General features: G+C 45.5%; 3 protein-coding genes across 5 annotated transcripts; 1 reads left to right on the top strand and 2 right to left on the bottom strand.

Annotated features, from left to right (window-relative positions):
• Positions 1-32,073: 32,073 nt before the first annotated feature.
• On the bottom strand, positions 32,074-91,282 carry KIAA1958 (KIAA1958 ortholog). The gene is made up of 4 exons (XM_048504238.1): positions 91,256-91,282; positions 64,815-64,913; positions 49,983-51,152; positions 32,074-34,343 (listed from the first exon to the last, which is right to left on the bottom strand). The coding sequence occupies exons 3-4, from the start codon at positions 51,121-51,123 to the stop codon at positions 33,298-33,300; spliced, it is 2,187 nt and encodes a 728-aa protein (XP_048360195.1). The 5' UTR covers positions 51,124-51,152; positions 64,815-64,913; positions 91,256-91,282; the 3' UTR covers positions 32,074-33,297.
• A 19,946-nt stretch (positions 91,283-111,228) lies between these two features.
• Positions 111,229-158,764, bottom strand: HSDL2 (hydroxysteroid dehydrogenase like 2). The gene is made up of 11 exons (XM_048504429.1): positions 158,620-158,764; positions 142,285-142,448; positions 137,930-138,028; positions 137,691-137,805; positions 128,577-128,680; positions 127,245-127,343; positions 124,889-125,083; positions 123,394-123,465; positions 120,434-120,669; positions 119,370-119,421; positions 111,229-111,462 (listed from the first exon to the last, which is right to left on the bottom strand). Exons 1-11 carry the CDS (start codon positions 158,634-158,636, stop codon positions 111,305-111,307), a joined length of 1,311 nt encoding a protein of 436 aa, XP_048360386.1. The 5' UTR covers positions 158,637-158,764; the 3' UTR covers positions 111,229-111,304.
• A 28,372-nt stretch (positions 158,765-187,136) lies between these two features.
• On the top strand, positions 187,137-247,070 carry PTBP3 (polypyrimidine tract binding protein 3). Of its 3 annotated transcripts, XM_048503176.1 has the most exons (15): positions 187,137-187,248; positions 199,617-199,650; positions 223,098-223,173; positions 226,134-226,303; positions 228,589-228,735; positions 231,252-231,416; positions 231,787-231,897; positions 232,359-232,533; positions 236,005-236,082; positions 237,105-237,244; positions 237,615-237,648; positions 238,492-238,584; positions 239,218-239,434; positions 240,617-240,694; positions 241,445-247,070. In XM_048503176.1, the coding sequence occupies exons 1-15, from the start codon at positions 187,241-187,243 to the stop codon at positions 241,575-241,577; spliced, it is 1,659 nt and encodes a 552-aa protein (XP_048359133.1). In that variant the 5' UTR covers positions 187,137-187,240; the 3' UTR covers positions 241,578-247,070. The 3 variants fall into 3 exon arrangements, with proteins under 3 accessions (XP_048359133.1, XP_048359134.1, XP_048359132.1); XM_048503177.1 differs by lacking the exon at positions 199,617-199,650; XM_048503175.1 differs by lacking the exon at positions 199,617-199,650 and having other exon boundaries at positions 187,175-187,301.
• The last annotated feature ends 20,060 nt before the right edge of the window (positions 247,071-267,130 follow it).

Here is a 267,130-nt window from a genome sequence, read left to right on the forward strand (position 1 = left end):
CTGACTGCAAGTGCCTGCCATCTGCCAGATAACATCAAATACTGACAAACTGCATCTTTAAGACTAAGAACATATGTTGATTGCCACTAAAAACTCTAATGTTGACGCCAAACACTTAATAGTGGCCAAAGTATAATGACTGTATTTGCATATCCAGGATAATATCTGCCATTAACTTTCAAAAAGAACAGTGCTGAACCAGAGTGGCGTAGTGGTTAGAGTACTGGACTAGGATCTCGGAGACCCAGGTTTGAATCCTGACTGTCTTGATGGGTGACCTTGAGCCTGTCATCTCTCTTAGCCTAACCTACCTAATTCGACTGATGAGAAAATTTTCAATTCAATAAGCCTTTATTGGCATACAGAACATACAATATAAATACAGTTAAAATTACTAGATAAAACTTCACACTGGATCATAAGTTCAGTTCGCAAACCTCAGCCAGAAACTTTGCCACTGTGAGACAATAGTCAAGGTCATTACAGTTTAAGAGCATATTTACTTTATCAAGCTCTGTCAGGGTTTTCGTAGAGTCAATGATTTGTAATAATAAGCTGGATCTGTTGAGAAAATTAAATGGAAGACCCACATTGGGTCCTTAGTGAGAGGGAAAATGGGGTATAAATAAATAAAAAAAATGTTTTGACACTGAATTAAAAGGCAAATTCATTTTAGGGAGAAGCTGTCCAGATGTACATCTTGTTTTCCATCAGATGTTAGACAACATTTCTTACAGTGATCTAAAATCATCTCTCCTCCACCTCTGGCACTCCTCTTAGAAGTCTCCTTTTCTCCCTCCAGGTTACTTCATTTCTCCCTCTAGGTGAGCCAGCATAGTGCAGTGATTACGAGCAGTAGACTCTAATCTGGAAAACTAGGTTTGATTCCCCATTCCTTTACTTGAACTGGTTTTGTTTTCCAGAGGTGTAGCTGGGCCATACTGCGCCCGGTGCACACTCTGTGTTTTCTTCCCGTCCCGCCCCCACCCCTGGCATATGCCCGGTGCAACACGCACCCCCCTGTCCCCTGGTATCTCCGCCTCTGTTGTTTTCCCACTCCTATACATGAAACCTCTTATTACTTGAAGATCTCTGTATGCTGACACCCAGAGAGATTTTCCGAACCTTAAAAAGTAGACTTCTAGAACAGGAATATCATATCTTGTTGGGGCAAGCAAATAAATCATGCTCACCCCTCTCTGTTGGAATAATGCCGGAACAGGGGCACATAGCCAAATATCTTGAATTATTAACTGAACCCCAACAGAGATGGATTACCACAAGGGCCAGATCCAATACCTTCCCATCTGCCATTACAAAGGGTCGTTACTTATCCTTCCCTCTCCAGGATCGGGTTTGTCCACACTGTAAAATAAAGTGGAGACTCTTGCTCACATTATTCTTGACTGTCCGAGATATGTGGGCATCAGGAATTTCTCTCCCAGGCTGGCCCTAGACAAATCTGAAAGTGACTCTGACTGTTCTGTTGTGGAGCTTCTGCTAAACAACACAGATGTCATGCTCTTGGAAAAAGTAGCAAAATTTCTTTTACAAGTGACCGAACTTTCTAAGTAATGTATACTGCTATATACAGTCTTCCTGTCTGCGCTTTGAATGTTCTCTTGATTTGTATTTCAAAAATGTCTGGCAACGCTCTAGAACCTATTTTTAAATGCCAAATAAAGGTGGTGGTTGTTGTTGTTACATGAAACCTGCTGAGTGACCTTGCGCTAGTCACAATTCTCTCAGAACTCTCTTAGGCCCCTTCCGCACATGCAGAATAATGTACTTTCAACCCACTTTTCCAACTGTTTCAAAGTGGATTTTGCTATTCCTCACAGCTGCAAAGTGTATTGAAAATGGACTGAAAGTGCATTTTTCTGCATATGCGGAAGGGGCCTCGGCCTCACCTACCTCATAAAGTGCTGGTTGGGGTTGGGGAAGGGAAGGCGATTATAAGCTGCTTTGAGACTTTTTCCAGGAGAGAAACCCGGCGTATAAAAACCTATTCTTTTTCCTCTCTGCTTCTTATAGTTCCCGGCCTTTGGTATTTGGGTTTGTCATCTATTAAAAATCAATAATTGCCCTGACAAGCACCAAGCAACAGATTTTCCATACTACATTATCTGCAGCAAATCCATTACTGCAGTCATGGCTGAAGCACAGTCGGGTGGACAATGCTTGAGATATCTTTGAAATGGCCATTCATCACCCTGATCTCCTCAGTTAAGGATCCACCTTGGACAGTGGTGTCCCAAGAGAAACGTTAGTTTTGATCTACAGATCACAGCGTTGCTGTGGGTTGCAGTGGCACAAGCGATAATGGCAAACAGAAGACGAATCGAAGGACAAGATAAGCTTCGTGATTCATTATAACTGCTTGTACCGTTGCATTTCTCCCCTCTACTACCACAGAGCCAACAAGGGGAGTAGGCAAAACTACAGAGGATCACCCTAGGGGCTGACCAAGTCCTGCAAAGCTTATGAAAATAAATCCCATGATGTTTAGGATCATTTTGGGTAGTGGGGGAAATCAGGAGCAGCAAAACTTGCTTTGATCATTGAGACCACCCAGAGGTGTAGCTGGGCCAAACTGCGCCCGGTGCGCAGTCTATATTCCCCCCATTGCCCCCCACAGCACCCCCCTTCCCTCCGCGGCACCCCCCCCCCTTCCCACACTTACCTTAGAGCCGTGGGGTAATTGGCCATGTTGGAAGGGGCTGATGGGAATTGTAGTCCATAACATCTGGAGTGCCAAAGGTTCACCACCACTGCCTTAGAGGGAGAGTAACTGAACCGTAGACATAAATTCATTTGGAGAAAATGGCTGCTTTGGAAGGCAGACTCTATGGCAGGGGTGGCGAACCTATGGCACGGGTGCCAGAGGTGGCACTCCGAGCCCTTTCTGTGGGCACGCGTGCACAGAGTTTGTCATGTGGGGGGGGCAGAAAATCACCACCACCACCCCACACACACATCTAGGCTGGCCTGGGCATGATCCTTTACCTGGGAGTAAGCTCGGTTGCTGGCAATGGGGCTTGCTTCTGAGTAAACCCTCCTAGGGTCGTGATTCACCCATTCGAAGCGTTGCACGGTTGCGTCACCAAGCTTACTCCTGAGTAATGCGTGCCTCGGAGCCAACCGTTTTTTCTAAACTAAAACCTCAGCATTCAGGTTAAATTGCCGTGTGGGCACTTTGCGATAAATAAGTGGGTTTTGGGTTGCAATTTAACGGAGCACTTTCGGTCTGCCGAAAGGTGTTGTTCACATATCCACTGCTCTATGGCATTATACCCAAATGAGACCCCTCCCCTATCCAAATCCCACCATTCTCAGGCTCTACCCCCCCCTCCCCCACACAAAATGACAGGAATTTCCCAAGTCAAAGTTGGCAGCCCTAGGATTAGTCCGAAGTCACCTTGCCAGCTTCGATGCAAAGTGGGGGGGGGGGTATAAATTGCAATCTTCCAACACTTCTTCAATCATTAAACCACACTGGCTTTCTCTGGCAGCATGCCACAAGTCGCAAGACATTGTGGCATGCTTCGACCACAGCTGGAAGGCTTTGGTCTCTGCCTTCCTATCCTGCAGCGCTGCCTCTTGTGTGATTCAGTAGACAAGATGAAAAATCTTTCTGTGGCCACTGTGCTGCACATAACAGCCATACTTTTGCATATACATTTATTTCAGTACACTTTTACCCTGTCCTTCCACCAGGGAGCTTAGGGCTACATACATGGTTCTGTCTTTCATTTATTCTCACATCAACCCTGTGTTGTAGGTTAGCTTGAGAGGGAGTCAGAGGTGGGATCCAAAAATTTTAGTAACAGGTTCCCATGGTGGTGAGATTCAAACAGTGGCGTAGCGTCAATGGGGCTGGGCGGGGCACGACGGGGGCGTGGCCGGGCATTCCGTGGGCAGGGCATTAATAATTTCTCTGTTACTGTAAAAAACTCTTACTGTAAAAAAAAAGTTCCTAATTTCCAGCTGGTATCTTTCTGTCCATAATTTAAACTCATAATAGCAAGTCCTATCGTCTACTGCCAACAGAAACAACTACTTCTCCTCTAATTGACTGCCTGTCAAATACTTAATGCTTTCAAATACTTAATTTTGTTTCTAGAAATCAAAAGAAGGATACTTTCCTTAAACAAGGAACTTTACCATATTACTAAAACATGTTTTTAAAACAGCCCAACAAGGAGAATTATCCCGTTTTCTACCCTCGCTAACCAGCCACATAGGAAATAACAGGACCTTATGATTTTTGGACCTAATGGAATTTCTAATGGAAAAGCAGACCCAATTAGTAACCCCCTCTCAGCACACACAAATAATTAGTAACCCACTCTTGGGAACTGGTGAGAACCTGATGGATCCCACCTCTGGAGGGAGTATCTTGCCCAAAGCCACCCAATGAGGTCTCATAACGTGAGGATTTGAACCTGATGTTGTGCCCTTAATGCTAGGCGCCAAAATAAGGAGGCAGTGTAATTTCAAACAGGGACGCAATTTAATAAGTATTGTTCTTTATCTGCGTGGAGCTGGAGAGATGACAACTTTCATCCTGCCCACTTCAAGTCCTGGAGAAGACTCCGGCAATTTAAAACACTGGACATAAATTACAGTGACGAGAGCTGCCAAAACACAACACCTGAATCTCCATGATCCTGGCCTAACACTCTGGCCACAAAGACTGACATGGCTTGTGGCACAGGTCCCAAAAAAAGGTTGATTGTTGTGAGGTGATCTTGGACCGTGTGCAATCCCACTAGAGGCATTTCTCACATTAAATGTCAGGAAGTGGTTGCCACTGAGCATATCCTCCAGAGCAGGGGTCTTCAAACTATGGCCCTCCAGATGTCCATGGACTATAATTCCCATCAACCCCTGCCAGCATGGCTAAGTGGCAGGGCTGATGGGAATTGTAGTCCATGGACATCTGGAGGGCCATAGTTTGAAGACCCCTGCTCCAGAGGAACCGGTGTCAATCCCAACTCCTCCACAAGTGTAGCTGTGTAAAATATACACCTGTCGCATTTTATTTTATGTTTTAATATGTATACTTAAAATGTTTTATGGGAATACTTCAAACAAGTGCCAAAGGCCAGCTTCACAAGTTATGGCTCATACGTGTTAATCGGCAAAAGTACCAGCTCAGTCTCCTTCTGAGGTCTTTCTAACATTTAATAATCTAAGGAAGTTCAGCCATGACATCTTCATATTTGGAATTTCCTCCCTTCACTTCGTTGTTTGCTGTATGCAGGAATTAAGAAAAATGACACTATATTCAATGTTTTGAGTGAAGTATTACCGAAGGACAGGAGGAAGAGGAGATGTAGGAGTGCTTCTAAGGGCTGCTTCTGATTTATAGGTAATAATTACTGCGAAAGTCCTTTGGGAAGTCGAAAGTATTCCCAAAACAGTTCTAGTTTGGCATTTTTGGAATAAAATGTTTTGAGGAAAGATAAAAACATTTCCAAAAAACTGTGTGGAAATCTTGCAGGAAACGGCTTATTTAACAGCCTCACGACCAGAGGTGGGATCCAGCAGGTTCTCACAGGTTCCTGAGAGTAGGTTACTAATTATTTGTGTGTGCTGAGAGGGTGTTACTAATTGGTGATTTTGCCACGTGATGTTTGCCTTAGTTACGCCCCTCCTCTCAGCAGTAGCGTGCAGAACTTGAAGCAGTCTAGCAGGAGGTGCACCGGCGTGCGTGGCAGCCTGCGCCTGTGTGCATTCATTTCCCTCACTAAGGACTCCATGGAATGGCAATGCGTGCCTTGCCACAGCTCCCCGCCCAGGAATGTCTCCGCCTGCCTGTCCGATCGAATTGCCCTCTAGCCCCAGCCCCATTGGTGCTATGCCACCAATCCCACCACCAGGGGAACCTGTTACTAAAATTTTTGGATCCCACCACTGCTCACAACGTTTTACTTGTGTTGTACAGAATCAGCCCTTATGTCTGAAACTTTCCCAGGAATTTATGAACATACCTTTAAAAAAAAAATTAAACTGAGGTTCTTTGTTGGCACAAATCTGAAGACTGTGGGAAAAGAATGATGCTGCTCCAACCATTTTGCTCTTGGCTACTTTTCTATGGAAGGTTTAATTTGTATAGCAGAGCATGATATACTCCAAGATTAAGAATGTTCAGAATATTCCTGGGCATTCACTTTTTAAGACAAATCAAATATGACTACACCACCTCAGAATGAATGAGATTGCTTGATTAAAGCAAGCCTTGCATAATGCAATTTCTTATGCTCTACTCACACATGAAATTTTACACACAAGGAAGAAAACAGGATTTTCCCCTCAATGTCTACATGTATCTTGAAGTGAATACAGCTGCAACAAAGGACTGTGCCATCTCAGAGCTAACACACAGACTTAAGTGTTAATAATAAAACCTGGGTTCAAATTCTCACTGAGCCATGAAACTCATTATGTTATTTTGAGTCAGCAACTGCCTTGGCCTATCCAACCTGCTGTTGTGAGGGTAAAATGGAAGAGCGGAGAATTATATATGCCACCCTGGAATATCATGGAGGAAGGGTAGAATAAAAATGGTGTAATTCTTGCAATAAAAATGTGATTTCTCTTCTGAAACACCGATAAAGAAGGAACACCAGTATTTACTGTACTTAAAAAGGATGTGATGTGAGTAAAGGGGAAAACCTCCCACAAAACCACTCTAATCATGAAATACCATGTCCTCCACCCCATTTTCCTTTAAAAATAAAAATAGAATAGCTGCAGAATCTTTAGTCAGATTTCAGATACCAAAGGCTAATTTTATTTCATAACACATATTCTCTAGAATTCGACATCAGAGAATGTGATCTTGTTGCAAATGCATTTGAACATCTGATCTCTGCAATAAAGGATAAGAACTTTATTAAACTCTTAATTATTCATGCTTTCAAGTCAAGACCTTTTAGTCAATTAATTAGTTGCTTTTAAAAGCTAGGGAAGATGGGCAAAACGTATTTGAGAACCCATCTCACAGAGATAGAATGAAGGAACACCCTTTAACCTTTCGACAGAAGCGGAGGTATTTCTATTCTCCTTGCTTTTCTATGCTGAAAGACTGATTTAAACCTGACATTTAAATTTCAGTGACAATTTAAATAAGGATTATGCTGACATCATTTGAAACACATGCTGGGGGTCAAAAGTAAGAAAGGTCACAAACAAACCGGAAAACATAGGATATTGGACGCAAAGGGGAATTGAGTCCATATGTTTCATTACCCACTTCAATAATACAGTGTTCGTTTTTTTCACCCAGCAGAAATTCAGAGACCAAGAATGAGAACATTTAACAAGTTTTCAAGATCGAAGAGCAGGCAGTAAAATTCTCTCTTTTGAGGAAGTTAGCCAGACCATGAATTAAAGAAACACACAGATTTTTAATGAGTCTTTTCAAACTAGATCCCATTCTATCACAGCTTTTCAAACTAGATCACACTGTATCACTCGAAGAACACGGGGACCACCATCAGAATTTAGGCATGCATATTTCATTCCATTGATTACATAAAGCTTCAATATGCCTGCCTAAATGATCTATTCTCTGGCCACTAGATTTAGATCTTTCATTATATTTTTGAAAAATTGTCCTTAAAGTCAGAATCTAGAAGATTCAAAGGACAATTTGCAATGCTCTGCTGGCCCTTCAGTGATGCGGCTGGCCTCCACACGGGCCAGGGCCTTTACGGCTCTGGCCCCGGCCTGGTGGAACGCTCTTCCTCCAGCTGTCCGGGCCCTGCGGGACCTTGGGGAGTTCCGCAGGGCCTGTAAGACGGAGTTGTTCCGCCGGGCCTTTGGAGGAACCAGCCGCTAATAATAGTGCCCCCTTTCTTCGGCCCTGACATCTGGGCCACCTGTCATCTAATGAGACTCGCCATGCCTCCCTCTTTAAGGGGGGGAGGGACTTTTTACTATAGGAATGCTGGACACCATTTTAATTTGCTGAGCTTTTATATAATTGGGACAAGAGCTGGAAAAATGTTTATTGCTGCTTTGAATGTTTACTTGTTTTATATTGTATTTTTATATGTTGTACACCGCCCAGAGCCGTTCGGGGATGGGGCGGTATAAAAATCTAAATAAATAAATAAATAAATAAATAAATAAATAAATAAATAAATAAAAGGACCTTGACTACAGATAATAATTTGGGCCAGCAATTACCCAGGGTTGTAGCCAGCTTCTTTGTTTGGGGAAGCTGCTGTATTTCAAAGGGGTTCCACAAGACCACCATAAATTTCTATAACTTGGTTGGCCAAGCAAATGCAGCCCTGTGCATTTGAGAATCTGTGTATTGCCTCTGTCTGCAGATGACTTAGAATGAGCCTGTTTCTAGATTGGAACAGTCATTCTTTTTTCTTTTTAAAGATGACATTACCACCACCATTCCCCAGCACAAACAGTAATCACCAAACACCGAAAAGTCGTAAAAGATACAGTAATGAGCAATGGAGGTGGGGAAAATAGAGATTTTATCGACAGTAAATATAGGACGTGAGAATGCCGGGTTTTGGATTCTGTAGGAAACCACAGCTTAATTTATCCGATTTTGGAAGAAGCACGCAGAATTTGAAGCAGTGTTTGCTATCATGGGACTCGAATTCTCGAACAGTTATGCTCCTAAACAGAGCCGAATTGAACTCAATGTGCTCAGAAGGTTATAACTCTGTCGGGGATCACACTGTACATTCCTTGTGCTGGGATATTTTTTTCAAACGTATTTGGGCTCTGCTATCCAAATATGACCCCATGTGGACTCTGTGGCATCACACCCCTGCCGAGTTCCCTCTGCTCCCTAAATTCCAGCCTTCCCAGCTACCCCTCCCGAATCACTAGGAATTTCCCAAGTCTCTAAAGTACTAATGTTAATTCTCATCCAACAGAGATGTTTGGAGGGAACTGAAGAACCAGAAGAATTAGATTGGTCTTCCTACTCAGATTTAGTTTTAGGACTATGTGCATTCAACATCATTTATGGGATCACATTAGGACTTGGGTGCACAGCACCCTTTCTCCAGTGGTGGGATCCAAAAGTTTTAGTAACAGGTTCCCTCGCCAGCCCCCACTCAGCAAAGGGGGCAGAGGCGTACCTAGGCAAACCTGAGCCCTGGGCAAAACCTGAGTTGGATGCACCCCACCACGACCCCCCAAAAATTTTTTTGCACCAGGTCATTTCTAAATCATCATCACATTATAGAAAATGCCCCAACTCACAAATCTGAACACAGCAATGGTGAAACACACAGGTTCTTTGATAGAGACTGGTGAGATAAAAGGTACGAAAGGCTGAGAATCCATGAATTGCAGTACCTGAAAGGGATTAACCCAGTTCAGGGAGTTACATTATTAGTCACAATTGCTATATGGAACCTTCACGTTCAAAGGCAGTATGCCTGTCGGGGAGGCGAGGGCATGGAGATGGAAAAGCGGACCCGATTAGTAACCCCCTCTCAGCACACACAAATAATTAGTAACCCACTCTTGGGAACTGGTGAGAACCTGCTGGATCCCACCTCTGCCTTTCTCTCACGTCATTGCGCACCCAAGACTACGTGACAGACAGCTCTGCTTTTTTGGGGTGTACAGCCCTAGCTGGATTAGGATATTTGCATTTCTATGGTTTTATATAGCAGTAAAGCCCACTGTAGGGTAAGAAATACAGCAGCCCGAGATAGGGTCGGGGGTGAGGGCAGGTAAGGGCTGGGAGGGCTTCCTGGGGGTAGGGGGAGGACAAGGGGTTTTTTGGAGCCCCAGAGCAGTGGCAGCAAGGCGCTGCTGCTCCGGGGCAGGGATGGAATGTCCAATGATGAACCCTCCCCCAATAAGGGAGCAGGACTCTCTAATTGGTGGAGGGTTCGTTGTCGGACATTCCATCCCGTAGCGCTTTATTATTGGTAAGATAATAACAAAACAAGCAATGGTGTCCACTCCAATTAAACAGTTTAAAGGTCTTTTTGATGGCCGTTCCAGTGATTCACTACAACACATTTTTGACAGTTCAGCAGTACGCTATACGAACAGCCCGCCGGTGTCATACATAAAACGAAATTGAGTCTTAGAAGGCTGACAAAACAATCTTGGCATATGAGCGTCTCTTTAGCACAGTCAGCAAAGTCTATGAATACATTCAAAACCAACGTTGCAATGATTAAAAAGTAATATTCCTTTTCAGAACTTAGCTGTAACGCTTCAGTTAAGACTCAAATAAATACTTCAGGGCATGCAATGCTGAATTTCACTCGGCATTGTGGAATGTTTGAGTTTTGCTCATTGAATGACTGATCTGGCTGGTACTCTTTATTACAGTGATGGCGAACTTATGGCACGGGTGCCAGAGGTGACACTCGGAGCCCTCTCTGTGGGCACGCACACACAGAGTTCGTCATGTGGGGGGCAGAAAATCACCCCCCCACACACACACATCTAGGCTGGCCTAGGACACTGAGCACGATTTGCGTGCACCGCGGTGAGCAAGGAGAACTCGGCTGGCGGGCCTGGTGCCTGTGCTCTGGGTGGCTGCTGCCCGAGGGGGGGGAGTGCAGAGGAGACAGAGATGCTAGAGAGGTACATAGTGGTGTGCGTGGAACTTGCTGGAGGCTAGAGCAGGCTGGCCCCTGCTCGAGCAGGTGGGGCAGAGGAAGCGGGAGCCAACCAGTTTTTTCTAAACCAAAACCTCAGCATTCAGGTTAAATTGCCGGGTTGGCACTTTGCGATGAATAAGTGGGGTTTGGGTAGCAATTTGGGCACTTGGTCTCAAAAAGGTTCGCCATCACTGCTTTATTATGTTCCTTTTGCAACCACCAACAGTTTGGAAGTAACTTGCCACGCAGGGCTGGAGGTTTGGTGATACTTGAGGGGAAAAAACAAGTCTGAACCTCTCTTGGGTTCGTGCAACAGCTTTCACAGTGCTCTGGATTTGGTCCCATGGTATAACCTGAGGTACTCAGAAACATTTTGTATATTCACCTGAAAAGCTGGTTGTTCACAGACAATAACTTCTGTTGCGCAAAGCAGTTGGCTGAGCCGAGTAGGACAAGTGTTCTACAGTCCGCTGAAATCCACATGGATTTTATGACAGGTGAAACAAAGGGACTTGGGCAGAAAAGTGAATCTTGAAAAATAGAGAGTTTGATAGCCACTGCACTGATCCCATTCAAGTAAGTGGAATGATGATTAGACCACATTCTGGAAGCTTCTAAGGTCAAACATTTTTGGCACTTCCAACTATGTGTAACAGGAATGTGCTCCATTTTTGAGTGAACGGGACATCCTGCATATTTTTCTTTCTTGTACTGCTTCACTACATCCAAATCCAAATCCAAAACCTTTATTAGGCATAAAGAATTCCAAATACAATAAAAAGATCATTATTGCTCAACTTGCAGTACACAGAGTAAAAATATAGCAACAGCTTCAGAGATTTCAACATTAGAGTTATTTAGAAGCTGAGCCATTTTTATTTTATCAGAAAGGAGCATAAATCCTGTTGGTAATACATTCCTCAAATCAGTTCTGAAGTTGTTGTATTTTGAACAATGAAGCAGAATATGAGAAAGTGTATCAGTTGTATCAGGACAAAATCGACGGCAACGCTCATTTTGTGGAATACTACAGAAGCGACCTTGAAGATGTGCTGACGGAAAAGAGTTACACCTTGCTCTAGTCATGACCCATCTGCAATTGAAATTAATAAGTTGTTGCAGGTACATAGCAGGGCTAGATTTCTGAGGGATAATCCCAAAGAATATTGGAGAGCAAGAGCTTTGCGCTTTGCTCAGGAGAAATTGGTACTCTTGATCAAATAATCTAGTCTTTAGGCGATGGTAAATCTCCGGAGCGGTGAGCATTTGTAGAGCCTCCCAAGAGAAGCCCAAGGAAAAGATCTTTTTTTTTCAATATGTAGCCACCATTTCGAAAGCTGAAGTTCTCTCATTTCTAACTGGGACAAACTGCTAGGGAGCTTCACTACATATAAACACATTCCCTCAAAAAATGTTGAGTGCCCCCTCAAAAACCTGGGGATCCATTCACTCCTAATGTAGCTTTTCATGTGTGGAAAATATGCCTCTTGCCCTGTTCGTACACAGTGGTGATTGTGCATACTGGGGAGATCTTGTGTATTCCTGCAGCCCTAGAATCAATAGTCTAGAAAGGGCCTACATTTCGCTGATTTCACTTATAAGGTACAGGGAAACTTTACCTGCCATCTTCTTCAGAAAACAACTGGATAATCAAATTTAAATGGTATGCCTTTTCATATATTTCTTAAGGTGTGCCGTAATTATGGTAATTTTGAATCTGGGTTAATTCCTAAACTCAGATTGTAAATCTAGATTAAACGAGGTTCCTAAAGAACATTTAGGATACGTTCTCAAATGTAACCAGGTTCATTTCAACTTGGATTAGCAAAATCATGATTAAAAGTAACTTGGATAAGGCATTTAATGTCACTTTGCGAGTTCAAATGCATGTTCTAGTTTAGGATAAATGCACCAATAGGTTTATTTTAGGCAGGGTTAAGAATAATTCCGTGTCATGCTGAATATGGGTAGAGGAGCAGGAAGATTTTGTGTGCTAGAAAGTAGAAGACATAGTCTGGTCAATATTCTGTAGAATAGTCATCACTAAGTGCCAATAAATCATTGGCTCTAACCCCGTGAAATCCTCTCTAGAGATGTATGTATGTGTTAAGTGCTCTAGAGTCACTTCCAACATGTGGTGACACGATGAATTAATGTCTTCCAAAACATCCTATTATTAATAGCCTTGCACAGGTCTTGCAAACTGAGGGCTGCGGCTCCCCATTGAATCCATCATGTTGGGGTCTCTTCTTTTCCTGCTGCCTATAACTTTTCCTTTTTAGAATTTAATAACAACCTACATTGTACCAAAGTGATGTACCAAAGCTACTGGGGTCTTCCTTCCTTCCTTCCTTCCTTCCTTCCTTCCTTCCTTCCTTCCTTCCTTCCTTCCTTCCTTCCTTCCTTCCTTCCTTCCTTCCTTCCTTCCTTCCTTCCTTCCTTCCTCTTTGTAGACAATGCCCCCTACAAGATACTGTTCAAGTCAATATGCACAGAGGGAGGAGGCCCCACGCCCACTTACATGCAATTCGTGGCTCAGGAACATGGTATCTGTAGGTCTGCATATAGGAAGTATGTAAATGTCAGCACCAAGTCCATACATATAGGAAGTCTGTGAATGCAAGCTCCATGCCTGTTATCAAGGATACCTCCTATGCCAGTGATAGTGAACCTTCTCGAGACCGAGTGCCCAAATTGCAGCCCAAAACCCACTTATTTATCGCAAAGGGCCAACATGGCAATTTAACCTGAATGCTGAGGTTTTAGTTTAGAAAAAACGGTTGGCTGTGAGGCGCGCGTTACTCGGGAGTAAGCTTGGTGGTAGTCGGTGGCTTTGCTTTGAAGCAACCGTGCAACTCTTCCAATGGGTGAATCATGACCCTAGGAGGGGTTACTCATAAGCAAGCCCCATTGCTTACTCCCAGGTAAAGGATCATGCCCAGGCCAGCCTAGATGTGTGTGGGGTGTGTGTGTGATTTTCTGCCCCCCCCCCACATGACAAACTGTGCACGCGTGCCCACAGAAAGGGCTCTGAGTGCCAGCTTTTTCGGACAATCCCCCCTTAGGGATCGCAACCGCATTCACTGCTCTTCAAACCACATGCAAAGCATCTCCTTCCGAGCAGTCAGATAAAAAGGGGACTTTGCTTCCATTTGCAAAGGAGGCCAGTGGATGTACATGTACTTGTAGAGGAGGCAATAAGGGCCAATTTGTGTCCTTAGGAATGCTCATGGTATACTTGGCTGTAGCACACTCTGCTGGAATCCATCCTTTTCTTTTGTTTCTCATTGGCTATTTTTTGTTCAATTTTGCAAGTCCTTCAACAGCTCAATGTCACCATACATTAGGTCAGAATGTTCCTATAAGGAGCAGCAGTGGCGTAGGAGGTTAAGAGCTCGTGTATCTAATCTGGAGGAACCGGGTTTGATTCCCAGCTCTGCCACCTGAGCTGTGGAGGCTTATCTGGGGAATTCAGATTAGCCTGTACACTCCCACACATGCCAGCTGGGTGACCTTGGGCTAGTCACAGCTTTTTGGAGCTCTCTCAGCCCCACCTACCTCACAGGGTGTTTGTTGTGAGGGGGGAAGGGAAAGGAGATTGTAAGCCCCTTTGAGTCTCCTGCAGGAGAGAAAGGGGGGATATAAATCCAAACTCCTCCTCCTCCTCCTCCTCCTCCTCCTCCTCCTCCTCTTCTTCTTCTTCTTCTTCTTCTTCTTCTTCTTCTTCTTCTTCTTCTTCTTCTTCTTCTTCTTCTTTTTTAGGTACTGGCTGTTATGTTTTACCACAGTGTACAATTATGCTACTGGACTTCCATCACCCAACCATCTAGTCCTCCACATGTCTTCTTCATCTGAAGGGGAAAAATAGACAATGTTGTGAGAGCGAGCCCCTGCCATTCCAGACTTACTGAGCACCCATACTTTCTCTTTGAGCTTCTTGGCAGAGGAACTAAAGGTCCCACTTGTGATAGAAAAACCAATTCTAGCATTCTTCAGAATCCGGTCTAACACTTGACGGATGGCATGCAGAGATGTGGCCAGAAAATCGGAGCCATTGGTCTTCCTCACGGTGATGTAGAAACTGTAGTCATCCCCGCAGGGTCGTCGCTAAGGAAGAGGCGAGACGCAGAGGTTTCATCTGGTGGAGATCGCCAGCAGCGGGAGCGCGGGGGTCCGTGTTCCTAGCGAGTCTCCCGCGTGCTGGTTCCTGGCACCTTTTATTGTGATTCTCTCGGGGGCGTGTAGAAGGGAGGAACGGAGGGAGTTCCGGGAGAGCGGGAGGTTGGGAGATCATCATGTGATGCATGATCTCACCTGGCTACGTGCGGAGAGGAGCGTAAGCGTCTGAGCCTAATCCTCACCTGGGGGCAAGACCATTGTCCCTGCGCCCGGTGACTGAGCCAGACAGTTCATGACCCGTGACTCATAGGGGGATGAGGAGTGGGGGTGCGGTGCAACCAGAAGGCCGTAGGAGCGTAGGTGTTCCAGCGCTCGACCACGGTGCTGCTGGGTCAGCGGTGCATTACTACATCTCCTCCTTTTTTACATTTTAGAAGGGAGGCCGAAATGCTGAGGGGCGATTTAGGGGGACGCTTGTCCCCTCCGCTGTTTGGTCGAGTTGACCGAGCTGCTTGTGCAACATTAGAACTTGGTTGCGGGGCAGGGGAAAGTCGAGGGGCTTCTTACACACGCTACAGGCAATATTAGATACACATTGAACCAAACAAGACCCGACGATCAGGCATACAATCAAACCCATGCAGAGCTGTACGATAGCACTCAACCATGCTCCCGGCAGCCAGCTCCAGAGGGCTGACCACCAATGGGGCAATACATCGTATTTCAGATTGGATACAACTTCTTGCAACTCACGCACTTTCATATGAATCAACTGGGAATTATCAGAGAGATTAAAGCAACACATATTATGTACATTCTCACAACCCTGGTGATGCAATAACAACAAATAATCAAGGGCGGCACGATTATCTAAAGTCGCTTGACGAAGTTCCTGCTGCTCGGAGGCCAGGGCATCCAGAGCAATGGAGGTGGAGTTGATGGACTTCGCAAGGGCACAGGCCAGCCGGCCAATAGTCTTGGTGTTACAGGAAACAAGTCCGGGGACTCCCACAAGGGAAGTTGCGAGGGAAACACACTCCGCCTTGGCTAGAGCCGCCGCGTCGCTCCGGCAAGGGGGGGCGAGGGGAAGGGCGGAGCGGCGGCTGTGCTTGGGCTTCCGGGGTGAAGCCTGAGGCAGAACGATGGTGAGGCGGTAGCAGAGAGTTCCGGCAGAGACAGGCGGAAATGCAGCAACAACAAATAACATAACTTCTAAAATTAAGGCATGCAATAGCATCAGCAATAGTTGGTTCACAGTAAGCAATAAAACATGGCTAAACGATACATAGGCTGGATGATGTACGGAAGGAAGGCAACCCGCGGTTGCATAATTGTCCAATGCATGGCTCTTGCTGTTTGACTACCAAAGCTACAGAGCTGATGGCGCTAGAGTCCATGGATTTCTCAAGAGCGTAGGGAGAGCTACTGATAGTCTTTAGCATTGCAGGTTCAGTGATTCTCACGAGCAAGGTTGTGAGAGAAGGCGTGTTCCAACAATATTCAAGCGGCTGAAAACAGCGGAGAGTTCCAAGGGTTAATCTATCAGGAATGTTCCTGGCTGCAATTCCAAGCTCTCAGCCAGGGGCTGCAGAGAGGGAGAGAGAATGGCGACTGTGGATGAGGGGCAGCGACACACAGTATCAAACTCTGAGCCATAGCTGGCCCAGGCTGCCGCTCCCCGGGTGGCCCCAGTGAGGGCTGCGATCTCCGTGGAAGAATGTGTGTGCTGGCTCCAGAGAGATCCCTCCCATCTCGCCCAGGCTGGGGCAATCGGGCCCTCTCAACAGGGCGGCTGGTTGGATCCTCCAGGGAGGCCCGCCTCCATCTCCGGGATGGGGCTGGCCTGGCATGGCGAGCTGGACTCCTGTATGGAAGAGAAAACAAGCAACGCTTTCCCCAGGGGCTTGCGCGCTGGCTGGGTTAGTAGATGACAATAGAGGACCTGAGCCCTGAGTGGGGCAGCAATTTTGAATGATTGATAGAGAACGATACTTTGGATATGGTCTGCTGGATGAGACCTTGATTGGGTCGATAGGGGGGGGGGACTACTCCCCTTTCTTTCGTTTGTTTTGGCCAAGCTTTCCTTAGGGGCAGTTGGCCCATTCCGACAACGATCACTTGCAACATTCAAGGCGTTAAGAGACACAAGGCAGGGAATTGCCCGAAGGCTTAGGAGAAGGGAGAGGTCACATCCAGGTCGGGTGTTTGTTTGTAAAACAATCCCAATCACCGCCTAAAGTGTGGGTTTTTTGCAAAGCAAATCCTAAACAATTCACAATTATAGTCATATCGTAATATAGCAATCCATAGGAAAGATTTAGAGAAATATGCAAAGAAAACAGTTCCTGGGCTTGAGGTTTGATCACACGAGCAAATTGAGAGGGGTTTGCAAAAACCCTTTATCAGATCCTAGATCTAGAGGTGGGAGTGCGCCAGCCCATTAGAGAGAAGGAGGGTGTGCAGAAAGAAGGCGGGGCTTGGAAGTCAGCTCACCTTCCCCTCCTGTAAGGGGACTTTGGCCGGTTTGAGCTTGCTTCACCTTCACAGCGGAGGCTGTGTAAGATAGGTGTGGCTGGGAGACCCCGCACTGTGACTAGCCAGGGGGGGCTCAGCAGAAAATGTGGGAGCATGAAAATAATTCTGGCGCCACGCCAATGTGGCAGTGTAGGCTCAGATGGACGAAGGAAAAGGTTCTCAAGGAGAGGTTTGAAGAAGAGTTTTGAAGGTTTAAACTAAGATGGAGGCGCTTGAAGCAGGTCCCATCGGTATCCTAGGGAGCACGCTAACCTTAGCTGTGTCCCCGCTTAAGGCGGATGCTGTAATGGGCGAAGCCTTTCAAGGCATTGGCACACATAATCAGAAGGAGAAAAACTTTAATTGAAGCACAAGAGCATAGCTTAGAAGCAATGGAAAAATCCCTCTTATGAGGGGAAAACTTTAGGGGTCTCTTGAAAGGGGCAAGACATACAGAACATACATAGGCATACAGAGCACATATAAAGTAACCAGGGAGGGATCATGACTCTGATTTGAGATCTTGCTCTCTGAGGTACTGACGATTTTGCTGCCACTGGGAGCTTTGAGCTTAGGGCTTTGCACAGGCTCAGAGGCTATGAGATCTGGTTTGAACCTTACAGCTGGAGAGGGCCAAGGGGGCTTCTTCTTCACGAAGGACTTTTGGCTTAAGGCCATTGTGCGAGCATCTTCCCCTTTCCATGCCTCATTGTCCTGTAGATTGGCTATGGGGCATTCTGAGGAGGGTTCAAAACGGCAGTCCTCTTGGATAATGAGACGGACTGGGCATAGTGCCAGAATGTTGGCGTTCTCTTCCGTCAGCATTTCTTTCTGTTGCAATTCAGTGACTGTGGACTCTGCAGAGATTTTGAAATGCGTGCCACTCTGGGGCACTGGCTTGAGGCATGGTGACTTTGGAAGTAGAAGGGGTTAGCAGAGCAGGAAGTATAGACGTAGAGGGGGAGCAAGCTGGCAAGACCAGCCCAATGGTCTCCATGGGGATGGGATCACTATACTGAGCTGGGGCAGTGAAGATCTCATGGGGAGCTCCGGGGAAGGGTTTGAGGTGCGGATCTTGCCCAGCGGGCATTGGGAGCCTCCGGTCCTAGAATCTCCTGGCGCTCTTCGCCCTCTGGGACGAGACCCCCCTCCGTCAGGGTTGTAGGCCCCCCCGCCGGGCAGCCTACAATTCCTCCGGAAATGTCCTGGTTTGCCGCAATTGAGACACTCGCCCTCGGGGCTGTCTCATGGCAGCCGGAGAGGGCGGCGGCTAGAAGGCTGGCTTGATGGGCGAAAGACCCGATATCCTGGCAAGCTTTGAGCATGTCGGCCAGCTCGGGGTTCCTTCCTAGGCCTGTGACCGCTTTGCGGCACTCAGCGGAGGCGTTCTCCTTGGCAAGGCGCTTAAGGAGTTCGCCCTGGGCCTCCTCGTCAACCTTGCCTCTTTGAGGGCCTCCTGGAGCCTGGTTCTACAAACTCAGCATAGGGCTCCTTTGAGGCTTCTGCCGGGTGCTAGAAAAACTTTGGGTTGGCTGGGTCCGGTATTGGGGACTTTCAAAAAACGCTCTTGTAGGTGCATCTCCTCCAGAGGCGACCGTCAAGGGTGGCCACCGGCAGGGCTTTACTTGTGCATTAAGCATGATGAAGCTTCGCGAGCCATAAAGCTGCATCGCATGGTGGTGTAGGCGCCAGCTTCAGAGGCTGCTCCCTCTGCTTATGCACTGCTGGCGGTACTCGCTTCCCAGATCACATACTGTGCGGGTTTAAAAGCATGCGAAAGGTGGTTTTCCAGTCCTCCGAACCATTAGGTGGTTCCTGGCGACTGCTTCCAACATGCCTCTCTACATAGGGGCTGATGATTCCTACGTCCCGCATTGCTTTGCGGAGCTCAGTGAGGATATTATAGCTTATAGCGTACTCGACAACCCGTCGAACAATGCCATCCTCCCCCCTCGGTATCTGTGAAATGGATGGGGCACAAAGCGAGGATATCGGCATCGCTTCCGCCAGGGTTTCTTTCTTTGCAGATCGTGGCTAATAATGCTCTGCGCGAGTTTTGAAACCCGCCGCCATTACGTGGCGCTGACGGAGGTGCGGTGGCTTTGGAAAATGAAGGCGGAGCAGGAGGGGCGGCTGAGCCGCGGGAGAATTTGAAATGGGCGGAGGAGCAAGGGGGGCAGAAGGAGGACAGGCGCCCAATTTAGCGGATAGAGAAAATTCGGGTTGAAATTGAAGGTGAAAGATCGAAAGGAGGGCGGCCTACAGCAAGGGAGCCATAGGTCTGCAGGCTGATGGCGACATAACATTGTCTCCACGCCAGTAGCAGTGACATCGGCGCCGCTAGCGCTCTGCAGCGAAGAGTGCGCCCGATGTTTTCCCAGTTCTTTCAAGATTCAATGTCCCCCCCTCTGGTACCATGGACATTGAGCTTCAATCTCTCAACCAATTTGCGCAGCTCCCCTCTTTACGGAGACCCGCCGCATTTCGCTAACGCCAGTTCGCTAACGTGTTTGTCATAAGCCCTGCTTTTGCAAGCTCCCATACTCACCGGTGTTCCGTCGGACGAGAGAGTGTCCTAGGACACGCAGTTCTGGATGCGCCGATCCAGAGGGACAGGCGATACCGAAACGGTGGTCCCTGGATGCGCCATCCAGCGGACTTCGGGTATCGCCGCCCTTTCCCAGGCGGTATGGTGAGCAGGGTGGAGGTTCGAGGATTCCCGGGTTTCGCACCAGCTTGTAGTCATCCCCGCAGGGTCGCCGCTAAGGAAGAGGCGGTAGACGCTGGAGGTTTCATCTGGTGGAGACGCCAGCAGCGGGAGCGTGGGGTCCGTGTTCCTAGCGAAGTCTCCCGCGCTGCTGGTTCCTGGCACCTTTTATTGTGATTCTCCTTCGGGGGCGGTAGAAGGGAGGAAACGGGAGGGAGTTCTGGGAGAGCTGGAGGTCGGGAGATCATCATGTGATGGCCATGATCTCACCTTGGCTACGCGGTATGCGGAGAGGAGCCGTAGTCGCCTGAGCCTTAATCCTCACCTGGGGCAAGACCATTGTCCCTGGGTACCGGGTGACTGAGCCAGACAGTTCATGACCCAAAAGTGCGACCTCATAGGGGATGAGGAGTAAAAGTGGTATGCACCAGAAGGCCGTGAGGAGCGAGGCAGGGTGTTCCAGCGCTCGACCACGGTGCTGCTGGGTCAGCGGTGCATTACTACAGAAACCCTCAAGGAGTTCATTCAGCTTCACAGCTGAAATCTAGGTCCAAAGAAATGAAAACGTTTGTGCTGAAATCCCACATGGGGACCTCTCCATAAAAACAGAGTCAAGACTTCAGGTAAAAATTAGATAAAATTCCCTTCGCATTTCAATCAAGAGGCTTCCTCACAGGAACCTGTTTGTTTTGCAGCGGTTTTTCAAAGAAAAGTATAATCTCACTTTAAAGCTGTGAGAAGCCACCATTAGGATTGGGGCCACAGTGCAAGAAGGAAGGAATTTTGAGCCTTCTCCTGCACAAGCTTGCCAGTCAAAGCCTGGAAAGGGGAAAAGACAGATAATCTGTCTTTTTTCTTCCGGGGCTAAAAGGTTAACTACACTCCATTCTGAATTGTAGTGTTAATCTACCTTGTGCAGTAGCAATTTGCCTTTAAAAACTGCTGGGAAGATCTCTTAATAGAGCAACAAACATCTTTTCTAATTACGCTCTGAATTAACCTGCAGCTGCTAAGAGTCAACAAAGGAGAGAAAGGTGGGGGAAATGGAAATACATCAAATAGGATTTTCCTTCCAATAACTCCATGAGGTTTTCTAAACTGCAAGATCAGATATGTCCTCATATATAGAGGCATATGATACAGCACTGATACAGAGACACTTCAAGTCATCATCAAAATTAAAAATGGGGAATTTGTTGAGCTTCGTTGAATAGGCTAACAAAGCAAGAATAAACGTGGTAGAAGAATAAAATTGGCATGGAGGCAGAAGAATAAAATTGGTTAATATGACTATTTAGTAATGTCGTTATTTAGTTATTCTGTGGTGAGACTGTACAGCGGGTGTTCAGAAAGTGAAGGAGCAATCCTAGTTCTACTGAAACTGGAAACAAAGGTCCGCTGGGTTTTAAAGGAGAAAGATTGTAGCCCATGTGGTTCAAAACAGGGAAGTCTGGGTTTGTTCCACTGCTCAGCTTAAAGCTAAAGAGAAGCGAATAAGTGCTTGCTTTTCTTCAGTTTAACAGATGCGGAGAACTGTGAGGAACTGTTCCTTTCCCGCCACTGTGATTCCACGGCAGTAGATTTTGTGATCCTTTTCTTTCTCCAAGAAGCTCAGCGTGGAGTACATTATTTCCCGCTCCTCCATTTTAACCTTACAACAACCCTGCAAGGTAGGTTGTATTGAGACAGTGTGACTGTCCCACGGTCCCTTCATGTTAGAGCAGGGATTGCGACCTTGGTCTTCCAAATCCTAGTCACACAAACCAACCACCACATTGTTGGTGGCTCCCAGTAGATATATCTGAAGCCCTTTCCGCACGGGCCATATACAGCGCCCTAGGGACGGCAAAAACGCCGTCCCTAGGGAGCTGTTCACATGGGGGGTGCAGCTGCTTTGCAGCCGCGCCGCCCCCGCCTTCCTCCCTTCTTAGTGGCTAAGCCGCCATTTTCCAAATTCCTTGCTCCCCGAAATGGTGTTTGGAAAATGGCGGCTTCCAGCCGCTGCTGTGCGAATGGCAGTGGCTGGAAGGCGCCATCCCTCCCCTCTCTTTCCTTCCGACGACTTACCTTCCCTGCGCATCGAGCCTGACGGTCGCCGAGGTCTGGGAACTCGCTTCCCCTGCCCTGCCAGGCGACTGTAATTCGAGCGGGTCACGCAGGGCAGGGGGGCGTGTCCCCCGGCCTCGGCGATACGCCGGACAGTCGCAGGGAAAATACGTCGATCAGGCGACGGCGCTTCGCGGTGCCATCTTCCCTGTCGTTCCTGGGACCGTGCGAATGGTCCCGGGGGGGTTGGGTTGGCGTCATGTACGCCGACCCAACCCTTAGCGTGGCCGTGCGGAAGTGGCCTGGGTTCTTTCTTCCCAATAGCAGGCTAATTCCCATCTCCATCTCTGTGTTACCAGACCATTCAGTTTGGATTTATGAAATTAGGACTTGCTTGCCATTTAGAAAACTGTGGAATCTGAGTAATGAATGCTGCTTGAATCTGTGCAAGTACCACTTAAAGAAAAAAAAGCACCTTTCAAGATGCAATTCTGAAAGGAACATTAATACAGTGTTTTGATCTTCTTACCAGTCCTGTGGAAAACATTTACCAACTAAGGACTTTCCAGTTTGAAAATCATCATCGTTGTCATCATCAGGCATAACTCAGTGGCCAAGATGATCCACTGGAATGGATGCAAGAATTACAACGTCAGGACGGCTAAAAACTGGTGGGAACATCGTCCAGAGAAAGTCTTCTTACCAGTCCTGTGGAAAACATTACTTGAAAAAAGATCAGGATCTTGTGGAACTTTTGAATCTGAATGGACAAATTGTTGGCACGTAACACACCAGACATCACAGTTATCGAGGACAAGAAAGTGATAATCATCGACATAGCAATACCGGGTAATAGCAGGGTCGATGAAAAAGAAGACGAGAAGGTCGCTAAATATCATTATTTGAAGATTGAGATGCGGCAACTATTGGCACAAACCAACTGAGGTCGTCCCAGTGGTAATTGGTACCTTGAGCGCCATTCCAAAAACACTAGGGCTGCATTTGAAAAACCTTCAAATTCAAAGAATCAATACCTGTCAGATTCAAAAGGCAGCCCTGCTGGGATCCGCATGAATACTACATAGACTTCTGGGTGGGGCTCGAATGGTAATGAAAGGCCAACAACCAGCTAAAGAAGTGGCAGCTGTGATGTAAAACAAAATTAAACAATAATGATAATAATGGTACACACTGTGATTTTAACCTGAAGAGCTTTGAAACTATATGAAGGAACGCTGTGATTTTAACCTTGAAAATTAAGAGCTTTGGAACTATACATAGCACTGTTTTGAAGGAACATAAACAAATTAAAAGGCTATGAACCAAAGAAGCTTCACTTATTAGCAATAATTTCTAAGCATGATGTGTTTAGTGTGTTGTTGTTTTTGCACAGAACTATCATTAGCCAAGTCTCTACCTGGGAATGGGCTTTTGCAGTGGTTTCTGCCTTACTCTCTGTTTGTATATATGTTCAAGAGGGAGAGAGAGAGATCTGCAAGTATATTCTCCTTTACCTTAGAAAAAAATGGGAAATTCCAAAGCATCTATCTTCTAGTGGCCCAGCAGGGGTGACCAACCTATGGTGTGCCAGATGTTCATGGACTACAATTCCCAATCAGCCCCTGCCAGCATGGCCAATTTGGGGCTGATGGGAGTTGTAGTCCATAACATCTGGAGCGCCAAAGGTTCGCCACCACTGTCATAGGTGTATGCTGTTGAATGTGAGGGGAGGGCCCGGAGGGAACTTTTAAGTGAGGCCCATTGTGTTCCTCAGCAATCTTGACATTAGGTCAAATGCAGCAACTGCCTCAATTCAAAATGAAATTTTGATTAACATTATATGAGAAAAGCTGCACAGAAAAGCAGGGTTATTGGCTCTGTTTTCAAAGTATTCCTCCCACTATGCTGTAATCCAGTTCTCTTGAATGTCGCTACCTGTAATTATTCTATTAACACACACAATAATAATTGAGATGTGTGTCTGTGTGTGTGTGTGTGTGTGTGTGTGTGTGTGAGAGAGAGAGAGAGAGAGAGAGAGAGAGAGAGAGAGAGAGAGAGAGAGAGAGCAAAACCCACTGATTTTCCTGAGCAGAAATCTCACATGCCTTTTCCAGGGAAAGGGGCCAAGTTCCATTTGTCATTGGCAAGTGTTATGAAGCAAAACCACTGGTTACTTTCCAAACCTAAGGTGAGGATTTTGCTGGGTCTATGTGAGCATCGTTCACTTTAACACATTTGAATAGGCAGTCTGCCACAATACCCTCGAGTTGCTTTTTGGGACTGAAATCATTTGCAATCATTAATATGAAATTCCCATGTGAGTAGGGCAGAGAAGTTATTTTGTTGAGTGAGTGATATAGCCGCTGTTGACAAGTTTAATTACAAAAAATCCGGATTGCACAGTAGCATGACCATTGCTTTTGCAGCTGCAAAACTCAGCACTAGCAAATCACCTGTGTACCATGTTCGAACTCTGAACATGCTATCCACTGGCTGCTCCATAATTATAGTATTTTCTGTTCTTGTAGGGCAGTGATGGCGAACCTATGGCACGGGTGCCAGAGGTGGCACTCAGAGCCCTCTCTGTGGACATGCGCAAACAGAGTTCATCATGTGGGGGGGAAATTGCCCCCCCCCACACACACATCTAGGCTGGCCTGGGCCGCTGAGCTCGATTATTAGCATTAAACCTAAGACCTAGTTTTGGGGAAGCAGTGTAGGTAACCCTGTTAAGCGCTGTTAAACCCCACTGATTTTCATGCAAAGAACTAAAGCGCGATCCTTTACCTGGGAGTAAGCTCGGTTGCTGGCAATGGGGCTTGCTTCAGAATAAACCCTCCTAGGGTCATGATTCACCCGTTCGAAGAGTTGAATGGTTGCTTCAAAGCAAAGCCTACAACTACCACCAAGCTTACTCCCGAGTAACGCACGCCTTGGAGCCAACTGTTTTTTCTAAACTGAAACCTCAGCATTCAGGTTAAATTGCTGTGTTGGCACTTTGCGATAAATAAGTGGGTTTTGGTTTGCAATTTGGGCACTTGGTCTCGAAAAAGTTTCGCCATCACTGTTGTAGGGTCATAACACAACACAAGGCCCTTGAGAACTGGAGAAAAACCGGTGGTTGATTGGATGGGCCTTTGATATTTGTAACAAGGGCCAGTGTAGTATAGTGATTAAAGTGTCCAATTAGGATTTGAGAGACCCAGGTTCAAAACATGCACCAATCACAGACATTGTTGACGGACCCCATGGGTTTGTTTCAGAATGACTCTCTGACCGATTCCACACAGCAAGTGTATAACGGATTGTAGTTGTGATAAAGGAACCCGTTTTCCTGTTTTCGCGTTCACATGTGTCCCGTGCAGGCAGCGATTAAAGCCCACAGAAGAAGAAGAAGAAGAAGGAGGAGGAGGAGGAGGAGGAGGAGGAGGAGGAGGAGGAGTTTGGATTTATATCCCCCCTTTCTCTCCTGTAGGAGACTCAAAGGGGCTTACAATCTCCTTGCCCTTCCCCCCTCACAACAAACACCCTGTGGGGCTGAGAGAGCTCTGAGAAGCTGTGACTAGCCCAAGGTCACCCAGCTGGCGTGTGTGGGAGTACTCCGAATTCCCCAGATAAGCCTCCACAGCTCAGGCGGCAGAGCTGGGAATCAAACCCGGTTCCTCCAGATTAGATACACGAGCTCTTAACCTCCTACGCCACTGCTGCCCTGTTGTGTTACTGTTGTGCCTTCGCACGGAGCCCCTTCTCTTTTTTAAAATTTCCGGCAAAATATGCGTAGCCTCGCAGGCACACAGAGATGAACCCCCACAGCCATGCCAATTGTCTCTCAATATGACCGGGTGCACGCAGATGCAACCCGCAAAAAAATTTTAAAAAAGGAAAAGGGGCCTTCCTGGAATGGACAGGCAATGGCAGGCGACTTCTTCCTCACCGCAGAGGGTGCAGTAACAGGGAGGCAAGTAAAGCATCTCCTGCTCGGCCATTCACTCGGGAACAGATCCAACGCAGGGGTTTTCAAGAGAATTGCTAGTTTGGGGATTTTCAAAACACCTGAGTTGGGAGAAATAAAACAGAGCAGACTCGTTTGGGAGGCGGGACCTCTGCAAAGTCCCTCCCACCAAAACAGGTTTTAAAGCATCCTACACCCTGTGTTGCCGGCCTGTGCAGAATGGGTCTCTGAACAACCTGATTCCAAACTTGTTTCCTTGAAGGTGAGGTTTTAGTCGTACAACCAAACTCCGCATTTTGAAAATGTGAGCTGAAAGACTCACTGCCAACGCTGGCAGTGTGTGATGGAACAGCTGTGTGCCCTCCCAATTAGAAATTAGGGTGCCACAATCTAAGACCAGCAAGATAAAACCCAGATCTTCAAATCCAATCCTCTAGCCAACATCACCCTGGTGTTCTGCTGGTGGAGGTAGGTGCTGAGGATCAACCTTCCCTGACAGGGAGGTCATCCTGGACAACGATAGGTCTGGGCAAGTCATGTGATTTGTTTTCATGTTATGTTTGGGTTGGTTGATGTGAGGGCCATAGAGAAAACCTTGATCTGGGGCTGGGAAGCCAGGGAGCCTTTAACAGCTCTATTCTGTTGACCAGGCAAGGTCAGAAAAAGCCAGGTTTCTGCTGTTTACCTCCGACATGGCCAGTGCTAACAGTTCCATCTTGCCAACCTGCTGGAAAGACTGATGTTTTACATTCCTCTTCTTTGTTGATGTCAAAGTCTTAGATAGGTTAGTAGTATCTGCTGAGGCCCGCTATCCACATACTTGACACACCAATGCAATCACTTATTGGAAAAGTTCGTTTTTATACTGATTTTCGCTATCTTTAAAGAGTCTCCAAGTTCCTTAAAAACTCCTTCCCTTCCTCTTCCCACAACAGGTACCTTGTGTGGCTGGGAGAGTTCTGAGAGAACTGTGATTAGCCCAAGGTTGTGACTCACCAGACTTGTGAAGAAGTGGAGAAAACCAAACCGGTTCGCCAGATGAGAGTCTACTGCACAAATGGAGGAATGGGAAATCAAACTTGATTCTCGACTACAGATTAGAGTCTCCCGTTCGTAACCACTAAACCACACTGCCTCAATGAGTTCCTTCAATGGGGTTCAATTCACTTTCAAATGAGTTTGAATGAGGTGTGAATGAGGTGTGTATGTCACATCTGAGAGGTGTATTGATACATACTTCGAAGTTATGGATGCCAACTAACAGCTGTTAGCAGAAAGGACAGCATAACATGAGAATGGAGTTAATAGTGAAATAACACTACAACACTTTTGTGAAAAGCTTATGAAAATATTTGACTATTTTTAGGAATTGTCCTTTAAAAATAATAATAATAATAAAGAGCACAACTGTATTTTTATGCCAATCCCCTTTATTTCCATGGGACTTGCAGGGTAGACATTTTCCATGAGATCCCTCTGCTACAGATTCGTTGATGACAGCACATCTATTCTAAAACAGTAAATTGAACAGTGAGACAATGAACAATCTATTGATTGAATGTACCACCTAAAATTATGGTTTCCCCAAAGAATCCTGAAAAATGTCGTTTGGCAAGGTGCTAAGAATTCTCTGCTGGAGATCTTTACAGATCGTAGTGCTCCCATTCATAGAAGAAGAATGTCCAGGGTTCTCTGGGAAGAGGGTGTTACACCATTTTAAAAAAAATATGGTATAGATATGCCCTGGGAAACCCTGGGAAAATAATACCTCTCCCAACTTAATTTCCCCATTAGTAATGGGAATTATAGTGACCTACATAATAGGGTTCTTTTCGTGGCATTCTGATCATGACATTGAAATGATCAACGATAACAATAAAAGTTTGTGCCCAAGAGATTACTTGAAAGAACTCCCTGCCCCAGTCTCTGACTGGAAGTGTAGAACAATGTCGTTACACATTTGTCACAACCTGTCAGCCGAAACGTTTCATTTCCTTCAACAGAAGGCACTAAGTCGGGGCTCTAAATAATAAAACATTGAAAAAGACACCAGTAGAAATGCCACACTTAAAACGGTTCGGTTGCACAGCCTCAAAAGAAACAGGACCATTTCCTACCCATTTAGCTACAATAAATGGTTATAGCAGCAATGGTTAACAAGTATCACATATGCTATAAAACATGCATGTTCAACAGGACCGTCACTGGAGTACACAATGCATAGAAATTATCTCTCTTTTGGCAAGACACTGATTTTCAAAGCAAAATAACCCCTTCTCAAAAGATTTCAAAAATGTTAGTTCAATAGGGAATTTTGTTGAGTGGGGGCGGCCATTTTCTATATTCTTGAGCGAACAGAAGGAACAACACTATTTTTAAGACACTTATCTGGGTATCAGAAGTGTATTTTACCGTACTGATTGATATTCTCCCAAGTCCTCCGGCTCCATAAAAGAGCCAATGTCAATTACCAGTAACAACTCCATAGTTCATAGGCTCAGGCATGGCTGGAAAGTTACATACAACAGCTCTTACAACTTGAAAATGTGTCTTGCAAGACAAACAGAAGCAACAGGAAAGAGGGATGTATATGCATTAGGAAAGGGCGCAGCTGACTTCCCTCCCCACAAAGCCGGTGTCCAAATCAGCTGGTGGTTGCTTGTGGTCTTTTAAAGAAATATGAGAGAGCCAACTGGTAGATACTGCCAGTCACTTAGACTTGGCACTTGGTAGATTATAGAGGAGGATCTCAACAAAACAGAGGTGAGCAGATATTGCTGAAAGCAATGGAGATTGGGAGCAAGGTAAAGGTAGGAGCTTGAGGGTGGGATTATGGGGGGGGCACTGGAGTCACGTGCCCCGTGACATCGCTTCTAGGGAAAAAATAAAAGTGATGTCATGTTGTCATAGGAATTGCCAGAAAATCTATGGCAAAACCATCAAGTTTCTGGTAATTTCTAGAGTGAAATGATGCCGTTTCCAGGGTTTTTTTTCCTGGAAGTGACATGACACCGCTCATGATGCCAGGATTTGAAATAAACTCTCTGCCCTCCACTCTGATTGGCAGCCAGCTGGAGGTATCCCGCCATAGTGAAAAAATTGGCAACCTCAGGACAGGGCAAAACAGGAAGGGGCGTTTCATTTCCTGGCTCAGAAGTTGCAAAGTGAGCTGTGAACACTGACAAGGCGATTCCCGTCGAAAGAAAAAAAAACGGGAAGCCGAATCATTCGCATGGTGGATTTCGCACACTTTTGAACTCTTCAATTTGCCCTCAACAGACCTCTATTCTTGACCAAATAAAGTTACAGAGATATGGAGAAAGAAGATGTGAAGCCAAGTCACATCTTACGAAAAACTCTAAGCCAGCGGTTCTCAACCTGTGGGTCGCGACCCCTTTGGGGGTCGAACGACCCTTTCACAGGGGTTGCCTAAGACCACTGGAAAACACTTATTTCCGATGGTCTTCGGAATCGAGACACTGCTCCTCTTAATGGTTGGGGGTCAATTTTTTTCCCCAATTTTCAATAAGCCTTTATTGGCATACAGAACATACAATATAATATAAATACAGTTAAAATTACTAGATAAAACTTCACACTGGATCATAAGTTCAGCTTGCAAACCTCAGCCAGAAACTTTGCCACTGCGAGACAACAGTCAAGGTCATTGCAGTTTAAGAGAATATTTACTTTATCAAGCTCTGTCAGGGTTTTCATAGAGTCAATGATTTGTACTAATAAGCTGGATCTTGGTTTCTGGTAAAGTGGGCAGTGGAGGAGAATGTGTGCAATGGAATCCAACTGCCCTGGGCTGCAGGGGTTGGGGGTCACTACAACATGAGGAACTGTATTAAAGGGTCGTGGCATTAGGAAGGTTGAGAACCACTGCTCTAATCATATCTCTGGGTGTTAGTACTTTTTTGCCATTATAATCATTTGATCAAGGAAGTATAAATGCTGATTGAGAATCCAGTGCAGAGTGAAGTGACTTTATGCTGACTGATAGTTACGTTGATCAATGTTGGATTGGTGCAGCTGATATTTTGTTGAATCTTTGGACACAAAGTGCTAGAAGAGCGGTGCTTAGTTTGGAAAAGTTAAGGTTATTTGTATAACAGTCTACTTTTGGCCCTTACACATATTTTGCATATTATTATAATACCTGTATTATACAAGTATTATACATATTTTAAGATACTACTGCTAATTTTACTTTTTTTTAAAAAAAACTAAAAATACTCTTTTCCCCCCCAGCTGGCATGACTCAGCAAAACTCTTACCATGGGAAAAAGTTATAGCAAACAGTGTCCTATTTTCTTCTCCCATTCTCTCTGGTTTTCTGCTCCCCACCCCTTCATTTGACTGAACAAGGATATATTCTTGGGTGAAAAAAATGTGTGTGTGTGTGTGTGGGGGGGGGGTCTCCAGCCACTGTAAGGTTTGTGTCTTTTTAATAACGCCCTTTCGAAACACATGAACCATCATAAGAAACTGACTGAGCAATTGTAATCAGTGTTACAGTCTTCTAAACCCATTGACTTCAATGAACTTGGAAAGGTATACTTCTGCTTAGAATAGCTCTTACACTCTTAAAAATGTATGTAAAGGTACAAATTGTGTACTTTGGGAGGAGGAAGGGTTTGGATTATTCCTGTAATCTACTGTGACTCAAGGTGACCTACACACTCCTTTCCCTTCCTCTCCCCACAACAGACACCTTGTGAGGTAGGTGAGGCTGAGGGAGTTCTGAGAGAACTGCGATTAGCTCAAGGTCACCCAGCAGGCTCCAGGGGAGGGGTTGTCTCACTGACATCTTCTTGCTTGTGGGGTGCTGCAGGGGGCAATCCTTTCCCTGATATTATTCAACATCTATAAGTGACCGCTAGCACAGTTGGTTTGGAGCTTTGGGCTGAGTTGCACTCAATATGCTGATGATGCCCAGCTTCTTCCGTGGATGGAGGGCCAGCCAGCCACCACCGTCCTGGATGTTCTAGCCCAGCGTCTGGAGGCTGTAGCAGGATGGCATCAGAGCACGCTGAAACTCAATCCTGTGAAGACAGATGTCTGTGGCTGGGAGGTCCTCCAAGCTTGTATTTATACCCCACCTTTTTCTCCTATAAAGAGACTCAAGGCAGTTTGCCAACTCCTTTCCCTTCCTCTCACCACAAGAGACAAGTGGGGCTTAAAGAGTTCTTAGAGAACTGTGATGAGCCCAAGGTCACGCAGCAGTCTTCATGTATAGAATCAGGGAATTAAATCCATTTCTCCAGATTAGAGTCCACCGCTCTAACCACTACACCCTGCTGGTGCAGAGCTTAAATCCAAAATGTTCTCAGTACTTCACATACACGCTACAGGGGTCAGTGCTATCAGTCACAGACCGGGAAAGGGATTTGGGCGTCTTAGTTGAAGTTCCATGGGAATGTCAACTCAATGCATGGCAGCTGTGAAAAAGGCAAACTCTATGCTGGGGATAATTAGGAAAGGAATTGATAATAAAACTGCAAAGATTGTCATGCCCTTTATATATAAAGTTATTAGAAGGTTGGGTGCGAATCTGCACTTGAGTACTGGCTGCTTCAGTTCTGGCTACCACTTTCAAAAAAGGATATTGAAGAGATAGAAAAAGTGCAGAGAAGGGCAACGAGGATGATTGAGGGACTGGAGCACCTTCCTTATGAGGAGAGGCTGCAGCGTTTGGGACTCTTTAGTTTGGAGAGGAGACGTCTGAGGGGGGATATGATTGAAGTCTATAAAATTATGCATGGGGTAGAAAATGTTGACAGAGAGACATTTTTCTCTCTTTCTCACAATACTAGAACCAGGGGGCATCCATTGAAAATGCTGGGGGGAAGAATTAGGACTAATAAAAGGAAACATTTTTTCACGCAACATGTGATTGGTGTTTGGAACATGCTGCCACAGGAGGTGGTGATGGCCACTAACCTGGATAGCTTTAAAAGGGGCTTGGACAGATTTATGGAGGAGAAGTTGATTTATGGCTACCAATCTTGATCCTCTTTGATCTAAGATTGCAAATGCCTTAACAGTCCAGGTGCTCGGGAGCAACAGCAGCAGAAGGCCATTGCTTTCACATCCTGCATGTGAGCTCCCAAAGGCACCTGGTGGGTCACTGCGAGTAGCAGAGAGCTGGACTAGATGGACTCTGGTCTGATCCAGCTGGCTTGTTCTTATGTTCTTATGTACTCAATTCCCACTGATTAACGACGCCTTTCCAGAGGATCTTCTCAGGATCTATCTACGTTTTAAATTTAAAGCAGGTTTGTATCTATTCAGTTATCCTGACTCCCAACAAAACAACAATGGAAAATATAGTTCTGGCAAGGAACAAGGGAACCTCAGCACCTATATATTATTTATATTTATCTGTGTATTAATACACTCTAAGGGACCCAAAGCAGCCTATTCTCCCTTCTTTCATTTTAACCTTACAACAACCCTGTAAGATTGATTAGGCTCAGAGTGACTGGTACAAGGTCACCCATTCTATAGCAGAGTGGAGATTTGAACCCAGGACTCCTCAATTGTGGTCTGACCTAACCACTACTAATGATTACAGTACAAGTAACCACTGGGAAAGTAGTGACAACTAGGGTAAATTAACAGTGGTTTAAATGTGTAGTGTAGATCGTTTCTCAGTTAATTTTACATAAAAAATTATGGTCTGTCTCATGTCTGCTCAAAAACTATCCCCCATGTTTATAACCTGCCATTATATTACCATCCCATGTAGGTTTCATTCTTTTTTTTTCTTGTAAGCACTATAAATAGTATATAAATTATACTAAACTATTTCTATTGATTCAGTTGTAAAAAGAAAAAATATATATTATTTATTTCAATAAAGTGAATTGATATTAGGAAAAAGTAAACGGGGAGAGCAGTGTACGGTCACAGTTGATGTGTGGTATTGGGCGCAGTTCCAAAGCCTGAAACCAGAGGCGTATCGGGGGGAAATGGCGCCCTGACACAACCACTTCTCCAAGCGCCCCCCCCCCGCACTTCCCCCCCATGCTCGTGCAGACTGGCAGGGCCTGGGGAGGGCAAAAGCCAGCCTGCATGGAGGCCAGGGGCGGGGCTTAGCAGCCCAGGCAGGTGTTGCAGCCACCCGCCGCCGAGCCCTACCGCCTCCCTGCAGGGAGGAGGGGGGCATGGCTCAGTGGCGTGTGGCTGGGACGCACACCTTTTGGTCACGTGGGGGGGGCACCTGACATCCCCCACATGACCAAAAGGCGTATGCCCGGGAACATGGGTGACCCCATGTCCCTATAGGCCACACACCTCTGCTTGAAACGCAAGACTGTTTTCAACTTCCAATCCTGTCAAGCGGTATCCGAGGAAGAGTCATAAGTTGCAGACACTATGAAGTTGCCCGAGCTGGAGTGGCCAGCCATGGACTGAGCAGCTTGTTGGCTTAAATTGTTGCAGATTAGCACCAGCTGGTTGCTCTGAGCTTCCGAGAGAGTGCTGCAGCTCTGGTATACGCTGAAGTTGGTTTTCCGACCTGGAATGTTCCCCTTCTCACACATGGTCTTAACCATCTTGGCCAGCTTGTTTTTACCGAGAGCTTGGCAGTTGTACCAGTGAAGCGCAGCCAGATTGACCACCGGCTTAATGGACAGGTAGAAAGGGGCGTCCTCGTACCGCATGGCCGGGGGCCGCCTTTGTGCATACTCTTTGTAGTCTTGCACTGGGCAGGTCTGTGGCGCATGCTGTGTGGCATACACCCTGGAGTCCGTGCCCGCCCTCTTGGTTTTGTTGTTGCCATCGCCGCTGTCTTGGCCCATCCATTCCAAATATTCCAATCCGGTCTCCGTCACTCGAAGCCTAATGTCCCCCCATTTGAGAGTTGACCCGTGGAAACCTGTACAGTGGCCAAAAGCTTTGGTATTGTTAAGCCAGACAAGATTTAGCAATCCCTCGGGATTATAACGGCTCAGCAAGCCTCTTTTTCGCAGGATAAGCTCATCGGCAAAAGTAAGCTTCATGGACTTGTGCGGCTTATTCCCTTTGCCTTTGCAGCGTAGCTCCATTTGCTTTTGCTTCAGTGCTTCTTGCGACCTCTTGAATTCCTTATCCCGGGTAATACTGTATCCATATCTGTGTTCCTTCAGATACCGCTCTAGGCCACACTGGTAGTTGGCCAAACTATTTGGCTCATATTCTGAACCGTCCTTCTGACGGGCGTCGACGAAGAACGAAGCCAGGTAAGCATCCAGTTCTTTGCAAGGAATGACGTAGATCTCTCGAGTTTCTGTGGGATATTTAGAGATCAGGAATTCTCTGAAGTTACGGAGAGCCGTTTGGGTGCTGCGGATCGTCTTCTCGTTCTGCTCTCGGCTCAGTTCTGCTGCTCTCTCGTCTTGATCTGAAACAGGCAAAAGAGAGGAGGAAGGAAAGAAGTTTGGGACATGTGCCTTTTCACAAATAAGATTCCCCTTAAAACCAAAGAAAATTTAATTTTTCTCCACAAAGATCACAAAGGTACGTGTCATATCTGAAAAGGCAACTTCTGTTTCACAAATGATGTTATTGGGAAATGAAAAGCAAATCACTATGTGTTCTTCAAGTCATTGGCACACACTTTAGTATATGAAGATTCAGAGATTTGAGTCGGTATGGATTTCAGAACAAGTTAGAAAACAAAAACTCTATCTTGGCCCCACAGTTATGTGCAGAGGCCTAATTAGAAAAAGTAACAAATATTCTTTCATTTCATTTGCGAAACCAGAGGCTGCATTTTTTTAAAAAATAACTAAAGCTGCATTTAATGCATCAAAATTGCTTTTAATGATATGTACTTTTCAACTTGCAAAATGAACAGTCTGTGTTGGCATAATATCTACTAGTGGTCACTACATACTATTGTGCAATGCTGCAAGATTGCTACAAGTAATCATGGGATCAAAAAGTGATCAAACATAAAATCTGTTATTTTTAGAGATATATGAAGAAGCCACAATAATAGGCCAGCCATAAGACTAACAGTCTGTTGGGTGCAGCTTCCCTCTGACAGAATAAAGTGTGTTTGACAGTCCATAAACAAATAAGATGCCACTTAAAGATACGTCTGTGTGTCTGTCTATCCATCTATCTACCTGTCATGGGGTTCTCCATCCAGGAACTGATTGGTGACCTCAGACCAATTACAGGGCATCAAAATCAACCCTTTGTTTTTGATGTGAACTGTCTTTACCTTTGAGTGTAGAAGGACAGTAGAAGACTAGAACTAAAACATCATAATATAATTGATCACCATCACTTCTCCATAGTTTTGATTTTTTTTCTGTTTTGACCAGTTAATTTTAGTTGCTTAAAAATTTCAGTCTCTTGAAAAATGGGGTGTCCAAAAGATAGGGAATTATGAACTGCCCGTGTGCCCCCCCCCCCTTACACATGACTGCAATGGCAGCGTCACTGCACCTCCGCCTCCGGCTATCTCCATTTAAATGAAAGAGCGATGCTGCTATCACTTGTGACTGTTAGGCCCTTTCTGCTCAACAAATGTATAATGGGTTGAAGTCGGGACAAAGGAACCTATTTTCCTGTTTTCGCATTCGCGTGTATCTATCCAGGCTGTGACTGGAGCCCACGGAAACAATCTGTGTTGCTGCCGCGCCTTCGCCCGGAGACGTGTCTCTTTTTAAAATTTACTTCCAACCGCTGCATGCACAAATGAACCCCCGCAGCCATGTTGATGTCTCAAGACCATCTGCACCTGCGTAGCTACGCAGATATAAGCTGCCATTTTTTTTCAAAGGAAAACGGAGGCAAATAAAGCTCTTACTTCCCGGCGGTTCACTCGCAAGGATTTAAAAAAAGATTTGCGAATAGTGCAATTCTCAAAAAAACCAGTTTGAGGAAAATAACACAGTGCAGAATCATTTTAGGGGCAGGATCTGTGCAAAGTCTCTCCCCCCCCCCCCGCAAAAACGGTTTTTTAACCGTTCCACACCCGCATTTATTGGCTCGTGCAGAGGGGGCCTTACATGGGGGCACCCTTTCTGCCTCCTGATCATTTAAACATATTTGCATCTCTGGCCAATTACCCACTGGCACTCTAGCACGCAGTGGGACCGAAAGCATGTCAGGGCAAGAAACTTTGTCCCAACATGTTTCCTCTTTGGGGCATGCTGAGAGAGGAGGCGAATCAGGGCAAACGATCTTGTCCCAGTGTGCTTCCTCTTTGCTGTGTGCTGAGTGAGGAGGCATGCTGGGGCAAGATTTCTTGCCCGACGCTTCCTCTTGCACCGCTTGTACTTCTTGCTTTCCATGGGGAAAGCGAGAGCACTTCTGGTGCAACTTTTTGACAAAAATCAACCCTTTGCTTTTGCCTTTGAGTGTAGAAGGACAGTAGAAGACTAGAACTAAAACATCATGGTATACTGGATCACCATCATAACCACGTCGCCATAATTTTGATTTTTCCCCCTGTTTTGACCAGTTAAAAGTATTTTTTCAAACCGCCACACTAAGCAAAGAAAATCGGAAATATTGGCCTCTCGACTGAAACCCTTTGTATGCTTACCCCCAAAGAAGCCTACCAGCTGTTAAAAACTACACTGTTACACTGCTGCAGGGAATGCAAATGTGAATCGCTCCCTGGACTGAAAAACCCCACCTGCAATACTATACTACGCAAACATATGATGGCCCCACTTTTCCTTGATTTTATTCACTTCATTTATACGCCACTTTTCTCCTCCATTTTCTCATCACAACAGCCCTGTGGAGTAGGTTAGGCTGAGAGTATGTGCCTGGTTCAAGGTCACCCAGTGAACTTCACATCAGATTGGGGATTCAGTTCTGAGAGCCAGAGTGGTATAGTGGTGAAGAGCAGGTGGATTCTAATCTGGAGAACCGGGTTTGATTCCCCAATCCTCCACCTGAGTAGCAGAGGCTTATCTGGTGAACCAGATGTGTTTCCACACTCCTACATTCCCACTGGGTGACCTTGGGCTCGTCACAGTCCTTTAGAACTCTCTCAGCCCCACCTACCTCACAAGGTGTCTGTTGTGGGGAGAGGAAGGGAAAGGAGCTTGTAAGCCATCTTGAGTCTCCTTACAGGAGAGAAAGATGGGGTATAAATCCACACTCTTCTTCTTCTTCTAAACACTATACCACATGAGGCACAAATGAGGAAAAGCAGTCTTCCTTTCAGGTAAATATGGTAGTATGGATAGACATGCACTTCAGCGTATAAAGTCTACAACAATTTCCAAAGCAACAAGAAGTCAAGCTCGAGATTCACAAAAAGTTTGGCCACAGTACACGTTGAAGGGGAGTTATGCGATCTTGAAAGAATTTCACATAATCAGCTGCAAGACATGGAGTGGCCATACAGTTATTCCTGTGAGTTGTGTCCAGGATGATATCCGACTTTAGCCTGGGACTCTCAAACAACTGCATTCTAAATAATCATAAAAACAATAATTGATACACAACCCAGCTCAAAAATAATGCAAGTGGGGTGCTATTACAACAGCAGAAGCATTTCCTTAAGTGTGTATTACATGCAACAAATGTATGTTTAATGCACACAAAAAAATGATAGTGTTGACAGACTCTTCACTATCACCATTCCATATGATGAAGAGATCGGTATGCCTTTGAATTTTGAAAATTTGAGGAGAAAAGCTAGAATAGCTTGAGCAGGGCTGGCTCAGGGGGTTTCGGCATCTGTGGCTCATTCCGCACATGCAGAATAATGCACTTTCAAACTGCTTTCAGTGCTCTTTGAAGCTGTGCGGAATGGCAAAATCCACTTTCAAACAGTTGTGAAAGTGGTTTGAAAACGCATTATTTTGCGTGTGCGGAAGGGGCCTTAGATAAACTTATGACTTTGGCGTCCAGTTCCATTTTCAACATGGATAACATCAAGAAGTTCAGAATGTACTTTGAAGATTTTAAAATACTGAGATTTTACTGTTCATTAAGTTCACTTCGTTCTGATTTGGTGACTAGTTTGCTTATATGGTTGGGTTGGCCCCGAGCTTGGAACTTCCCATTGGCACTGAGGATTGAAAACTGCGGTGAAGTTTGAACAACTTCAAGCTGCGGGAGGCAGGGGATGAGGTGCATCATTTCCCAAATACAGTAGGTCCTATTCTGACCGTAAGGGAGATGGAGGAACAGCTGACAGCACTGAGAAATGGTCACTTGACCTTCCACTGAGGAACCATTTGACCTTTCTTGACCTTCCACTGAGGAGTTACTCATGGGTTACAGAATATGGGTGCTGCCCATGAAGACAGCTATAAAACAAGAGGATCCACTCACATCTCCTTTTCAAGAACTACAATTTCCTTCACTCAGGAGTGACTGACAATAGAAGAATGCCGTCTGCAAAATATCAGGAAGACCCAACAATCATTGTTGAGATACCTTTTCCTTCTTCGGTTGCTATTAACTCCACGTTCATTCTGAAATGTTGACAGGCATGCAATTTGCACGTCAGCAATTTCGACAATACCTCATATTTTAAGCAGATCGCTGTGACAAGCACTAAATGTTTTCTAAAAGAAGCTTATGATGGGCTATGAGTAACCGTGCTACACACCCTTACACCCTTCTGGGTCCATTTACTTTAATGGATTTAGGAGAGTGAAACTGTGTTTAGGATTGTACGGCAAATGGCTTTCGGAGGCTTATTGTCCAATTTTCAACAAGCAAGTGATCTATTATTGTTGTTTCCTCTCCCAAAGAAATGTTATCATTCCAGTTCTGTTTGAAACTTGTACAAAGAAGGTCCTCTCAGATAAGATTATATATATATATTAAAAGACCAGGAAGAACTACCCATAATTTCCCCTGTTCTCAATGGAGACACTAAGCTTAATGAGTGTAATCTGCAGGTATGGCTGGTTCAGCCTTCTAGCCAGACCCTTCCTATTTTGACCCCATCAACAGCATGGCTGCAATAATAGTGCAAGTCAGGAGCATGCCTACACAACTCAGACTTGAGGCAAATGCTGAAGGTACTTTACGGCTGGCAACCTCTTCCCAACCCTGGTGGGTTCCAACTACTGCACTACAGAAGAAGACCGCTAATATAGAAGCAAATCCAAAGGGCATGGGCGTGTGTGTGTGTGTGTGTGTGTGCGCGTGCGTGCGTGCTACAACAGCTGGATCAGAGGTGTCCAACTCTGATCCTCCGGATGTTCACTGACTATAATTCCCATCAGCCCCTGCCAATATGGCAAACTGCCCATGCTGTCAGGGGCTGATGGGAATTGTAGTCCATGAACATCTGGAGGGCCAGAGTTGGACACTCCTAAGCTAGAAGGTCTGGGGCCTCTGAAGCAGTCCTCCTCTCTGTGCAGGGCCTACAGCTGATAGCCCAGTTGTCCCATGGTTAAGCCCCCCTCCCTGGCTGATTCAGATTGTACATTGGTATAGCAAGTGTCCTAGGACAGTGATGGAGAACCTTTTCGAGACCGAGTGCCCAAACTGCAACCCAAAACCCATTTATTTATCGCAAAGTGCCAACATGGCAATTTAACCTGCATACAATTATTATCGGCTGCCCTCTTCCCTCCTTGGAAGAAATCTATAATTCCCGAAGCCTAAATAAAGCCCAAAATATTCTGAGGGACCCGTCTCATCCAGCACACTCTCTTTTTAAACTGTTACCATCTGGCAGATGATACAGGGCCCTCAGAACTAGGACAAAGAGGCTTAGAGACAGCTTCTACTCTAGAGCTGTGGCTATGCTAAACTCCGCTGCTTCATATTGATGTATTTGGGGCTGTGTAGGGATGGGTGGAGGAAGGGGAAAGTGAGGATGATGTATGAGTCTGAAATTGTGTGCATCAAGGAATGCTGCTGTAAATTTCGTTGTGCGTGCACAATGACAATAAAATGCTTATGCTTATGCTTATGCTTATACTCAGGTTTCAGTTTAGAAAAAATGGTTTGCTCCAAGGCACGTGTTACTCGGGAGTAAGCTTGGTGAAGCAACCATGCAACGCTTTGAATGGGTGAATCACGACCCTAGGAGGGTTTACTCAGAAGCAAGGCCAGCCTAGATATGTGTGTGTGTGTGTGGGGGGGTGATTTTCCGCTCCCCCTACATGACGAACTCTTTGTGCGCTGGCCCACAGAAAGGGCTCTGAGTGCCACCACTGGCACGTGTGCCATAGATTCGCCACCACTGTCCTAGGAGGTAATTTTAGGTGTATTGAAAATTTTTGACACTGACTGATGACATCACGTGGTTTTTTATATCAATCATTTTTGGAAGCATTCCCAATATTTTTATAAAAAAAGAAAATACTAGTATTATTTGTTGAAGCCAACACCAAATTCACTATTATTCTAGTGAATAGTCTGCGCTGTTCAGAATGCCCAGTCTCCAGAATATTCCACACCCAACCAACAATTATTCTCAAACCCAAGCCATCAGAACCTTGACTGACAGGAGTACCATCCTAAAATATGCCCTGTCTTGACACCCTAAATGGCTTAGCTTGAAACCTGCTAAGTGCTCACCACATTTTAATAGATGGATTTGTCACAACACAAGAGAGTCACGCTGTCACGTATGTTTGTGTTGTGGCTTATTTACACTGCCTGGTAAAAGGGACTGGCGTATTTAATGTGGAGCCATAACGTCTTTCATGCATAACAAGATCCACCAGCACTTTTGGCAAAAACAAACAGATTATTTCAGCTAAGCAGCTAGAGGGCCTAACTATAGTTTAGGGATCAGGAATGAGCTGAATAAAAGGCTCCCAGTTTAGAAGCAACCTTCACCAGAATTAGTACTCCCTTCACTGATAGGTGCAAATTCCTGGATGAGGAAAAGAGGGAGAGAGGGAATGTGCATCGGTGTCAGGGGGATGCTATCTAGGTGACTGAGATACACTCCCGGAACTGCTTAAAATAACACATTGCTGCTACTAGAAAGATATATGTAGCCAGCCTGCTATATGTAACCACTGCCACCTGTGCATTCTTTCCTTGATCTTTATTTTATGGCTTCACATGCTTTGTAGACAACTAGGCTTCCCATGGTACTCCTGTCCCAGGGGAACGATGGCCGTTTCTGCACGGCCAGCTGAGCGGGGGTGCATCAGCCTAGTTTATACCGACACACCCCCGGGACCGTTCGCATGGATGGTCCTGCTGGGTGCGCAGGTGACGGAGCAGCCTTCACACAGGCTGCGCGGTCCCCAAACGGCTCTTACCTTCTCCTGGCTTTCGTTGCATTATGGAGGCCAGAGGACACGCCCCCGTGGCGACAGCTCTGGAGTCGGAGGCCAGGGGGCATGTCCCCTGGCCTCCACAACGTGACGAAAGCCAGAAGGTAAGAGCCGTTTGGGAAAGGGGGGGGGATGTTCGCACAGCAGTGGGTGGAAGATGCCGCTTTTGGAAAAAGCGGCGTCTTGACCAGCACGAGCATGGCACTGCTGTGCCTGCTGTGTGAACAGCGCCCCAGGGACAGTGTTTTTACCGTCCCTGGGGCGCTGTTATTGGGCTGTGTGGAAACAGTCTATGTTACATCCGTTATCTCATGGGGCAGGAAGCCAAGTGACTTTCTCTTGCTATCTGCCGTTGACCTTGGGGCGCCTTAGTTTCAAAGACTGTTTTTCCCAAACTCTTGGGAAAATGGGAGGGAGTGCTCTACAGGGGATAAAGAGGATTGTGAATGCCAGCTTTGTCAGAACTGGTTTTGCCAAGTGTGGTGCTTCGATGCCTATTCAATAAACACTACTGATCAATACTTCAGAGTCCATTTATTGGCTTAAGGTTGCGAGACCTAACAATAGGAGAACAGAGAAAAATGGACAGTTGGCGGTCTTACCACTTAGTAGAATGAAGTGCCCACACATCATAGCATAAGATTCTAGGATATTTTTAATGTATGTTGTGTATTTTTGTTCAGCTCTTGGTGAGCTCTATATGGTTCTCTCTTTCTCTATTTTATTCTCACAATACGCCACCTGGACTGGGCTGCAAGAATCAAGTGAGATGACTTCTTGGCAGCTATATTCTCTTGTTCTCGTGTCTATCTTGTTTGTGTATAAAGTAGGGATGGGAGGACTAATGTTATCACTGAAGGGGTCACACAGGTGAGGAGTACTGCACTCCTTCTGCCACGCTTACCTCCAGCACTTTTCATCCTGGCTTACTCATTTCATTTATTAAAATTGAACTGGGGGAAAGGGAGGTTGTATGTTGAACAGTGAAGAGATCAGAATGAGATAGTTCAAGTGCCCTAGGCCGAGATGGCCCTTTGGGTGTTAAAATCAGACCTCGCCAACTTTTTCGTTAAAAGAGGGCAGACAAGGTAGCTGCCACCTTTCTCTCTCTATCAGCTTCGGAATCAGTTCCTCTAAGTAGTATATTAAGAAAGGCGGGGGTGGGGGAGAAGGGTAGGAGAATATGCAATAAATATTTTATTACATTAATCATAATAAGCTATGCCGTAGTCCTAGCCAAAGAATATTCTTAAATCAACTTTAGAAAGTGATTGTAATTTCAGGTTTAGCAGCATGAATCCACAAGGCTGTAATTAAGATAATAAATCACGCTTGAATTTTTCTACAGAACTTCATGGTAGTTGGCTGATATACGGCTTATAAAATGGCCCATACGGCCCTTTGCTCCTGATTTTTTTATGACATCACCAAAGGTAGTGAATCAAAAGTACGCAGTTCTGATTTATCTGTAATATCCACCGGATATGTAAATATGCGATGTGTGCAATTAATTATTGCTGTCAGCAGCTAATACCACAAGAAATCATAGGTGCTTCTTAGGGAATCTCATTTCCAAATTTTTTTCCTCCTTGGAATGAGCATGGTGCGCAGTGGCGTAGTGGTTAAGAGCAGTGGCTAAGAGCAGGTGCACTCCTTCCTTGGACCTGGAAGGGAACCAGGGTTTTGATTCCACAGCTCTTGGCCAGCTTTCGAGTTGTGGAGAGTTTATCTGGGAGCTTCTATCTTGGGAATTCAGATTAGCCTGTACACTCCCACTACATGCCAAGCTGGGTGGACTCCTATGGGCTAGTCACAGCTCCTACAGAGCTCTCTCTAGCCCCAAATCTGCACCTCTACAGGGTGTGGCTGTTGGGGGGGAAGGGAAAAGGAGGATTGTAAGTCTCCCTTTGAGGTCTCCCATGGAGGGAGAGAAAGGGGGGATATAAATCCAAACTCTTCTTCTTCTTCTATTGATATTACAGAATTCACTTTTTCATCTCATAGTTTTAATCAGTTTAAATAGCCACTGAACGCTATTCATAGTTTGCCCCCCCCCCCCCCCAGTGACCAGATCAGCTGCGCTGGGAAATTTGTAACTAGGGCTTATTTTTGGAGTAGGGTTTATATTTCAGCCATCCTCCAAAAATCCTGAAAAATCATGCTAGGGCTTATTTTCAGGATAGGTCTTAATTTCGGGGAAACAGGGTACAGAGCTCAATTACCAGAAGTCTCCTTGTATGAAGTCATAAATATTCAATAATTTTATTTGTGGAACTGGAATGATATTGTTATCCATGCTTCCTTTGCCTAACAGCAATCACAGGCATGAAGGAAGAATTCAGTGCAAGTAGGAAACAGACGAGGTAAATCAGATGAATGAAATCCAAAACAGAATGCAGAGGCTCAGTTGAGATGATATTGACAAGATCAGCCTCTCTGCCTCTTAATTTTCTTTTCCTGAATTTCAATGAATCAAGTATGTTTCTCAGGAAATGCTTCTTCTCATTTTACTGAGACAACTGTACTGATGGGCGGAGGGGGTGGCGGGTAGATAACAAATGTTCAGACCGCTGTGCATGGGAGCAAACGGTTGCCAGAGTCCCGTAAGGAAATTCATAGCTGCTGATCTTACTGCCAAGATGTATTGGCAGTAGTATAAATAGATTCATTAAGGAATTGTGTATATGCTTGGATGGGAGGGAGGGGGGTTTGAAATAAAGCAAACATCACTTGTGGCTGAGAGAACCAAACACGTAGTTTTCCGTTTCTTCTCAAAGGTTGCATCTGACTCTATCACTTCTTTGTGTTATAATGGAAACTTGGAAAGATCCTCCAGGTTCCCCCAAAGAACTAACCCCATGCAAGGGAGGGGAGGGGTGGCATGCAAGGGAGGGGAGTGAGTGAGGGGTGGCATGCAAGGGAGGGGAAGGGAGGGGGCCCAGCATCTGGACATGGCCCACAAACCCTACTGGAGGGAGGGGAGGGGTGGCATGCAAGGGAGGGGAGTGAGTGAGGGGTGGCATGCAAGGGAGGGGAAGGGAGGGGGCCCGGCATCTGGATATGGCCCACCCACCCTTGCGGAGGGAGGGGAGGGGGAGGGAGGGCGATATGCAAGGGAGGGGAGGGATAAATCAGATTTATTTACATGTTATACACCTTGGGCCTAAAGAGCCCGAGTCTGTTGGGTTGCCAACCTCCAGTGGCTCCTGGAATTACATCTGCAAAGATCAGCTCCCTGGGAGAAAATGGCCGCTTTGGAAGATAGATTCTACGGCATTATTTCCCACTGAGATCCTCCCTCAACCGCACCTTCTACAGCCTCAACCCTGAAATCTGCAGGGATCTCCCAACCCAGAGTTGCCAATTCCAGCAGCCATCTTAGAACACAACAATGCTTCTTCTTCCTCCCACTACCAAGAGCCAGGTGCCCTCTCCTCCAAACACCCATTCCTGATCATCCGTATCATTCTCATAATGCACTTATAGCACAGCTACAATAGATTTTAAAGCATAAGTCTGTTCCTACAGCAAATGAAACTGGATTTCTCTCATCTGAGCGTAAAATGGGTTTCATTATCTCTTGATTTTAAAAGCTTGCAGTTTGATTCAGATCATGGCAAATCTACAGAACGTATTGGGGTGGGGGGGTTGGAATATGTTGTGGTCTCCTTCAAGAAAACTAACAAGAATTTTTTTAAAAATCATATGTTTAGTGGGGTGCTGTGTGGTTTCCGGGTTGTATGGACGTGTTCTAGCAGCATTCTCTCCTGACGTTTCGCCTGCATCTGTGGCTGGCATCTTCAGAAGATCTGAAGATCCTCTGAAGATGCCAGCCACAGATGCAGGCGAAACGTCAGGAGAGAGTGCTGCTAGAACACGGCCATACAGCCCGGAAACCACACAGCACCCCAGTGATTCCGGCCGCGAAAGCCTTCGACAATACATATGATTAGTTCCAAACACAATAAATAGGGATCAATAATATTCCAACAATAAAAGTCTAACAATGCTATGTAAGTTTCAAGGGTGGAAACACACACGGTACCAGCGGTTAGGATTACCAGGTTCTCTCACCGGTGGGGGATGGGGGGTAGGGTTGCCAGATCCAGATTGGGGAACACCTGAAGTTTTGGGAATTCAGTTGGGAGAACCGGGACCTCAGCGGGATCCAATGCCATAAAGCCTACCTTCCAAAGTATCCTGTTTTCTCCAGGGGAACTGATCTCTGCAGTCTGGAGATGAACTATAATTCCAAGGGATTCCCTAAATCCCACCAAAAGGCTAGCATCCCTACCATTGGTCTGTCAAGGTCAATGTTTTTAAAGGGCCACCCCTGCAGAAGTAAGGTAACACCTCAAGCAGCCCGCTTAGCAACCTAGTCTGTAATTTTAATAAAAGCTTAATTTAAATGTCATTCATGATTTCTGGGCCACGAGGGGGGAAAAAAACACTGTCTGGCCCATGTTTGCTAAAATAGAAACCTCTCTTCTTTTTTTTCTTTTCAAAATGACGTATCAGGGAGTTAATGTTATATTTAGCTCAGTGGCAGAACAAGGCACAGCCTATGGAGCGAACTGTTAGCGGCTTCTGAACTCTCCTGTTTCCAGCGGGAGAGAAAGGAAAAGTGCATCCGATTAATCTGCAACGGCGCTTTAATTGCTTGTTTGACATCATCACCTGGAAGAGACCCTAAGGGTTGTATCTCCAGCAACTAACTTAGCCAAGGGCTGGAAGTCACGCTGCTCGTGATCGTAAAAGCAAAACTCCGCAGACAGGAGTGCTTTTTAATAAAGAGTTCTGGAAAGATATTGAGATGTTATACAAGGTTCGAAACTTCCTTTCTCACAACTGATCACCTTGCAACCATGCAAGGAAGACATTGCTATTTCTGCACTTACATAGCGTTATATCCAGGATTACTTTGATTTCTCTTGGATGGGTCTCTGTGTCACTTTGTTAACTTAGGCTCCTTCCGCACATGCAGAATAACGCACTTTGAAACTGCTTTCAATGCTCTTTGAAGCTGTGCGGAATAGCAAAATCCACTTGCAAACAGTTGTGAAAGTGGTTTGAAAATGCACTATTCTGCGTGTGCGGAAGGGGCCTTAGATTGCAGTACATCGTCTCCCTAAGGTTTTGGAGCAGATAATGTACTTTTACCAAAGGGAGAGCTACACACGGAGGAGGAGCAGGAGCAGGAGGAGGAGGAGGTGAAATCCCCTGTGGCTCTGGCTTCTCCCTTCTTGCAGCCAGTTCAGACTCTCTCCCACTTTCCCTCTCTGTTGTCCCCCCCCCTCCATTCTGGTTCCCCCTCTTATAGCTGGTTCCCCCTCTCCATCGTCCATCTCCGATTCCTCTTGGGTGGGGGCTGCTGCTGCTGCAACACTATGCTCCAATTTGGCTCCCAAAACAGAGTTAAAAGGAAAATATTTCTCTCGGGTTTGCAGAAATCTAAATTGCAACCACAGCAGGGCTTATTGTTTATTTCTGCCTATCTGCCCAGGGGCCAGCCCTCGGATATGAGGCACAGGGACAAAATGAATATTGTAAGAGCTTTCTGCCATGTGTAAGACTAGACAAGCAAGGAAACTAATCTTGTTTCTTCATGGTATCTGTGATCAGAAGCTGGATAGCTCCAAACCAGATCTGTCTGGACCTAGGGAGTACAATGTGAAAGATGGAACTCAAGAAGGGGACAAGTGAGGATTTGGGGAGGATGGAATACTCTATTCCCCCCTTTGCCAGATCTACGCCCCACCTCAACCCCCAGCTCTGTCTCAGCTTCCCCTTATGGCTCTGTTCCACTCTCCCACACACGAAAATACTGCCTTCCCTCCCCAACCGAATATTTTTTCCAGTCTCCTGATGTTACTGGCTTCTCTCCATCTGCTTGATCTTCCCTTTCCCTTCCTATCTTCCTGTTCACCTTTCCACTCCTGGTGTGAAGAAGGAGGAGGAGGAGGAGGAGGAGGAGGAGGAGGAGGAGGAGGATTATTTATATCCCCCTTTCTCTCCTGTAAGGCGACTCAAAGGGGCTTACAAACGCTTTTCCCTTCCCCCCTCACAACAAACACCCTGTGAGGTAGGTGGGGCTGAGAGAGCTCCAAAAAGCTGTGACTAACCCAAGGTCACCCAGCTGGCGTGTGTTGGAGGGTACAGGCTAATCTGAATTCCCCAGATAAGCCTCCACAGCTCAGGCGGCAGAGCAGGAAATCAAACCCGGTTCCTCCAGATTAGAGTACACCTGCTCTTAACCACTACGCCACTGCTACTTAATCACTACGCCACACTTAATCACTCTGCAGTCTTAATCACTACACCACTGAATTTTTATTAGAAGTGTGCAAGTCAAAGACATAATGGATGCTTGATCACCTCTTCTGTACCAACCTTATGTGCTTTGTCTAGTTTTATGTCCAGTTTTAACACCTGCTCTGTTCTATATTTTGTATTTTTACTGATATGCCTAATAAAGGTCAGTTGAAGTTGAAGTAAGAGCAGGTGTAACACCATAAAGCATTCATATACTGTATATATTCATATATAGGAAGCTGATCTCTGTAAGATGGAGACCACTTTTAATGCTGGGAGAATTCCAGCCCACACCTGAGAGTGACAACCCTAGATCCACGTAGTACCCTTGCGTGTCATAGCCACTTTGCTTCATAAAAAGGGCCAGTTGTCCAATATTGACATAATTACAACTTTAAAAAACCTGAAAATAAGCAGAGCATAACGGGTGTTTCACAATGCAACAAAAAGAGACCATTATAGCTCCCATCTCCGAAATGATTTGGTTAACAGGAACACGTATGCATGAAGCTGTTTCCTACAGAGTCAGGCCCTCGGTCTGAAGTTCAACATTGTATACTCTGACTGGCAGCGGCTCTTCAAGATCTCAGGCAAGGGTTTTTGACATCACCTGATCACTTTAGTTAGAGATAGCAGGGTTGAATCTGGGACCTTGCAATAATAAAGCAAATGCCCTACTACCGAGTCATTCCCCTTCACCCAACAATGGTATAAGCATTTCAGGAGAGAAGGTTTAAGCATTCATTATAGATTTGGAAAGCATCTTGAATTACAAAAAGTCAGAATTACAAAATAGCAGAATTTAAGCCCATGTTAAGATCAGTGGACTCTTTATTGCATTGCTGCCTAGACAACTAAGGATATATAACTGGTGAACAGAACGTTTTTATTTTCATCATAAAAGGTTTGTAATGGACTTTGGCTAATTGAACTTCCATCTAGGAAGATTGTCATATAAAGTATTCTAAAGATCCCATTAAAAAAATCACGCAACATTTGATATGGATCACTTCTTTGTTCAACACAATTTATGCCTCTAGGGCATTCAAAAACAAATACTCTAGACAAGCAATCTCTTTTCTCAGTTAATAAAACACCTGCCATTTGGAAACATCTCCCATTTCTGCAGCTAATTGTGTTTGCACAATTGCATGCACAACAAGGGAACATCATGCAGGATGTAAGGCACAGATATTAAACAAAAAAACCCCTTCCCTATATCAACAGTAATATTCAACATTTTAAAGAATTCAAATCTAATTAAAGTTGCAACAATAGAAAAATATTATTTTAACATCCACTGCACAGAATAAGACTTACATAAGTGTAAGAAAAGTTTTAAGTTAACACTTCAATCCTATGCACACTTATCTGGGAGCATAAAGGAATGCTGCCCGACAACCTGGATAGCTGCTGCCCCTGAGTTGACAATACAGACTTTGTATTGTCGAAGGCTTTCCTTCCGGAATCACTGAGGTGCTGTGTGGTTTCCGGGCTGTATGGCCGTGTTCTAGCAGCATTCTCTCCTGACTTTTCGCCTGCATCTGTGGCTGGCATCTTCAGAGGATCTGATAGTAGGAAAGGAAAGCAAGTGGAGTATATATACCTGTAAGTAACAATGAAGATAGCAAGGTCAATAGGCGAGGGCATCTGAATAGAAGTAGCCTGGCCTTTGTTCCCTTTGATTGTATATTGTCTATAGTCATCCTGTGTTTGTCAGCTCCACACAAACACAGGATGACTATAGACAATATACAATTAAAGGGAACAAAGGCCAGGCTACTTCTATTCAGATGCCCTCACCTATTGACCTTGCTATCTTCACTGTTACTCACATGCTACATACTTCATTGTTACTCACTTGCCAGGCTACTTCTATTCAGATGCCCTCACCTATTGACCTTGCTATCTTCATTGTTACTCACAGGTATACATACTCCACTTGCTTTCCTTTCCTACTATCAGATCCTCTGAAGATGCCAGCCACAGATGCAGGCGAAATGTCAGGAGAGAATGCTGCTAGAACACGGCCATACACCCTGGAAACCACACAGCACCTCAATACAGACTTTGTTGGACCGATTCAGTACAAGGTAATCTCATGTGAATGTGTAAGTCCCTTTGAAAGGTACTCTTATTTCTGAGCAACGCTGGTTCCTGGCGCTGGTTCCTGTTCTAAAACTTCACACAAAACGTGTTCCAAACTGAAGCTTAAGTCGCCATCCAAATACAACCAAGTGTGCATCACAGGAAGTCCCGGTGTGAAAAATCCCCCAGTGCTTACCATTATGAACTACTTTTGCCTTAATCACGTTGTTCCCAAACTCAGTTGATTTTATAACTATGTTAATACTTAATTGCACACTTATTTAGCAGCAGCAGAGTACTATCTGAACTGCACTAAAACTTGGGCCTTCAGAACACACCCTGGATTTTTTAAAGGCCACCTCCCAAATGAACATGTCCCAAGAAGCATTGTTAAGTGTTGATACCTGGTATCGTCTGGGCCATTGGCTCAGTGGTCACAGCGGGAGCAGCACTTGGCTGTTGCTGGCTAGAGCTAACTTCCGGCTCCGTGCTAACGGAAGGCGATAACGCTGAATCACTGGGAACTTGATTTGGCGCAGGCTGGAGATCTTCGGAGGTCGCTCGCTCTTCTTGCCCAGGAAGCTGCAAAGCCGATAAAGGAATGCTTATTTGTTTTCCGGTGTTGGAAGTGGTGGCTGGAACCTGGAGGGCTCCCTGGGCGTTAGGTGCCGGGGTGCTGCCAGGCCCTCTGCTTGGAGAAGCCAAAGTTACTTTCGCGGGCTTCTGAACTACAGGCCGCGATATGACAGATGAAGAGGCAGAGACGCTTTGTAAATCAAAGTCAGCACCGAGTGAAGAAGCTGGCTTAGGTGGCCCAGGGTAGGAAGCTCCAGGGTGAGTTTTGGGTTTTGACATTTGGGTCAGCGATAATGTGGGCCCATCAATGCCGCCGGTAATTTCTGCATTGGCTACAATATAATAATCCTCAGGGATTTCTTGCTTGATTTTTGTTACCACGGGATCACTGTTGCTCCCATCAACCTGAGATCCCGAATGAAATGAGGAGGATAGGCTCGGGCCTGGCCTTTTGCGTGAAACGGTCTGAGTTCTTTGCGGATGAGGTTCAAAGTCGCTGTCTTCGTCTGTCACGGAGGACTCGCAGACCATATCGAAAAGCGTCCCTTCGTCTTCATATCCCTCCACAGTTTCGTCTAATTCAGAAGGCTCACTGCAGTAGGAGAAATCGCACGAATCTCTGGTTCTGTTACAGTCCAGCTTGGCTTTCCCTGGCCTTCCAGAGTACCGCTCCACAGGGCTGGTTTGTGTGTCTGAGGGCATGCCTATGATGCTGGGACTGTCCGAATTGAAGCTTCTGTTGTCCTGGAAACACACTCTTTCCTGTGAGCCAGCCCGACAGGTTGCCGTGAGTGGCCAGTGATAGGCGTGGCCCGCACTGCAGCCCCACATAGCTGTCAGGTTGCCATGGGACCCCTCTGACAATAGATGTTTGAGGTTTGGAATGAGGCTACAAATAGTTCCATGGCTATGGGCCCAGCTGACCAGTTTAGCAAGGTTTTCAGAGGAAGTGTGAAGGCAGTCCTCCATGGTGATGCACAGCCACTGTTGCTCTGTTCCTAGAGAATAAAGGGGAAAAAGTTAGGTTGGGACAGAGGTTTGTGTTGGAATTTCCAGCCTTGCTTTGCATGCAGCAGCAGCAAGAGCAGCAGGGAATTCTGGGAAGCTGCACGAACATTCTAAAGGTGACAGTTAAAATCCGTTGGTAGTGTTCTGTTCCCTCACACACTCTCTGGCACATTCCGCACATGCAGAATAATGCACTTTGAAACTGCTTTCAGTGCTCTTTGAAGCTGTGCGGAATAGCAAAATCCACTTGCAAACAGTTGTGAAAGTGGTTTGAAAACGCATTATTTTGCGTGTGCGGAAGGGGCCTCTGAGACTGACTGCCTGACTTACTGAGAGAAAAGATTTGATTTGATATTTAATTTATATACCACCCTCCCCCAGAGGGCTCAGGGCGGTGAACAACAGCAAAATAATACATAATAATATGCAATAAACATAACAATACAAAACCATGGCTAGTAACCAAATTCAATAGCCTCCCAGCCCAACAGTTCAGACAATAATGTAATCAGGTTAACAAGTCATAACAAGTAAATCAACACGTAACAACAACAAAATTAAATATAACATGTCATAACAGCAGCAATATAATCACCATGGAATCACAATAACCTAACATTTCGCATAACATTTCACATAACAGCATAACAAATATTTATATAGCAACAATAACAGAACATTTCACCATAGCATAACATTACAATAATTACAAATGCAAGAATAACGACAAATAACATAATAATATCCAAAATACAATTCCCCCACAACCCACCTACAATAACCTTACTCCCTACAATTAACATAACAATTTAACCTGACATAGCACGAAGTTGTACAGATAGATGGCGACTTCTTAGTAAGACCATAGTCTAGAAACCTAACCAAAACAACCTAACAACAACAACAGTCTTCCTGCCTACACTACACTACCAACACAATTTAGTGAATACATATCAACCTAGTCCCTATCACTAACTAAACACTATTTTAACACCCTGCCAAACCTAATAACTCTAAATCTACTACGTCTACATTAAGATAATGAAATTTAATGACCAAGTCCGCAGCGTCATGCATAGATGAATCCAGCATGAGTGAGTTCCTGCATCTTTATAGAGTCTTTACAGAGCCGCCGCCATGTTCTCAATAGGCGGGCCTCGCTCCTCGGTGAGGGACTCTCCAGGATTTCACAGGCAAGAGGCTCTCGAAAAGTTGTTCTGGGGGCTCTGCCACCACCCTCCCTCACTACCACACTCCAGGCTCCATCCATATGCTTTCAGGACTAGATAACTGAAATAATCCCTGTAGGCGCAGAAGAAAGAAAGTAGAAAAGAGGGAAAAAGAATGTAGACAGAAGGAAAAGAGAAAGTAGAGAAAGAGGAAAGGGTTTTTGATTTAATAAGAAAGGTTATTTCTTCTTTCCCTCCATTATTTTTCCTATAATGGAGAGATGGCAACCATAATGCTGATGACCAAAGAAATCAAGCAGGCCTTAAACCTATTCTTTCCTATTGCTAGCATAGGCTAATAACTCCAAAAATGTCCCATTGTTCACAATTATACAAAATGTGCAAACTAAGCTGTTGTTGAGATCCTGTTGTACCCAAGAGATACCTTAAAAGTCGCCCTCTTCCTGAGAACAATAGGAAGGCCTATGAGAAAGTTCAGGCTCTTTGTCTGAGAAATAGGGCAACTTGAAACATACATGATAAGAGGAACAAGGGTTTTTTGTTCATATAACATCAAAGAGTGAAATACTGACATCTTCCAATGGGGATCTTGGACAACCCCAAAGGGCTGTGGGAACAGGGAAAATCTCCACCTTTTGTATGATTGATTGATGATGTGGGCATTTTGGGGTGTATTCTTTGCTGCCATTTTGATATTGCTTGCCATTAATACTATAAAAATGAGAACACACCGCCATTTTAGTGTGGCTCCCCTGATATTGTCTTGCCCGCAGTTGGCCGAATAAAGATCTTTCTGATTTTATTCTGTATCGGCTTGAGCTTCTTTGAGCTTATTTAATTTAATTCGTTACTCCGTTGTAACATCCCTGTTTGTCTGGGCTCCAGATTACTCAATCAAATATGTTAAAACATCTTCATATCTAACAAACCCACACTTGGCATACTGCTTCATCTTTGACTTTCTTGTTATACCTTAAAAGAATCCCACAGGAGAGAATTAGGATGTGCTCTGTGCTCTGTATACTGCTGTAAACCAAATGATAAAGAAATGTGCTCTGACTAGACTAAAAGATATTGTAATGCAACCATACTGTAACAAACTATGAGAGGAAGAGGGAGGAAGAGGGAGCCAACCCGGCAATTTAATCTGAATGCTGAGGTTTTAGTTTTAGTTTAGAAAAAAACGGTTGGCTCCCTCTTCCTCCGCCCCCCCCCGGTTGAACAGGGGCCAGCCTGCTCTACCCTCCAGCAAGTCCCGCGTGCACCTCTCTGTGCCTCTCTAGCATCTCTGCCTCCTCTGTGCCCCCCCCCCAAGCAGCAGCCACCTAGAGCACAAGCACCAGGCCCGCCAGTCAAGTCCTCCCTGCTCACCGCGGTGCACGCACGTCATGCTCAGTGGCCCAGGCCAGTCTAAGTGTGTGTGTGTGTGGGGGGGGGGTGACGAACTCTGTGTTCACGTGCCCACAGAGAGGGCTCTGAGTGCCACCTCTGGGACCCGTGCTATAGGTTCGCCATCACTGTCTTATAGGATGGAGGATGGCTGACAACTTATCAGCTGAAGATAGGTTACTTCTTGAAACCCAGAATCTTGAAACCCAGAAAGGATGGAGCCTGGGGGTAAATTCTTTAGAATCAGGAAATTTTATCATACATTACTGTATTTATTGTATTATGTGTTGGAAACCACCCTGAGCCTGTAAGTGGGAGGGAGGAAGGCAGGAAGGGAGGGAGGGAAAGGAGGGAAGGAAGGAGGGAGGGAGGGAGGGAGGGAGGGAGGGAGGGAGGGAGGGAGGACCTCCTCAGGCAGGGTGTTCGGCAAAGAGGGAACCACCACAGAGAATTCGTGAGAATAGACAGTTGCCAGTCTTACCTATTTGCACCTTCCACATAAGTGACTGTCATTTTAGTGCCTCTCCCATTCTGTTCAGTCTTTTTTTCATTCCTGATCCAAAACACCCTCCTCTGAAATCATTCTCTTCCTTTCATGCATCAAGCCTCTTGGCAGCATTTTATTTAAACATAAATTTTAAATATTTATTATTATTGTTGTTGTTGTAGATTTCACAGCTGCCAGATCTTTAGCTGGTTGTTGGCCTTCATTACAATTCGAGCCTCACCCATAGGAAGTTGTAATGTATTGGCGTAGTATTCGTGCGGATCCCAGCAGGGCTGCCTTCTGAATTTGACAGATGTTAATTTTGTCAATTCGAAGATGTTTCAAGTGCTGCCCTAGTGTTTTTGGAATGGCGCCCAGCATGCCGATTACCACTGGGATGACCTCAGCTGGTTTGTGCCATAGACGCTGAAGCTCGATTCTCAAATCGCGGTATCTAGTGACCTTCTCGTGTTCTTTTTCAATGACCCTGCTGTCACCGGGGACTGCTATGTCGATGATGCTCACTTTCTTGTCCTCGATCACGGTGATGTCTGGTTTCAACACTTCGTCAGTTTGGATTCGAAAGTCCCACAGGATCTTGACCTTCTCATTTTCCATTACTTTCTCTGGACAATGTTCCCACCAGTTCTTAGCTGTTCTTATGTTGTAATTCTTGCATAAATTCCAGTGGATCATCTTGGCCACTGAGTTGTGTCTCTGTTTGTACTCAGTCTGGGCAATCTTTTTGCAGCAGCTGAGGACATGATCTACAGTTTCATCAACTTCTTTGCACAATCTGCATTTTGCATCATCTGAGGATTTTTCGATTTGGCCTTGATCTCTTGGGTGGCTAAAATCAGGGATTCGGTTTCCTTTTTCAGAGTTCCAGTTGTTAACCACAGCCAGGTCTTTTTGTTATCCACCTTGTCTTTGATTTTATCCAGAAATTGGCCATGCAGTGCTTTGTTGTGCCAGCTTTCAGTCCTCATTTTAATCACATTTTTTCTGTATTCTTGTTTGGTTTTCTGGGTTTGCAGCAAATATCTGTTCTTCACTTCAATCAATGCCTGTTCTTGGCTTTCCTTCACATAATCGGCCAGTGCATGCTTCTCCTCTTCCACTGTTTGCTGTACTTGCAGTAAGCCCCTGCCTCCAGATCTCCGGGGAAGGTATAATCTATCAGTATCACTGTGTGGGTGTAAGGCACGGTGCATTGTCATAAGATTATTATTATTGTTGTTGTTGTTGTCGTCGTCGTCGTCATCGTCGTCAGCCACAGGCCATCAAATACAATAATCATTAAGCAGTGGCATTAAAAAGTCGCTAGGGCAACTCCGGAGGAGACCTCCTCATGAGATCCCTTTCAGCAACTATCTGAGCTTGCCAAATTGGGGCCCTTATAGAAGACTTGTGCTCAGTTTCACATGCCCAGAACTGGTGTGCTCTTGCATTTTACTTAATGTTTTTGCTCTTGTGAGAATTCATTACTGTTCCAAGTTCAATTTTATCTATTACCCTTTCTGTTGCAGCAACTGTTTTAAAATTCACTTTGTGTCTACACTCAATGCAGTCATTGCTTTTTACAAAAAAAAATGTTTTAAATTGCTTCAACTGTACAACGGCATGCTTATGAGAGAATCCCTAGTCCTACTCTTCTTATCAGGATAGACTTCTGTAACAATACAACATTCCCAACAGGTGATCTCCTAAACGGGACACATTTTTCCTTTCTTTCTACTCTGCAGCATTTTAAGAAAGTATTGTGTTTTCCAGTCCTTTAAAGCCCAATGGACTGCCACATTCCTTCCAGTCTACCACTATCTGCTGACTCTGACAGCTCTTCAGGGAACGTTGCTTCTTTGCCAAGAATGACATGGCACCATTTCAGCTACAACTGCCCGCTCAACAGGTGCCAAACAGACAGCAAACAGATTGCTTGGAGAAAGGACTTCTGCAAGAACAAGCGGAAAAAAGAGGGCATTGCTCCTGAAAGATGGATAGGATGGTATTTGCCCACAATAAACCCAGATGGTTTATAGATCTCTACCACAACTGTCTTCCACTTACTCTATGCTAGAAACAGGAACACATTGAAAAGATGAGGGGCGGGGGGAGGTTGTGTTCTTTTTTGAGCTTTTTCATTTTTTCCAGTGGAAAATGGGTAGGAGGAGTGACGGGAATATCTCTTGTGACTGCTTTCATTTCAAAACAATGACTAAAATGCTTTTAAAGGTCAGGCTCCTTATTAGAAGGAGCCCCATGGGGCAAAGTGGTAAGCTGCAGTACTATGGTCAAAGCATTGCTCACAATCTGTGTTCGATCCCAAGGGAAGTCAATTTCAGGTCACTGGCTTAAGGTTGACTCAGCCTTCCATTCTTCTGAGGTTAGTGAAATGAGTACGCAGCTTGCTGGAGTAAAGTGTAGATATCTGGGAAAGGCAATGGCATACCATCCTGTAAAGATACATCGCCTAGTAAATGTCGTTATGTGATGTTACTACATGGGTCAGTAGTGACCCGGTGTTTGCATGGGGGACTGATTACCTTTACCTTTCTTATTAGAAGCCTCGATCTATGGACTGCATCAACTTACACGGTGTAGTCTGCCTTGAGTCTTAGTAAAAAAAAAAAAAGTCAGCCTGTGAAGACAGCAATTTCTTAAAAGTTCTTTCAACAGTAAAGTTTAAGACGTAAACTGAATGTATTGCGTTTATTACAATTTCCACTACAATTCTGCTTTCTCTTCTATGAACAATTTCCCCCAAGGCTTTCAAAACATTCAGAGATTTTACATCTGCACTTTGTACCTAATTCTGATTTCAGTTTTTGTTCTTATGTCCTTGATGGTGCCCTCTTTAGGACTGTCCACATGCCAGGGCTGGCGGCAACATTCCCAGGTGTCTCGGTTCCTAAGACCATTGGAAATATGTGTTTTCCAATGGTCTTAGGCGACCCCTGTGAAAGGGTCATTCGACCCCCAAAGGGTTCATGACCCACAGGTTGAGAACCGCTGGTTTAGTCTAAAATGCTTTGCAAAAAACCACAAAATAATGGGGAAATCCTGTATAGATACTATTTATTCATACTATTTGTAGCATTTAGACTTTCTTAGTACTGAATTTTGTTAAATTGCAGGGTTTAAACCCTACATCTGTGTTCCATATATTCTATTAATTAGATACGTTGTAAACAAACCATATGATTTATCATTTATAGTCCAATGATATATATTAGCTGTCACAATTTAGCTGATTAGAAACATATACCTTCGGTATATCTATGCATAAGCACAGATGATCTTCAGTTTGCAGAATGTAGTCTTTGATAATTAGCCAAAGACTATAAAAGGCATCATTGTTCTAGGAACAGAAATAATTACATCCATCCTCTAATGTGAGCAGGCAATGAATTAACCTATTACTTAGTCATTAGAAACATTGTTGTGGGGGGCACTGTCTTAAATGGAATGATTATTACTTAAGTCCTTACTGGGCAATGAACATCACAGAAGAAATGAGTTAGCACTTGTTACATGATGTACATGGACAGCAACTGGCCAGGAGTAAACAATCCACATCTCTTTTCATCTACTATATTATGAATTCCTCCCTGTGTTCCCATCGCCAGAATATCTAGGGCAGGGGTCTGCAACCTGTGGCTCTCCAGATGTTCATGGACTACAATTCCCATCAGCCCCTGCCAGCATGCCCAATTGGCCCTGCTGGCAGGGGCTGATGGGAATTGTAGTCCACGAACATCTGGAGAGCCACGGGTTGCAGACCCCTGATATAGGGCTTAAACCAGGAAATTTCAGGATCTGAAGTTTTGGCAGGACGTGATGAACTCCCATAGAATGTACATGCTCATGTCCTTTTCAACATGCAACATCAGATAACGTGGATGTACATCTTTGCCTTATCAAAAAGTAGTGCATTCATTTGATGCCATCCAATTGAGGCAACTGCCCTCCAGCATCACAAGTTTGATATGGGACCTTGTCTTGGTCACAATGCTTGTTGGTTTAGCCAGAGTGCTCCTTATAACAAGAATTCTGAAAATCAACCACTCAGTCTGCTGAAGACATGTTGGATGTCGTGCTTTCTAGGAAGCAAACAGACGACGAGGAAATACAAGTGCCTTCAGATGAGCAGTGAAGGACTATAAAATGGTCCTCCTTGACTGCTGCACAGCTTAGCAGCTGACAAGAATGGGAGCAAGATGACTCAAAAATAACTAGAAACAAGCGCTGTGTTAAAAAAGGAGGAAGCTACATACTTCCCCCCTATATTATTATATCAAAAGCCATATACCACTGCTGGAAAGGATCTTCCCATTATTTTTTTCTACAATACAGACTTTTGACATTCATTACAATAGCTGTCCCCTCCCATTTCTTTGGTGTGGTTAAAGGGCATTTCCCTTTAATTTGGACAACAACAAAAACTGGTTTTCTCCCGTTGAAAGGGGGAAATGCAGGGTTGCTCCACCCAGAGCCATCTAAGGAAGGGGTGCAGCTAAGCTCTGCTTTCAGAATGGTAGAAGGCAGCTTACAGCCACGCCTTCCCAATGATTTCAGTAGGGTTGACAGGTCCCACAACCACTGGTGGGGGTGGGGGGAATGAGGCTGTCAGATCTGGGTTGGGAAACCAATGGAGATTTGGGGGTAGAGTTTGAGGAGGACAGGGACCTCAGTGGGGCACAGTGCCATAGGGCCCACCCTCCAAAGCATCCATTTCCACCTGGGGAACTAATTTCTGAAGTCTGGAGGTGAGCTGTAATTCTGGAGGATGCCCAGGTTCCAACTGGAGGCTGGCATCCCTGGCTTTTGAAGGCCCTTTTCCATTTCCTTGCTAATTTGCACTGCAGTTTTGTAGTTTAGCTGGATAGGAAACAGAGTTCCCATTCCCCCAGTGGTGGATTCCCTGCTCCTACCTCTTATTTCTTACTGCTGCTACAAAAAAGTCATCGGGACAATGGCGTGATGTCACTTCCAGGGATAGCCCAAAATAATATTAAACCTCTATAGGAATCACTGGGAACTCTAAAACTGACATCTGCCCCATCTTCATGCCCTTCCCTGTGTCTCCCGCTGGTTGTTAGGCTGGGCTTTCCAACCCTAGTAGGGAAACGTGATGTGGGACTACGGCCTGCTTGCTGCCAGGTCTGCCCTTTTGCTCAGGTGTGATGAGGGAGAAGCAGGGGTGTAGTGTGAAAGGGCCAGATCTAGGGGGGCAGGTGCCCCAGGCAGCAGGCAGAGAGGGGCCAGCAGGTAAAAGGTGAGGGAGACTCAATTTCCTAGAAGATATGGCTACTTCTGCAGCGCATGTATCCGTTTCCCTGATTAAGTGGCTGCTAGGAGGTAGGGAAAGCTCAATAGTCCAGCAGAGATCGCTCATTGTGCAGCATGTGCACTCCCTTCCACTTTAATTCTAATCTGGAGAACCGGGTTTGATTCCCCACTCCGCCACCTGAGTGGCAGAGGCTTATCTGGTGAACCAGATGTGTTTCCGCACTCCTACATTCCTGCTGGGTGACCTTGAGCTAGTCATAGTTCTCTCAGAACTCTATATGCCTCACCCACTTCACAAGGTGCCTGTTGCGGGGAGAGGAGGGGAAAGGAGTTTGTAGGACACCTTGAGTCTCTTTACGAGAGAAAAATCCAAACTCTTCTTCTCTGAGGTCAGGTTGTGTCATGGGTTGACTGTCAAGGATGGACAGAAGACAGGGTGCAGCTGATAGATATTTACTGCATGTTAAACACAGGTCAGAAATGTCTCTTAAGGCACCTGACAAGGCCCTGACAAGAGTTCAGTCTGAGAACCAGTAAGCAAGCTCACTAGCCCATCAGGTTGTCACAATCCAAAACACAAATCCAAAAAGCAGGTCCAGGGGGCAAAATCCAAGGGTCGTTACCAGAAAGCAGGCTTTTCTGAGCAATCCACGGAACTGAAGCGGAGTAGTTGTCGAGGTGACAAATTGCCTTCTACAAAAACGGACCGGCTGTGAGCTGTCTCTTATCAGTGTGAGGGCGGAAATGCTGGAGGAATGTTGCTTCAGGGAGCTGGTCCTGCTAGTAACTTACAAATGACGAACAGCCAGTCAAGCTGATCGTCTATGTTCAGCTAATTTAAGGCGTAACCGTTGGCGACGCTGCTCTAAAGGAGTGGGTGAACCAGGAGGACTGTTTGCTTGGGGTGCTGAGGGTAGACTCTGAGAAAGTCCTAACTTCGAGGGCCCCACAGAGGACTCTGGATCAACAGCTGGTTCATCCTCTTCTGATGGACCGCTGCTCTCACGCCTCCACTCCTGCAACATTCCTTCGCTGTCAGTGGGGGGATTAACAAGGGTGTGTGGTAGGCTGCTTTCGTCTTCGCTGTCCGATACAGAGAGAGAACTGATCATGATAGGTTGAGAGTATGTGACTAGTCCTGGTTCAACCATCCATGACAGAGTTGCCCTGCTAGAATCGGGGTCTCTGGGTCCTAGTCCAACACCCTAACTGTTATACCACACTGGCTAATTACTGATTAACTATTTGCCTTTTGTATTTTATACAATGCTTTGTCTTCGGCATGCTATTAGAACAGAAAGGGGGGGTCTAAATAAATATCAAACCACTGAAGGATTTTCCCCTTTCTCTCTGCACCTGCCTCTCCATTACTGCCATTGTATTTCCTAGGATAATGCAGTCTCCATGATGTAATGCTGCTGCCATTTTAATTTAACATGTTTATAACTCCTAAAATAACACTAGCGTTTGATGAACCTCGTTAGCGGCTGGTTCTGTTTTCCATTAAGATCAGCAGAAATCAAATGCTAGAACTTAATTTCCAGGATCTTAAGAACCAGAACAGCATGCCTTAAAAATAGCTCTTAAATATATGCATATAAATGCAAAAACCAAGTAGGACATCTTTGAAGGCTTACATTCAGAATAGCTTCTGGGGGTAAAAAAATTTAATCTGCCAAAGCAACAAATGAAAACACTGGTTTCCTTATTTTGGAAGCACACTGATTGTTGTACGAATGAGGAAAAAGAGCATTTCAGAATTAAGATAGCCATGGCTGCAAATGGAAGAATACTTTCCTGGGGATGAGCCCCAGTGAATTAAATGGGACACTTCTTAGTAGTAGCTCAGATAGCTCAACTTTGCCAAGCTCATCAGAACATGGTTGAGAAGCAGGATTGGCCATGGTCAGTAGTTGGATGGAGACCTTCAACCCATGAAGCTACCTTATACTGAATTAGATGGTTGATCAGTCTGGTAGTGGCTCTCCATGGTCTTAAGGATAGGTCTTTTGCATCACTTTTCACCTGTTCCTTTTAACGTGAGATGCTGGAGATTGAATCTAGAACCTTCCGCATGCTAAGTAGATGCTCTACCACTGAGCTAAGAGTGGGGTTACTACATGGAGGAAGGGAGTGGTGAACCACCTTTGCTCCTCTCTTGCCTCAAATGTCCCTTGGATGGGGTCACCATGAGTCCATTGTGATTCAATGGCACATTCTTCTACTATTTCTTAGCAGACCTGCTTAAATTTTCTCTCTATGTTTTTAGTACATACTAGCAGGGCACCCGTGTTTCGCTACGCATACTTCATCACAGGCTCTCTATGATTTTCGGGGTGACATTCAACATATTTCTTTACAGCCTGTTTGTGAACTTTGGGGTGACATGCAGCATATTTCCTCACAGCCTGTCTGTGGACTGATGGGTTTGTTTTCAAATAGGTTCACATGCGTTGTGGAAGGCGGTGTTAAAGTGGAACACCAAGGAGAAGGACATGAAGCTGGTGGTGTTTAACTGTCACCCTTAGAATGTTCGTGCAGCATGTCTGTGGACTGAGGGGCTGGTTTGCCCTTAGAATGTTCGCGCAGATGGCCAGAGCTGAGCAGTTAAAACAGTAAATGTGTAATAACTCGAGTAAAACTGAATATTTTGAAACATCCTTTCTTAGTGAGCACCTAAACCACATAATAAACCAGTGTGCCAAATTTCAACTTTGTAAGTTGGGTGGTTTTTGAGTTCTTTTGATGAGTCAGTCAGTGAGTCAGTCAGTGGTATTTCGCATTTATAACTATAGATTGGTAAGGACCTGGCAACCTTGGTCCTTGCATTGAGTGTGTGTGGCTCGTAGCTCATGGACAGAGCATCTAGAACAGGGGTCTGCAACCTGCGGCTCTCCAGATGTTCATGGACTACAATTCCCATCAGCCCCTGCCAGCATGGCTGATGGGAATTGTAGTCCATGAACATCTGGAGAGCCGCAGGTTGCAGACCTGTGATCTAGAAGATCCCAGGCATATGTAGACACATGATCTCAAGTGGCAAGGTTGGGAAAGTTCCTTTACCAAGTTTCCAAATCAAGACTATGCTATGAAGACCAATGATCAGACACAATATAACATATCTTCATATGCTCAACTCTAGCTGACTGATGGCAAATGAGCTTGAATTTATTGTTGAAGGTTTTCATGACCAGAATCACTGGGATGTTGTGTGGTTTCCGGGCTGTATGGCCGTGTTCTCCTGATGTTTCAGCTGCATTTGTGGCTGGCATCTTCAGAGGATCTGATGGTAGTATATCAAGTGGAGTATATATACCTGTGGAATGTCCAGGGTGGGAGAAAGAACCATTTGCCTGGAGATGCTGGAGATTGAATCTGTGTTTTCAAAGAATATTCTGTGCCCAGCTTGGTTTATCACATGTTGATAAACCAAGCTAGGCACAGAATATTCTTTGAAAACACAGAAATTCTGGACCACACTGACAACCACTATGTCAGACTACACATAGAAGCCACTGAAATCCACAAGCACATGGACAATTTCAGCAGAAAGGAAGAAACCATGAAAATGAACAAAATGTGGCTACCAGTACGGAAAAACACTAGAATCAAGACAGTGACCCAGACAAACACCACCCAGACAAAGGATGTCTCTAGGCCAGGGGTAGGGAACCTGCGGCTCTCCAGATGTTCAGGAACTACAATTCCCATCAGCCTCTGTCAGCATGGCCAATTGGCCATGCTGGTAGGGGCTGATGGGAATTGTAGTTCCTGAACATCTGGAGAGCCGCAGGTTCCCTACCCCTGCTCTAGGCAGTAAGCAATCAAAGGGATCAAAAGGATAGGCTACTACAATGCAGATGCCCTCACTAACTGATTATGCTATCTTCATGGTTATTTACATGCTAAATGGGTGGATCCCACCCAACACATGCTAATCAAGCTTGCTAATTGCACCCTTTACACTTGTTCAGGCATATGGTTCTTTCCCCCTCCCTGAATATTCCACAGGTATATATACACTTGCTTTACTACCATCAGATCCTCTGAAGATGCCAGCCATAGATGCAGGCAAAACGTCAGGAGAAAATGCTACTAGAACATGGCCATACAGCCCAGAAACCACACAACATCCCTGAGCTTGAATTGTTAGTGACTAGTGAAGTCAGCGTTCCTCAGTAACCAAAACAGGCACCGTTTACTCCTTACATGTTCTATATCAGTGGTTCTCAACCTTCCTAATGCCGCGACCCTTTAATACAGTTCCTCATGTTGTGGTGACCCCCAACCCTAACATTTATCATTTTACAGATGGAGAACACTGATGCAGAGAGTCTTAGGCGACCCCTGTGAACGGGTCGTTCGACCCCCAAAGGGGTCATGACCCACAGGTTGAGAACCGCTGTTCTATATCAACTACCTCCTCCTTCTGTCTATCTCTATGCCATAGGACAGCAAGAAGGGACTGTGTGGAAACAGCTCTTCGCAGTAGTTGTTCCCATCACAGTAACACTGATTCATCTTATCCTGGTTAGATGTACCAGGTTAGCACATGACACGTGTACAACAAAATGGGGCAAGTGCCTGTACTATCAACATCGTAATTGTACTTTGTATGCTCATTTGTAAAGGCAACAACTCGCAAAACTTCAGTTATTCTGATTGAGATAATGAGTGATCATGTAAATAACCTTCAAGTCAGCTGCAACTTGACAGCACTTCAATTTGACACATACAGGTCTAGTAGTTATGAGCAGGGGCAGAGTGAGGGGAAACTGCGCCTGGGGCACACACGCACCCTACACCCCTGCCACCCCGCCCCGGAACACCCCTGCCCGCCCCCTCCACACCTCCTCTGCAGCTCCACCCGGGGTTCCCCCCCCCGGTAATACGCCACTGGTTATGAACCACAATAGTGATTTTACAGAATGTGTCTTCACAACATCTGCAATTTCTTGGAAGCTTATCGGGAGTTCTTCAATAAAAAGATGTCCGTTAGAGGACAAGGTTTTCTGGAAAAGATTTTGCCTGCCACTATTAACTGCACATCTCAGTACATCCCCCAAGGTCTTCTACAAAGCAAAGCGGTTCTGTCAAAGATATTGAAGAGGTCATTGGCATACAGTTCAACATACAAAAAGTTCTCTGAAGGAAGGAAGTTCGACAGCTTCTGGGCAAACACAAAAATAACATAATAATCCTGTCAAGAATGCCATACTGATTGTTTTTTTAAAGATTAAAAAACGAACTCATTATTTTTGCACTCCAGTTGAAACATGCATGAGAAAAAGACTCACCAGGTCCAGCCAAGAAGTCTAAAGCAGTTTTGGGAACTGAATCGGGATCTCTTCAGGTATAAACCACAGTCGTAACCACAAGGCCAACCAGTTCTTCATCTAGGGAGGAAAACAAGCAATAAGCATCAAAAACTAATAAGGATTAATGCTTTGACTGGCCATCTCTGCTGGTTCTCAAACCAGGTGAGGACATAGAAATCCCTTTGTTCTGTCCTTGGAGTGCTCTGCCCGCATTCAGGGGAAAACAGGATAAGGGCTTACAATCAGTGGTGGGATTCAAATAAGTTAACAACCGGTTCCAGTGGTTGGATTCAAATAATTTAACAACTGGTTGTTTACAAGCATCATTTTAACAACCGGTTCTGCCGAAGTGGCGCGAATCTGCTGAATTTCCCCACTGCTTACAATGCATTCCTAGGTAGCACTGTTAATAGATAGATAGATAAACCTTTATTAGGCATAGAATCCATATAACAGCCAACATTGCCCAAACAAGTATCCCATACATGAGAACCATCACAGGTAATCATTTCAAAGTTTCTATAAGGAACCTAGCTACCAAAGTTAAAATCTCGGAGGCGGAATTGTTTAGTAGAAACGTAATCTTCCCCACAGCAGAGCATTCATTAAAGATTACAGGACAAAGAGCAAAAAGTCTGGTCCTAGATCCCTCGTATTTGGGGCAGTCGAGCAATATATGTTCCATGGTTTGAATCGCTGTGATACAATGAGGACATTTCCGCTCTTGCAGGTCGATTTTTCGGAACCTTTCTTGTAACATAGAGCAAGGGAAGGAGTTACAACGAGCCCTAGTAGCACTGTTAATCTTTCAAGCATTGTTACCTGTTTGTTCTTTTCCTCACTTCAGACATCAGAACCAAGTTTATCAAAGGCTGCTGAATCAAATTTCCCCCCTCCCCCCTCTTTTCCTTTTCTCTCCTCTCGTGTGCTGTTAGCGATAACACCTTTATAGGACTGTTATGCTGACTCTTGGATTAACTGGACTGATTCATTTGTTGGAATGTTTTTAGATTTTTAATATTACCCTGTTTCCCCGAATATAAGACATCCCCGAAAAATAAGACATAGTAGAGGTTTTGCTGAAGTGCGAAATATAAGGCATCCCCCGAAAGTAAGACGTAGCAACGTTTTTGTTTGGAAGCATGCCCGACGAACAGAACACAGGAAAAATAAGACATCCTCTGAAAATAAGACATAGCACACCTTGGGGAGCAAAAATTAATATAAGACACTGTCTTATTTTCGGGGAAACACGGTAGTTATATATATTGTTGTTATGATGTTGGCTGCTCTGAGTCCGGAAAGGGAGGGACGCCCTATGAAATCTAATGAACTGAACTGAATTCTTTAAAAAAAAATCTGTTATTCTCCTTTTGTTTAGTTGTTCCATTTTCTTTGTGCTAAAGTCATTTGGACACCTAGACCCCAAGTTCCGGGGAAAAGGGGGGCTAAACCTGAATCTCCTTTGAATTGACTAATAATAATGTTTACTATAGTTTTAAACATTTACTTTCTCAATAATCTATCAGTTAACCCATCAGCGTGTCTGTTTTAAATATCTGCAACAGAGGCAGAAAGATTTGCCTGAGGATATACAAAGACTGAACGACTGGCAGTATATTTGACCCATTTATAAGACTAACATTCTAGTACAGGAAGTACAGCTGTCAACATCTTCATGTTGAAGATGGAGCAAGCTAGTTTTCTGCTGCTCCAGAGACTAGGACAAGGAGTAATGGATCCAAAGTACAGGAAAAGAGATTTCACCTAAACATTAGAAAGAACTTCTTAATGGTAAGGGCTGTTCAACATGTGGAATATACTGCCTCAGGGTTTGGTGTAATCTCCTTCTTTGGAAGTTTTTAAACAGAGGCCAGATGGTCATCTGTCAAGGGTGCTTTATTCCTGCCTGGCAGGGTGTTGGACTGAATGGCCCTTGTGATCTTTTCCAACTCTATGATTCTATGAACATGTAGGCTCACTCCGGACCCTGGGCCTGAGCTGTGGTTGCTAACTTCCAGGAAGATTTCCTACAATTACAACTGATTTCCAGACTACAAAGAGCAGTACCCCTGAAGAAAATGGCTGCTTTGGAAGGTGGGCTGTATGGTGTTATATCTTGTTGGGTTCCCCTTTCCCCAAACACTGCCCTCCTTAGGTACCACCCTCAACCTCCAGGAATTTTCCAGCCCAGAGTTGGCAACCCTAAGCTGATCACTTATCACCCCCCAAAATTAATTAAGAGGGGATTTTAAAAGTGTACCCCTTGTTTGACCCATAAAATCGACCACATTTTTATATTTGTATCACTGTTCTTTCTGTGTGCTACACCCGCATATTTGCGCTCCGTAATTGTGAATTACAAGAAAATGTTATGTTATTGCCTGATCATTCCCAGGTGGGTCAGTTAATTCTACAAGGTACACTTTCGACCATTTAACCACTGTCTGGAACATAAAATGGACCCCAAAATTGCAGATATTAACCATCTTTGGACCAGAACACCAACTTAATTAAATCTATGGAAGAGTCTACTGGCTACAGTCTCAGGAGCAAAGTCCTTATTTAATAAGATTTAACACAGGATAGAATTTCAAGAATCCAATCAGGGTTATCTCTGAAAATCAGAAAAGGTAGCTACTACCCTAGGAGAGGTACCAAGCACCACTTCTTTGCTCCCTACATCTCTCTGCACATGGTCTCAAGCTACTTCCTATTAGAGATGTAGACCCAAGCAGCAATTGGGTACAAGGCCTTAGACAGCACTCACATATCCATCCTTGGTTCCTCTCACCTGATTAGATAACTATCTGTGGATATGCCACATGGTAATGCACATACTTTTAGCCAGAGGTGAGTAGGGTATGCATCCACATACGGGTATGCATGCGCAGTGTGCAAGAGAAAGGTGAGCAGATGGCCGCAGAAGGCCATTGCTTTCACATCCTGCATGGGAGCTCCCAAAGGTACCTGGTGGGCCACTGTGAGTAGCAGAGAGCTGGACTAGATGGACTCTGGTCTGATCCAGCTGGCTTGTTCTTACGTTCTTAGATAAAGTGCTGTCAAGTCATAGTCTACTTATGGTGATCCTATAGAGTTTTCAAAGCAAGAGATGGAACAGGTGCCTTGCCATTGCCTGCCCCCATTTAATGATCTTGGATTTGTGGTCTCCCATCCAAGTACTAACCATGGATGACCCTGCTTAGCTTCTGAGAACTGATGTGATCAGGTTAACCAGGGCTATCCAAGCTGAGGCCCACTCTGCATAGCAAAGAAAACACCCCTTATGCACTACATATTTTCCCGAGGTGTTTTCCCGAGGTGCTTGGCCCCTTCCACACAGCAAATGTATAGCGGGTTGCAGTCAGGATAAAGTAACCTGTTTTCCTGTTTTTGCATTTCCATGCATCCATGCTGGCAGCGATTGGAGCCCATGGAAACAATCCGGGTTGCTGTTGCACCTTCGCACGGAGACGCATCTATTTTTTAAATTGCTTCCCACCCATGCGTAGCTACACAGGCATGAACAAATGAACACCAACCGCTATGCTGATGTCTCACGATATAACCATCTGCACCTGCGGAGCTACGCAGACGTAAGCCGTGAAATTTTTTTTTTTAAAGGAAAACGGGGCGAATAAAGTGTCTCCTGCAACCTGGGATTTTTGAAAAAACTCTCGAATAGCACGATTCTCAAAAAACCCAGTTTTGGGGAAATAACACAGGGCAGATTCATTTTAGGGGCAGGATTTGTGCGAAGTTCCCCCCGCAAAATGGGTTTTTTATCATTCTAAACCTGTGTTTATTGTCCCATGTGGAGTGGGCCTAAGAGCAAAGAAGGATTTTTTTAAAATTCAACATAACAAAGTTTACTATCTCCAATCCTGAATCAGGATAAAGGAAAATGATAGTTTTCAAGAGCTGAAAGTAGTTTGAGAGAGGAATTGCATTTATTATTATTATTATTATACAAAACAGTTACACACAGCAAGCAAGATCAATATGCTGGATTTTGTATTACATCACACGTCGGACACTTCCCAAGCATCTAGGACTGTGTGATGTATCGACGAATAATGCGTGCAGAGCCGAGTAGGGTGGCCTTTTGCAGCTGACATATGGTGATTTTGTCAGCGCCAATTGTTTTTAAGTGCCGTTCAAGATCTTTAGGCACTGCACCCAGTGTGACGATCACCACTGGGACCACCTGTACTGGTTTGTGCCAGAGTCTTTGTAGTTCAATCCTTAAATCCTCGTATCGTGTAAGTTTTTCCAGTTGCTTCTCATCAATCCTGCTGTCACCAGGAATTGCAACATCAACTATCCACACTTTCTTTTTTTCCACAATCGTGAGGTCAGGAGTATTGTGTTCCAAAACTTTGTCAGTCTGAATTCGGAAGTCCCAGAGTAGTTTTACGTGTTCATTTTCAGTGACCTTTTCAGGTTTGTGATTCCACCAGTTCTTTGTCACAGGCAGATGGTAGTTGTGGCACAAGTTCCAGTGAATCATCTGAGCAACAGTATTATGCCTCTGCTTGTAGTCCGTCTGCGCGATCTTCTTGCAGCAGCTAAGTTTGTGATCTATTGTTTCGTCTGCTTCCTTGCAGAGTCTGCACTTGGGATCTGTAGTTGACTTTTCAATTCTGGCTTTGATGGCGTTTGTTCGAATTATTATTATTATTATTATTATTATTATTATTATTATTATTATTATTATTATTATTATTATTATTATTATACTTGTATACCGCCCTCTCCCAGTATAATGCGTACCGTACTTCTTTTGTCACACTGTCACTGGTCAAACAAGTGTTGCGTATTTTCAAAACAATACAAAAGCCGGCCAAACCTGTTTACCAAAGGTCAAACTGGGATGAGAGTCCATATCTGAGCAGAAATCTGTCTTTTTTAACTACCTCAGTTCACTGTAACTGGTCTCCTATCTATCCCGTCCTAATCTTTCAAGTTCTAATAGGAAAGTTGCCTTTAAATGACCTAGATATTAAGTGCAATACTTACAAATGCACTAAAACAATGAAATTGTTTGAAACATGCCTTTATGCAGATAGTTAAAACAGCATTTGTTCTGCGTCTGCCACTGAGATACGGCAGATCCAGTTGCAGATGGTGGTGGGATCATGTATCTGCTGTACATTTACATCAGCTATAATAAATAATACATACCTAGTGTAAGAAAAACACTTATTTCGTTCTGTGGCTGGTTACTTGAGACCGCACCACACGCATTATCTTATCTCAAACTGAATGCAGCTCTTCTGTCCAAAACCCATCATTGAGGAGTGAATTAAATTTCCTTGGCAGTAATGTTATTATATGCAATGCTTGTTTATCTGGCTCTGGCTTTTCAGCTCCCTCTCCTAAATGTCTGGAGAATGTAAACACAAGGCAATTTTCCACCTACTCAAATTCTTTCCAGTAACAACAGCAGTGGGTCAAACTAGCTGAAAACGAAGCCGTTTTGTTTATGTTTCTTTTCCAAATCCCCAGAAAAGCCTGCTCAAAGACGCAGAGAAGGTATTTCTCTGTCAACATACATCACAACACAGCGTTTGCTGTTGTGATACAGTACGAAATGTTGTACGGTGCAATTATCAGTGCTGAGGAAATGATATTGTTGAATTCGCTTTCAAGATCTGCTATGCATTTTCACTGCTTGAGTGGGCTAAGAGCAACACTTGAATACTCCCATATTACAAGCTTGATACCAACCAGGTTTCTTTAACAGAAACCTGAACGCCATATCAATGATCCTTCAAAACTGCTTCAGCTTCTCCTGCCTAATATCACAAATTATTGTGACTACAGCAAGACTGGAACATTAACAGCCCAATCCAGGTTGGGGAGGGGGGCTGAAATGGCCAGGGGAAGCAGGGAGGTGCGTGCCAGTGCATTTGCCCCCCCCCCAGCATAAAAGGCACCTACGCTGGCAAGGAGAGCAAAAACACCGGCTTGCAGGTGCTGCTCAGTCCTAAAGCGGTCAAACCCAAACGTGGGCGCCGCTGGGGAGCTACACTAGCATCCAAGCAGACACCAGCGCAGGGAGGGGAGGGGCGTTTTTGGGTGGAGCTGACTTCCACCAGGCTTCCAGCCAGTGGTGGGATCCAAACATTTTAGTAACAGGTACCCATGGTGGTGGGATTAAAACAGTGGCGTAGCGGCAATGGGGCTGGGCGGGGTACGACGGGGGCGTGGCCGGGCATTCCGGGGGCGGGGCATTAATAATTTCTCTGTTACTGTAAAAAACTCTTACTGTTAAAAAAAGTTCCTAATTTCCAGCTGGTATCTTTCTGTCCATAATTTAAACTCATTATAGCAAGTCCTATCGTCTACTGCCAACAGAAACAACTACTTCTCCTCTCATTGACTGCCTGTCAAATACTTAATACTTTCAAATACTTAATTTTGTTTCTAGAAATCAAAAGAAGGATACTTTCCTTAAACAAGGAACTTTACGATATTTCTAAAACATGTTTTTGAAACAGCCCAACAGGGAGAATTATCCCGTTTTCTACCTTCGCTAACCAGCCACATAGGAAACAACAGGACTTTATGATTTTTGGACCTAATGGAATTTGTAACGGAAAAGCAGACCCAATTAGTAACCCCCTCTCGGCACACACAAATAATTAGTAACCCACTCTCGGGAACTGGTGAGAACCTGCTGGATCCCACCTCTGCTTCCAGCCCAGGAACGCTGCCCTCTGCAGCCACAGACTTGTGCCGCACAAAAGTGTGGCGTAAGCTTGGTTAGGCTGAGGGGCGATTGGGATTGCAGGAGGGTTTTTACATTTCCCTCCTTCCCACACTGCCCGAAGCCTCTTTGGAGGCGGCATGTTAGTGCCTTCACCATGCCATCCCTGGCCACTGCAGCACGTGCCCCCCGCCCCCATGTGGATTGGGGTGTAAATCTTTTTATACATTCAAATTGTAGGGAAACTGAACACTAAGGAGAAAAACTAGGATTGTGCCTCATGCCCCACTCTTCACACGTTCAATAGCCATTTGTGAGCAAAGCCCATCCACATATGTGTTCATAAGGGGTCACTGAAGGTGTGGCAGCCAGGAGTGAGGAAAGCAGGCGTGGTGCCCCACCCCACTTTAAGCATTTAGCATGTCCCCCAGCTAAAAAGGGCTACCACAAAAAGTTTATAAACCTGATACGCTGGGACAATTATTTTAGGATTGGAGTTCAAAAATTGAAGCTGATCCACTTGTACTAACTCAAGAACATTCGGCATGGTATAATTATTAGAATGTCGGATTAGGATTTGAAATGTCTGGTTTAGAACCTGCATCCAGCCGTGGAAGCCTTGGGCCAGTCACACACTGTCAGTTTAACCTACTTCACAGGACTGCTGTGAAGATAAAATAGAGAAGAGGAGAATGTTGTGGAGTATGAAATAAACACACATACAGACTGGCAACTGCCTATGCCCCCATCATCATATTTAACTGGGGGGGGGGGGAGTACTAAAAAATATAAATCTTTGAAATCTCCTGTTAAAATGATATGGTAATGTGTGATAGGAAAGGCCTCTATGGAAGATTCTGGAAAGCTATTACCAGTCTTGACGGACCGGTGATCGGATTCAGTTTAAAGGAGATTCATGCATGTCCATGTATCCCATTTAGCACTCAGCTTCCATAGAAACAACTATAGTTTCATCAAAGAGGCACAAAGTTTACTGAGAATGGAGCAGACAGAGCTTTTATTACATTCCCTTTCCTTACAATTATCTTGTCAGTAAGCTGGTAGGTTGGAACCAACCAGCCCTTCTCCTAGTGAAAAAGGAAGGTGAGTTTTCATTGGCCCCCTTCCCCCAAAGGCTATGCTAGAAATCATGGGATGTGCATATAAAATAAGCCATGGGGGCTTCCACAAGAAGGGGAATTTGGCAAGACTGAATGAAGAAGCTGGCTGAATCCAATCCAGCACTGACATTTCAATCAGTTAAAAATCTCATTCCATCAGATATCCAGAACCAAGATCTTAAAAAGCCAATTAAAAAGGAACAGCCTATCTTGGCTTCACCGTTGATACTTCCTTCTTCAATCCCCCACCCGGATTCACACTGGCTGTGACCCTGAGCCACGTGAGACAACACTCAGCCCCTCCATGGCGGAGAGAGAAGGAAAGAGGAAGAATACTCCTTGCGTTCCCAAGCAACTTACATGCCTGTTCTGCCTTCAGATGCTACTCGCCACGCTGAGGAGAATGTGCAGTGGATTCCCAGTCAAATCATGGGTAAAATCATTTACACAAAATGAACCTACGCACAATGCATTTGATATACGTGAACACAGTCAACAGGGCAGGTGGATGAGAAGGTACAATATGCTTGCTTTTTCTCCACTCTCTACCATACGTCAGACTGTGTTCTGATTAATCCCACACACAAACATATAAAACAGCTTGCCATACTTCACCCTGGTCCCCTAAGTTCTTCTGTCCCAAGTCTACCTTCAGAAATCATCCTTAGCTTTTACATCCAAAAACTGACAGCCCTATATCTGCTGCCTAGCTCTCTGACACGGCCAATCTGTGCTACTGCTACCAATTAGCCCATTTACCAAAACACTTTTGTGATGGAATACCACTGTAAAACCTAGCAGCATCACACCTACATGGTAAAAAAGGGTCTTTGATCAAATGGTCTTTGATCCGCCGGATGGGGAAACCAAAAGGCCATGGAAATGTACCCAGGACAGGAAGATGTCCAAATAAGGCACTTCAAAGGTTTTGGGGACCGCATGGCAAGAGGGAAAATTTTCTTGGAGACTAAGAACAAAGACCTAGGTGACTTTATCATGGGCTAAGCTAAGAGAAGCACCTCTGGGCTGGATGTCCCGAGAGATCTATAAGAATGTATTCAGCTGAGCAATCTCTGTAACTGCATTTTATTTTATTTCTTTTATTTCTGTTTTCCAACTCAGCTGGCCTGGAGTCATTAGGAGGGAAAAGGACCCGCGACTGGGGTGAGATAAGCATGGCTCTCCCAAGCTTGATCTCAGCCTCAAGTATCATAACTTTGCTAACTCCTTCCCTCTATTTCTTTTTGATTGCCAGTTCATTATACCGGAAGCTGATTTTGGAAATTCACACACTAAGAATGGTGCACAGCCAGCCTCATTTCCAGTATCAATCCCACCTGATCTTAAGTTTTCCAAAACCCATCCTGAATTTTAAAATGTTGGTGCATTGCGTCTAACTTATTCCGATTCCATGCAGGATATTTATAATGAGTTGTCGTTATAAATACGCTGTGCAGAATCCACGTTAGTGAAAGTATGAAATTTTAATGTTGTTTAAGAAGTTACGAAGAAGAAGAAGAGTTGGATTTATATCCCCCCTTTCTCTCCTGTAAGGAGACTCAAGGGGGCTGACAAATCTCCTTTCCCTTCCCCTCCCCCCGCAACAAACACCTTGTGTGGTAGATGGGACTGAGAGAGCTCAGAAGAACTGTGACTAGCCCAAGGTCACCCAGCTGGCGTGTGATGGAGTGCACAGGCTAATTTGAATTCTCCAGATAAGCTTCCACAGCTCAAGCGGCAGAGCGGGGAATCAAACCCAGTTCCTCCAGATTAGAGTACAGCTTCTCTTTAACCACTACACCACTGCTGCTCCCGAAAAGTTGCGGTCCAGCAAGAAAGATCCCCACATTCAAGACTTTCTAGAGACTTCCTGTTAAGCACATTCTCCCACGGACAATCTTGCTTAAAATGTGCATGTCACATCAGAGATTTCTACAAGTTAATGCTGCACTGTGTAATCCTGCATTCTCAAGTATTTGTGTATAGGAACAGTAAGGGGTCCCATACTTCTTATCAAGACTCATAATTTTCATGCAAGGCTCATAATTCTCATACTTAGCAATGCTGAACTATCTGTTTGGATACCACAGCTCTTGGAAGTTCTCTTGACATTTACAGACTTCAAGCTCCTTCACCCCACCCCAGTCTGTCCAATGCCAGAATTCCTTATTACTTGGAGAGGACTCATTTTGACACCCCAACACAGAATAAGGAAGAGAATAAAGCCTCATGTCCTGCCTTGGTGTGGAAGTTATCAGCTGTATAAAGGAAGAAGTACATGTTTGCATGCAGTAAAACTGCAGATTCTTTCTCAGAGACCTTCTGCACTGTAGGATTCGACCTTAGTTTGACGTAGGTCCGGCCCGGGTACTCCGCACAGCCGTAGAGTTTGACTTGTGTCTGTCTCTGCCCCCCCCCCCCCCCATCAAATTTTTGAGCTCTACTGGGAGCTACAACTTTTTGACAACCCTGGGTTGCACTCAAGCCGAATTCGGCACAGTGCAGAATCTCCCTCACCTCGACTCTCCCGGCCAGCCAATCACAGTGTACTATTTTGGCCATGCGCAGAACGGGAGACTCGTGGCGGCGGCAAGAAGCGCGCCTTCAAAAAAAATCCTTCGCATGCATGACAGCTTTGGGCATGCGCAGATTGAGAGACTTGCCGCGGCGGTGAGAAGCACGCCTTAAAAAAAACCCCTTCTCATGAACAAACCAACAGCCAGAAATTATAACATTTATCCCACATTTCTGTGGGTTGGCCAATCAAACACGCTCCCTGCCACCCTCCCTCCTTTCTGGTGGCATGTTCTGACGTGGGTGGCAAAATGAAAAAAAGGGATGCGCACTCACATTTCCCGCCATAGAATGGCAGCCAATCGGGAAGGAGGAGCGAAAGACGCGAGGAGGTGATCCCGCCCTCTGAATTCAGCTCCAGAGAGACGACCTGGCTGCTGTGCGGAGTAACAGCAGAGTCGAGCTCAGGTAACGATTTCCACGGACACGAGTCGAACCTAGGTTGCCTCTGCTGTGCGGAAATGGCCTTAGATACTCTAAGCAAATGTTGACCCTAGGGAGATCACTTCTGATTCAAATAAATATCAGCTGAAACATCCCGAGCTCTGTCTCTTTTCTGTCTCCCAAATAAAACGGCAAAACTGCCATTTCTCCTGCCCAGTTATCAGAAGGGTGTCACTTTCCAAAAGTAGGATAAAGATCTCTAGTCACTGGATCTCATTTAGAGAGAATCAATGGATCATTCAGTCACCCTCTGACTATCAACCTAACAAAAGATAAGTCATACTCAGCAGCCAAAATAGCATCCTTGTTTCATAGCTACAAGGGGCTGTTGTGCCTTGGTTTCCGTTAGAACCAAACAGATTTTACCCATCTGTCAAAAAATGTATATATATACACTAAAGATGATCCTGTTAAAGCAGGTGCAGCAGGCTTAAAAGGGCTCAATTTCGGCATGGCACCTTTCTTGTCTGTTGCGGCCCTGTTGAATAACAGCCTCCTGTACGAATCGTCTGTTTCTGTCCTGGAGAAAAACTCTATTGCTGTCACGCGTAGATGGTCCAAAAGCACAAGCTTGGCATAATGGTGTGTTTCTCATGCCAACGGGAAAAATAAAAATTCCACTTAACACATTTTCCTATGCCAGAGAGCTCTTTTTTTATTGCACCCAGAAGGTGCCGAGCCTTAATTTCCACAGACTGGTACATTAGGATGCTATGAAATGCTTCGAAATGGCTTATTTAACAAGATACTTGCCAGAAGAATAATGAAGAGGGAAAGATTGCAAAAAAAAAAAAGTTAGAACAAGAAAGAAGGGCAATCTACCAAGACGCACTGATAGCATCGACCCGGATCAAGTCAGAAGTGCATATGAATTCCACTGATACGTAGCTACAGGAATGGTTTTGCACTGAAAAAGGTACAGAGTGTATTGCAATTTAGAAACCATACTGTATACCAAATTAATGTTACTGCATGTGAGCATATGGGCAAATATTTTCCCACCAACTTCACTCCGGAAAGGCTGTACAATTAACTACTGCCAAGCAAGACATCTGTTACCCATGATTTGATTCAAGACGAGGCTACTGATTTGGCACTGAAAACTGATGAGTTCATACGGAAGGACTACATTTGGCCAATGCAGCTCCGTTCAATATCCAGTTCAGGATCGAAGGCAGCCCAATTCAGGGCCCAGGGGCAGCCAGGGCCGGCGCCTCTTTGCCGCCACGCCCCCAGACAGCTTTTCGGCAGTACAGGGAGGCAAAAATCCAAAAAAAGCCCCGCCTTCTCCTCCCTTGCATGCCACCCCTCCCTCCCCCCTTTCCTTGCATGCTACCCCTTTGAGGGTCCATAACTCGAGGGTCCATAACTTCCCTTGCATGCCACCCCTTTGAGGGCCCATTTACCAACAGCATGTGATGTCCAGATGCTGGCCCCCCTCCTTCTCCTCCCTTGCATGCCACCCCTCCCTCCCCCGCTTCCCTTGCATGCTACACCTTTGAGGGTCCATAACTTGAGGGTCCAAAACTTCCCTTGCATGCCACCCCTTTGAGGGCCCATTTACCAACAGGATGTGATGTCCAGATGCCGGGCTCCCTCCCTCCTCCCTTGCACTCCTCTATGGACCTTGTAGGGCTGTTGTTGAGGCAACAAGTGGGAAGCAATCTCACAAACACTGCTCCAATTCTCCACCACCAAAAAGCCCTCCATTGGGTTCAATGGGCTTATGCCACACAAAAGTCCGTGCCCCAGGTCTTCGTGTCCCACAAAGTCAGCAGGGGTACCGATGCGGTGCTCTGCACCATATTGGGACATCCTGAGAGTCTGCAGAGGTCACCCACCAGGAGATTTGCGCCTCTGCCAGGGTAAGTGTCAGGGGTGTAACGAGGGAAACTGTAGCCCTGGGCAAAACCTGAGTTGGATGCCACCTCCATTGACAGCAACTTGGGGGGTGCCATCATGACAGCCTCCAGGTGATACCCTGAAATTTTGGTGCCGATATGTCCAAAAATGCACCCCCTGCAAGAACATCCCAGAAATTTGCCCAAGAATCTTTGTTCTGCATTGAGTTTTCTGCATTGATGTCAATGGGGGTTGCAGGCTGGGGGGGGCACATTTCGGAAGGCACAGTCTCAAAACTTTCATGGTCTAAGTGTCCCAGGGAGGGCATTTCTGCCGGCATGAGGCCTCGCCTTCTCTTCAACCCTTTTCAGCCTCCCCACTCTGCATTGAGCTGTTAGGGATTCTGCTATTATCCATTCTACTGGCTTTACCTGAAGCAACAGAGGTCATCACTGGAGCGATCTTAGAATATACAGATTCTGCAGGCATATATTTTAGGGACAGAGTGTCTGCATCCATGCCAAGATTACCCTGAAGCTTGGCTGTTCCTGGATATCTATGTGAAGTCAATATATAGCACAAGACAAATGTTTTTCAGAACTGACATGGAGTGAGGTGACCTGGTGACCTGGTAATTGGGGACTTCTACATGGTAGCCCTTGGCAGATTATGACAAGTAGGTCATTACCAAATGAAAGTCAAGGGAAAGAGTCACGCAGGGATGTGAACCTCCTTTCCTACTACCCCTGCCTTTGTCCAGGAAGCAAAAGAGGTGATATTCCTCATCTCCTGTCCTCCAAGTGTCTTATAAAAAGTCCAGAAAGCTGTGTGCCCTTTGTAAGACTTTATGAACTCTTGCAAAATCCCTTCCTTTCATAACAGTTCAGCCATCTTTTTCGGTTGCCCTGGCAATACTGCCAGAACTCTCACAAGAAGAGGGAATCTTGAAAGATTTTGTGAAGCCCATTGGGCTTGCCAGACTACTTTTCACAGTAGGCTGGGGGAGTGGAGAAGCATTAGTGGAGGAGCAGCAGTGGCGTAAGGAGGTTAAGAGCTCGTGTATCTAATCTGGAGGAACCGGGTTTGATTCTCCGCTCTGCCACCTGAGCTGTGGAGGCTTATCTGGGGAATTCAGATTAGCCTGTACACTCCCACACACGCCAGCTGGGTGACCTTGGGCTAGTCACAGCTTCTCGGAGCTCTCTCAGCCCCACCCACCTCACAGGGTGTTTGTTGTGTGGGGGGAAGGGCAAGGAGATTGTGAGCCCCTTTGAGTCTCCTACAGGAGAGAAAGGGGGGATATAAATCCAAACTCTTCTTGTTCTAGTGTCCTTGGGTGGACACAGTGGTGAGAAAACAGGGGCCTGGGCAGAGTTGTCAGTTGTGGGGGCTGGGGCCTCAACCAGCATTGAAAAATCACTGGGAGGAAGCAAGTAGATTGTTCCCCTGTGATGAACAGATATAACTGGTCTCCTGAACAACTGGGGGGAAACTTCCCAATGACTGCAGTGATTGTTTTGTTGATAGCATGGCATTTTTGAAACCAAGATGGCATTAAAAAGTAGCACTGGTCAACTTATTTAGGAAAAGGCTCCATAGTAGGGAACAGTCCAGGTCAGCCCTTGAGGAAGATAGAACAGCAGTGACTTGTTGAGGCAATTAGTCTCCCAGGAGAGAACAAAATGGCGGCTCCTCCTCATCTGGCTGAATCTCCTCCTTGCCACTGACTCTCCTTCTAAAGCCTTATCTCCTCTACATAGCCAGCCAGGCTATCTCTTGCATCCCGACTGAAGTTTGCCTGGGTATGGCTTGTTACCCTGTACCCAGAGCATCTGCAAGGCCTGATAGTAGCCTACACCTGAGAAAGATGGAAGGTGAGTCAAAACAGATTCTTCTGCTATCTTTTAAATCTTTCCTTCCTGTAGGCATTACCTGTATCACAAGGTAGAAGACTCTTTCAAAGCTTCCTTCTTTGAGGCTCATCAAACTCACAACTGGGACAGCTTCTAAACAGGAGGCAGCGTGCAAAGCTTCACAGACCAAGATGGTTACACAACAAAGTCGACTGTGTACTGAGAATTTTTAAAAGCATTAACATCAAGTATTTTTAAAAAGTTTTTAAACAGCTTACATAAAAACTATTTATTAAAGGGTAGCAAAATAACAAAGGAAAATACATTCAGCCAAACTGAGTCTTTTAACTTATTCTTTTGGATATATTCTTGTTGTATTTTGTCTAATTCTCCGGACAACCTCTGGTACAAAACCAAGCAGACAAGTTGATCTTGGTGGCAGAAGGCGCCATCGTCACAACCAACTTATATTGACCCCATAGAGCTTTCAATGCAAGAGAAGTTTGCCCCTGTGTGGTGAGGTGGTATCTCATCCAAATATAGTTTCTGAAATCTGATAGTACAGGGAATATGATGGTAAAGGTTGTGTTAAGCGTTTCATACATAATTGTGAAAGCAGTTAGCAGCATGGGGAGGGGAGGTCCAAGTGGTTTATCCAAGGTAAGATAGACATCAATAAACAAATTTGTTACACTTAAAAAGAAATGTTAGATATGGCCCTTTCCGCACGGACCATTTACAGCGGCCCAGGGACAGCAAAAACGCTGTCCCTGGACAGCTGTTCGCACAGGAGGCACTGCTGGATCGCAGCAGCGCCGTCCTGGCCACCCAGGAGTGGCGTGAAGCCGCTCCTAATAACCTCGCTCGTTGAGCTGTCCCAGTTGTAAGTTTGATGGGCTGCAAAGAAGGAAGCTTTGAAAGAGTCTTCTACCTTGTGATACAGGTAATGCCTACAGGAAGGAAAGATTTAAAAGAGAGCAGAAGAAGCTGTTTTGACTTAAAACACCGTCTTCCCATCGGCGCGGTACGAACCGCACCGCTGGGAAGACAGCGCTTTCCCCATTCCCTCCACTCACCTCGTCCTTCAGCGTGCTCTGGAGGCCGCCAGGGACCCGCCCACGCTGCCCTCCAACCTCCAGGGGTCGGAGGGCAGCGTGGACGGGTCCCTGATGGCCTCCAGAGCAACGCTGGAGGACGAGGCGAGTGGGGGGGACGCAGAAGAGGGGGCTCCATGCGAAGCCACCTCTTCTGCACCGGCATCTGCGGGGCCGCTCGCATGCTCCCGTGCGAATGGCCCCCACCCCTCCACCGGTGTAATTTCTGCCGGTGGAGAGATGCAGCGGAAAGGGCCTATGATTACCAAATGTTCACCATCCAGGTAGTACTCACAAACAGAGGCGTATCTAGCATGGTGTAGGCAGGGCGCTTACGCTTGGCACAGCTTGACGGGGGCACTGTGCCACTGCTGGGAAAGTGTAGCAAGGTCAGCCATAGTGGGCAGAGGCAGGCCATGAGGCCAAGCCTGGGCAGCTGCAAGAAGAACAAGGACAGTGCGACTCCCCCTTCCTCCTGGGTCTCCCACCACAAGGCAAATGCCTTTCACCTTGGTATCAGAGGCCAGCCGAAATGAGCAAAATCAGGTGGATAGCAGAGGGAAGCCCTGCAGAAAAGGCTGAGGGGCTTGCAGACTGTTGGGTTGCGAACTGCATCTCTCCTCTTCCCTTCCTTCCTCCCTCCCCATTGCTCTCTGCACCTCTCCTCCTTCCCTGCCCGCTGCCTGGATCGCTCTCCCTCGATTGCTCTCATCACCTCTTCTGATGTTATGGTAAAGTTATCAAAAAGCTGATATTATGATAAAAGTAACATTATCTAAAAGATGGGTGTCAGATATTTGGACAGGGACACAATTTCAGCTATTTTCCATACATACACTCCGAAAAGATCTTGTGGAAATCAATGAGGTTACATCATTTACCTCAAAGACAATCCTTGGAGACAATCTGGAAACTTCAAGAAGGCACAAAACTCTACAGTCAGTTTCCTATCAGGATCTAAGCTGTGTGCACGTATTACACTTGTTCTGTCGTTCCTTCATTGGTTATCAATTAGTTTCCGGGTTTGATCAAAAGTTCTATAAAATCCTTAGGGTGTTGTGGGTTTTCTAGGTTGTATGGCTCTGTTCCAGCAGCATTTTCTCCTGACGTTTCGCCTGCATCTGTGGCTGGCATCTTCAGAGGAAGATCCTTTGAAGATGCCAGCCACAGATGCAGGCGAAACGTCAGGAGAAAATGCTACTGGAGCACGACCGTACAACCCAGAAAACACACAAAACCCTAGTGATTCCAGCCGTGAAAGCCTTTGACAATATATAAAATCCCTCATGGCCTGGATACCACAAAACCCTCTCTCCCAATATACTCCTCTGAGACCCCTTCGTTCATCTGAGCAAGGCCTTTTGAAAACACTGTGCTGAAAATGGGTATGATCAACAGCTTCCCGTATCTGTGGAGGGCCCTGCCTAATAAGGAAGGCACCCGCGCTACTACCATTCCACTGAAACATGCAAAAAATGGAACTGTTAAAAAGGCATTTTTAAAAAAAGGGAATACTGGTGTGGCTTTAATGTTTGTGGAATATTTTTAGACAGCTTCATTGCATTTGTTGTTCAGCTACAGCAGGGGTCCCCAAACTTTTTAAACAGGGGGCCAGTTCACGCATGGCCAGAGCCCAGCCGGGGGCCAGACCAAGTGCCGCCCGCGGGGGGGGGCATCCATCCGCCCTCGACCCGCCCCTGGCCGAGCCCCCCACCCCCGCGGTCCCCTTCCAATCCGGCCCTGAAGCTCTGCTGCCTTTCTCTCTCCCCCCTTTGCTGCATTGGTACGGTCCCCTCCGGCCGCTTGGAATGAGCAGCGAGTCGCCAGCGCTTAATGCTGTTTGTAAACCTGGGGAAAAGGAGATAGAGAAGGGGGAGATCCGCTTCTGCCCAGTGGGCCGGATAAATGTCTTCCGGGGGCCTGATTTGGCCCCCGGGCCGTAGTTTGGGGACCCCTGAGCTACAGTTTTGATTGTATTGTTTGCTTTTTTTAAAAAAAAAACCCTGTCATCTACAGTGAGGAACACAGACTATAAAAAGTAAACATTAAAAAAATCATTCTCTGAGTTTGCTTAATGCCTCGCTCAGGGAGGTTTACGCCTGATCTTGTAAAGAGGCCACGGTACTGGCTGTAGCGTCATGCACTGGCTGTATCATATGCAGAGTTACACCCTTCTCAGCCCATTTAATTTAGAAGTTAAAACTCTCCTTAGGATGGTATTGTAATTGCATAGGTGTCAAACTCGTGCCCCTCCAGATGTTATGGACTACAGTTCCCATCATTCCCTGCCAGCATGCTGGCAGGGGGTGATGGGAACTGTGGTCCATAACATCTGGAGGGCCGCAAGTTTGACACCTGTGCAATAGAGCAATCCTAAGAACCTTTTCCTGGGAGTAAGCCCCATTGAATAAACCTGAGTAGCAGACTTGTTTAGCATGCATTCTCGGTAATTGTATAGCAGGAGAGGGGAAGGGATGACAACAATTTTGCGGTAAATGAGATGTGATCGTACGCATACTAACTTCACAGTAAGCCCCACAGAAACTGCCAGTGAGTAAACGTGCTTAGGATTGAGATCCATGTCTGAGTTAATTTATAGGCTTAAGATTCAGAAAGACAAAACGCATACACATTTTGAATTTGCACTTTTGGCTGCAGACCTTTCATTCTGAGTAAATATTTAGCGTTATTTACACTGCATTGCTTATAAAGTTCATCACACTGTGTACCTTACAATAAATCCCTGTATATGGAAGATTTGGATATTAGTAATAATTTATCTTTGACAGCATGTGTTTGAATAGTTCCATAAACAAGACCTTTTACTTACTTCAAAGCAGGCTTAATGAGCAAGGCAACATATTCGGTTGCTAACAGACTGAAAACCTCATTATGAAATCTGTGTAGTACATTTGTTACCAAGGAAACATACCAGAGCACTGAAACATTGTGATTTCTGTCTCGCAAAAGAATTCCCTCAATAATGCTTAAAAAAAAAACCATGAACACAAATATCAACATTTTGGGAATAAAGGTGAAGGAATTTATGCTAAAATAGTTGTTGTTTCAAGGCAGAGATCCCTAGATAAACTTCAAACACTTACATAGACATGCTAAAGAAACATATGGGGCACAATCTAGGGGGCTGATACTGTAGACCAGGGGTAGGGAACCTGCGGCTCTCAGATGTTCAGGAACTATAATTCCCATCAGCCCCTACCAGCATGGCCAATTGGTGCTGACAGAGGCTGAAGGGAATTGTAGTTCCTGAACATCTGGAGAGCCGCAGGTTCCCTACCCCTGATGTAGACACTAAAATCAGGATTCAAGGAAAGTTAGCCACTTTTCAAATCTCTTGGAGGAAGAACTTTGCATATGCTTAACTCCACTATTTAAGTCAACAAGGCTTCCAAGTACTTAATCTTGGCCGGGTCGTGTGTCTAATGTTTACACTATCCACACAATACTTTGGACTGCATGGTACAGGCTGCCAGAGAAACGAAGGCCAAAATCACACATGCAATGAATTACAAAATTCAGGAAAGCTGAAAGGTGACTATAAAATTATCCCTATTACATGACCATCAATCAATTCAGGAACATGAGAATAAGCAAATTTTAAAATACACACGTTCAAGCAATATGAAGATCGCCTTTGTAAAAAGTTGTACTCCAACAAAAGAAGGGAGTAAAAAACGCTTTTTGCGACACACCATAATTAAGCTGATCTGGCGCTGTATAGAGGATGCAAGGGGAGGGATGACTATGCTATAAACAGGATGTAGGTACTACAGTGAGCCTCCTCTTAGCCCACCTACATCAGTCTCTTTACAAGCAACAATGGATCCTACAATGCCAGAGGTGCTGCTTCCTCCTCTTCCTCCTCCACTACATTCCTTTGTGCCCCTTTATTTTGCCATGGTGGTATATTTCTTCAGGTCACATGACCTTGGAGCCACACAGGTATGGTCATGCAGAATTATGCTTATCTAAAGAGCCCTTTGTCTATGGTTACTGCTCCAGTTTGGCATCCCAAATGAACCAGTTTTGTTGATACGTCCACATGACACCCTTTCCTAATCGCCCTCTTTCCAGGTTTTCCCCTGCTATGCTCTGATCTTCCTCAAACCTGATTTGATACAATCTTTTTGGAAAGATCACAGTCAAAGCCCGCCTACTCCCCATGTAGACAAGAAAAAGTGCAAATTTTGGAATGTCCTATTGAGAGATGACTTATGGTGACCCTGTATGGCCAACTGGCCATGCTGCCAGGGGCTGGTGGGAATTGTAGTCCATGAACATCTGGAGAGCCACAGGTTGCAGACCCCTGATGTAGCGTTTTCAAGGTAAGAGACATTGCCTGCCTCCTCGGCACAACCTTGGTATTCCTTGAAGGCTGCCCGTCCAAATTCTAACCCATTTTCACTCCAGTAACCTCAAAGACCCTCTTCATTACAGTGATAAACCTTTACCCTTATATCTTTGAAGGCTAGAAACATCCTTTAAAAAAAATCAAAGCTGGAAATTCAGAGGATCTAACAGATCAATAAATCACTATAATGCGTTAACAATCTAACGATTTCTGTTCTTGTTTTTTAAGACCTCCAGTGGCTCAGTGAGAGAAAAATGAAGGGGAAATGGCAGTTAAGGGAGGAAAGGCCACATCTAACACCGATACGAATGCTCTGTAGCCAATACAAATGACCCTGCATTCACAGCAGCAATGACAGGGACCTATGTCAGCCAACAGAAGCCATGAAACTCTTGAATGCACACAAGAAAACACACAAAATAATGTGCAAGCAAAGCCATTGTTTTAAACATTTAGCCATCCAGTTAACTCTGCCTCAGAGGTTATGGGTTGCCTTACGAAGCCACAAAAATGTCAAAAGTGGGAATCATCTATTACAGTGGTGGGCAACCTTTAACACCCAAAGAGCGATTTGGACTCATTTTCCACGGAAAAGAAAACACTTGGAGCCGCAAATACTTTTTGACATTTAAAATGAAGATAACACTGTATATATTGTTTTTTAATCTTTACGCTTTGTATAAACAATTATAGTGTGTTGCTTATGAAATCCATGAAGTGCTACAGAGAAAATGATATTTTATTTATGTAAAGAACACATTTTGAACTCTTAAAAATAACAAAAAAACACATGCCGAGTTGAAGGTCTCTTTCAAATGAATTAAAAAGCTGAACTTAAATTATCCATGTAGCAATGCCGTGAGCCGTCATCCAAACGGGAAGGATAGACAGCGGCAGCAACGCCAATGACAGCAAGTTGCACTTGGGACCCAGCAAGCGTGCCTCCTTCCCCGGCCCCTCCTTCCTCCCTCCCTCCGGCGTCCTTTCCCCTCCTTCCCTCGTCTGGCACCTGCTGTCACCTGCCCGGCTGGGGGCGTCCTCCGTAGACGGCCTGGGGTAGTTGTGCGCTTGCTTATTATGGCAAAGCGTGGTCCTCAGGTTGCTCAGGTCCCAAGCCACATGGAGCCGCAGTACAAGGATGAAAGAGCCGCATGCAGCTCTGGAGCCGCGGGTTGCAGACTCCTGATCTATTATGTTCCCAGTTCTGCACTAGAGTCGCTTCACACATCACTTTTTATAGGTGTATGCAGTGGTGGGATTCAAATAATTTAACAACTGGTTGATTACAAGCACCATTTTAACAACCGGTTCTGCTGAACTGGTGCGAACCTGCTGAATCCCACCACTGGGTGTATGCCTAATATGTTTTGAAACGTAAATTTCAAAATATAAATAGTGAATTTGTCAACGAATTTACCTGCTGAGGTCAAAGCAGAATAGACTACAGCTCCTTGTTAAATACATGTTTGCTGTTATTAAATCTATGAAAGCATTCTCAGAGGATGCACACTGATAAACCTATGGTTCCTTTGCAATTTTAAAAAAAGGTATGCCAAGGAATCACATTACTGTAACTTTCCACTCAATTAAAATTTGTTTCAGCATTACCCCTTTGAAGAATCCAATTAAAGTAACATCAAGAGGAATTTTTAAGCAAACCTTAATAATATGCATTTGATCACCACCACGTATGACACGGAAAAGTCAAATGAAATCTTCCAACCATATCTGATGTTACTTTCAAAGTCAATGTCATCATTTTGGAAAAGTAACAACAATATTGTTTTTGTTGAGACGAATGTTTGGCAAGTGTCAGGAGACTGATTCAGACAGTGTGTCAAACCCAAAGATTGTATAACTTTAAATGAGAACTATTGCATATTTTATTGTTTTTCTTGGAATTTCTACTTAAGTTCAGTTTTGTAACCCGAGAACTAACTAGAACAGCCAACCACGGCTAAAAAGTAATCTGATTATCAGCCATGCCAGACTTCAGTCTGCAGAAAACTGCAGAAACCAAAAATGGGCATGTAACAGCTAAATCAACATTTTAGCTCAGGATGTTCTTTTAGTCTGATTCAGAGTTCAGCGAAATTCAAAACACACCACATCTCAGGGCTGGTTGGTTGATCTTATAAAAGATAACATCTTACTAATCCTGGGAAATAGGTGTGTACCTTGTAAGTGTAAGCACCTCAGGTTTTCTTTTTAAAAAAACAAGTTGTGCTGGCAAACACAGAGCCATTATCAGCTGCAGAACAGCTAACTATTCTGTGTTTCTCTGACCTAACATAACCTCAGGTACAAGATACATTTAAATGCCTGCATAATAAAAAAAAGAGAATAAGAATAACATTTCTACATAGTTCGTATTTCTTATTCAATTAAATCTATATCCTGCCCTTCCTCCAAAGAGCTCACAGAGCACCGCATGTAAGTTCCCTATTTTACATATGCAACAGTTCTGCAAGGGACCTAACCTGGATAACAAGCCACAACTTATGGGAAAAGCTAAAGCGGTATGGCATTGAATCTCATCTTACCTCCTTTAAAAATTTTGTAACTGTCCAACTACAGGTGTTGCGGTGAGGTGTGCTTTTAAGTGTTTGAATTGATGGGCAAAGTTAAGAGACTCGGAAAAAAGCAGTTAGAACTGAGACCTGGGAGAGTTAAGACCAAGAGTTTCTGGTTAGCTGTTAACTGCTCTATAGTTCTTATTGTTAGTTGTAAACAAACCTGTTTTAAACCACTACGGTTGTCCTGCAATCCATCCTGACATGGTGTCAGAAGTTTGAACTCCAGTTGTCTCCACAGCTTTTGCTAAGGTCTGCAGTTTTTTCCTTCAAGACTGAAGGACAAGAGAGCAGAGAACTGATACAGAAGAAAATAGAAAAGTTTTCCCCATCAGAAGCCTTTGACTGGAAACAGTGGCCCCTTCCGCACACGCAAAATAATGCGTTTTCAAACCACTTTCACAACTGTTTGCAAGTGGATTTTGCCATTCCGCACAGCACTGAAAGCAGTTTGAAAGTGCATTATTCTGCATGTGCGGAATGAGCCAGTGTTTCTCCAGGTACAGAATTGCCACCAAATTGCATGGGGAGGTAGAAGAGATCCGTACCCAAGAAAGATGATTCAGTGCATATCGTGTAGAAAACAACAGAACAAAGCTATCAAGCATGAACACTGTATTCTTCCAGCCATAGATTAAATCCGTCCAAGATCAGCCGATGCCCGTGTATTTTCACTGCTGGATTTTGGCAGATTTGCTTGGAGCCTGAAAGAGTGAAACTAACCACTTTCATTACTCCTCTTGGCCAATATTTCTTTGACAGATTGCCATTTGGAATTGCCAGCACTCCAGAGTTATTCCAGAGAGAGATGTAACAGCACCTAGAACAGTGATGGAGAACCTTTTCGAGACGGGGTGCCCAAATTGCAACCCAAAACCCACTTATTTATCACAAAGTGCCAACACGGCAATTTAACCAGAATACTGAGGCTTTAGTTTAGAAAAAATGGCTGGCTCTGAGGTGTGTGTTACTCGGGAGTAAACTTGGTGGTAGTTGGTGGCTTTGCTTTGAAGCAACTGTGCAATCTTCCATCAGGTGAATCACGACCCTAGGAGGTTTTACTCAGAAGCAAGCCCCATTGCCAGCAATCGAGCTTACTCCCAGGAAAAGGATTGCGCTTTAGTTCTTCACATGAAAATCAGTGGGGTTAACAGCTCTTAACAGGGTTACCTACACTGCTTCCCCAAACCTAGGTCTTAGGTTTAATGCTAATAATCGAGCCCAGCAGCCCAGGCTAGCCTAGATTGGGGGGGGGGGACACTCTGTTTGCTCGTGCCCACAGAGAGGGCTTTGAGTGCCACCTCTGGCACCAGTGCCATAGGTTCGCCACCACTGACCTAGAAGGCATATCCATTCACATGGATGACATCTTGGTCTCTATGGCCATACGGAAGAAGAGCATGACGATCAACTAAACAAAGTTCTTCAAACCTTACAGAAGGCAGATCTACACCTGAACAAACGTAATAAGTCATCTTCACCAAAACCTATCTAGAACATCACATGGTGTTAAACCTGACTTAAAGAAAACAGACGCAAACCAAGAAATGTGCTGAAACAGCCCCAGATTCTTTAACCTGAAATATTTTCAAAATGTTTTCACAGCTGTGCGATCTACTGAAAACATTTCCCACGTCTCTCAGTCATCCCCGAACCTTCTTTTCAGCACCATTTTCTATTGTGTTGCTGAACTCACTCTGTTCCTTCTCAACTAATTATTTTCACCATTTATTATTTGGGGGAGTTAAATCTTCAAAGCTTCGATTACATGAGCTACGGCGAATCACAACACGAGGCACTGAAGCTTCGAGTCCATGGAGAATTTTTAAAAAACACAGGCACAAAATGGCAGCCAGGAATCATTTCAAGGGGATAGTGTGAACAAATTGGGGGGGGAGGGGGATCGAAAAAAAATCGCAAACATTTTTGGGGAGTTGTGAAGAATAGGGCAGGGAGTGACTAGCCCAGTGGTGACGAACCTTTGGCACGCCAGATGTTATGGACTACAATTCCCATCAGCCCCTGCCAGCTTGGCCAAAGGTTCGCCACCATGGGACTAGACCAAGAGCTTGCAAGCTTCAGTGGCAGAGTTGGGATTTATTTATTTTGTTAGACTTATAGGCCGCCTTATCCCCGAGGGGCTCAAGCTTTGGTCTCCCAGATACTAATCCAATATTCTAATCATACCACACTGAATCTGCAACCTACAGATTCACAAGGGGAACGAAGGTTCACTTTCCCAAAGTTCACATGACATTCCCTGAGTCTTTTGAAGTTCATGAAGAGAAAAGTGTGAAGGGAATATCTTTGGACTAGGGGTGCAAAGCAAAGTCTAATGTCTGCTTTTCGGAGGCCCGCACATGCAGAATAATGCACTTTCAATCCACTTTCAATGCACTTTGTAGCTAGATTTTACTGTGCGAAATAGCAAAATCCACTGACACACAATTGTGAAAGTGGACTGAAAGTGCATTACTCTGCTTGCGCGGAAGGGGCTTGTGTCTCTAATGCCAGCAGGGTAGAAGAATGATTCGCTCATTCCACACATGCAGAATAATGCACTTTCAAACTGCTTTCAGTGCTCTTTGAAGCTGTGCGGAATAGCAAAATCCACTTGCAAACAGTTGTGAAAGTGGTTTGAAAACGCATTATTTTGCGTGTGCGGAAGGGGCCATTGTTAAGTAATCAGTTTAGTAAGATGATATATCTTTATATTTCACAAAACTGTGAATACTGTGGAATGGAGGATGCTCTACCAATAAACATACACGTGAAATAGGGCCCCTAGATTTTAATCCAAGAAAAACACTAGTTCCAAGATGCAAGCAAGAACTGTATTTCTTACCTACAGATGTAAATAAGAACCAGTGAAATATATTTGTACCCCCATTTTCCCACAGATTAAGTATCATGAAGTAGATAGAAAGATGCTATTTCACCCCCTAGCCTCCATCTTATCCATTTTCCCAAGAAATTATAATGTTATGGCAAAGCAGAGAGACTATTAGCAAAAACAGATTATGAAGCAGCTTGCTGAAGGATACTTTTGAATAATTATTGAAGAGCTAAATGGTACACAGTTATTACTGTACATTAGTTTGTCACTAATGAAGAAGCAATTTAATAATTCTTTGCTCTTAGGCACCATGGAATTAAGTTATATACTCGTCTCTACACACAGAAGTTGTTTAGAATGGCACTGATGAATCTCGGGAGGCACCCTACACCAGTCTTGTAAACATGGATTAAAAAAAAATAACGAGTAGGAAAATCCCAGTTTCAAGTGATATCGGTTACTAGATTTAGACATAGTCTTAATTTGCCAGATTGGAGAAAAACCCCAAATCTGAAAGTGTTTTAGCAGTGCTGGGAGAAAAGAGACAGAGAGAGAGAGAGAGAAAGACAGAAAGAAAGAGAGAGAGAGAGAAAGAAAGAGAGAGAGAGAGAGAAAGAGAGAGAGAGAGAAAGAGAGAGAAAAAAAGAAAAAAGAGAAAAGAAAGAAAGAAAGAAAGAAAGAAAGAAAAAAAAAGAAAGAAAGAAAGAAAGAAAGAAAGAAAGAAAGAAAGAAAGAAAGAAAGAAAGAAAGAAAGAAAGATCCTCTCCCTTTCACTTCTTCTTGGGTCTTCAATTAACCTGCAGTTCAACTACACTACACAACCTCTGGCTCTGACTTCTTTCCAGGGATGCTTTGCATTTGCTACAGTGCTCGGTGCGCAGGCTCACAGAGCAATACCGCCTGCTCATTTTCCTTTTCTCCTCCCTCAGAAACAACAAATAAACATAAACAACAAGGCTCTGTGCATGTGAAAGAGAAATCACCGACAAGCAGGGAAACCCAAGATCTGTCGACTGGGTCCTCCCCTCTCGACCAAACATTCTCCTCCTCGCAGCTATTTCTTTCCCGCCCCTCCTCCTCCTCCTCCTCCTCATTTTCGTCTTTTTAGGTCAAAGTCGGAGTCTGGTTTCTGCTGGACGAAATTCCAGCACTAGGACGCCCGCTGCCCGTGTGTCAGCCTGGATCTGTGTTTTAAAAGAAGAGCAAGAAGCTAGGCGAAATGAGCAGAGGGAAGCGTGCCAGATTTTCTACCGGCTGTCCTGCCAGATTCTTTACGGACTTCTCCAATATTACAACTCTGGTCCAGCGTCAAGCAAACGCATGTTGAACCTTGTGATGCACAACATCAACAGTTTCACACCTGTCCCGCCCCCCCACCTTCATATGTCTCAGACCCAGCGATCTCTGCTCATGGACAGCTGCTGTTGGGATGAAAACTTAAAAGATGCCACAAGATACTTCTATTTGGATCTCCTACAACTAACAGGTTGAGGCTCTGGAATCTATCCTAACATCCCGCACTTCCCAGATACACACATTCAGCCTCCACATGCACACACGTTTCCTTGAGGGCACCTCTCGCCTCTACACCAACCCACCTGCTTTTACCACACCATCACAACAAAGATGCTTTTCCTCCATCCCGCTACCTTTTCCCCAGAAAAGTGGGGGAGGGGGATACCTGAACTTCATTCCTTTCACGCTGTAATAAACTGGCAGATAGAAAAACAAGTCCTGGGCAACAAAATCAAAACACCCAAGAGCCTTTCGTAAGGGGCGACTGTGACACTGCGAAGCCTCCCTCCGCCCCAGTCATCTCCAACTCAAACCTGCCCCAACGAGCTGCGCTATATTTGCAGTATCTCTCCATTCGATAACTGCCCTATCACCCTCCCCAAGGGAGGGCAACTGATCTCCACAGGTCTCTAGCAGAGGCGCCTCCCCAGGCTGGATGCGTGCCAACCCAAGGGAGAGACTCCCCGCCCCTTCTCTCAGAAGGCATAACATATCTACGATATATCCCCATTCAATAACTGCCCTATCACCTCCCCCAAAGGTGACAAGTGATTCCCACAGGTCTTTAGCAGAGCTGGACTCCTGCAAACACAAGGGGGGCGCTCCCCACCCCCCACCCCCTTCTCTCAGAAGGCACAATAAGCAGCCACCCCCTCTCACAATACAGATAATACAACGCATAGACCCCTGGCACGGCTGGCACAGCCCCGCCATGGCGCCTCTGCCTCCTGCCCCCTTGCCTCCCGGCGCCCTCCCCAGACAACCACCTACCTGCACGCGCCTCTCCATGGGAATGCGATATGGCCTCGCGCGCGCCCGCGCGCGCTGGAGAGGAGAAACCCCGTGCTCTATGCGTTATATTGCATGGCACTCTCGTGTGCATCCGAGATTGTTTGGGCGAGGAGGGAGAGTTGTTGTGTCTGGAAGGGGGCGGGGGGGGAAGGTGCCCAGATCAGTGGCGGCGGCGGCGGCTGCTCTTCCTCCCCCTGCTGTGCGTGCGTGCTCGCTTGCTTGCTTGCAAGAGGTTGCCCTCCTCCTTTTGCACGGAGATATTAAATGCTCGGCGAGGGAGAGAGCTGGTCTCCGCTGCCGGAAATCGAAGCCCTGGTCATAAATATCCCACAGGAAGTGTGCAATAACGCACTCACCTACTGCTGGGCACACCCTTGGCCCCGCTTCCCCGCTGTGCAAACACACAACAACAACAACAACAACAGCAACAAGGAGTACCTCTAGTCGAGGTTGTACTTTTATCCCAGCTCACAGCTGCGCGAGGGGAGAGATTGAACAGGCGGGAAGAGAATGCATCGCCACTATTATATATCGGGGGGGGGGGGGGGGCTGGCAATTTTATTATTGCATAGCTAGCCGTGGGTGCAGAGCGGGAATGGCAACGCCATACAACAGGGTTAACATATGTATGGATCAACAAACAGCGTGCAGTAATGTGTGCAGACGTTAAATGTGGGTGTGCATTAGTTTGTGCGTGTGTGTTGAGAGAGAGAGACTATTTGCGTGCGTGCATATTGTATGTGTGCTTATGGTATATATAGAGGGAGATAAGACCCATGCATGTGCATCTATACAGTCAGTCTGGGCTTTACACCTTTATACGTGCAAATAATCCGTGCTTTTTCAAGGCAAGAGTAGTCTTGCTTTTCAGGAATTCATAGGAAAAAATGACTGGAAATATTGCATAGGCTTCCATGCACGCCAGAGATATTTACCTCCAGCAACGCAGCCGCGCTCCACAAAACGTTTTCTGTCACCCCCTTGTAGTGGGAACGATAATTTTTAGAGAGGCTGGCTCATTCCCACGCCTCGATTTTGCAAACCCCGTTTTCAAAGATATAAACCCAACAAGATTTGTGGCGTAGGGATTCTGCGCCGAGCAAGCAGCAAGAGCTGTGCGTGCATAAATGTCATTGTATAATGCACTGTATTATATACCAGTCCCTGAGGTGCCCTCAGTTTCACACTGATGTGTATTAACCCCCACGTGTGAAACCTTCTCCAACTGGTCTTCTGTAGTTTGGACCCCTTCTGGGTTTGCTTCAGAATTTCCCTGAGGGAAACCATCCCTCTTTAAAACAACCGCCACCATAATAAATCCTTAGTGTTATCATTGGAGGGGAAAGATAGAAGAAGAAGAAGAAGAAGAAGAAGAAGAAGAAGAAGAAGAAGAAGAAGAAGAAGAAGAAGAAGAAGAGGAGGAGGAGGAGGAGGAGGAGGAGGAGTTCGGATTTATACCCCCCCTTTCTCTCCAGCAGGAGACTCAAAGGGGCTTACAATCTCCTTGCCCTTCCCCCCTCACAACAAACACCCTGTGAGGTAGGTGGGGCTGAGAGAGCTCCGAGAAGCTGTGACTAGCCCAAGGTCACCCAGCTGGCGTGTGTGGGAGTGCACAGGCTAATCTGAATTCCCCAGATAAGCCTCCACAGCTCAGGCGGCAGAACTGGGAATCAAACCCGGTTCCTCCAGGATTAAGATACACGAATGCTCTTAACCAACCCCCTGCACCGCCTACTGCTGTTCTCCCTTTAACATTTATTGTTTCAGCTTCTCCCGTGCCGTTTCCCCCCCTGATGGAAAAGGATGGTGTGATGTGGGGAGCAGGAAAAGATGGAGATGCTGGAGAGAGGGAGGGAGCCTGTTATTCAATGGCAATGCAATAGACTGCACATTAAATGCATACTCTGTGGAGCTAATGTCTGCCTTTTGGAGCAGCAGCTGCGAAAGCTCTCCCCGGGTCCCTTTTTCTAACCAGAAACAGAAGAGAAAGCAGTCACAGCAGGGAAATAAAACCCGGGCTCCTTATTAAATTAAAAGAGCCCTGGTTGTGTTGTTTGTAGGAGGTTTTCATTATTGTTGTTTGGGAACTGGAAAAGTGGGGCGGTGAATGGGGAGGGAGAGAACCGAACTGCTAGTAGGTTTTCTTTCTCCCTTTTTTTTTTTGGATACGGAGAGAGCAGTATTTTGAGGCAGTGCTGCTGCTTGCTGGAGTTAGCGGATATTGCAGAGGAACTTTTCCCTTGTGTCTGGTCAGGACGCCACATTTAAGTTCGCAACTGTATTAGCCAAAGGGTTTTTTCAAATAGCAAACACCTGCTGTCTGAATGACAACTTGCTTACACAAGGAAAGAAACTTTGGCCCTACGCACAGGGTGCACTGTTCACTGCACCGTGGAGGCAAATGTTTACTGTGGCAAGATTCCTTGTGTGGACGTATTTCCTCTAGCCCCGCTTTCACTTTCCAGTCTCCACAGCAAGCGAAACCACTTGTTTTACAAATTTAACTTGCTTCGTCACCAGAGCAGGGCAAATTTGCCAGTGGGCACAGCTTTGCCCCAGACCTCTTCCTTCGGCCCACGGCCAGCCCACCTAGTCTCACCCCCCTCCCTCATACTGCTCTGCATGCTTCCCTTTGCCCTTCTCCCTGTTTCTAACTCCTTCCTGCTTCTCGTCCTGTCATATCATTTCTATTGCCCGTGGCCTGCCCGCTCCTGTACATCTTTTAATGTTTAGATTTTAAAAAATAAATAACCATATTGATAGATTGATAAATAGATAACACCACATAAAAATGTAAAAATAATAAGGTAAAGTTTCCCCTTCCAGTCATGTGCTCCAACCCTGGGAATTACCACTGCACCAGCAATGATGATTCTCATAGAGCAAACGAAACCGTTTTTTTTGTAGGAGTAAGTTTACACCATTTACTTTCCCCGGCTATTCTTTACCCCCTAGCTATGAGCTAGGTCCGTGGTGGCGAACCTTTGGCACTCCAGATGTTATGGACTACAATTCCCATCAGCCCCTGCCAGCATGGCCAATTGGCTCCACTCCATAACATCTGGAGTGCCAAAGGTTCACCACCACTGAGCTAGGTATACTCATTTACCGACCAGGAAATGGATGGATGGCTGAGTTGACTGTGAGCCAGCTGCCAGGTTATCTGACCCACAGGGGGCTCGAACTCCTGACCGTGTGAGTGGCAGTGCAAGCACTTAACCACTATGTCACACGGCTCCTAAAATAGTAGTAGTAGTAGTAGTAGTAGTAGTAGTAGTAGAAGTAGAAGTAGAAGTAGTAGTCAATCAGTCCATTTGCCCATGTATTTGATGATCAAACTGGGACATCTCCAGCCTCGTAGTTTTATACACAAGCAAGCAGTGATTCCAGCGGCCACTAATACAACAAAAAGCAAAGGTCAAGCAATTGTGAGATGTTTTTACACCCAGTGTGGCCATTTTTTTCCAGCAGCGTTGAAGGCATTTCTTTCCAAACTGCTGCCTCAGTTACTCTACGGAGCCCCTATTTGGGAAGCGAGAAGAGCCGTTACACTTGAGACTATACAATCACTGTTCATCCGCCACTTATTGGGCCTCCCTAACTCAGTCTCTTACCAAGTCCTCTGCTTAGAGACAGGAGTCTGTACACGTTCTGCCCTGGTCTGGCTCACAGTGTTCAAATACTGGCTGCGTCTCCACTTCAGAGCCTCCCCAAACAGCCTGGCTCAGCTTCTGTTAAGTGATCTATCGAATTATACCTGGCAAAATACAATCCTCAGCCAAATCCAGAAACTTCTTCTTGAGCTGTTTTGCCAAATCTGAATGGGCTAAGACAGGGGTGGCCAACCTATGGCATTCCAGATGTTCATGGACTACAATTCCCATCAGCCCCTGCCAGCATGGCCAATTGCTGGCAGGGGCACACACACCCTTCTCACGGAAAAATTTTGAGGGTATTTCAGGAGACTGAAATGGGGGAGTCCAATGGGAGCTAATAGGAGATGGGGGCTACATCTTTTGAGGGTCCATAACTTTGGACCCCCTGAACCAAACTTCACCAAACCTGGGTGGTATCATCAGGATAGTCTCCTAAAGACACCCTGAACGTTTGGTGCTGCTAGCTGAACAATTGTATCCCTGACAGCAGGCACCCCCCCCCCCAATTTCCCCAGAATCTCTCCCTTCGGCATGGATTTAAAGGGAGAATCTGAGGTCCCCAGTTTAAACATTGAAAGTGATGCTGTTTCAGGATAGGGGATAATCCACCCCAAAACAGCATCACTTTCAATATTGTTTAAACTGGGGACCCCAGAATAGCCCTTTAAGGTGGATTTAAAAGGAGAATCTGGGCTCCCTAGTTTAAACACCATTGAAAATGATGCTGTTCGGGGGTGGATTCCAGCATCTGGGGTCGGGGGGGGGGAGCAAAAACACCCATGGGGGTGGAAAACTCAGATTTTGCACTGGGCTCCATTTTCCCTAGCTACACCTCTGGGACCATGCAATCCAGACCTCACCTCCAAAGGATAATAAGCCCCTCGGGAATGGGGCGGTATAAAAGTCTAATTAATTAATTAATTAATTAATTAATACTGTAGTAATTTTATGTTTTAATGATGCTAACTATATTAATTTTTATTGCAATTGTTATTGCTGTCTATGTAACATTATTCTGTTGTTCACCGCCCGGAGCCCTCAAAAGGATGGGGCGGTATATGAATGAATGAATGAATGAATGAATGAATGAATGAATGAATGAATGAATGAATGAATGAATGAATGAATGAATGAATGAATGAATAGTACCTTTTACAACTGCAAGAGCACTTAGCATACATGAAAGCAAAAAATTGGCTTTCTGATAGGACAAGAAAGCAATTTGTATTTGTAAAGGTCCCTTTTTTATCACATACATCTTGGTGGATAGCGGAAGAATGAGACTGTTGCAAGGGAGGGAACACAGAGGGATGTATTCCTGACTTGGCTGTATTTTACAGCTGACACAGGTGTCAAAAATCATATCAGGTGTTTAGTCTGAAAGTCTCTCAAGAGTATTGTTATGATCCCCAGAGTTTTTTATACTGATCAATTCGAAGAACCTGGAATACACAAAGTAGCTTTCTAGCTTTTTACAATTCTAGCTCTTCCTAATTCCTTCTGGGACCATTTCCAGCTCACTAATCTTACCCTGCACTGAATAACTCATGAGCAGAGAGGTCAGGCAGACTTTCTTAAAGACACAAAATGCCACGTTGTCTCAAAAGTCATTTTGCTGGAGATACAAAACTGAATCACAGTCTCCTGTAATACAGCCAATTAAAGGGGAAAAAAACATTGTAAGAACAATGTTGTCGTAGGACATTTGTATAAATGACTGTAAGAATTTCCTCACAATACCTCTAGATTCCTTTCCTGGGAAAGGAGAACAAAGGGGGGGAAACTGCTTGCTGGCTTCAATAATACCGTGTTTCCCCGAATATAAGACAGTGTCTTATATTTATTTTTGCTCCTAAAGATGCACTGTGTCTTATTTTCAGGGGATGTCTTATATTTCTGTATTCTGTTCGTCAGGCATGCTTCCAAACAAAAACTTTGCTGTCTTACTTTTGGGGGATGCCTTATATTTCGCACTTCAGCAAAACCTCTACTACGTCTTATTTTCCGGGGATGTCTTTTATTCAGGGAAACAGGGTAGCAACAATATTTCATTTATACTCTGCCCTCCCCTGGCCAGGCTGGGCTCAGGGCAGCTTGCGATCCTAAAATGTTGTGATTGTATCATGTAAATTAACCTCTTGCGATCTATTATTTTGAAAATTTTGTTTTATTGTGCACATCTGCATGAGCCAACAGGCCCGTCCTGATCTTCTCACAGCCCCGCAGGCCAGCCGACAGGCAGCTCACGAGTTTTTCGCAAGCTTTGATCCAGCCTCTTCCACAGCAATCTTCTCGCAAGCACTTTCTCTTCAGCAAGGAAAGAAACAGAAGCAAGGGAAACCAACTCCTTTCCATAACGAAGTCCAATGCCTGTTATTCGCAGTCCTTTAAAATCAACGAGAAACAAACCGTCCTTCAAACAGTTCCAAATATCACAAACGATAAGGATTGGTTTCAGTATACTGACCAAAAATCAAGGCTACATGCTGAGTGAAACACTCGCAAAACAACTTGCTCCCTTTGCTTTCCCCCCTGCCTTTATCTTGTCTGACCTTCCTTAATCAGCACTAGCTGCTTTCACTCCAAGGAGAGGGTCATTATCTCCTGCAGGCCGCATTCTGACTGGTGAAGCCGTTTTGATTTAAAATGCAACTCTTGCATACAACGTCTGAAGAACGCGGATGTATTTTACAAGATTGCCCCCTTTTGATGTAGTCCATTTCCCACAAAATCTATATATATAAAAAGCTAACAGTGACTTTGTTAGTCATGCCCCTAACAGCCAGAAAACGTTGCTAGATCGGTAATCGCCCCAAATTTTCACATTGACGTTCGCTCTCCTGTTGCATATGGCAGGTAATCGGACTCCTTCAAATGCCGAAGAGTCCATACCTTCGGAGCCAGTAGTAAAACTGTATCTTTTTCCTGGCACCTGCCCAGGGCTCATGAAGCTGGCTGTGTTTAACTGTCACCCTTAGAATGTTCGTGCAGCCTGTCTGTCTGTGGCCTGAGGGCTTAGAATGCATTCAGCCTCAGATGGGCAGAGATGAGCAGTGAAAACAGTAAATAGGTAACACTGTTAGATAATACGACTGGAAGTGAAACACACACACACTTTGCTGTGTGAGACGTCAGGTGGGGTTCCCCCCCCCAACACGCAGGTAACTTTCACTCTCTGTGCCTCACCCAGTGCTACCACACAACGCACATACTCTCATACACATCCAGCTCATCCTCACAGACCTTACTCTGCCCTCCCTCACATCCAACTACACCCACTCTCACCCACTTCCTCACCCATATCTCCTTCACAGCTCTCTTTTACTAAAAAAAAAAAGCTTAGCTGGAGTTCCTGCCTTTTCTTCTAAGAAAATCCTCAGTGGGAGTGGGGGCAAACCAACACTACTGGCTTCTCGCTTCTTTTGCACACATGGCCCATTAAGAAACCCAGGGAGCTGGCTCCTCGGGATCTGAATCGCATCTCACCACCCTGCCTCCTCTGCTGCCTGGACTGGGACAGTGCCTCCCCTTTTGCCCCAGTTCTTGTCTTTACTCCCAAGCCAGGACTTCGTGCGGTAATGTCAAATCCAGCCCTCATTGGGACAGTAGGGGATTCACACTCTGGATTAAGTTCCGTTGTGGAATGTAGAAAGGAGTTACTTTTATACTAAAAAAACAAGACAGTACCATATAACGATGTGCATTGAAAAGGGAAAGAGGGATTCCATTTGACCACCTCAAAAGGCTATGCTGGGGATCATTGGACCTGCATGGACATCTGTGTGGGTTGCGGATTGTGATGAGAAGGACAATTGCCACAGCAACGCGTGGCCGGGCCCCGCTAGTTTCCTATAAAAATAGAAAGTGTGCACCAAATCATCGCTTCACTCAGCAAAAGCCAAACATGGAGGTAAGACGGCCCTCCAATTAAAGCTTCCTTCTTTTGACCTCTTGCCTCTCTGCTTCCATTATTGGCCTGGAACACTGAGATACAGAACTGATATCAAACTGGGACATATCAACGTCTGAATCAGAACTGAGAGTCTTAATGGCATTTCCTTCTTTCTGTGGTATGTTGCTGGTGGGAAGTGTTGCTTTCCACAGGATCCTTGCCATTTCCTCTCTTATTTCCTCTGCTTCTTCTTTGGTGAGGTGTGAAATGGCCACAGAGAGAAACACATCTTACCAATGACGTGCCTCTGAAGATGCCAGCCATAGATGCAGGTGAAATGTTAGGAGCAAAAACTACCAGACAACGGTCACACAGCCTGGAAAACCCACAACACCCTATCAAAGCTCACTGTGTCAGATGTCATGAAAGCTTACACCCTGGAAAATGTTATTGGGTTATAAAGTACTACTGGATGCAAATTTTGTTCTGCCACTACAGACTAGCACGGCCAGCTCCCTGGAGCATCCCCCAGTGCTACCTCTCATCCAGTGGTGGGATCCAAAAATTTTAGTAACAGGTTCCCATGGTGGTGGGATTCAAACTGTAGAGTAGGGCCAATGGGGCTGGGCAGGGCACGACGGGGGCGTGGCCAGGCATTCCTGGGGCGGGGTATTCCTGGGCAGGGCTGTGGCAAGGGCCATCAGCAGCCACCGCGCCTCGCCAACCTTGCTGGAACGACAGCACTTGCGAGAGGGCTGCAGGCTTCGCCACGCACGCCGGTGCACCTCCTGCTAGACTGCTTCAAGTTCTGCGCGCTACTGCTGAGAGGAGGGGCGTAACTAAGGCAAAAATCACGTGACAAAATCACCAATTAGTAACCCCCTCTCGGGTACCTGTGAGAACCTGCTGGATCCCACCTCTGCTCTCATCTACAAGAAAACAAACTCAGGAACTATATAACAATGCTGTAGCCAGACTGTTGCTGTTACTGCTATTTACCTGTATTGTACTGTTCCTTTGCAATTCTCGATTCACAACAAGCTTCAGCAGTGCTTTTAGATGAAAAAAACAGTCATGTAATATAAGAACAACTGAGACTGTTCAGCAGGGACATCTGATTTTCTGGTACTTGTTCCCTGGCCAATTACTGCTTCTGATTTGCCTTCAGAGGGAGATCGTAGAGATATCTTTTCAAAACCTTGTAAGTATGAGTTATTACAGTTGCTCTTCTTCATATTTTAGTCTTCTTCCAAGGGTACCTAGAAATTAAAAGCTGCTCTGAGCCTTTTGTGTGCCTGCACTGAGGAACCACAAAACACACAGTATTATTTCACACATTAAGGCTGGTGTGATGCGTTCTGAACAGCCAATAACCTGCTAGGACAGTGATGGCGAACCTTTTTGAGACCGAGTGCCCAAATTGCAACCCAAACCCCATGCCAAGTGCCAACCCGGCAATTTAACCTGAATGCTGAGGTTTTAGTTTAGAAAAAACCGGTTGGCTCCCTCTTCCTCCGCCCCACCCGCTTGAGCAGGGGCCAGTCTGCTCTATCCTCCAGCAAGTCCCGCGCGCACCGCTCTGTGCCTCTCTAGCATCTCTGTCTCCTCTGCACCACCTGCCCCCCTCGGGCAGCAACCACCCGGAGTACAGACACCAGGCCCGCCAGCCAAGTCCTCCCTGCTCACCGCAGTGCATGCATGTCATGCTCAGTGCCTCAGGCCAGCCTAGATATGTGTGTGTGGGGGGAGGTGATTTTCCACCCCCACATAACAAACTCTGTGTGCGTGTGCCCACAGAGAGGGCTCCGAGTGCCACCTCTGGCACCCGTGCCATAGGTTCGCCATCACTGTGCTAGGACACCTTTGTTTTTCTAATGTCACCAAAATAATAAATGGCCCCAGCCTACAGATGGTGAAAAGAGAAAGGTGAGGAGAGAGAAAGGCTGAGTCCATAATGCATGGTGTGAGAACAGGGGCATAACGAACACACAACAATTCTGATTTCCATCTGTGAACGGCTGGCGGAATGTTGCCATAGTGAATGATTATATTTCATCACATTAGCAATGTTAGCAATGCAGAGCCAGTATTCCTTTCTCTCTTGGAGAGACTAGAGAAAAGATAATTGCTTGTTTGTAAGAACTGGTGGTAGAAAGTGCCCTCAAGTCGCAGCCAACTATGGCAACCTCCTAGGGTTTTCAAGAGATGTCTAGAGGTGGTTTTTACATTGCCTCTGTGTAGAGACTCTGGACTTCTTTGGTGGTCTTGGTGGTCTCCTATCCAAATACTAACTAGGGCTGACCATGTTTATCTTTTAGAATCAGATGAGATTGGGCTAGCCTGCACTATCCAGGTCAGGGCTTGTAATAATGACCCCACATGTACAATGAGGTTACTGACCAAGGTCTTAGTCTTTAAGGCTATAAACCAGTGATGGGATCCAAAAATTTTAGTAACAGGTTCCCATGGTGGTGGGATTCAAAGAGTGGCATAGCGCCAATGGGGATGCGCGGGGCACGATGGGGGCGTGGTCGGGCATTCCAGGGGCGGGGCATTCCTGGGCGGGGCTGTGGCAAGGACGCAGCCGCTGCGCCGGTTCTGAGTGGGAAATGAATGCACACAGGCGCAGGCTGCCATGCACGCCAGTGCACCTCCTGCTAGACTGCTTCAAGTTCCGCGCGCTACTGCTGAGGAGCGGAGGAGTGGCGTAACTAAGGCAAAAATCACCAAGGCAAAATAACCAATTAGTAACCCCCTTTCGGCACACACAAATAATTAGTAACCTACTCTCGGGAGCCTGTGAGAACCTACTGGATCCCACCTCTGCTATAAACGGCCTTGGGCCTGTATACTTGAGGGACCGCATCTCCCAATATCGCCCTGTTAGGACCCTCCAATCTTCGGAGGAGTGCCTATTAGTGGTCCCTGGCCCAAAACACGTCCGGCTGGCCTCCACCAGGGCCAGGGCCATTACGGTCTTGGCCCCCCTCTGGTGGAACAGTCTCCCTAGAGAGACCAGGGCTCTGCAGGACTTAGTGAGCTTCCGCAGGGCCTGCAAAATGGACCTGTTCCGCCAGGCATTTGGCCAGCCGGGCTGAGTGTGGTTACATCGTCCCAGCCTCTGGTGGGCTTGGGGTGGGAGTGGGGGTAGGATTTTATTGCCATCCAAACTGTTGTGGATCTCACTCTGGTTTTAGATTATTTTTGCCTGATTTTAATATTAATGATTCTAGGACAGTGATGGCGAACCTTTTCGAGACCGAGTGCCCAAATTGCAAACCAAAACCCACTTATTGATCGCAAAGTGCCAACACAGCAATTGGTAACCTGAATACTGAGGTTTCAGTTTAGAAAAAACAGTTGGCTCCAAGGTGTGCGTTACTCGGGAGTAAGCTTGGTGGTAGTTATTGGCTTTGCTTTGAAGCGACCATGCACCTGTTCGAACGGGTGAATCATGACCCTAGGAGTGTTTACTCAGAAGCAAGCCCCATTGCCAGCAACCGAGCTTACTCCCAGGTAAAGGATCACGCTTTAGTTCTTTGCATGAAAATCAGTGGGGTTTAACAACGCTTAACAGGGTTACCTACACTGCTTCCCCAAGAGCCCAGCGGCCCAGGCCAGCCTATATAAATAAATAAATAAACAAACAAACAAACAAATAAATAAATAAATAAATAAATAAATGGTGCTTACGAGGAAACACAAGAGGTGTGTTTGTGAGTGACTGAGTCCACACTATCCAGATCTGTTTGGAATAGCTACTGCTTTAACATTCCCATTTGGATTTTAAATGAAACTTAGTGTGATAGCATAAACGCCATTTTGAACATCCTAATTCTACTCTCAAAGAGCCCACAGGCTCAGCATTAAGTTATTTAACTGGTAACTTCAGCAGAATTCATTCATTCCTTAAAGATTAGATGAGAAAATGCTCTCTTGTGGCTTCAAGGAGCTCTAAGCCACTATCGCTTTAGTTAACAGTGACACCTGCTGTTAACAACAGCTTTCCACTTCATGCATGGTGCTTCAAAGATGCTGTTCTTTAAGCAACAGAGTAATTTATATGGATTTATCTGAACAAGTTATTTTTCTGATACATCCTTGAAATCGCTGGAATGCACCATGTTTAAATCTTCGTTCAAAAAATTAAATAATGCAACCTTTTTGTCATTCATTGTTTTCTGGTCTCTCAAGAGTGCAGCCGGTTTGGGTGATTTATTTGTGTGGAATTATTTCTTTCTCTCTATGACAGGTGTCAGTCTGCAGTAAAGCTTACAGAAATTGCAGCTAAATTCCACAGTATTGGACCTTTTTTTTGCAGCTATTAGAAATACTGCTGAAAAATTAGTTCCAGAGATTTTTGATGAACTCCGCAGCAGTCAGATACGTGTCTCGATGCACTGAGATGCTACTTGCCTAGCTTTAGCTCCTTAGCATGGAGCAAGTTAACACTCTTTTCTCCTCTGATAACATGCCTATGTACTGGGCCATCTTTTCCCAAAGAACATTTGATACCATCCCAAAATGGCAGTGAAACTGGCAATTCTCAGGCCCAAAGAACCCAAGGAATAAATTTTTCATTGTACTGAATCCAATTTATGCCGTTCCTTAACTGGAGGGGATGAGTAGGATCGTCCTCTTTGCCTTGAGGGGAGAACTTCTGAAACTAAGGAATTAGGGGGTGGTTATTGGAACAAAAAATCACAACCCTTCTCTTGTATCTTGTACAGGTTGTCCAATTTACAAGCTGGGTCAGGATCCAAGGTATGTTTGGACCAGCTGTTGTCCACTATGTTCAGAAGGCATTGTAGCAAAATAAGATCTGCCGATTTTGGATCAGGCAATTTATACTAAAGATCCAGTGCCTTGGCTATCCTTATGATTTGTTCCACATAGAGTTTCAGGTCTTCTGTCAGATAAATAGGAGATGGATCTCCTACTGTATCTTCTGGGGAGGGTGCCGATGTTTCATATTTGTCTCAGAACTCTACTCAAAAACCTCCTCCAACTACAGGTATCAAACTTGAACTCTTGATATCGAGGGTATTTTTTACAGTATTATTTGACATGTAAGACGGAAGTGAGTGGTGACAGGGTAGGTGGTCATTGAAATACGTTGCCACTGTGAGTGGCACAGTTGCCATCTCTCAGCATTGACCCCACTGAGGTATGCACATCATAGGATATGGGTACCATCTTTGAGGAGGACCCCACTGAAAGCTGGCTGGAGCCGAAGGAGTTTGTTAGGGAAACTGAGCATCAGAGTCCCTCAAAAACATCATTCTCTGATGAGGGTGGTGCACCTGGCTGCCTCAAAGATGGTGATAGCATTCTTGAATGGGAGAGAAGACTGGAGCCAACTGCGTCAAGCAATTTTCGGCATCGTGGCAAAGGTGAAATCCAGTGTCAAGGGAAAATGTGTGCTCAGGGTTGAGACGGCGAACACTTTTGACTCTGAGGGGAGGTATCTCGATGTTGAGTAGAAGAAAACAATGGATGGGTTGGAGATGGAGATCATTGGCATTGAGAGGTTGAAAGTAGGTGATTAGGCTTTTTTCTTTGCCTTTTTTGGAGGTAGCTCTTGGAGCCGACTGCTTGTCAGATGACTGTTAGTGGGGGCAGAAGGGACAGAGACAACTGATGGTTTCTGAGCTCTTTCCAGCACAACCAGTCTCTTTTCTGGCTGAGACAGCCCTCTCCTCAGAGCCTTTCCCCCCTAAAGCTGCCTTTTGCCTAGTGGCCCTTTCATGACATGCTTTAGGCAGGAATAAATGGCACGAATCACACGCTACCAGACGATGCCCCTCTCCTAAGCACATTAAGCACAAATTGTGTTCGACATTTTGAGCTGTCTTGGTCCCACATTCCTTGCACTTTTTAAATAGTGCCATCACCGGAAGAATTTTTGCAAAGATGTCAACCCGAACTCTCCTGATGAGTAGAATGCTTCGATACTTCCATCTCTTCATGATGGTGAGGAAAGACACAGAGGGAAGAGTGGTCTCCCCATTTCCATCCCGTGCCTGTTTGGGTGGGAAACAGCAGCATGAGATGGAGGAAAGGGAGAGTGCTCCTGTGTTTTGAGTCTTCTGGAAAGCTGGTTAGTCTTCTTCGTGACTGGCGTGCACCTGCCCATCCCATGTGGGACTGTGCAGAATCCATGATGATGAACCAATAACCGTCTCAGTTCTTGGCATCATTTACATGATTATGTTTACTCCTAGACCAGGGGTCTGCAACCTGTGGCTCTCCAGATGTTCATGGACTACAAATCCCACCAGCCCCTGGTGGCAGGGCATTGCAGTCCATGAACATCCGGAGAGCCACAGGTTGCAGACCCCTGTCCTAGACTATGTCATTCATTCTGACACTCACTCCCCATATCATCTCTGTTGAAGGCAAAGCTGGATAGCGTGCTGCCTCTGGAGCCGTCAATTTGATGCCGATCAGCACTGTAATCCCAAGTAGGAGGGATATTTGTTTGCTCCTTTTCTCTGAAGCTCACCAATCGCCTTCATCCACCTTCATTCATTTCCTGTCGCTTTCTTTTTATGATCAGATTTAACGCAAAGCAAGAAGGGTGGAAAGGAGCCAGATAAACCCAGCTGAACAGGAGCAGCAGTGGCGTAGGAGGTTAAGAGCTCGTGTATCTAATCTGGAGGAACCGGGTTTGATTCCCAGCTCTGCCGCCTGAGCTGTGGAGGCTTATCTGGGGAATTCAGATTAGCCTGTGCACTCCCACACACGCCAGCTGGGTGACCTTGGGAGTGAGTCCCACAGCTTCTCGGAGCTCTCTCAGCCCCACCTACCTCACAGGGTGTTTGTTGTGAGGGGGGAAGGGCAAGGAGATTGTAAGCCCCTTTGAGTCTCCTACAGGAGAGAAAGGGGGGATATAAATCCAAACTCTTCCTCTTCCTCTGAACACAAAACACCAGGCTACACTTTTTTTCTTGCAGTGTCATAGAAGTTGCAGGACTCCAAGTGAAATACATAAAATCACAGCGGGAGTCTAAGCATACATCTCCGCGTGCCTCTTCAGGAAAAGGTCACCAGTACTCTTCTGACAAACAAAAACAGAGTACATAAACATCACAGGCGTAAATTACAAAAGGCTTACTCATTGGAGGGGGGACCCTGCTACTCTTCAGTGCTTAGATAATCCCTCTGAAGAGATCTACTTCACAGCTTTATTTGAAAACCCTGAGAATGATCCACAAATCACAATGGAAGACTGAAGGGTTGGCAAAAGAAACAGGTTGGGCCTATTCATGCACAAAAGGACAGAATTCGGAGATGTCAGAATGCACCACCTAGCAATTGGAGGGGAAGGCTTACAAAAAATATTCGGTGTTCTGTAGAAAAATCTTCCTGTCAGGGCAGCACCATCCTGTGGGTTACTGTGGCGACGGCTAGCCACTAAAACAACAGTGGTACTGCTGATCCCTTCTCTATATAGGCATTCTTCAAGGGGAAATACTAAAACGTGCACTTCCACAAAGCACAGACAGCAAAACGAACATTCCAAAATCCACAGCAACCCCAGCAATCCGACAACAGCCCCCATTGTTGACGTTGCCCCCGAGAGTAGTACATGCAGATGAGGCCCACCACCACCCATTAATCCGGCCACTGCTCCTCAACGCCACTCCCCTTCTCAGACAACCAATGAGCATGGAGGAACATGGTGCAATCCCAATAGAGGCCTGTGGCTAGACTGCCCTCTTCAGCATTTTCTCCTGACATTCCGCCTGCATCTGTGGCGGAATTCCACCAGCCACAGATGCAGGCGGAATGTCAGGAGAAAATGTTACTGGAACACGGCCATACAACCCGGAAAACCCACCACACCAGAGTTAATATTAGTTACAAAGGTTTTGTTTATAAAGCTTTATATATAATTTTGTTGACTCTTAGTGTTTAGCACTGCAACAACGATAGATCCATTCTTATTTTCTTTTTCCAAAATAATTTTTAAAAAGATTCTATCACCTTAAATTGCTGGACATGTAGTCCAGGTCCACACCTGGATAGCCCCAGGTGAGCCTGATTTAGTCAGGTTTCAGAAGCTGAACGGAACCAGCCCTGGCTAGCATTTGGATGGGAGGTCTCCAAGGAATCTCGGCTCACAATGCAGAGGCAGGCAATGGCGAACTACTTCTGAAAGTCCTTTGCCTTGAAAACCCCACAGGGTCACCGTAAGTCAGATGTGACTTGGCAGCAAACTCAACAAATAATAGTCCAGGTCACAGAATATTGTTGAACAATTCTTTCACCATGTCCTTTCTTTGCTTCTTGCCCCGCCCCCTCCCTTTCTAGATGCTCCATTCATTGAAATTGAAGAAGAAGAGTTGGATTTTTATCCCCCCCTTTCTCTCCTATAGGAGACTCAAAGGGGATTACAAACTCCTTGCCCTTCCCCCCTCACAACAAACACCCTGTGAGGTAGGTGGGGCTGAGAGAGCTCCGAAAAGCTGTGACTAACCCAAGGTCAGTACATCTTCAAGGTCTCTTCTCTAATATCCCACAAAATGAGCGTTGCTGTCGATTCTGTCCTGATACAACTGATTCACTTTCTCATATTCTGCTTCACTGTTCAAAATACAACAACATCAGAACTGATTTGAGAACTGTATTACCAACAGGATTTATGCTCCTTTCTGATAAGTTAAAAATGGCTAAGCTGCTAAATAACTCTAATGCTGAAATCTCTGAAGCTGTTGCTACATTTTTACTCTGTGTACTGCAAGTTGTGCAATAATGATATTTCTATTGTATTTGGAATCCATGACACACACTGGTTTTATGCCTAATAAAGGTTTTGGATTTGAATTTGGACTAACCCAAGGTCACCCAGCTGACGTGTGCTGGAGCGTACAGGCTAATCTGAATTCCCCAGGTAAGCCTCCACATCTGAGAGTGAACAAATAAAATTAATCATGGGGGTCACTGGAATGCGAAGATGGTGGTTTTATATCCAGCATTACAATATTGTGGCAAAAGAAAACAGCGTCTTCAGCATTTTCAGTTTTCTGCAGGTACCAAACCCTCCCCTAGAGATGCGATCTAATACCCAATATATGAACAAATTTCAGTTCTATCATGAAACTCAGAACACTACGCTACGATCTCTGTCCACCCCATTCAACGGCAGAGTGTTCAAAAACAAAACATCTTACTTTTAAACTACAATTATCATAAGTAAGCAGACTGATACGTAAGCAATACATTTTATTTCAACCAACTTTATAAGTACATTTTGGCAGCAACTCAGTTTTCACAGCAGTGAAATTGTATAAAAATACAAGTATTAAAAACATTAAGGCAACTGGCTAATTCTTCCCAGATTAATGTATCTGAATTTAGAACCCTTTAAAGAGGGCGAGGGGAGAGACTGTAATTTAAAAAGATACTTTAAAATGTTAAAAGGCACAGAAAACCCCAAAGCACCAATACTGGAAGCAAAAATCAGAGGTGCCTTAGAGGGAATTCAGTGGCCACGGAACAATGGCCACGGAACAATTTCCTTTGAAGTCAATGGTTCCGACGACATATAAAAAGATCTGCAACGTCAGGCCTGAAGCTAAAACCATTAAAAGAAGATCAAAGCCTTCTTCAGTTGAAAAACTAGCTGGGCGGCCCCATCCAAGCAGCCAGGCACGGTGCTGTAACCACACCGGCCTGCCATACCCAAGAAGCCTTTCTGGTGGCATGGGGGGACTTAAAACACACACACAAAAGCCTCCCCGCCGCTGAAAAGTCACCATTGGGCTTAACAGACTTACGGCACCGAAAAGGCGCTGAAAGCCTCAAGCACCGGCCGCCAGCACAACAGGGACAATGGCCAGGTAGAAGCCAACTAGCATTGGTTCCTCCATTGGCCACGTCCTCAGATTGCCCCGCTATGCCCGTGGTGGTGGGAGCCCAGGGACCACATCCCACCAGTGCAGAGGACTGCACTGGCCGCCTGCTGGCAGATTCGCCCCCCACTATGGATACATCAACTCCGTCAGTGCTCTTCTTGTTTTCTTAATGTCCTCAGGTGCATTCACTTCAAGTGGATCTGGATATCTAGAAAGACGAGAAGCATGGACTGTATACATAGAGACACAAGGCAATGAACTAATTGGTATATGCGATTACTTTGAGAATAAAGTCAGTAGATAAGTCATACACCATTCATAAAGATATATTGTGATTATAAGTAATATGCAACAGGATCTAAATGTAATAACAAAACATACAATGAGGGCACTTAGGCAACCTAAGAAGCGTAATGGGACAGTACTTAGTAAGGAACTCTCATAAACATTGTAGAAGATCTCATAAACATTGTACATAAGGCAAGAAACCTGTAACATTCGTATTTCGTTCCAATAAATTGAAAGAGCCAGTATCACCCATGGTCAATGAGTCAAAAGTATTAAAGCGAATCGCAGTAGTAGACAGCAGCAGCTCCAGCAATTTGTTCATTGCCTTGTGTCTCTATATATACCAATGGTGGCGAACCTTTGGCACTCCAGATGTTATGGACTACAATTCCCATCAGCCCCTTCCAGCATGGCCAATTGGCCATGCTGGCAGGGGCTGATGGGAATTGTAGTCCATAACATCTGGAGCCTGCTGGATCAGACCAGAGTCCATCCAACTGACCATGCTGGCAGGGGCTGATGAGAATTGTAGTCCATAACATCTGGAGTGCCAAAGGTTCGCCACCACGGATATATACAGTCCATGCTTCTTAGGCTTGGCTGGCCTCAGATTTTCTAGTATTGGTTTGACTGTATATATTTGCTGATTTGTTTTATCTAGAGCCGTGGTGGCGAACCTTTGGCACTCCAGATGTTATGGACTACAATCCCCATGTTATGGACTACAATTCCCAAGTGGCCATGCTGGCAGCGGCTGATGGGAATTGTAGTCCATAACATCTGGAGTGCCAAAGGTTCGCCACCACTGATCTAGAAAGATGACCAAAACATGATTCTAATCAGAACACATACATAATCAGTCCCGCTTTAAACTAATACAATTTGACCGTTCATTCTACAAAATGTCATGTGGGAATGGAAAAGTATGGATTAAACGTTACGGTTAAAACAAAAACAAACGTCAGCACCTTCCAGAACAAAGTGTTGCATATTTATTGACAGGTCAATGTGACACAGGAAACCACCCCCTTCCCTTTTAAGGTTATCACAGTTTGGCGTTGAACTGGCCCATCAACTTCTCCAGCTTAATGGCTAACGCCATGTCGCCCTTGATGGTCAGCTTTCCGGACATGAAAGCCATCGTTGGCTTTAGTTTGCCTGAAAAGAAGCAGAAGGGGGAAAAGGGTTTTAAAAAGGGGATCACTTAACAAAAAAGCTTAAAGGGCAATCTTATGTCAAGTTATTCTTGTCTAAGTCTACTAAAATCAATACGCTTAGACTGGAGTACCTCTACACAGGATTATGTTGTTGGTATAGTTAAACATCTTTTTCATTCAGCATATACTTTTACAGTGGAATCTTACAGTGGAACCGCCCTGAGCCCTTTGGGGGAGGGCGGTATAAAAGTGGAACAAATAAATAAATAAACAAACAAACAAATAAACAAATAAATAAATCTTGGTTTTCGTTGGTAATCCGTCCGAAAAGGATCAATGAAAACCAAAACTGATGAAAACCGAGGCAAACTTTTCCACAGGAATCAATGTAAATCCAATTAATCCGTTCTAGGCACTCCACAAAACATACCGAAAACACATTTTTTGGTGAATAAACATAGTGTTTAATGCTGAAAACAGTAACAAACAATACTAGGACCAGCTTCAGAGCCAGTGGACCAATGTCGCACCAGAAAGCTGTCCAAAGAGGTCTGTTTCTGACGCTTCTTTAAGATTTGTCTGAAATGGGGCAAGACGTTGTCATTAAACAAGTTGCAGACACAGCCTGCAACAGCTTTGTCCGGGTGATTTTTCTCCACAAACCCCTGCACCTTACTGCAAATCGATGAAAACCGAGGCAAATCGATGAAAACCGAGACAAATTTTTCACTGAAAAAATCGATGAAAACCAAAACCGATGAAAACCGAAGGCAATGAAAACCGAGGTTCCACTGAACTAGAAAAATAGTAGAATGGATTCAAGCAGGAAGCCGAATGAGACGATCAAGTGTTGAGGTCTTCACCGAACAGCTCAGACAGATAAAGAAAACCTAAGAACCTTAATTAGCATCCAAAAGCCAGCCGTTCCTCCTGAACTTGCTAAACAAGCTGCAGCGTTAACTTTTTAATATCATTTAGACCTTTTTTTTGTTGCAAAAGTTGAAAATAACTCATTAGTTTATACAACAAACAACAAAATCACTGTGTTTTAATCTAATTTTAATGGGGTTGTTTATATGGCTTATTGTACACTGTGTAGAGGAAGTTATGTTGCACACCGCTCAGAGCCCTCTGGGGGTAGAGCAGTATAAAAAACCCATAAATAAATAAATAAATAAATAAATAAATAAATAAATGAATGAATGAATGAATGAATGAATGAATGAATGAATGAATGAATGAATGTTGAATTTGAACACAAGAAAGCAAGGCACTCCCTGAAAATCCTTAGAAATTAGTTCATCTGCCCTATTTATTCTGAAGACAGAATAAATCCATTGCAGAGCTCAGGACCCTGGAAATGATTTGAGGGCACCCAGAGTGCAGCATCCCCAGGGGGTGGGTGGGTGGGTGATGCTCATCTCCCCACTCACAATCTTATACTACAGAGTTAAGAGAAACTTTGGTGTCTTGGGTATGTAATGGGCTGGCTGCAGGCAAATACACTGAAACGTTCTGTGACTCATGGATAACACTAATCTGGGAGTAGATGTACAACCGGTTCTGGCTAGAGCTGTTCCGCCCAGCCCTACCTGTTTAGTAACAGGCTTGTGTCTGCGAGCAGATGTGAATCTGGCCCAAGCAAACTGTAGAGATGACTAGAAATGCTTTTATACTAGCTTTGGCGGTTCGTGCCAACACCGATCTCTTTAGAGGCTATGGTTATGCACACCCTAGTAATATCCAGGTGAAACGACTACAACTTTGAAGGATACCCGGAAGTTTTAATTATTCTAAAATGTGGCTCCTATGACCCGTAATAAGAAACACGCAGCAGTCGCTTCATTCTGCTAACTAGCAATTTGCTCCTGGGCTCAATTCAAACGGCTAATGATTACTTTTGTTTTAATTTTGGAACGTTTATCACTCACTCTAAAAGATCAAGGCCACGAAAATAGATAATGGAGAACTCCTTGCCCTTATATAAAGCCGTGGTGCACTTGGAGTCCTGTGTTCAGTTCTGGTCGCCACATCTCAAAAGGTCGATATATGAAGAGAGATAGAAAGAAAATGCAGAGAGAGGAGGAGGAGCAACGAGGATGATTAAGGAGGATTGGAGCACCTTCCTTATGAGAGGAGCTGCAAGCGTTTAGGACTCTTTAGTTTGGAGAGGAAGCGTCTGAGGGGAGATATGATTGGAAGTCTACAAAATTATGCTTAGGGTGAGAAAATGTTGTGGAGAAATTTTTCTCTCTTCCTCCACAATACACTAGAATCCAGGGGGCATACATTGCAGAAATGCTGGGGGGAAGAGTGGGACTAATAAAAGGAAACACTTCTTCACACGTTGTGGGGGTGGGGGGGGGGGGGGGGGGGGGGGGGGGGGGGTGGGGGGGGGGGGGCGGGTGGGGTTGGGGGGCGGGGGGTTTGTGGGGGGGGGGGGGGGGGGGGGGGGGGGGGGGTGGTGTGGGGGGGGGGTGGGGGGGGCGGGGTGGGGGGGGGCGGGGGGTGCGGGGGGGGTGGGGGGGGGGGGGGGGGGGGTAGGGGGGGGGGCGGGCGGGGGCGGGGGGGGGTGGGGGGGGGGGGGGGGGGGGGGGGGGGGGGGTGGGGGGGGGGGGGGGTGGGGGGGGGGGGGGGTGGGGGGGGGGGGGGGTGGGGGGGGGGGGGGGTGGGGGGGGGGGGGGGTGGGGGGGGGGGGGGGTGGGGGGGGGGGGGGGTGGGGGGGGGGGGGGGTGGGGGGGGGGGGGGGTGGGGGGGGGGGGGGGTGGGGGGGGGGGGGGGTGGGGGGGGGGGGGGGTGGGGGGGGGGGGGGGTGGGGGGGGGGGGGGGTGGGGGGGGGGGGGGGTGGGGGGGGGGGGGGGTGGGGGGGGGGGGGGGTGGGGGGGGGGGGGGGTGGGGGGGGGGGGGGGTGGGGGGGGGGGGGGGTGGGGGGGGGGGGGGGTGGGGGGGGGGGGGGGTGGGGGGGGGGGGGGGTGGGGGGGGGGGGGGGTGGGGGGGGGGGGGGGTGGGGGGGGGGGGGGGTGGGGGGGGGGGGGGGTGGGGGGGGGGGGGGGTGGGGGGGGGGGGGGGTGGGGGGGGGGGGGGGTGGGGGGGGGGGGGGGTGGGGGGGGGGGGGGGTGGGGGGGGGGGGGGGTGGGGGGGGGGGGGGGTGGGGGGGGGGGGGGGTGGGGGGGGGGGGGGGTGGGGGGGGGGGGGGGTGGGGGGGGGGGGGGGTGGGGGGGGGGGGGGGTGGGGGGGGGGGGGGGTGGGGGGGGGGGGGGGTGGGGGGGGGGGGGGGTGGGGGGGGGGGGGGGTGGGGGGGGGGGGGGGTGGGGGGGGGGGGGGGTGGGGGGGGGGGGGGGTGGGGGGGGGGGGGGGTGGGGGGGGGGGGGGGTGGGGGGGGGGGGGGGTGGGGGGGGGGGGGGGTGGGGGGGGGGGGGGGTGGGGGGGGGGGGGGGTGGGGGGGGGGGGGGGTGGGGGGGGGGGGGGGTGGGGGGGGGGGGGGGTGGGGGGGGGGGGGGGTGGGGGGGGGGGGGGGTGGGGGGGGGGGGGGGTGGGGGGGGGGGGGGGTGGGGGGGGGGGGGGGTGGGGGGGGGGGGGGGTGGGGGGGGGGGGGGGTGGGGGGGGGGGGGGGTGGGGGGGGGGGGGGGTGGGGGGGGGGGGGGGTGGGGGGGGGGGGGGGTGGGGGGGGGGGGGGGTGGGGGGGGGGGGGGGTGGGGGGGGGGGGGGGTGGGGGGGGGGGGGGGTGGGGGGGGGGGGGGGTGGGGGGGGGGGGGGGTGGGGGGGGGGGGGGGTGGGGGGGGGGGGGGGTGGGGGGGGGGGGGGGTGGGGGGGGGGGGGGGTGGGGGGGGGGGGGGGTGGGGGGGGGGGGGGGTGGGGGGGGGGGGGGGTGGGGGGGGGGGGGGGTGGGGGGGGGGGGGGGTGGGGGGGGGGGGGGGTGGGGGGGGGGGGGGGTGGGGGGGGGGGGGGGTGGGGGGGGGGGGGGGTGGGGGGGGGGGGGGGTGGGGGGGGGGGGGGGTGGGGGGGGGGGGGGGTGGGGGGGGGGGGGGGTGGGGGGGGGGGGGGGTGGGGGGGGGGGGGGGTGGGGGGGGGGGGGGGTGGGGGGGGGGGGGGGTGGGGGGGGGGGGGGGTGGGGGGGGGGGGGGGTGGGGGGGGGGGGGGGTGGGGGGGGGGGGGGGTGGGGGGGGGGGGGGGTGGGGGGGGGGGGGGGTGGGGGGGGGGGGGGGTGGGGGGGGGGGGGGGTGGGGGGGGGGGGGGGTGGGGGGGGGGGGGGGTGGGGGGGGGGGGGGGTGGGGGGGGGGGGGGGTGGGGGGGGGGGGGGGTGGGGGGGGGGGGGGGTGGGGGGGGGGGGGGGTGGGGGGGGGGGGGGGTGGGGGGGGGGGGGGGTGGGGGGGGGGGGGGGTGGGGGGGGGGGGGGGTGGGGGGGGGGGGGGGTGGGGGGGGGGGGGGGTGGGGGGGGGGGGGGGTGGGGGGGGGGGGGGGTGGGGGGGGGGGGGGGTGGGGGGGGGGGGGGGTGGGGGGGGGGGGGGGTGGGGGGGGGGGGGGGTGGGGGGGGGGGGGGGTGGGGGGGGGGGGGGGTGGGGGGGGGGGGGGGTGGGGGGGGGGGGGGGTGGGGGGGGGGGGGGGTGGGGGGGGGGGGGGGTGGGGGGGGGGGGGGGTGGGGGGGGGGGGGGGTGGGGGGGGGGGGGGGTGGGGGGGGGGGGGGGTGGGGGGGGGGGGGGGTGGGGGGGGGGGGGGGTGGGGGGGGGGGGGGGTGGGGGGGGGGGGGGGTGGGGGGGGGGGGGGGTGGGGGGGGGGGGGGGTGGGGGGGGGGGGGGGTGGGGGGGGGGGGGGGTGGGGGGGGGGGGGGGTGGGGGGGGGGGGGGGTGGGGGGGGGGGGGGGTGGGGGGGGGGGGGGGTGGGGGGGGGGGGGGGTGGGGGGGGGGGGGGGTGGGGGGGGGGGGGGGTGGGGGGGGGGGGGGGTGGGGGGGGGGGGGGGTGGGGGGGGGGGGGGGTGGGGGGGGGGGGGGGTGGGGGGGGGGGGGGGTGGGGGGGGGGGGGGGTGGGGGGGGGGGGGGGTGGGGGGGGGGGGGGGTGGGGGGGGGGGGGGGTGGGGGGGGGGGGGGGTGGGGGGGGGGGGGGGTGGGGGGGGGGGGGGGTGGGGGGGGGGGGGGGTGGGGGGGGGGGGGGGTGGGGGGGGGGGGGGGTGGGGGGGGGGGGGGGTGGGGGGGGGGGGGGGTGGGGGGGGGGGGGGGTGGGGGGGGGGGGGGGTGGGGGGGGGGGGGGGTGGGGGGGGGGGGGGGTGGGGGGGGGGGGGGGTGGGGGGGGGGGGGGGTGGGGGGGGGGGGGGGTGGGGGGGGGGGGGGGTGGGGGGGGGGGGGGGTGGGGGGGGGGGGGGGTGGGGGGGGGGGGGGGTGGGGGGGGGGGGGGGTGGGGGGGGGGGGGGGTGGGGGGGGGGGGGGGTGGGGGGGGGGGGGGGTGGGGGGGGGGGGGGGTGGGGGGGGGGGGGGGTGGGGGGGGGGGGGGGTGGGGGGGGGGGGGGGTGGGGGGGGGGGGGGGTGGGGGGGGGGGGGGGTGGGGGGGGGGGGGGGTGGGGGGGGGGGGGGGTGGGGGGGGGGGGGGGTGGGGGGGGGGGGGGGTGGGGGGGGGGGGGGGTGGGGGGGGGGGGGGGTGGGGGGGGGGGGGGGTGGGGGGGGGGGGGGGTGGGGGGGGGGGGGGGTGGGGGGGGGGGGGGGTGGGGGGGGGGGGGGGTGGGGGGGGGGGGGGGTGGGGGGGGGGGGGGGTGGGGGGGGGGGGGGGTGGGGGGGGGGGGGGGTGGGGGGGGGGGGGGGTGGGGGGGGGGGGGGGTGGGGGGGGGGGGGGGTGGGGGGGGGGGGGGGTGGGGGGGGGGGGGGGTGGGGGGGGGGGGGGGTGGGGGGGGGGGGGGGTGGGGGGGGGGGGGGGTGGGGGGGGGGGGGGGTGGGGGGGGGGGGGGGTGGGGGGGGGGGGGGGTGGGGGGGGGGGGGGGTGGGGGGGGGGGGGGGTGGGGGGGGGGGGGGGTGGGGGGGGGGGGGGGTGGGGGGGGGGGGGGGTGGGGGGGGGGGGGGGTGGGGGGGGGGGGGGGTGGGGGGGGGGGGGGGTGGGGGGGGGGGGGGGTGGGGGGGGGGGGGGGTGGGGGGGGGGGGGGGTGGGGGGGGGGGGGGGTGGGGGGGGGGGGGGGTGGGGGGGGGGGGGGGTGGGGGGGGGGGGGGGTGGGGGGGGGGGGGGGTGGGGGGGGGGGGGGGTGGGGGGGGGGGGGGGTGGGGGGGGGGGGGGGTGGGGGGGGGGGGGGGTGGGGGGGGGGGGGGGTGGGGGGGGGGGGGGGTGGGGGGGGGGGGGGGTGGGGGGGGGGGGGGGTGGGGGGGGGGGGGGGTGGGGGGGGGGGGGGGTGGGGGGGGGGGGGGGTGGGGGGGGGGGGGGGTGGGGGGGGGGGGGGGTGGGGGGGGGGGGGGGTGGGGGGGGGGGGGGGTGGGGGGGGGGGGGGGTGGGGGGGGGGGGGGGTGGGGGGGGGGGGGGGTGGGGGGGGGGGGGGGTGGGGGGGGGGGGGGGTGGGGGGGGGGGGGGGTGGGGGGGGGGGGGGGTGGGGGGGGGGGGGGGTGGGGGGGGGGGGGGGTGGGGGGGGGGGGGGGTGGGGGGGGGGGGGGGTGGGGGGGGGGGGGGGTGGGGGGGGGGGGGGGTGGGGGGGGGGGGGGGTGGGGGGGGGGGGGGGTGGGGGGGGGGGGGGGTGGGGGGGGGGGGGGGTGGGGGGGGGGGGGGGTGGGGGGGGGGGGGGGTGGGGGGGGGGGGGGGTGGGGGGGGGGGGGGGTGGGGGGGGGGGGGGGTGGGGGGGGGGGGGGGTGGGGGGGGGGGGGGGTGGGGGGGGGGGGGGGTGGGGGGGGGGGGGGGTGGGGGGGGGGGGGGGTGGGGGGGGGGGGGGGTGGGGGGGGGGGGGGGTGGGGGGGGGGGGGGGTGGGGGGGGGGGGGGGTGGGGGGGGGGGGGGGTGGGGGGGGGGGGGGGTGGGGGGGGGGGGGGGTGGGGGGGGGGGGGGGTGGGGGGGGGGGGGGGTGGGGGGGGGGGGGGGTGGGGGGGGGGGGGGGTGGGGGGGGGGGGGGGTGGGGGGGGGGGGGGGTGGGGGGGGGGGGGGGGGGGGGGGGGGGGGGGGGGGGGGGGGGGGGGGGGGGGGGGGGGGGGGGGGGGGGGGGCGGGGGGGGGGGGGGGGAGGGGGGGGGGGGGGGGGGGGTGGGGGGGGGAAGGGGGTGGGGGGGGGGGGGGGTGGGGGTGGGGGTGGGGGGGGGGGAGTGGGGGTGGGGGGGGGGGGGGGGGTGGGGGGGGGGGGGGGGGGGGGGGTGGGGGTGGGGGTGGTGGGGGGGGGGTGGGGGGGTGGGGGTGGTGGGGGGGGTGGGGGTGGAGGCTAGACTGGGTCATCTAGGTCATGGTCCCGTGACCTGGTGACATCACTTGTAATTTCAAATATAAAACTATAATTTAAACAAAGCTAGTTTTTTTCCAAAATTAACATGCTGTGACATATTTTCCATCTTATAAAGTTTAACTCGGCATGCAAATATATCCTGCTAGTCCTTTTCTGAGTGTGTTGTTCCTGTCCAAGTCACGTATTTCCTTTTTTCTTTTATTTACTACTAAATCTGCATTTCCTACGTTCAACTTTTATTTGTTTCTTATCCCTCAGCTGACAAAAAACTAAAATATGTACTAAAACACCAGAAGACACAGCAGTTGGCAGCTGGCTCTCTGTAGTATTGTGTACAATTGCAATTTCGCTTCCAGGACGCCAAAGCATGCATCCTTTTTCCATTGCTTAAAAATGTTCAACAGTGCAATTTCATATGTCCTAAATGGTGCATCTGAGGCTGCTGGGGGGCAGTAAAATAAGTTTAGAATGGTTAAGAAAGCAACAGAACAAATCCTAACAAAACGGTCCTGGGAATGAGCCCCATTAAATAGACCTGAGAAGAATTCTCAATTGACCTGCTTACATTGTTCTCTAAGTACTGAAATATCTGTTTTCTCCAATGTTTTCGTTTTTTTCTAGGAAAAAAAGGAGAAAAAAGCAAGGTGTCCCCCTGATCCAGCCATTCTCAACCAGCGTTCCGTGGTACCCTTGGGTGCCGTGAGCATGTCCCAGGGGTACCGCAGCAACACTACCGCCCCCCCCCCTCATTTTTGTGGTGTCTCCCACCGGCACCAGCAAGGACATGGAGCTGGCCCATGGGGCAGGGCCTGCCACAAGGTCAGCAGCCACCACCACCACCCCAGTGCTTCCCTTCACCCTGGGAGGGGAAGGTGGGGGGTATGGCAAGCAGGGGCAATGGGAGGGGAAGGTGGAGGGTGGCGGCAGGGGTACCGTGAGATATGAAGAGTGAGGTCAAGGGTACCCTGACCTCGAAAAGGTTGGGAAACACTGCCTTGATCCATGGCTTCAACGTTTCTGGAAATTTTCCACCCCTAACTCAAGAGGTGAGAATCGGGGGGACTTCTGAACTATTACACTACCTGTCCTACTGCTTGCTCTCCTGCTCCCTGAACTAACTCTGGCCCCTTCTGCACAGGCAAAATAATGCGTTTTCAAACCACTTTCACAACTGTTTGCAAGTGGATTTTGCTATTCCGCACAGCTTCAAAGAGTACTGAAAGCAGTTTGAAAGTGCATTATTCTGCATGTGCGGAATGAGCCTCTGACCTCCAGGGAGAGAGCTGAACTACATCTCAAGAGCAGCAGTTTTCCTGGGAATAAGCAGAAGTCAGAGGTTTTTTTCCTAACATGAAAAGCACCCTATGTATATTTGATTAGCAAAACAAATCTCCCAAGTGAACACTTCACAGGCAACATAAGAATGTATTAATAATAAGAATAATGATTTTGTATTCTATGGATTCTAAACAGATTCTCCCCACTATTATTTGAAGTAGACCTATCTATGTAGAATGAGGGTTATCAGATAATGGTAACACTACGCTTTGGTCTTTTTTGATACTACTGAAGTCAAAACTAGGTAAGGACCACAGGCTCAACGAGACCTTAGTGAGACACAGTTAAAACAAGAAAGTTCTTACCAGATAATTCAAACTGATAAACGCCTTGGACCGACCTTACGACTTCTTCGTTGATGGCTACTTGTATGATTTTGAACGTTTCCATCACAGGACCCCCTGAGTTCTTGGCGGCAAAGTGGACGTGATGCTTTCCCCTTTCAGGACCTTCCGGTTTTGTTCTGTCAAGACCTTCGTGCTCGGCTATGTCCGATTTCTTTCCTTCTCTGAATGCTGGAGAAGCCCCTGGAGTGCCAACATTGGGCCAAAAGAAGAAGAAAAGTTTGGATTTAAACCCCGCTTTTCTCAACCGTAAGCAGAGGTGGGATCCAGCAGGTTCTTGCCAGTTCCCGAGAGTGGGTTACTAATTATTTGTGTGTGCCGAGAGGGGGTTACTAATTGGGTCCGCTTTTCCGTCTCCACGCCCTCGCCTCCCCGAGAGGCATACTGCCTTTGAACGTGAAGGTTCCATATACCCTGTTTCCCCTAATATAAGACATCCACGAAAAATAAGACATAGTAGAGATTTTGCTGAAATGCGAAATATAAGACATCCCTCGAAAGTAAGACATAGCAAAGTTTTTGTTCGGAAGCATGCCCGACGACAGAACACAGGAAAAATAAGACATCCCCTGAAAATAACATGTGAGCTCCCAAAGGCACCTGGTGGGCCACTGCGAGTAGCAGAGAGCTGGACTAGATGGACTTTGGTCTGATCCAGCTGGCTTGTTCTTATGTTCTTAAAATAAGACATAGCACATCTTTGGGAGCAAAAATTAATATAAGACACTGTCTTATATTTGGGGAAACACGGTAGCAATTGCGACTAATAATGTAACTCCCTGAACTGGGTTAATCCCTTTCAGGTACTGCAATTCATGGATTCTCAGCCTTTTGTACCTTTTATCTCACCAGTCTCTATCAAAGAACCTGTGTGTTTCACCATTGCTGCGTTCAGATTTGTGAGTTGGGGCATTTTCTATAATGTGATGATGATTTAGAAATGACCTGGTGCAAAAATTTTTTGGGGGGTCATGGTGGGGTGGCTGCCCATGGGGGGGCATCCAACTCAGGTTTTGCCCAGGGCTCAGGTTTGCCTAGGTACGCCTCTGCCCCCTTTGCTGAGGGGGGGCGGGGCTGGCGAGGGAACCTGTTAGGATCCCACCACTGACCGTAAGGAGTCTCAAAGCGGCTTATAAACTGCTTCCTCTCCTCTCTCCGCAACCGACAACCTTGTGAGGTCGGTGAGGCTGAGAGAGTTCTGGAGAAAACTGCGCCTGGCTTAATGTCACCCAGCAGGTCTCATGTGGAGGAGTGGAGGAGCAAACCTGGTTCAACAGATTAAGTCCACTGCTCTTAACCACTACACTATGTGGGCTGAGTCAATACTTGCTCAGCTTACCCAACTATCAGGCCCCTTCCGCGCATGCAGAACGATGCAGTTTCAATGCACTTTGCAGCTGGGTTTGACTGTGCGGAATAGCAAAATCCACTTGCAAACAATTGTGGAAGTGGGTTGAAAGTGCATTATTCTGCATGTGTGGAAGGGGGCTATGCCCTAAATCAATCCCCTTTGCCCCGAGGAATCTGTACCCATTCCTTAGCAACAAGGAGCCAGTTTTTACTCTGAAATTCAAATTCGGTTTCAATAACTCAGGTGGAAGCAGAGGAAGGGCCAGAGGTCAGGAAAACTGTTTAGGAAACTTGTCCTTATATAAAGCAGTGGTGCGACCCCACTTGAGTATTGTGTTCAGTTCTGGTTGCCACATCTCAAAAAGGATATTGAAGAGATAGAAAAAGTGCAGAGAAGGGCAACGAGGATGATTGAGGGATTGGAGCACCTTCCTTATGAGGAGAGGCTGCAGCGTTTGGGACTCTTTAGTTTGGAGAGGAGACGTCTGAGGGGGGGATATGATTGAAGTCTACAAAATTATGCATGGGATAGAAAATGTTGACAGAGAAATTTTCTCTCTTTCTCACAATACTAGAACCAGGGGGCATTCATTGAAAATGCTGGGGGGAAGAATTAGGACTAATAAAAGGAAACGCTTCTTCACACAACGTGTGATTGGTGTTTGGAATATGCTGCCACAGGAGGGGGTGATGGCCACTAACCTGGATAGCTTTAAAAAGGGCTTGGACAGATTTATGGAGGAGAAGTCGATCTATGGCTCCCAATCTTGATCCTCCTTGATCTGAGATTGCAAATGCCTTAGCAGACCAGGTGCTCGTGAGCAACAGCAGCAGAAGGCCATTGCTTTCACATCCTGCAGGTGAGCTCCCAAAGGCACCTGGTGGGCCACTGCGAGGAGCAGAGAGCTGGACTAGATGGACTCTGGTCTGATCCAGCTGGCTTGTTCTTATGTTCTTAACTGGTTCTGGGCTTCTACACAAAACCATAGAAAAATCGTGCTTGCTGCATGGCATGGGACTAATCACATAAACAGCTCTGCCAGTTTTGGCAGGGCTTTTCAGACCACCAACTGCAGGAGTGCTTTGATGCTCAATTCAAATTATGTTCAGATTTCAGAAACCTTTTAATTAATTAATTAATTAATTAATTAATTGGACTTGTACCCCGTTCTCCCCCATAGGGCTCAGAGCGGCTTCCCTAATAGGCATCAGGGAAAACAAACAAACCCCAAAACAGTTCATATTATGTTACTAGCAAATTTTAGCAGCAATTCCGCAAGAAATATAAATACCAGCTTTCAACAATGCATGTTTTTTTAGAACAATGTCCTGTCATTTAAACCCTGCCCCCTCATATTTCCTCACTTTAAAGACTCTTTACATCCCAATAAAGAATCTGAGATGTCTCAGCAACAAAATCCTGCCCCAAATATAATGATGTCGGGAAAAAATGAGCCACTGCCAGACGTTGGAAAGTGACGAAGTTCAAGAAGAGAGAGGTTTACTACGTATTTCAATAGCCTTAGGGAATGTTCAGCTAACCACAGAATTTCTCACCATGCGCTTCCATTTTCATTGCTAGCGTATCAGGATCCACATCTAAAAAGAAATCTGGTAGTAAAGGGTGACCTAGAGAGACAAAACATATAAAGGGCAAAATTTCATACAGTAAATTCATACTGTGTAGCTAAACAGGGTAATGAGAGGTTTAAGCAGCCTTGTGTAACTGGTGTTACACGGGTTTTTTCTTATGGCAGAGAGCTAACAGCAGAAGCAAGCCTTTATTGGCATAGACAGCAGTACAACTATAATAAAAACAGATAAAAAAGCTTATACAATACAGGAAATAAATGTTAGGTCGAAGGAAATCTACTGGTGTTTAGTAATTTCCAGGAAAAAGTCTGCCACTATCATACAGAGAGAAGGATCAGGGTTGTCCAACAAGTAGTGTAATCTAATTAAATCGGGGAGATGGGGTAAATGTAAAGGAGTAAGGTTCACATCCTAGGATCTGATTTCCTTGAATCTGAGACAGTGAAGTAATTGGTGGGCCAGAGATTCAACTGAGCCATCGTTACATGGGCACAATCTTTTAGCCTTTTCTTGCTTATTAAATCTGCCATGTAACAAGGCAGAAGGCATAACATTAAACCTGGCAAGCATTATGGCTCAGAGAGCAAACATGGGCTTGTACGTGCACTTTAAACACCATCATACATTCATGTATAAAATAAGACTTGAGCACATATACAACAGTCAAATATTAGCTAGGGCAGGCTGACCAAACGGCATCATTTTCAGCAACAATGGCAGTGTGTAGAGTTGTCCTTTGAAAAGACACACACGAGTAGCAAACTGAACGATTCAGATGGACCGTGTTGAACAATGCAAATTTTGTTTTTTTCCCAAAGCAGGCACAAAGGAATGAAAAAAAATCCCCCCCTCAGATATGGGATATTTTTTGTGGAGAGCCAGAAAATGACGCTGTTTGCCTTGAAGAAGTATGTTCTTCTTTGGGACAAGGGGAAACGCAAAGGCAGAGAGGCACACATGCACAAGGGAAGTCGCATCAAGGGCCAGAGTGCCTTGACAGTTTAATTTTGCTTCACTGAAACTTTGCAAATTGTCACACTCCAAAACGTGCAACGGAACACAGGAAGATGCCGAATACAGAATCAGACCAATGGGTTATTAAGAAGAAGAAGAGTTTGGATTTATATCCCCCTTTTTCTCCTGTAAGGAGACTCAAAGGGGCTTACAATCTCCTTGCCCTTCCCCCCTCACAACAAACACCCTGTCAGGTAGGTGGGGCTGAGAGAGCTCCGAGAAGCTGTGACTAGCCCAAGGTCACCCAGCTGGCGTGCGTGGGAGTGTACAGGCTAATCTGAATTCCCCAGATAAGCCTCCACAGCTCAGGCGGCAGAGCGGGGAATCAAACTCTGACTGGCAAAAGAGGAAGTCAGAGCAGGGGCTGAACTGATTTATAGAACTACAACCCCACAGCCTTCATACAGCCACACTGTCTTGAGCAAGACGAACGAAGGTAAATTACCTGGGGCAACTGCATATACATCAAAATTCTTAATTCCTTCTTCCCTCAGCAAATGTTCATCAATGACAAAATTCCCGGTGAAGCTTTTAGGCTTTGTTAAAATGCAATATGCGGCATCTGCGAGAATATCCGTTTTTCTACACTGCTTCTCCACACCAGCTCCTCCTAGCATATCCATGGCAGAGGTGTATATTGCTACATGAGACAGAGAAAGGAAGGAAAGAGATTAATTTGTCAGCAGTGCTGTTGCAAATCCTGTCTTTCTTACCCCGCAGACATACAGTGGTCTCACTAATGTGACATTTTCTTTTTTTTACAAGATGCTCATTCCCCAACATCTTCACACATGATGCTTTGTCCACACAGAAATGTTAGCTTTAAAGGCAAGAAACATTTATTTGCAAGAATGCATACTAAGAATGTCACTGGTGGCACACCTGAATTCAGCCCACCTCATACTTAATTAAGGAACTGTCTGCAAAAGGGAATGGAGGCGGTAGCTGCAGGGAAGCCGCCGGAAGGCCTAGGGAAACCACACGAGCTGGCCAGGGTAATGGAGCTCATCAAGAGAAGGCAAGGCAGGAACTGGCAATAACTCTTTTAACTGAGGTCTGAGAGGCTGCACAGGTAAGAGGGCTCGGGAAGGAAAGTGAAGCATCATGGGAAGGCCAAGGAGGACCCCCTGGAGAGTGGAGCCCAGGCTCAAAAGACCAATTCCCGGATTGAGGCCACAGCAAATCTATCACACCTGAATTTTCAGACTCTCAGACTACTGGCCCAATACAAGATATTTAAAAAGACTGCTGCATGTGATGTGAGCACCATTCCCAAACTCAAGAGGAAGATAGAAGCAATTTTTGCACCCATTTTGTGAGAATGGGAACAGACTGTAGCTACGAGGATGAAGTACCTATCTGGGACTGCGGAAGGGAAGTAATGGTAGGGTTAATTTTGCTTATTTCTTAGGCAGCCATAAGATGTTAGGCTTCTTCCGCACAGGCAAAATAATGCATTTTCAAACCACTTTCACAACTGTTTGCAAGTGGATTTTGCTATTCCACACAGCTTCAAAGAGCATTGAAAGCAGTTTGAAAGTGCATTATTCTGCATGTGCAGAATGAGCCTAAGAGAAGAAACTGAAACTTGAAGAAGAAGAGTTTGGATTGATACCCCCCCTTTCTCTCCTGTAAGGAGACTCAAAGGGGCTTACAATCTCCTTTCCCTTCCCCCCTCACAACAAACACTCTGTGAGGTAGGTGGGGCTGAGAGAGCTGAGAAGAACTGTGACTGGCCCAAGGTCACCCAGCTGGTGTGTGTTGGAGTGCACAAGCTAATCCGGTTCACCAGATAAGCCTCCACAGCTCAAGTGGCAGAGCGGGGAATCAAACCCGGTTCTCCAGATTAGAGCGCACCTGCTCTTAACCACTACGCCACGCTGGCTTGAGGAATGGGAAAGTAACAAGGAAGGTCCGGAAGAAAGGTTTTGCAATTGCTGTGAAAATATTAAAGGGAAAAAACCCCAAGGCTGTTTAAGAGAAGCCTAATATCAAAACACCCAGGCTGGCTCTTTTGGTCAACATTAACCTGTTAAAAAAAAAGAATAGAAATTAACGGAATTGGGAGTAGATGCCAATTGGCAGTAGATCCACACGAGCCGATCTTATGTATCCTTACTCGTTACCAGTGGTTCTCAACCTGTGGGTCGGGACCCCATTGGGGGTCGAACGGCCCTTTCACAGGGGTCGCCTAAGACTCTCTGCATCTCCTTTCCCTTCCCCCCTCACTCTCTGCATCTCCTTTCCCTTCCCCCCTCACAACAAACACCCTGTGAGGTAGGTGGGGTTGAGAGCTGAGAAGAACTGTGACTGGCCCAAGGTCACCCGGCTGGTGTGTGTTGGAGTGCACAAGCTAATCCGGTTCCCCAGATAAGCCTCCACAGCTCAAGTGGCAGAGCAGGGAATCAAACCCAGTTCCTCCAGATTAGAGTGCGCCTGCTCTTAACCACTATGCCACGCTGGCTTGAGGAATGGGAAAGTAACATGGATAAATGTAAAACGGATAAATGTAAAATGGATACACGTTAGGGTTGGGGGTCACCACAACATGAGGAACTGTCTTAAAGGGTGGCGGCATTAGGAAGGTTGAGAACCACTGCCTAAGACTCTGCATCAGTGTTCTCCATCTGTAAAATGGATAAATATTAGGATTGGGGGTCACCACAACATGAGGAACTGTCTTAAAGGGTCGCGGCATTAGGAAGGTTGAGAACCACTGTGCTAGACGGTTCCATTTGACTCCATTTGCTATATTATATGAAGAAAAGCGTTACGCATTTTTTTGTTTAAAGAAAACACACCTGTTTGCGGCCACAAAGCATTAACTGCGACTTCTCCTCTAAACTCTTCTGACATCCCAAGCACACACATAGACATCCCATATTTAGAAATGGTATAAGCTAGAATGAGATAGAAAGACAGAGTCAGTCGGCTAAAATTCACAGCCGCTGAAGTACATAACTTTAGATCTTCCCTTTGTTTCTCTATACACGAAAGAGCATGCAGCAACTTGTAAGAGACAGCAGACCAGCACGGGAAGAATGAAGAAGAGTTTGGATGTAGGCCCCGCTTTTTTTCTCCTGTAAGGAGTCTCAAAGCAGCTCATCAACTCCTTCCCTTCCTCCTTATGAGGAGAAAGTTTTGAATGAACTATGACTAGCCCAAGGTCACCCAGCAGGCTTCAAGTGGAGGAGTGGGGGGGACCAAACCTGGTTCTCCAGGTTAAGAGTCCACCGCTCTTAACCAGCCACATCACACTCGCTAAGGTGTGTTTCTGTGAATGCAAGATCTGCCTTTTTATTAACCAACTCTTACATCTAGATCAGTGATGGCGGACCTTTTCGAGACCGAGTGCCCACATTGCAACCCAAAACCCACTTATTTATCGCACAGTGCCAACCCAGCAATTTAACCTGAATACTGAGGTTTCAGTTTAGAAAAAACAGTTGGCTCCAAGGCGTGCGTCACTCGGGAGTAAGCTTGGTGGTAGTTGTTGGCTTTGCTTTGAAGCAACCATGCAACTCTTCGAACAGGTGAATCATGACCCTAGGAGGGTTTACTCAGAAGCAAGCCTCATTGCCAGCAACCGAGCTTACTCCCAGGTAAAGGATCGCGCTTTAGTTTTTGCATGAAAATCAGTGGGGTTTAACAGCGCTTAACAGGGTTACCTACACTGCTTCCCCAAAACTAGGTCTTAGGTTTAATGCTAATAATCGAGCCCAGCGGCCCAGGCCAGCCTAGATGTGTGTGTGTGTGTGTGTGTGTGTGTGTGTGTGTCCCACATGATGAACTCTGTTTGCGCGTGCCCACAGAGAGGACTCTGAGTGCCACTTCTGGCACCCATGCCATAGGTTCGCCACCACTGGTTTAGATGTTGCTTCTCTCTCGGGGTGATGATATCACTACACTTACATTGTGCAAGAATCCCGGCACCCGGGACAGGAGCTGCTAGGCTTCTGGCCTGCAGAAGTAATAAGTACAGGCAACAATTCTGAGAGAGAGGGACACCCACGTCAGCTTTCAGGCTATGACAACTTTCAGGCGGAGAGAGCATGTGAGAGCAGGAGAACTAACCTTTACATCTGCCTTGATTGTGGGGGAATCTGTATCAATGCTTTAAAAAGTGTACCTACCACAGTGATTCCTGAACCAGACAGGATTCAAGTTTATTGGCGGGCTAATATTAAGAATATGTCCAATCTTACTCTTCCTCAAGTAAGGAAGGCATATTTTAGACCTGTAGATATAAAAACAAAATGTGGCTGTTTAGTCCAGCTATTACTCACTCATCAGCTCTGGTCAGAGTGCATTTCTTGTGTTCCTCCTTAGATACCCACCCTGGCACTTAGCACTGGCATAACTTTATTATACAATACAACAACATTTATTAGGCATATTAAAATAGGCTCCAGAGCATTACAGACATTTCTGAAGTACAAATCAAAAATACATTCAAAACACAGACAGATAAACTGTATCTAGCATGGGACATTACTTAGAAAATTCTGTCACTTGTAAAAGAAATTTTGCTACTTTTTCCTGTGTTATTTAACAAAAGCTCCACAACAGAATTGTCAGAGTCTCTTTCAGATTTGTCTAGGACCTGCCCAGGAGAGAAATTCCTAATACCCACATGTATAATGTATAATGTGAGCAAGAGTCTCCCCTTGGTTTTTACAGTGTGGACAGACCCGATCCTGGAGAGGGATAGATAGGTAGATAACGACCCTTTGTAATGGAGAGGGATAGATAGGTAACGACCCTTTGTAATGACCGATGGAAAAGTATTGCATCTGGCCCTTGTAATAATCCATCTCTGTTGGGGTTCAGCATAACTTCATTATATCTCTATTGTTCTCTCCCTTTAGAAAACTCTCCCTTTAGAAGACAGCTATGCAAGACACCCAGTGAGTTCCCATCCACTCATCATTCAAATTAACTCTATTAATTCTATGGCATGAGCGTCCCCAGATTATTTGATGGATATTTCCACTTTCTACTTGAGCACGTGCCTTGCTGGACATGTTCCTAGAGAGAGGCGGTGCCACTTTTTAATGGACTGATGTTCTGAAACCAAATGGCTCTCATGGGGGTGATTTAGGTCCAATATAGAAAATAGCTGCTATAGCTCAATAATTGGGGAAACAGTTTCGTAAAAGAGTTAGAAAGAATTCTACACATTCAAGTCATGCTCATTTTAATTTGCACATGCGGAATCTATGGGAAACTAATTTTAAATGTAGCAAGTGACATCTACTATAAATACTCCCCATCAGCCATTAATAGGTAAACAGTGCCAAATGTCACTGATTGACACCGGGCATGGCGTGGGGGCTCTCTTCCAACTATTCTACTGTTATTCCATAATTTCCCTAATGTAGTTCTACTGTTGATCCATAATTTCCCTACAAAGTCATTATTAATATAGCATAACATACGATGCACTCAGGTCACTAAGACCGTATTCACCATAATCGTTTATTTTCTTTACATATTTTTAAAAGAAACCAAAACATTTGCTTCTCAGAACAACCTGCCATCTTAAAAAGGAAAACCCCCAGGACTCGATGAATTATTAGGGTACAATCTAGCCAAATCCAGAAGAAGAAGAGTTTGGATTTATATCCCCCCTTTCTCTCCTGCAGGAGACTCAAAGGGGCTTACAATCTCCTTGCCCTTCCCCACTCACAACAAAAACCCTGTGAGGTAGGTGGGGCTGAGAGAGCTCCGAGAAGCTGTGACTAGCCCAAGGTCACCCAGCTGGCATGTGTGGGAGTGTACAGGCTAATCTGAATTCCCCAGATAAGCCTCCACAGCTCAGGCGACAGAGCTGGGAATCAAACCCGGTTCCTCCAGATTAGATACACGAGCTCTTAACCTCCTACGCCACTGCTGCTCCAAGCACTTCTTCTAAGACAGTTCAAACCGTGAGATGTATACAGATCTATAAAGGTAAATCTAGTCATGGTGATAAAATCTAACATACCAAATCATAAAGATTTTCAAGGTACATTAATTAAACACCCTACTACTATCTAAGCAACGTATTAAGCACACACAAATAGTCCTTGGACTGACAAACATAGAAGGCCGGTTTCTCTACAGAAGGGGTCTGCAACCTGCGGCTCTCCAGATGTTCATGGACTACAAATCCCATCAGCCCCAGCCAGCATGGCCAATTGGGAATTGTAGTCCATGAATATCTGGAGAGCCGCAGGTTGCTCTATACCTAATTTACCTGCCACTCCCCTTGTTAATTTCTAAGCAACAGAATCAATGCATACCTGTGAACTGCAGAATTTCACTTGGCACAATGGTATTCCAGGCAACATTGAATGAAGAAATACTTTTTTAACAATGCAGAAGCTGTTTTAACATTTACTTATCAACAGTGTAGGCCAGAATTTCTTCTGCTACTTTCCTGCCAGCAGTTTCTTGTTTTTCCAGTTTTGTATCATTATCTTTTAGACATGAGTCAAAGAGCTGCCTGTTAATAGCCTCCCTCAGGGCAATCCAGAACAAAGTTATACTTTTCTAAACCCATTAATTCCAATGAGCTTGGAAGGATATAACTGCTTAGGACTGTATAGTATGTGAGTGCAGGTGACTTATGGCAACAGACATTCAGTAGCAGCTTTGGATAAAACATGTACCCTGTTTCCCCAAATATAAGACATCCCCCCAAAAAATAAGACATAGTAGAGGCATCCCCCGAAAGTAAGACATAGCAAAGTTTTTGTTTGGAAGCATGCCCGACGAACAGAACACAGAAAAAATAAGACATCCCCTGAAAATAAGACATAGCGCATCTTTGGGAGCAAAATTTAATATAAGACACTGTCTTATATTAGGGGAAACACGGTATCAGAAGAAAATGACATTAAAACGCTTCCAGTTGAATATTAAATTGAGTGCGATGTAAGATGTTCTATGTTATTGAATGTTGAAAAATATATCATAGAATTATAAGTTTAGACCATAGAGGAAACATAACATGAAGAAGACTGTTAGAAACAGAAAAAAAGTTTTGTCAAAGGCTTTCATGGCCGGATTCAACTGGTTCTGGTGGGTGGCTGGCATCTGTGGCTGGCATCTTCAGAGGTGTATCGCAGAGAAAAGTCACAGTGTGAAGCAGACACCTCTGAAGATGCCAGCCACAGATGCAGGCGAAACGTTAGGAACAAAATCCACCAGACCATGGCCACACAGCCCAGAAAACCCGCCAGAACCAGAAAAAAAGCTGATAAATATACGCTAGAGGATATGAAATGTAATGTACCACAACATTTAATATCAAAGAGTTAGTTTAATAATGTTGAATACATAAATGATGAATTTAATAGATCGTTGATGTACTTGAAGGTGAAGTCACAATGAATTAAGTTAGAGAACAATGTAAGAGAAATAAAATATTTTAAATGTTAAGAAAAAGTAGTAGTAGCTTGCCATTGCTTGTCTCTGCATACCGGTAGAAGTCCTAAGCTTCCTAGGTGGTCTCCATCCCAACCTGGGCCAACCCTTAGCTTTTGAGATCTGATGAAAGCAGGTAGCCAAGCCCAAGCCCATCCAGGTCAGGATAGGATCATCCTGAATATTTCTTTTGAATGTCATCTTTGATACTAATCAAGAAATTTTGATCACTGTGAAGGAGACTTATGGCCCCATCCAAGAAGGGTCTGTATTTGCTGCTAGGGCAGGCATCTGCAGATTTGCCCTCTCTGGGGCACTTCCTCCAGTGGAGGGGTGGATTTGTTGGTGGGCAGCCACTGTGCCTGCCACAATGGCTGGACATGGCAGTGCACACCACGCTCATGTGCCCCCACTGCCTACATTGGCATTGTGGGGGCATTCTGGAGGTGGAGCCAACATGAGTCAGCTCCCACCCGTGCTTTGCCCCCGAAAACTTCGGTGCCTGGCTCCTGGACGTATGCTGCCTTTTCAGTTGCAAAAGCCCATGGAAGCCGTGTGGACAGCTTTCTTGTGGCAGGCAGTTTCATTTGCCTGTTTGACTTCCACACTACCGGAAAGCCCTCCTGGGAACAGAAGCGCAGCTGCAGCGTCATATCCGGGCACCCAGCGGTTTGGACGGGGCTACGTCCCTAACTTGTTTAATAATAAAGGTCCATTCGCAGAGGTTGGATCCAGCAGGTTCTCACAGGTTCCCGAGAGTAGGTTACTAATTATTTGTGTGTGCCGAGAGGGGGTTACTAATCGGTGATTTTGCCACATGATTTTTGCCTTAGTTACGCCCCTCCTCTCAGCAGTAGTGCGCAGAACTTGAAGCAGTCTAGCAGGAGGTGCACCGGCGTGCGTGGCAGCCTGCGCCTGCGTGCATTCGTTTCCTGCCCAAGGACTGGCACAGCGGCTGCATCCTTGCCACAGCCCCGCCCAGGAATGCCCCACCCCTGGAATGCCTGGCCACGCCCCCATCATGCCCAGCCCAGCCCCATTGGCACTACGCCACAGTTTGAATCCCACCACCATGGGAACCTGTTACTAAAATTTTTGATCCCACCACTGTCCATTTGTATAATTTTTGATAACATCACAGTCCTAACAAGTATGTAAAAAAACCTGCCTCTCTTGTTTGATATCTCTCACACTTCTGCGATATACAACAACAAACATTTCACAAAATAATTCAAATGGAAGGCTGTCATCATTAGAACAACATTTCTGAAAATGTTTTCTTAATAGCCGCGTTAGATAAACAGACTGGACTCATCTCACAAATATCATTATTCTTCTCAGATAATGGCTGATCTGTGTCTTTTTAGAGGGTGAAATTTCCATTAGTACTGTATCATTTTGTGAAAATAACCCCACTATGTAGTATGTCAACTGTTCAAATAGACTCCACATTATTTCAAAACTTTGTTGCATGAGACACTGCAAAGGTCACTCGTAAATGATTTTCCAACAGTATTTTTATAGACATTTAGTTTCTTAAATTCAAATAAAGAAACATGTATCAGCAAATCAATAACGAAGGCAATCAGTTTTCCCTATGAGTTAAGCATACCTGATCCCCCCCCACCCCGCCTTTACTTAGGATGGACAGAAAATTTCAGTCACTTTACGTGCTAACTGTTTCCTACGTGGAAAACATTTCCAATTTAGGAAATAAGCAGCTAACCTATGCACAAAATCTAACCTGCAGAGATTCCACACACAAAGTATTTCATAGTGTACACTCATAGTGTACATTTGGTACACCTGTACATGCATGCAATCATGACTATGCCCACCCACTTTCAGGAAGGAAGTGCCCCATTTCTCAGAAGTAAAAACAGAAGTCAAAATAATACATTGTTAAATGTATTATTACAAACCCATCAATTCAATAATCAAATAATTTAAGTTAGTTACTTAAAATAATACCATTCAGTTTTGTCCACATAGCCAGGGCTTTCCACCCATGGATAATAATGGGCCCTGTGACTTAAGCGGTGTGTGCGTGCGTGTTCGTTCGTTCGTTTGTTCTCTGTCAACCCCTCTCTGAAAGCCAAAACGGCTTATTCAGCTTTATTTGCAGCTCTGCTTATCTGAACACACAGCCCTAGTCCCTGGCCAAAGACATACCTGGACGTCCTCAAACAGGGCCAGCGCTTTTCGGGCCTTGGCTCCGGCCTAGTGGAACTCTCTGTCAAATGAGTCCCAGGCCCTGAGGAAGCTAATTCAGTTCCGCAGGGCCAGCAAGAAAGAGATGTTCAGTTAGGCTTGTGGTTGAGGATAGCAAAGTTTCACATCAGCTGGCCTCCCTTCCCGTTTCTTTTCTTCCTTTCCCCTTTTCCAATCTGTTTCCTTGTCCCTGTCCAATCCAATCCAATCCAATCCAATAAACCTTTTTTAGGCATAAGATCAATGAAATACTGAACATTCCAGATACATTAAAAGAATCACTGTTACACATCTCGTAAGACACGAATTAAAAATGTAGCATCTGCTTCCGAGATCTCTGCGTTAGAATTATTCAAGAGCTTAAACATTTTTAATTCGTCTGAAAGAAGCATAAATCCTGATGGTAATAAAGCTCTCAAGTCAGTTCTAATATTATTATACTTCAAATAGTAAAGCAAAATATGGGAAATTGAGTCCGTTGTATAGGGACAATACCAACAGCGATGCTCACTTTGTGGGATATTAAGGAAGCGACCTTGAAGATAGACTGAAGGTAAAGAATTGCACCTTGCTCTGGTCATGACCCATCTACACTTATAATTAACAAGCTGTTCCAAATATATGTCCTTGTCTTTGGCCCCTGTTGACATCTCGGCTGGTTCCTTTACTCTGCATTTTCCTGGTTTCTCTTTAAACTGAACTTGAAAGCATCAAGAAGAAGAAGAAGAAGAAGAGTTTAGATTTATATCCCCCCTTTCTCTCCTGTAGGAGACTCAAAGGGGCTTACAATCTCCTTGCCCTTCCCCCCTCACAACAAACACCCTGTGAGGCAGGTGGGGCTGAGAGAGCTCCGAGAAGCTGTGACTTGCCCAAGGTCACCCAGCTGGCGTGTGTGGGAGTGCACAGGCTAACCTGAATGCCCCAGATAAGCCTCCACAGCTCAGGCGGCAGAGCTGGGAATCAAACCTGGTTCCTCCAGATTAGATACACGAGCTCTTAACCTCCTACGCCACTGCTGCTCCTGAGAGAGCCGTGACAAGCGAGCTACTGTCGGTCTGAACTGCTGTGATTATATTTTAATTGAATTCTGTATGTTTATTAATATTTTAATTAGTATTGATTCACATTGTTAGCTGCCCTGCTTAGGGCGGTAAAGGCTGGGGTAAAAACAAAATAAACGTGGTCAGCATGCTCAAAGCAGTCACTGAGAAACAAGCCATTCACCTCTCCTCTTGTCTGTGGATATGGAAACACGGTACAACCCTGGGGAACTGAACAAAATAGGAAGTACAAAAGGAAATGACAGTAGACTATTAGACAGCTGGCAGGTAATGCCCATCTGGGACCACCAGCAACTTAAGGCTGTCATGTTCCTGAATGGAAAGATAAGTGATTGAGGTGCGCGGCTTGACCTGGGCCTGGAAATTTGGCTTTTTACTTCCTCATTTGTTATTCTTGCCTGATGAAGGGCGCTACAGAACTGAAAAGCTGGTGTGATGTTTATGTGCTTTGGAGAGGGCTCACGGAAAAGTATTTCATGATTTTGTTTCTTTTTCTGGATTTTGTGTGGGCTGGTACAGCTGTTTAGTTTTTCCCTCTACTTTTTCGACTTGTACAAGATTCTGTTTTGAGATGCAATGGCACAAGCCTCCGTTTGTACTCAGGATAGATTAAGGGGACATATCTGACCAGAGATGTATTTTCTGCAGAAAGTCTAAAGAAACAGAGGCCCCTTCCGCACACGCAAAATAATGCGTTTTCAAACCACTTTCACAACTGTTTGCAAGTGGATTTTGCCATTCCGCACAGCTTCAAAGAGCACTGAAAGAAGTTTGAAAGTGCATTATTCTGCATGTGCGGAATGAGCCAGAGGCTTGGTTCTGTGTAGATTTCCAAAGGCACATGGAAGTGTCATTTTCACCAGTCCCCCTCCTTCCATGAGAAACCTCCGATCTCCCCAGCCTCCGGCCAGCTATTCCTGCAGGCCCTCAGCAGCAGCAGCATTGGGGAGGGGAGTTATTTGACCTGTCGTGGGAGGAAAGAGCTGCTGAAAAATGGCCCACCTATTGGCAACAATCTAAAAGGTAAAGTTTCCCCTTCAGTCGTGTTCATGAGAACATAAGAAAGAGCCTGCTGGATCAGACCAGAGTCCATCCAGTCCAGCACTCTGCTACTCGCAATGGCCCACCAGGTGCCTTTGGGAGCTCACATGCAGGATGTGAAAGCAATGGCCTTCTGCTGCTGCTGCTCCTGAGCACCTGGTCTGCTCCTGAGCACCTGTTCGACCCTGGGGTACCACTGCAAACAGTGATTTCATAGGCAAGCTGTTTTTGTGGGGTAGTTTGCCATTGCTTTCCCCGGCTATTCTTTACCCCCTACCTATGTGCTAGGTACTCATTTACCGACCAAGGAATGGATGCATGGCTGAGTTGACCATGAGCCAGCTGCCAGGATATCTGACCCACCGGGGGCTCGAACTCCTGACCGTGTGAGTGGCAGTGCACTTAACCACTACGCCACGCGGCAAAAATCTAAGAGGGGTCTAATCCAAAAACCGGAAGAAGAAAGCGAAAAAAGCAAAGCAGACTATACAACTTTCAGTAAAGGTTAGCAATTCTTAAAACAGAGGATCGAGGACAAGGCTGTCCATGATTATCCAAGCACAGGATATGGACAGAAAAGTGGAAGTCTGTTTCACTTTGCAGAACAGAAGGCACCCACCTTCAGAGGTGGGAAAAGCAAACAGGTCCTACATGCGATAGCTTTACAAGAAACCTACAGAGGTCTGTGCTTCTCTCAGTCCACCTCCACAACCATCGGGCAGAGTTATCCTTCCTACCAACACCTTTCAGCTCCCAACCACCCATGGGAAATCTGTCTCGATGCATTAATAAAAACCAGAATCTGCCTGTGTAGCAGGCTGAACTAAATCCACATAATTTACCCAGAACTCAAAGAGCTGTTTTTTTCGATTTCGAATACCTTTAATGGCATATAAATAGTTTCACATTAACATTGAAAGATAACAGCAGCCTTTACAACTTCTGACTAGTTAAAATAACACCATTAAAAAATTTAGCCACCGCTTCCAACAGCTCGTAGTTGTGGGTGTTTAAAAGATATATAACCTTCTGTTTATCTGTAATGCCTTCACTTCCATGCAGGAAGGGGATTAAGTGCTTCTTCCTACCTATCTCATAAAAAGGACAATTCAACAGCATATGAGATACTGTTTCCACAGAACCCATGCCACACGGGCATTTCCTTTCTTTATGTGGGATTCCAAGGTGGAATCCAAGGCTAAAGGCAGGGCATTACACCTAGCTAAGGTGACTGCTCTACGCCACCGGGCCTCAACCAGGAGATAAAGGTACCGGGCTACAATTAATCTATCCACAGGTATTCCCAGAGAGATCAGGGAACAGGTTTTATTAGCTTCCTCTAGCATCTGTTGAAACTCTCTATCAAAAAGTCTCTTCCTGATAGCCCCATAGACCTCCTGCTCTGTTAACATTAGCAGGTCCTCCAAGGAAATGCCCAACTCATTAAGCTGGGTTTTTTTCATGCCTAAACCTGATAATGGGGGGAAAACATCGTTTATCCACATTTACCCGGTCGGCACTTACGTTAGATACGTCCCTCTCGTGTTGGCGCTCATCATGAGGTCTACTTTCTTCGTGGGCGTTTCCAGCGTGCCAGTCAAGGAGATAGCGCTTGCGTTATTCACAAGAACATCTATCCCTGGTTATAAAATAATCCAACGTTTTTTTTAATGCACAGAAACGCACCAACTGTTCCTTACATTTGTTCTATTAATGTTGAATAAATTAGCAACACGTTCAGTAAAACTGAGGTCGGGTCCTACCTCCATATGTCTGTACCGCCTTATTCACCGCTTCAGCTATCTGCTCTTCTTCTCTTACGTTGACGATACACGGTAGCGCCTTTCCTCCAGCTGCTTCAACTGGAAAAGAGAACATTTGTTTATTTGCTCCATCATGTTTCTCCCCAACAGGGATGCAAAACAGCTTCCATCGTTCTCCTCTCCTCTATCTTATCCTCCTAACAACTCTGAGAGCAAGCGACTGGCCCACAGTCACCCGGCAAGTTCCCGTGGCAAAGTGGAGATTTGAATCTGGGTCTCTCACATCCCAGACCACAACACCACAGAGATAGGCCACAGCCACAAACATTACACAACTGTTCTGTCCATACACAACTGTTCTGTCCAAACCCACGATGTATTGGCTATTGTGGGTTTTCTGAACCGTGTAACTATGGTCTGGTAGCTTTAGCTCCTCACGTTTTCCCATTGAGTGGCATCTTCCAAAGGCATGTCGTGGTAAGATGTGGTTCCCTCAGTGGCAGTGTGGAATGGTTGTGTGGTGGAGTATATGTTTTTTCCCGCCTCACAGGTTGTGGGGGAATGAGGCACCCCCAAGAGAGTGCTTCGATCTGTGGATAACAGCTTGTTGGTGATCTCTGGCCTGAAAGAGATCGGGCTGTCCTTGCCCAAGTCCAGAGTGTTCTCGGCTCTGGCCCCAACCTGTGGAACGCCCCATCGAATGAGACAGAGCTAATCCGCCAGGCCTACAGCTGAGGACACCAATGGCCTACCTGCCCCTATTGTTCTCCTCTTCCTTTTTTTGTTTCATTTCTCTTCATTTCCCTGGCTACAGTGAAATCTTAAAGCACTATACAGTATCAACAACATAACTACATTTTAACTGGATTTTCTGTGATCTGCCATGAGGAATGGTGGCATATGAATTAAATAATAAATAAATAAAACAAATTGGCATGTGTCCAGGTGGAGTTCAATTGCAGCTATATTTGCATATCTATGTGCAGTTGTATCTGCGACTGCATTTGCATTTGAGGTTGCACCTGCAATTCCATTTGCAATTGCATGAGGATGCGTCCGGGTGGAGTTCATTTGCTGTTGAATTTGAATCTCTGGTTTTTGATTTTGGTGTTTTTTAGGACCGGTAGTCGGGTTTTGCTGATTTTCAAACTCTGTTCCTTTTTGTTAAAACTGTACCAGTGTTTGTGGATTTCAATGACTTCAATGCGCAGTCCGTCATGGTAGCTACCAGAGTTGCAGGTGCAACTTTAAGTTGCAGGCAAAACATTAGGAGTGAAAACTACCACACAGCCAGGAAACCCACAACATCCAGTTGATTCTGGCTGTGAAAACCTTCAGCAATACCATGATAAAGTCATGACGTTATTCAACAGAACTACCAAGGAACTTCCTTTTAAAAACCCAAAGGTTATATGCAACATAGATCGTGATTCAAAAGAGGGATTTGGGATTCTAAAACCCTTAGGGTGGGGAATATAACTATTTTTTTTTTCTTGGCTTACATTCTTACAAATGCCATGGGAACTGATGGTGCTGGAATAAATTCAAGAGAGTTTCTTCTCAGTCAAACTGCTGCATCCTTGCCTAAAATGCCATCAGCCTTCTCTGCTGCACGCCAAATTTAAGCATATGGATTACAGTCTCGGTTGAAGAACGAGAGCCTTACCAAACTGCAGACGCTGACAAAAATGGAGGCAAAGATCCAAAGAGCTACTTTAGGTGCAAACAAAGGTTCGAGAATGTCCAGTGGGATTTTTGAAGTTTTCCTTTTCAAACAGCCAACCTCCCACACTCCTTCACAGCCTCTACTCAGGCACACAGTGCTTGCATTTTGCAAACAACAGCCTCCTACGCAGCATTCCCTAGAGCTTGCAGAACTAGTTACACAGTTGTAATGAAACAGTAACACAGGGGTGTCCAACTGTGGCGCTTCAGACGTTCACGGACTACAATAACCATCAGCCCCTGCTGGCATGGCCAATTGGCCATGCTGGCAGGGGCTGATGGGAACTGTAGTCCATGAACATCTGAAGGGCCACAGTTGGACACCCCTGCAGTAACACAGCGGAGTTTTAAAGTTGCCAACAGCCTTGGAGAAAAATGTTCTGTCTGTTTAATAGAGGTTTAATATGGGGAAACAGGCGGTTGGAGCTTCTCATGGCATGTAGGTACATAACATCCCAGCAGGCCTTTACAAAAAGTTCAGGCACGCCTGCTGACAACCGCAGGAGAGATTACCCTTTGCTGACATTATCATTTTTGACCCACATATTAACACTCTGCTGCAGCCATTCTCAAACAGGGTTCCGTGGTACCCTGGGGTGCCGTGAGCATGTGCCAGGGGTACCGCAGCAACACAGCAAGGACAGGGCCTGCCACAAGGTCAGCAGCCACCACCACCCCCAGTGCTTCCCTTCACCCTGGGAGGGGAAGGTGGGGTGTGTGGCAAGCAGGGGCAATGGGAGGGGAAGGTGGAGGGTGGCGGCAGGGGTACTGTGAGATATGAAAAGTGAGGTCAAAGGTAACCTGACCTCAAAAAGGTTGGGAAACACTGCTCTGATGCATGAAGGGATGCCCATCCAGATTGAATTCTGAGTCTTTATAACTGGGCGGTCCAATTTAGGATGGGGAGATGGCTCCCCATGATGGCTGTGGACGGTGCGGGGGAGGTGGTGCCACGTCACCCCCGATGGAGCTCTGGGAGGAACAGCAAGCAGAATGGGGGGGGGAGGGAGAACCCACTGTGACCTGGAAAAACTCAATTGGAAAAAATGACTGACACCACATGTTTCTGTGGCTAAGTCAGAGGCTGGGCCGGGGCATTCCCTAGCTAAAGGAATGGTGGAAGCTGAGTAAAATCAGCCCACCCCCGGCTGCTCTTCAGGATTTGGGCGTCTCACAGCTTTGCAGCTCCCGCCAACATGTTCACTGCTGGTGTGGGTGCCACTTATGCCACCAGGGTGGACAAACGTGTTGGGCCCGGGCCGTTCCCACAGTCCATTTAGCTCCCCCTCCTCTGGATTGGGCTGTCAGTCTATATTCCGGAAACTACTTATAAACAGGACTTTGTCTATACAGCCAGGCCTAGATCCAGTTTTAGTTCCCAGCACTCTTTCCTGAACTTCCAATTGTCAACAACGACACTGCCAAGAAAGGACAGGAAGCAACAATGCCCATCCCCCATCCCCCTGAAACCATGCTTAGATCTCTGGCTTCCAATTTTTCTTTTGATGCAGAATCATTCGAGCAGCTTTAAAGATATATACGCCAGTTTTTAAAAATAGCATAAATTACCTTGCCTGTGAAATAATGAACGTGTCAGGCTTGTGAATATCAAACCCAGGGGAGTTGAAATTCACCGGTGGTTTGCCCAAACCACTCACTCAGGTTTACTTACCCTTACAAGTTATTATGAAAATAAAAATATTGTATATGGGCTGTTCGAAGGGCAGAAGGCATCTTGTGTTTAGACCCACTGGGCCCCTCTACAAATAAATTTAAATGCTTAAAGAAACCTGTATGTGGGTTTCTAATTTAAAGCTGTCAACTATTGGATAGAGAGTTCTCTACCCTAATCACCGCAGCCCAGAAAACGTGCTCCCCCCTGTATTTTTCTCTCCCATTTGAACGGGGCCACTTGGCACACTACCTGTATTGCTTAATAAACCCGGCTCAAAGGAGAGCCATAATGCTCGCCAGGTTTAATGTTATGCCTTCTGCCTTGTTACATGGCAGATTTAATAAGCAAGTAAAGGCTACAAGATTGTGCCCATGTAATGATGGCTCAGTTGAATCTCTGGTCCACCAATTACTACACTGTCTCAGATTCAAGGAAATCAGATCCAAGTATGTGAATCTTTACATTTACCCCATTTCCCCGATTTAATTAGATTACACTATTTGTTGGGCAACCCTGATCCTTCTCTCTGTATGATAGTGGCAGACTTGCTCCTGGAAATTACTAAACGCCAGTAGATTTCCTTCGACCTAACATTTATTTCCTGTATTATATATGCTTTTTAATCCGTTTTTTGTTATTGTTGAACTGTTGTCTATGCCAATAAAGGCTTGCTATGTTAATCTGAAGCTTATACCTTGCTCCGAGAGTAGAGCACAAAGTTACCAAACAGAATGTTATTAAAATGGTATTCTTTTCCATTTCAACAGGGTACTATGGGGCATAAAGTCCTTACTGCATCCTGATTCAAGTAGAAGGCTAAAAATAGGCTGATAGCCTGGTGGAAAGACAGTCCAGGTAACCAGCACCAGGAAAAGCTACACAAAGAGGAAGCCCCACGTGATCTGGATGTCAGAGCACCCTAGAAGTCAGTAGTTGAACGACCTGTCATCCTCACTTTCTTCTGCAGCAGAGTAAATGGTTCCTGGGAGCGTGCGATGCGGCACTCCCGTCTTGGCAGCTATCACAATGTTCGCCCCATCCTTTGCTGCCTTCAAGGCGATCGCTTTTCCAATGCCACGGCTTGCACCCGTGATAAAAAGAGTGCATCCTCTCAACTTCCTAGGAAAATAAACACAACAAGGGGAGGGGAAATAATTTCTTTCAGCGCCAGAAAAAGTTAATTCTGCAGTTCTTTTGTCTAAAAATTGTCTGGTTTGAAATGCAGTACCAAACTTGCACTTGAAAGTCACAACTAGAAAACTCCCAACTTGAGTACTAGGTTAAAGTTTGTACTTTTTATCCAATGTGTTCCATTTTGCATATGCTATTGCCTAAGGTGCATGTGTCTTGGAGTTACACAATTGGTTTCCAATGTTCTGTAAAAACAAAGATCTGAGTAATGTTGCATGTAAATTTTCAGTCCTGACTAGCTGTGCCTTCACGCCACCCTTTTTGTCAAAGCAGTGTATCACGCACAGGAATGCCACTAAAAACGGCATACCTTGACTCTTGACCCAACTGCAAAATCTAAAGTGATTTACTTCGATAATAATTCCAAAAGGATAGCTGTGTTTATCTGCTGCAGCAAAACTGAATAGGAGTCCGATGGCACCTTAAAGATACACAAAAATCATTCCAGCATAAAATGAATGCATATCAGCTATGGATTTACATGAATCCAATGAACTGAGCTCTGATTTATGAAAGCTAGTGCTGGCGAGTTGAAGGGAGGTGTTTTTACATACGGCTTTTATTTTAGTTTGATGGTTTTATTGTTCAAGACCTTGGTCTAAAGAAGAAGAAAGAAAAGAAAGAAGAAGAAAGAAAAGAAAGAAAGAAAGAAAGAAAGAAAGAAAGAAAGAAAGAAAGAAAGAAAGAAGAAAGAAAGAAAGAAGAAAGAAAGAAAGAAAGAAAGAAAGAAAGAAAGAAAGAAAGAAAGAAAGAAAGAAAGAAAGAAAGAAAGAAAGAAAGAAAGAAAGAAAGAAAGGAAGAAAGAAAGAAGAAGAAGAAGAAAGAAGGGAAGAAGAGAAAGAAGGAAGGAAGAAAGAAAGGAAGGAAGAAAGAAAGAAAGGAAGAAAGGAAGAAAGGAAGAAAGAAAGAAAGAAAGGAAGGACCCTGTTTCCCCTAATATAAGACATCCCCGAAAAATAAGACATAGTAGAGGTTTTGCTGAAGTGCGAAATATAAGGCATCCCCCGAAAGTAAGACATAGCAAAGTTTTTGCTTGGAAGCATGCCCGACGAACAGAACATAGAAAAATAAGACATCCCCTGAAAATAAGACATAGTGCATCTTTGGGAGCAAAAATTAATATAAGACACTGTCTTATATTTGGGGAAACACGGTAAGTGCTGGAATACATTTTTAAGGTGCTGCTGGATTGCTTGGTTAAGTACAAGACCACCAAAACCACATGATGGGTCTCCACACTTGGTCCCAACTGAAACCACACCGAACAGCATCGGTTCTGATCCTTAGCATAGTCCAGATCACAGAAACGTGGTAACTTCAACACCCCACAATAATTCTGGTATAGCTGATATGTTAGAATCATAGAGTTTGAAGAGACCACAAGGGGCATCCAGTCCAACCTTCTGCCATGCAAGAACATACAATCAAAGCACTGCTGACAGATGGCCATCCAGGCTCTGTTGAAAAACTTCCCCAAAAGGAGACTCCACTACCATCTAAGGCAGCATATTCCACAGTCGAACAGCCCTTACCACCTGGAAGTTCTTCCTAATGTTTAGCTCAGGGGTAGGGAACCTGCGGCTCTCCAGATGTTCAGGAACTACAATTCCCATCAGCCCCTACCAGCATGGCCAATTGGCCATGCTGACAGAGGCTGATGGGAATTGTTAGACCCTATTTATCTGAGAAACTGGAGGTTCCCTACCCCTGGTTTAGCTGGAATCTCTTTTCCTGCACCTTGAATCCATTACTTCTTGTCTCTGGGGCAGAAGAAAACAAGCTTGCTCCCTCTTCATCATGACATCCCTTTAAATATTGAAACATGGCTATCATGTCTCCCCTTAACTTTCTCTTTTCCAGACTAAACATACCCAGTTCCCGAAGTCTCTCCTCATAGGGTATGGATCCTAGACCTTTCACCGTTTTTATCACCCACCTCTGGACCTGTTCCAGCTTATCAATATACTTGTTGAATTGAGACACCATACTCCTATCAATGCAGCCCAGAATAGCATTGGCTTTCTTGGCTGCCGCATCACACCGCTGACTCATATTCAGTTTATGGTCTACTAAGACACCCAGACCCCTTTCACATTTACTGTTGTCAAGCCAGGTCTCACCTATCCTATATCTGTGCATTTCATTTTTTTCTGCCTAAGTGTACTATCTTACATTTATCTTTGCTGAAATTCATTTTGTTAGTTTTGGTCCAGCTCTCTAATCTAGCCAGGTCGTTTTGAATTCTGACTCCGTCCTCTGGGGTATTGGCTATCCCTCCTAATTTTGAGCCATCTACAAATTTGATTAGCATGCCCTCCATTCCATCATCCAAGTCACTGGTAAAAAAATTGAATAGCACTGACCCCAGGTCAGAACCCTGTGGCACCCCACAAGCAACTTCCCCCTAGGGTGAAGATGAGCCATTGGTGAGCACCCATTGGGATTGGTCAGTCAACCAATTACAAATCCATCTAACAGTAGCACTGTCCGGTCCACATTTTACGAGCTTGCTTGCAAGAATATCATGGGGCCCCTTGTCAAAGACCTTACTAAAATCAAGGTATGCTACATCCATAGCATTCCCTACCATACTTGTCAACTCTTATCAGAAAAAGAAATAAGATTGGTCTGGCAAGACCTTTTGTTTTTGAGAAACCCATGTTGACTTTTAGGGATCAGAGTATTCCCTTCTTTACTACTGGCTTTCTTTTTATCCTCCACGAACAAACTCCAGAGAACATCTATCACTGAGGTATCTTTATAAGCAGTGGTGGGATCCAAAAATTTTAGTAACAGGTTCCCATGGTGGTGGGATTCAAACTGTGGCTTAGCGCCAATGGGGCTGGGCGGGGCGCGACAGGGGTTGCGGGCCAGGCATTCCAGGGTGCTGGCATTCCTGGCTAGCTGTGGCAGGACGAGTCACCGCGCTGGTCCCAAGGAAACTAATGCACTTAGGCTACGCAGGCTGCCACGCATGCGTGCACCTCCTGCTGCGTGGCAAAATCAGCCACCAATTAGGTAACCCTCCTCGCACAATAATACCTAATAATTAGTAACCTACTCTCGGGAACCTGTGAGAACCTGCTGGATCCCACCTCTGTTTATAAGCAGAGAACATAATACGTAGTATTAACTATGCTGTCGTTGCAAGAAGTGCTCTACTAATCAGGCGACAGAATAAAAAAATGTCAAAGTCGATAATAATCTACTAAAAAGAAATCTGGCAGGCATAACACAATGGGTTGAATGCAAAGATCCTCTTATACTAAGTGAGACACTTGTGTGAAGTCTTTCACTAAATAGATGGATGGGAAGGGGTACTTTTGATCTAATCCAAAGACTTCAATGTAACAACAACAACTCAGAAAATAAAACGCATTAAGACTTACTGTTCTTGCCATGGAAGGGCTGTTTTCAGTTCTACACAATTAATGGTACTGCTCACACTAAGTTGGGTAAAATCAACTTATAGCTTACCCTTCTGGCTTCTACAAGGCAGTGATTAAGCAGAGGTGGTTTGCCATTGCCTTCCTCTGCAGAGTCTTCCTGGGAAGCACTGACCCAGCTTAGTTTCCAAGATCTGATGAGACAGGACTATGTCCTATCATTCCACATCACCTACACGATTTACTTAAAACAAAAATTAAAACAGAAACCCAGGGGCTCAATGATGTGTGTGACCGTGTTTCCCCGAATATAAGACAGTGTCTTATATAAATTTTTGCTCCCAAAGATGCGCTATGTCTTATTTTCAGGGGATGTCTTATTTTTCTGTGTTAGTCGGGCATGCTTCCAAACAAAAAACTTTGCTACGTCTTACTTTCGGGGGATGCCTTATATTTCGCACTTCAGCAAAACCTCTACTATGTCTTATTTTTAGGGGATGTCTTATATTTGGGGAAACAGGGTAAGTTTACAAGATAACAGTGCAAACCTGAGTCAGTGAACCTAGGAATGCACTCTCATTTCAAGACATCAGAAGCATTTTGCAGAACCTGAGCAGACCAAGGTCTGCACAGTTAAACGATTTTTGCAAGCACCCTAGCAGGCAGCAGTAGGTAATCCATCATTAGTTGGCAAAGCAGCATTCAACTAATCTACCCACTGTTTATAGAGGATGTCGCCTGAACCCTGTAATAACAGTATTAATCCAATATTTAATTACGCTCATTTCCTTCAACTCAAAACCATTTGAATGCTATGGGGTTAAAACCTCCTTGCGTCGTTGATTGCAGAAACAGAAAGTAGCAATGGGGTTGTATCAAAAAGCTTTTACCAGATTGGAGCCACACTGTTCCCAGAACCTTGGAAATGCCAATTTCTCCACACACACACACACCATTTATTTTATTGGCCATGTACTGTCAAATTTAACAAAAGTCCACGCAGAAGGACTTTTGAGGAGAATTTCCAAGAGCTAATTTCTTCAAGCTCCACCCAAAACTTTTTTTTTTTACAACTACAGCTTTTTCACTCAGACCTGTCTGTTAACTTCTGTGCGCTGCTACACTTACAGTGGACATGTTACCCCAGTCAAGCAAAATCAATACAGGTTTTTGGAGTTGTTCTAAAGGCACCAGATCCCTTTTCTCTGTTTTAGAATTAACAGGCAATGATTTGCCATTCAGTGCTGTGGTTGTTTTATTGTGTTATATTAAAAAAAATATGCACTGGCCTCAGATACAGAGTTTATCCCCCCCCCCCTTTTCCCTTTTACTGTTTATTCAACCAGATGAAGTGTCCAGCCGCTGATAAGTGCCCCCTTTAGTCTCCTGTGCTCGGGGTCCCTCTACCATCCAAGGTACCCACCTTTCTTTCCCCCCACTCTTTGGGAGGGCTTTAATAAGGGTTTTATTGCTGGATGTTGTTTTTATTGTATCGACCGCTGTGTTTGAATTTAATGGGTTTTTCGCTGTATGTGTTGTAAAGTTACGTTGTGCACCGCCCACAGCCCTCTGGGGGTAGGGCGGTATACAAAACCCAATAATAAATAAATGAATAAACAAATATTCAGAAGCCGTGTGCCGATGACCCTCCACAGGCTGACACACTACATGGGGAAAACGGTGGGTATAAGAGCACTGCCATCACCAAGTCATTTGCACAGTATGAACAGTATGCCTGCCCAGGCCTTGTGAACAGCAACATTCAGAAAGTAGTGCCGTTGACCTCAGGGGAAGAGGAAGTATTCCTGGGTACCTCTACTCCAGGGGTCCCCAAACTACGGCCCGGGGGCCAAATGTGGCCCCCTGAAGGCATTTATCCGGCCCGCCAGGCATGGCGGCGATGGCTCCATTCATGTGCAGTGGGGGCTCGAGGGAGAGGAGGAACCAGCCCCAACGGCTGTTGATTGCAATTACATGATGGCACCCCCAAATCTCCATGAATTTTCTGACCCAGAGTTGGAAACCTTACACGTGGCAACTCCTGCTCCGCCCTTCCCTCTTGGCTACCCCATGTGTTGCTCTCAGGCTTTCTGTTCCACCTCACTCCCATTGGCATCAGCCAGGCTGGTGAATCGCTCGCTGGCTGCTAGGGAGGAAGAACCCAGGAAGATACCTGATCCTGGGTTGGATGGAATGCTTCATTGGGAAAGTTCTGCCTTTTTTTCTTTTTTTTTACAGGGGAAGGTATTCCACAGCCTCCCCAACAATATTTGGAGCCCACCCTGTACTTGACATACTTTGGTCACTGTTCTTAAAATAGACAGAAAGGCTGAAAGGTAAAATCAAACATTTTACAATCATTTGTGCATAGGAATTTGTTCATAGTTTTTTTTTAGTCCGGCCCTCCAACAGTCTGAGGGACAGTGAACTGGCCCCCTGTTTAAAAAGTTTGGGGACCCCTGCTCGACTCGTATTTACACTGGGCTGTGCTCTCCCTGTCTGCTCAGTGAATCAACATGTAGATGGGTCATCTGCACAGAGTAATGCAGCTAGGGGGACACGGGGAGGCTCAAGCTCTGGGTGCCACTTCCTGGGGGCCCACAGCTGGGCAGGGCCCCCCCACAATACAATTTCCCCTGTCCCAGTCAGTCAGCTGGAGTCTGGGAGCTGAGCTGGGTCAACATAGTTAGGAGGATTCCAGTGGCCAGATAGCCTCAGGATTACCAGCATGGCCAATTGGCCATGCTGGTAGGGGCTGATGGGAATTGTAGTTCCTGAACATCTGGAGAGCCGCAGGTTCCCTACCCCTGAGCTAGAGGCTTGACAACAGCCAGGCTCAGTCTAAGCCTGGCCTCAGCTAGATTCAGATGAGCCCATGCCGCTCCTGACCTCCACGTGGGGATTAGCGGTGGGGTGAGCTGTGGGGTGAGTGGGTGTAAATGGGAAGTTCTCACAATGGAGAGATGTCGGGAGTGGTGTCCCCCAAGGATCCGTTTTGGGACCAGTGCTCTTTAACCTATTCATAAATGACCTGGAAGTAGGGGTGGGTAGCGTGGTGGCCAAGTTTGCAGATGATACCAAATTATGTAGGGTGGTGAGAACCACAAAGGATTGCGAAGAGCTCCAAGCGGACCTTGATAAAATTAGGGTGAGTGGGCTCAGAAATGGCAGCGCAGTTCCAATGTAGCAAAATGTAAAGTGATGCATATAGGGGCAAAAAATCCAAACTTCAGGCTACACGCTACAGGGGTCAAAAGCTATCAGTCAAGCAGACCAGGAAAGGGATTTAGGCGCCTTAGTTGATAGTTCCATGGAATGTCCACTCAATGCATGGCAGCTGTGAAAAAGGCAAACTCTATGCTGGGGATCATTAGAAAAGGAATTGATAATAAAACTGCAAAGATTGTCATGCCCTTATATAAAGCAGTGGTGCGACCGCACTTGGAGTACCAGTCCGCCTCCTGGTCAGCCGTGATCTCAAAAGGATATTGAGGAGATAGAAAAAGTGCAGAGAAGGGCAACAAGGATGATTCAGGGACTGGAGCACCTTCCCTATGAGGAGAGGCTGCAGCGTTTGGGACTCTTTAGTTTGAGAGGAGGCTGCTGAGGGGATATGATTGAAGTCTCAAAATTATGCATGGGGTAGAAAATGTTGACAGAGAGACATTTTTCTCTCTCACAATACTAGAACCAGGTGGACATTCATTGAAAGGAAGAATTTAGGATCACAAAAAATGAAACACTTCTTCTGGAATGTGTGATTGGTGTTTGGAATATGCTGCCACAGAGGTGGTGATGGCCACTAACCTGGATAGCTTTAAAAGGGGCTTGGACAGATTTATGGAGGAGAAGTTGATTTATGGCTACCAATCTTGATCCTCTTTGATCTGAGATTGCAAATGCCTTAACAGACCAGGTGATCGGGAGCAACAGCCGCAGAAGGCCAATGCGTTCACATCCTACATGTGAGCTCCCAAAGGCACCTGGTGGGCCACTGCGAGTAGCAGAGAGCTGGACTAGATGGACTTTGGTCTGATCCAGCTGGCTTGTTCTTATGTTCTTATGTTCTTATGAGCTGGCTGGCCCCACTCCCGACCTCCATGTGGACAGGATAAGCCTCCCATTCATGGAGACTGGGAGTGGGGCGAGCCCTGCTTGCCAGCCTCAAAAGTGCCCCGCCTCAAACTCCCCAGGCAGGGAGTTTGGGGTGGTGCATAACTGGGGGGAGGTGCAGACTGGCACCCAGACACCATTTTATTAAGCTATGCCCTTGTCTGCACAGGGCTAGAGAAACTCTCAAATAAAAAAAAGAGACATGTCATGTTCCAGTGCACCCCAGCTATGGAGCATGGATGTAACCCAAAGAGGGGTAGTGGCGCAGCAGCAGTGCAGAAGGAAGGACAAGGCAAGCCCCAACAGCAAGCAGGAAGAATGACCGCCACCACTTGTGTCATTGGGAATAAAGACTCCTGAGAGGGTGGACGGGCTGCCTCTGGAGTAAGAGAAGGGAAGCAGGGACAAGAACGTAGCTGAGATAAACAAAAGGCCCCAGAAGGAGAAAGGAGGAAATTGGCTGACAGCAGTCCATAAGGCAGTGATGGCGAACCTATGGCACGGGTGCCAGAAGTGGCACTCAGAGCCCTCTCTGTGGGCACGCACAGAGTGTCCCCTGTAGTCAACCCCGCAGGGTCGTCGCTATGAATAGGCGACGCCGGCAGGCCTTCACCCGGCGGAGAGCGCCAGCAACAGGAAGCGCGGCTTCATGATCCCGACAACTCTGTGCTGGTCTCTCGCACCTTTTATTAGGGTTTCATTGTGGGCGTGTAAAGGAGGTGGGTAGGGAGATGAGCGGGAGACCGGGAGACCTGGAGATCATCATGTGATGCATGATCTCACCTGGCTAATGCATGGAGGAGCCGAAGCCGCCTGAGCCTAACTTCACCCAAGGCAGACCACGTCCCATGCCTCGCGACTGAGCCAGACAGTCTGGCGACCCGTGACTCAGGGATGAGGAGGGGCGCGCGACCAGCAAGGCCGAAATCCAGGTCAGCCCCAACGCTCTACTCACGGTGCTGTTTGCATCACTACATCTCCTACATTTTAGAAAAAGGGGGACCGAAATGCTATAGCTGCGATTTAGTTGGGACGCTTTGTCTCCTCCTCAACATCTTATCTATTGCTGACCGCTTCTGCCGTGCAATATTAGAACCAGCCATGCGAGGGCTTCGTGCACACGCTAAGCAGGTACATTAGGACACATTAAACGGGAACAAGATCCGATAACGAGGCAATACACTGAAACCAATGCAGAGCTGTACAATAACACTCAACCATCCTCCCGGCAGCCAGCTCCAGAGGGCTGACCTGCCACTAATGGGGCAAAACATCATAATTTGGGATTAGATACAACTTCTTGCAGCTCACGCATTTCATATGAACTGTTCAAATTATCAGAGGATTAAAATAACACATATTATGTATACATTCCTACAACCTTGGTGATGTAATGGTAATCACTAGCTGCACGACATTGTCTAGGGTCGCCTTTGACGAAGCCCCTGCTGCCTCGGAGGCCAGAGCGCCCAGGAGCAATGGAGGTGGAATCACCTGATGGGCCAAGCAAGGGCAACAGGCCAGCCGGCCAATAGTCTTGGTGTTACAGGGAAACAAGTCCGGGGCTCCTGGGCAAGGGAAGTTGCGAGGGGGACAGGCACTGGCCAAGCTTCAACAGGAGGGATCGGGCAGAGCTGAGCGGCGGGCGGCGCGGCCCGGCCTCCTGGGGTGGAGCCCTGGGGTAGCAGAGAGTCCCGCAGACAGACAGGCGGAAATGCAGCAATAACAAAATAACATAACTTCAAAAACTAGGGCATACAATAAATTTAAACAGCAAAACATGGCTAAACGACATAGGCTGGATGATATGAAGGAAGGCAACCCGTGGTTGCATAATTGTCCAATGCATGGCTCTTTGCTGTTTGACTAGGACGCTAGGAGTCCATGGATTTCTCAAGAGCGTAGGGAGAGCTACTGATAGTCTTATAGCATTGTGGCTCAGTGATTCCTACGCAAGGTTGTGAGAGGCATGGTTCCAACAATTATTCAAGCTGCTGAAAGCAGCTGAGAGAGTTCCAAGGGTTAAATCTATTTCAGGAATGTTCCTGGCTGCAATTCCAAGTTTCAGCCATAGGGGCGGCAGAGAGGGAGAGAGAATGGCGGCTGTAGATGAGGAGCAGCGACACACAGCTGCCAACCTTTGAGCCATAGCTGGGTCCAATGGCAGCCTGGGCTATGCGATCTCCGTAAAGAATGGGTGTACTGGTTCCAGAGAGGTCCCTCTCCCATCTTGGGCCCAGGCTGGAGGGTGATCGGGCTCCCTCAACAGGGCTACGGGCGGGGTCGGATCCTCCAGGGAGGCCCCGGCCCATCTCCGCTGATGGGTGGCGCAGCTGACTCCTGTATAGAAGAGAAAAAACAAGCCACCGCGCTGGCTGGAGTTAATTCGCTCTTATAGATGATAATGGAAAGCCCGGTTCCGGCAATTCTTTGATAGAGAATAGAGAAGAGTACTTTGGATATGGTCTGGCTGGATGAGACTTTTCGCTTGTTTTGGCCATGCTTAGGCTAGCTGGCCCATTCCCACAAATCGACCACAGAGATACAAGGCAGGTGGAATTCAGTTCGCTTAGGGAGGAAGGAGAGAGGTCATATCCAGGTCGGATGTTTGTTTGTAAAACAATCCCAATCACCGCTCTAAGGTGTGGGTTTTTTGCAAAGCAACTTGAAATCAATTCACCAACTATAGTCATATCGTGAATATAGCGTTTATAGAGAAGATATAGAGAAGATGCAAAGAAAACAGTTCCTGGGCTTGAGGTTTTGATCACAGGAACAAACAGAGGGGTTTGCAAAAAGCCCTTTATCAGATCCCAGATCTAGAGGTGGGGTGCGCCAGCCCATTAGAAAGAGGGAGGGTGTGCAGAAAGGAAGAAGGGTTTGGAAGTCAGCTCTACCTTCCCCTCCCGTAAGGGACTTTGGGTCGGTTTGAGCTCGCTTCCCTGCACCTTCACAGCGGAGGCTGTAAGATAGGTGGCTGAGAGACCCCCCTTGGCACCTCGTGACTAGCCAGGGAGCCCTCAGCAGAGAATGTGGGAGCATAGAAATGATTTTTGGCTTCAGAGTGTAAACTTGCGCCACGCCAGGCAGTGTAGGCTCAGATGGATCGAAGGAAAAGGTTCTCAGGAGAGGGGTTTGAAGAAAAGTTTTGAAAGGGTTTAAACTAAGATGGAGGCGGCTTGAAGCAGGTCCCATCGGTATCCTGGGGAGCACGCGACGAAGCTGTGTCCCACGGATGCTGTAATGGGCGAAGCCTTTCAAGGCATTGGCACACATAATCAGAAGGAGAAAAACTTTAATTGAAGCACAAGAGCATAGCTTAGAAGCTAATGGAAAAATCCCCTATGGAGGGGAAAAACTTTAGGGTCTCTTGAAAGGGGGGCAAGACATACAGAACATACATAGGCATACAGAGCACATATAAAGTAACGAGGAGGATTGCAACTCTGATTTGGAGATTTTGCTCTCTCCTGAGGTGCTGGACGATTTTGCTGCCACTGGGAGCTTTGAGCTTAGGGCTTTGCACAGGCTCAGGAGGCTATGAGATCTGGTTTGAACCTTACAGCTGGAGAGGGCCAAGGGGGCTTCTTCTTCACGAAGGACTCCTTTTTGGCTTAAGGCCATTGTCAGCGAGCATCTTCCCCTTTCCATGCCCCTCATTGTCCTTGGGTAGATTGGCTATGGGGCATTCTGAGGAGGAGCTCAAAACGGCAGTCCTCTTCCGTCAGCATTCCTTTCTGCTGCAATTCAGTGACTGTGTGGACTCTGCAGAGATTTTGAAATGCGTGCCATTCTGGGGCACTGGGCCGGAGGCATGGTGACTTCGGAAGTAGAAGGGGCCAGCAAGAGCAGGAAGAGTATAGACGAGGGGAGGCGAGCAACGAAGATTTAGGATTAGCTGAACTTAGATTAGACCTCCAAGTGAGAGCATAGAGGCAGGGGTGTTCCGTGAATCTGGCAGTTTCTGCAGTGATGTTTGTCCATACTTGGATGTGGGATGGCTCTTGCATGCTGGGGGTCGATGACCCCTGATGATGAACAAACTCCCTGTTCAGCGGGCGGAAGCTTTTGGCAAGACCAGCCTAATGGTCTCCGTGGGGATGGGATCACTTATACTGAAGGCTGGAGCAGCGAAGATCTCATGGGGAGCTCCGGGAAGAGGTTTGGAGAGTGCGGATCTTGGTTTCCCGGGCTGGGGAGATGCCCGGCTGGCCTCCCAGCGGGCATTGGGAGCGCCTCGCCCTAGACTTTCCTGGGGGTCTTCGCCCCTCTGGGGAGAGACCCTCCCTCACGTCCAGGGCTGTAGGCCCCCCAGCCGGGCAGCCTCCAAGCAATTCCTCCGGAAATGTCCTGGCTTGGCCGCGAATTGAAACACTTCGTCTCCGGGGCTGCCTCATGGCAGCGAGAGAGAGGCGGCGACTAGAAGGCTGGCTTGATGGGGCGAAAAGACCCGATATCCTGGCAAGCTTTGAGCATGTCGGCCAGCTTCGGGTTCCCTTCCTAGGCCTGTGACGCTTTGGCGGCACTCCAGCCGGAGGCTGCTCTCCTTGGCAAGGCGCTTAAGGAGTTCCCGCCGTCAACCTGCCTCTCTGAGGGCCTCCCTGGAGCCTGGTTCACAAACTCAGCATAGGGCCCTCTTGAGGCTTCTGCCGGGTGCTAGAAAACTTTGGGTTGGCTGCCCCGGGCATTTGGGGACTTTCAAAACGCCTCTGGAGGCGCATTCAGAGGCTTAACGCGTCAGAAGGGTGGCCACCGGCAGGACGATCCTGATTGTTGGGGTTACTGAAGGCATCAAAGCCGTAAAGCTGAGCGGCTGTGTGCGCCGCCGAGGTACGCTGCCGTCTAAGCTAAAGCATTGCCGGGCGGGAACTTCGCTCTCCCAGATCACAAATTGTGCAGGGCTCCAGGAGCATCTGCGGAAGGTGGTCTTCCAGTGCAGTCCGGAACCATTAAAGTGATTCCTCGCGACCGCCTCTAGCATGCCTTCTCACATAGGGAGGGCTGGTGACTTCCTTTACTGTCCCGCGACCGCTTTCGGAGCTCGAGTGAGGATGTTATAGCTTAAAGAGGCGGTACTCGACAAACCGCCGAATGACGCCTACCCTCCCCCTCAGTATCTGTGAAGTGGACGGGCAATAAATGCAAGAATCCGCCTTCCGTCCAGGGTTTCTTCTGCAGATGTCGTGGGCTACGCTCTCGCGAGAGTTTGAAACCCGGCCATTCACGATGGCAAGCTGACGGAGGTGCAGTGGAAAATGAAGGCGAGCAAGGGGAGGGGCGGCTGAGCCGCGGGAGAGTTTGAATTGGGGTGGAAGGAGGGGGGCAGAAGGAGGACAGGCAGTCCAATTTAGTGGATAGAGAAAATTCCGGGGTTGAAATTGAAGGTGAAAGATCGAAAGCGAGGGCTGCCTACAGCAAGGGGAGAGCCATAGGGTTCTGCAGGCTGATGGCGACACAAAACATTGTCTCCATCGCCAGTAGCAGGCGACATCGGCGCGCGAGGCTCTGCTTGAAGCGAGTGCTGATGTTTCTCTCCCAGTCCTTAAGATTCAATGTCCCCCTCTGGGTACCATGGACACTGAGCTTCAATCTCCTCGAACCAATTTTCCCTTCTCTTTACGGGGACCCTGCCGCATTTCGTTAACGCCAGTTCGCTTAACGTGCTTGTCATAAGCCCTGCTTTCTTTGCAAGCTCCCATACTCACCGGTGTTCCGGCCGGACGCAGAGAAGTGTCCCTAGGACGCGTCTCTGGATGCTGCCCGATCCAGGAGGACAGAAGCGATACCGAAACGGTGGTCCCTGGATGCTCGGATCCAGCCGGACTCTCGGTATCGCGGCCCTTCCCAGGCCACGGTGAGCAGGGTGGATGCGGTCTCGAGGATTCCCGGGTTTCCGGCACCCAGCTTGTAGTCAACCCTCAGCAGGGTCGCCGCCGCTTAAGGAATAGCGACGCGGAGGAGGTTTCTTATCTGGCGGAGAAGGCCGCCAGCAACAGGAAGCGCGGGTTTTCATGATCCTGACAACTCTCCCTGTGCTGGTCTCTCGCACCTTTTATTAGGGTTTCATTGTGGGCGTGTAAAGGAGGTGGGTAGGGAGATGAGCGGGAGACCGGGAGACCTGGAGATCATCATGTGATGCATGATCTCACCTGGCTACGTGCAGGAGGAAGGCCGTGAAGCTGCCTGAGCCTAATCCCTCAGCCTGGGGCAAGACCATCGTCCCTCCGCCCGGTGACTGAGCCAGACCGTTCATGACCCGTGGACTCAGGGGATGAGGAGTGGGGGCGCGGTCGCGACTCAGCAAGGCCAGAGGGGTCCCATTAAGGGCGCCCCAAACGTTTTCTACCACGGTGCTGCTGGGTCAGCAGTGCATCACTACAGTCCCCCGCAACACATCTAGGCTGGCCTGGGCCGCTGGGCTCGATTATTAGCATTAAACTTAAGACTCAGTTTTGGGGAAGTAGTGTAGGTAACCCTGTTAAGCCCCCTGATTTTCATGCAAAGAACTAAAGCGCCATCCTTTACCTGGAAGTAAGCTTGGTTGCTGGCAATGGGGCTTGTTTCTGAGCAAACCCTCCTAGGGTTGTGATTCACCCATTGGAAGAGTTGCATGGTTGCTTCAAAGCAAAGCCATTGACTACCACCAAGCTTACTCCCGAGTAACGCGTGCCTTGGAGCCAACCGTTTTTTCTAAATGAAAACCTCAGTATTTAGGTTAAATTGCCGTGTTGGCACTTTGCGATAAATAAGTGGGTTTTGGGTTGCAATTTGGGCACTCGGTCTCAAAAAGGTTCGCCATCACTGCCGTAAGGTCTGAGGTTTATGTGACTTGGAGAGATCAAACCCACTCTGCCCCAAGGGAGATGGTGTTCCTGGCCAAAAATATGGCAAGCTGAATCACACAAATAGGGTCTTGCTGCCTTCAAACTTGCAGTAAGGGTGCCGTGGCCAGAAGCAGCAGCTAGAAGATCTGGGAGCATTTCTGGAGTGTTAATGGTAGGGGTAGCTGATGTGCAGAGACTAGACTCTCGGCTGAATTGTGGCCCTGAACGAAGTTTGGGTGTTTCTCTTCTTTTGAGACTTACACAATCAAAGCAGAACCTCAGCAGATCCCTGCTGTTCCAAAATTTCAAGAGTGTTAACAGGGGTGTGCGTGTGTGAGTGTGAAATGCAAAACTATCACCTCTTATTGCACAAACATGCGCTTTCTCAAGTTGTCTGCATGCAGCCGTCAAGAAGTCCAACAACAGAACAATGTTATCTCCTTCCAGATAATCTCATCTCCCTTTTGGACTCTGCAATCTTCTGTAGCGTTATGCAAGCGGTAACGTGGTTCTTTCAAATAAGTAACGATACAATTCAATTTTGGCCCAGGTTAGCCCGATCTCTTCTTTCACTGGGTTTTAAATGTATTTAAATTCAAATGTATTTTATTGTGTACTTGCTTGTACGCCGCCCTGAGCCCTTTCGGGAATGGGCGGCTTAAAAATCCAAAAATAAATAAATAAAATTGTAGAAGCTAAGCAGTATATACTAAGCAGTAAGCAGGGCTTGGGTAGTATTTGAATGGGAAACCACCAAGGAATACCAGGGTGGCTGTGGAGAGGCAGGCTATGGAAAACCACCTCTGAACATCTCTGCCCTTGAAAATCTCACAGGCCCCTTCCGCACATGCAAAATAATGCGTTTTCAAACCACTTTCACAACTGTTTGCAAGTGGATTTTGCCATTCCGCACAGCTTCAAAGAGCACTGAAAGCAGTTTGAAAGTGCATTAATCTGCATGTGCGGAATGAGCCACAGTGTTGCCACAAGTTGGCTGTAACTTGACAGTGCTTCCATTACCATATAACTTTACTCTACTTGCATACTTCTCTGCCCATCCTTACATGTGGGCAACATTTAAAGTCTCAATAAAGCCTTATCTTCTTTGTGAAGCAGCACATGCTATAAAGCAAGATTTCTTGCTGGTTTTAAGAGCACACTAAATTTCGCTTACAGTGTTCACGCTTGTGGGCAAAAAGCAGAGGGCAATGACTGCTCCTTTTTTTTTTACGCAGGTGTCAAACTCCTCTTTGCCCACGCGCCACCCATTTGCTTGGTGGGCTCCAACTAAACAAATACCTGCGAGGATTAATACATCGATCACGATTAAGATAATAACAGTCTAACCAGTAAAAAACGTTCTGGAGTTGGTGGCTAAAAGATCCCGTGACAATTTCTATAATAATTTTAGAATGTCGCACCAGGATCCCTCTTGTAATGTTTAATGAATAGGGTTTTGGGTGGAAGTCCCCTTGGTTTACCTGCTCTATACTATCAATTCTATTCTCTTAAATATGGTGTGAACATCGATTAAAATGAATTTAAATACAAAGCAAATACCAGGTTAGGCTGACTCGCTCAGGATCCCTGGGCAAGTTGCATGGCAAGGGGCGGGTGAAAGAATATCTGGTCCTAGTCCACGCATTGCCCCTTCTCCCACCCACAGACACGCGTCTTGCAGTGCAAAGCTGTGGACGCTCATTCTGCCCCCGCAGCCTCCTGCACGTGTGAACGAGGCTTCCTGCCCGAGGCGGGGCAGACGAAGGCGCCGCTTACCCCGTGTTGGGCAGCATGGCCGAATCCGGAGGGGCGAGGGGGACCTCGGGGTAGGCAGCGGGGCCGAGGCGACGTCTGAATGCTGGACGAGGCGGGTCCGCGTCCAGCGCCTCGCTCGGAATCCCGCACTAGGGCAAAGGGCTCAACAATCGCGGAGCGCCGCCTCTTCCGGGCGCGGGAGCCAATGAGAGTCGCGTTCCAGCCTCGGCGCGCCGAAGCCCCGCCTCGCCGAAGGGCTCGGATCTGGAGCTCGGCGTCTCTGTAGCCCCGCCTATCGAAAGTCGCCTGGCGAGATTGGCTCCTCCCCTCCCTCCGCGTCCCTAGCAACCGCCAGAGTGGTTTGGGGCCATCCAGTTTTTTCCCCTGACCACGTGACTGGGTGAATTCCCAGCCTCGGTTTCCAGGCTGAGAGGAGCGCGGCTGAGGGCGGGACGGTATCGCCTGTGCTGAAATGAGATAGGCGGGACTCCCGCTTCAGGCACGCATGAAGAGTGAGAACAGAGGTCTTGTATATTTCTAGTACATTTCTTGACCGCGGATTCGAACTGGCGACCTGCTGTTCATTTGCATCGAGCTTCTGTTTCTGCAGTGCTCACCCCCAGCTTTAAAAAGAAAGCATAGCGCGGAATACTTCTGCATATGGTGGCACTGTAAGTTCTAGATGAGGTGTGTCTTGCTGATGGCAGAATGACCACAGTGGTCTACAACAAGTTTATTAACAGCGAATAATAAGAACTGTTTGAACAGCTAACAGAAACTCCCAGTTTTAACTCTCCCAGGTCTCAGTTCCAACTGCTTTCCCCGGGTCTCTTAACTGTGCCCATCAATTCAAACTCTGAAAGGCACACGCCATCACAAGGTGCATCCTGGAAGGCATAAACTGGGCAGGAGAAGGAAGATCCAGTCCCCTTGTCCCTTTCCCTTGGGCTTCCATGTGTTCATTGCTCCTCTATGCACAAAGCCTCTTTGCTTTCACATTGCAAGTACTGCTCCAAGATGCTTGAATGCATAAGGAGCCACATACGAACAATGAACATTTGGTGCTGGTGGGTGGGAGTAGAGGCGATCCTGTTCTCCCTGCATTGAAGACAGGGTAGGAGGATTTTTTAAAATTTGATTAACCGCCCACCCCCGAAGGGCTCTGGGCGGCGTACAGCAAAACCACAACTAAAACAATGTGCACAATAAATAAGTGATAAATAGTTAAAATACATAACTCAGAATAAGCAGCATTCTAAAACCCAGTAAAACAATATTAGTACTACTACTACTAATGATGATGATTTTGTTAATATTGTTTACTTCAAGCCCTCATATTTGGGTTTTCTTCCTCAGAGTGACTTACAGAATCTTCCGCCCTCCTCTATTTTCTCTTGTGAGGAAGGTTAACCAGAAAGAATTGTGTAATTGGTTCAAAGTCTCCCAGCAAGCTTCCATGGCAGAGAAGGGATTTGAACCCAGACTAGTTAACACTGCAGCCATTACACCATGCTTACTCCTAGTAGCTGAATGGCACTGCTCACATCAATAATCTACAAATGTGCAGTATACTGTCGGAACAAGATCTCAGTGCTGCTTCAGTGTCCCCCCCGCCCTTTTCTGGAAAAACAGCTATGATCACATATGAAATTGCTGCTCTGGCATTAGGATGCTCGTAAAACTAAACCACTTGTGTGACCAGTTTTTATATATAATATGCAGGTCAGCTGCCAGCATCTTATGATAATTTTGCCACCCCATTTCCCCCTCAGGAGCCATTTATGGAACACAGTCCTACATGAAGTAGCTGAAATTACCTCACCAGAGATAAAGGGTTTTTTTTTTTTTGCCCAAATAGCAGCAATACCTCTACTTTTCTCATGAGAGATATTTTGCACAATTCATTGCTCAGGTGATTATGAACCACAAAAATAAACACTTTAAAAATAATAATATATGTTTATTAACCATTTCAATCATTACAATAAACTCATTAAATTCTATACAAACAAATCAGCACATCATAATGTACAATATGTAAAGTTAATACTTATATGAACTATACGTATGAATCTATGAATTATAAATACATTAGCTTGAACAAATTTGAAACGAAGATCAAAATGAGGTGTTATCTTGCTATTTAAAAAACACATAAACACATTTATTGAGCAAACTGGTTTTTTTTAAAGTTCTGATCCTTTATAAAGGAAAATGTTTGATGTATATTTAAATGTGAAATATTATCTGTCAATATTGAAGGAAAGCATGTGTTTTTAAGTTTAAAAAATGGGGTTTTCGGGGTTTTTTGGAGTGGGGAATACTGCTATAACCTTGAAATGTCAGCATTTCCTCCTTGTGGCTCCAGTTCCAAATTGGGTAGAACTGGCCAGCAGTTCTCAGCAGAAGAAAATGAAGATATCTGAAAGGATCTCAGCTTTTACCTAGAGAATCTGAAACTCACATGGCCCAGTGGTTAGGCTGTTAAGAGTGAGTAGATGGGAAAATCAGGTTTGAATCTCAGTCCTTCCATGGAAGCTTGCTTGGTGAATTTTGGCAATCTCTCGTTTTCTCTCATACACAACAAACAACCTTGCATGTTGGCTGTTGTGAGGGGAGAACAATGTTGTTACTTAGAAATCCACTGGAAAGAAAAGCTGGGTATAAATAATAATAAAAAGATGTGATTAGAAATTAAAGTGAGGACTTGTTAATGTGACTTAATTTTTGGAGTGACACCACAGAAGAAGAGTTTGGATTTATATCCCCCCCTTTCTCTCCTGCAGGAGACTCAAAGGGGCTTACAACCTCCTTGCCCTTCCTCCCTCACAACAAACACCCTGTGAGGTGGGTGGGGCTGAGAGAGTTCCGAGAAGCTGTGACTAGCCCAAGGTCACCCAGCTGGCGTGGTAAGTTGGGAGCCGCCACAGGCTAATTCTTCCGAGATTCCCTGCATGATCAAGCCTCTCACAGCTCAAGCAGCAAAGCGCTGCTGGAATCAAATGCTTTGGGTTCCTCCAGATTAGATACACTTGAAGCTCTTTGGGAAACCCCTCCTACCCTGAAACTGCTGCCTCTGATTCTAGTTTGAGACAATACCAATCTGCAACAACTTGAAATTTATACCGCCAAGTTCTAATTCCAGTCCTGCTCTCGGATGAGCCACCGGAAAGAGACACCTGAACAAAGTTTTTCATTCGCTCTTCCAAGGGTAGTTTCAGCAGGGAGATTCAGCACTCATTGCTAGAGGAAGGGTGTGGTGGTGAAATCTGAAAGTCACGTAGCCTCTATATAATTCCCACAGGCTTTTGTGAGAACTGAAGATGCCCAGTCAGGAAGAAACTCATCACGATTAATTAGTTGCTCCAGATCACACCAGAGTGTGAATTCAGTCCCTGAGATTAGAACGCTTGGCATTTTTATTTTTTCTCATGCCACCAAAGTGCCTGTCTCCAGAGCATAAGAGCAATGGAAACTACAGGAGAAACATGGTCGGTATCCACCACGAGTAAGCGGTTTGACTCTACTTGTTACAACTACTGGAATGTACCAAAAGACACCTTCCCCCAATCCTCTGGCGCTGCTTGAAAGTTACGGACAAGGCTCTCTCACATTGTTGAGGCTGATACAAAGGAAACATCACAAGATTTCTACTGAGAAGGTGGCACGTTGTTCACATTAGGAGACAGCACTCATTTGGTTTTGCGGCGATATTGACAGAGCAATCACTCCCTGCGAGTATCGATGGGAGAGATCGACTATCGTCTCTTCATCGAAGTTTCGATAGTATTCCATTGCACCCGCATTTAGGACTAAGCAGCAGTAAATACTTGAAGATATTGTGGGATGGCAACCCCATGCTCGCTTTCCTGACTACGCAGGAAAATGGGGCCAAGGGACGAGATAGTCTATGCAACTAAAAGCTGCCCCTCTGGGCGCAAGATTGCTTCTTTGCAGCTGGGTGCTGGTAAAAGATCTTGATAGACTTCCAAACATACGTGAATTGGAGTGGATCGAGGTTCCCCAGCAACTTGTACTTGGTTTCAAAGCCCTGTGCAAACATGAAGCCCGACTACTGCAATCTCAGACTCGATTTGCTAACTCCATAGTCCTGAGTGCATCTCGCGGCAGCCACAAAGTTGTTATAGGATAATGGGAAGACAGAAGCCCCCATGCGCAGTTTCCCTGAGGTATAGAAATATAATACAGATACATAAATGTTTCAGGAGATTAAGCTTTATGGCGGCGAACTACTGCGCTTAAATTTTCACCACCTGTATCCTGCCTTGAGAAAGCGAGTCAAACTCATCGGTTCATCGGGTCACCACGGCCCGCCATTGTCTGGACCAAGTCTGGCAACAGGCTTGGAGAAAAAGGGTCCTATTGTCGTCATCATCAATACCTGTCAGAACCTCCTTAAACCAGACAATTGAAACAGTTGTTGATGAACAATGACTTCTTTATTGCAGGTAAGATAAGATGTTTCGGTGCCCAGTCCTGGGTAGACGATCTCTGGCTGCCCAAGCCGAGACGTATCTGGTCGCGGCAACCAGTATGTTCATCCCTCTACCCGCCCGCTATAAGCAATTCACAGGCTGTAATTCTGAATATAGCACTGCGCGATTTGGTCTTCACGAATTAGCGAAGTGGAGATAAGCAGTCAGGAAGCAGCAGAAGAATCGTTTGACACAGCAGATTCACACAGACGAGAGTTCCCATCCCCCAGTACTCATGCCACCCTGACAATACCTGGGCATTATGCAGTTGGATAACATCAAGCATGGGCAAGTGAAGACTATAGTCCAGTGGTGGTGAACCTATGGCACGGGTGCCAGAGGTGGCACTCAGAGCCCTCTCTGTGGGCACGCGTGCACAGGGTTCGTCATGCAGAGTCGCGGAGAAATGGCTTCCACATGCACACATCTTAAGCTGGTCTGGGCAATAGTTGAGCACAACATGGTGGTAACTTCCTGTTGAAAGTGCTGTTAAACCCCGCACTGATTTTCATGCGAAGAACTAAAGTAATAACTTTTACATCTGGGAGTAAGCTTCGCTTGCTAGCGCAGGGCAAACTGCTTCTAAACGCATCCTTTAGGAAGCTGTTGTAGATTCACCCATTCTGGGCTACTGCAAGGTGATTGCTTCGGTGCTTAAAGTTTACCAACCCCTACCACCAAGCTTTACTTCCCAAGCTGGGCGTAATTGGTTTCAACCGTTTTTTCTACGCCACGGAAACCTCAGGTATTCTGACGAGAATAGCAGTGTCGGCACTTGTTGAGATAAATAAGTGGGTCAGGTTGTGCAGTTCGGGCACTTCGACCTCAAAAAGCCGCCATCACCAGCTGAAATCGGTAGAGAATTGTTCCGAGGGGTCAAGAAAATCTCTTGAAATCAACGAAATAAATGCGTGGAAATACCTATCATAGTCATCAACATATGCTGCCATACACTCATCATCAGGTACACCGCAGCGAATGACCAACTGGATACAAAGCCGATCTGGTAACGCAACGGGTAGAAGTACCTCAGAAGCTTTTGATAGCGATACACATTAAAGACATGCATGTAGCGGGACACCGAATAGATATTTTACCTGGAGAACTGGTGGCAGAGGGTTACTGCAAGTAAAGCAAACAGTGGAGGAGGAGAAATATGCGCTGGTCGAGTATGTGAATGAAAGTCAAGAACAGGCTTTGACTGAAAGCCCAGAGAACTGAGAAGGAATACAGAAAAATGTGATGAAAATGAGGAGTGAAAGTTGGCACAACAAAGCATTGCCAATTTCTGGAGAAGACCAAGGACAAGATGGACAATGGAAAGACTTGGCTGTGGTTAACAACTGGAACTCTGAAAAAGGAAATGGATTTTAGCTGCTCAAAGGCAGGCAATTAGGACAAATATGATTAAGGCCAGAATTGAAAAATTCTCAGATGATGCAAAGTGCAGACTGTGCAAGGAAGCCGACGAACTGTAGATCATGTACTCAACTGCTGCAAAAAGATCGTCCAGACTGAGTACAAACAGAGGCACAACTCAGTGGCCAAAATAATCTACTGGAATTTATGCAAGAATTAAAACATTAGGGTGGGACCATTGTCCAGAGAAAGTATCAAAAAAAAAAATAGAGGCTGTATCAATCCAGAGACTCTTTTGAACTGTCCAAACCATTTTCTGGACAGCGTAGTGGTGGCACCAGACGTCAGAGTGATCAAGGACAAGAACGTGACCATCGTCAACATGGCAATTCACTCCGGTGACAGCAAGAGTTGCCGGGAAATAACATGGCGTCACTAAATACGCGATCACTTCTGGAAACGGAGACTCAGGAACTATTTACCACACACAGCCGAGGTCATCCCAGGCGGCTATCAAAGCAAATCTGGGTGCAACTCCAAAAACAATTAGAGCCGCATTCGGAAACATCTTCAAACTGACAAAAGCGACATCTGTCAGATTCAGAAGGCAGCCCTGCTGGGATCCACATGAATTCTACGACGATACATTACAACGTCCTCGGCCTCTGGGTGAGGCTCGAATTGTAATGAAAGGCCAACAACCAGCTAAAAAACTGGCAGCCGTGATATTAAACAAAATAATAATAGTTTAATGTGTGGAAATGGGCAGCTCAAGCTTTTCATGACATGGAGGTAAATAACAGTCCATCGCACCTCTATTAAAGGGACAGGATATTTTTTCCAGGAAGTTTGCAAGCCAAGAGGCTCTGACTAGCAACAGGTTCTCCAATGTGACAGCTGAAAGTTGTTTGTAGTTTCTAATACCAATTTTTTTCGCTGGAGATGCCATAGTGCGTCTCTCTCCCTCTCCTTTATCAACCCTTGTCCATTTTTCCAGTTTTTGGCCTTATTTGCTTGCTTGTGTTGCTTTTTGCTTGGTGTCTTTGGATTGTTGATATGAATTTAGAAGGCTGCCGTTTTTTATACATGTTTGCAATTGTATATCTATGGTTGTTCACTGCCTGTTCAAGGGGAGAGCGACGTATAAGCCTAATTAATAATTACTGTTATTAATAAATCATTTTGCATATCCTAAATAAATGGCAATCGGCCAATACCCAGACCTCCTTTCACAGAGTGAGGACTACTTTACTGTGGGGGTAACAGCTGAATTGTTGTTCATTTTTTTCTCTCTCTCTCTCCCTTTTTAAAAATTGGAATGATCTACACTGAAATATATAAATATTGGAGATAGATTTCAAGATTTAAATTTCACCAAAGAATACAGGGACAAAGAACCAGTTTTCACTCTCCCTTTGACTATATGAAAGTCAGACGTTATTTATTGTATTTATTTACAACATTTATCTAAAGCATTTCTATGCTGCTTTTCCATCTTAATAGGTTCCTCAAGGCAGCAAACATCAAAACATTAAAATATTTCAACCTTAAAACGGCAGGTAAAATAAAGAATACATATAAAGAATTCAATAAAAACATACAGTCAAATACATATAAGGGAGAAGGGCCAATAACAATTACCGAGCATACACCAAACAAAACATGAAAGTTTTCAGTTGCTGGTGGAAGACAACAATAAAGGGAGACAGATGAATCTCTCTGGGGAGGAAGCTTGGTGCCACAAATGAGGAAGACTCTTTCTTGGGTTGCCACCCATTAGTGTCAGATGTCAGAGGCACCTGAAGCATGTTCTCCAAAGATTATTGGAGTAGACAGGTAGGTCCCTGTGGGAGAGCGTGGCCCTTAAGTTATGCTGGCTCCAAGCCATATAGGACTTGACTTAATAGTTGCACTCATTGGCTGGCTCCTTGAAGACACAGGCTGCAAGACACAGGCCAAGGACCAACAGACCTTTGGCTCTTGCCTCTCAGCTTGCGATTCTGGCCACGCCCAAGCTTTATAGGTAGGGTTGCCAACTCCAGATTGGAACATTCCTGGAGATTTGGGAGTGAAACCTAGTAAAGGTAAAAAGGCAGCCACCTGTGCAAACACCTGATCTTTACTGATCCATGGGGTGGTGTGACATCACAAAGTTGACTAGGCAGCAGCCTTTGTTTATGGGGTGGTTTGCCATTTCCTTCCCCAATCATTTACATTTTACACCTGGCAAACTGGGTACTCATTTTACTGACCTTGGAAGGATGGAAGGCTGAGTCAGTCTTGAACTGGTTACCTGCAATCAACCTTCGTCAGGATTGAACTCAAACTGTGAGCAGAGCTTGGACTGCAGTACTGCAGCCTTCCACTCCACCTCATATAATTCTGGAAGATCTCCAGGCTGTGCCTAGAGGTTGGCCACCACACTTATAGGCACGAAGCAAGCTGACAAGAGCCAAAGATGTTTAACAGCTGGTAAGATGTTCAAATTTCTTTTCTAGTGGACTAAAGCAGCTGCCCTTATTTTCAGCTTCTATACCAGTGGTTCTCAACCTTCCTAATGCCGCCATCTCTTATTATTAATAATAGTTCCTTTATGTTGTCGGTGACCCCAACCTAAATCAACATTTTATCTGCATTTTTACAGATGAAGAACAACCGGCGCAGAGAGGCCTTAGGCTGAACCCCTAGTGACCAGAAGGGTTGTTCAACTCCAAGGGTCGCGAACCCACAGGTAGTTGAGAAACACTGACCTATAATCTGTGCCTTCTTCTGGTCTTTCGGCCATTCCGGCCCTGGCGCAATGGTTATCCCCAATCAGTGAGGGCGAACCTTTGATGAGGACCAGAAAGCCCAAATTGCAACCCAAACCTCACTTATTTATTGCAAAGTGCCAACCCAACAATTTAACCTGAATGCTGAGGTTTTAGGCTTAGAAAAAAGTGGGTTGACTCCCTCTTCCTCTTGCCCCACTCCACCTCGAAAGGGGCCAGCCTGCTCTTAACCTCCAGCAAGTGAACCGGGCAACGCCACTCTGTGCCTTCCTCTAGCATCTCTGCGTCCTCTGCTTCCCCCACCTCGGGCAAGCAGCCACTCCATAGCATTACAGGGCACCAGCGGCCCAAATCTGTACTAATGAAGTCTTCCCTCCTACCGCGCGCATATCAACGTCATCGCCATGTTCTAGGCCCAGGCCAGCCTAGATATGTGTGTGTGGGGGGGGGATGATTTTCCACCCCCATATGATGAACTCTGTGTGCGCTTTCTTCTACCAGAGAGGTGGCTCGAAATGTTCCACCTCTGGCAACCTGCAGGCCATAGGGTTCGCCTATCACCTCGTCCTACTCTTTAGATGCTATTCCAAATATAACTGAAAGATAACAGATAAGAATGCCCTACAATGGGCTACTGATGGTAACAGTAGCCATAGCCATTTTTCTTTGAAACACCTAAGAATGAAATGTGTTCAGGCGCTCTCATTTTTTTGGCAAATGATGCTTATCGTCCAGGTGAAAAGGACTGTACTCCCCTAGAGGAGGAGGAGACTGGCCATCCCAGCTTCCACAAGCAGAGGCAGGTCTGCCTTCACGCTGCTGCGCTCTTCTCCCGTGGTTGACCCCCCTGAGGCATGAATTCACATTAAAATTGTATTTCAAAAGAGCCAGGACCTGTCAGGGCACAAGCAGACTTCAAAAGCACAGGGCGATAGGGAACGTTCCCTTTTGCTAAAGAACACGGGTCAGTGGGCAAGCAGGGCTTTTCGCTGCAATGCAGTGGGGGTGGGGGAGGCCAGAGTACATGCTCGGGTGATAAAAAGTGCTGATTAAGGCGTTCCTGGTGTAAATCAGAGTAAGCAAAGAAATGTCAAGCATGCAACCTTAGCAGCAATAAATTCCAGATAGGGATAGTTTGGGTAGGCAAGCGTAACCTTTCAACAGATAATTTAAGCAGGAGTCTGTGTTCAGAAGACCAAACTTTAAAGCCAGTAGTAAACAGGATCTTAGTTCTGTATGGAACACCGCTAGAGGTGATCTTCCGGAGACTTTAGCAGTGAAATCCTAATCACAGTTACACCCCATAAGTTCACTGATTTCATTGGTTTCGGAAGAAGGCAACTCTGCTTAGGACTGTTGGGTACATTTCTTTAAAGTGAATCCACCAACCATTATTTTTTCCTGAAATGATGTGGTTTTTAGAAAGGGAACAATAAATCTGATATTATAGTTAAGAAGAAAATCTCATTCAGTGATATGGTACATCAAGTTTGCCATACTTGCTCCTAATGGGAGCAGAGAAGTAACAAGAGAGTTGTTTATTTAGACCAGCTATTCTCAACCAGGGTTTCCTGGTACCCTGGGGTGCCGTGAGCATGTCCCAGGGGTACCGCGGCAACATTACCGCCCCACCCCCTCATTTTTGTGGTGTCTCCCACCAGCGCCAACAAGGACATGGAGCTGGCCCATGGGGCAGGGCCTGCCACAAGGTCAGCAGCCACCCCCACCCCCAGTGCTACCCTTCACCCTGGGAGAGGAAGGTGGGGTGTGTGGCAAGCAGGGGCAATGGGAGGGGAAGGTGGAGGGTGGCGGCAGGGGTACCGTGAGATATGAAGAGTGAGGTCAAGGGTACCCTGACCTCTAAAAGGTTGGGAAACACTGATTTAGACACATGAGGATACAAAGTGAGTTATAACCTTGTCCTCTCCTTCATTTTACATTAGCGTGTGTTTGTAAAATGCTGTCATGTCACAGATGACTAATGGTGACATTACGGAAACATGTATCTGTAATGAATGTCTACTTTTTACATGTATGATTTAGAAAGTTATGCATGTAAGCACCAAATGCCTTATTACGCATTTAGGTCTTAGCTGCTCTTATGTTTCAGAATGTGAGATAACACACAGACATATCTTCAGCTACGAACGGCTACAATCGGGTCAAATGGAATTAGCAGAAAAGAAAAGCAAGCAAGCAAGCAGGTGGAGGAATCCAAACCAGTCACTTAGGTGGCTTGCTCTTTGAACCAGCCACAGCGGAGGCATTGCTGTTTTCACACCACATTCATTCTATGGCAGCTTTTAGATGCAAGACTTATGGCAGCATATACCTTTAGAGTATCAATAGTAAAGAACATGAAATATGATGGATGAAAGCAACATTACATTTGCTCTGAGTAAGGAGTGTAAAGAAACAAATTATTGGATTATTAAAATAAAGGGGAAGAAAACACCATAAATTTGAACGTACATGAGTGGTTTGATTCTCAAGACACATAAACCAGGAAAAGGAGAGGTACTTCCCAATAATTAATAAACACCAGCAGGGAAGCCATTATTCTCTCTGGCCTGCTGCTACATACAATTGATTACGTCAATAATCCCCAGCAGGATACGCATTAGAAAGCTAGCAGCACACGCTTTGAGAGCATTATTAAGAAATAGGCAGAAGACGGTTCCTGCTACCTGACAAATGTTCCAACTTTCTAATAATACATATCCCGCTGTGGCTTACCAAGTGAAGGCACATCCGTTTGACAAGTCATTCTATATCATCTTTTAGAAAAAATCACTGATCTATTCAGGAAAGAGCAGATTGGACACATGGAGTGGGAAGGAGTCTATAATGCATAAAAAGGAATTAGGCTCATGTACACATTAGCTAGTTCTTGTTTTCATCTTTGTTGTACTCTGCCATGATCAACCACAGACCAACGTGAAGCTTCACAGATAGGAACGGTCCTGATTCTTAATGACACCTAGTTCCACAAATGTTATAGGTCAAAAGATGTAACTGGCAAAATGGTTGTGGGAAAGACAAAGAAAACTTGCTACTGTTGCAATAGGGCAGTGATGGCGAACCGGAGCCCTCTCTGTGGGCATGCGCACACAGAGTTCATTATGTGGGGGTGGAAAATCACCTCCCCATGCACACACATATCTAGGCTGGCCTGGGGCACTGAGCACGACATGCATGCACTGCGGTGAGCAGGGAGGACTTGGCTGGTGGGCCTGGTGTCTGTGCTCCAGGTGGTTGCTGCCCGAGGGGGGCAGGTGGTGCAGAGGAGGCAGAGATGCTTGAGAGGCATAGAGCGGTGCGCGCGGGACTTGCTGGAGGATAGAGCAGGCTGGCCCCTGCTCAAGTGGGTGGGGCAGAGGAAGAGGGAGCCAACCAGTTTTTTCTAAACTAAAACCTCAGCATTCAGGTTAAATTGCCGGGTTGGCACTTGGCGGCGATAAATAAAACAGGGCTTTGGGTTTGGGCACTTTGGGGCAACTTCCGGTCTCAAAAAGGTTCGCCATCACTGCAATAGGGCAATCAGGGATAAGGGACTGTTTTGCTTCCCCTTACCGCTCTTTGTGTTTACTTTCTTTAAAATGGATAAATAGTATGAATGTTAAGTGCCACCAACTCATTTCTGACTTATAACGACTTCCCAAATGCCTTATTGTTAACAGCCTTTGCTTGGGTCTTGCAAACTGAAGGTCATGGCATTCTTTACTGGGTCACCTCACTGTAGGTAAAGGCAAAGTGAATCATGGGAACACTTGAGGAAAACTCTCACCCCTCCCCCACCCCAGTTTTATTATACTTACAGAAAATTTTTGAACCGTATGAAGATTTAGACCACCACAAAAGATCAAGATTTCAATGTGCTTCTTTGTCCATTGCGTCAAGAAAAGTCCTGTCCTCTTGATAAAGGTGTAATATTTGGAAATGGCCATAAAAACTTTTCCTCACACTTATGTGGAAAATAGATTTGTGGGATAGATAACACCCCACTAAGCCTCTGTTAAAGAGACAGGACCCCCCCCCCTTCAGGCTGTTGGCAACTCTTTGCAGGCAGGAAAATACAAACAGCGGAATCTTTCTGGATTCAAATACTTGCCCTAGCTGGCACGATAAGCTGATAGGGTTAAGTCTTCAACAACTACAAAAGATTCCATGGTGAAAGGTGGTATTACTAAGTTCTTCTCATCTCTCAGTCGGAGATGAAATTCTGGGAGTACATTGTGGGCTAACACTAGCCTGAAGCCTCCTAACCAAAGACAGAGCTGTATTTTTCAATGAAATTTGACTGTGAAATTGACATCACCGGACTGAGGAGTGGTTTTCTGTGAGGACATGCAAGAGTACAAGTCTGGGCTTGTTTTAGCTATGTGCAGATTCATCCTCTGATGTGAAACAAAAGTCAACAGATTGTAGCAACATGCAATTTTGCCTCTTTGAAAAGGGGGAAAGTTGGCCCAGTCACAAAAAGTTTTAGACATGATACATATAATTTCTACAATTTCATATTTTGTTTACTTCACATTTTTATACTGCCTTTCCTAAAGGATCAAACATAAATTTTGATGAACAATAATAATTAAAAGAGTCTCCTTCTTTGGAGGTCTTTAAACAGAGGCTGGATGAGCATGTGTCGGGAATGCTTTGATTGTGTGTTCCTGCATTGCAGGGGGAGGGACTTGATGGCCCTTGAGGTCTCTTCCAACTCTATGATTCTATTATTCTAAAATATTCTCCTACATTAATAAAACCAGGTATACAATTAATATTTTCCCAAGGGCCCTTCTAAATTGCCTGCCCTTTCGCTTTCCCCTAAACTGCAGAAGGTGTCACAAGAACATAAGAACATAAGAACAAGCCAGCTGGATCAGACCAGAGTCCATCTAGTCCAGCTCTCTGCTACTCGCAGTGGCCCACCAGGTGCCTTTGGGAGCTCACATGCAGGATGTGAAAGCAATGGCCTTCTGCTGCTGCTGCTCCTGAGCACCTGGTCTGCTAAGGCATTTGCAATCTGAGATCAAGGAGGATCAAGATTGGTAGCCATAAATCGACTTCTCCATAAATCTGTCCAAGCCCCTTTTAAAGCTATCCAGGTTAGTGGCCATCACCACCTCCTGTGGCAGCGTATTCTAAAACAAATCTCCCAACCACGCGCCATAGCGTGAAGAAGTGTTTCCTTTTATTAGTCCTAATTCTTCCCCCCAGCATTTTCAATGAATGCCCCCTGGTTCTAGTATTGTGAGAAAGAGAGAAAAATTTCTCTGTCAACATTTTCTACCCCATGCATAATTTTATAGACTTCAATCATATCCCCCCTCAGACATCTCCTCTCCAAACTAAAGAGTCCCAAACGCTGCAGCCTCTCCTCATAAGGAGGGTGCTCCAATCCTCCAATCATCCTCGTTGCCCTTCTCTGCACTTTTTCTATCTCTTCGATATCCTTTTTGAGATTTGGCGACCAGAACTGAACACATTCTTGCCAGGGCTGAGGGGGTCTTCACTTCTCCGAGTGACTCAAAGCAAGTCCTCCAGGGAAGACCACCTAGGCCCGTGGTGGCGAACCTTTGGCACTCCAGATGTTATGGACTGCAATTCCCATCAGCCCCTGCCAGCATGGCCATTGGCTGATGGGAATTGTAGTCCATAACATCTGGAGTGCCAAAGGTTCGCCACCACTGACCTAGGCTCACAGGGGAGAGATGGTTCTTCAACAACTTATTTACCTGCAAGGAAGAAATGGGGGGGGGGGGCATCTTAAATTCATATAGGAGATACAGTCCAGTAATAAAAACGTTTTTTGTATAAAAGGCCTTTTTTAGGGGAGTTGTCTTCCTTTTGGGTAGATGCCAACATGATCAAAACACTCCCGCACAGCTGCCTTTTCTACAAACAGGCTTAACATTTCTTTTATACTTTTGACCTTGAGTGGAGGTTACACCGGAACACTGCAAAACAGCCAGTACATTTTCATGTTTGGGTTGTGGCAGTGACATCAGGCCTATTGAAGTTATTACAGGATAGGAAGGGGCTGCCTAGACCCACCAATTTATCTATGTTTCCCCTCTTTTGCCAATCCTCCCCCCGCCCCCCCCCCCCACACACACTCAGGCAGAATTTGCAAAGACTGAAACAGCCAGCGTGGAAAGATTAAGTACCCCTTCCACTCACCTGCTTATCCCCCCCTACAAATCTATCTACCACATTCACCTTATCTCATAAAACATATGTTTGGGAGCACACATTCACTCAGGCAACGTATAGTTCAAACCTAAGCTGTTAACACGCCGCATTGTGTATTTATTGCATCAAGCTCCAAATTGTAACTTTTCTTGTTGGCCTAGTATTACATTGTCAATTTGAAATGGCTGAAACGGCAGCAAATTAGCTCATTACCAGAAAATGGTTTTATTTTTAGTTATATATTATAATCCTGTAGCGCAGGAAATCGGCTCAGGATTTGCGTCTAGTGCTGCCTGCCTCATTTGAGTACGATGGTTTAACCTTTCACTGTCAACAAAACGAGGATACCTCTTAAAATTAAGATTGTAAACCTTTCACTATTTTCACGATGCGCACATTGTTACAGATACATTAACAGATTAGACACAGGTCAAAGAAATCAGAGGAATCGTTCAAAATGACAGTCAGAGGATCCCACATTCATGCTTAAGAAGCTAAAATCATTGTCTGCCATATGTTCTTTCTCCTGCGCTGTATAAATTCAGACAGTCCATCTGCTAAACTATTTTGCTCTCACTAAAACCAAACATAAAGCTGTATTGTGTTCACGCGGCATTTTATGAAAGTGTTAGCATCTCTTGGAACACATTTCACAACCTGAAACTATAGTAGCAGTGCTCACTAAGTCAAAATGTAACAAAATTAATCTCAAAACTACCGTTTGGAGGAATTTTCAGACAAAACAGAATAGAAATAATTGGTAGCTTTATATCTACCCTGTTTCTCCAATAATAAGACATCCCCTGAGAATAAGACATAGTAGAGGTTTTGCTGAAGTGCTAAATATAAAGCATCCCCCGAAAGTAAGACATAGCAAAGTTTTTGTTTGGAAGCATGCCCATCGAACAGAACACCAGAGCATGCAGCTGTGGAGCGGAAAAATAAGACATCCCCTGAAAATAAGACATAGTGCATCTTTGGAAGCAAAAATTAATAAAAGACACTGTCTTATTTTCGGAGAAACACGGTATCAGCAGATATTATTGTTCTCAAATGTTTCCATCATAGCCTATGAAACTTTGTGCTCAATCTGTGTTTGAAATGTTTCCCTGGTTTAACGGGTTCACCGGTCACAGGACCAGATGTATTTCTAGTGGCAGATGAAGACCAGATTTTCAAGTGAGGTCTGTGTGTTTCCCTTGCAGTATAATTATTGACTATGGTATCATTTAGTTTCTGATGTTTGCTCGTTTTACATATTTGTAAGGTTGTACCTTTATATATTTTGATTCTCCTGCTGTTCTAGGCTTTTTTCCCCAGTTTGATGTTTTCAAAGTGAAAGTGTATTTTGTAGGGATTTTGATTGTATCTGGTATGTTGTCGGCCATCCTGGGAACCGGCCTTTTGATTCAGAGCAGGATATAAATGTTATCTGCCAACTGAAATAAATATATATATATATAATGACTGCCCTTAAGATGCTACAAGACATGCTATTTTTTTCTGCAGAACAAGGAATGTTATGTTAACATCCTACTAAATATTAGGAAGACTAAAACTAAAGCTAAAGTCTTGGGTTGCTGCAGAGAGCTTACCTATGTGCCATGTCACAACACAAGCAATGAGGTTTGGTTAGGATTTCTGCGTCAACTATGGGTTGTTTTTACACTGTAAACAAGATCTTGCAGTCAGACTTTTGTATTTACTCAACTGTGTTTGATTTTATCTAGTCTCATCTGTTGTGTTTTAATGGCAATCTGAAACAACGAATGATCAAAATTGTGAAATTCTGCGGAGTCATAGTACAATATTGGACATGTACACAAGAAGACTTTTCTGCTGGTCTTACATTCATGCCAAAGCAATTTTTCCTAGCCCTTCTACTGTTTCCTATTATGTAAACACACATCTCTCGCCTAACCAAACAATGGTTCTACTCCAAACAAATCTCTGGGGTTTTCTTCTCTTTTATTATAGCCGTTAAAGAATAAATAACAGTTGCAACGAGCTCTGGATAGCTAAAGGAAATAGAAGCCATTCTAGGTTCCTCGTACAACACCACAGACTACAATATGAATGGCTACTTATTTTATATACCAAATATAGAAATATCCTCCATAGTATTTTAAGTAAGACTTTAAATTTATTTATTTATTTATTTATTTATTTTATTAGATTTTTATACCGCCCCATCCCCGGAGGGCTCTGGGCGGTGTACAACATTTAAAAATAGTATAATTAATAACATTTAAAAGCAGCGATCCAAGTTTAGATATAAATTAAATTAAATTAAAATCCAAGATGTAAGGTGGCGTCCAGCATTTCAACAGTATAAAATCCCTCCCTCCCCACGATGAAGGGAGGCATGGCGAGTCACAGTGATGGAGTCGTGGCCCGGGTGTTAAGGGCCACAGACGGGGCACTATTAGCGGCTGGGTCCTCCAAAGGCCCGGCGGAACAGCTCCGTCTTACAGGCCCCGCGGAACTCCTTAAGGTCCCGCAGGGCCCGGACAGCTGGAGGGAGAGCGTTCCACCAGGCCGGGGCCAGGGCTGTAAAAGTCCTGGCCCGCGTGGAGGCCAGCCGCATCGCCGAGGGGCCAGGGACCACCAATAAGTTGGCCTCCGCCGATCGGAGAGGCAGCCTAGGGACATATGGGGTGATGCGGTCTCAAAGATACGATGGTCCCAGGCCGTGAATGGCCTTAAAGGTCAACACCAACACCTGGAAGATGATCCGGAACTCTACTGGAAGCCAATGCAGCTGCCGCAGCACAGGCTGGATGTGTTCCCGAAGGGTGCTGCCTGTAAGCAGTCGTGCTGCTGCATGGTGAACCAGTTTTAAACGCCGGATCAGACGCAAGGAAAGGCCCGCGTAGAGCGAGTTACAATAGTCAAGTCTGGAAATGACCGTTGCATGGATCACTGAGGCTAGGTCCGCTCTGGAGAGGAAGCAGCCGCCGGGCCCGGCGGCGGCGGCAGAAGGCAGCCCGCGTTGTCTAGCCCACCTGGGTCTCCATTGTGAGGAGACAAATCCAGGTGGACCCCCAGGCTGCTTGGACGGAGGGGGTCGGTGTCAATGTGACCCCCTCCCACACCGGCGGCTGGAAAGTCCCTCCCCCCCCCCACGACCAAGCCAGAGGATCTCCGTCTTCGAGGGTTCAGTTTTAACCTGCTCTGCCGCGAACCAACCAGCAACCGCCTCCAAACAATGCTGGAGAGCCACAGGGGCGGCGCTGCTCCCCCCTCCATCAACAGAATGAGCTGTGTGTCATCAGCGTACTGATGGCAAATCAGCCCAAAACTCCGTACCAGCTGAGCAAGAGGTCGCATATAGATGTTAAATAACAGCGGGGACAATAATGCCCCCCTGGGGTACACCGCATTGAAGCGGGTACTTCCGGGAGGCCTGGTCCCCGCACCTCACTTGCTGAGTCCGGCCCCGGAGAAACGAGGTTATCCACTGAAGGACAGTGCCCCGCACTCCGGAGGCGGCCAGGCGGTGGGCCAAAAGGTCGTGGTCGACCACATCAAACGCTGCGGTGAGATCTAACAACACCAGCAGCGCCCGATCCGCCCTGGTCAAGCTGGATCACGGAGTGTGTCTGGACGGCGACGACAACAGTCTCCGTCCCAGGCACAGAAGCGAAGCCGGACTGGAAGGGGGTGAAAGCCGGGGCGTCATCCAGAAAACCTTGAAGCTGCTCCAACACCACTCTCTCAATTACCTTCCCCAGAAACGAAAGATTCGAGACGGGGCGGTAATTGGCCAGATCTCCTGGATCTAACGGTGGTCTTTTTAAGAGTGGGTGGACCACTGCCTCCTTCCAACCCATCCGGGAAGGTTCCTTGCTCAAGAGAACCATTGATGATACTCAACAGATGGGGTCGTAGCTCCGCCCGACAGGTTTTCAAAAGCCAAGACGGGCACGGATCCAGAGGACAGGTAGTAGGTCTAACAGCAGCTAAGGCTCTGTCGACAGCGGCTTCAGAGAGCAGGGAAAACTGGGTCAAACAAGAACTTCGAAGACGACAGGGAGTCTCCAGTTCGCTAATTGTAGCTAACGTGGATGGAAGGTCATGGCATGGAGCGACGCGATCTTATCAGCGAAAAAGCTCATAAATGCCTCACAGCTAATATCCAATTGGGGTTTGAAGATCTCTCCGATAGGGAGGTCAGTGATCGAATTATACGGAAGCCAATATGGAGCCGGGCGAGAGCTAGCGGACGCTGAGGGAGGAGGAGAAGAAAGTCCTCTTCGCTTCCTTTATCGCCATATCTCATAGGGCTTTCATAAAGCGTTGCCCCTAGTAGGGATGTTCGCGCAGCTTCGGTGGCGAGATTTCCTCCACACTTCGCTCTAGAGCGTCTAAGCCCCCGCTTCATGTGGCGCGAGCTCCTCTGTATACCATGGAAGTGCGGCCGAGAGCGGGACGTAGAGGACGCCGAGGAGCAAACAACATCGGCGGGCATTGGAGAGACGGGAGCTCCAGTCCTCCACCTGCTCACCGAGTGTGCGGCGGAGTTCGGGAGTCCCGCAGAGCATTCACGGTGGGAAACCAAGGTGGATCCATAAGTCTCCGAGGGCGAAGGCATAAAATTCAGCCCGCCGCCTAGACTGGCGGGTTGGTCGCGGCAAGTCCATCCGAATCTTCAGGGCAAAATGGTTTCCGGACCCATGGCAACTCTATCATCAATAGAGGATACGACCAGTGGTCTATCCCCACGACCCGAAGACCAAATTCCAGCGCAGCTTCCAGCCTCATGGGTGGGGCCAGAATTTATTGGCGAGGAGGGCCCCAAATGCTTGCCGCCATAAAGATGACACACTAGGTAACCGCGGCTGTTATATTGCGGAGGCGGGCGCTCGGCATGGACGTTGAAGTCCGCCAAGACAATAAGTCTGGGGAACCGCAAACGCCCAGTCCGCCACCACCTCCAGCAGCCGCTGGCAGGACAAGCCTCCCGGTGCTTAGCTAGGGCGCATCGGGTACACCAGGAGAACAATAACCAATCTCTCCGAGGGGCCAACCACTCCAGGCCGACATTACACTCTATGCCTCCGTGATCTCCGGGACGGGGGCTGCCCTGAAGGGAAGCTAGGAATTCACGGATGAAGCAATGCGTCAAGCACCGCCCCGGCCCTGGGTTACGTGGATCGGTGAAGGCAATCGCTGAAACCCGGGGGCGCGAATTCGCCGAGGGCCGCACGGTCTCCTAACCAGCTTTTCGCTACAAGACTCCAGGTTTCGGTGATATTTTCATGCCAGGTCCGACTCTTGCTGGGCCTCCGAAGAAGTAATCCCCGGAGCAACCATAGTGGTCTTATTTTTATTAATGGACCTGGCATTAATTAACACCAAAGACGAAGCAGAGTATCCCTGAACCCAACCACCATCGTTTCTCGGGATAGTTTGAGTGTCAGAAGGCAAGCAGCGAGGCATAATCTGGCATCTCGTGTGTCTTCTAGTCATATGGCACAAATCGCCCCAACGCGAATATCTCCACTCCTGCCTCCATCAAACAACCGGATCCCTTTAGCTCCCGGAATTTGTGCCCCCATGACTCCACCAGCCTCCCCCCCTCCTAAAAAACCTGGCTAATATTCCCAGAGTAGTTAACTGAGCCAGTATTAATCAATCCGGCCTTATGCCAGATTAGCTACAATACTGGCTCCAGTACCACATTTAGCTAGTAATAAAAAACATCTGTGCCCTGTCATAAAAAAATGTGAGGTCTTTACTTAGTAAAACCTCTAAAAATCTCTTTTTAAGGCTATAGAAGTAAATTAAATTTGCTCCTCCCTTGTGCTGTTTTCAACAAACATAGGCTCATTCCGCACATGCAAAATAATGCACTTTCAAACTGCTTTCAGTGCTCTTTGAAGCTGTACAGAATGGCAAAATCCACTTGCAAACAGTTGTGAAAGTGGTTTGAAAACGCATTATTTTGCGTGTGCAGAAGGGGCCATAGTTTCTGAGAGGCCCTCCTGAGGAGCAAGAAAAGAAACAAATATCTTCTAAATTTTTAGCTCTTGAGTTTAATGGAGTTTAACACAAAGGTTTCATGTTAAAACCTACAGCTTGGGGAAGTTTGCAGCACAGCATCCCTTTCTTTGGCCCCTTCCGCACACACAAAATAATGCATTTTCAAACCACTTTCACAACTGTTTGCAAGCGGATTTTGCCATTCCGCACAGCTTCAAAGAGCACTGAAAGCAGTTTGAAAGTGCATTATTCTGCATGTGCGGAATGAGCCTTTGTTTACACAGCTTGAAGAATCAATTGGAATTTCTCTAAACTGGCTTCTCTACATTATATTTATTCCCCTTTCTTTTGAGCCGTCCTGAATTGTTTGTACAAAGAAAAGCAACTTATCAATAACACCATACACATGCTTCTCTCCCTCAACACCTAATTTTAAATTAATTAACACAGCAATTTTTATATTTCCCTCCATGTTCATCTTAATTAACAAAAAGTTTAATAACTAGAGAGGCAATCAGGTGGAATGAACAGTTCAGGACCTATTTTTCTTTTCTGGGAAATGGTTTCCCTTCCCAGAAATGGCTTGGCTCACTTGCATGAGTTCTGTGGCATTAATGCTCTATCTAATGTATTTATATTTACAGTATTTTCATGCCATCTCTCCCAACAGAAAAGTTCTTGAGGTGGCGTACAATAATGCCAAAATACAATTAAACTAATCAGGACACAAAACCTACCACGTAAAATCAATAAATGAATTATTTATGTATTCAAAACATTTCTATGCCATCTTTCCACCAAAATGGGGTCCCTGAGATGGTGAACAAATGTGGCAACAAACTAAAAGCAATAAAATAGAAAAAAAAATTCACAACCAGAGAATGATTATAATTTGAACGCAAGGAAAAATAGGACACCAATTGCCTGGGAAAATATCACCATTTTTTTCTAGCTACTTGCTTATTTGAATTTTACATATTAACTCACTAGGGCAGTGATAGCGAGCCTTTTCGAGACCGAGTGCCCAAATTGCAACCCAAAACCCACTGATTTATCACAAAGGCAATTTAACCTGAATACTGAGGTTTAAGTTTAGAAAAAATGGTTGGCTCCGAGGCTGCACAAGTTAGCTTTGAGGGAGTAAGTTTTCTGGTGAGTAGTCGGTGGCTTTGCTTTTTTAAGCTTAACCGTAAACTCTTCCTAAGAACCAATTGGTGGGAATCGTGACCCTAGGAGGGTTTAACCAGAAGCAAGCCCCATTGCCAGCAACTGAGCTTACTGCTAGGTAAAGGATTGTGCTTTAGTACTTCACATGAAAATCAGTGGGGTTTAACAGCGCAACAGGGTTATCTACACTGCTTTCCCAAAACTGGGTCTTAGGTTACACTGCTACACTTACACTGCTAATAATCGAGCCCAGCGGCCCAGGTCAGCCTAGATGTGTGTAGGGAGGGGGCAACTGTTTGCCCGTGTTGGTCCACAGAGAGCGCTCTGAGTGCCACCTCTGGCACCCGTGCCATAGGTTCGCCACCACTGCACTAGGTTATCTCAACTGAAAAGGTGATTGTCCCTGGTGGCAGCTGAGTACGTGTGGAACACTGCCTCTTTTAAAAGTTTTTTAAATTGTATTGTTTGTGGTATACTGTGGCCTGTTCCACCAATGTGTACCTGCTATACAACTGCAGCAGTGCCCAAGAGTGGTGCAGACCTGCGCTGGCATAACTGTGCCTGTGTATCTCACAGATAGGCCAACGTAAAGCTTAGTTCAGTCCCTTTGCACTTCACCCTGACTGCACTGTAGCAATTTTTAAATTGCCACTTTATAACTCTTTTGCTATAAATTCCACTCAGCCCTTAATTTTGTACTCTATTCCTATTACTACTCTCCAATAATCATTTCCGCAGCAGTGACAGAAGCGAGTGGCATATTATAACCCATTGGATTTGTCTACAGAATGTACGACAAGGATATTGTCCAGTTTGCATGCTTCTCTTCGCTGCTACAGTCCCCATTCTTCAAAGTAATCAATACAGGAAGGCTTTCCCGATAAATTTTTCCAAAAGTGTAAGACTTGGAGAGTGTTGGCAAAAACCCTTGCTTTGAATTTCTTGCTCAGATGTGAAAAGGGTAGCATTCCAGTCTATTTCAGAGTGCTTCGCCCAGCACTCTTTGCTTCTGTAGCCTTCTGGACTATTTCAAGCTGTTTCATGGAACCCTTTATTATTTTTAAGCGATCTGTAGTTTATGCTCCTCTCCCCCATTGTTACTGTAATTAGGGCTAATTAAGTATTTCCTGATTTCATTTCCTTATGGCAGTCACAGGCTGTTCAAATATAATCAGGGAAGGGATTGCATTGTAGGACATCTTAGAATGGCCGCACATCCTGGAAACGGTGGGGCATTAACAGCCAAATGACTTGAGCAGTCGTGTTTCCAAGTGCGTCAACAGCACTTGGTCCAAACACACTGGATAGACTAATGCTGCAATTCTGTTCGAGACCAAAGATATTGCCACAAACCAAAAAGATGACAGGACAGAAAATATAGGGATGAAGGTGTCTGGAAGCCACGGCATCTGAATTCTCTATTATAGCCTTGAATAGGAACAGCAGCAAATTCCAGACAAAATGGCTAATGAGGAAGCAGCTTGTGTGTTTAGATATCAGACATAGGGAAAAAAATATGTGACTTCCTCTGCAACAAGTGGGCAGGACTGACCAAACATAAATACAAGGATCCTACCGGTTGTTGTGGGTTTTCCGGACTGTGTGGTCGTGGTCAGGTAGATCTTGTTCCTAACGTTTCGCCTGCATTTCTGGCCGGCATCTTCAGAGGTGTATCAAAGAGAGAAGTGTGTAACAAGACCACGGCCACACAGATTTATTGATTAGCTATTGGTCAGTGAGACAGCCATTGCTTACATGTTAGTGAGCACATACAACTGAAGTCACAAAGTTAACTGCTTCTTTGTTTGGACACGACACCAGCACCACCACGAGCACGAGACAGCAGATAGGTACCAAGATGTAACCAAACATACAGTAATGTAGATGTGGACCAGGAAAGAAAGGATTTCTTATTTTATCTCTATGTAACCTTCCCTTTATAGTTAGTAAACTCATATATAAAAAGCAACTGAGAATCTGTCTCTTCTATTCTACTGCTAATATATAACTGAAAATCAGAGCCTGATAGGATTTATACACACACCCCGGCTCCTATTTTTAGAATGCTTATTGATGACAGTAGTGCAACACAAAGAACTAGCTAACCTGTAGAGAAACACAACATATATTCGAGTACCGGTAGTTGGGATTTGTCCCAACTCTTCCACCTTTTACATAAAAGCTTACGCATCTCTTAGCAAAACAAACAGGAATGGAAGTTTTGACATCTGAACCATACACAGTAAAACAGGCTTTCAGTTTGAGTGTAACACAGACTCCACGACTCCCCTAAATACTCTTCACAAAGAAATCAATGTGTCCTACCTAGGCTGTTCACATGGATCTCTTGTGCAAAAAGGAGTCTCCACTTTTTTCAGACTATACTATTTGAGGGGCAAAGAAGACATTCAACAACAACAACCACCTTTATTTGGCATTTACAATAGGTTCTAGAGCAGTGATGGCAAACCTTTTTGAGACCGAGTGCCCAAACTGCAACCCAAAACCCACCTATTTATCGCAAAGTGCCCACCCGGCAATTTAACCTGAATACTGAGGTTTTAGTTTAGAAAAAACGGTTGGCTCCAAGGTGCATGTTACTCAGGAGTAAGCTTGGTGGTAGTCAATGTCTTTGCTTTGAAGCAACCATGCAACACTTTGAACGGGTGAATCACAACCCTAGGAGGGTTTACTCAGAAGCAAGCCCCATTGCCAGCAACCGAGCTTACTCCCAGGTAAAGGATCATACTTTCGTTCTTCCCATGAAAATCAGTAGGGTTTAACTTGGCTAGCTTTAACAGGGTTAACAGGGCATTTACTGCCGCTTCCCCAAAATCCAGGTATCTTTAGGTTTTAATTGATAGTAATCTTCCCCTGGAAGCCAATAATTACACTATTATCACATGACAAACTCTGTGCACGCGTGCCCACAGAGAGAGCTCTGAGTGCCACCTCTGGCACCCATGCCATAGGTTCGCCACCACTGTTCTAGAGCGTTGCCAGACATTTTTGAAATACAAATCAAGAGTACATTCAAAACGCAGACAGGAAGACTGTATATAGCAGTATACATTACTCAGAAAGTTCTGTCACTTGTAAAAGAAATTTTGCTACTTTTTCCAAGAGCATGACATCTGTGTTGTTTAACAGAAGCTCCACAACAGTCAGAGTCACTTTTGGATTTGTCTAGGGCCAGCCTGGGAGAGAAGACATTATCATCATTGTGTGTTTGAGCATTTCCCAGAGCCGTGCAGCTGCATGCAGAAGACAGAATGCTAAACTCCTCTAACGAGGCAATGAACACTCTTTATGATCTCAACAAAGGTCTCAACTGATCTACGATGTAATGCAAACATGGATTGGCACCACTGAAATCAGGTGGAAAGGTCTTCTAAATTGCTTGGCTAGTATAAATATCAGCACGGTTTGGGTGCCTGGGGAACATAGCAGGTAAGGGCCTACAAAACTGGATAACACATTCTGTAACACATTCTGTAGTGTAAACCATAATTTCTGCAGTCTTTTGGGTACTCAGAAAGCTACTGGCAGGGCAAGTTAAGGATCACGAAAATTATACAAATATTGCACTCTGAACAGGAGAAGGGAAGTTTCCCTCCATTATGCATTATGGGCTCAAACAATGGCTCAAACAATAAATACTATATTCCTGAGGTCAAAAGCCCAGCACAGCTGATAATTACATCTGGGTCACCAGCACAGTGATTCCGTCAACAAAATCAAAATCAAATTGAAAGTCCAAGTAAACCAATAATATATGTCATTTCAGTTCTTGAAGACTAGCAAAAATCACCCCACCGCCCAGGGACTTCGGTGACGGGTGAATAATAAGTACACAGAAAATAAATAAATGAATAAATACAGAAAGCAAGCAAGCAAAAATCCATTTAGCAGTCATGGCAAGCATTCTTTGCAAAAACCACTGGGACAGGAATCTAAAATGAATGTATAGTGTGTACAAGTTGAATTCTCTTTTTGCACAATGGCCACCTGCTGAACTTTCTCCATAAGTTTTTCTTCTGGTTATACTTCTTACTTGGACAAAGGCAAACCCAGACCAATGACTCCCACAGACACGCAGCAAATGGCTCTCAAGAAAATCTGGTTTGGTAGCGCTCAGATCGTTCAGTCATTCTTCACGCAGGTTGAACTGCCAATTTAGCTGTTCTCCAAAAAGGTTGATTGAACAGATGATCGCGGAGCCAGAAGTAAATCCGTTCCACTTCTGGACTTTGTTTGACTAAGGATTAAACTATGTTTTATTTTTGTGTTAGTTAGGTAGAAGCCGACTGTATTAGATAGGAAATAGGATTTATAATTTTCTCTGTATCTGTGACCACGTGGAACCTCCTTGGCTCAAGGCAGGAGTCCACTCCGGCCCCACCTGAGCCCGTCCTTTCACGTGTAAAGGTCCCTGATGGACGCACACAAAAGAAGCTCTCGGGGAAAGCGCCTCGCCCTGCCAAATCCCGTCAGCAGGCAGATAAGGGGGCCATCATCATCAAGCTCCATTTCCTGACCCCGAACACCTGAAGGACCCTTTGTGATTCTCCCGCCAGGGCATACGTCATTGCCTCGCCCTACTCCGGCGCGAAATCCAAAGAGGGGATGCCTATCGAACTCTGATTGGTTCCCGTATGTCGCAAATGCATGATTGGTTATTTTGCTAGTGAATGGTGGTGGGCTGTCTTGTATTCTCCCGGGGTCCCGACGGGAGAAAGGGTATTTAAGAGATTGTGAAGCTGCTAGGCAACGCAGTCGTTGTGCGGAACGGAGGTGCTGACACTTAGGTCAGCATCTCAATAAATCTTCTTTGATACTACACTCACCGTGTCGGGTCTTGCTTGGGTTCCTTTGCGCTGCCGAGAGCTGGGTACTTTGGGAGCCGGTAAAAGTTACCAGGCAGCGCGGTAACACAGAGACGCACTTTTCACTACATTTGCATGAACTTGCCGATATTCTGAGAATGATTGACGCAGACCGTTGTGTAAGTCTCCATAATCTCTCATGCATTCAAAGGGAGAGCATTTTCACAGAGATGGGGCAAAAACTTAGGCTAAGAGAGGGAAATTTAGGACTATCCCAATGTATGTCTGTGCTTAGTACATCCAGGGTGTGGCATGAAACTACTATACAAGAGTCCTAGCATAAGGGACAACATTTCTGAAAGGTTTCAGTGCAATAAAGAAAGCAGCAAACACAAACCTATTGGAAACCAATGGATTTATGCACACCGCCGTGCATATACCTCACGACTTCCGGATCTTACATAGCAACCCTATGTAGAGTTATCCTGCACAGGATTCCAAACCATTACCAACCCTTGCTTTCCTATAGCCAGACTCTCTCCCAAAATAATCTACTGACAACAACCCATCAATTTATGACATACAGTGGAACCTCGGTTTTTGCTGGTAATCCGTCCGATGACGCTCGGCGAAAACTGAAACCGGCGAAAACCAAGGCTACCTGTTAGCGCATGCGCTACACAAACAGCGTAGCAAATTTACGCAAAAAGCGTAAATTTGCACAAATGGCATAGGCGAAAACCGAAGGCAAAAAACGGCCGGGGCGACCAGTGAAAAACGAAGGCGACGATAACCGAGGTTCCACTGTACCTTTTTTTAAAAATACCAAAACTATGGGAAGAGAATTCGGTAGAATTCTGTCACAGGGAGTGATTCCACACAGCACGATTAAAACAAGTTGTACTCGTTTATAACAAGGGAAAAGTTCATTTAGAACAAATGTAACCCGTTATAAATGTGCTGTGCAGAACCACACAGAGAAGCGCATTAGTCTAACACTTTGGCCGCTTTCGCACATGCAGGATAACGCATTTTCAATCCACTTCCACAACTGTTTGAAAGTGGATTTTGCTGTTCCGCACAGTAAAATCCAGCTGTAAAGTGCATTGAAAGTGCATTATTCTGCATGTGCGGAAGGGGCCGAAGTGTTCGTCTGGAGCCGCCCTGATGGAAAATGGCAGACTAAAAATCCAATAAGCTAACCAATGAGGTAAGACCCCTTGTAAGGCCCAGGCCCCTTCCGCACATGCAGAATGCACTTTTCAATCCACTTTGGAGCTATGCGGAATAGCAAAATCCACTTGCAAACAATTGTGAAAGTGGATTGAAAGTGCATTATTTTGCATGTGTGGAAAGAGCCCAATTTGGAAAGGCAGCCAACACCCCCGCCCCTTTATCTTTCTCTTCTGCCTACCCCAACAGACACTCCCCCCCCCCCCACCTGGTTCTACAGGAAAGCGCCCTCGCCATTCCCGCTGATGCGCGCGCACTCCACGGCCTTCTTGCGGGCGCCTGAGCGCGCCTCCTCACGAAGCAATGACCGTGTTTACCGGTCAAAACGAAGCCGGTAAACGCGCACGCGCACCTTGGCTCATCCGCCCGGCTTCGAACCCCGCCCCTTTCCCAGCTGACGCTTGGGTGTGTCCCTAAGCCCTGGCCGAGGGAGGAGGGGGAGGAGGCGGGGCAGGCCCAGCCCACCTGTCGCGCATGCGTGCCGCGGCGGCCACGCCCCGTCCCGCCCATCCTTTCTGGTTTTCCCTCAGCGAGGCGGCCGCTCCGCTTCCTTTCCTTTCCCTCCCCCTTTCGCCGTCCCGTCCCTCGCCGCTTCCTTCCTCCTGTCTGTGCCATGGATGGGTACGTACCTGCCTCGCCCTGGCGCTGGGGAACGGGCGGGCTCTACCCGCCAGGTGAGGTGAGGAGGGGGGGGGGAGAAAGAGGTTCCCCCCGCCTCTTTTTCCTCACCTCACGGGGCTACCTTGCCCCCTTTCGTTGTACGGAAACAATATCAGGGCGGGGGGAGAGGAAGAGAGAGGAGCGATAAGGGCGGAAAGACGTATCTGAAGTGAGGGAAAGTGGGGCGGGGGGGGTCGCAGGTGAGAACCAGATGTACCTGGCGCAGGTAGAGGAGGGGGAGGGGGCACCAAAGTAGGTGGGGCGGGGATGGGGGGGGAGCGAGGGAAGCAAGGCTTTGCCTACGGGGAATGGCAACGAAGTGCATAGTTTGACTCCTCTTTCAGCAACAATCGCTTCCGAACTTCCCTTCGCCTTTTTTCCCCTCCCACCCCTAAACCTCGTCTTGTCTCCCCTCCTTGTGCAAAAGGAGGGGCGGTTCTGTGCAGTCGGTAGCCGAAGCTGCTTCCTGGGAAGGGGACAATGAAGAAAACAAGCTCCCACTCTTCCTCATCTCCCCCCCCCCCCCGACTCTCAAACCCTGAGGGGAAGTGGGGGGGGGGGAGGAGAACGCGGGGAGGGAAGAGATTCTTTAACTTTTTCCCACAGGTATGGCTGGACAGCCTTAAACTTCCTGCGAATTTATTGCACTCGGAGCAAAGTCACATGCTGCTGCTGCTGGACGCGCGGGGGGGGGGGGAGAGCTTGTCTTCTGCCCTCCACCCCCTTCTTCTCTTCCTGTCTTAAAAAGAAGCCACCCAGAAACAGGCAAAAGCAACTCCCGAAAGAGCAACAGATTTCTCTTCCTCTTTTTTTTTTTTAATTTTTTTGAGCGGCGAGAGTTGAGAATGAAGGAGCGAGGCCCTCTCGAGCAAAAATTGGATAGTGCGTTTTGTTGTTGTGGCGGCTCCATCAGGTGTGGGTGTGTGAGGCTCTTTTTTCTTTTTTTTTTGCCAGAAGTTTTTGTTGTTGCTGCGGGGAGGGGATGGACTGAAAGCATGGTAATTTTTTTTTCTGGTTCCATTTTGATCTCTTGGTGAAGAGATGAAAACCGGTATGTGCACATTACTGGGGCGGAGTGAAGGAAATGCAGGTTGCGACTTAGGTGAAACAAGCTGGTTCTGGGGAGGAGGATGAACACTTTTTACTGTGTTTCTCCAAAAATAAGACAGTGTCTGATATTAATTTTTGCTCCCAAAGATGCGCTATGTCTTATTTTCAGGGGATGTCTTATTTTTCCGCTCCACAGCCGCAAGCTCTGGTGTTCGACGGGCATGCTTCCAAACAAAAACTTTGCTACGTCTTACTTTGGGGGGATGTTTTATATTTAGCACTTCAGCAAAACCTCTACAACATCTTATTCTCAGGGGATGTCTTATTTTCGGAGAAACAGGGTAGTAGTGGCAACCATTGGAGTGCTTCCTTGTTAAAGCGGGGGAGGGATAGTGACATCAGGATGAGAGACAGACACTGCAAGCGGTAGTTGGAATTCATGGTGCTTCTGTTCCTCTTGGTGTTTGGCTAGGCAGGAAAGAGAGAGCGCCACCTTGTTAAAGTTTGTTTATCCAAGGATAAATGCTAAAAATGAAGGTTAACAACTTTTTTAAAAGGTTTTGTTTTAACCCTTAAGGTAGCAGTGGCTGTGTGTTTGGTATAGTGCTATCATAAGCAATAACTGGAGAAGCTTGGAACTATAATCTTGACTTGATACTATTGAAGTCCATTAACTAATTAATTAGAACTCTGCCCTCTTATGGCCATGAAACTGAACCCTGTGTATCCAACAGCAGTGTTTATTCCTCAAGTGTTTTACCATGTGACAAAATATGTGCCAGTGTCTCTTATGAAGCTTTTTTTATACTGTCTTATGACTGTTCATAATTTGGAATTTTTAGGTAATGACTTTAGGACTTATTTTGGTCGGTATAAAGCTTCTTTATCATACTAACAGACAGCACTCCACTAAATTAGCATTATGAATGCTAACTGAAAACCTGAACATAAATTCTGTGTACCGGATTGTTTGCCTGGAACTTAGGTGAAGGGTTGAAATGGTTGGGTGTTGCAGACATCAGTTAATGCAGCTCTAAGGCCCCTTCCGCACATGCAGAATAATGCACATTCAATCCACTTTCACAATTGTTTGAAAGTGGATCTTGCTATTCCACACAGTAAAATCCAGCTTCAAAGTGCATTGAAAGTGGTTTGAAAGTGCAGTATTCTGCATGTGCAGAAGGGGCCTAAACCAGTTGGCAAGATGCCTGATTTCTCTACCTGTGTTCCCCTAAACAAATTGTCTCCAATCTGGAATGTAACTTAAGGTAAAACTGGGCTACCATATTTTAGATGTGTCTCAGTCCTTCTTGGAATCTGAACAGGTTCATACTTGGGAAACCTTCTTGGTATCTGATCAGGATTGTACTTGGGGAAATGTTATTTCTTTTAAAAGTGAATTATGGCATGGGTAGAGGGCATTATTTCTGCTGGCAAAGCCCTGCCCCCTTCCCACCTGATTCAGAGGTACATTCCACTGTAGTTAACTCTAAAGCAAAATGAGATCTGTGATTTGTTATCTAGTTTGATCTTTAAAATTCTGCCTGATATAGTCATGTGTATGAGATTGCTGTGCTTGGTCATAAGTGAAGAGTAATACTTTTGTAAAGTGTTTAATGTTAAAGATTAAATTCTGTGAAGAATATTTCACAGTTCAGGCTTAAAACAGACAAAAAGTAATGCAGAAACATGGCATCAAGGTGTGTTGAAGCAATTCAGGTTTCCTGTTCAAGTTAAAATAAATCTAAGTGAAGTATTGTAAGAATTGCAAGATGGGTGATATCTTTTGAAACAGTTCAGTATGATATGAAAAAGGGGCAAAAATTGAAAGGTTTTCTACTGGCAATATGAAGAACCCTTTGAAACCCGCGAGGTTGCATTCTCTTTCACCAAATGTTGGTCTAATCAACTTAATTGCCTGTTGATTTTGTGTCTCATTGTCACAATTTGATTTAAGTTGTTCAGCATAGCAAGAACTGAAGGGAGAAGCGCCTGGCAATCTTATCTTTAAAAGTTGTGACTAAACTGAAAGTGGATCTTTCTCTTTCAGTTTAAGAAACTTAAAACTCAGGTTTTGTTGGTCATGATGTTTGTCAAAAGAAATGTACGCTAGCGTAAGAATATATTTAATTTTGTTTGGTGCATCAGTTCTTCAGTGGAAAAGCACTTCTGTATAAATGAGATTACTGGAAACAGGATTTTGTACTAAGAAACAAGTTTATAAGCTGTGCTTTTCAATGTCCTGTCTGAGTCACTAAGGACCTTGCAGGTCACAAGTGGATGAAACCTTTATGGATAGTCTAGACTGGTTAGGCTGGGTCGCTAATCACACTTGCTTGCTTAAGAAAGATAAGCAAGCATAGCTTATAAATAAAAGCAATGATAATTGAATATGCGGCCTCTAATACTAAGTTGCCAAACCCGCAGATTTCTTATAGACCACATTTTTCTCTGCATGAAATCCTGCAACAAGTCTAGAAGTGGAGCTTGACCAATTTTGTTTAATCTCTATTAAACTACATTGGTTCATGTTACAACCTGCATGCATTTTTTATCAAGGCAAAGCAAGTATATTTATTTTAGTCGAACTTTAAGTTCTAATTCAAAAGTAAATATAGCTCTGTACTGAATGCAATGTTGATGTTTGCTCTGTATAAAAATACATATTCAGCAGATTGTATCTGAACATTTTAGTGGGATAACCTAACTTTTGATTCACTGGAAAATTTAAGTCCCACTGCAGAAAGCTAAGATGTTTTATGTTAGATGGAGAGAGTAAGCATAGCACTCTGCATCAGAAATTGATAGTGAGCTGTTCATTAGATGTTAATTTTGCATGTAGAGTACATGTGTCATCAACATGTTTAGAATAAGCATTGTGTATAATTTTCCTGAAAATACCTGCCATTTTGCATTAGATGAAGTATTTGCCTGCCAGTCTTGCAGTTGTGATGCTGCTGAACCCAATACTCCCCCTGCTTGGGAAAAAAAAACCCCTAATATAGTTAGACCTGCATCTTTTTTTTTTTTTGCCTTAATTCCCCCCATTAATTTAAGGCAGCATTCCTTCCAAATTGTGTGTGACGTATTTGGGACAGGAGCATCAAAGATTCTCAAGATACTAATAAGTTTTTGGTCTCTGGGGGTGTCAGGAATATTATAGCCTTGCATTATAGTGTGCAGGAACTGGACTTTAAAGGTACAACTGAAATACTCCTTTCAGTATGTCCTAAGTATCTAATTTTGCTCAGCTGTAAAATAGAGGACTATTGATACTCTTGTTTCCCAGTATAGACTAGGACGGTTAAACTTGTGTAAAGGGGCAGTGAGATATAGGACTTGGCAGACCTAGGTTCAAACTGATTAATATATACACTGGATCCAGAGGTGCAGATGTGCTTATCAGTACACCGTGCTTTTGCTACTTTAGCTTAAATATTTGCATTTTTCTATTGAATAATAAAGGTCCCTGTACTATAACTGTGCCTGGCTAAAAGAACCGAGGCAATTGGTGATGTAATAGACCTCTGCTTGAGCCTCTGAAGAGCTGCTGCCAGCCTGAGTCGACAATTCTGATCTGGATGGACCAATGGTCTATTTTAGTGTAAAGCAACTTCACGTGTACCATGGTTGGAATTAGTTTCGTAATGAAGGTCTTAAAATGCACGAACACAGCATTGACGGCTCCTTTTAATAGGCTCTGAATATTTGCATGCTGTGCAATAGTTATATTTCATTTTGATTTGACTGACTAATTGAAGGGAATATTGCCAAATATATATTTGAGGTGAAGTGTGGCATGTTTTGGTTGGCTGGGTTGACTAATATTGTTCAGAGGTAGTTACATCAACCCAAAGTCTTTTTGAATAGTATCAATTCAAAGTCCTTTGTTGTAACATTCCCTTCAATCGTTCAGTCGGACCAAAAAGAAATGATGATGGTCACTTATGGTTTGATTTTAAAAGGGTATGAATAGATATTGATGGTTCAAGACTAGTGGCTGTCACTGGGATGAAAAAAACCCTTTCACTAGAACTGTTGCTCAGCCATTTAATTAAATATTTTAGTCGAGGACTGAAAACTTGGGAAACAAACCTACCGGTAATTGATTTGTATATCCTCCATTGTTAAGAGTAGCCACCTGAAATGTTTTTTTTACAAAAATGTTTATTTGGGCATTTTAAGGCTACTTTTTTCCTCAGATGGACCCAAAGTTACTTAAAGGAAGAAGCGTACCCAAGTATAAAACCAGATCAAAAACACAGCTGTCTGGCTAGTCCAGATCTGCCAGAACTGCGTGTCACTCTTTGGCTTGTAGCCAGGAACTGAAAACCCTTTTGGCTTGTGCTCAAGGGCTCATGCCTCTGGCCCAGCCCAGGCAAAATATTTACAGGAAGAAGAGAAATAGCCACCAAGATGGAATTCAGCTGCTGCTAGCGTGCTACCAGCAAGTCAGCAGGATCTTCCTCATCCCTCCCCCCGCCCAATGAATGTGTACCTTCCCTTACAGTCTTGTTGTTTAATATTGGCCCCTGTTGACTGATTAAAGCTGCTAATTAAAACAATAAGCCCTACTAAATTGTTTTTTATCCAGAGCTGGATTTTCAAACACTTGAAGCACCAAGGCCCATAGCTGCATAATGTTTAAAATCCATACGATAAAACTGGATATCAGGAAACTTTTTCCCACAATATAAGACTGAGTTGACAAAATAAGGTTATATTTAGAAACCTGCACATAAAATGCTGGTAGTGTTATTCCCCTCTCCCGGTAGTGGCTATGTTTTGCAAGGCTGTGTAATGAGGTTTATGGCTAGTACTTGAGTACATCTATCTTCTCTGCCTCACCAGTGTTATTAGATCACTATGGGTAGCTTTGTCGCAGTAGAAAAGAGCAAGAGTCCAGTAGCACTAACAGTCTCTGGCAGGGTATGAACTTTCTTGAGTTGCTTATGAGCTGGACTCATATCCTACCAGAAATTGTTTGCTTTTAAGGTGCCACTGGACTCTTGCTCTTTTCACCAATGTTGTGTAGAAGCTAGAATGCTGAGCCAGAGGTTTGTTAGCTGATATTTTTGGAGGAGGGTTTGTACATTGGTATTTTGGGGGAGGGTTGTCAGTTTAAGACTGCTGATGATACTTGAATAAACAGGTATTTAATTATAACATTTGGGACTACTTAAGTTTTCCTTTGCTAATGTGACAATCACCAAAATGAAGTTAATAATACAGTTATGATCTGGCTATTTACCAAAAGGGAAGACAAAGTACTACAAACATATTTATGCTGGTCCTCTGGCTATCTCAAACTGGAATGTCCAAGAGATCCTGGTTTTCCAGAGTTTTCATGTTAACTCCAAATAAGAATGTTCTGTTTGTCTCACCAGCTGTAAGTCAGCTGTTGTCCAGCAGGGAGACAACAGAAACGGCCATACCTGGCATGCCAAGAACCTCCTCTAGCAGCATTCTGTTTAAACCCCACCCCATGACTGGCCTGTATGTGAATGGCGATATAGTAGTAATCCGGAACTGCATGGGATGGGGCTTTTCAAACTTAATAGTCTTCCAACTGCAAGTTTCATGTCCAGATCTTGATTAGTGCAATAAGCATAGGAAATAAAAATCAGCAAACTTTTTTTGTAAACACTCAAACTGTTCCAATGCAGTAATAAATATTGTTCTTCATTCTTCCCTCACACAACTTATGGTAAATAGGTGTCAGCTCCCAATTAGTTGAGGAACAGCATGAACTGAGTTGAGTGGTGCTTTCGTTCTCCCAAGTGAATATGTAAGACAAAAGGTACGCATGAGAGCAGGGGCGTACCTAGGCAAACTGAAGCCCTGGGCAAAACCTGAGTTTGATGCCCCCCCATGGGCAGCCACCCTCCCCCACCGTGACCAAACAAAGATTTTTTTCCACCGGGTCATTTCAAAGTCACCATCACATTATAGAACATGCCGCAACTCACAAATCTGAACACAGCAAAAATATTTTTGAAAACATTTTCAAAATGCTTTCAAAATGTTTTATTGCTGCTATGAAAACATTTTATGGTGTTGTATCCAGTCCCCCCAATTGGGGGAAACAGCATCACTTTCAATGTTATTTAAACTGGGGACCCCAGATTCTCCCTTTAAGGTGGATTTAAAAGGAGAATCTGGGCTCCCTAGTTTAAACAAGTGATGCTGGAATCCACCCCCAAACAGCATTATTTTCAATGGTGTTTAAACTAGGGAGCCCAGATTCTCCTTTTAAATCCACCTTAAAGGGAGAATCTGGGGTTCCCAGTTTAAACAACATTGAAAGTGATGCTGTTTTGGGGTGGATTATCCCGCACCCTGAAACAGCAACCCTTTCAGTGTTAAAACTGGGGACCTCAGATTCTCCCTTTAAATCCATGCCGAAAGGGGTGGATTTAATAATAATAATAATAACTTTTATTAGGCATTGGGAGAATAAAAGAAAGAAAACGAGCATTGGCAGGAAGGGGGTGGATTTAAAATGAAAATCTGGGGAAATTTAGGGGGTGCCTGCTGTCAGGGGAGCAATTATTAAGATAGCAGCACCAAAATTTCAGAGTATCTTCGTGAGCCTCTACTGATGATACCACCCAGGTTTGGTGAAGTTTGGTTCAGGGGGTCCAAAGCTATGGACGCTCAAAGGTGTAGCCCCCATCTCCTATCAGCTCCCATTGGAAACAATGGGGGATGGGTGCATTCCCTTTGGGAGTCCATAACTTTGGACTCCCTAAACTAAACCTCACCAAACCTGGGTGATATCATCAGGAGAGCCTCCCGAAAAATCCCTGAAATTTTGGTGCTGCTATGGTTCAGGGGTAGGGAACCAGCGGCTCTCCAGATGTTCAGGAACTACAATTCCCATCAGCCTCTGTCAGCATGGCCAATTGGCCATGCTGGTAGGGGCTGATGGGAATTGTAGTTCCTGAACATCTGGAGAGCCGCAGGTTCCCTACCCCTGTAGCCTAAAAACTGCGCCCTCTGCAGGCCAAAAACAGAAAAACACTGAAAATACAAAAAAATTCCCACGAACAAACCTGCACTTTTTGCGCCCCCCAGAAGGCAGCGCCCTGGGCAACTGCCCACTTTGCCCAATGGGAGGAACGCCTCTGCATGAGAGATTTTACATTTGTCAGGCAAGGCAAGTTCTGTTTTTTAAAAGGTAGATAGCATTGTGGAGCTGGTTGTAGTGAGACATTCCTTGCACAATTAAAATGTTTCTATTAAGATTCGCAGCTGGGCAAGTCATTTACGAGTATGTGTAATGTACTTTGTTCTGTAGAATGGTGTTACTATAATAAGGTACCAAATGTTGTTTAACTTGTATTTGCTCATAATATTAATAAAATAATTAGTGTTCATTGTGGTACGAAAGTCAGGTAACAATTCTTTAAATTAAAAAAGCTAACTGCAGATGTCCCTGTGCTATAAAAATGTCTCCTAAAAGTGAAGCTACTATCAAATGCAATCAGAGAATGGAATGCTAGAACACTGATGGCTAAAATTCCTTAAATTCCTTCTGAGCGTATCCATCCATGTACTAATATGAAGTAGGTTAAACAAATAAGATCTAATTATATAAACTGTCAGATAGAGCTAATTAGTAGATGAGTGGTGTCTAGAGTCCTAAACACATAGTCAATCATGAGCTGTTTTTTCTGAACATCTGCCACGTTTTTATGCCACCCTTCCTTCAAGGAGCTCAAGGTAGTATAAATTGATTTCCCCACTTCTTGAATGTTAGGCATATGGTAAATGACACTGTGCATTGTTTCCTTGACCATGGCTGTGATTCATAATGTCTATGAGCTAAAAAAATAAGGCCAAGGCCAGTTGTGCAACTAAATAAAACATATTAAAAATGAAAATGAGTACAGTGTACAACAAATTATCAAAATTGCTAGACCTTATGTGGTCTTTAAAATAGTTGGTAATATTCTGTTGGTAGCATTCATTCGGCAACCAAAATTAATATTTAAATTTAAGCAAAAACCTGTTGAATGCTGGGCAACTCTCTTATCTCTTTTGCTTTCAGATACTTTTTCTTTCTCCTCCATTTTCCATCATGCAATCTCAAGGACAGAGTAAGCTCTAGAGGTTTTATGTGTGGTTGATAATTTGTTGTACACCGTGTATTTTTAATACAATAAAACATTATTATGTTTTATTTACTTAATTTTAACTAAATAACTCTTTCTGTAAACTCAATAATACAACTACATATCATATATTACAGATCTGTATCTTTGTTGCTAGTAGTGTTGGGTGGTGTGGTGTAGTGGTTAAGAGCGGGTGGACTCTAATCTGGAGAATCAGTTTGATTCCCCACTTCTCCACATGGGTGACAGAGTCTCATCTGGTGAACCAGATTTGTTTCCCCACTCCTACATTCGTGCTGGGTGACCTTTGGGCTAGTCACAGTTCTTTGGAACTCTCAGCCCCTCCTACCTCACAAGGTGTCTGTTGCGGGGTGAAGAAGAAGAGGTGGATTTATATTCCCCCTTTCTGTCCTGTAGGAGACTCAAAAGGGCTTACAAACTGCTTTCCCTTCCTTCCTCACAACAAACACCCTGTGAGGTAGGTGGGGCTGAGAGAGCTCCGAAGAGCTGTGACTAGCCCAAGGTCACCCAGCTGGCGTGTGTCGGTTTGTACAGGCTAATCTGAATTCCCCAGATAAGCCTCTACAGCTCAGGCAGCAGAACGGGGAATCAAACTTGGTTCCTCCAGATTAGAGTACACCTACTCTTAACCACTACACCACAAGAAAGAAGTTTGTGAGCCCCCTTGAGTCTCCTTACAGGAGAGAAAGGGAGGTATAATTCAAACTCTTCTTTTGGGTCAGTGCCTGTTACTAGTGTTATTACCATTTGAAGTTACTTGGGAGATTTTCCAGATGTTCATTCTTCAGTAATGGCTTTGTGAAGTATAACATCTGCACCTTCACCTGACCATTTTTATGTGATTACGACAACCTTGCAAGTTTACATGCTTTTCAGGTGGCTGCCTTTTTCCTTCCTTTCAGTTTGAAAGCTATTATATAGGTACATAGTTTGCAATCATGGTTGTGTTAACAGATAGTGTTATTGCTGTTAGTATGGATTGAAGTGTTGTGTTAAAATGCTTTTTCATTTGATAGTTTCAACTTTTTGTTGCTGATTGTGCCGCCACCACCCCGGAATATTTTCTTGATTGATTGATTCATGCTAGTTTTGTTCATTAAGTCATGATGTTCTTGTATGTTCCAAAAGAGACTGCAGTAGAAAGATGTATTCTGGTGTGGAGCCATATCTGGTACTGTGCCTTGCATTATCAACTTTGAAACAGATGCCTCCCCCAGATAAATTTGTTGTATAACAGTTGTGTAGTGCTGCAGTGCATTGTGGTAGTCTTTTATTGGCTCTGTTTGAATGCAGTTTCTCTGATGGAAGCAGTTGTCTCCTCAGCAGCTGTCTCTAAGATCTTCCCTGAGCACCTGACATACCTTGATTGTACACAAACATTTGTAGTCCAATCTTCTACTTTATCCTTGTTTTCCTTTTGCTTATATGTATGCACATGAATGCACTAGTATTTGTTATTAACATGGTAAATAACATCAGTTGCAGTAGCGATAAAAGTCAAGATTCAGTCCCGGAACAGCTTTTCAGGACACTCCAGTTTTATTATCTTGCCCTGGCTTCTTTCCTGTTGTGTTGCTGCCTTTCAAACTGACCTTCATGGGTTCAAAAACCAGTTGCTCCTCATTAGCAAAAAGATCCGTCTTTGCCCTGTGAAACTATGTACTAAGTTATGAAAACAGTATTGTGGGTTAGTTACTCATTGGATCAACTAGGAAGTGTTAAATGTGACAAAGTAAATACATTTAAGTATGCTTTGAAACAGCAGTTAAGGTATATGGCTTCTTGAATTCTTGCATTCTGTGTACCGAGGCAGATTGTTGTTTCCAGATGGGATGATATCTCTGTAGTGCAGTAACTTGTTAAATAGCAAACATATGTATCTAAATTGACTGGTAAATTCTCTTTATTTAGGTAACTGGATTTTCTCAGGTATAGTCATATCTAAGCTGTGCTTAGTTACTTCAGTTACATGTTCTGGTTGACATTTGTTAATTAACTTGTGATTAGATGCCCAGAGACACTACTTCTTCCTTGGAGAAGACCACAGGCCTGTTCACAGGAGCAACCCTACACCAGATGCATCTGAGTTTTTGGCAGTTCCTCCAGTCTGTCCAGTTCTTGAATGCATTATTTTATTGCATATGCAGCCTATTTCACAACATGATTGGCCAGCATTATTTTTCCATGTCCTATTAGGTGATTAAATTTAACACTAGCTTGTATAAATCTGTATATCTTCATGTCACATATATAGGTAGAAGCACATTTAGTTCTCCAAAGTCTATAGGAGCATCAGTTTTAATAATGAATGCACTATCATCAACAGTACAGTGCACCAACATGGATCCTGCTGCTATTACCAAGCATTGCAGTAGTAGGTGACATTAGAATACTAGCCCTCATCCCTTACTTTGTACGGTTGGTTCAGCTGTTCAGTAGATTGTTGAACAGATAGCTCTTAAAACCTGGCACTCCAGCCTGCTTTAAAATCTAGATCTGCTCTGTTTATTCATGGGAACATGGTTAACGAAAGACTCTCTCGAAAGTAACTCTGTGACAATGGCAGTCTAGCACAGTGGTGGCGAACCTATGGCACTCCAGATGTTCGTGGACTACAATTCCCATCAGCCCCTGTCAGCATGGCCTATTGGCCATAGGTTCGCCACCACTGGTCTAACATATGGAGAAACAAAGAATGCCAGAGAAAAATGGATGAAGTAGACAGTTCTCTTTATTTGACTGAACTCTAAAACACCCTGAAGTATAGTTTTTACAAGAAAACATAAAAACAGTACAAAAATAATGAGATGTCTGGTGAGGTACTTTTACATTCCATTTGTATATGTGATCATATTCTGTTTTTTAATCAGTTCTTAATTTGTGTGTGGCCCAAAAAAATGAGAAGGCTGTTTTGTTCATGTTTTATGATGAGGACATCTAAAGAATAAGTTCTATACTACCTGCTCAAACTAAACTTCTCCTTTCTCTTACTATGTGTTACTAAACTGTCCCTTTTATTTTGAAACATTTCCATAACTCATTACATTTTTTGGACTTTTTCCTCCTTTTAGCTTTATTTACCACTGCCTGTGCAATAACTACTTTTCTAACGTTTCCATTTTCTCCATTTTTTTCACACAGTGTTGTTACAGATCTTATAGCAGTCGGTTTAAAGGTAGGAATCTTTTTCTGTCCTTTCATATGCACATGTTAATCCTTTCCCCTTGTTTTTCCAGTTTCTGGATAACACATTGATGTTCATACACATCTTCTTTTTTTTCCTTGTGACCTTGCTTTGTTTCACTCACTCTTTTCTTCATGAAGTGAATTGTAACTATTCTTACAGTTCCTTCAGATATAATTCGCACTCTAGAAGTTATTAGGAGAAATTTATACTCGTATATGAATTCAAAGATATCTTTTGTGTGAAGTGAAGTAATTTTCATTTGTGCAAGGGATAGCCTGTGAGTTCTGTGAATTTCATGTTTGAACTGCTAGCTTCTACATCCTGTTCTGTTCCCAGGAGTTACCTGATCCTTGAAAAGCTTTTTACATGGTCTGTGAATGATGGGCTGGGGAGCCAGGAAAGATCTAGATTTTGTGTCCAAATAAACTTCTAAAACCTTCTAAAATACTAATAGGTTTGAATACCTTTTCCTCTTAGGTCTTTATGAGATTTGTATGTGGTTTCTGAGAATCCTATTCTTAAAAGTAATGATCATCTGACATGTTGCATTCTATTGTTATGAAGACTTTACAGGTCAAGTGACAATTTCTAGTAGTCTTTGAACTTCAGTTCTGCTGAAGACCTACCTCTTCTCTGCTCTTGACTTTTACTAGCATTTCTCTATCAATGTATCTGCAAAAATGCCAAGAGTTATTTAAGCTGCGGTCTGATAGATGTCGCTGTGTTGGACAACTATAGTGAAAAAACTCATGTAGTTGCTGTTGAGTGTATGAGAGTTTCTGAATTCAGTACAGCTGACTGAAATTTGTAGTTGGGTGAAAGATCAAAGCATCTTGGTTATGTCACTTAGAGTTCAGTCCTAATTAAAGTTATACCCTTAAGCCCCACTGACTTGTGGACTTAGAAGGTATAACTCTGCTTAGAATTTCATTGTTAGAAAATTAAGTAGTTATTGTTAATACACGAAAGAAACTATCTGAACTTTTGATGTAAGTAATTTATGTTGACTGAGCATACAGAGAATGAGACAATAGGAGTTTAAAATCTGGCAAACAGCACCATTAACATTAAATTCTTGAAGGACAGTTCTATTGTGTTAACTGTCTGAAAAAAGTATTTTATTGGGATTTTAAATAATTTGTGTTTCAGAAATAAACTGTAAAGGGCATAATTTGAATAGTTTCAGAATCTTAGGACACTGGTTCTACCTACATAAAATATTTCTAACCTGCCTTCCTTTAAACTCTTTTGCAATCCAAATAATGTCCTCAGGGCAATTCTCATAAAGTCAGTTTCAAATGAAAGCCCTCTGAATAAAGGTGGCAGTGCAAACTGACTTAGGAGACAGTAGTGGTGCCTTCTGGCTCTCCTCTGGTTTGTCATTCCATAAAATAAGGCTAATGACCAAAAAGACCCTAGACAGAACTGATAATTAGATATAGTTGCCAACCTCTAGGTGGGGCCTGGAGAACTCTTGAAATTACGGCTGATCTCCAGACCATGGAGATTTGTTACCATGGAGAAAATGGCAACTTTGAATGTTAAACTCTATGGTATTATGCTCCATTGGGGTTTCTCCCCATACCTCATCCTTCCTGAGACACCATCCTCAAATCTCCAGGAATTTTCCAACTCAGCGCATGGGTGTAAAACTTACCTGAACATGTTAATTGGTGGTATTTATTTAAAAAAACATACGACAGAAATGAAATGAGTGTGGCAATTCATAGTTGGCATTCATGTCACAAACTATTTGTGATGAGAAACAACCAGAAATTGTAAGGCTCTCAGTTTCTCTCAGTGTTTATCAAGGGCATGGATGGGTTTTTTTGTCTTCTGAGTCAAGAAATTATTTAGAAATTATTTCCATGTCATAGTGCTTTACTTCTGGTGAGATGGTTTCATCTTTATAACTTGCCCTTTTCCCAGTAGTTTGGGATCTAAGGTGTTTAATGGCATAGGATCAAGCTACAACTAAAACTTACACCAAAACCCATAAATAAAGCTCACAAGGAGAATGCAGGTTTCACATTGGTATACTACTTGAACTCCAGCTGCCCTTCTAAAATGTTTGGCTGAGTAGCCTCACCTGAAAGAGTCATAAATGAAAAGGCCTATTCTTGCTCTAAGGCATCTTCAAATGTGAGCTAGTCTCATTGGTTGCTCAGGCAGACAGGACTAAGCTTCTGCCATTTATCCCCCTGCTGGACTGTTGTTAGCCAGTTTAGTTTCCTGCCTCGCTTAGGCAGAGCAGCTTAGTGAAGAGACTTTGCAGCCTCCAGCTAATACTTCTCTTTCACTTTCCTTTCTGTTTTCTCCCCCCCCCCCAACTTATTTCTTAACATATCAAAAACAAAGAAAAGACCTATCCTGCTGTTATTACTTTTTCATTCCTTAAATCTCTCGCTTTCCTCCACCGTCTCTCCCAAGGAACCGGGCAACATGGAACAGGAGTACAAGAGGGCTGAAAGTCCTGAAGAGGGAGTCCTCTCAGGATGCAGACTTGAGTCTGTTGCAGGTGCAGCCGGTGGAGTGAAGCTTGCAAGCCAGAAGGGGGCCATGAGCAGCTTGAGGAAATGTGGCAAGACGAACCCTAAAAACCAAAGCAGGAAGGAGTGCAGGCTAAAAATGTGTGGCAAAAGCCACCATGGCAAAAGTCCCTTCCAAAGCAGGCAGTTCATCCCTGAGGGGCAACAATAGTCTGCCAGACCCCCAGAAAGCCTCATCCTTGACAGGGAGCGCCAGAGCACCAGATTAGAGGTCAGGAGCCATCATATCCCTGGGATCTCTCCCTTCTAATACAGAGGACCGTGAAGGAGGAAATGTTTCACCTCCAAGCCAGGCATTCACCACCCAGCCCCATCCTAGGCTGATCTCCCTCACCTATTACATCAGGAATATCGAGCTCAGAAGAGGATTTTGCCATCCATGGTAGGCCTTCCTATCAGGAGCCTACCAAGGTCTAACAAAGATAACTCAAAGATAACTTTGTCTCTTCCCTTCCAGAGGGGAAGAAAAGGAAAGAATTTTCTTTAGGGGAGGAGGAACTATGAGCAGAATAACCCACCAGACTTTTCCATGAGGAGGATTTCCCAGTCCCTTTTAGCAAAAGCTGTAGCTACCCTTGACCTATCAGGGGAGCCAGGCAGCTCAGAGGAGAACAGAGGTGAAGGGACTGAATCTAAGGGGAAGAAGGAATTTTTCCCTAAAACAACTTCAGCAGAGAAGTCGCCCCCCCCCCCCCCTTTCCAGAATACTTTGGGAGGCTTATTAAAGCCAAGTGGCAGAAACATGTCCAATAGGCAATTCACAATTCTGCCAAGCAGTTATATAAAGCCAGACTATGGAATTTCTGCAGCTACCCTTAGCAGATGCCCCCATAGCAGCCTTAGTCCTCTTACTTACATCTGTAGATGGCATGGGCACTATGAAGAATACCATGGACTGGAAGGCAGACTTCACTGCCAAAAAAGCCCACGAAACATTGACCCTGTTCATTAGAGCCTCCGCTGTTGTAGCTCTAATAGGAAGAGCGTCTATTGTCTGGTCTTAAACTTATTCAGGTCACTCCACCAGTGAGTTGCAGGATTTTAGAGGGCATGAGGAGAGTGGAAAGGGCAGTCTCTTTCCATAGACATCATATGGCTCGCGGTATGGGCGCCACTACAGCATTAAGAAGGGCAGCGTGGCTCATAGTCTGGCCGGCAGACTGCCACTCCAAAGCTGTATTCATGGCTTATCAATTTGAAGGAGGAAAGATATTCAGATAGGAATTAGACAGAATCCTAATTGAAACCAGGGATGAGGAAAAGGTTATACCCAAAAGCCTTTGCAGGGAAGACAGAATAGTCTCTTTCCAGCCCTCCCTTCAACCATTTCGCAACCTTTGAAGGTAACGACCAGAGCAGACACCAGCAAACCTCTCAAGCGGCTTCATGCAGAGGTAGCAGGTTCCATAGACCCTCTCATTACCAGCTGTACCAAGCAGGCAAACAGGTCAGACCTGAAGAGTCCAAACAACGATGCCAGCAACCAAACTGGTGGGGAGAAGACTGAGCCGGTTCCGAGATGCTTGGCTAAGCTCGAAACCAGACACCTGGGTCCAAGAAATAATTACCAGAGAGTGCACCATAGAATTTTCCAGCCTACCCCCAGACAACTTTTGCATATCTCCAAGATCAGTAAAAAGAGGAAAGCACCTGAGAACCTTATTGGCTGCAAGCCACTTCCTACATATACAGGCCATAGAAGCTGTTCCACACAAATAAAGAGGCAAAGGAATATACTGCATATTTTTTACAGTGCCCAAAACAGGATGGGGGATGGGTGGGCCATTCTGGATCTGAGACATGCAAACAAATTCATCATCCAGAAAAGTTCCTAATGGAAACACTTAGATCCATAAAAGAAGCCCTGCCCCTAGTGCCTTCATGACATTAATAGATCTTCAAGAAGCATACCTACACAGCCCCATCCTCTTGGGATACGTATGGTATCTCTGTTTTGCCTTCGTGGGTCACACTACCACTTCAAGACCCTGCCCTTCTGGCTGGGGTCCACACCCAGAATCTTCACCAAAGTTCTAGTCACATTCATAGCCGTAGCATGTTAGAGAGGTATTCAGGTACACCTGTACCTTGATGACATTCTCATTTGCACTCCTTCCAAGGAGACAGCAAAAAGACACAGATATTCACTCAGTTACTAAAGGACCATGGATTCATGGTCAACTGGGCCAAGAGCAATCTCACCCTGGCACAAAAAATAAAGCACCTAGGAGCAGCCATAGATTCTCAGACAACCTGCATTTTTCTGCCACAGGAAAAAGCGACCACAATAGCAGAGATGACCAGAAAAATGCAAAAAACCAGAGCAGAAAGTCTAATGATGCACACATGCCTTCAGGGAATTGCCTGTATGCCCACACAGGCATTTATGCATATAGTAGAAAGACCAACAAATAAACAGCAACCAGTTCCAAAGGACAAACGCCACACCAGAGAAAACAGCAGAAGACAAGTTAAATGAACGCTGGACAAAATCACAGACAGTTTCTCCCTTGCTATACTATCCACATCTGGCCGTTTCTTCTATGATCTGATATATATATCTATCTATCTATAAAGATATATCTATATCGGGGAAATGAGAAGGGGACTTTCAGAGGCAAAGACATGCGACATCTCCTCTCCTAGTTTGGAGCAAAGAATCCAATTTCTATCCACCAGTACTGGGGGTTTGAAAAAGTGTTTCAAACAGAGGTGTAATGCCTATAGGGACATCGGGTAACCCATGTCCCTGGGTGCATGCCTTTTGGTTACGGAGGGGGGGGGCACAGGGTGTCATCCCCACACCCGGCCTCTCCTGCAGCGCGGCAACCCAGCCGGCACCTGGCATCTCCCCCCATGCCGGGGCACTGCTCACCCGCGCCCAATGCCGGTCCCAGCTCCATGGCCGGGAGGGCTCTCCCCCACTGCGGCACCTTTCAGAGCTGCCTCCTTCTATCCCCAGGCCCTCAAGTCCAGGGCTCGGGGGCAGCTCAGATGGGCACTGTGGCGACAAGCTGCCTCCTGGGTCACCCACTGTGCTGCCTTTCCCCCGCCTCCCTGCAGGGCCTGGGGTGGGCAGGAGGCAGGTAGGTGGAGTGGGGCTCGGGGAGGCAGCAGCTTGGCTGGTCAGCCTGCTGCTGCAGTTCCTGTCCAAGCCGCCCCCGCAGCGTGGGGCAGGGCAGGAGGGTGCAGGGCTGGGGCGTGCCTGGAGTGTGTTTTCCTTGGCTACCATTTCTCCCTGATATGCCTCTGGTTTCAGACCATCAGCTCCCTAGTTAACTTCTATAACTTGAAACGTTTTTAACTGGCTAGCAGCAGCCCAGCAGGGGGGAAAAAAGCAGAAGCTTAGTTCTGACTTCTTGAGTGGCCAATGGGAATAATCCACATTTGAAAATGCCTCCCTTCTTCAGATCTGAAGGAATCTTCATGGTAAGTAATCAAGGTTCATTTTGTATGTTCTGAGGCTGTAACATAAAATGGAGTCTGGGGTCGGTATGAGAAAAAACAGTGAGCAGACTATAGCTGTCCTCGCTTTACTGCAGGGGGAAAACTGTAAGGCACCCTGTGGTAATGACTGAAGTGGGCACTTGGGCAAGTGTTCTTCAATTATGTTGAGACCTTCATTATGAAGGGCTCTGAAGATGATCACCTTCACCTGAACCGAAGCTGAAACACTGGTAGCCGGAGGAAAGGTTACAAGATTTAGGCAACGTGAGCCCTGTAGATTCTTCCAGCTATAAACCAGTGTTGCATTTCAAAGTAATTGTAGTTTTTGTTTGGCCTTTAAGTGCAGCTCCCTGTTCCCGTAGTGAAGCCTCAAGGCTACTATAATATGAATCAGGGTGGCCAGGTTGTCGAGTTCAAGATGATAATTGATGGTCCAGGCAGCTGGGAAAACACATTATAGTCACTGAAGCAACTTGTTTCTCCAGTAGGAGATCTGGGTCGAGTAACACGCCCAGACTCTTAATCACTTTGTCCAGGGAATATTAAGGATGGAAGAGCTGTTCCCTTGGAACCTCTGCTTTACCAACCAGTGTTCTCTCGATCTTGTCTAGGTTCCTTCGCCATGGAGGAACATTGATTGTTGACGCTTAGGAGAAGTTCAGTTCCATGGAGGCTGGAAACTAGCTTCTTGCTGAAGGGTTTGGCAAAAGTAACACATGAACAGACAGAGACACTGATCTTCGATTTGATTTGAAATTTAATTTATATACCGCCCTCCCCCAGAGGGCTCAGGTCATTGTACAACACAATAATAAACAGCAATACATTAATACAGTAGGACTAGCATGAACCATGGATAAACAATAATAAGCCAGTATAATGAGCATAATAACAACATCATTTACAATAAACCCTAACATAGACCAACAGCAATTCAATAATACTTAATACACAGTAATACTAAATATTCCTATCACAGGTCAACAATTCATAACATAACCATCATAACACTTCATAACATTTTGTGATCGCATAACACATAATACAATGCATAACATGATAGCATAACACCAGGTGCCACAACATCCTGACACCTACAACTTTAAGCCCTAATACCTAAATCCTAAACTTTTACAACTAAGCCAAACCTCATAGACTAGCTAACCTGATAACAGCATCAAATTTAGATGGCGACTTCTATACTAAACTGAACTGTTGACATCCCACAATCAATGACGCCCTGGAATAATTACAACAACCCTGTATCTAATCAACTTAGTTACTTAGGTGCAATGTCCAACAAACTGCTGCAGTCAATAGTCCCAAGTTCTTGCAAGAGGGTTATAGCACAGTGAAGGACGGTGGAGCGTATTAAAGAGCACACAAGCTGGAAACCTTATAAGATCTGATCAGACTTAAAGGGATACTCTAGTTTGAGTTTGCTTTACCTATTGTTGCAGATAGGCCACACAGTCTCATAAGTGTGAACCGGCAATTGTAATGCTGTTCATGCAGTTTGAAAAGTTCCAGACCCCTAAGAGAAGAGATACTTTATGGGTCGAAAGTATCCAAATCACATAGGGAGTCATTTCACATAAACAGTTTTCCAAGTGGCTAGAAGTATATGTAGTTCTCTGTTTCGGCAGTGGCTGCATTCCAAAGGATGTCTGAAGTGGGGAAATAATGCCACTTGGTTCTCTTGTAGTGTAGCACCAATTAGTGTTCAGATTGGGGCTAGGGGTGTGGCTGTCTATCCTGCCCTGGATCATTCTGAATAATTTCTGGCCCTTGGTAAGTTCAGAAGTGGGTGGACTTGTCTTCCTACTAAAATGTTGTATTAGTTTTGTGTGTGCTTGCGATGCAGCGCAGCGCACACGGTGTTTTGCAAGATGTGTGGGAGAAGAGGAATGATAGCTTTTGTGTTTTGCCACAGACCGGTTAGGAAAATGCCATGGCATCAGAGCATCTCCGCCAAGAAATTCCTTTGACTTTACCATTGGAGGACCATATTACACAGCTGACATTTGACTGTAATTCATTACCTAGGTCAGTGTTAATGAATTAACTAGGTCAGTGTTAACGAAGATGCCTAAATCCCTTTCCTGGTCAGTGCTATCAGTCACAGACCAGGAAAGGGATTTAGGCGTCTTCGTTGATAGTTCCATGGGAATGTCAACTCAATGCATGGCAGCTGTGAAAAAGGCAAACTCTATGTTGGGGATAATTAGGAAAGGAATTGAGAATAAAACTGCAAAGATTGTCATGCCCTTATATAAAGCCGTGGTGCGACCGCACTTGGAGTACTGTGTTCAGTTCTGGTCACCACATCTCAAAAAGGATATTGAAGAGAGATAGAAAGAAAGAAGGGTGCAGAGAAGGGCAAGCTTGAGGATGGATTGAGGGACTGGGAGGCACCTTCCTTATGAGGAGAGGCTGCAAGCGTTTGGGACTCTCTTTAGCTTGGAGGCGTCTGAGGGGGGGATATGATTGGAAGTCCTATAAAAGGTATGCATGGGGTAGAAAATGTCGACAGAGAGAGAAATTTTTCTCTCTTTCTCACAATACTAGAACCAGGGGGGGCAGTCATTGAAAATGCTGGGGGGAAGAATTAGGACTAATAAAAGGAAACACTTCTTCGCATAGCGTGTGATTGAATTGTTTAAGGGAATATGCTGCCACAGGACGTGGTGATGGCCACTCACCTGGATAGCTTTAAAAGGGGCTTGGACAGATTTATGGAGGAGAAGTCAATTTATGGCTACCAATCTCGATCCTCCTTGATCTGAGATTGCAAATGCCTTAACAGTCCAGGTGATCGGTAGCAACAGCCGCAGCAGGCCATTGCTTTCACCTCCTGCGCGTGAGCTCCCAAAGGCGCCTGGTGGGCCACTGCGAGTAGCAGAGAGCTGGACTAGATGGACTCTGGTCTGGTCCAGCTGGCTTGTTCTTAGTGTAGTTGCTGCACAGTACTTTTGCAGTCACGGAGGTTTGGGAATAAAATTGTTGGGACTTATCAGTCATGGACTGAACACAGCATGGTCCAAGGGATATATTTAAGGCTTTGTGCGGCCTGGGACCCTACCGTGTACCTGCCGAGGACAGCATCACCCATATGTCCCAAGCTTCGGCCTCCTGCACTCTGCAGAGGAGTGGCACCAGCCTGGTGGCCCCGAGGCCTCTAGCAATCATGCGGCTGGCCTCCCGCAGCATGGGCTGGGACCTTTACGGCACTGGCCCCGGCCTGGTGGAACACCCTTCCTCCCAGCTGTCCGGGCCCTGCCCAGGACCTGGAGAGTGAGTTCCGCATGGGACCTGTAGCAAGACTGTTAGTTGCTTCCACCAGAGCCTTTGGAGTGTCCAGCTGCTGACATGGGTGCCCACCTGCCTGCCCTGCCCTAGGGCAGTTACATCAGGAGTCCCCTCATATTGCCAGGGAGTCCTGCCATCCCATGAGAATGTGGGGTTCAGAGGTTTTAAATTGGGGTCGGGCCTTTTGTATTATGCTTATTATGGTTTTGCTGTTTTATAGGTTTACAAAGCTATTTTATGGGGATGGAGCCACAATAATGTGTTTTTTTATATTTGTACGACCGCTCCTGTTGATGTTGTAGTGAATGTTGTTCACCGCCCGGAGCCCTTCGGGGATCGGGCGGTATACAAATTAAATAAATAATAATAATAATAATAATAATAATATTCGGTTCAAAGGAAGTATGTTTTTTTAAAGTCTCTTCCCCAAACGTTTAGAAGCAGGCTAGAGTTTCCTTTGGAGAAGGTAGCGGTTGGGGCACAAAGTTTTGAGGCCAGTACGATAGCAGCCATTCAAGTAGCAAAGGCTTAGTCCCTCTCACAGCTCAAGATACTTTCTTTGGGGGGAGGACCCTGGCAGTGCATTCAAGGGGTGGATATTCCTCCGTTTCTTCCTCTGAAGTCCCTACTTCAAAGGGGCAGTTTGGCGGCTGAATGCCGTTAACAAGCCAAATTTTTGAACCTGTGCAGTTCTAACTCCTGGGGATGTTGAAATGTAGCACAATACGCTGCAGCACCTCCTCCTCTGCTCACTAGAAATAGTTTGCTACCCTGTTCTACTTTCCCTGTCCGACTAAGCAGGTCCTTACAGATGAACTTGACAACTACTTGCACTTTTTCCTGGTGGGTGCCAAACTTCTTTGTCCTTCCGATATGTCATTTTTTGTTGCATCTTTACCAGTCATGAGCTTACCTGAAACAACTAACGTTAATCAGAACTTCATGTATCTTTCGGTTAATTGCTAGATGTAGAACAGGCATACCTCTTTGCTAAAGTCATTGTTTCTCTGTCAGTGGAATCCTTATGCCTGTCTTGAACATCTAGCCATTTCAACTTGGTTAGAACCACAGTTACTAAAGCATCTTTATTCCATACATTAGGGCATAGGTATCAAACTCTTGGCCCTCCAGATGTTATGGACTACAGTTCCCATCATCTTGGTAATAATGGTTGCCATCATCTTGGTAATAATGGTTGCCATCATCTTGGTAATAATGGTTCCCATCATCTTGGCATAATGCTGGCAGGGGATGGTGGGAACTGTAGTCCATAACATCTGGAGGGCCAAGGGTTTGACACCTGTGCATTAGGGGTCTGCTATATTAGACCTAAGCGTTTATATAAGAAAAATCTTTAAAGTGTTTTCATTAGAATATTTAGTGACGTTCTAGAATACACTGGACAGTATAAGTAAGGGTCCTGTGAACAAGACTGATGGAAAACACATGGCCTAATCGCACGGGTCTGCAACCTGTGGCTCTCCAGATGTTCATGAACTACAATTCCCATCAGCCCCTGCCAGGATGGCCGATCATGAACATCTGGAGAGCCGCAAGTTGCAGACCCGTGCAATTAGGCCATACGTTTTCCATCAGTCTTGTTCACAGGACCCTTACTTATACTGTCCAGTGTGTTCTAGAACTTTACTAAATATTCTAATGAAAAGACTTTAAAGGTTTTTCTTATATAAAACGCTTAGGTCTAATATAGCATTTTATTCTCAAGGAAGCTACTTCAAATGAAAAAAACAAATAGGGAGCAGGTGCTATATAGGCAGTTTCAACCTGGGCAGGTTGCATAGCAATTGCAAGATGATGGGGGCAGGGCCAATGTACTCTCTCTCTTATGATTTGCCTCCATGTGATAAGTGAACGCACAGGCAGAATGTCAGCATGGGGCTTGTGGCATTAGTTCATGTGATCAACGAAAACCAAAGTTGATCATGCTGAACCAAAGTGACAGAATGGTAAAGCAGAGCAGGCAGCATTTGAACCCAATCCTTGGGAAATATTTCCGTAATAGAATTTGCTCTGCCTAACAAAGAATCTTATGGAAGGTAAATGCTTCTTTTCCAAATAAGCAGCTTTACTGGCTCTAATGGATTTGAAGCATGTGAACACACACTGCTTAGAACTCATTCAAGTTTTGATAATAATATGGGGTGAAGTTAAGGAATGTGGCTGAACTGAGAACTGTTTCTTCTCCGAAAGGCTTTTCCCCAGTTAAATCATTCCTATTATAAAACAACTGGGATCCCCAGACACTGAAATTGCAATTCTGTACTGAAACAACAATTGGCTATTTAGATTATACCGCAGCATGAGTTCACACGGTTCCTTGTGAAAACACAAAAATGTTATTATCATGTACTGAACTGTGAGCAAAGTAGGAAAGAAGTGCTGAAGGGGGGAAAATCTGAGGGGTGTTTTTTTTTTTCATTTTGAACCTTCTGAAAGCATTGTTGCTAATCATACATGTGGGTACTTCCTACATGCGTTTTCTCCCTGCAGACCACTAGCACACACTGCGTGGTGAGTAAACATGTGCATAGGACTTCCACATGGAGCTGCAGCAGTCACTGTTTGAGGCCAGTTGGTTCTGCTGTTTTGTAATAATATATCATTTTGGACAAAACATTGAATCTATGGAACAATTCTTAGTTGAAGAAAAATAATACGTTCAATATGGTCATTGTTGCCTTCACTAATACAGTTTTACAAGGTTTTGCATTTCCTTGTAGGCAAATGAGCTTGTATTGTGTGGACCCCCCCCCCCCAGAGTCCAAAGTCACATAAGAATAGTGGGTACTATTTGCCAGTTCCCCTTTACTGTAGTCTTCTGAGCTCCCCAGAGAACCTTTTGGCTGCAAACCAGATTCTTAGTACTTTTTATCTAAGATGGTGGTGAACTTTTTATGTATGTTTTTAAGTAGAGGCCAAAATATAATCAAATACTCTTGTATAAAAGCTTTGAAATTTTTGCTTATGAATCAGATAATTTAAAGTGCGGAAGTTTGGTTTATGACATTCATAACACACACGCACACCCATTCAGCTTTTTTTCTTTCTTGTCAGGGAAATTCTGCGGATGAAACATTACTTTCTCCCATTGTCGCGGGTTTGTGTTTGCATACTAAGTCTACGAAAAATAGGGACTTGGATGTGTCTGTTGCTGGCAAACTTCATCTCTCCTCCCAACTTTCTCATAAGCGGGTTGGGGTAGAGGTGGAGCTGTAGTATGGTACTGGACTTTCCCAGCTGGGAGAAGGCACTGGATAAATGTAGCAGAAGCCATGTGATCAGCCTCTAAAATGCATTTGCAAGGCTTCATAATGTTAAAACTACTAAATCTACTACTAACTGTAGATTTTTAACAAAAGAGAATGCAAATAACAATGCAAGGTGTTAGAAATTCCAGTAAGACATTCGTGCCGAGTGTGTTACTATCTTGATTGCATTATTTCCTGTAGTTTTTACATAAATGTTGAAGACTTTCAATTATAAACATTCTTTCCACTGGTTCTTTAATTACCGTCTAGTGTGCCTTTTGTTAGGCCCACAGTATCTTGTTACTGATCTAGCAGGGAGTTTCAATAATTGATACATGAGACAATGGAACCAACTGAATGCTAAGTGTGCCAGTGAGCGAGCAAGACTGAAACAGCTACTCTCTGTTAAACTAACAGCCCTGTTTCTAGGGAGATGGGTGATCAACTCGTTGAACCAGTCTGGATTTTTTTTTTCTTTTTAGCGAAGCTAGTTGCAATCATATTTAGGTAATTCGGCAGCGTGAAGTCACTTTCCTCATACAAGGCTATCGCGCCCACAGTACTTAGAGTCTAGGGTTTCTCTTCCTGGTCAGCCTCGTTTTCACCTTCTGAGGCTGGTTTGTCCTTTTAATCTTGACTTTGTTTTTCCTCAGTACATCTACAATTTGCATTTGAATTCTGTCCTTTCTGTTAGTGATATTTTAGCTTCACAACAACCCCGTGAGTTAAGTTTCCCAGCAAATGGGGATTGGGAACCTAGCTTCGTGACTACCATATTACACCAACATTCTACTGGAAATCAGCAATTCAGGAATTTGATACCAGGAGTTAATTGCACATGTCTAGTTATATCATCCTCCCTGTGAGGAGGAGGACATCTTGTTGGATGACTGTCTGGTCAGGGAGGCAGGAACTAAATTTTTCCTGCTGTCTTGTTCCTGTGGGAGTCACCTTTCTCCTAGTTCTTAAGAGAGAGTGCCTTAATGTAGCTTAGCTACTCAGGCATTCCAGGATTCTTCTACTTTAATCTAACTCGAATCTGTATTAAAACTTTCCAAACTTTTTTCCACTTTTTCTTACATATCGTTTCCCAGCTCCTCCTTACTCTTCTACTGTTCGATCCCCCCGCCCCCAGCCCCACAATGAAGGAAGGAGGAGCACAATATACCCCTTTGGCTTGGAAAACATGCCTCAGCCATTCAAGCCATGTGTAAGGGAGACAGTGACAGCTTTCTTTCAGAACCAGAGTCCAAAGGCTCAGTCTGTACTCAGTCAGCAAGATTGATCCACTGATAGCCAGCAGCAGCCTCTCCTGGTGGCAAGCTGTGTCCCAGATAGGGCTGCTCAAAGTAAGTGATACCCAGACTGATTCAGAGGTGTGTGCCAAGAGAACGTGCACAGAGAACGAGCTGGCGTGCTCTTACAGCGGCCTTTTCGCTAGCGGCAGCCATTTTGAGAGGGAGAGAGAGTTTTGAGCCAAAGAGGAATCTGCACCAGAAGGTCTGCTGGGTGCAGGAAATGGCGGGGAGGATTAGGCAGACCACATTCCTGCCCCATGCCCAGTGATGGTGAACCTATGGCACTCCAGATGTTCATGGACTACAATTCCCATCAGCCCCTACCAGCATGGCCTGATGGGAATTGTTGTCCACGAACATCTGGAATTGTTGTCCACGAACATCGCCACCACGGCCCTAGCCCCTTTGATTGCTCCACTATCTTTTCTACCAACCACCTCCACCCTCCAGAATCTTTTAATGTTCCATCAGCACTGATTGCCTCGAAGCAATCCATGAGAGAGGAAATGAGAACCTTTTTGAGCAACATGGCTTGTTATCCAACACAAGCCACCCCCTTCGCTTCTGCACCCCCCCCCCCCCCCCCCAATCCATAGCCAGCCTTGGGAGGGCATAACTCTTCCAAATGGCCAACTAAAGCAGCACAAAAAGCTGTACCCACTAACAGACTGCCCCAAGAGGAGGTTTCTCATTGCCCCTCCGCTGTTTCTGACAGTGAAGTGGAGAAGGGGAATTTTTGTCAAACGAGGAAGAGGAATTAGAGCTTACAAGCCATTCTATATCAAATAATCAAAATATCTTATACCAGCTTCTATTTTTGTACTGAAAATTTTTTATGCCCTCTGTTTTATGACCTGATTAAAGATACTTGAAAACACAATCTTTGTAAATCTTACCTCTTTAACCAGACTTCTATTAAATATCCTCATATATATTATTTTCTTCCTAGTTTTAAAATAGCTACTGCTTTTTAAAAAATATATATACGTTGTAACTCCTCCAATCTTATGTTCTAAACCTCTAACTTTTTCAACTTGATATTCTATGCTTTAAATGACTTTAAAAATCTTTTTTATTCTTGCTAATGAATTTTCTTGCACATCAGAGATTTTCTGTTGAGTTCCATTGAAAGTGAAAACCAGTCTTTTTAGTAGCCACCATCTAAAGGGAATATTTTTCTTCTTCAGCATTTCACTGAAAAATTTGTATTCTTTCTTCTCCAAAATCTACCTTGGCAGCTTCTTCATGATTGTCAGATCTTGCCCCCAAATACTTTGTTCTGTTTTTAAAATGCCTGTGAAGTGTATATTCTTTTGTTGATCTTAATGTCAAGTACAACATACATTCTTGGGATACCTCAGAAATCTCAAAAATCTCTAAGGTGCTACTGAACTCAAACATAGCTCTTCTACTGCAGACAACATGGCTACCTACCTGATTCAGTTTATCTCCACATGCAGTCTGAGATAAAGAATTTTAGCTTTGATTCTGATTTGCAAATCCAGTCAAGTAAATTCAGTGTGTTATTTTTCTACTTTCAGCTAGCGCACAGAGCAGCGTCTCATTTCTTTAATTGAACTGGGAAAGCCGGAAGTGTTTGCATATGAGTTGTAATTCTTTTAGTGCTCCAAGTTACTGTGAAGTCATCAAAGAAGAAAGTTAGATGTAAATATTTTAATCAGGCATATGCTAGCAACGTGACAGGAATGTATACGTAACATCATGTAGATCGTGTCAGGTGGGTAGCCATGTTGTCTGCAGTAGAAGAGCTACATTTGAGTTTAGTAGCACCTTAGGGACTAATGAGATTTCTGGGGTAAAGCTCTCGTCGTCAGATAAGACAGGAACTGAAATTTAAGCAATGGAAGTGAAGTGCATGCTTTATTACTTTTAATTTTTAACAAGTATTCCATGGTTTGTTCTTGACTTGTGAATGTAGTCTTTTTTCTTTGTTTTTCACACACATAGCTATTGAGGTATGCTTTCACCTCCATTGTGTACCTCATTCATGTCCTCTGTCTTTCAATGATGCAAATCAGAAAGAACAGATCATGTGTTTTCTAATAGCCATAGGTGAGTAAAAAAGATTTGTATGACCCAGAATATTCAAAATGGTGGATGGGCCTGACCTGAATGGTCAGAACACTCCAAAGCAGTTAAAATATGCCTTTCAAATTGTCATTTCATTTATAAGCTGGCAACTGATAAAGTGTAGTACAGCTTGCTTTTTTCACTCAGGTAATGGAAATCGTTGAGAGACTTGAGCTATCGCTGCTTCAGGGACTAGAAAGCTTGCAGATAACGCTAATGCCCCAATGTAGGAGTGGGTGGGAACAGTATTGCGTCCAATAACATTTATTTTAGATCCATTTTGAGGCTGCAGCGCCATTTTGCCTGCTACATTGCTGCTCCAGTAGCTTTATAGGGTTGGCAGATGCTTAATGTGGATTTGAAAGACGGCTACAGCTACAAGAGCTACAGCTGTAAACTCTTTATTTAGGGGTGCTTAAAGCCATTGCCATCTTCATTTTGCTACGAGAATGTTCAACACTAACTTCATGCCGTAGTGTGGTTTTCGTATCTAGATTTAGAAAACATCTGCTTTACTTCATTTTAAAATAAAATAGCAGATAGTGTCCTTGACTCATAATTGTTTTAATATAATTTTTATGTCATGGTGTAACTGTTTACTGAGGAATTTGCTTGACAGTGGTTGAATTAAGAGGATATTTAATGGTCCCCCCTTCAAAAAAAAAAACCCCCCAGTATTTAATATAAAGGCTTACAATAGGAAACCAGTATGACATCACAGCTCGTGAGGATAGTGACAATGTTTGCCAACCCACAACTCAACTTGCCAACTTGTTTAGATATACATAATCTGCAGACAAAATTGACTTCAAGCCTTTAAGTTTTCTGTAAATAAATGTATAGTGGAACCTCGGCTTTTGTTGGTAATCCACCGAAAAGAATCGATGAAAACTGAAACCAATGAAAACTGAGGCAAACTTTTCTATAGGAACCAATGTAAATCCAAGTAATCCATTCTAGACACTCCAAAAAACATACCAAACCCACGTTTTTGGTGAATAAACATAGTGTTTAATGCTGAAAACAGTAACAAACAATAACACTAGGACCAGCTTCAGAGCCAGTAGACCAATGTCGCACTAGAAAGCTGTCCAAAGAGGTCTGTTTCTGACGCTGCTTTAAGATTTGTCCGAAATGGGGCAAGACATTGTCATTAAACAAGTTGCAGACACAGCCTGCAACAGCTTTGTCTGGGTGATTTTTCTCCACAAACCCCTGCACCTTACTGCAAATCAATGAAAACCAAGACAAATTGATGAAAACTGACACCAATTTTTCACTGAAAAATCGGTGAAAACCGAAACCGATGAAAACCGAGGTTCCACTGTATAGCCCACCTCACAGTGGCCACAGCTAACAAAAGCCACCCTCTTATCTGCAAAATGGAACATGGTCTTTCCTGACTGACCCTTCCACCTGCCAGTCAGCCCAAACCACTTTTGAAAATTTCTTGAAAAGAAGATCTGCGCAGTGAGGGAGAGTGTGCAGACAAGGCGCCAGGTGGCAAAACGCAGCTCACCGCACCAGCAGGGCACACTGAAATGCCTCTCATTGCAGTTTGTGCCAAAAAATGGAGCATGGAAGACCAGCCCGACAGTAACCACAGGGAGCTTAGGGAGGCTTCGGCAGCCATTTTGTTTCCAGACCACACCTTTTGCTCCTAAAGGAATTTATGTTGCTCAGGTCACCCAAAAGTGGGAAATGGCGGGGAGGGCTGGGCTGCCTGCATTCCTTTCCCCAACCACAAGGAGACAGAAGGTATTTACAGACCCTGTCAGATTTCCAGTGAGTACTAAGCACTTCCAGGTCTCAGAGCCGTAATGAAGCAATCCATGAAGGAAGAAATGAAGGCTTTTTGCGAACAGCAGGGGCTTTTGTCTAGCACCCGTCCCCCGTTCTCCTCCTACAGAGCCAATATCTGACTTTAATCCTGATCTAGCAGTCCCTTATACTAGCAAGTGACTCACTAAGGCAGCGCAAAAGTCAAATCCCTGCCTTGCACGCTGGTCTGATACCCCTCCCCCCACCTCTTTGATAACACCTCTGAGTGCAAATCCAATGAGAGGGAGGAGGGGGAATTTATATCAGATGAGGAGGAGGAAATTGAATTACCTGAACCTGCTACCAAGTTTTTTTAAAGCAGATCTATGCTTACCTTCTTTCCAAAACCTTGCAAGCCCTTGAGCTACAGGAAAAACTGGGGGAAGGCAGGGATGACCAGCCCTCAACTTCCAAAGAGAAAAAATGTCCCAAGGGCAGCAAGGAGTTTTTCCCTAGGACAGATAAGTCTGAGAAGGTGTTCCCTATGACAGAATACCTTGAAGAACAGATTAAAGCTGAATGGGCTAAGCCCATGGCTAACAAACAACTCTCAGCCTTTGCCAAAAAGCTTTATGCCTTACCTTGCTTTATGAACCAGTTTTTACAGGTTGCTCTGATAGAGGATCCTGTAGCCACCCTACAGTCTTCTGGGCTGGCCTTGGAGGATGGAGTTGGCAATTTATGAGACAGTCTAGACAAAAAGGCTTACTTCGCACTCCTCAAGACCCACAAAGCAGCAATTATGGCAATCAAGGCGTCCTCTACAGCCTCTGTTGTTTTAAGGCCATCTGTAGTGTGGACAAGGAAATGCTGCAGCTTCTTCCCCAGGTCATAAAAGACTCTTAGAAAGGGCAAATAGGCTGTTGAAAGTGGCTGTGTTCAATGCCGATGCCCACTTGACTCCATGATTTCTCATCTCCTGAGTCCTGCCTAAACTGCTGCTGCCAAATGTACACTCTGACTCAGGCCATGGCTGATGACTACCATTTTTAGGCAGTTACCAGAGGGGAAGCATTAGATAAAGTCCTCGTTGAGACGAGGGATAAAAAGAAGACCACGCCTAGGACTGTCTGAGGGAATAACAGGAGGCCCATCAGCTTCCACTCCTTTTGATCCTTTCATACCGTACTCGGGTACTGACAAAAGACCAGATCTGACTGGAACCCTAGGCAACTCTAGGTTCCCCAGAAACTGCTTTTACACAGTTGACAAAGGAGATAGGGACAATAAACAGTCCAAACAAGGACTACCTTGGGGATCCAGTGCCCAAGCCAACACTTGAACTCCAGAAATAGTGCCTCAGGGATGCTCAACAGAGTTTTAACAGACTCCACTGAATCGCCTCCTCTCCTCCCCAATTCCAAAGAATCTTATCAACCATTGCAGAAATGAGCAGGCAGTTCTACCCCTCCAGATCAGAACCATAGAAGCAGTACCACCTTCACAGAGGGGATCCCGCATCTATTCTGTTTTTCTCACGGTACTGAAGAAAAATGGAGATTGGTTGTGGTGGGTTTTCCGGACTGTGTGGCCATGGTCTGGTGGATCTTGTTCCTAACGTTTCGCCTGCATCTGTGGCTGGCATACACCTCTGAAGATACCAGCAGTGTGGCATGTTCTCAGCTTTTTGTTTTTGGTCAGCTTTTAAAGAGGAACTCATCATTGTAAACTTCAGCTTTCCATTTGGATGTGTCAGGCTTGGAGGTGATTAACAACTGTGAAGCAGTTCACCACTGCAAAAGGAAGCAGCTTGTGAAATCCTGTAAAACAATGAAGTACCGTATATACTCATGTAAAAGTCGAATTTTTCAGCACATTTTAGGGTTTTTACTTTGTCGGCCGCCAGGGGACGCATTTTTTAGGCTAGCGGCACCAAAATTTCAGGGTATCATCAGGTGATACTTCTGATGATGCCAGCCAAGTTTGGTAAAGTTTGGTTCAGGGGGTCCAAAGTTATGGCCCCCCAAAGGGGGTGCCCCATCCCACATTGTTTCCAATGGGAGCTAATAGTAGATGGGGCTACATTTTGAGGGTCCATAACTTTGGAGCCCTTGAACCAAACTTCACTAAACCTGGGTGGTATCATCAGCATAATCTCTTGCTGATACCAGCCAGGTTTGGTGATGTTTGGTTCAGGGGGTCCAAAGTTCTGGATCCCCAAAGTGGGTGCTCTCATCCTCCATTGTTTCCAATAGAAGCTAATAGTAGATGGGGCTACCCTTTGAGGGTCTGTAACTTTGGACCCCCTGAACCAAACTTCACCAAACCTGGGTGGTATCATCAGAAGGGTCTCTTAAAGATACTCTGAAATGTTGGTACTGCTAACATAAACATTCTTCCCCTGACAGGTTGTGTGAATTTTCCTTCTAAAATGACTCTTGCCCTGTGCAATTTTAAAAATATGTACACTAAAAATAATGAACTATCCTTTTAAAAAGCAGGGTAGTTTTGAGTCACAGTGAACAGGCATGTTTTTATTGTAAGATCCATTGTTTAAAACCCTTCCTTACAAAAAAGCTAAGGTTTTTGTACTTTTAAAGTTATTGTTGATACCATATTGCTCTTGTTTTACCCTCTTTTCCACTTACAGAGCTAGTTTACTGTTTTTCTTTGAAATAAATATTCAAAAACATTTAACCTACTGATGCCTCAATTAATGTAATTTTATTGGTATCTATTTTTATTTTTGAAATTTACCAGTAGCTGCTGCATTTCCGGCCCTTGACTTATACGCGAGTCAATAAGTTTTCCCAGTTTTTTGTGCTAAAATTAGGTGCCTCGACTTATATGTGGGTCGACTTATACACGAGTATATACGGTATCTCGTGTTTTATATATATTTATTTTTTACAAAGTACAGTATAGAAACCACAAAATAACAGAAAATGAGAATGAATCATAGCTTAATTACAATTCTAAATATGTAACGAGAGAGCCAATAGAATCATACTAATGATATTCAATAAAAAGCATCTCATTATGGTGTGACAAGGCCAAAAAGACATGCATATTTCTACACTAAGAGCCTCAAACACTTTTGTCCTTCCCTTAGGAAACGTACTTCAATCCCTTTACTCAGAGCCAGCATGGTGCAGTGGTTAAGAGCGGTGGACTCTAATCTGGAGAACCTGATTTGATTCCCCACTCCTCCACATGAGCTGGCAGACTGTTATCTGGTGAGCCAAGTTTGGTGAGCCAAGTTTGTTTCCTCACTCCTGCCCATGAAGCCTGCTGAGTGAGTTTAGGCTAGTCACAGTTCTTTGCAAACTTACCCAGCCCTGCCTAACTCATAAGATGTCTGTTGTGGGACAGGAAGGGAAGGAGTTTGTAAGCCTCTTTGAGACTCCTTACAGAAGAGAAAAGTGGGGTATAAATCCAAACTCTTCCTCTTCATCTTGGTCGCTTTCTTTTGTTTACTACTAAATATTAAGGTCAGGCCTGTTCTATCATAGCTAATCAGACCTTGCCATGTTTATGTGTTAAAATATTAGTCCCTAATATAACAAATTCAGAATTAATTTAGAGTATAGGGGAGTATAGGGGAAGAGAACCAGTATAGGGGAAGAGAACCAGAGTCCCCATTTCTCACAATGCTTGGGGAGGGGAGGGAGCGGCCGAGGAAGCATGCAGAAATACTTCCTTAGAAGTAGATCAGAAATTCAGTAATGCTAATCCTAACTAACAAGGTCAAACTTTGGCCTTTTCATTGGCCCTTTGGCTAACAACAAGGCAGCTTGCTTGAATGCTTACATAAAAGTAGCTGGCTTATTCAATAGCGTCTTGCTAACATAACCTATTAATAGAAAATTAACGAAGACAAAAATATGGGAACGGCCCTGTTGTTTTGCTCATGTTTTTCAAGGCCATAACAGGCAGCAGTGGAAATGGTAGCTTTTCAGGAACAATGGTGAAGGCAGGGTAGGCAGGCAATGCTAATCTCAGTTCACTGGATCCCACTCCTCTTTTCCCCAGGTTGCTCATCTTTAAAAGGGAGGGAGAGATACAAGTAGTATGAGAACCCTTCTTGCACTTCTACTTCAGCTTCATAATTAGTCAAAGCTATTTGGGGGGCGGGGAATAGTCCATGAGGTAACACAGCTGCCTGAGTGGAGGAGAGAAGGTGTCGCGTAATGTGTTGTGGGGAACTATGCAATGTGCAAATTCATGAGCTTGTCTCGCAGAGCCGGCTGTGGTTCCCAGTTTGGCCACCCTTGTAACGGTGGATATTCAGCCTGTGGGCCTTCATTCTTTTCTAGTATACAAATGTGTGAAACTTTATTTGCTAAGCGGAGACCTGGAGGAAGGTTCAAGTGAGCAAAATGGTGACTTGTGTGTCTGACACTGACTTTAGTAGAGGGACAATATTTGGTGAAAAAAATACCGAAAATGATCTCTGTTCTCTGTCTGAAAGTGCACGTATCAGTATGCTGACTGGAGCGCGAACTGTATAGGACAGGCAAGTTCATTTCATTGCGACTATGCACAGATAAAGAAATGTTTTTTAGTAGAGCTCCTCATCTTAAATATTGTTCCTCAAGTTAGATTTGGGTACAGTAACACCTCAGAGAGATATCAAGATTTTGGGGATATATGATTTTGAGTCAAAACTCCTTTTGAGAGAGAAGGGGTTTCTGTCTGATGAAGAGAGCATTGACACTCAAATGTTTGTGCTCCCAAATTCTTCTTGGTCTCTGTGGTAGAATCCAGCTGATCTACTGCAGGCCAACATGGAATCCAGCTGATCTACTGCAGACCAACATGGCTACCGTCTGAAACTGTCCCTCAGGTGTTTGTTGTCAGAAGCTGGTAGAATGTTCAGTTCTGGTCGCCACATCTCAAAAAGGATATCGAAGAGATAGAAAAAGTACAGAGAAGGGCAATGAGGATGATTGAGGGACTGGAGCACCTTCCTTATGAGGAGAGGCTGCAGCGTTTGGGACTCTTTAGTTTGGAGAGGAGACGGCTGAGGGGGGATATGATTGAAGTCTATAAAATTATGCATGGGATAGAAAATGTTGACAGAGAAAATTTTTTCTCTCTTTCTCACAATACTAGAACCAGGGGGCATTCATTGAAAATGCTGGGGAGAAGAATAAGGACTAATAAAAGGAAACACTTCTTCACGCAACGTGTGATTGGTGTTTGGAATATGTTGCCACAGGAGGTGGTGATGGCCACTAACCTGGATAGCTTTAAAAGGGGCTTGGACAGATTTATGGAGGAGAAGTCGATCTATGGCTACCAACCTTGATCCTCTTTGATCTGAGATTGCAAATGCCTTAACAGTCCAGGTGCTCGGGAGCAGCAGCAGCAGAAGGCCATTGCTTTCACATCCTGCATGTGAGCTCCCAAAGGCACCTGGTGGGCCACTGCGAGTAGCAGAGAGCTGGACTAGATGGACTCTGGTCTGATCCAGCTGGCTTGTTCTTATGTTCTTATGTTCTTAATGGTTTGCTTTTATATTGTGCCTAGAAATGGGTTAATGAGTTGGTGGTTCAAGCCATGATAAAAGTGCCTTTAAAATAAAATTGTCTTTGTGCTTTGACTAAATTTTTCCCAGCAACAACAAAAAATAAGGTCAAAATTTCATAGATATCCAAGTGAGCCACTGCAATTTTAACATTTGGCTATTTTATGGGTTATTTTTTCAGCGTGGATCTGATGAGCTTCTTCCTTCTGGTATCACTTACGGGCCTTTTACCATGAGCAGTTCTACTCCTGCTACAGGTACGATAAACGGTGCATTTTGCAGCAGACTTGCAAATAGCTACCTGGTCATTCATGGCAATGCTTCTTCAAAAAAAATATTTGCAAGACTGTTCTGCAGTATGTGGATATAAATGCTGACAGATGCAAGGACTACTTCTATTCCCCAGATCCCTGATCCAGCTATTTCCCATGGCAGCTGGATTGCCAGCTGTAGTGCAGTGTTAAGGATTTTAAGGAACTGTTAAGTGGAAAAAATAGGAACTGGGGAGTAGGTGGGTTTCTTTACAGTAATGTAGCAGATAGTCTGTTCCCACTGTCCTACATCGGAACCACTTCTAATATTTGGGAATTACAAGCAGAAAGTTGGCCTCATTCCGTGAATGACCACACATAGCATGACATGGATTAGACATGTTATTTGGTATCTACTAGAAGGGGAGGTCCTGTCAGCATCCCCTTGACTGATAAACATGTATTGTGTGAATGTTTTCTTCATCTGTTTGCCAGAACAAACCCAACCACCTAATGTATACCAGGTGGACTCACTTCTTTCTCGAGTGAAATCATGATTGGCTTGTTCTAGTTATGGAGACCGTTGGTTGATTGAATTCTTTTTAAAAAGAAGATTGAGGGCTTTTTTTTAAAATCTGGTGGCTGTGGGAATATGCGTTTTTCACAGTTAAGTGTTCCTGGTGGTAATACAACCTAGAGCAGTGATGGTGAACCTTTTTGAGACAGAGCGCCCAAACTACAACCCAAAACCCACTTATTTATCACAAAGTGCCAACACGGCAATTTAACCTGAATATTGAGGTTTTAGTTTATAAAAAACGGTTGGCTCTGAGGCGTGCGTTACTCGGGAGTAAGCTTGGTGGTAGTCGGTGGCTCTGCTTTGAAGCCATCGTACAACTCTTCCAACGGGTGAATCATGACCCTAGGAGGGTTTACTCAGAAGCAAGCCCCATTGCTAGCAACCGAGCTTAATCCCAGGTAAAGGATTGCGCTTTAGTACTTTGCATGAAAATCAGTGGGGTTTAACAGCGTTTAATAGGGTTACCTACACTGCTTCCCCAAAACTAGGTCTTAGGTTTAATGCTAATAATCGAGCCTAATGGCCCAGGCCAGCCTAGATGTGTGGGCGGGGGGCACTCTGGCACCCGTGCCATAGGTTCACCACCACTGACCTAGAGTGCGGTGCAGTCGGGCTGAGATGCAGCTGTGCCCCATAAAAGCTGGTCCATCTACTTGCCTTCCTTCTGAAGTGATGCTGCCAGTCTCGTCATCATAGATGGAGAGCACCACATAGACTTTTGTGCTCTACCTCCCTTGTAGGCATCCCCTATTTCAGTTTGAGATAACTACAGTTAACTGCAACAGCATTTTTGGTGGCAATCATCGATGCCAAACTATAGTTCGGGAATGGGAAAGGAATGTATGAGCCTGTAAGCCATTCCAGGCATAACTAATTAGTATTATGTTACATTGAACCTTACATTGGCTGATTGTGAAAGTAATGCAGAGTGTGTGCATGTCTCCCATTAAAGATAGTTAAATTTGAGAGAGATCATAAATCTGAGTGAGATCATGAAAGAGCAACTAGCTTATTATTTAGGTGCTCAGTTAAGTATTCAGTCTTGCCATCTTTGAAATCACGGGCTTGGTCTACAGTGGACGGTTTAAAATGTTTCCTAAAAACTTGTACGGAAGCCGGAACAGCCATATCATAACGCAAGCTTCCCAGTTCACTAAATCTCAGAAGTCAAAGTTGTAAATAACATGCAGCATTTGAACAAGGTGGGCTCGTCCCGCCCCTGTGCGTTGTGTGACTGTTTTCTGAATTGGAAAAAGAAAACATTCTAGAACTGGAGGAACTTTAAAGATGGCAAGATAAGCAGCTTTTGTATGAAGGAGGCTTTCAGAGGGTCAGACAAATGAAGCAAATGGGGATGAGCAAGACTTTGCCGAGAGCAGAAAAGAAGAGGAAAGAAGTCCCTCCTCCCCTCTGCCTCCTTCTCTCCTCCTGGCAGTTCCTCTGCCATCAGTCTCAGTGACTGCTTCTTATATTGTCCTTCAGCTTTGCCTTACAACTTCCTGTCCTGGGTGTTCTGGCTGCAAAGATTGCTACTTCTCAAGATGGGATTGGGTGACCTGCCGTCAGCTTACCCCTTCCAGCCTGATGTAGTGAGACATTTCACGCCAAGTCAGTCTGTGCTTACTGTGCTGGCACTATTGAAGTTAATTGCAGGTTGGGATCAGTTTCCTGTCCCATCTGGATTAGCTTGTCAAGGCTGGAGGGTCTCTCATAAAACATATGCCCTGCTTGCCCGGCCTTGTTATCCTGCTCCTTGTTATCCTGCGCAGTCAGCTGAATATGCTGTTGGTGTATATAGCAGAGAGCCTGCTCAGGATATGAAATATTTGTAGCAGCCATGCTTTTGAACCTCCCTGTGATCTTCTCACTCTTGCTTCCCTAGATGAGGTAGGGGTGGGGGGTGTTCTTGCCCAATGATGCCATTTTCTGATCTATTGTGATGTCACCATGGACCCAGGCAGTTAGCCATGTAGCCCCCTTGTCTTCAGAAAACCCCAGCCATCATAGTTCACCTGGGTGCTTTGATTCAGCAGCTGCAATCTCATACAGCTGTGTGCAAGCTAAAAGCAAATTTCGTGTTTTGAGAAAGAAATAGGTGTGGTAGGACGGCGGGGCGGGGGGAGACTCAGGTTGGACAACATCTGTAATAGCAGCCACTAGGAAAAAATGCCCAGGTTAAACTGGGGAGGAGGGGTATTTAGGCTTCTGGGATTCTTAGATTTACCCTTTTTAGACCACGGGGCTAAAAGGAAATCTAATAAAATGAATCCAAATCAACTTAATATTGCTCACTGCAAGTGCTTCAATCTTACATTTTACAAAGGAGATCCATTTTATTTGTGCACAGCTCTGTATTTTTCTGCAAATGTTTCTCTTTATATTTTAGCTAATGGGAATGACAGCAAGAAATTTAAAGGAGACAGATCTCCATGTTCCCCTTCTCGAGTCCTTCATCTTCGTAAAATTCCAAATGATGTCACTGAAGCAGAAGTCATTTCTCTAGGTCTACCTTTTGGCAAAGTAACCAATCTCTTGATGTTGAAGGGAAAAAGCCAGGTATGTGTATTGGGCACTATTTGTCAGTGATTGCATCTATATCTCTTTAAGTAAAAGGTTGGGTTATTTAAAAATGCACACTGGAGAACGTGCAGGCTCTTATTTCAGCAAAAAAATATTTTACTTCCTCTGAGGAGTTTTCCTAATAAATGGTGCTGTTTTCCACCAATTTTCCCAAACTACTGCAGCTTCTGCTGTTTTGCTACTGGGGAGCCTATTGAGGAAACTGTGAGGTAGGATCAAGACCATACTATTTTTTAAATTAAAAACCCCCAAGCTTTAAAGTTTATAAGCTGTCTTTAAACTTGGGGATACATTCTAAGTAACTTCTAGTGGCTGTTTTCCCTTGTCACAAATAAATCTCTGACTGGCATGAATTCAGCCTGTCCCTTCCTCCCTTGAATATGGAGTGCAGTTGTAGGCTTTGTAGTATCAGAAACCTTTGAGTCAACTCCAGTTTGTTTACGTCCCTTAATTCAAACCTTGTGGCAATATGAACGATTCCTGGTTTCTGAAGGTTTCAGTCATTCTGTGCAGATGAACAAAGGGAACAGGCGCCATAAAAGTCTAGCGAGGGTGACTTGCCTGTCTGCCTTGTGTTGTAGGCATGCTGAGAAAAACAGTGGATGGTGTCACTCCATAGTTCATGGGTCTGCAACCTGCAACTCTCCAGATGTTTATGGACAGGAGCTGATGGGATTTGTAGTCCATGAACATCTGGAGAGCCGCAGGTTGCAGACCCCTGCCATAATGTTAAAAAATTTTCTCCGTAGCTCATGACTTGAGTTTGCATTTGTTATCAAAGCCTCTGCTGGAAGAAGGGACTTCCTCCCTACCCTTCCAACTGCAGCCCAAAATGCCTCCTGAAAAAACTGCTCCCCGAGGAACAACATAAAGGGTTTTTTTTTGCTGTTGTCACTCCTTAATAGGGGGGACTAATTCCGCACTATGGTCCACCTCCTGGTCCTTGGCTTTTCTTCCCCGTTCCATCCCTTTTGGTCTGCTGCCCATGGGCCTAACCCTGACACCATGGGGGACTTAACTCTGATTTCCATTTCTGTCACATGGCACTAAGGTCCCTTACGCACATGCAGAATAATGCACTTTCAATCCACGTTCAGTGCACTTTGCACAAGGATTTTACTGTGCTTATTAGCAAAATCCACTTACAAACAATTGTGAAAGTGGATTGAAAGTGCATTATTCTGCATGTGGAGTTGGGGCCTAAAGCTGCATGTAATTACTTTGCTCTATCTTTCACTTCTTCTGCCCAACTCATGTATTGTGACTGCCCAGTGTTAAGGGATAGCATCTGAGGAAACTGCTTTGTAGCAGAAAGGCTGCCAGCAGCAGCTAAAATGGAAGCACCAAACTTAGCCAATGTATTGCCATCCGATATGGCGACTATGGCTTCTCCAACAAGCCCCACTTTGTACTGTGATGTCTGAATGCAGCCTGTAGTTTTGACTAAGGACTATTAAATCATGCAGATTTTATGTATCAGCAAAGTGCTTTAAAAGTTGGCTGTGCTGGATTGAATCCTGTCCAACATGAACAGAGCTGTTTCAGGTGAATGGGAACTTTCCCACTTTCCCATCATTATAGCCTATGGTGCTCACCAGTTATGTCCCCCAGAGGCCCCCTGAGAAGGTGTAAAGTGGCGGTCTTCAGTGGAAGGTGAGAATTGATGGAAATGCCAGCAAATAAAAGGGTGTGGGAGCTAAGATATGCTCTTACTTAGATGGCCCAGCCTAGCCCAGTCTCTTCGGATTTCAGCTGGTAAGGAGGGTTGGCTCTGGTAAGTATTTGGATAGGAGACCCTCAAGGAATTCCAAGGTCAATATGCAGAGGCAGCAATGACAAACCACCTCTATAAATCTCTTGCCTTGAAAAACCTACGGAGTCACCATAAGTCACCTATAATTTAATGACACTGTAAGTACATAAGAGCTGAGCTACTGTAGTTTATTGTTACGCATTCTCATAAAATTGCACAGCTCTTTTTTAAAAAACCGTTAAAGCGTTTCTTCAGGATAGGACAGAATCTCAGCAGCTGGTGCTTAATAGTGCACCTGCCTTAGCAGGATGATTGTAGCCACTGTTTCCAAGGGTTAGTGAACATGTCCTTACATAATAAACAGCTTATTTGTATCTGAGATAAAAATATAATTTCTGTGTTTTCTGTTTCCCTTGGCGAACTACACTGCAAGCTGCCAGCAAGGTTTGTGCAATTTTTAGGGAGTTTTTACAAACTAAAACAGGACCCTATTTGTTTTTAATTATAGGCTTTTCTAGAAATGGCTTCGGAAGAAGCTGCTGTTACCATGGTGAACTACTACACTCCTGTTACTCCGCACCTCCGCAGCCAGCCTGTTTATATCCAGTATTCCAATCACAGAGAACTTAAGACGGACAATCTGCCCAATCAGGCTGTAAGTTTGCCATTTGCAAGAAAAATACATGGCACGCATTAATTAGGTAACATGTGAAAGATGGCCAAGCCACTTGAGCATGCTGTTTTCAGAAATATGCAAGTATGTAACGTGAGGCCAATGTTTTGAATTTTAGACTGCATAGCTGAGTGTCAGTTTTGCTTGTGGCTTTTGCATATGAAGTTGGAATGGCCAGGATTTGCATAACAGTCTAGCTCAGGGGTCTGCAACCTGCGGCTCTCCAGATGTTCATGGACTACAAGTCCCATCAGCCCCTGCCAGCATGGCCAATTGGGAATTGTAGTCCATGAACATCTGGAGAGCCACAGATTACAGACCCCTGACTCTAGCTGAAGATGATCTGTAAACGAGATCACAATGATCTCCTCCTGTGTTCTTTTACTACAATTAACCATGTTATACTCTATGCTGTTGTGATCTTCCATTTCAAAATCTAAAGGTATCTCCTTCACTTTTCTTGCTGTGCTGATCAGCCAGTTATTATCCAGGTTGAATGTTAGTTGTTCATATGGAATTCTGGGACTGGCTTCTTTGATAGGAAATGGGCATGCTTGTATCCCATCTCATAAAGGAAGGCTGTGCCTCTGTTCTGAGTGCCTGTATACTATTTAACTTTAAAGGGACTACTCAGTGGGATCTCAGTACATGTTTTAGAATGCAGTTGCTGTAAAACATACTAAACTGCACTTCTCCTCTCAGACAGATGAGGCTGGAGTTTTGCATTTATTACCCTTAAAATCTAATTGCTATCTGAATTATGGTTACTTGTACAGTTTAAGTGATGAGCTTGCTCAAAGCAAATGAACTAAATATTTAGAGGTCGATTAATTTGACTCCATCTATTTTGGTGCCCCTTTAGCAGATGAGGTTCAGTAGGGCACTTCTACATGTAGGTGGGGATGGTTCCCCCCTCCCTGAAGAAGTCAGAAATTGAATGAACAACTTGGGAGGAATAAGTAGACTGCATATAAGGCTGGTGGGATTGTCATCCCATTTCGGCTTTGGTCCTAAAAATTAGCTCCAGCCTAGTAAAAAAGACTTCTGACATATTTTCTGGTTGTTCTCCCATTTTAAATTGTTAAATGCTGCAGCTGTTATCAGTGTATTGTTAGCCATTGAATCTCTATATTAATTTACTTGTGAAAGTCAGACATACAAAGCACAGACAGAAAGATGATTTCTTGCTGGTATTTTGAAGATTAGATGTGTAGCATCAGAGAAGATAACATTTAACTTGAAATACAAGGGCTTTGTTGACAGTTTTAGTGATATTTAGGTATACGGTGCTTGTGTTTCAACTTGAACCAAAACTGTGAATGTTTGTTTTAGCCCCACAAGGAGCGTATGTGTGGGAGAGTGTAGACAAGGTGTGTAAGGCGAGACTGAACATTCTCTCGGTGTGTTCTCTTGTTGTGAAATGAAATGGTATTCCTGGACTGAAGCGTTATGGCAAATACCTGCTTTGATAACATGCACATTAGAAGTGCATCCAAACAAATAGTGCATTAAATTCTTCAAGTTTAGAAAATATGGCTCAAACCTTTTCCTGGCATGCTAGGAAAGTTAAGCAGATCATAATTCCATTTGAATTTGAGATAGGAGAGAATTTTTGGCAGCTTGAAGTCTTTGTACTACACCAGTGGTGGCGAACCTATGGCATGGGTGCCAGAGGTGGCACTCAGAGCCCTCTTTGTGGGCACGAGCAAACAGAGTGCCCCCCCCCCCCCCCACGTCTAGGCTGACCTGGGCTGCTGGGCTCAATTATTATCATTAAACCTAAGACCCAGTTTTGGGGAAGCAGTGTAGGTAACCCTGTTACGCGCCATTAAACCCCACTGATTTTCATGCAAAGAACAAAAGCGCAATCCTTTACTTTGGAGTAAGCTCGGTTGCTGGCAATGGGGCTTGCTTCTGAGTAAACCCTCCTAGGGTCGTGATTCACCCTTTGGAAGAGATGCACGGTTGCTTCAAAGCAAAGCCACCGACTACCACCAAGCTTACTCCTGAGTAACACACTCCTCGGAGCGAACCGTTTTTCTAAACTAAAATCTCAGTATTCAGGTTAAATTGCCATGTTGGCACTTTGCAATAAATAAGTGGGTTTTGGGTTGCAGTTTGGGCACTCTGTCTCAAAAAGGTTCGCCATCACTGTACTACACGCTGCATTAAATTGTGAAGTAGCATGAACCATTCAGCTACTGTTAAAGACTTTGAGCAGTTTATTTTTTACTACTTCAAAAGCTTGCCTTTTTTGAAATGCAAAAGGTTTTTCCATTATACCCTGAAATAGAACAACAAGACAAAGTCTGCCTATGTCATAAATATGGAGAATTTCAAATAACTTAGTGTAGTTTTTATGCTAGCGGTTAGATGTGCGTAATTGTGCGCAATGCAATACCCACCCAGGGACTTTGGTGATGGGCGGGATATAAATTTGCAGAAATAAACAAATACCACAACTCTGTTTTCCCTCTGCCTTTTACCCACCCCTGAAGAGAGCTCAAGCTGCATTACAAGCAGTGAATGCCGTTCAGTCTGGAGGCTTGGCACTCGCAGGTATTCCAACTACTGAGGGCGGGCTGCCCCCTGGTCAGAGTTCCGTTCTTCGAATTATAGTGGAAAATCTCTTCTACCCTGTAACTCTAGAAGTACTGTATCAGGTAAGGAACTTGAGCACAAATTTTGGGTTACATCAACTCTGCATGTAAACCAAACTTAACCTTTAGGGTATTTACATGTGCATTTTAAACAACTATTCTCCCGTTTTCTTGAATACATGAATGATTATGTACTGTTTCATTTTAATAAAAAATATCTAAATACATAAATAAAAATTCGGCTTCTTACAGGGAAAGCTTCATGATCTGATAGAACCTGTTCTATTTTTTTCTTCAGAGCATAAATAGAAATATATCTTGGCAATTTAACTACATCACATCTGCACTGGCAGTAAAGTACAGCTGTGTTATCTTTCTGTCAAGAGATTAATTTAAGGAAGTGTGAATTAACTGGCTGTGAATTTTTACACAGATCTTCTCCAAGTTCGGGACCGTTTTAAAGATTATCACTTTCACAAAGAACAATCAGTTTCAGGCCTTGCTTCAATACTCTGATCCATTGAACGCACATTATGCCAAAATGGTAAGTGCATAGGTTTCTGTCTAAGTTAAAATATACAATCACGAATTGCCATGTACAACATTGGAAGATCATCAATAGTATACCACGAGTGTGAGAAAATTAAAGCATACAATAAAAGCAATTTTAAATTAATTTGGCCATGTAGAGCTCCAGAGCTCAAAAATTGTGATGGTAATACACTCCAAGTTCCTTGTGCCTAGAACAGGGGTGTCCAACTCTGGCGCCCCAGATGTTCAATTGGTAATGTTGGCAGGGGCTGATGGGAATCGTAGTCCATGACCATCTGGGGCGCCAGAGTTGGACACCCCTGGCCTAGAACATAGGAGAACATGGGGAACGGGAAAAAACCCACTCGTTCTTTTGCCTGTCCCTTCTGCCTTCTTCAAGTCTCTGAGTGCCAGTTGACATATATTGGTCCTGAAACCGGATTAAAAGTTAGTATTTTTCTTTTTCTTTCCTAGGCTCTCGATGGTCAAAATATCTACAATGCTTGCTGCACTCTTCGTATTGATTTTTCTAAACTCACAAGCCTTAATGTAAAGTACAACAATGACAAAAGCAGAGATTTTACTCGGCTGGACCTTCCTTCGGGCGATGGGCAGCCTTCCATTGACCCCACTATGGCTGCTGCTTTTGGTAAGAAATCCCCACTCTGCCATGAAGGGTGTCGGGCTGGCTAGTTGCTGTCTGCCCAGCCTACCTTGTTGGGTGGTTGAGAGGATAACATGAGGGAGAACCGTGTAAACAGCTTTGAGCTGTTTAAAGGACGGGTGGGGAAATTTATTTGACCATCATACAAGTTGCTTTGCCTGCTGTTTCCTTGCGCTGAAAACAGCAGTAAAATATTGGCATGAAATTTACATGCCCTACCTGGGAAAACTATCACAAAAAATAGTAATTCTCCAAAACCACTTTGTGCTGTCCTAAAGTGGACATATACAAACGTGTTTTTTTAAGCGAACTTTTATAATGAACTAACGATATTCAACTGTAAAAATTTTTGTGGACACAATGCAGCATGCACTACAGATAAACTTTGTGAGTGGTCATGAATGTCACAGAAAAATGGTACTCCATAAACTCTCTGACAAGACTTGTATATAATATGGGCTGCTTGGTATAATGGATTAATGTGCTTCGGAGCGCTGCATTTGGTGCATTAGCAAAAGCTATATAGTGTAAGAGGAAAGTCACAAAACAATACATTGTAACCTTGGAAAGCGCTCCGAAGTTACAAGCCCTGCTCACAAAGATTGACGTGCAGTATCGTGTTAATGTGAACAGGATATACCGGGCAGTCACATTCAATAATAATGCATCCCTACGCTTAAAGCACAGGTGTCAAACTCGTGGTCCTCCAGATGTTATGGACTACAGTTGGGAACTGTAGTCCATAACATCTGGAGGACCGCGAGTTTGACACCTATGGCTTAAAGAATGAAGGCTTAAGGTGGTGCCCGGTCCTGTTTAATTTATGTAAACTGTTTCCTTTTTGAGGTTAAGCCCCGCTTAGAGTATAAAATAGTTTAATTACTTCACTAGAATTCCGAACTCCACGACATGTAGAAAAGGAGTTTTGCCTACTGCACACTGAGACTCTTGCTCATTTAGACAAACATAGCAGTATTGTATGTCTGTATTTGGTATCAGTTCTCACGCAGCCCCTGTCTGGCTGAATAAGCTTTTTGTTGCTGGCTGCTTGCTTAATGACTAATAGTGGAAATCAGAACTGTGAATGAACAATTAGAACATATATTGTCAATTGTCAATCATATAGCCTACTGATGAATGCATTACAAATGCAAAGTAGGCTGACTTTTTTGTAGTATTTGTAAAGCTGCTATAATAAGATGAAAGATAAGAATTAGTTGAGACGGAAGGGGATGTTTCAATTGCTAATGGACCAATTTGTTGCTAATTTTTTGGAAGGACCCCAATATCACCAGTAAAGAGTGTGAACTTGTTGTTCTGGAAATGCAGATAAAACTTGTTTCTGTCTTTAACTTGTTCTACACATCAACATGTTAATATTTTTCTTCTGGCTTTCATTTCGAAGGGTTGCTTTATTTTCAAAAGGGTTGGTTCCAAGGAACTGCTAGCAGGTAGATCTGTGCTGCTAGTGCAAATGCTTATGCAAAAGCATAGCACTATACCGGATGTACATTTTAGGACTGAATAGTATAAGGTCCTTTCATGAGCAGTGGCTTTCTGCATATGGAACCTTGGGGTACAAACTTTTTTTAGTCTAAAATACAGATATAGTACCTCAGGTTAAGATCAGTGTGAACGTTGTGAATCACATGAAAATACATGCTAGCAGGGTTTTCCCTTCTGTGAGAATTTCAGTGGCTTTATAATCACAAAATGACTTTAATCACAACAGAGGAAACAAGGAGCATCTTCAAGGAATGCACAAAAACAAAACACAACAGTACAAGAACATATATCAAAATAGAGGTATATTGCAAACTCAGTGAGCTGGTAGACAGCTGGAATCTCTGGCTCTCTGAAGCCACTGACAAGATCACTCCCGATATCCTCTTTGCTCCTGCATCAGTGTGGACCCCTGGCACACTGAGGCCCACTTGCCCGCCTTCAAGTCTGGTATTGGACTATTTCAGCCTGCTCTCCCAGGCCAATGTTGATAAGAGTATTAATAGTTGTCCTCTACCTGTTTTCTAGATCTCTGCCAATCATCCCTGGTAAAGGCCAGTGGCGATGAGGTATTGTGCCCCTGTTGGAAATTGTCAGTCTCCCTCAGGGAGTTTTCCTGGGGGCTTAAAGAGGCAGTGGTATAACTGCTGTTAAGGAAACTATCTCAAGATCCATCAGATCCAATCAACTACCGCCCAGTTTTGAATTTATTGTTTTTGGATGTGGTAGTTGAGAGAGCAGTGGTGGAGCCATTGCAGATATTTCTGGATGACAAATTCTGCTGGACCCATTTCAGTTTGACTTCCACCCTGGCCAAAGCACAGAGACTGTGCTGGTCACCATCACAGACAAGCTCCATCTGCCAGTGGATCAAGGCGAGTCAGTGCTGCTGGTGCTTTTAGATCTCACCACAGCATTTGACATGGTCAATGATGACCTTAAACCCACCGTCTTACCTTTGCTGGAATTTGGGACACAGCCTTACAATGACTGACCTCATTTTTCCAGGATTGGGGACAGTGGCACTTGGGGAGGAAATCTCCCCATATTGCCCATGGAGGATACTTCGGTCCTCTGGTAATAACATCCTGATGGTCTCTGACCCCAAGGACATTTGGGGTCAGCTTTGCCTCCAACCTGGTGGAATTCCCTTTCGTCTGATACCAGGGTCCTGCAGGATCTTAACCAGTTTCACAGAGCCTGCAAAACAGAGGTATTCCCCTGGGCCTTTGGTTGAGGTAACTATGGGTCCATTTTATCTTGCTGACCCCTCTGTTCTTACCCCCCTCTTTCTCTATCTGCACAGTAAGTAGGTTTAGGATGGGAGAGGAATGGATAGATGTCTAGGTTGCTCCACGGTCCATTATGTCTTTAAAAGCATTTTGCTCACTCTAAAACAGAAAATATTTCATAGGGGTTTTTTTACTACTTGCCAAAATTTCAGATGTTTCTGTTAGAAAATTTTTTTTAAAGCCTTGGGGGGAAAAACAAGGGAAAACTTTGCCCCCCTAATTTTTGTTGGGTTTTTTTTCTCCGCCGGGGCCTTCACATCTATAACTAGATAGACCACTGATCTGCTCCATCAGGGCTCTTCTTTTCCTAAGTATGTGAGGAAAAATCTTAAGTCCAGGGAAGAAGCTTGGGTCTTGTTTATATAACAGTAAACTATGGTTTTGACATTGCATGTTCGCCAGCCTTGTGGGTGGGCGTGTTTGAGTGAAATCTACATTTTTGTTAGTGGACAGAACCTTGCAGACCTTAAAGTCACTTAATCCTATGATCGCCTGTATGGCCTGGAAATAAGGTCAGTACTTCCTAAATCGTGTGAACTGAGGAGGCCATAGGAACAGAAAGAGCACGTCCAACCTCCCAAATGAGCGTCAAGCTAGCCCCTTCCCAAGTCCTTTATGTGCTGTGTTTTATGGTATTTTGCAATTTTGTTTTCCATTTTAGGCACTCCGGGCATCATCTCCTCTCCATATGCAGGAGCTGCTGGCTTTGCTCCTGCAATTGGCTTTCCACAAGCTGCAGGCAAGTCCTGTTGAATCTGTTTTGTTTTGTGCCGCTGTTGTGATCTCAGTTTTCATTTAAAAAAACAAAAGAATAATGCATAGTTGAACAACAGAGAAATAAATGTTGGCACCTTTTTACGTACCTGTGTTACCTATGGTACAGGGAGGGGCACTTGTTCATAATCTATGCATTTTATCACCTTTCAACTCCTAGAAATTCTACCTTGAAGTTCAACACCTAGGTATTCATTTGAGCCTTTGGGTATAATTCTCCTGCAAATGTTTCTACGGTATTAAGGTGAATAGTGTAATGCAGGGGTCTGCAATCTGCGGCTCTCCAGATGTTCATGGACTACAATTCCCATCAGCCCCTGCCAGCATGGCCAATTGGGCACGGAATTTGATGTCCATGAACATCTGGAGAGCAGCAGGTTGCAGACCTCTGGTGTAATGGAATTAATTAATATATTTAACTTCTAAATCCGTGGCTTAAAAAAGAACCTCGCCTTAGGTATATAGAAAATAAATCCATCAGTAGCTGGATTGGTACAAAACTATTATGGTGATATGATATTTTAATTGTATTGTCAAAGTGGGTTGCAGATATTAATATGGCAGGAACTGGAGCTGTGCCAATAATGAAGGAAAACTAGAGGATTTTATTTTATGAAATGTGCATTCATCTTTGTGGTGTTATGTGCAGGCACACATGGGACTGAGCATGCACAGGTCTGCTGTGGAGAAGAGTATCAACCTTTCCTTCAGACATTCCTATAGCAACAGAGTGCCACCTCCCCCTCCTCTTTGGAGCCTCAGTCTTGCTGCAAGAATGCCTGAAGAAAAGCCTGATACTTTTCTCCGCAGCAGGCCTGCACATGCGCAGTCCCTTTCCTGCCTGCCCAGAAAAGCACACGATGAACAACAGTGACAGGTAAATGCAGCATTGTTTTTATGTATTGTAATGGTAGATTTGCCCTTTTTAGTGGTGTCAGAAATGAGCGACATTCTACAATGCTTTCATGGCACTCTTTTGACTCTCAGGTCTGTCGGTCCCAACTGTTCCCAGCGCTCTTGGTCCTCTTGCAATCACCACCTCTGCCATGACCGGGCGGATGGCCATCCCAGGCATTGCGGGAATTCCTGGAAATTCTGTCTTGCTTATCAGCAACCTGAATCCTGATGTAAGGCTAAATTCATGTCCTGTCAATCATAACACCATGGTAGATTACAGCTTAGTCTGCCGTACTTACCAAAATGTAGAGATTCAATATAATACCGTCATCAATGAAAAAACCCTGACATTTTATTATTAGCGTTTTAGCTAATTAATAATGCTCTCAAACAGGAAAAGATTCATTTGTTCTAATATATCTACGAATGTTCTAGATGTGTTTTAAGGCTTCTTGGTACTTGTAAGATAAGTTTTAATGTTTGTTGTGACTTGTAAATAATCTTGTCACGTATGCCTGCCTTCAATCTCAGAATGATTTTAACTATCAATATTATGAATCAAAAAATGAATGTGTATTTTAATGTTCTTGTCTGATGCAGGCAATCACACCAGATGGACTCTTTATCTTATTTGGTAAGTTGTTTTTTGTACAATTTTTAAAAAAAAATAGCAAAAGATTAATTATTTTTAATTACATTTGTTTGGGGTTTTTTGATTAATTAATTCAATTTCAGCCCACCGACCGCAAAGTGGGGCTCAGAGCAGCTAACAGCAATTAATAAAATACAGTGAATACTGCTGGTAATGCTAGTGAAGTCTTTTGCGGTCAACTATTTGCAGCTTTTAATATAGGAAGCCGTAGAACAACCTGCTTCACTAGTTAGGGTTATGTGTAGCAAGATGATCATCCATGCATGGTTAAAGATACTTACCAGGGTTGTCTTCCTTCCCAAACATGTCTTAGTTGAAACTGCTCAGGAAATTCTAATCGCAGGCATTTCTAGTTATCACTGTGTCATAGTAAATGTATTTCTTCAGGCTGCAATTTAGTATTGCTGAGTTTTGGACAGAATAAAGCTCAGTCTTTATGCAAGATATATGTATGCCTCAAAAGCTACCCTGTTTCTCCGAAAATAAGACATCCCCTGAGAATAAGACGTAGTAGAGGTTTTGCTGAAGTGCTAAATATCAAACATCCCCCGAAAGTAAGACGTAGCAAAGTTTTTGTTTGGAAGCATGCCTGTCGAACAGAACACCAGAGCATGCAGAAAAATAAGATATCCCCTGAAAATAAGACATAGCGCCTCTTTGGGAGCAAAAATTAATATAAGACATTGTCTTATTTTCAGAGAAACATGGTATGCAATCTCAAGCATTACTTCTAAATATACCAGCTTCCTAACAGTAAGTCTATTCCTTAAAGATCATTTGTGACATAGCATACTCAGGATACTTATTTTTTTTTCACTTTGGCAGGTGTTTATGGTGATGTCCACCGTGTGAAAATCATGTTTAATAAGAAGGAAAATGCCTTGGTTCAGATGGCAGATGCAACCCAAGCTCAGATAGGTATGGACAGTCAGTTAAAGGCTTGGCTATTGTAGTCCTTCTTCATTCCCATTTCATGTTAAATGCAGTAGGTTTTTTTCTGACAAGCTCTAGATAATGTAATTTTGTTTTGTTTTTTAAAAGCCCTACAGACTGCTAGATTGAAGTATTCCAAGGTCTTGTGCTTCTTTCATAATCCCTGTATACTATAACTTTAAACTGTGATGCGTATTTTCTTTTGATAAAACTGGAAAGTCTGTTAAGCTAGAGACTCTTGTTTCAGTAACAGCCAGTAGCGGTCAGCAACAGTGTCAGTAACAGTCAGCAATAACATACTGGTACCTAATTGGTACCAGTATGTAAATTGGTACCTAATTGTTTGCTCCGTCCCTAAAATTGCTTTGAAGTAAGTAAGGAGAAAACTTGTTCTGGCCAACGTAAGGTGTGTCGGTACGTTTCAAAGCAAATCTTCTGAAAATGTGGAACTCTAGCTTTTAGAATATGAAACAGTGCAATAGAAGATTAAGGTAGAGTGAATTGTACATCCAATTCTATCGGTAACAGATAATTGAATAAGATCCTTAGTTTTCAAAATCAAAGTAGCAGTTCCGTTTGTTCTCTCAAGATCTTAACTTCCTGACATAAATATTTTAGCCATGAATCATTTAAATGGACAGAAACTTTATGGAAAGGTGCTCCGTGTTACACTCTCAAAGCATCAGACCGTACAGCTCCCCCGTGAGGGACAAGAGGACCAGGGGCTGACTAAAGACTATAGTAATAGCCCTTTGCATCGCTTTAAGAAACCTGGCTCAAAGAACTTCCAAAATATCTTCCCACCATCTGCAACTCTGCACCTCTCCAACATTCCGTAAGTATCCAGACATGAGCTACCTACTTTGGGAGGTATGTAGGAGAGAGGTATATTTTTTGTAGGCCGTAGTTCTGATCCAGGGTGTCGCTTTATACATACGCTAAGCGTAGAAATAAATTCCTGTTTTGAAATAATTTGCATTATTAAATGAACAAGCTGCTCTCAGAAGGCAATCTACATGCCTACTTCTCAGGCCCCTTCCGCACATGCCGAATAATGCACTTTCAATCCACTTTCACAATTGTTTGCAAGTGGACTTTGCTATTCTGCACAGTTTAGTCCAGCTGCCAGTTTGAATGCAGGACAAAATCAGCCTTGGATGCCTTACTGGATGACATTTCTAGGGAGAGTGGTGGGAGCGTGTCCCTGTGGTTGCTTTTGGATCTCTCCGGTTTTTAATATTATCTGTCATACAGTTTTTCCAAACTGATGTATAGATGTAAAATTTCTGAAAATTAGTGGATCATAGACATTTGGTGGGGGGAAGGCAATTAATTTGGCTACAATTATTCATAGTCATATCATTTGGAAGAGCACTGGGGAGCTGCATTTAATACAAAAAGTAGTGGCACAGCCAATGTGGAACTCAACACAGTGAGCATATTGTTACCCAAAGGTCTCCCACTGAGGAACTAAGCAGACCCAGGGCTGCGGAGTTCCAGCAGTTGTATTGCCGTGTGCCTTCAGGCCCTGTGAGCACATGCTTGAGTATTGAAAAAAATTAATCCTGCCTGTAATGTGCTTCTGGGCCCACTTGAGAATGGGGTGGCCTTCAACGCCCTAAATGGCCTCATCCCAGGGTGGTTGAACTGCCTGTTGTTAAAACAGTCATTGAAGACCCTGTCTCCATGTCCTTCCAAAATTACGGCGAAGTGGGCAAATATAAGGGGCTGGAAAGTTATATTACCACCCTCTTTTTATATTGATCTTATTCTATTAAATTTAAGGCTGCTCCTTAATGGTTTTACGTTGTGATCTGGTTGCATTTTTTTTAAATTTTCACATCTTTTGCTGGTTTATATTAAATGCTAACATTGTTAGTTAACTGTTTATTTTTTTCTGCTGATATTTGTTCTGCTTTATCAGTGCTTTGTTATCTTATGATTGTTGGTGCCTCCAGAGGGCATGGGTTGAGAATGCATGCTACAGTTGTTTCAAATAACTCAATTCTGTTTACAGACCTTCTATAACGGTCGAGGACCTGAAGAGTCTTTTTGGTAATACTGGATGTAATGTGAAAAACTTCAAATTCTTTCTGTAAGTTACTGCAACTATTTTTGAAAGCCATGCAGCGTGCTCGGGACTTTCTAATTAATGACAACAAATGAGGAATTATGTGGAATGAAATTGCTGTTTAATGAAAAGTGTATAGACAAAATGTAGTTCACCCAGATGTGCATGGCTTGAGCTTTCTTTCCCCTTGCAATAGTTGTGAACCAAACTGAGAAGTTGTAGGTAGAACTATTGATTTAACGGAATATCATCATATAGTAAACAAAACTTTGACAGAAGGAAAAAAAGATGCATGCTGTTTCTTTAATTAGCCATTCCTCATAGAAAACAACTTAAATATCTTCTAGTTTTCATTGAGCTTCCTGTTGCCTATCTTTTTCTCACTCCCAATGGAAGCAGAATCAAGAAACAACATGAAATTCCGTGTAGGATTCTCATGCCGACCTTTCTGTTTGACGTTGTCATGCTCTTCTTTTGCTAATTACCAAGTCGCCAAGATTTATATTTAGTGTATTTTTAATCCCACACTTTCCCCAAGGTGCTTAGGTCTGTACAGATTATTCCCCCCCCCCCCCACAATGTGGTTGGTTAGGCTAAGATAATAGTTGACCCGAGGTCACTCGGCAAGCCTCATGGCAGAAGGTGGATTTGAACCTGGTTCTCACAGATTCCAGTCTGGCATGCTTAATTACTTCACCACAGTGACTTTCATAAAGTTTTTGAGAGATTAAACTGTCAAGAGGTGAAGTTTAACTGATTTCTTTTCCCTTTCAGAAAAGACCACAAAATGGCTCTCATCCAGTTGGGTTCAGTGGAGGAAGCAATCCAGGCTCTTATTGAGCTTCATAATCACGATCTTGGAGAAAATCACCACCTCAGAGTTTCCTTCTCCAAATCTACAATCTGATATTTGTTGGGACACTTTCTTTTTAAGGACTTTACCTGCAGTTGAAAGTAAAACCTTCAGACAGAGACTGGAGTAGCCAAGACAAGTGCTGCATCCTTCAATTATGAAATTTGTAATAAGTTGATGTGCATTTCTGTACACATTAACTAATCAAGGGATCTTTCCACATGTATTGCTGTTTAAAAGGCTGATGATTCTCGTGAAATTTCCTTCTCTAGTATTTAATGACAAAAACATTTTCAGTAGATGCCCCTTCTTCAAATGATTTCAGGAACATAATTTTTTTCATTTATTCTAAAATGACCGTGCACAACTTTTCTGGGCCCCATTAAATTACCCCATTGAAAGAATGCCTTCAAATTAAACTTAGCAGATAGCTTTACAATACTAATAAAGAATGATTATTTTTGGGTTTTTTGTGGAATTTTTTTTTTTGACCAACCTCTCAGCACCAGTTGAAAATATTAGAGGAGAGGCAGGGCCCTTCCCCTCTCTGGAATTACAGGATTTCCAAATCATACAGTGGACATCAGTAAATTTTCCTTAGTGACACTTTTAACTAGGTATTAAATCATGGCACGAGATTTAATTTTTATCAATATGAAATTATGTGTCACTTGATTTTTTGGGGAAAAAATAAAATATGTCCTGATTTCAATTTTTTTTTACATTTCTTTCAGAGAAAAAAAAAATTTGTTTACACTTTTAAGGGAAAAAAATTCAGGTCTGTCATATGGTTTGACAAATTTTTAGAAAGGTTATTTTTGGTAAGGTCTTGTTTAAAAATACAAAGTTGAACCTCAAGGGTTTTTTGTACCACTATAATCTCTAATACTTAAAATCAGAATTACTGTGTATTTACTTAATTTCTTACGTGCCTTATTATGTGCTTATAATGATACAATAGTTTAGAGTTTTATCTGAAGTATCTTAAACTGTATTGTGGCTTGGTGAGAGTTTTTTTTTAAAGTTTGGTGATTTTAAAAAGTTTTAAATAAGTAATAGTCAAATCAGATTTTTGGTGCTTTGGGACAGGGATGGGGAGGTGACACTGAAGACCAATCAGTTCACGTCCCGTAGGCCTCTTCACAATATTTGGGGGGTTGCAGCTGAGTGACATCACTGTTGGGCTCAAAAGAATGTTCTCCAGTTTCTGGACGGTCTCTAACCTGTTGAGCCATTGGCTCTTTGAGAATATTTTTTGTCTCAGGATTCCTTTTCACCCAACAGGACTTGGCTTACTGTACTAAACATGGACTTGCTTTCCCTCATCAACATCGCAACTTCAGTCCTGAATGTTCCCTCTTGTTTGGAGAGCAAGATGAGATGCAAATTTTTTTTTTGGTGAAATATAGATATATACAAGTTATTTCTATGATTGTAATACAATGTTTTTAGAGGTGTCTCAAGATGTTATGTCTACTGAAATTTTTCATTGTTTGTAAGGTATTCCTCAAGTTTAAGGGTGATAGCTTTGGAGTTGGTCATATTTTTTTTAAAGAAATGAAACGGAGCGTGACGGCTGGTAGCGCTTACTCATCTTGGATATTTTTTGCAAGTCAGATTTGGCCCTTCTGCAAATGCGGCTCAGCAGAAATCCATAGCATTAGCATTTTTTTTTAAAAAAAATGGTAATTTTTAATTTGGTGGCTTGGTAAATATCCTTGAAATGCTAGCCTCTCAGTAACATTGCTGTCAGTTGAAAGGATAGGCAGTGAGCCTTAACCACTGCCTTAAATTATATAGCTACATTTGTGTGGAGGTGTCCAGCTGTTCCTGATGGGAAACCTTTGGACACTGTTTACTAAAATATGTGCATTTTTTTATCGGGCAGCGTTGTGTTACACAGGGAAATTTTAGTATCCATTAATGACTGACCCTGTTCACCATGACTTCACAGCCATTTGAAAATCAAGGTGTACAAACTAGCAAAGGGTTATCAAGATCTTTCCTTAGTTCAGCAGTGTCATATGAAACATATTAAACTCCAGTATGGCACTTGATCTCTTCATTCTGTTGATATCAGCGGAACATAGCTCTGAATAAGCATGTTCAGGGCGACAACCTAGCTAGACATGACTTGACTAGCTTATTGGAGTAGGGCTGTAATGAATGTGCTGCCTCAGTGTAATTAAAGTTACCTTAAGTTTGGTCATCACGATGTGTTAAATGCTGCTACAGAGGAGGGGGACATTATTGCAGTTGAATGTAACTGTGAAGCAGGAGACAAACAACAGCCTGAAGTTTCGAGAATGAGCATTAGCAGTGTACAATATCAAGAGGAGAGGGTGATGTGTTTGTGTGTGCATTTGTGTGTGTGTGTGCAGTGTGAAATATCGTGTATGCAGATACACATTGCAGACATTTAATTTATTGACTTAACTAATCTAATCTGAAAGAAAGCAACTTTGTAGTTTTAAAGGGAGAAAAACAGTCAACATAAACAGTGGCTTCATTCTGCCCCTAGAAAATGTCATTTCTAGACTAACCGCAGCGTGTGTTTTAGGGCATACGTTTTATATGCTGGCACCTTTAAAAGAGTTTCGCAGAAATGTTGATGGTAGATAGCCATCTTGCGTGGTCTTATCATATATTATCTTTGTTGTAGTGCATGTCTTCTCAACGCTTCGTGGTTGTTTTCACGTGGTTGGTTTATTTTCACGCGTCTGTTTTCCATGAGTTGCGAGTGATGGCAGTACACTTTGTTTGCATTTAAAACAACGGTTCCATTTAGAACCAGTTTGATTTACTCTCTCTTCTTAAAAAAGGACACTCTATCAACCTCACGCTTTAGAAGGCAACTCCTTTCATTGAGATTAAAACAATACTAACGTTTCCATTTTCTTTTTCTTCTCATTCTTTTGCTGCAGAACGTTAGCATAAGATGCCTCCTTACCTGTTTGGTTTGCAATGAGTGTTCCACAGAATTAAGGTGTTTCAGCGGAGGTGGTTATTGGATATAGTAGCCGTCCGTGCAGAGCTCTCCTTGTCAAGTATCCTAGTATAGAATGACCAATTTTCCAGAATATTTGATCTTTGCTAGCATTTTATCAGCCAAGTCTGTTCTCTGTTCTTTCACAATTTGTCCTCAAAATTGATTGAGCTCAACACTGTGTGACCCGTGCAGTTCTCGATCTCTTCCGCGTCATATAGTTGAATCACTAACTGTACAGCTGATGAAATGCCTTCAGGTCCGTAACCAGTCAGGAAGCTTTTAACATTTTGGCTGGAAAGACTTGGCAACAGTGCCTTTTCGTATACCGGAGGAAGGGAAGATAGCGTTTTTGATTCAAGTAATATGGCATGCACCGAATTATAGTAACAGACCAGAGGCAAAGTAGCTTTGAATTTAGGTCAAAGGCCAATCAGTGTTGCGATGAACTTTCAACCGAAACTCCATCTTAGCTGAATGGTCCATTTCGGTTGATTGTGATGTTCGTTACTAGAGGGTAAGTCTTAACAGCTTTCCTCCTGAGAGCAAAAAGCCACTGGTTTTGGATACAAAGTGGAAGGACAGTAATCTTCCAGTTCCTTTCTTTCGAAACCAGCACAAGGAGGAACCAAGTGCATATTTGTGGTTGGCAGAGGCTGCAGGTGCTTGAACAGTTTCATTATATCTTGGAGTCTCTGGCTGCTAGCCCCTGTAACGATTGGAAAAGCAAATTTTAGAACTGTCATTAAAGCTCGGATTGCACTGTTTATTCAACTACTATGCCTGCTGCAAATGTGTAGAGTTTCAAACAAATATTAATGTCAAGCCTTTCCCAAACTTGGTTGCCTTTTGTCTCCCTGTCAGTTGTACTACAACTGTGCTTGGAGGATAGATACCTTGAGGGCTCTCTGTGCCTATATATCTTAAATGTAGCCTTGAGTTGTCTGTGGCACCTCTTTTTTTCCTTTTGTCTTTTCACAGATTAAGAACTTGTATGCAGTGGAATCTTGTTGCTGTAAAACATAGCGCAGGCTTTTGTTTTGTAATGAAGAAACCTCAGATTTCCCCTTTCACTCTTGATCCTCTTATATATAGTATGCATTGGTGTTTTCAAAGGAGAGGGGGCAGAGTGGTTAACTGCATTAAAGCTGTATTTGTTTGCCTTTTACTTTTTTTGTGTGGACTGGTAACTGAACAAAAACCGCCAGATTTAAACAGTTGTGCTGAAAACTGTTCAAGTTGCACAGAGATTTTCTTGAAGCAAATTAACTCCTAATTGTTTTTTGGTTTTTTTTGCAAAGATCTGTATGTTGTATATGAGACTGTTCTCTTTCTGGAGCAAATCTTAACAATTAGGAATTATTTGGAATTGAAAAACTTCTAAAACTTAATTTCAGGGTTTTTACAAAGGAAAAAAAACACACAAAATGGGACCAAAGTTTATGTGCCTTCAGTAAATGTGTATTTTTTTGCTCTCTATTTCAGTCTTTACAAATCGATATTCTTGTTTTCAAGAAAATATGTATTTATATAGTAAAAACCAAATGACTCATGAACTGTCCATGTGTGCAATCAGTTGTAACTCTTTCATTTGGGTTTGTTATTCCTTTGCCTTCTACCATTGTCGCATCAATACACTGTACCATTCAGGAATCCAAGTTAAATTCTTCGTCGTTGGTTGCCTCGAGAGCATGCTGTGAAGAGATGATAAAATAGTGGTGAGCTTAGTATTGGGACAACTTTCCATGATAAGCGAAGGGTATGCGTTTTGGCAGAACCTTTGGTTTCTGAATCTGTGTCCAGTATTAGGGATCATAGTGGAAAACTAACCAGCTGCATACTTGGATTCATCTTTTAAATGTTTTAAAGTCCCCCGTCCCCCGTTCCCCAATTCATTCTACAGCTCCTGTAAAAAGTTAACCCCAGACTCTCACAATATTATGGCTAAACAAGCACATTGTTGCACTGGATTGCCACCTCATTGCAATGACCAAAGATTGTCTGCTCTGGTTACATACTGAGACATCTTCCCAATCTTCTCTCCGGCTATCTTTCCCGAAGGACTCTATGTAAAGTGGCCTTTTTTTTATGAATGCCGTCGGTGAATGGACCACTTGATGAGAGAAGCTACTTTTTAGAAAAAATGTGAACCAAATGTAATGGCATAAGGCAACGGGCTAATGGACTACTTAGTACTATATTCCAAAAAAAAAAAGGAGCATAATTACAGGAGTCAGACATTCCCTAATTTTTCTCATGTTTCTAAGTCCCTGTTTCAGTTTGTAAAAATATTGATCTAACACAAGAAAATGCTGTAAATATTTGTAACAACATTTTTTACCTGGCAAAAAAAAAAAAAAAGGTTTTGGGGAACAAGTATAAAATGGGTTTTTATATTAAATAAAACATCAATTGTCTTGTATATTTTGATAAGCAACAATACCAGCTTTCCTTTGTTAAGCAGCTTGTGGCATTGGAGGGGGAAAAGGATTCCATATTGTTCAGATGACATGATGTTATAAATGCAAAGAAGTTGAAATATTAAAGAAACTATTTTCTAACTCCGTCGTGCATGGTTAATTTGAACTTCTGTACACTGCCAAAAACTCCATTCCTTTTAAGTTTTGTGTATTTACTGATTATTACTTGAGTATCTATACTTAACTCTTTTTCTAACAACTCTAGTTGTAGCATGCCTCTTAATAAATGTCATGACATCTGTACTCTCAAATTTTTTCTGCGTTCTTGTCTATTGCTTTGGGTTTTCCCTTCTAATGTGAAGCTAATGTCCATCTGTTTTTATTTGTGTTCCTTTTCTTCTATTGGCCATTTTACACTTGCTCTCTCTGGGTTGTGTTTTGTCAAAGACTTAAATCACATCATCGTGGAACATTCTTATGACATAAGTTGCGTCACAACTTTTGTGCAGACTAGGGAGTGACGGTGTTTCCAACACGCTGAAAAAGCGAGGCTTAAACCAGCAACTGATTTGAGCCGCCGCAAATAACTTTCACATGAGTTTTGTCGAGATTAGTTATTTCATTTTAATTCATGTGTTCCATATTTCTACATGAAATGTACAGGGGATATAGGCTGATGTAGCCCATAGCTGTGCATGCCAGATCTTCTAGTGTATGTGCAGTTCTCTGCTTTGCCCCCTTGTTCCTCTTCCCCCATTCAAGTTGAGAAACACTCATGGCAATCAACCTCTCCATATTTCTTTGTATGTCCTAATTGTTGCTTTTCCCCCCCACTTTCACCTACCAGAATCTGGCACTCAAGCATTTTCACGGTCTTAATTGATTATAATTCACACGGAGGCAAGGTTTTAGAAGATGGTACATATGAGAGCCAGAAGCCGCGTGGCGTAGTGGTTAAGTGCTTGCACTGCCACTCACACGGTCAGGAGTTCGAGCCCCCTGTGGGTCAGATATCCTGGCAGCTGGCTCAGGGTCAACTCAGCCATCCATCCATTTCCTGGTCAGTAAATGAGTACCTAGCTCATAGCTAGGGAGTAAAGAGTAGCCAGGGAAAGCAATGGCAAACTACCCCACAAAAACGGCTTGCCTATAAAATCACCGCTTGCAGTGGTACCCCAGGGTCGGACACAACTGAAGGGGAAACTTTACCTTTATATATGAGAGCCGGCGTTGCGTGGTCGCTAAGGTATCTGACTCTGACCCGACCAATTCAGGCTCAAGTCCCCACTCACGCAGGTGACCTTGAGACAGTCACATTTTCTCAGTCCTGTCCCTCGCTCATATTTGGATCGGGGACCTCCAAGGAATACCAGGGTCGTGGCGTGGAGGCAAGTAATGGCAAACCGCCTCCCATAGTCTCTTGCCTTGAAAATCCAATGGGGTCGCTAGAAGTCGGGTGTGACTCGATGGCCAAAAATAAAATGATGGTATACACAAGTGTGTAACAGCTTGATTAACAAGGGCTATAGGGTGAGAATGGTCAGTGAAGAACAGCCAATGGCAGCTCCTGGAGCACAAATGGGTGCTAGCTAAGATGATCGTTTTCAGCATCTTGGTCTTGAACATGGTATGCAGGAAATGAGTTCAATAGGTTGGCTGTCCCTAGTTGGTGCTCCGGTTCCTGCTCAGGACTGACATTGCCATGAAATGGAATATTCCAGCAGAAGATGCCAGTGATGGATTCTCACAATCCAGCTCCATGACAAATAGTTACAGAAGGTGCAATTATCGCGGACTTGATTTGCTCCAGGAGAGTGCTCTTCCGTGACTGGCTCAATTCCTGATCTCAGGACAATAGCTAAAGTCTCACTGAAGTGTTACTGACATTTGATTAATTATCTTCACCCTTGGCTCTACCAGAACCTTGCTTCCTGTCTCTTATCCTTTTTTAAAAAATCTTGATTTTACAGCTCACCACACACTTCACAACATTGAGCACACTGCACTGTGTGTGGGAAAGGGTCTAGCTCCCCATTCATTGCACACTGCATCACATTATTGCAGATGTGCTGCACATATCTGATGTAAACGTGCTTCTCTCAAGCAGAAGTGTGTGAAGATCAGTGTTTAGAACATAGAGAAACACAAACAGGGCTGCCAGAGTGGGACTTATTTTGTAGATCAATTTGAACCCTTCCGACTTGGTTGCTGAGGTATACATAAAGCTGTTCAAGGATTTTTGGCAAATAGAGATGAGTTGCCACAAAATGCTGCTTGAATAAATCCATGTTGAAATGGAGAAAAATCCTACTGATAGGTTTTGCTACCTTAATCCAAAAATGGACTTGGGTATTGATCAGTAGCATTTATTGAATAAGTATTGAAGCACCACACTTGGCAAAACCAGTTCTGAGAAAGCTGGCATTCACAGTCCCCTTTATCTCCCGTAGAGAACCCCCCCCCCCCTCCCGTTTTATCAAGAGTTTGTGAAAAACAGTCTTTGGAGCTAAGGCAGATAGCAAGAGAAAGCCACCTGGCTTCCTGCCTTACGAGATAACGGATGTGACACAGTTCCCATGGGACAGGAGTACCATGGGAAGCCTAGTTGTCTATAAAGTGTGTGAAGCTACAAAGTAAAGATCAAGGAAAGACTGCACAGGCAGTGGATACGTATAGCGGGCTGGTTACCTATAACTTTCTAGCAGCAACAATTTGTTATTTCAAGCAGTTGCACAGTTCCAAGAATGTCTCTCAATCGCCTAGATAGCATCCCCCTGACATTGATGCAGCCACCCGACCTTTGTGTCTACAATATAAACATCCTATAATTTTGGTCAAAATACCTAGTTCACAATTCTTACATCGTATTATTGACTCATTTGGCTTTTCAACCGTGATCTTGAACTTTCTCCTTTGAACTTCAATGCAGCATATTTCCTCCAGGGCATTCTAGATTTAGGACCAAATTAGAATATAAGCCAATTTTATAGAAGACTACAACCCCAGTGGCTTAGAAACTCTATCCATGTCCCCTCTTTTCATTAGTTGAAAAACATTCTCACTCGGAGGGAGAGGGCATGGGTGACTCCTCCTATTGTTCCAGGAGCCAGGATCTTTGTCAATTTTCATGTCTCGCAACTGTGTGTATGTGTGTGTGGGGGGGGGGGGTCACTTGGCTCTTCCCTTACCTTTCTGCTTAGGAGTGGAGTACAGGGGTGGTTTTTTTTTTAGGAACTCTGTCAGGTTTCCTTTTCTGTTTTTGTCTCTTTCCACTTCTGTTTACATCTGCTCTCTTCTCCTTCTTCTTTCCCCTCAACCTGGCTTCCTGGTGGAGACAATCAACACACGTGCCTTTGAGGCAGTTCTCATTTGTCTTCCAAAGAGGAAGTGTAGTGATCCTTTCCAGAATCTCTGGCTCATTCCGCACACGCAGAATAATGCACTTTCAAACTGCTTTCAGTGCTCTTTGAAGCTGTGCGGAATAGCAAAATCCACTTGCAAACAGTTGTGAAAGTGGTTTGAAAACGCATTATTTTGCGTGTGCGGAAGGGGCCTCTGATAGAGCAGATTTGCCTCAGCATGGGAGCAGTCAGTAAGTCCTGAGTAGGGAATGTGAATTGGGAAATACAGAGCTGGGAGAGGTTGCAGAGGAGGAAGAAGAGAAGAAGAAGAGTTTGGATTTATATCCCCCCTTTCTCTCCTGTAGGAGACTCAAAGGGGCTTCCAATCTCCTTGCCCTTCCCCCCTCACAACAAACACCCTGTGAAGTGGATGGGACTGAGAGAGCTCCGTAGAGCTGTGGCTAGCTAGCCCAAGGTCACCCAGCTGGCGTGTGTGGGAGTGCACAGGCTAATCTGAATTCCCCAGATAAGCCTCCACAGCTCAGGCGGCAGAGCGGGGAATCAAACCCAGTTCTTCTAGATTAGAATGCACCTCCTCTTAACCACTATGCCACTAGTGGTGGTGAGCTAGACCCTTCCCCACACACAATGCAGTGTGCTCAATGTTGTGAAGTGCATGGTGAGCTGTAAAATCAAGATTTTTTAAAAAAGGATAAGAGGCAGGAAGCAAAGTTCTGGTAGAGCCAAGGGTGAAGATAATGAGTCAAATGTCAGTAACACTTCAGTGAGACTTTAGCTATTGTCCTGAGATCAGGAATTGAACCAGTCACGGAAGAGAACTATGCCACTGCCGGAATGTGTGGAACCTCGAGGCCTTACAACTGCGTCAAAGGTGTAGTCAGAAATTCTCTGTTCTATGCAGTCCCCAGGAAGAATGGGAACTGATGAAGAATACTGGACTCGAAGTTCCTGAGTAAGTTTGCAAGATGTAGCCATCATTCAATGGGAACTCTCTAATCCACAGTGGATACTCATGTGGCATAATGATTGAGCAGTGGACAAGGCATCTGGGCCAGGAAGAACAGAGTGACTCTGGTGTTCATTTTGGAGGGCTTTTCTCAAAGCCACATCTTTTAAAACAGTGTATTTTTAACAGGGGTTTGCAGGGGTTATCTCTTTTTCTCCTTAAGGCTACTAGGAGCTGAGACTGCTGGAGGTGGGGCATAACAGGGGTTAACAGAGGTTACTCTTTGTCCTGGGCTGCTAAAGGTGGGGCTCCTGAGGTGAGTCATTCAGTCTTTAGTTCAGTCTCTGGAAGCAGCTGTGCGCTTAGTGGCTGCCATTGTAATTTCTTTCTTTTTTCTTTTTTAAAATAAATAAAATAATTCAATTAATAAGGACATTTCCCTGGAGAGGGATAGTAGGTACAGATAGCTCCAAGGGGCACTCGACTAAGAAGTTTCAATGTATCTCTGAAAATATCTAAACAAAAAAAAAAAAAACAAAGGCAGATATGAAGCGCAGAGGAAGCCAGCAGGGGATGGGGGCTTGCCAGTGCCTTTTGCACTGGAGTGTCACATGTATGACTATCTTCGCCACTTCAGGCCAGAAGTCGTGGGTGTGCCCTACGCTGCAATGAGCTCTCCTGGCACTCAAGCTGGAACGTGGTCCATTCTCTCTGAGCTGGCTGCAAGGTAGCTTGAACCTGGGAGAAGCTGAGAGGAGGCAGTGAGGAGGGCAACAAACAAGGACTTTCAGGGACTCCAGCAGCGGCGGGTCCCATCCCTAAGGTGACATCTCTTCAGATGTCATGGAGAATGAGGAGTCTGGGCAGGACAGAGGGTGCCAGTCTGAGGTGGGAGAAGATGCTCCCTGAGATGGGATCCCTTCCTTATCTCGTGATCAGCTATCCTCTCGCTTGCTGAGGATACCCCTCGGCGGAGGCAAGCGGGAGCTCCCTTGTAGTGGAGTGGGATTAGATCATCCAGGAATATAGAGGAAGTTGGGTTTGTGACAGTATGCGTGATGACTTATGGTGACTTTTGGCCTGCCTGGTCTTGCGTATGGTTGTGGATGTCACGCCACGTCTAGATACAGGCTGTTAGACAGTGCTGGGGTGGAGTCAGCAGTTGTGGTACACATTGGTACCAATGATATTGGGAAATGTAGCCGGGAGGTTCTGGAAGCTAAATTTAGGCTGCTAGGAAAAAAAGGTTAAAATCCAGGACCCCCAAGGTGGCATTCTCTGAAAATGCTACCTGTTCCGTGACAGCGCCCAGAGGCTGAAGAGCTAGGCAGCAGGAGATACAGGGTCTCTTAAATGCGTGGATGAGAAGGTGGTGCAAGGCAGCAGAGGGTTTCAGACGGTTGTCAGGAACTGGGGAACCTTTTGGGATAAGGCATAGGGCCCTGTACAAAAGCGGACGGGCTTCCATCTTAACCAAAGAGGAACCAAGGCTGCTGGTAGCTCAACATTAAAAGGTGGCAGAACAGCTTTTCAACTGGATCTCCTGGGGAAAGCCGACAGGAGCTTTCAGAGGTGACTTCGGTTCGGAATACAGAAGTCCATGGGGATGCAGACAGAGAAGGAGGTTTCTTTTAAATCAAATCCAAGCATGGGCAAGTGAGGAACATAGCAATGTGGATAGAGTGATAGTACGTCTACAAAAGGCTAGAGGGCAAAACACATAAATCCCAGTGTTAGGGACAGAGATAGATTATACAAGTTGTCTTTTATGCTAATAGTAGAAACGCTGACCGACCTTAAATTGGGGAAGCTTCGGAGTACATGAGTTTTGAAGGAGGACATTGATATAGTGGAGCAATCACAGAGACATGGTGGAATCGAGGGAGAACCAGTGGGATGCTGTTATCCCAGGTTACAGGCCTCATACAGGAAGGATAGGACAGCAGAGGTATTGGGGTGGGGTGGCCCTCTACATCAAAGAGAGCATAGTGTCACATAAAATGGCCAGACAATGCAGGGGAGCTTGATTCCTCTACAGAAGCACTTCGTGGATAATATCTATACCAGGGGTGAAGCATAATAGTTTAACATTAGGAATATATTATTGTCCCCCTGACTCAAAGCGCTGAAGTTAGGATTCTAGAGATGGAAAAAGAAATTCAGAGAGGCCAACAAAAGCAAAATAATGTCGTGGTAATGGGCGATTTTAACTATCCCTATATAAGCTTTCGAAAAGAATGCATGTTCAGGCTCAGTAGTAAAGGAGAGAACATATCTCTGGATATGCCTTAAAATGATCGTGGCTTAGAGCAGATGGGTTGTAGGAACCAACCAGGGAGATGTGATCCTGGGATCTAATTCTATGTGGGAATTCCAGGACCTGAGTGCGGGAAGTCAGTGCGTTGTTGGAGCCGATAGGGAACATGTTTACCTCACAATGCTGTCAGATTCAGTATCTCTGCATGCTTGAACAAGTGACAACTACTAATGGTGAACCCATCCGCCTTCAGAAAGCGGGAAATTTACTCCAAAGATGAGGGGGATAGTAGTCTTAGGAAGATGAAAGGGAAAACGAAGAGAGTCAAAAATGTCCAAGATGCTTGGGGTTTATTTAAAAACACAGTCTTAAAAGCTCAACTGGAATGTGGTCCACAGTGTAGGAAAGGCAGCGCCCAGTCCAAAAGAAGTCCACCATTGTTAACAAAGGGACGCTTTTGAGGAAATTATTAGGGAAAAAAAAAGATGTCTTTTTAGAAAATGGAAGTCCAACTTAACTGATAAAAGAATTACCAGAGAGAAATAACAAATGGTGGCAAAAGAGAAGCAAGGATTAGCTGTAAGGGAGGCAAAAAAGGAAAGTTATGGAGGAACGCATGGCTGTGAACATCAAAACCAGCAACAAACAGTTGTGCCCTTCAAGTACACTGCAAAAGCAGGGAAAGCCAGCAAAGGGGAAGCGGTAGGCCAGTTAGATGACAAAGGAACAAAGGGTGTGCTAAAAGATGACAGGGAGATTGCAGAAAGTGCTTGAATGAATTCTTTGCATCTGTCTTCACCCAAGAGGTGAGGTGAGGAAAATTCCTGCACCTGAACCAAGCTGCTTAGGAGGCGAATCCGAGGAATCTAACGAAGATAGTGGTAGACAAGGAAGAAGTTCTGGCAGCCATTGATAAATCTAAATGCTACCAAATCCTCTGGCCCAGATTGCATTCACCCAAGAGTTCTTTAAAGAGCTCAAGCATGAAATTGCTGATGTTCTCACTTTAATATGCAACTTATCCTTGAAATCAGGCTCCATCCCTGAAGACTGGAAGATGGCCAAATGTCACACCAATCTTTAAGAAAGGATCTTAGGGGGGACTCGGAAATTACAAGGCCAGTCAGTTTGACATCTGTTCCTGTAAATTAGTAGAATCTGTCATTAAAGATAAAAATTATAAAACATGTAGGCAAAAGCAAAACCTGCTGAGAAAAGAGTCAGCTATGGCTTTTGCAGAGGCAAATCCTGGGTCTTACAAACTTACTAGAGTTCTTTTGAGGATGTAAATAGGCATGTGGATAAGGGGGGAACCAGTGGACATTGTCTACTTGGATTTCCAAAAGGCTTCTTGACAAAAGTTCCTCACCAAGAGACTATTGGAGAAAATCTCAGCAATGGAAGGAATAAGAGGGGAAGTCCTCCTATGGATTAAAAACTTGGTTGAGAAACAGGAAGCAAAAGAGTGGCAAGTGTAAATGGGAAATTCTCACAATGGAGAGATGCGGGAGTGGTGTCCCCAAGGATCCGTATTGGGACCAAGTGCTCTTTAACCTATTCCACTTAAAGCCAGTGACCTGGAAGTAGGGGTGGGTAAGCGTGGTGGCCAAGTCGGTGCAGGATGATACAAAGATTATAGTAGGGTGGTGAGGAACCACAAAGGAAGGTTGCTGAGGATCTCCAAAGCTGACCTTGCTGTATTAGGTGAGTGGGCTAAGAAATGGCAAATGCAGTTCAATGTAGCAAAATGCAAAGTGATGCACATAGGAAAGCAAAAAATCCAAACTTCACATACACGCTACAGGGGTCCCAGTGCTATCAGTCAGCAGACCAGGAAAGGGATTTAGGCGTCTTAATTGATAGTTCCATGGGAATGCTCAACTCAATGTATGGCAGCTGTGAAAAAAGGCCAAACTCTATGCTGGGGATAATCAGAGGAAAGGAATTGATAATAAAACTGCAAAAGATTGTCATGTACCCTTATATAAACGCAGTATGCTGACCACACTTGGAGTACTCGTGTCCAGTTCTGAATTCACCACATCTCAAAAAGGATATTGAAAGAGATAGAAAAAGTGCAGAGAGAGGGCAACGAGGATGATTGAGGGACTGGAGCACCTTCCTTATTATGAGGAAAAGAGCTGCAAGCGTTTGGGACTCTTTAGTTTGGAGAGGAAACGTCTGAGGGGATATGATTGAAGTCTTATAAAATTATGCATGGGGTAGAAAATGTTGACAGAGAGACATTTTTCTCTCTTTCTCAAGCAATGCACTTCAGGAACCAGGGGCATTCATTGAAAATGCTGGGGGAAGAATTAGGACTAATAAAAGGAAACACTTCTTCACGCTTAACGTGTGATTGGTGTTTGGAATATGCTGCCACAGGAGGTGAGTGATGGCCACTAACCTGGATAGGCTTTAAAAGGGGCTTGGACAGATTTATGGAGGGAGAGAAGTCAATTCTATGGCTACCAATCTTGATCCTCTTTGATCTGAGAGATTGCAAATGCCTTAACAGTCCAGGTGCTCGGGAGCAACAGCCGCAGAAGGCCATTGCTTTCACATCCTACATGTGAACTCCCAAAGGCACCTGGTGGGCCACTGCGAGTAGCAGAGAGCTGGACTAGATGGACTCTGGTCTGATCCAGCTGGCTTGTTCTTATGTTCTTATGTTCTTATGCACGGCCTATATCAATCGAACACATTCCCATTTTTCCTTACCACAGGAAATTTCTCAGTTCTTCCTATGGAGGGGCAATCGCTTTCCACTCAGACAAATAAGTAACAGTTCAAAAGCAGTTTAATAATATTGAAAACTTAGGTCTCTGACTCCTCCCATGAAGTCTATCCAAATAAAGAATAGTTGCAATGCTGGAAACGTTTGGAGATGGTTTGAAGAACTTGCAGACATCAGCTCTTTCTTTAACTGCTTCTAAGAAAGTCTGTGTTACTTTTTCAGTTTAGAAGCAGTTCTAAGAGTTGTGGCCCACTTATTCAAGGAGTGCGCAGCTCACCTGAAATTTAATCACGGGACCAGGAGGTGCTTCCTCTGGTGTAAGACCACATGGATGGATGCAAGGTTCTCTCTGGCCCTTGGGACTGTTGTATGACTTTCTATTTCTGCCTCTTTATTAGGTTAAAGAAACTTGGGGCAGATAGAATAATTCTGACCTGTACAGCTCCCCTCCCTATTGGCCCCTGTTCTGTTCCCCAAGCAAACTAAAAAGCAGGTGTCTTGCACTTGGCCAGAACAGAGTGTAAGACCCACAGACAAATAAGTAACAGTTCAAAAACAGTTTAATAATATTGAAAACTTAGGACTCTGACTCCTCCCATGAAGTCTATCTAAATAAAGAATACTTGCAATGCTGAAAACGTTTGGAGATGGTTTGAAGAACTTGCAGACATCAGCTCTTTCTTTAACTGCTTCTAAGGAAGTCTGTGTTGCTTGTTGCAAGAGCCCCTTGGGGATGGGGCGGTCTACAAATCCAAACAATAAATAAATAAATAAATCGTGCTGCTTCTGAGATCTCCTGGTGTCCTCTACTTGGACTCTGTTTCCTTGCAATTCTGTTGAAGCTGGATTACTTAAAATATCATGGATCTTTTACACCTTAAACATCTGAGATATTGCTGACTCAGCCTTCTCCAGACACCTGAACTAAAGACAAACTGTAAAGCAGGAACTGCTAACCAATAATGATGCTATAGTGCTTTGCCTCTAGAGGGCTTCTTAAAGGGACAGGGTCTAACTGAGGTTCCCTCCCATAGAATACTGTACAAAAAACAACTAAGCCCATTCCAACCAGTGGCGTAGCACCAAGGGGACAGGGAGGTACGTGATGCACCAGACGCACACCTGTGTGGGGGCATGGTGGGGGCATTCTGGGGCTGGTGGGGGCGTGGCAGGGGCACACGCATGCCCCGGGCTCAGTTCCCCTTTGCTCCAGCCCTAATTCTAACTAAGGGTATAACTGAAGCTTAAATAAGGAAAATAGTGAGTGTGTCTCTGGGGGCATGACAGCCCCACAGGCCATGATTTGCCAGTCTAGGGGAAGTATTTTTTGCGTAAGTTTCCTAGCTCCGTATTCTTTAATAGAACAGAAATTTTGTATCACAATGATATGGTGGTATGTAAAATTATGCAAATTAGTATAGTAAGCTTATTTAGTATGATTTCTCGGCTTAGCGTGCTCAGTGCTGGTCAGACCAGCAGAAGACAGTTTATCTGTTAAACAATGAATCCAGCGATGCTCTAGAGCAGGGGCTGATGGGAACCGTAGTCCATGAACATCTGGGGTGCCAGAGTTGGACACCCCTGCTGTGGGGTGTTGAAGGCAAGAGACGTTCAGATGTGGTTTCCCATTGCTTGCCTCTGCATAGAAACTCTAATATTCCTTAGGACAGGTTTTAATGCATGGTCTTAATTTTGCTTCGTATTTTGTCTTTTAATTTTCGTCTTTTATTTTCAATCTTTGTACTATGCCACCAGAGGTTATCTGTTATCTGTTAGTATGATTTCCTCTGCCATTCATAAAATGGAATATGGAGTGCTGGATGGCACTGAAGTTCTTCCCCATGATTGCTGGAAAGATATTTATTCCAAACAGTTATACCCAGAATACTTTATTAACCAAAAATAAAGCAGAATGAGAGAAGAAAGCAGTACAATTTGCAAAAGTTAAGCCATGTTGTACCCATTGTTATCCACAGTTTTAGGATATACAACTGCTGAGGCATTTAGACAAAGTTGAAAAAAAATGTATTGAATAAAATGGAATTTATAACAAAGGAGAAAGCAGTACGGTTTTCAATGTGTGATACTTCATGGATACTCTGCTTCTCATGAGCTGGATTCTATCAGTCTTTTCGTACCGCAAAGAATGGGGCTTTGAATTCCTAAAAATTATGATGGACATCATGGTACCTGCATAGACAAAACCCACATGGAATGATGATACAGTAACTTTGGAAATGGGCACGATCACCCTCTTCTCCAGTGGTGGGATCCAAAAATTTTAGTAACAGGTTCCCATGGTGGTGGGATTCAAACAGTGGCATAGCGCCAATGGGGCTGGGCAGGGCACGACGGGGGCAGGGCATTAATAATTTCTCTGTTACTGTAAAAAACTCTTACTGTAAAAAAAAAGTTCCTAATTTCCAGCTGGTATCTTTCTGTCCATAATTTAAGCTCATTATAGCAAGTCCTATCGTCTACTGCCAACAGAAACAACTACTTCTCCTCTAATTGACTGCCTGTCAAAGACTTAATACTTTCAAATACTTAATTTTGTTTCTGGAAATCAAAAGAAGGATACTTTCCTTAAACAAGGAACTTTACCATATTTCTAAAACATGTTTTTAAAACAGCCCAACAGGGAGAATTATCCTGTTTTCTACCTTCGCTAGCCAGCCAAATAGGAAAAACAGGACTTTATGATTTTTGGACCTAATGAAATTTCTAATGGAAAAGCAGACACAATTAGTAACCCCCTCTCGGCACACACAAATAATTAGTAACCCACTCTCGGGAACTGGTGAGAACCTGCTGGATCCCTCCTCTGCCCTTCTCCCTCTGATGCCAGCAGGAGAGCTCGTAGGATCAATTCCATGCAGGTATTTACAATGCAGTTCAAGGATGACTTGGCCTTCCATTCTTCCGGGGTCAGTAAAATGAGTAGATGAAAAATGGAGATGAATGGAGGAGGCAGTGGCAAACCACCCCATAAACAAACTCTGCCTAGTAAATGTTGTGAACATCGTGATGTGTGGTCACCTCATGGGTCACTATTGACCATTGTTTGCACAGGGGACTCCCTTTACGTAACAACATAACAATATAACAGAAAAAAAATAAACTAATGAATGAATTACCGGTATTCTCCAGCAATGGAGAATGGGGGTGGTATCGCTGGTTTTCACTTGATCTCATTTACTTATCTGGTTGGGAAACCCATGTATCAGGCTCGGAAATGTGTAGCATATAGCAGTTAAGATAGAAACTTTCCCACCAACATTGCAGATAGATCCAACAATACTTGGAGTAAGTTTATCTTCTCATAGTGATGACAAGCTTCTTCCGCCACTGTTTCAGAAGATAGCATACTTTAAAACATTTGAAGACAAGTACTCCTCTTGTCATCAGTTAATACTAGTGGGTAGTCTTTATCTTTTGCTGAAAAGGTCAACACTGGATCTTTATGTGGATATACGTGAGCAACATAAATTTCAAGAATGAAGTTTATCTTAATGAGTAGCTAACCAACCAAAATGAGTTGTGGTGCACGAAGAAAAATATTTATTCAGAAGTTCCCTTAATTTTGTTATGATTTCCAAGAACGCACTTGGAACTGCAGCCTAAATTAATCCCTTTAAGCATATTGTAGTGCAAGGGGTACCTGTTTTATTTGAAATAATGTAATATTTAATATAGTGGCCTATCTCAGGCAGTGTCTTGAGCCTGACCCAGATTGCCCAATCTTGTCAGAAGCTAAGCAGGGTCAGCCCTGGTTAGTACTTCGATGGGAGTTCCCTAAGGCATATTAGAGTTTCTATGCAGAGGCAGGCAATTGGAAACCACATCTGAATGTCTCTTGCCCTGAGGGCTACCCTTAGAAAGTTCTTTGTGTCCCAGCATAAGTTTTGAAATTTGTTGGTAGTTGAGAGACTAGCAGCCCCATCCAGAGTGGGGGGCCCAAACGGGTTTGAGGGAGTGGTGCAGCCTTACACCGACATGTTTGCACTTATCCCAGCAGAGAAAGCAGATACTCCAGAGAAAGCAGATACCCCCTCAGCCCTGCCACCACCAAACCCGGAAGTCTGGGCTGTTAGGTGGGAAGCAGGCTGGGGCATTCTCAGGGGCACATTTAGGGTGGAGAGGGCAGCAGGATTTAGGGCCGGGAGGGCAGCACCCCAGCCCGGGGACTTATGCCACTTCTAGGCCCTATGGAGGGCTTTCCAGAAGCAGAGAGGGATTTGCCTTCTTTGCTTCACACACCACGGAAAGCCTCTGGGAGGTGATGGTGTGGCACCACCGTGGCACCACATTTCACTGCTGAGGGCTATGGATGGGGCTGCCCTATGCACAAGTAACCCCACCTGGTTGGGACCCCAAGAATCTCTTATACTCATCCATTGAGGGATTAAAAACAAGGAATGAGAGTACGTGTGCCCTTTAAGAACTGGGGAATAAGGACCGAAAGAAACACGTGACGCACGTATGCTGCTCTGTGGCTATATTCTATACAAATTTTATTTTTATTTATTTATTTATTTTATTAGGCTTTTATACCGCCCCATCCCCGAAGGGCTCTGGGGAATTTGATACATATGAGCATACACATAAAATACTGGATGCTAATACACTTAGATGACAGGTAAGTCTCTTTGGGAGAAGTCAAACGTGCAGCTTCTGCAAATTCTCCATCGTTGAGTGCAAATTCTCCGTCGTTGAGATAAGGCTCCTTTAATTGTGGCTATATTCTATACAATATATTCTATTCTATTCTGTGGCTATATTCTATACAAATTTTATTTTTATTTATTTATTTATTTTATTAGGCTTTTATACCGCCCCATCCCCGAAGGGCTCTGGGGAATTTGATACATATGAGCATACACATAAAATACTGGATGCTAATACACTTAGATGACAGGTAAGTCTCTTTGGGAGAAGTCAAACGTGCAGCTTCTGCAAATTCTCCATCGTTGAGTGCAAATTCTCCGTCGTTGAGATAAGGCTCCTTTAATTGCTACACGGGAATGTCTCCAGAGGGAGAACACAGATTTGCTTGAGAGGCGGATATGATGAACACATACATGTCCCGAGAGCAGCAAATTGATCATAGACTCAAAAGAACAAGAATTGTACATGGGATAAAAGATGTACAGCGAATGGAAATAACAATAAGACTTGGGTGCTGTGTGGTTTCCGGGCTGTATGGCCGTGTTTTGGCAGCATTCTCTCCTGATGTTTCGCCTGCATCTGTGGCTGGCATCTTCAGAGGATCTGAAGATGCCAGCCACAGATGCAGGCGAAACATCAGGAGAGAATGCTGCTAGAACACGGCCATACAGCCCGGAAACCACACAGCACCCCAGTGATTCCGGCCGTGAAAGCCTTCGACAACAATAAGACTGTATCCTTTAATACTATGAACGGCACAGCCTAGTGCTGGTTGTTACAATCGTTTGACTTCTCCCAATTTCTCCCAATCGTTTGACTTCTCTTTCGGTCCTTATTCCCCAGGATTAAATACAAGGCCCTGAAAACGCCTGTTGTGTGAGTTAAATCCTCTGCACCATTCTTCACATCCCCGTTTTTGGAAAACATCGGTTAGATATGAACTTTAGGGAGGCGTTGGGTTTCTCTGCTTGGATTTAATGAAAAAGCGTCAATGGCTTTTGCGTCTGAATTTTGCCAGGCGTGTATCGTGTTTGGCAGAGATCAGTTTAATGGTTTCACGGTCACTGCAACAAATCAAAATCAAAGGACGATCTAATATCACCAAGCGCGGTTATGTTTTCTTTGCAGCCAAAGCCTCATTACAGGAAAGAGGTTTCTGCCGCTCCAGAACAACTGAAGCATTTTGATGAAAACCAGGAGGGATGCCGTTCTCTCTGCTCCAGCAAGTTTCATTGCTTCTGCTCTTGCTGTCACCTAATGGGAGAGACGATTGTTAATTAATCTGATTGTAAAGAGGCTCAAAGGACAGCCGTCGCTTCCCCCTGCATGCAAAGGTGGCCCTTCCATCTGGTGCCAGCAACTCATCGATCAGCTGCTCCGAAGGCGGCCAAGTTGACAGAGGAGCCTATAAAAATAAATGTAAATTGCAGTGGAAATGAATAATCTGTATTCACGGAGCTTGCTTACATTTATCATAATTGGCGGAGGAAGCGTCTCCTGTTAAAAAGAATATCAGCTGCTGAAGCCATAAATGTATGTTCTGTATTTATTTTTATGTCTGTAAATGTCAGGATTACGCCTTTATGCTTTTTTGCTTGAAAGAAGTGTGACGCGGGGTTTTGAGGAGTCTCCTCGAAGAATATGCTTCATTTTTTAAAAAAGGGAACATCATCAGATATTTATTTTACAAAGTCTGAGTTTGTGTTTGTTCTGAACCTTGCTGCTTCAACGACGTATAATGCACCATTTATTATTTAGATAGCAGATCAAATTGTACTATTTGTCATGCCTATATAAATGCCTTCACTTTCAACAAGCAAAACTGCAAATACACCTAATGCAGGAGTGCACTGCAGAACGCTGTGCTAGCTTAGCACACATATTTTAGGGCTGAGCTGCACAAGGCTTTTTTAAACACATTGCTTTGGTGATGCTATCTTGTTCATAGAGTCTGAGATACAGGTTGAATCCCCACTACCGTCTTAGCCAGGTTTCAGAACACAAACTAACCAGGTTTTAGGGACGACCTCCCCATTGCTTGCGTGGCAGATTCCGTTTCTGGCGCTCGTTCTCCCCGTTAATCCGCGTTCCAGCAGAACCTGGTTGCAAGTGGCATAGACCCCATTAACATGGTTCAGAGCTGATCTGAGGGGAGGGATGAGGGTTGAAACCCTGACTCGTTTCCTGCCCTGGAGTGTGACGCAGAATTCGGGCAACCAATCAGTGCTGCGATGCCTTTCCTTGGTTTCGTTTCTGCTTTTGCGATCGGCCAGCAGAAGGGGACACAAATGTTAAACAGTCAAACGTGTAACTTTGAATCATTAATGGTTTACAAGGTAACGATTGACTGTTTGCACAGTTAAACAGTTAAACGTTAAACTTTTACACACTGTTTTTTTATCACGCCCCTACAATGTACGTTTCCGCAGTGGGAAAAGGTCCCGCCCCATCAAGGCACACCAGCCAATCAGGGGAGACCGGCAAAGTGAGCTCGCCTGGTAGTGGGGATTGCTAAGAGTTCTGCAACCGGGTATGTCTGCTGTGTGCTTGCTGCGGTGGGGAGGGAGAAACTCCAATGAAGAGGACACAGTTTCACAACAAACAGGTTTGGATCTGCGTGCAAATTTCAAGTGGGGATTCGACCACAGTGTCTAGTTCTGGGGACCACAATTCAAGGCTATTGACAAACTGCAGCGCATCCAAAGGAGAACGACTGAAATGGTAAAAGGTCTGGAATCCGTGCCTTAAAAGGAGAGACTTAGGGAGCCAGATATATTCAGTCTGGAAAAAAGTTAAGGGGTGACATGATAGCCATGTTTCAATATTTGAACAGATATCGTGTTGAAGAAGTAGCAAGCTTGTTTTCTGCGGCTTTGGAGGCTCGGACACAGAATGATGGATTCAGAGCTACAAGAAAAGAGATTCCACCTTAAACATTAGGAAGAACTTCCAGACCATAAAGGCTGTTTGATAGTGGGTTGCACTGTCTAGAAGGGTGATGGAGTCTGATGGGAGTCTCCGTCTCTGGAGATTTTTCAACACTCCTGGCCATCGGTCAGGAGTGCTTTGACTGTATGTTCCTGCATGGCAGGGGGTTGGACCAGTGGTGGGATCCAAAAATTTTAATAACAGGTTCCCATGGTGGTGGGATTCAAACTGTGGCGCAGCGCCAATGGGGTTGGGCGGGGCACGATGAGGGCGTGGCCGGGCATTCCGGGGGCAGGGCATTCCTGGACGGGGCTGTGGCAAGGAAGCAGCCACTGCGCCGGTCCTTGGGCAAGAAACGAATGCACGCAGGCGCAGGCTGCCACACACGCTGGTGCACTTCTTGCTAGACTGCTTCAAGTTCTGCGCGCTACTGCTGAGAGGAGGGGCGTAACGAAGGCAAAAATCACGTGGCAAAATCACCCATTAGTAACCTCCTCTCGGCATACACAAATAATTAGTAACCTGCTCTCAGGAACCTGTGAGAACTTGCTGGATCCCACCTCTGGGTTGGACTGGATGGCCCTTGTGTTCTCTTCCAACTCTGGCCATTTCCCCACTGAGAAATTAAAGTCGGACACAACCAGGTTTCAAAAGAAACAGCATCTTTTCATCGCAGTTTCTCCCTCCCCATTGATGTGTGTCTAGTGAAGACCTTTATGTCTATCGCGGATTCAAGCAATGTAACACTCCCCATGAACACGCCATCTGCTCAGCGGGTCTGTTCTTCCTCGTGCTGATTGACTGTTGTGTTGTGTTGGGAACTTTTTAAAAACTTTTTTTTTTGCGCAGCTACGTTACTACATAAATGCGTAGGCAGCATTTCCCCGCCTTCTGATTGGCTATTGTGCTGGAGCGGGAACACTACGCTGCCCCTGATTGAAAATTCATGTTATTCGTCTTCTCGCTTTTGCGTTCAAACGGAGCCACGCATAAACAATTTATCAAAATCATTGTACCGTAGCTGCCTATTTACGTTCCTTCATAGCCATGCCCAGCACAGCACACACACACAAAAAGGCTGCGCATGCTCTGCGCACAGCCCACTGTGCTCTGATTGGCTGGAAGGTTTGAAGGACAGGAAGAATAAGCCCTGTCTGTCTCCTGTTTCTCCCCACCGATCCGGCTTCAAAGTGTGATTGGGAAAAAATTTGCACTTCAATGCAGGTTCAGAAAAAACGCAGGATAAGGGGGGGGAGTGCATGCCAGAACCAAGATGAATCCATGTTCAGCGCTTAATAGGTGGGGAGTTGCTGAAACCATGTTTTTTTTGGCGTGGGTATCATGCGACAAATTGACCGTGAGGAATTGACCTATATGATTCTATTTGGGAGTCTTGGTACCATGGCATGGAGGGGAGAACAGTGTGCCTTCCTCCTCCCCATTTTCCTGTGCTGAAAATATGTGGGGGGGGGAGGGGCAGTGGTGGGATCCAAAAATTTTAGTAACAGGTTCCCATGGTGGTGGGATTCAACCTGTGGCGTAGCGCCAATGGGGCCAGGCAGGGCATGACGGGGGCGTGGCCGGGCATTCCGGGGGTGGGGCATTCCTGGGCAGGGCTGTGGCAAAGACGCAGCCACTGCGCCGGTCCTTGGGCGGGAAACGAATGCACGCAGGCGCAGGCTGCCACACACGCCGGTGCACCTCCTGCTAGACTGCTTCAAGTTCTGCGCGCTACTGCTGAGAGAAGGGGTGTAGCTAAGGCAAAAATCACATGGCAAAATCACCAATTAGTAACCCCCTCTCGGCACACACAAATAATTAGTAACCTACTCTTAGGAAGCTGTGAGAACCTGCTGGATCCCACCTCTGGGGAGGGGGTGTTACTTGCTGCATTTTGGAGCCTCACAGACTTTAAAATGAACATTTCCCACAGCTGCTGTGAGGAAAGCAAGTTGGGTCTGAGTTTGTTTTGTAAAAGTCTTGTGTAATTTGGCCCGTTGAGGTTGCAACAGGCCACTTAGTTTTTCTTTTACACCACATGCTTGAGGCTTCCTTGTATCAGATGAACACGTCAACAAGGGACCGACCAGCAGCGTCCGTGATGAGTTTCTCACTTTCCCCATCAAGACTGCTGTAATATTGGCTGCTGCAAACATTTTGGACATCTGCAAGTAACTGACAGTGGAACAAACTCCACATTATATAATTCTTACAACAGTAGATCTCATAATGACTGCTCCTTTCGGTTTTAGTTCTTCAAAGACCGTCTCCTGGAACACTTTGGCCTTTTACGCTTTGCAATTTCCATCATTCTATCTTCTTATCACTACAAAATAGTATATTTGGGTTTTGTAAAACTCATTCACAGTAATTGTTCTGAAACTTTCTCCCATTTCAGTTTTGAGATTTGCAGCAAGGGCATCAACTTCCTCAGAACCTTAATTCTTCTTAAATGCATCTTGCAGGGATAGAGCATCAGCAACAATTAATAAACCTTTTCACTGTTTAGATACAATCTCGTAATGTCTGCTGTATTAGCGCCCATAGAATCATAGAGTTGGAAGAGACCTCAAGGGCCATCAAGTCCAACCCTCTGCCATGCAGGAACGTACAATCAAAGCACTCTCGACACATGTTTAAAAACCTCCAAAGAAGGAGATCCCGCCACTCTCTGAGGCAGTGAATTCCACTGGCGAACAGCCCTGACAGTCAGAAAGTTCTTCCTAATGATTTGGTGGAATCCTTTTTCTTGCACCTTGTATCCATTACTCTGTGTCCTAGTCTCTGAGGCAGCAGAAAACAAGCTTGCTCCCTCTTTGACATGGCATCCCTTCAAATATTTAAACATAGCTACCATGCCTCCCCCCCTTAACCTTCGCTTCTCCAGACTAAACATCCCCAACTCCCTAAACCTCTCTCAGTAGGACGTGGATTCTAAACCTTTTACCATTTTGGCTGCTCTCCTCTGGACCCGTTCCAGCTTGTCAATATCCTTCTTAAACTGTGTTGCCCAGAACTGAACACAGTACTGTAGGTGAGTTCTGGCTAATGCAGAGTAGAGTGGTACAATTACTTCCCTCGATGTAGACACTATACTCTTATTGATTCATCCCAGAATAGCATTGGCTTTCTTGGCTGCCGCATCACACTGCTGACTCATGTTCAGTTTGTGGTCTGCTAAGACTCCCAGCTCCCTTTCATCCCAGATCCCATCTTTGACTGCCTCAAGGTTGATTATATAGCACTTTTTGGAAAATCAATTCCAACGGTTTGTAGCCTTCTTACAATCACCATTTTTCTGCA

This window comes from Sphaerodactylus townsendi, linkage group LG07, assembly GCF_021028975.2.
Source record: "Sphaerodactylus townsendi isolate TG3544 linkage group LG07, MPM_Stown_v2.3, whole genome shotgun sequence".
Lineage (NCBI taxonomy): Eukaryota > Metazoa > Chordata > Lepidosauria > Squamata > Sphaerodactylidae > Sphaerodactylus > Sphaerodactylus townsendi.

Bases quoted from the DNA above. Each gene is read 5' to 3' on its own strand.
- KIAA1958 (XM_048504238.1), bottom strand. From the start codon at position 51,123: ATGGAGGACTGCCTTCACACTTCCTCTGAAAACCTTGCTAAACTGGTC. The intron at 34,344-49,982 runs GTATCAACACTT...TGCCTGTTTCAG, and splicing joins AATGGCCCAGACGATACCAG to ATCAAGACGAGAGAGCAGCA.
- HSDL2 (XM_048504429.1), bottom strand. The intron at 125,084-127,244 runs GTGTGTTTTCTT...TGTCTCATGTAG, and splicing joins TGCTTTGTGGCCGCAAACAG to CAATATACACCTCTGCCATG. The intron at 120,670-123,393 runs GTGAGAAATTCT...TTGGCACTCCAG, and splicing joins AATGAAAATGGAAGCGCATG to GGGCTTCTCCAGCATTCAGA.
- PTBP3 (XM_048503175.1), top strand. From the start codon at position 187,245: ATGGGTACGTACCTGCCTCGCCCTGGCGCTGGGGAACGGGCGGGCTCT. The intron at 236,083-237,104 runs GCAAGTCCTGTT...TTTGACTCTCAG, and splicing joins TGGCTTTCCACAAGCTGCAG to GTCTGTCGGTCCCAACTGTT. The intron at 237,245-237,614 runs GTAAGGCTAAAT...TGTCTGATGCAG, and splicing joins TCAGCAACCTGAATCCTGAT to GCAATCACACCAGATGGACT.